General features: G+C 39.5%; 4 protein-coding genes across 4 annotated transcripts; 3 read left to right on the top strand and 1 right to left on the bottom strand.

The window, feature by feature from the left end:
- Positions 1-56,744: 56,744 nt before the first annotated feature.
- CCNJ (cyclin J) lies at positions 56,745-80,339 on the top strand. The gene is made up of 6 exons (XM_060768693.2): positions 56,745-57,001; positions 59,658-59,783; positions 73,367-73,577; positions 75,827-76,126; positions 76,223-76,382; positions 79,116-80,339. The coding sequence occupies exons 2-6, from the start codon at positions 59,715-59,717 to the stop codon at positions 79,507-79,509; spliced, it is 1,134 nt and encodes a 377-aa protein (XP_060624676.1). The 5' UTR covers positions 56,745-57,001; positions 59,658-59,714; the 3' UTR covers positions 79,510-80,339.
- A 4,416-nt stretch (positions 80,340-84,755) lies between these two features.
- On the bottom strand, positions 84,756-152,816 carry CC2D2B (coiled-coil and C2 domain containing 2B). The gene is made up of 35 exons (XM_067466260.1): positions 152,579-152,816; positions 151,620-151,678; positions 147,365-147,434; positions 146,307-146,410; positions 146,148-146,231; positions 143,434-143,526; positions 141,496-141,670; positions 139,061-139,197; positions 138,827-138,952; positions 136,597-136,806; positions 134,438-134,535; positions 130,022-130,162; positions 128,304-128,367; positions 127,840-127,961; positions 127,364-127,541; positions 125,653-125,803; positions 124,620-124,764; positions 122,822-122,960; positions 120,230-120,433; positions 118,160-118,252; positions 117,146-117,240; positions 115,668-115,838; positions 112,560-112,662; positions 110,887-110,996; positions 110,406-110,502; positions 103,508-103,606; positions 101,981-102,163; positions 101,023-101,226; positions 100,668-100,757; positions 99,914-100,027; positions 98,906-99,040; positions 95,943-96,065; positions 88,923-88,981; positions 87,010-87,187; positions 84,756-84,960 (listed from the first exon to the last, which is right to left on the bottom strand). The coding sequence occupies exons 1-35, from the start codon at positions 152,814-152,816 to the stop codon at positions 84,772-84,774; spliced, it is 4,581 nt and encodes a 1,526-aa protein (XP_067322361.1). The 3' UTR covers positions 84,756-84,771.
- On the top strand, positions 152,713-194,646 carry LOC132771080 (uncharacterized). The gene is made up of 11 exons (XM_060768695.2): positions 152,713-153,051; positions 170,676-170,751; positions 174,081-174,212; positions 177,650-177,773; positions 181,956-182,016; positions 182,107-182,153; positions 182,481-182,556; positions 183,080-183,166; positions 189,089-189,946; positions 192,884-192,979; positions 193,881-194,646. The coding sequence occupies exons 1-11, from the start codon at positions 153,023-153,025 to the stop codon at positions 194,191-194,193; spliced, it is 1,899 nt and encodes a 632-aa protein (XP_060624678.2). The 5' UTR covers positions 152,713-153,022; the 3' UTR covers positions 194,194-194,646.
- Positions 194,647-207,443: 12,797 nt separating this feature from the next.
- On the top strand, positions 207,444-279,336 carry BTAF1 (B-TFIID TATA-box binding protein associated factor 1). The gene is made up of 38 exons (XM_060768696.2): positions 207,444-207,746; positions 222,327-222,450; positions 223,285-223,399; positions 223,644-223,790; positions 225,902-226,065; positions 226,516-226,652; positions 227,981-228,092; positions 228,803-228,871; positions 230,255-230,344; positions 231,554-231,649; positions 231,746-231,922; positions 234,467-234,607; positions 234,738-234,862; positions 237,051-237,171; positions 238,787-238,891; positions 238,988-239,137; positions 242,106-242,248; positions 242,396-242,570; positions 243,161-243,364; positions 245,765-246,191; positions 248,111-248,301; positions 250,034-250,187; positions 250,281-250,390; positions 252,155-252,356; positions 255,066-255,214; positions 259,078-259,230; positions 260,570-260,691; positions 260,789-260,956; positions 261,084-261,161; positions 262,650-262,779; positions 263,199-263,340; positions 263,941-264,071; positions 265,358-265,483; positions 266,401-266,553; positions 268,964-269,175; positions 273,668-273,827; positions 276,161-276,331; positions 277,721-279,336. Exons 1-38 carry the CDS (start codon positions 207,733-207,735, stop codon positions 277,868-277,870), a joined length of 5,538 nt encoding a protein of 1,845 aa, XP_060624679.2. The 5' UTR covers positions 207,444-207,732; the 3' UTR covers positions 277,871-279,336.
- Positions 279,337-288,358: the final 9,022 nt, after the last annotated feature.

Here is a 288,358-nt window from a genome sequence, read left to right as displayed (position 1 = left end):
ACTATGGTTAAGATAATTGGCACTGTCTGTGCTCCCCGTATTTCATTTCCTTCTGACCTTGATGTTTATTCCTTCCACACCCTTCCCGCCCACAACCATCTGTGTATCCATGGATGTACATGTACCTAGAACGAACCATAACATCCCATTCACCTGATGAAGTAGGCTTCAATCCACAAAAAATATATTACATGTAAAATCAGGTAGTCTTTGGGAGGTCACAAAACTTTGTTAAATTTAGGTGCAAATAGAGAAAATGCAGCAACATCTGCATTAATATATGTGAATAAATGGTTGGGGAAGTGTACTCTAATTCTGGTATTGAAAACATGTTGCTGGGATAATGCTTAGAGATATTTCATTCTCCAATTCACTGTATACCTCCTTGAACCATAGCCTTTTACACACACACACACCCCTTATAGGCAGTCCCTAAGTTACAAACATCTGATTTACAAACAACTCATAGTTAAGAGAAGGGGTTGAAATGAGAGGAAGTAAGAGAAATCTACCCCTAGAAAGGGAAAATCGCTCCTGGAAGAGATATCATGGGGAAAAAGTGTCTCCACTGAAGCCTTATCACCAATTCTTGTTTCCACAAAAAGCTATTTTTTTCAAAATCAAATTGTCACAAGGCAGAAAGTGAAGTGAAATCTTCTGAATAGAAGCACAGACAGTTTGTAACTTGGCGACTGCCTACAGTAAACTTCTGAATTCTCCAGAAAATATATATATTGTGCCCTGCAAAATGAAAATCTGGCCAATCCCATTGAACATTAAGTTCAATAGGGCTGCCTCAAAATAGGCTTATATAGCAATGTGTATATTACCCTTGAATAAGTCCCATTGAACTCAGCTAAATTTACTTTGGGTAGACAAGAATGGGATTGCTCCCTTTAAATTCAGCACAAGATAAGAAACCAATTTTTGTGGGGTTTTTGTGAAAAAAAATCACAGTAGTGCCTATGTTTACAAATATCAATATACCTAGATTTCAGTTTAAAGTACAATCTGAAAATAGCATAGTGGGAATTATTTTCTTATTGGAAATAAGAAGAATTGCAAGCCAGCAATAGAAATTAATATAGGACATATGAAATCTTATATTCTAGGGAAGAGAAGAGATGTTTTTGCACATGAAATTGTGCCTTTACAAATTGTCTCAATGGCACCAAGATAATACTGCTAAAAGTGGTGTACATTATGCTGGAACTTACTTAAAATCTTCCACCTGTTAATGCACCAAAGCACTAAGACTAGCAAAGTAAGTGTAATTGGCAACCATCGCAAACTTAGAAATGGTGCCATTAATCTCTAGAGGAAGTTTCATTTTCCCAATGTGTACAAAGCTAGGAAAATGCAGATGGTTAGTCATTAAATGTGCTAAGACACACAAAACAACTTAAATAGACATACACTTCTATTTTTAACACATATTTATTAAAATCAGTGGAACTTTAGTTATGAATAACTTTGTCCTCTTGATTTCAATAGATCTACTTGGATCCAAGCCAATGGAACATAAGACAAACAGAACACATTAAATCAATAAAATTACATCCATATTTCAGGGTGCAAAGCCCACTTATTTCAGTTGAAAATATCTCAGTTTCGCTAGATGACAGTAAAAGAGGATATTTACTTTTTTTATTCAATTGAACAGAAATTTCTTTCCATTAGATAATCCACAAAATTGTCCTAAAATGCTTCTAATGCAATCTGCAGTGCTTCAGTGTGAGATCTTCAAAATTCATTCATGTCTAAAAGTTGCTTGATATAAGTTCTTAATTGCTAAATACTAATTTCTGATTTATTGACTATTCTAAAGCCTTTAACTCTGTGGATCAAGTTCTTGGTGGATACCAAATCACCTTGTCTGTCTCCTGAGAAATCTGTATAATGACCAAGTAGCAACAGTAAGAACTGACCATGGAACAACAAACTGGTTCAAGATTGGGAAAGGCATACAGCAAGGTTGTACACTCTCACCCAGCCTATTCAACTTGTATGCAGAACACATCATGCGATGTGCAGGGCTTGATGAATGCAAGGCTGGGGTTAAAATTGCTGGAGGAAACATTAACAACCTTAGATATGCAGATGACACCACTTTGATGCCCGAAAGCGAGGAGGAGCTGAGGAGCCTTCTAATCAAGATGAAAGAAGAAAACGCAAAAGCTGGGTTGCAGTTATTTTTTAAAAAAACAACCAAGATTCTGGCAACCGGACTGATTGATAACTGGCAAATAGAGGGAGAAAACATGGAGGCAGTGACAGACTTTGTATTTCTAGGTGCAAAGATTACTGCAGATGCAAACTGCAGCCAGGAAATCAGAAGACATTTCCTTCTTGGGAGGAGAGCAATGGCCAATCTCCATATTTAAGGCATATTTAAGGCAATGGTATTCCCTGTAGTAACCTACAGATGCGAGAGCTGGACCATAAGAAAGACTGAGCGAAGGAAGACAGATGCTTTTGAAGTGTGGTGTTGGAGGAAAGTTCTTAGAGTGCCTTGGACCGTGAGAAGAATCAACCAGTCCATACTTCAGGAAATAAAGCCCAACTGCTCATTGGCGGGAAAGATATTCGAGGCAAAGATTAAGTACTTTGGCCACATAATGAGAAGACATGAAAGCTTAGAGAAGACAATGATGCTGGGGAAAATGGAAGGAAAAAGGAAGAGGGGCCGACAAAGGGCAAGATGGATGGATGGTATTCTTGAAGTGACTGGATTGACCTTGATGGGGCTGGGGGTGGTGACGGCCGACAGGAAGCTATGGTGTGGGCTGGTCCATGAGGTCATGAAGAGTTGGAAGCGTCTGAACAAATAAACAACAAAATTTCTGCAGCTTGACGTGAATAGCAGTTTTATTTAGCAATTCTTCCTTGAAACATAAGCAATACAAAATGTATATGTTTATACCAAAAGATCCTAGATGTGGTTGTTTTAAACTAGGAGTAAGTGGAATTGACTGAGAAGTGCTACATAAGCAGAATGGCATCATCTAGTTGTACAGGATCTACTTCACTTGCTAGTTCTTTTTGCATTTCCCCCCAAATCCCTCCAACAACTTAGATGTAAATGTCGACTGAAGCTACATTCCATCCTACTGATGAAGTGGTCTGCAGCTCACAACCTCTTAAACTTCATAAAACTTTCCAGTCTTTGTTTCTGCCATGACATACCAATATATCTACCTTGGATAGCTCATGTAAAGGTCAGAAAAAAAGACCTGTATTAACTATTCACCATCCCACTGAGACCCCTTCCACATAGCTGTATAAAATCCACATTGAACTAGATTATATGGCAGTGTGAACTCAGATAACCCAGTTCAATGCAGATATTGTGGATGAACTGCCTTGATAATCAGGATTATATGGCTGTGTGGAAGTGCCTTGAGTGAAAGCCTTTCTTGGGGGAGGGGGATACTTCATTGTGCAGTACACAATTCAATGTGAAATTTGCTACCACAAGAGGCAAAGAAGGCCACTCATGTTGATAATTTCAAAGTAGACATAGACAAATTTGATGGAGATAAACCTAGGATGGTTGTGTATTACTTCCTATATCAGAAGCAATACCTCTCTATATTCTACTCACTGGAAAATGCAAGTGGTTAGTGTTACAGCCCTCATACTTTCTTTATTTATGGTGTTTCCAAATATGGTGTTTCCAAACTTATGGTGTTTCCAAATACACCTACTGAGGAATGCCAGGCTAGTTAGATTTTTATTCTAAACTCACCCAGTTCTTTATATTGTGGTCACTGGCAGATTGTAGTGTGAATGAAGGGAGCATGCCATATCCTGCCATTCCAGAATGAGATGGACCCTCCTACGTAGACCCTGCGCCACTAGTATATGTGAAACAGTCCGTTCTCCAGCATTAATTTTTACTATTTCCTTTTCTGAAATATAAGCTATCTGGCATTGCTCCCCCCTGATGTGCAACGGGAAGTTGCTGCTAACTGTGAGAGAAATAAGGTAGAACACTGTGAAAGCCATCCATTGTATGGCTATCAGCCTCCTCCCAGTAGACTTAAATCAAGGAAAAGCTTCATGAGAATCACCACTCCTCTTAATGTTCCCACAGCAACAGCAAGAGTATCCCTCTGGGCAGCTAAACCAGGAGATCCCAACTGGATGGCCCTCCATGAGGGTCTGCCTCCAGGAGCAAACCAAGAATGGACAACTTGGAAGTCCCTGAACAGGCTCAGCAGTGAAGTGGGCAGATCAAAAGACAGCCTGGCAAAATGGCACTACCTAGAAGACGACTCCACCTTGTGCGACTGTGGAGCAGAACAAACAACTCCGCATCTGTATGCTTGCCCACAATGCCCTGCCTTGTGTACAGAGGAAAAAATGTTGAAAGCTACAGACCATGTGGTCGCTGTTGCCCGTTTTTGGTCTAAGATTATTCAGCCACTTGTGCTTCCTTTATTTTATCAGCTTTATACTTGTTTATGTAATGCTTTTCACACGAAATAAATTCTGAAATACAAGGAAATGTCATTCATCTCTCAAAAGAAAGTTGAGGGGAAAAAACATAAGCCTCATCATCTTAAATAATTTAGATTAAATAAATTAAATAAGTCTTAAATTATCCTATATACACATCTATATGCCTAGAAATTTTAGTCAAAAAATCAACCCAAAAACTGGGTCAATTTATTCATTGTGCATACTGTACCTTAACTCTTATCAGTATTGTGTCACAGGAGGCAATATCTTAGTCCATTCCAGGATAACCTAAAAGGAGCGCCAACCCCTTCTACTAATGACCTCTGTGATGTGGTTTCTAGCCTTTTTGGATGGCTAGATGGGAAGTGATGATGGCAGCAACCAAGGACGGCTGGCTTCCAGAGGCTACATTGCTGCTTTCCCCTCTCCACAGAATGACTCTTGCCTTATCCATGGGTCATATCAAAATTCATAATTTTGCCCCCAAAACCTGTTCTGGGCTTATACATGAAGTCAACTTATACACATGAATATGTACAGTAATTAACTTTGTGCTTCCCTTCATGAATTCTGGAGATTGTATTTATAGCTGCCTGAAAACTCTGGTTCCCAGAAGCCTCTGAAGGCCGAGGTCATCTGGGACAAACGCACCAGCAAGACGAAAGGATATGGTTTTGTCAGCTTCAAAGATCCAATGTCTACGTCCGGGCCATGCGTATGATCAATGGGAAGTATGTTGGAAGTGTATGTGTGACTTAAATCCTTTATATATTTCTATTTGTTTATTTTATTGTTTATGATAATGTTGTAAACTGCTTTGCAGTTCATACAAATGATAAGTATTTATTACAGTTTCCGAATAGATAGAAGATCATCATAGGTTCAAACTTGTCCAGACCCACACCATTTTGAGAAGCATTCTAGGGGGTTTGTAGGCCGCAAGTATAACTTAAGACCATGGGACTCTATATGAGCATTGTCAACCACAGGTAGTAATTGGCATGCCTATTCAGAAATAAGCCCCACCAAGTTCAATACGGTAAATGTGCATAGGACTGCAACGTTCAGTGCTTTTTGGATCAGCAAAGAAAACCTCCAAGTAAATGGAACAAAACTCAAGGAAAAGGGGCTCACTTCCTATTGCCAGAACTGTGGGCACATTCTAAATATTTTTTTTACGAACCTGGAAAGGGATGGACATCACAAATTACCATCTAGTTAGATCCAAATGTTCATAGGTGAGAAATGTTAACAGAGTTTCCTCTTGGCAGACTGATTCCCAGGCCCCTTCTACCCTGCCATATAATCTAGATTATCAAAGCAGATAAACCACATTATCTGCTTTGAACTGGATTATATAAGTCTCCACTACTGTATAATCCAGTTCAAAACAGATAATCTGGATTTTATATGGCAGTGTAGAAGGGGCCCCAGTATTTTCTAACTCTGGTATTCCAAGGTGTTTGGGGCTTCAGCTTCCAAAATCCCTGATCATTGGCCAAGGCGGTTGAGGCATCTGGAAGTTGACTAAAGTTTGGAATCACTGCTTCATTTAAAATTTCATTCCAATCTATTAATTGGGGCTTACTCCAAAATCATGGCTCCCTGGTGGTGCAGTGGGTTGAACCGCTGAGCTGTTGAACTTACTGACTGAAAAGTTGGCAGGTCGAATCCAGGGAGTTGGGTGAGCTCCCACTCTTAGGCCCAGCTTCTGCTAACTTAGCAGTTCAAAAACATGCAAATGTAGGTAGATCAATAGGTATCGCTCTGGTGGGAAGGTAACGGCGCTCCATGTAGTCATGCTGGCTACATGACCTTGGCGGTGTCTACGAACAATGCCGGCTGTTCGGCTTAGAAACAGAGATGAGCACCACCCCCCGGAATCAGACACGACTAGATTTAATGTCAGGGGAAAGCTTTACCTTTACTCCAAAATCAGGTGGTAGACCTTCAATTCTATTCTATATAGCTTGTTGCACCCAAACTCGTTTATTTCTGAGCAAATCATCCGACTTTTTGAAATATAAATAATTTAAGGGTTCTTCAAAACTGGTCCAAAGAAGTGTAAGTTCTAACGATATATTCCCTTGGGACTTGCCAACTGTTTTCACCTCCTCCAATCCTTCCATTCTTTTCGGGGATAGTTCTGAGAAATGTCTTGGATATGCATTAAGGTTCTTCCAAAGGGTTTTTTTTAAAAAAACTGATGCATGACATGCTGAGGTGTTCCGATGGTTTGAAAGGAGATTGATTTCTTCTCTGATTTTTTAGCAAGCCAGTCATAGAGCTATAGTGCAAAAGGGCTTTTTCACTTATCTGAAATATCATTGTACCTCTCCAAAGAATATAAAATAATGAAAAGAAGAGAAAGGAACATGTTATTCCAATGTATTTAATATATCTGGGTATGAAAAAGAAACCATTTGAGGGATAGAACAAAATGTCGTAGATAGTGTCAAGAATTGCGAGACAGTGAGTTTGGAAAATAGAAATGTACCTGGAAAAAAATTTAAATTCTGTCCTTAAGTGGGTGTGACATAGCTGAAATACCATTGCTCACCATGCCCTCCTTCACCTGACATCCAAAAACGGGTGCTTCCCAGCACCATTTTTTGTGCAAGAATGCCTTCAATTATCACACACTGAGTGCACTGATTATATGAGTGCACTGCCATATAATCCAGTTCAAATCAGGTAAACTGGATTTTATATAGCAGTGCAGAAAAGGGACCTTAGAGAACATCATCTCTGCATACATTCTGGAACCCTAGTCTTGAGTCAAATAGGTATCATGCACAAAACTCTTTAGATTTACTTCACTGGTTTTATTTCAATTCTGTGTGTGATTGTTGTTTTTCCATAGGTTCTTTTCCCTTTACCTTTTCCCAAAAAAATAAATTCATTTTTTAAATATTTGGTCATTGAGCCATGTTATTTTAAAAGGGAATTTATTGCTCAACTTTCCCTATATTAAGAACCTTTCCTATATTAAGAGCCATAAGGTTCCAAAGCTATTGCTTGTGTCCACATCTGTTAAAGCCATTCCTTATGCTCAAAACTATTAAAGGTTTTGCATAGATTCTGTTAAATGCTGTGTTTTCTGGGTTTGGGGCAGGAAAATTGAAAACACCATTCTTTTTATTGTTTCCTAGAGCTGGGCTTAAGCGGTGGGGAGAAGCACCCTAACAACCAAGGTTTCCCAAAAAATCCCAAGAGCAATTAGAGAGAAACAAAGGTGTCAGTGGAGTTCATTTTTACTCCTTACTGTCTATCAGTAATTATTTTGTGAGGAAGTTGTTGGTTGAGTGGATTTATTAATGAACGACCCTCCTCATAAATAAGCAGAGTAACTTATCAGCGAGCAGCGTGACCCAGCACCAGTAGCCAAAGTGATGAAAAGAACAAAAACACACAGACGAATGTTATCTTTTCCATAGGAGGCTTTTCTTTGTAGTAAAATAATATGGTTGTACTATTTACAATAACAAGGTTTCCATATCACAAATAAAGTTCTTTATCCTTCCTTCTTTGCTTCCACCCTGGGCTTCTTTCTCATGCAGATAAACAGCATCACTCACACAGAGCCTCCTCTCACACCGAGGTTACACAGGAGCTTCACACTGTAGCTTTATTCACACTGGAGCTTCAGACATGATGGCCTTCAACCTGGGGCTTCCTCTCACCGAAGCTACTCACCCCAGGCCTACTCATACTGAGGCCTACTAACACTGGGGCCTACCTCACACTGAGGCCTTTCTCTCACTGAGGGCTCTCACAGACCGAGGCCTACTAGGCTACAAGCACACCTGCTTATATTGAACTGCAGCTTTTGCTGACTCGTTGCATTCATTTAACCCTTTCAGTGCTTGAATCACATTTTTGGAATTTACAATACCTAGTTAATTTTTAATATTTCTGAAAAAAGCCTTGTAAAAGGAAAGCATCAATGGGGAAAATATTTATTTATTTATTATTTATTTGGAAGATTTCTATACCGGCCTTCTCACCTCAGCCGAGGGACTCAGGTCGGTTTACAGCATATATGCAATTACAAAGTATACAAATACAACCGGGTGCAACATCATTAAGAATTAAAAACAACACAATAAAATACAATAAAAATAATTTCCCATTCCCAGATTAAGTGGTTAAAGCACTTTTGCACCCCTACGGTTGCTGATGAACAGGTGCAAAAAACAAAGATGTTTATATGTATTGTTAATTATGCTTTTATGTTTAATTGTGGTTTTAATTTTGTAATTTGTTATATAATGGCTTTGGAATGGGGCCCATTGTAAGCTGTCCTGAGTCCCCCTTCGGGGGTTGAGAAGGACGGGATAGAAATGCGAGAAATAAATAAAATAAATATATATTTAAAACTCTGGTTACAAAATTAATTGTAATGATGCCTTTTCTGCACAGTGGGTCGGATTTCAGTCTTCAGACTTTGCATGTCTTTTTTTTTTAATTTAGCAGTTTATAGATTAGGTTACTTTTAGCTCTCCATCCATAAACCCATTCAACTCAGGTTCAGAATGGCTTCTTTTCATTTCATTGTTTTTAATTAACCTTTCCCCATGTATGGTCCCTGCTAGCAAGAATCATACTTTAATTGTGCCTCCCTAACAGTAGATGCCACCCCAACAGTCCTGCTTTGACAACTCTTGAAAATGGAAGGGTTGTTGCAAGTTAGCAAAAGGGAAACGAGCTCAGCAATCACAGAAGTTGCTGTATTCTAGTGTTGCTTTCCCTTTCAGAGATATTCATTCTTTCTGTGTGTCTGTTCTCTTTTCTTTTGTCTATTTCTCTCTCATTCATACACACACTTACTCGGAAGGGGAAGAGTATCAGTGGGTAATAACACAACTTATCCCTTTCAATTTCTTTCATGTCCATGGTTATAAGGCGTTGGAAGCATATCCATTCATCATCTACTTCTTCCCTTAGTCCTAAGTGCTTTTAGCATTATTTGTTTAAAAAGCCATGCATGAAGCAGAGTTGCAGAGCTAAAGCTTGTAAAACTGGCTGCATCCAGATATTTATCCAAACCATAATTTGGAAAAAGGGAAATAAATTCTATGCCTTTGCTAGGGCTTGAAGCTAATTTGATAGAAAACCATAGTTTTATCTAACCATTATTAGTTTTGTTTGGCTGAAATGGCAGACGGTGATTTCAGCAAATCAGGAAGAAAAGGGCCATATCCTGCAATTTGGCAGAGAAAGTCCCATTTGACCTGCGTCCCTTTTTTCCCAGCTGTCTCTACCGATTTCTCTTTCTCCCTCATGTCAGAAAAAAGCATTAAGCATCCGACACGCTAAATAACTACAAGAGAACAAGGTCATTGGAGCAAGAATTGTACTTTGCAAGTCTGCTGAATTGGGTATCCCATGCAGAGGCACACCATGCAATTGTACAAATAAGATATTTATTCTGTATTTAATAAATAATAAATAAAACTTTATTTATACTCTGCCACCATCTCCCCAAGGGACTCAGAGTGGCTTACATGAGGCCAAGCCCAACAGTATTTCCAGCCGCATGAACCCTCTCTCATTTTCCCATTGGTGTAGGACTTTGAGGTCATATTCTTCATGTACATCTATTGTATGTTTCCCCCTTTCTATTTCCCACCCACCTGCCACATATGATCCATGTACAGAAAATGGCTCTCAAACCCCACCTTGGGAATTACAGATTCATTAGCTTATGAAACATACATGTAAGCATTCAAGGCATTAATTACTCAAGCAGTAATTTCTTTCTGTCTAGACCAGTTTCCAAGGCTGCATTCTGTTGCGCAGCAAGCGGATTCTAGCAACGTTCCATGCAAAAGACACACAGGAAAGAGGAAAAATAAACAGAAAAACTTTACTCTTATTAGCAGAGATGAAACATAAACTTGCAGTGTTGCATACAAAAATCAAACAGTGCAACAAACTTACATATCCGTGTAAGAAACATAGACTAAGCCATCTTCATCTTCAATCACATGAAAGAGCAAAACATAAAACTTGAGTAAATAGCTATTCCACCATAGCCTCCTTCAGAGTAGCTTCTCCAAACTGCTCCCTTTGAGCATAGAGCTCCTCAGAGTAAAAGCTGAACTGTATTCTAAAACCCATACAGTTATACCCCACCTGGTGTGGCCCAAACATGTTGGCTGATCTACATTACCAGCTGCCTATGATAATTAACATCATAAGGGGTTTTTCTTCAACACACACACACTTGGTCCTGCTATAACTTAGTGTAATGCATTTTGTTTTAAACATCTTTGTTTCTTTTCTTTAGCAAAAGCTTCTTCATAACTCACACGGTCCCTTTTTGCAATTTGCATTCACATAGTTTGCACTCAATCAACTGGGAGTGGGGGAGAGGACAGAATATTGTCCTTCCCAAGAGCCTCAGGCAAAAGTAAACAGCTACAGCTTCTCATTTATATGAGCATACGTGAAAAGATCCTCCATGCTTTGCAGAATCATCTAAATCAAAATACCAAACAGATAAAACAATGCAAATAATTCAGGCAACCCAAAATAAAAAATCAAGAAATTATTTGAACAAGATTGAAACAGTAAATAATTCAAACAAGATGAAATAGTTTTAAGAGGCTAAAATGTTTTTAAAATCTTGGGAATGCTTTAAAGTACATTGGACCACAAGGGCTTCTTGATTGACTAAAAAAAGGAATCAGTGATGGTGCCAGGTGGGCCTACAGCGGGAGGCCATCTCACATTATTTGGCACACACGAAATCTTAGTTCCCAGGAAGGTATCTATACAAGTAGGGAGGGATGCTCTTTGAAATATTTTGAACATCACATCATCAACACCTGTTATGGACAGCTTGGAAAGCAAGGATGAAGAAATGTTGGTGGAAGGCTCAGCAGTCGAGGTAGAACTCAGCAGTGCCCAACATCTCCCTCAGCCAAGGTTTGAACCAGCATCCATGGAAGGAACTACTACTTATTAGCCTGCAGAACAAGTAGAAGCAAGTTCCCCTGAGCAGGCTGAGGGCCCATCCAGACAGTACCTTTATCCCAGGAGTTTCTGCAGCAAACAGAGTGGTGGCCAGATGACATTCCCTGTAAACACAGAAGCAATTGCTACAAAAGGCAAAAAAGTGAGATTTTTAGGTGAGGGAATATTGCAGTTTAGAGCTGAATATGCTGATCTTCGCATACCTATATATCCCTGCAACCGTAAATCACGGGATTTTTTATCTGGGTTTGTTCTTGGGGGTTAGATGTTTGTTCCTGATTGGTTGGTTTCTAAAAAGAAGGTGAGTAGAAGGCAAAAACCTTGTTTGTGTGCCAGAAACATGATGAAACATGTGGAGGGCACAGTTTCTCTGGCCAGGACAAAGAACTGAACTTTTGCAGTGATTCACTGCCGTTATTCTCCGCATCTTGAGGTTTTTAAAAAACCGCCAAGGTTTTTGGCAAAAGTCCCGTGGCAGCCATCTTGGGAGCCTCTAAAAATCTCGCAACAAAGCTTCAAGTCTGGACAACAGAGACAGAAATCCCAGGACCAACAAGAGTATATGCAGAGGCGGCCCTAGGTAATTTTCAACGGTAAGCAAACAGTATTTTGGCGTGCCCCCCCCTCCCCCCAACCAATCACTGATATATGTTTTCTGTTCGTAGCGGGAGTTCTGTGTGCCATATTTGGTTCAATTCCATCATTGGTGGACTTCAGAATACTCTTTGATTGTAGGTGAACTATACATCCCAGTAACTATAACTCACATATGTCAAGGTCTATTTTCCCCCAAGAGCGCCTCAAGAGTGCCCCTGGGCAAAATTAACTATACTGCAAATGCTTACTTTGCATAATGGGTTGAGCCGCCCCTGAGTATATGTGGACTTCTTCTGAAGTCCTGGGAATTTTTACCCCTGTTTAAAACCCGTGATTTAGCGCTCTCCTGGAGGCACCTGAGGAAGACTTAACTGTTCCAGTTTTTGTGGACTTCCAAAGAGAGAGGCTCAGCTGCGTAGGCCCTTGAGATTAGCTGAGAAGAGAGCCAAGAACAGATGGCACCTGCAAATTTTGCATTTAAGGAGCTCAAGGGTAGCACCTTGTTGCTGGTTGCAACGTCAGTTCTAGAAGCTATGACCTTGGACTCTTGCTATCTCATGTTCCTGGACTCGACTTATTTTTGGATCTTGGTTTACAGATTCTTACTCAACCTTGTACTCTGGACACTTGGCTTATGGCCCTGAAACGGACATTTGGCTTCTCAATTTGTGTTATTTTGCTAATGATTGTACCCTGACTGGACTATTGGCTTGATCTTAAACTGTTGATTAATGCTCTATATTTGGGGTTGAGGCTTCTGACAACATCTTAAATTCGGACTGAACGTGGATGCAGTCACTGAAATTCCTTTAAAATCAGTCTGAGGTTTTAAAAAATGAAATAAAAGGTTAATAAATTACAAGATGCATAAAACCAACACAACAAGATATACACAGAATACATAATTCTCTAGTATCAACCAGATTAATTACAGTAGTTAACAATTTGCAAAGGGCCTGTTTTATACATTATTGTGTGAAACAGATGGGCAGTACTATCTGCTGTTATAGTTAAAATAACTGATATGTGTTGTCTGCATGGGCCCCTGGTCAGCAATGTTGCTGATACATTTTTCAGCTAGCTTTAGCTTTCAAGTCATTTTCAAGGACATCCTCACACGGAACATATGACAGTAGTCTATTCAGGAAGTTAGCAGGATGTAAACTATTGTTGACTACTTTATCCAATAATTAAAATAATGTTTTTAAAATACTTTTTTAAAATACTATCACATCTGTGGAGAAGATGTCAACTAGAATGTATTCATGGGAAACAGATGAAGATTTGAATACATACATCTCTTCTGTTAGGTAAAAAGAAACTTTTTTAGTTTACTCCATAGAGTAAAAACTATTTTCTGTATCTTTCTGAAGTCTGTTTCTGTGAAGTAGCAATTATTTTCAGAACTTAGTAATAGAAATCAAGGAAAGTTGCTTTCCAAAATTCCTACTCGAAGAGTAAGTACTGTTACCGACGTGAGTAGAATAGCACTGCTTCTATGTCAGGATAGAGACACCTTTTTGCTCTCCAGATGTTTTGGACCAGTGTTCATCACTGATGCAAGCCAAGACATCTGGGTGACCAATGAACTTCCATTCTTTTCAAAAGAGAAGATACAGGAAAAGTGAGAGGAATTTCAGTAATCAGGCAGTCCCCAAGTTATGAACAATATAGATTCTGTAGGTTTGTTCTTAAGTTGAATTTGTATGTAAGTCAGAGCACATACATTTTAAAAGGTGACTCCAGATAGATAGATAGATAGATAGATAGATAGTGTGGGAAAGAATAGGAAAATGTTGACACCACTGTGGTATTCATTTTTCTGTCTGCCTCTGTTCAGAAGATTGCGAACATTTGGCTTGTTGTGAAAACAAGGATTGGTGATAAAGCTTCTGTGGAGACTCCTTTTCACCATAACTGTGGAGCCCCTGTTAGTGCAATGGGTTAAACCCTTGTGCCGACAGGGCTGCTGATGGATAGGTCAGCGGTTCGAAACTGGGGAGAGAGGGTTGAGATCCCACTGTCAGCTCCAGCTCCCCATGTGGGGACATGAGAGAAGCCTCCCACAAGGATGGTAAAACATCAAAAAACATCCGGGTGTCTCCTGGGCAGCATCCTTGCAGATGGCCAATTCTCTCACACCAGAAGTAACTTGCAGTTTCTCAAGTTGCTCCTGACATACATACAAAAAAAAAAACCCATGATAACTCTTCCTAGGGGTAGATTTCTCTCACTCCCTGTTGTCTCACCCCTGTTCCTAACTGTGAGTCATTTGTAAGTTGGGTGTTTGTAACTCAGGAAATGCCTGTCCTGTATATGTTTCAGGATCAAGCAGCAACTCTAGCTGGAAGACATAACATTTGGCCATATGCAGCTTTGTATAACATTCAAGAAGGTTCCACAATTTATATCCAATACGGACAAATATGTATTCTTGTCACCATTCTTTCCAGTCACCATTCTTTCTTCTTGGAAGCTATAATAGTAGAACATGGATATTCTCAAATAGCAAGCATACAAGTATCAATAAGAGTAATGGTGCCAAAGTTTAAAAGATCATTTTTACTAATAGTCTATATAAATAAAAATGTAATGTTCGTTTGTGGGATTAACATAACTCAAAGACCACTGGACGAATTGACACCAAATTTGGACACAAGACACCTATCAGGTCAATGAGTGGCAATCACTCAAAAATTGATTTTGTCATTTGGGCGATGTAGTTGCTGGGATTAATAGTTCACCTATAATCAAAGAGCATTCTGAACTCCACCAATGATAGAATTGACCCAAACTTGGCACACACAGTTCTCCCATGACCAACAGAAAACACTAGAAGGGTTTGGTGGGCATTGACCTTGAGTTTTGGAGTTGTAGTTCACCTACATCCAGAGAGCGCTGTGGACTCAAACATAGAAGGATCTAGACCAAACTTGGTACAAATACTCCATATAACTAAATTTGAACACAGATGGAGTTTGGGGGAGATAGACCTTGACATTTGTGAGTTGTAGTTACTGGGATTTATAGTTCACCTACAATCAAAGTGCATTCTGAACCCCACCAACAATAGAATTGGGGCAATCTTCCCACACAGAACCCCCATGACCAATAGAAAATACTTAAGGCCATCCAGTCAAACTCCCTTCACCAGGGGAAATAGTACTTGTATTTTGCTTGTTGAGTCTGAACATTGTGTGTTGTTGTTTTTTCTCATATTATAGGGACCAAGAAACCAAAAGTAGAGTTACCCTTCCCTCATCCTAGGGAGGCAAAGGAGAGAAGAGATTATTGCTAGGCTACCGCATTCATGCTGATGAGAGAATACACTCATAGACAGTATGCATAGGTGAATTGTAACCAATCAGAAGTTGCTTGAGTGTTGTTTTTTTAATAATTGGGATATAAAGGCTTTGTTAGGTACGTAACAAGGGACGGGCAGTCTTTGTTCTTTAGCCTGAATGGTCAAGGGCTGCTCCGTCTCAATGCTTATCAGCTTGAAAATAAAAGACTTGTTGAATAACCTCATCGGATCTCGTCTCCTCCCTGCCTTCTGGGCCCCGTCGCCCTAAATTGGTCTCTAACAATATAGCACAATAAAAATTGAGAACAAAACAAAAAAGAAAACAGCCCTTGAGGTATATCAGTCTTAGACAGAATGATTGAGCTTCATGATTCTGTGAGACTTGAACCAAGAGCTCCTAAATCAATTTAACCACCACATCACATTGATCCTCTATGGCAGTGGTTCTCAACATGTGGCTTCCCAGATGTTTTGGCCTTCAACTACCAGAAATCCTAACAGCTGGTTAACGGCAACAGAGGATCAATATGATGTGGTGGTTAAGTTGATTTAGGAGCCCTAGGTTCAGTACTCTAAATATACCATGAAGTAGATAAAATGAATGCAACATTATGATCTTCATTGCTGTTGCCGGGTTGTGTGCCTTCAAGTAGTTTCTGACATATGATGACCCTCTCACACAGTTTTCAGAGGGTGTGTGTATGTGACTTGAACAAAGTCACCCAATGACCATCCATGGCTGATGGAGAACTGGATCCAGGTCTCCAGTCATAGTTTAATGTACAACCACTATACTGCACTGGATCCTTCTTTACATGCCCTCAACTGCACTTACATTCATTTATCCATCCATCCATCCCGCTCTCTATATATACATGCATTCTCCCTGCCAGATCAGAATGGTTAGAAGATATGGATAGATATGATATGTATGATGTAAGTCTATTGACAGAATGCACACACAAAGGCTTCTTTTTTCATATTAAGTCCACTTTTGCAGGTAAGACCCATATTTTAGAAGGTGAATGTTCTTATCCATGTACGTCTTCATAGGCAGGCATACCATCCTAGCTCATTTTGCTATATTTCAGGAGGGGAAATCCTAGAATCCCTTGACAAAACACTGCGGTCCCCCTGCTCTTGATTTCAAAAGAGACGGCAGGTGCCTGTCTGCTTGTTAATTGTGCCCCAAGGCTTTCAGATTTTCGGCTTAATGACAGCAGATCAGTTACTTCTATAATTTCAAAACAGGCTAAATAAAGTTATTTTCAAAGTTTTCTTCTGAAGCACATTAATCAGTCTTTGAGGATCTGGTATTTTAGATCTTTCTCCCTTGAGGCTTTTTAGGTGCTTTTCATAGATGGTTGCATATAGTCCTACTGTTTGGCACTGAACGGGGTATATATTTTTCATCAGTTTTGCTACGGTGTTTTTTAATCTAATAATTTTGCAAACAGGACTAAAGGTTGAAGTCGAGATATTTGGATTTAAAAGCAGAGGGGAGTATAGAGTTTCTGCGAACAGCCTATCACTTGCGATTCTTATTTGCAAAGATTTAAAGGCTGTGAAAATGTATTCATTTTAACTAGACACTTAAACTTAACTAGACACAGTATTCCTTTCTTCTCAGAGATGAAACAATAGTCATTAAACGGAGCCACAGGAAAAGTTATCAAACAGTGCAGACTAAAAGCATTACTACTGGAAATGTATCAGAAGGATTTATTTTTAGGCCCCATCCACACAGCTGAATGAAATTCCACATTTTCTGCTTTGAACTCAATGTGGACTGAGATAACCCAGTTCAAAGCAGATACTGTGAGATATTCTGCCTTGATATTCTGGGTTATATAGCTGTGCGGAAGGGCCCTTAGGGAGAAAAATTAGCAGATAGCCATATTATCAAAAATCTGTATTTTATAAATCAGTCACTTTCTTTTGATTGTGCACTCATGAAATTTATTGCTTTGACATTTCTCAGAAAATACTGAGAACTTCAGTATTTCTCAGTACAGTTGGCCCTCTGTATCCACAGATTCTGCATCCACCGTTTCCACCATTCACAGCTTAAATATATTTTAAAAATATGGAAAAGCAAAACTTAATTTTGCCACTTTATAAAAGACACCATTTTACTGTGCTATGTATATAACAAAACTTGAGCATGGGCAGATTTCATTATCCACAGAGTCCTGGAACTAAATCCCAGCAGATACTAAGTGTACAACTATATATACAAATACCTCATGCCCACAGAAAGATTTGTACATAGAAAATCGTGGCTATTTGTATTCCATAAAGTCCAGAGCTAGAAAACACATATTCACGGGAGGTGGAATATTCTGGGAAAATGTCATTACTACTATTTTGCCACCTTGTCAATCTGTTATGTGATTTCAGCTAAAATCGTGAGTTTGGGATCCAGAGTGCCAAGCTTCCAAAGGATCAGATAAGACACAGACGGCAAAATCAGAGGCTTTATTCTCAATGGCCAGAGAGGATGTCAGCGGACACAGGACTCCAAAGAACTGACATAGTGGAATTGCAATTGCACAGCATATTTATTGTATTTTGACAGCTATTCAATTTATTTATTTGCCATATTTATATCCCACCCATCTAAACCCCAAAGGGGACTCAAGAATACCGTTCTGGCTCCTAATTGATCTGGAAAGTGCTCGGCTAGGATCCATTCCCTGGTCAGTCTGAGGTTCTGTATGATATCATCGCTGGTTGGTCTCTGATGGGGAAATTTAATAAACTGTTATTGGATTGGATTGTCATTGGATTGGATTTGGGACCCGCCTACCTTCATGACCACATGTATGTCTCGATGGAGCCGAGTTTCATTATTCATAATTTTGGGGTCCAATGTTCAACAACAAATCTTATTTAATGTGCTCACCCAGTGTTTGCACCTCTCTTCAAGTCACAGTGTCATAAAATGCCTACTGTGTAGGTCTACATCCTGTGTAGACTTGGCAACAAATGTGGCTCTGGGCTAAACCACTTCCTATTTACTTCCTGTTAAGAAAACCACACCTCCCTAAAATGACTGGGGAAGCGGGGAAGAGGAAACATAACAAAAATGTCTCAAACATCCTTGGAGGGCATTGGGGGGGGGGGGGATTTTTTTCCACATTCTCTTTGATAGCCCAGGAGACCACAAAAACAGTTTGCAGGCTTTCCCCACTCCTCTCTAATACTGAACAAAAAGTGGCTCTTTCCAGTCACTCTGTTTTGTATCTTACCTTTCTTCTAAGATTAAGACTCAGGATGGCATAAAACCTAAAGAGACAGTCAATCAAAATGAAACCTCTATCAAAAAATAGCCATGCTAGATATCAGTCATAAATTGGGTGCACAATTAAGGACTTCGTCACATTGAGGCAGGGAAGCGTCTGGCAGAGAAGATCTCGGTCGTACTCTGTTTTGAAATGAAACGGATGTTTTCCCTACTTTCATCACACTGTTAAGTATCTCAGTTTTCTTTCTGTATTCTTTTACTGCCCCCTGGTGTCACAGCAGGTTAAACTGCTGAGTTGCTGAAAGGTTGGCAGTATGAATCCAGGGAGCCGGGTGAGCTCCTGATGTTAGGCCCAACTTCTGCCAACCTAGTAGTTCGAAAACATAAAAGTATGAGTAGATCAATAGGTACCACCTTGGTGGGAAGGTAACGCAGTCATGCTGGCCACATGACCTTGGAGGTGTCTATGGACAACGTTGGCTCTTAGAAATGGAGATGTGCTCCACCCCCAGAGTTGGACATAACTAGACTTAATGTCAAGGGGAAACCTTTACCTTTACTTTACTACCCCTCTCCCTGCTCATTGTTGGGGGGGAAACCCTCCTCTCTTTGAAATCTCTACTAACTTGAGATTCTAGGCAGATCTGAGAAGTTCTGAGCATGCTCAGTCTGTCCAAACACTACATGCTGCCTAAGGAAGGAACCTGAGAGCAATGAATGCTATCACATTACAGATCTGGCAAAACATTTGGATCATTTCAAAGAATCCACTTCCACACACCACCTCCAGAAACATTGGGAAAGAATGCTGGCCCCCATGCTTAAAATATGCAAAGAAAGCTGTCTCTTACACTTGAACCGAAACTAATGTAATGAGTACAGTGAGTTACCAGATTTAAACTGTAGGACTCAGTGGAATTTAACTAGTGTGATGAAGTGGTAGAATCAATCCTTTAAGTCTGCAATACATCCACATTTACCTGGAGGAAAGACCCACTGAACTCAACTAATATGTATGCATAGAATGGCTCTGAAAATAAGCAGCAGCTACTTACCTCTAAGGACCCTTCCACACAGCCATATCACCCAGAATATCAAGGCAGTTAATTCATAATATCTGCTTTGAACTGTGTTATCTGAGTCCACATTGCCATGTAATCCAGTTCAATGTGGATTTTATTCATCTGTGTGGAAGGGGCCTAAGACATCTGGGAACCAAGAAAAAATAATTCTTAAAATGTTCATTGGGTACCATCTGAGGTTCAGTTTAGCAAGTAAAGGTGCTGTAGATGTCAAATGATACATGAGGCAATGAATGGCTAAACAAGAAAAGTGGCTAATGGGATTCCTTCAGGGGGAAAATGATATGCACAGTATATGAATTGATATATATCTATATAAATAAAAATGTAATGTTCGTTTGTGGGATTAACATAACTCAAAAACCACTGGATGAAATGACACAAAATTTGGACACAATGCACCTATCAGGCCAACGGGTGACCATCACTCATAAAAACACTGAAAAACACAGCAGAAGGGACTTAAAAAGCCAAAAAAGCAAAAAGACGCTACAGTGCATGCGCAAAAATGACTCACACAAAAGCATACCCACACTCTCTTCCGGACTACAGCTCCCAGCAACCCCTAAACCAGGCACTTTAGGAGAGGAGGATGATCCAAATGCACTGCTTCCAAGCTGCAAGCTTTCTTCTCCTTGGATTTCTTTGAAAGCATCCCAATCCCGGCATATTTCCGATTTCCTATTCCTGGATTGCAACTCCCAGCAATCCTCCAATTAGATAGATTAGATAGAGATAGATAGGTAGGTACGTAGGTAGATTGATCAGGAGGACTGCTGGGAGTTGCACTTCGGTCGAGAAGGAAGAAAGGAGAGAAAGGGAAGGGAAAGGATTAAAGGTGGTGGGGAGGAATGGAAGAGAAAGAGAAGGAAGCAAGGAAGGAGAGAAAGAAAGAAAGAAAGAAAGAAAGAAAGAAAGAAAGAAAGAAAGAAAGAAAGAAAGAAAGAAAGAAAGGAAGGGAAGGAAGGAAGGAAAGAGGGAGGGAGGGAGGGAAGGTTGGCCACAGCAACGCCTATCAGGCCAAAGAGTGACCATCACTCATAAAAACACTGAAAAACACCACAGAAGAGACTTAAAAAGCCCAAAAAAATTACAACACATGCGCACAACCACATATATACACAAATACAGAAATACACAAACACACCTATATACACACACACAAAACATATACACAGACTGGGCCACAGCAACGTGTGGCAGGGGACAGCTAGTAGTATATAAAGGTAACACATATATGACATTTAGTCCAGTCGTGTTTGACTCTGGGGGTTGGTGCTCATCTCCATTTCTAAGCCATTGTCCGTAGACACCTCCAAGGTCATGTGGCCAGCATGACAGCATGGAGAGCCATTATATATAAGTGAAGAGACAAATGCCAATAAAACTGATGGAAATAGCAAAAAAAAAAAAACCCTAGAAAAGTTACTTGTTTGATTACAACTCCCAAAATCCACCAGGTAGCAAAGTAACTTTTCCAAGCTCTGGAAACAACCCAGTCGGCTTGCCAGACCTTTGAGATAAATCACTGTATTTGGAAATAAAGCGACAAGCGACTGCCATTTTGTAAAAAGTCTTATTGCATAAATTCCTACATAGCATTATGCTTCACAGTCTCAGAAACAGGAAACGGATTTTCCAAAAATAAATTCAATATGAGTAGAAGAGAACTAGTATTGAAAAGAGTAATGGATTCGATGCCGGAGAATTTGGACTCTAATCCCAGGAGAGCCACTTACCCCGTAACCTTGGAGAGCCCACTGACCTTGCTATTTGTTATGCGGAGAACTCGGCTAGAAAATGGATAAATCTCTGACCTCTGAGAATAGCAGAAAAATCATCTCATGAGCAAATGCTACAGTAAAGATGTGTGAATGTGCTCTATGATCTCAGGCCAATCTTCAGTCTTTAGTCATTTTTTTTCTTTAGATGAAAATATTTTGCCTAAAAGGGAGGGTGGAGAAAAAGACAACCAAACCAAACTGCAGTATTTAAAGAACATTGTAGAAGGATCAAAGGGGAGCAGATGTGTATGTTTCTTCTCTTTTGACTGTGATATCATGCTTGCATTTTTTTCCCTTTGTTTGTGTGTGTGTGTCAGGAACGACTTGAGAAACTGCAAGTCGCTTCTAGTGTGAGAGTATTGGCTGTCTGCAAGAATGTTGCCCAGAGGAAGCCCGGATGTTTTGATGTTTTTACCATCCTTGTGGGAGGTTTCTCTCATGACCCCACATGGGAAGCTGGAGCTGACAGAGGGAGCTCATCCATGCTCTCCCTGGATTCGAATCTCCAACCTGTCGGTCTTCAATCCTGCCGGCACAGGGGTTTAACCCATTGTATCACCGGATTGTAATAAATTTTGACTAAAATGCTATTTTGAAAACATTTGATGTTGTCTCCAGGTATGAAGATTCAAAATGTTATTACGTTTCACAAGAGAAGGAGACGAACCAAGTGCACAGTAACCTGGAGAATCTAGGGTGTACACAAAACACTGTCCTATGCAAACTACTCATCCCTGAATATCTCCAGGAGCTATTGCTGGAGATAAAACTGATTTTAAATGAATGTTTAATTTACTACTCACAAGTCAAGAATGTTGGAGAATGCAAGGAATCAGTGTGTGTGTGTGTGTGTGTGTGTCAACTGTAAAATATAATGCATGAAGTTGATTGGTTGGGCAATGAATGAGGTGATGGCTGAGCCTGGAACTTTTGGATGCTGTTGCATTTTTTATTCAGGCTTGAGCCATGCAGGTGCACAATCAGAAAGAGAGAAGAAGAGAGAGACAGAATGACTTACTTCTTGACTGCTGAAAAGAAGGTAGCTCATATGGACAAAGAAATACCATTTTAAATCTCTCTAAAAGGACATTTAGTGAGTTGATGCAACTGATCATATTGTAATAATAATAATAACAACAACAACAACACAACTCTGTGGCTCAGATGATTCACTGGAACTTATGTCACAAGTACCACCTGCCAGCAGTAAAGAATTGGTGGGATCATAAACCCGCAAAGGTCATGGAAAATGAACACGCAAAAATACTGTGGGACTTTCGAATCCAGACTGACAAAGTTTTGGAACACTATACACCAGACATCACGATTGTGGAAAAGAAAAAAGTCTGGATCATTGATGTCGCCATACCAGGTGACAGTCGCATTGAAGAAAAACAACAGGAAAAACTCAGCTGCTATCAAGACCTAAAAATTGAACTGCGAAGGCTCTGGCATAAACCAGTACAGGTGGGCCCAGTGGTCATTGGCACACTGGGTGCCGTGCCAAAAGATCTCAGCCGGTATTTGGAAACAATAAACATTGACAAAATCACGACCTGTCAATTGCAAAAGGCCACCTTACTTGGATCTGCGCGCATCATTCGAAAATACATCACACAGTCCTAGACGTTTGGGAAGTGTTCGACTTGTGATTTTGTGATACGAAATCCAGCATATAGATCTCGTTTGCTGTGACATACTGTGCTTTTGTGTCAGTAAAATAATAATAATAATCATCATCATCATCTTTATTTATACACCACCACCATCTCCCTGAAGGGACTTGGGGCGGCTAACATGAGGCCAAGCCCAAATCTATGTATATAATAAAAGTCAAAACTTGTATGCGGAGGACAAAAGTGTGGCGGGAGGAGTATGTGCCAGCGTTCTGATTGGCCGCCGCTGTGGTGCTATTTGCATATGGTCTCTGATTGGCCAGCTTCAAGAGGAGCCCCTGGTGGAGAAAAGAGTTCATGGCAGAAACGGGGACATGAGAAGGAAATTTGCATATGGTCTCTGATTGGCCAGCCTCAATTCCAAGATTCCGAGATGACAAAGAGAGGAAAGGAAAAAGCCAGAGGGGGCTGAGTCAGACAATTACCAATACAGACCACACTTTGCACACAGAGCCCCCATGACCCACTGGACATCCTACTGCAGTTTGGAGGAGGATGAACCATGGATGATGGGACTTGCAGTACCATCACTCACATTCTGAGACTGCTGTTAACCTCATCCAATGACTGATCAGGACCAAACTTGGCACATAGACCTCTCATGACCCACTTTACGTCCTGGTGTGGTTTGGCGGGGGATGGACCATGGATTATGGGACTTGCAGTACCTTTGCTCAATTCTTGAGACCACTGCAACCCTCATCCAAAGACCAAACTTGGCACACTGAGTCTCCATGACCCACTCTACATCCTGGTGCAGCTTGGAAGAGGATGCACCATGGACGATGGGACTTGCAGTACCTGCACTCCCTTCCTAAAACCATTATAACTGCCAACAATGATGGATCAGGACCACAATTTACACAGAGAGCCCGCATAATCCACTCTACATCCTGGTGCGGTTTGGAAGAATTTGACAATGGATGATGGGACTTGCAGTCACTTCACTCACTTCCTGAGACCACTGAGACCCTTGCCAATGACTGATCAAGACCAAACTTGGCACACAGAGTCCCCATGACCCACTCTACATCCTGGTGTACTTTCGAGGACGACAGACCATGGATGATAGGACTTTAAGTACCTCCACTCTCTTCCCAAGACTGCTGTAACCCTCATCTAATGTCCGAACAAAACCAAACTTGGCACACAGAGCCCCCATAACCCACTCTACATCCTACTGTGGTTTGGAGTAGGGCATACCATGGATGATGGGACTTGAAGTACCTCTACTCGCTTTCCGAGACTGCTGCGACCCTCAACAATGACTGAACAACACCAAACTTGGCACATAGACCTCTCATGACCCACTTTACGCCATGGTGTGGTTTGACTGTGGATCGAGCATGGATTATGGGACTTGCAGTATCTTCGCTCAATTCCTGAGACCATCCAATTTCCGGTAAGGACCAAACTTGGCACACCGGGTTTCCATGATGCACTCTACATCCTGGTGCGGTTTGGAGGATGATGCACCATGGACGATGGGACTTGCAGTTCCTTCACTCACTTAGTGAAACTACTGAGACCCTCATCCAATGACTGATGAAGACCAAACTTGGCACACAGAACCCCCATGGCCAACTCAACATTCTGGTGAGGTTTGGGGGAACACAGACTATGGATGATGGGATTTCAAGTACCTCCACTCACTTCCCAAGACTGCTGCAACCCTCATCTAATGACCAATCAAGACCAAACTTGGCACACAGAGCCCCCATGAGAGACTCTACATCCTGGTGCCGTTTGGAGGACGATGGACCACAGATGATGGGACTCACAGTACCTTCATTAACTTCCTGAGACCACTGCGAGCCATATAAATAACTGATAAACACCAACCTTGATATACAATTCATTTCTCTCATAACCCGGGCAGCGCCGGGTCCCCAAGCTAGTGATTACAATAAAGCAAAGAAAGTACATACAAAACAGTCAATAACACCAAATAAAAATGCTTAACAATAAAAAAATAATGCATAAAATAGTGGCAATAACATAATAAAAGCAAAATATACTATGCTAAAGGAATTTAAATTTCTAAATTAAGAAGAGTAAACTATTTGTTCTTTACTGTTCACCTGCGTGGCATATTTTTCTTTCTCTGGCAAGGCAGTGTGTAGGCTGATCAAATGTGAACTACATTTTAAATGTGTGTTGAGCTATTGTCAATGTTTATGCTATTTGGGTTGAGATTTATTTTAATTGCTTTGTATTGTTGTTGTTATTGCTTGTTTTGATGTATTGTGGGCTTGGCCTTATGTAAGCCGCACAGAGTCCCTTGGGGAGATGGTAGCGGGGTACAAATAAAGATTATTATTATTATTATTATTATTATTATTATTATAACAGTTTGAGGTTCAGCTGAAATGCATAAGCCTATTTGAAAGTACACAAAGTGTGTCTTGTGCACAAAATTATTAAAAGTATGTATAAAATTACTTTCAAAGTATTTATATAAGATGTGTGTGAAACATAAATAAATTTAGTTGTTTAGAATCAGATTCCATCTCTTAAGATATCTGATTATGCATGTATTTGAAAATAAAGTTATTCAAAAATCTGAATTTCAAGATATTTTTGTCCCCAAGAATTTCAGATAAGAGATACTCAACCTTGTATCTTCAAAAAGTATCTTAGAATATTCTGAGTTCCTTGCCAAATTACAAATTCAAGAATACTATAGAATAGAGCCATGGCCGTTAAAGTAGCAAAATTCTATATGATGAATGAGGATATACTCTAGGTGAAGAAAGTAAAGTTTTGCTTCATGCTACATGTTTATCAGAATAATTTGTCTCATAGAATTAAATGGGAGCTACAATTTATGAGATTAAATTACAATTGAGTTAAATTAAATTACAAATATTTAATTATTTTTAATTATTAATATTTAATACTTTAATAATTATATATTATTTAATATTTAATTGTTTTAAATTGTTTTTAAATTTTTTAATCATTATTAAATTAAATTAAATTGCAATATATGAGATTAAATTATTACAGTTTTCTGCAAAGTATATTTGGACATGTTTTGACATGAGCATCAATGGATAGGAAAGAGACACTTTCACATACCTAGGAACAAGTACTTCCCTGAACTCAGAATACTGGGAAATGATTTTATCTTTCCGGAGAATGTGCTGAAACAGCTACTTCAACGTAGCCTTCAGATAAGGACTAGACTTATCTTCGAAATGTGCATGAAAACAAAGGGAGCAAAGCTACATACTCCCACTCAGAATTATAGCAGCCCAAAGACCTGAATGTAATACTGCAGATATCACTGTTCAGTTGAGACAACGTTAGAGAAGTTCCAGCAAACTGAAGAAAAATATATCACTTTGCTTGGACTTCACAGCCTAGCTTTTCTAAAATCTCAATAGAGTTTTGTCAAGTTAGCAACTTTTTTTATATTTTTGTATATACCTGTGTATACTTGTGTGTAAATCAACTTCATGTAGAACTCAAGGGCACGCTTTGGGCCAAAATTATGGATTTTATATGACCCATGGAAAAGTCAGAGGTTTTTTTGTGGAAATGAGAAAGAGCTAGTGTAACTCTGTGAGCCAAACACCATGTAAAACTACAACTAAAACTACAGTTACACCTTCTCTCCTGCACTGTGCTAATATATATATATATATATATATATATATATATATATATATATATCTGATAATATTATAATGTAATACAATATAATAATACTAATAATAATACAATATTATAATTATATATATTTATATTACATGTAATATTACTAATAATATTACAGTATAATGGTATAGTACAATATAGTAATATATAATACTAATATTGTGCTATGGTAATAATATAATATATTGTATTTACATATTACTCGTAAGCCACTCTGAGTCCCCTATGGGGTGTGAGTCAATTATGAGTCAACATGTAGCTTGTTTGTATGGATTAAGTCAACACTTGGGTATATCCCATTGATTCAAGGGGTTTTCCTCTAGTTAAAATCATAATGTGCCACACTTTTAAATCTTCAATCCCTCCCAAATATCCTGAATGGCTTAGAAGCAAAACCAGTGTAGCATGGGGTCTCCTATACATGTTAAATCCAGAGTATTTATCCCAATGCCCTGACTTTATCATAGTCAATGGCAACATTGTCGTAAATAAATAAGTAAACTTCAACAATTTCATTGCATTGGGCCTTAACATTTAAAGTGGTATCAACTTGCATTCAAGCTGCAAGCTTTCTTCTCCTTGGATTTCTTTGAGAACATCCCCATCCCTGCATATTTTCAAATTCCTATTCCTGGACTGCAACTCCCAGCAATCATCCAGATAGATTAGATAGAGATAGATAGGTAGGTAGGTAGATAGATCAAGCAGGAGGACCGCTGGGAGTTGCAGTCCAAGAATAGGTAGAGAAGGAAGAAAGGAGAGAAAGCAAAAGGGAATGAAAAGGGGGAAAGGAAGGGAAGAGGAAGAGAAGGAAGGAAAGAAAAAAGGGAAGAAAGGAGAGAAAGAAAGAAAGAAAGAAAGAAAGGGAAGGAAGGAAGGAAGGAAGGAAGGAAGGAAGGAAGGAAGGAAGGAAGGAAGGAAGGAAGGAAGGAAGGAGGGAAAGGGAAGGAAAGAAAGAAAGAAAGAAAGAAAGAAAGAGGGAAGGGAAGGGAAGGGAAGAAAGAAAGGAGGAGAGAAAGAAAGAAAGAGGGTGGTTGGCCACAGCAATGCATGGCAGGCACAGCTAGTTTTTCTATACATTTACCACAAACTTACATTCCATGGTTCATCAACAAGCACAGATCGATGGACAACTGCTTTGAGGCTCCTTCTATACAGCTGTATAAAATCCAAATTATCTGCTTTGAACTATATTATAGGGCAGTGTAGACTCAGATAATCCAGTTCAAAGCAGATAATGTGGGTTATCTGACTTGAAGTGCAAGATACTCCACTTAGGCAGAAAAAACAAAATGCAAAGATACAGAATGGGGGACAATGCTTGGCTCGAGAGCAGTATGTGTGAAAAAGATCTTGGAGTCCTCGTGGACAAGTTAAACATGAGCCAACAGTGTGATGTGGCGGCAAAAAAAGCCAGTGGGATTTTGGCCTGCATCAATAGGAGCATAGTGTCTAGATCCAGGGAAGTAATGCTACCCCTCTATTCCGCTTTGGTTAGACCACACCTGGAATATTGTGTCCAATTCTGGGCACCACAATTCAAGAGAGATATTGACAAGTTGGAATGTGTCCAGAGGAGGGTGACTAAAATGATGAAGGGTCTGGAGAACAAGCCCTTTGAGGAGCGGCTTAAGGAACTGGGCATGTTTAGCCTGAAGAAGAGAAGGCTGAGAGGAGATATGATAGCCATGTATAAATATGTGAGAGGAAGCCACAGGGAGGAGGGAGCAAGCTTATTTTCTGCTTCCTTGGAGACTAGGACGCGGAGCAATGACTTCAAACTACAAAAGAGGAGATTCCATCTGAACATGAGTAAGAACTTGCTGACTGTGAGAGCCATTCAGCAGTGGAACTCTCTGCCCTGGAGTGTGGTGGAGGCTCCTTCTTTGGAAGCGTTTAAACAGAGGCTGGATGCCATCTGTCTGGTGTGATTTGAATGCAATATTCCTGCTTCTTGGCAGGGGGTTGGACTGGATGGTCCATGAGGTCTCTTCCAACTCTTTGATTCTATGATTCTATATTCTGGATTATGTGGCAATATAGAAGGGCCCTGATTAGCATCGTTTTAAATAAAACTATAAGCTCTGGGCATTCAGTGTAATCAAAACAAGGCATTGGTTAAGCATAGAATTTCTCTCAATTTTTAGCAGCTGCTTGGGATATTCATTCTACCTTAGTTGTGTTTGGACTTACTCATGCCCCATCTATACTGCCATATAATCCATTTGACCTGTCTATCAATAAACCGGATAGTAAGACTATAGCAAAAGTGTGTATCTTCCCTCACTTAAAGTGAGGCATTTTTGATGTTGGTGGTCCCTCTAGAGGTAGAAAAATATTCCAGCTTTTGAATGGGTTAGGCATTGCAGTTTCCCATTTCAACTGAGTGCAGAGTACAGGGTTTCTTTATAGTATGTCAGTCTGAAATAGTATTTCTTACACTAGACTATTACAAAGACAAGCCATCATCATCATCATCATCAGGCCCTTCCACACAGCCCTATATCCCAGAATATCAAGGCAAGAAATCACACAATATCTGCTTTGAACTGAGTTACCTGTATCCACAATCAAATAATGTGGGATTTTCTGCCTTGATATCCTGGGATATAGGGCTGTGTGGAAGGGCCCTGTGTTATCTGAGTCCACACTCAGATAATGTGAGATTTTCTGCGTTGATATTCTGGGATATAGAGCTGTGTGGAAGGGCCCTACATCCTCAAGGAGGACTATAAACTTGTTGAGTATGTGGCTGAGTTCCAACTGTAATATAACCCAGCCATTCAGAGTCACCCAACCCCTGCCATAAGTGGACAAGCAACTGGAAAGCACAAACATCCTCCAACAAGACCTGGCACAAAAATCCTACCGATCAAGTATATTCAATGTCCCATTAAAGTGCTAAAAACAAAACAGCTAACATCAGCTTGAGATGGTTTACTCTACAACTTATAATCCTGAGAGTTTTAGAATCTTAAAGGCTATCATATTGGAGGTTGTAAATGTAAATAAATAGAAGCTTTACCACAGTTTCTGAATCAAAATATACCCTGCAGTATAATAAAGTGTCACTCGGGCTTGTAGAACAAGTAACAGTATCTTTACTTCTGTTCAAAAGTTCAAACAGGGCAACAATATATACAGCTGTTTCCCTGAATGCACACAGAACAGAAGAAATAAACAGTCCCTTTAAATATGTCAGTCTTTGAACGGGGTTATCTGAGTCCACATTCAGATAATCTGGGATTTTTTGCCTTGATATTCTGGGATATAGGGCTGTGTGGACTGGCCCGGGGTTATATGGCCAGACTCTGATAAGAATACATTGCTTTCACTTTAACTTGTGGAACCTATTTCTGGCCATGTGTATCACATTATATCTCCCATCCATTCTCTCCTGCTTTCATAGGGCAAAGAAAATAAAAGGAATGGATTTGCTTTTAGGGCCAAATTGCCTTCATTATCATATGTGTACCACTTAATGAGGATTTAATGACTTGACATTTTTGCCCTAATTCAACTACAGCATTTCTTTAATTTATCTGAAGCCTCTTAGCCTATGCCACCTATTCTTCATGTCACTTTACCGGTGGCACAGTGGGTTAAACCCCTGTACTGGCAGGACTGAAGACCGATATTGAATCCGGGGAGAGGTGGATGAGCTCCCTCTATCAGCTCCAGCTCATCATGCAGGGACATGAGAGAAGCCTCCCACAAGGATGATAAAAACATCAAATCATCCAGGCATCCCCTGGGCAACGTCCTAGCAGACGGCCAATTCTCTCACACCAGAGGCAACTTGCAGTTTCTCAAGTCGCTCCTGACATGACAAAAATTTTTTAATTGTTTTGTACCTAAGGGCCCTTCCACACAACCTTATATCCCAGAATATCATGGCAGAAAATCCCACACTATCTGCTGAGAACTGGGTTATCTGAGCCCACACTCAGATATTGTGGGATTTTCTGCCTTGATATCCTGGGATATGGGGCTGTGTGGAAGGGCCTGCAGATTTCTGAAGAGACTGTTATTCCTCATATATAATATTCCTATCACAATGCAGATACCAGCACTGGCATTTTTCACCAGGCTATCTGGCATCTTCATCAAGCAGCAATTTATCTAGATATGAGCAAAAGGTTTACAGTGGCAGTGATTTTAATCTGTATTCTGCCCTTCATAATTAGAGATCCAGAAAGCAAATATTCTTCCCCAAATCAGTGATCTAAATTTGTACAAATAGGTATGTTTTAAACCAGTTTTTCTCAACCTGGGGGTCAGGAACCCTGGGGGAGTTCGCGAGGGGGGTGTCAGAGGTTTCGCCAAAGACCATCAGAAAACATAGTATTATCTGTTGGTCATGGTGGTTTTGTATGGGAACTTTGGGCCAGTTCTATTGTTGGTGGGGCTCTGAATGCTCTTTGAGTGTAGGTGAACTATAAATCCTAGCATCTACAACTCCCAAATATCAAGGACTATTTTTCCAAAACTCCATCTGTGTTCACATTTGGGCATATTGAGTACTTGTGCCAAGTTTGGTCCAGATCTATCATTGTTTGAGTCCACAGTGCTCTTTGGGTGTAGGTGATCTACAGCTCCAAAACTCAAGATCAAGCCCACCAAACCCAGTATTTTCTGTTGGTCATGTGCCAAGCCTGGTTCAATTCCATCATTGGTGGAGTTCAGAATGCTCTTTGATTGTAGGTGAAGTATAAATCCCACAACTACAACTCCCAAATTTCAAGGACTATTTCCCCAAAATTCCACTAGCGTTTACATTTGGGCATATTGAGTATTTGTGCCAAGTTTGGTTCAGATCTATCATTGTTTGAGTCCACAGTGCTCTCTGGATGTAGGTGAGGTACAACTCCAATACTCAAGGTCAATGCCCATCAAACCCAGTATTTTCTGTTGGTTGTGAGAGTTCTGTGTGCCAAGTCTGGTTCAATTCCATCGTTGGTGGAGTTCGGAATGCTCTTTGATTGTAGGTGAACTATAAATCCCAGCAACTACAACTTTCAAATGATAAAATCAGTCCCTCCCTCAACCCCACTGGTATTCAAATTTGGGCGTATCAGGTATTTGTGCCAAATTTAGTCCATTGAATGGAAATATATCCTGCATATTAGATATTTACATCACAATTCATAACAGTAGCAAAATTACAGTTATGGAGTAGCAACAAAAATAATTTTATGGTTGGTGGTCACAACAACATGAGGAACTGGGTGAAGAGGTTGCGGCATTGTTTTAAAGGGATGTCTGAAAGACCAAAAGTGTGGTAGACAGTTAAATATTTAACAAAAATGGATCTCACAACTGAGGGATTACAAGTTGAGCAAGTCCTTTAGCTTGAAATCTGAAATATTCCAAAATAGTCCGCATGTGTAGATGAGATTGTAACATCTTTGCTTTGTTATAGTTCAGTTGAGACAAACTTTAATCACGGAATAAATAAATACTGAATAAATAAATACTGGAATACTGTGTCCAATTTTGGGCACAACGGTTTAAAAGAGATATTGACAAACTGGAAGGTGTCCAGAGGAGGGCAACTAAAATGATCAGAGGTCTGGAGACCATCCCCTATGAGGAGCAGCTTAAAGAGCTGGCGGTGTTTGGCCTGCAGAAGAGAAGGTTGAAAAGAGCACAGTACAGCCATGTATAGATTTTTGAAAGGATGTCATAAGGAATAGGAAGTGGGCTTGTTTTCTGCTGTCCTGGAAACTAGGGACTTCATTCCACAGAACAGGTCAAGTGTTTGGGAGACTAGGTTTTCCATAAAGCTTCGTCATAACCCATTTTGAAATTAAATGGAAGATTTCCCTACCTCTATCTCACCTAATCCTGCTCTCTGCTTTCTTTAAGATTTAGCTGTTTGAGTTCATTTTACAGTCTGAAAAATTCACAACATATTATAGAGGGTTTATTCTTGCATTCTTACAGGAGGGAGGGGGGAAATGAAGCTTTAGCTCTCTTAAATCTCTCTCTGCTGTCCTTTTGATAGGCAAAAGAAGCACAGCAGGAGTTCCAGGCAAGAGTTCAAAAGGACTTTTATGGCCAACATAGGAAGAGGGAGTTGAAAAAGAGAGACACAAAGTGCAGGATTTGCAGGTTTGCTATGTCCTCTTGAATGTTTTGAATATCTTGTTTGCTATATGAAACAAATCCCCATCCTCTGGCTAGCTAGAGATATCCCACTATTCTTTGATATCCCGCCGCTGCCAGCAATTGTAGCAGATAGGGCAGGGAGCGGACCATATTTACAATCCTATCCTGTTATAGGATTACTAATGATGTTTATTTTCGCTGCCCCCAATTTAAGATTAGTTCAATAGGCTACCTCCTTATATGTGTTGTTTGTAAGTGAGGCACACGGAGTCGTTTATTTAGTACAAACAGAGAAAGATGTTTATTTAAACAAGCACAGAAGCTTAATGGTTGCTGTTTACGAGTACAATGCTTTATAGTTACAGTAGCAGTTCAAATTTTGAATTGCTGGTTTCACTTACTTACTTAGGTGATCCCTCGTTGTCAGAGTATTTTCTTCCAAGATCGGTGTACTGGCGGTGGGTCCGTAGGTGACTGTGGAGCCATTTCCTTGATCTGCATCTTCTTCTGCAGTGAGAGCATTGGTTTCCTGGTGGAAGGTGGGGCGGGTCGGTGTTGGCTTGATGTGTCTTCCTCTTGGCACGTTTCTCTCTTTCGCCCTCCATTCATGCCTCTTCAAATTCTACAGCACTGCTGGTCACAGCTGACCTCCAGCTAGAGCACTCAAGGGCCAGGGCTTCCCAGTTCTCAGTGTCTATGCCAGAGTTTTTAAGGTTGGCTTTAAGTTTATCTTTAAATCTCTTTTCCTGTCCTCCAACATTCTGTTTTCCATTCTTGAATTCGGAATACAGCAACTGCTTTGGGAGATGGTGGTCGGGCATCCGGACAACGTGGCTGGTCCAGTTGAGTTGATGGTGGAGGAGCATCGCTTCAGTGCTGATAGTCTTTGTTTCTTCCAACACACTGACATTTGTCCGCTTGTCTTCCCAAGAGATTTGCAGGATTTTCGGAGGCAGCGCTGATGGAATCGTTCCAGGAGTTGCATGTGACGTCTACAGACAGTCCATGTTTCGCAGGCATATATTAGGTTTGGGAGAACAATAGCTTTATAAACAAGGGCCTTGGTGTCCCTACGGATGACTCATACAATCCAGTTCAAAGCAGATGTGGCTTATCTGATTTAATCATCTGGATTATATGGCAGTGCAGAAGGGGCCTCTGTGGTTAAAGGCTGTATACTTCACAGAGGTCTTTTAACCAGACAGAGGTTTAACATAATTCTGCTAAGGTGCAAAGTGCACCATGAAGCTGCAGAACTAGTTTTGGGAGTCATTCAAAAGGCCCTTATTAGTCCTCTTGTTCAGATGCCTATAAGGAACATAAACATCTCCAAAACTCGCTTTAAAACAGTTCTTTCAACACATATACCCACATTGCACATCAATTTACCCCTCCAAATCTATACCACTTTGATTATAGTCTTTCATAAGCAAGACTGGTTATAAGTGCACCACTTTATTTCATCACATGTATAAGGGAAGTGCTTAGGTCAGTGGACACTGTGACAGGTGTGTTGTGTTCTTTTGTAACCACAAAATATGAGATACATTAGGCTGGGAAAGGATAAGCGATAAAGAAGGTATGTGTGAAAAAATATCTAAGTTCCAGCGAACAGGGCATCAGATCTGAGAAATAACTGGTCATCCAGTTGTAGTTGTCGTACTGCAATTCTCATTATCCCCTGTTGTTGTTTATTTGTTCAGTAGCTTCCAACTCTTCATGACCTCATGGACCTCATTATCCCTTACCTTTGGCTATTCTGGAAATGGCCAGTGGGAGTTGCAGTCATCTCAAGGACCATATATTACTAAGCTTTACAATCAATAAGTTCCACCCCCACATTAGGGGTTGAAGGTATTTGAAGATAATAATACCTGTCAAGAACATATACAGTCATCCCTACTTGTGTTGCTTCAAAAATCTATTTGAGACGACAATGAAAGAAACAGCTGTACAGGCAGTCCCCGAGTTACAAACATCTAACTTAAAAATGACTCATAGTTAAGAACAGGGGTTAGACAATAGGAACTGAGATAAATCTACCTCTTTGAAGGGAAATTCACTCCTGAAAGAGTTTTCATGGGAAAATTGGTCTCCACTGAAGCTTTTTCACCAATCCTTGTTTCCACAACAAGCAGGGGGTGTGACTTTATGCTATCCAAAGCCTTTGGATGGATGGATGGATGGGGTGGATGGGTGGATCTATCTATCTAGTGGAGGCTTGAAGAAGGTTGTTATTTCCAACAAGAACAAATCTACAGAATCTATCTTGTTCGTAACTTAGGGACTGCCTGTATTTATTATATAATCTATTTAGATATTTTTGGTCCCAGTTCAGCATTCCAGGACAGAGTTGCTTCCATGATAGTTCAATTGTGTAATTGTTAGCTGCACAGCCAACACTAAATTCCTCCCATTGAGATTCATGTTATGCAGACAAACTTCATCAAGCTCCAAAGATTACAAAAGAGCAGGAACTGCTTCCAAACAACAACATTTCCGGTTGTAACTGTCCCGAATCTTTCCTCGATTTCTTATGACTTTTAATGTGCTGGATGTGTGCCTTTAAGATATTTCTGATATATGGCAACCCTAACACAGGGTTTTCTGGGCAAGATTGGTTTAGAAGAGGTTTGCCATTTCTGTCCTCTGAGGCTGAAAGTGTGCAACTTGTCTATGATCACCCCAGTAGGTTCATGACCAAGCTCTGATCACCTGTCATAGTCCAGTGATCAAACCAAAATGCCATTGTAATTGAACCAGAAAAAGAACCCTCCCCCTTTTATTTTTCCTCTGAAAACCAACCAGGACCTGCAGCAGGGAGTTCCACACGTCCCTCCACATCCCGGTCAGCAAAGGTGGCTGTCCTCCATCCAGGCAGCCCCAGCAGCAGCCGGCAACCTCCAGGAGACCATCTGATTTATCTTCAACTCAAAATAATAAAATTAACAAACAGAGACTGAACTTTCCCTCCTCTTTTCTTTGCCTCTGTCTTTTTCCTGTCACAGAGTTCAAAACACTTCTGGGTTCTCGCCAGCTGACAAGACCCAGGAAAAGGCACAGCAGACCCCTGGCAGTGTTTGCACCTTCCTTCCTCCACCTAATAACACCTTATCAGAAGCAATCAACCCTATAAAATGGAATCCTGACCTTTCTGGGAGTCGGGCTGCATCACTTTGAACCGCAGATATGGGGGCCCATCATTCCTCCTCTATATCCGTGACTTTGGGTGCCAGCGGTCCCCCAGACTTCTCAACATCCCTCATCCATGCTATGTGCCTCTAGAAGCTCTGGTTCTCTTGGCAACCCCTTTATTGCCTTTTCTATCTTTCCTTTCACCACTACCTAGCCCATAATCCTCTATCCATCTCCAAGATCCTGGTCCCAACTGTGCTGTTTTCCCCTAGGATGAGTCTGGGGACAACAAAGTCCCTCACAGACCCCCTGATTCCCTGTGTATGTTTCCCCAAAGCCCCCAGGAGCCTCCAAGACCCCTGGGACCCCTCGTGTGCATGTCTTCCTTCCCAGGTTTTCCTTACTATTTGCTTATTTTTCTTCCCCCATGGATGATGCAAGGGAGACTGAAATCCCTCCCCACGGACGCTGATCTGTATGTCTGCCCCTAACCTGTGGGGACCAGGCCTCCAGAATTGGGTACCCCTGCAACCACAGCCTCTCATGTGTATGTGTATAATATTGTTTATGCTTTTGTATCACTTTATGAAATTATTGGAAAAAGTCACCAACTGAAGTCTTGCGATGACCTTTGCCCATATTTTCCAGTCCTGGGAAGATCTGCCAACATCTTCCCAGGCTTCATTTACAAGGTATGGAGCCCCTGGTGGCGCAGTGGGTTAAAGCACTGTGCCGGCAGGACTGAAGACCGACAGGTCGCAGATTCGAATCCGGGGAGAGGCGGATGAGCTCCCTCTATTAGCTCCAGCTCTTCATGCGGGGACATGAGAGAAGCCTCCCACAAGGATGATAAAACATCAAAAATTATCCAGGCATCCCCTGGGCAATGTCCTTGCAGACGGTCAATTCTCTCACAACAGGAGCGGTTGCTCCTGACACGGAAAAAAAATTTTTTACAAGGTTGGATTAACAAAGCTACCTTAATGGAACTCATACAGACAAGTGACCCTGGGGATAACAGATGCCGGACAGCCCACCCTTCCCCTTTGTCACTGCTTGGACAATACATGATGCTTGCCAACCCGGCATGGGGTTTCCAGTTAAGGAATACTATGCCACTGTCTTGGAAAGGCTATTTTCCCTTTGTTATTCCCAGCCATTGGACATTTATATGAACAATACTTTCTATAGGACTTGCTTGGGAGCTTGGTGTTTGGGACACTGGGCTCGATCAGAGACTATACACACAAAAGGACAATAAGAGTTTCCGCAGACCCATCAGGGTCATTGTAGCCGCATATCAGGGATATTTAATCCCATCATCAGTCATGATCTCATCCATTGTTTGGAGGCTCACCAACCCTTCTTCAGCTATTGGACAGTGGGAAATTTCCATTGGAGGCGGCCAGTGCCCTCGGATTGGCTGGGGGCGCGTCAAACATCCACCTCTCCAGGGAGCCCCCGATGACATCGCACTGGCTCAGCCAATCGCAGTGAAGCCGGGTTCAGCTGGAGGCGGCGAGAGTTTCAACCTGTAAAGTGTATAAAAGTGCATGTATTCTGTATTCTGTATCTCAGCTATCTTTTGGTAGGCTACCGCAAGCTGTTATCACTTCAGCTGATTTTAATAAACTCTTCGGTGACTTCTCTTGAACTTGGTGAGCATTTATTCGTCGGATTGGGCTTCCTTTGCTCACCAAATGCCGAATCCTCATAGTAGCTGGCTGGGTACTGTGGCCATCCTCCGCCTAACGGGCTTGGCTCCCGGTCCCAGTTTCCAGCTATCCGCGGCCCAGATCTCACTATCCACGGCTGCTTTAAATTGCTCTATTTCACCATGACAACCCTACAAAAAGTCAATGAAGAGATTGAATAGATGCAATTTGAAGGTAGCCCCGTGAGCCCTATATTTGTATGCAGACCAACCTGAATGCTTTTCATAGTACGACCAATTGAATTTATGGTATTGTCATAAGTGATGACTTCACATTCTAGAATTACTTTAATGGCTCTCATTGACTCTAACCAATAAGTATTCAAGTCACTAGGACTCAAAAGCTTTTACAAAAAAAAATTAAACTTTGCACTTGTTTAATTCCATCGCCTTAGGATTTCAATCTAGAAAACAAATACAGGAACAATTGTAGAATTGTAGTAAGCCAGTCTCAAAGGTTTTGCAGCTGCATATACATATATACTGAATGAAAAGTAATGCCTCCATCTTTGTAACTTCTCAACGGATAGCAGTACTGGTATGCAACAGGTCCTGGCTTGTTCAGTATTATTATTATTATTATTATTATTATTATTAACTTTATTTATACCCCGCTAACATCTCCCCAAGGACTCGCTGCGGCTTACAAAGGCCAAGGCCGCCAACAAAACAACAACATAACAATACAGCAATAAAACTCATAAAGCAAACAATAAACATCAAGCAAAAAAACCCACTAAAAACAATGACACCATGACGCAATTAAAACCTAAGGCCGGGCCAATGTAATGAACAAAATTTAAAAGTGCTGGACATGACAGGTGAAATGTAGAGGTTTTGGAGGTAGGTGCAATGTGCAGACAATCCTAAATCTCTAACAAAGTGCATTTGGGACATGATGCTAGGAGTTTCCTATTCTGGAAAGGCACACTGGAACAGCCAAGTCTTCAGGCTCTTCCTAAAGACTGCCAACGTTGGGCCTTGTCTAATGGCCTTGGGGAGAGAGTTCCGGAGTCGGGGGGCCACCACAGAGAAGGCCCTGTCCCTCATCCCCACCAAACGCGCTTGCGACGCAGGTGGGATCATGAGCAGGGCCTCTCCAGATGATCGAAGGGATCGTGTGGGTTCATATATGGAGATGCGGTCATGCAGGTAGGCGGGTCCCAAACCGTTTAGGGCTTTGTAGGTGAGCACCTGCACCTTGAATTGGGACCGGAAGATGAACGGCAGCCAGTGGAGCTCCTTGAACAGGAGGGTTGACCTCTCTCTGTAAGGAGCACCAGTTAACAACCTGGCCGCCGACCGTTGGACAAGTTGGAATTTCCGAGCTGTTTTCAAGGGCAGCCCCACGTAGAGCGCATTACAGTAGTCCAATCTGGAGGTGACCAAGGCATGGTCTTGACTCTCCTCTACAGTTCCATTTTGGTGGGAAGCCTTAGCATTGAACGGCTGTGTTGTTAAAGTGCAAAGTATGGAACCCTGCGCAGATTGTCGATCAATGCGACTTAAGCAACGTCCAGTCATTGAATTCTTGACAGCAGAAGGTGTCACCCCCAAAGGAGATTCATCAGAAAATGCAAGCTGTTTATGGTGATTGTGTTGATGTGGGTACTGTGCGTCATTGGGCGAGTAAGTTTAAAGATGTTGAGGTGGGAACATCTGACTTGCGTGACAAACAAAGAATTGGACATCCTGTGACAGCAGCCACCGAGTTTCACAAGCAAAAGTTTGACAGATTGATTCAGGATGATCGTCATATCACTCAGAGAGAAATTTCAAGCATAATCAGCATTTCACAAAAACGTGTGGGTCACATTATCGCTTTGCTTTGCTTTTGGAAGATCTGTGCACGATGGGTACCCAGGATGAGAGAACTGTGAGATGCTGGTTGCGGAAACAAAGTATCAACTTCTTCTGCGTCAGCTTCAGAAAACGTGTTCATCGTTGGCAGAAATGTATCCAATTGTCTGGTGATTATGTGGAAAAGTTAATAGTGGCAACTAAAGAGCACATTCTAAGGATTATTTCTTCATTTGATTTATTAAAATATTCCCATCTAAACCCAAGTAACGAAGGTGGAGCCATTACTTTTCATTCAACCCTCATACCATTCTCTCCAGAGTTTGAAAATGTGATTATTATTATTTTGGATGGCCTTCCCAGAAACTTCCAGGTAGAGCTCTGATTTTATCACCACAAGGTATATTTTTCAATAAATGAGAAAGTGTATAGTATCATTTATTTAACACCCAAATATCATCTTTAATAAAGTCTAAACTAAAATGTCAACAGCCCCAGAAGCAACAAAACAGATACCTAACTAGATATTAACCGCTGTCTTACTGCCTATGGGGCTTCTAAAAAATCTCACTGTCGACAGTTTTGATGAAAATTTCCGGATATGTTCCTCACCAGGTTTGACAAAGACTAATGTTTGTCCATTTAATTCATGTTTCCATCCTCAATCTACAAAAAGACAGCAATAGATTATTATTCGTTACACCATTTTAATGGACTGTGACCATGCAATGAATATATATACATATTTATAAGTCACATCCATATTCTATTTGTCCTCCAAAGAAGCAACTATGCTGTTTATTCCAGACATTTGCTGAATCTGTTCTGAATAAAAAGGGCAACATACAAAAAAAAAAAAAAAAAAACCAACCCTAGACAAACAAACTGAAATACAGAACACTTGTGTGCTGCTGTATTAGCATTTGCATTTAGTCACATAATCCATTCTGTTGTGAAAAAAAGACGTTTCCTTTTACAAATTCAGAATAGCACCCACAGGATTTTTTTCTTATAATTCCCTTTTTAAGATGTAAAGCTTTTTTTCCCCTTCCTTCCTTCCTTCCTTCCTTCCTTCCTTCCTTCCTTCCTTATCTAGATGCTACTTAGAAATTCCCTTTAAAATGCAACCCGAAATTCCTGGGAACCGAATTTGAAATGAAACATACAGTGTAGACTCATATAATCCAGTTCAAAGCAGATAATGTGGATTCTGTGCGTTGATAATCTGAATTATAAGGCGGTGTAGGAGGGAACTTGGTTCCAGAGATGAAACACCACTGTATCCTCATGTTTCGTGTGTTGGTCCAAATTTTTATTTTGTACTAGCCGTCCCCTGCCATGCGTTGCTGTGGCCCAGTCTGGTGATCTGGAAAATAAAGTAATGAGAAAGTGTTGGTTTGTAATATATGTAATTACTTTAAACAATATTTTTGTTGATTCTTTGTCAGTGTTGATGTGGAGATTTTCTGGTTTGCCTACTCTGGAACAATTGTCCTTCTTTAGGGGTCCCTTTCAAATCTGTGCAGGTACAACTGTACCAGGAGCTCCAATTTTGTTTGCTTTGCATTGTATGTTTGTTGCAGTCCTAAGTTTCAGGGACTCTGCAGATAGGTGGCTTCTTTTGGCTGCAATCATAGGGCAAGCCACCTGTCAATTATAGTTAGGTTCCCTGGTCCCGTCCCCTTTTTGGGTTTTTGGAGGGAATAGGAGCCTTTTTGGGTTCAGTCCACACAGAGAAGCTTTCCATGCAGGACATAATACTAAGAACTCCTGTAGAAAGCTTCGTCTTCTATGGCTTGGCCGGGGAGATACAGCCCCACAGCTTGGCCGGAAGATATACAGCCTTACAGCTCCTTCGCTGAGGGACTTCAGTCAGCCATCACTGAAACCTGAACTCCTTTTCCCCTGGAAGCCTACAAAGCTCTGCTTGGTAAGGGTCACTCACGGAAGCCAGAAGCAGTTGGTACTGGGTGCAGGGGCTCCACGCCAACAGAGGCAAGTACAGACTGCCCAGATTAGAAGTTAAGGATTTCCCTATTAGCTAAAATACAGTTTATGAAGATAGTGCCTGTTCCCTGTGGACAAGAGCCAATAGACTGTTAAGAAAAGTTTAAAGTACCTGTTTGTTTTCATCAATAAAGAGCATTGTTGAACCTTTAAGCAATCTAAAGACTCTGTTTTAAGGAAATCCAAAGGCCTTTAATCTGAGGCAGCCCCGGCGTCCCGTTGGGCACACAGAATTTATGTCCTGTCTACAGTCTTATGCACAGGTCCAGCGTGCGACAGCACAAAATCTGTGATACTATATGTGTGTGTGTGTGTGAATCATATCTATCTATCTATATCTATGGATGGATGGCTCTTTATCAGAAGGGCTTTGATTACGTTTTCTTGCCCTGGTGAAGGGAGTTGGACTGGATGGTTTTAAGTATTTTAGTTGGTCATGGGGGTCCTGTGTGGGAAGTTTGCCCGAATTCTGTTGTTCGTGGGTTTCAGAATGCTCATTGATTGTAGGTGAACTAAAAACCCCAGTAACTACAACTCCCAAATGTCAAGATCTGTTTCCCCCAAACTCCGTGTTCATATTTGGGCATTTTGAATATCAGTGCCAAGTTTGGTCCAGATCCATCATTGTTTGAGTCCACAGTGCTCTCTGGATTAGGTGAACTACAACTCCCAAATTCAAGGTCAATGCCCAGCAAACTCTTCTAGTGTTATCTGTAGGTCATGGGAGTCCTGTGTGCCACGTTTGGTTCAATTCCATCATTGGTGGAGTTCAGAATGCTTTTTGATTCTAAGTAAACTATAAATCCCAGCAACTACAACTCCCAAATGACAAAATCAATTTTTTTAGTGATGGTCACTCCTTGGGTGAGTAGGTGTCTTGTGTCCAAATTTGGTGGCAATTCGTCCAGTGGTTTTTGAGTTCTGTTAATCCCACAAATGAACATTACATTTCTATTTATATAGAAGGAACTTCCCACAGATGATATGCAAAAAGGGAAAAGCCACCTAAGAATTTTATTAACTTTTCTACCTCAAGATGAAAGGCTCTTCCAGAAAGGCCCCATATCCCAGCATCTGATCCCAGGTTTTCTGCTTTAAACTGGATTATATGCGTTCGCACTGCCAGTTAATCTGGGATAAACAGAATACCTGAGATCAGATCCTGGGATATAGGGCCTGTCTGGAAGGGCCCTATATCGGATAAACCAGTTCAAAACAGATATTGAAGATTATCTAGCTTGATATTCCAGGTTATATAGCTGTGAGGAAGAACCCTAAGAAAACTGGAGCTTTAGGGAGATGAGAAAGGACTTTTTCTCATTTGAGTTGAAGACTCCTGAATGGGCAGTTTTTCATTCCACTGCCAATCATACCAATTTGCATACCCATATATGAGGCAAAGCACTGTGTGGACAGAAAGTCTATGCATGGCAGACAATCATGAAGCATAAGTCAAATAGAATGCAATTATCATTTCCCCCATACTCTCAGTTTCCAGAAGGAAAGCGACTCTTGATCAGTTGACTGGGATGTTATCCAGGTTTTTAGGTACAGAGGAATTAAATGGAAACATTACTGACCATTCAACACATCCTGGCACAAAGAGAATCAGTTAACAGTAACAAATCCTAATAATAAAAATAGACCTTTTGGATCAATTAGTAAGTTGAAAACCGACTTACTAATGCCCTGAAAGATCTCTCCAGCTACTGCAAAGATAACCACCTGAAGCCTAACCCTGCCAAGACGCAAGTGCATGCTTTCCACCCATGTAACTGTGAAGCCGACAGGAAATTGAAAATTACTTGAGAAGGTCAAGAGCTCAAACAATGTTCCCATCCTAAATATCTCAGTATTTATTTATCGTATCAGGAGCAACCAGACATTTGTATTACATTTTTAACAAAACAAACAAACAGACAAAACACAAAGTTTGCAAGCTTGGTAGTTGATTAAATGTCCTTTGACCAGTATCTGGCCACTTGGAGTGCCTCTGGTGTTGCCGCAAGGTCGTCTTCCATTGTGCATGTAGCAGGGCTCAGGTTGCATTGCAGCAGGTGGTCAGTGGTTTGCTCTTCTCCACACTCGCATGTCGTGGATTCCACTTTGTAGCCCCATTTCTGAAGGTTGGCTCTGAATCTCGTGGTGCCAGAGCACAGTCTGTTCAGCGCCTTCCAAGTCGCCCAGTTTTCTGTGTGCCCAGGAGGGAGTCTCTCATTTGGTATCAGCCATTGATTGAGGTTCTGGGTTTGAGCCTGCCACTTTTGGACTCTCGCTTGCTGGGGTGTTCCAGCGAGTGTCTCTGTAGATCTTAGAAAAGTATTTATTGAATTAAGTCGTTGACGTGCTGGCTGATACCAAAACAAGGGATGAGCTGGAGATGTCATTGCCTTGGTCCTTTCACTATTGGCTGCTACTTCTCGGCGTATGTCAAGTGGTGCAATACCGGCTAAGCAGTGTAATTTCTCCAGTGGTGTAGGGCGCAGACACCCCGTCTTAATGCAGCATGTCTCATTAAGAGCCACATCAACTGTTTTAGTGTGGTGAGATGTGTTCCACACAGGGGCGGCTCAACCCATTACGCAAAGTAAGCATTTGCAGTACAGTTGATTTTGCCCAGGGGCGCTCTTGAGGCACTCTTGGGGGAAAATAGACCTTGACATATGCAAGTTGTAGTTACTGGGATGTATAGTTCACTTAAAATCAAAGAGCATTCTGAACTCCACCAATGATGGAATTGAACAAAATATGGCACACAGAACTCCCATGATGAACAGAAAACATATATCACTGATTGGGGGGAGGGGGCGCCAAAATACTGTTTGCTTACCATTGAAAATTACCTAGGGCCGCCTCTGGTTCCACACTGGGCATGCATACTCAGAAGCAGAGTAGCATAGCGCAAGGGCAGATGTCTTCACTGTATCTGGTTGTGATCCCCAGGTTGTGCCATTCAGCTTTCATATGATATTGTTTCTATCACCCACTTTTTGCTTGATATTCAGGCAGTGCTTCTTGTAGGTCAGAGCATGGTCCAGAGTCACTCCCAGATATTTGAGTGTGCTGCAATGCTCCAGTGGGATTCCTTCCCAGGTAATCCTCAGAGTTTGGGATGCTTGTCTGTTCTTAAGGTGAAAAAACACATATCTGTGTTTTAGATAGATTAGGGATCAGTTGGTTTTCCCTGTAATAGGCAGTAAGAGCACCTAGAGCTTTGGATAGCTTCTGTTCAACCATCTCAAAGTTCTCTACTTGAGCAGTAATGGCACGATCTTCTCAGTATCACTTTAGATTGAACACCAAAATTTAGGAAGCACTGTATGGATACCAAGCACAAAGTAGCTCAATGCAATAACATCCTGTGGAAACTTACTGACATCACATGGGATGCAAACCCAAAATTAATAAGAACATCAGCCCTAGCCTTGTCTGACTCAACTGCTGAGTATGCCTGCACTGTCTGGCACAAGTCTGCCCACACGAAGCAGGTGAACATAGCACTGAACGAAACATGCAAAATAATCACAGGATGCAACTAAACCAGAAAATCCCAACTGGATCCCTCCCCCCCACCCCCCAAATGAGGGTCTTCCTCCAAGAATGGGCAACTTGGAAGTCCCAGAACAGACTCAGAAATGGCACTACCTAAAAGAATCCGCCACTTTGTGTGACTGTGGAGCAGAACAAACAATTCCGCATCTGTATGCTTGTCCACAATGCCCTACATCATGCACAGAGGAAGATTAGTTTAAAGCTACAGACAATGCGGTCGCTGTTGCCCGTTTTTGGTCAAAAATTATTTAACCGCTTGTGTTCCCTCTATTTTTATCAGTTTTATATTTATTTATGCAATACTTTTGACATAAAAAACCTACCTGCTTACTTAACATCCAACAATTAATCCAATGCCACTTACTCTTGTTAGGACCAATCAACCATAGTATTATTTCAACTGAAACATCAGTTGAACACCATTTGAACTGCTGTAGCTCAATGCCCTGGGATCATAGAAGCTGTAGCTTTATCCCTCTTTGTCAAACAATGATGATGCCTCACCGAATGACAACTGCCAGGATTCCGCAGCATTGAGCCGTGGTTGTTAAAGTGGTGTCAAACTACATTACAGGCAGCCCCCAAGTTACGAACAATATAGGTTCTCTAGGTTTGTTCTCAAGTTGAATTTGTATCTAAGTTGGAACAGGGATATTTTAAAGTGTAACTCCATCCAAAAATATACATATATTCTAGTTTTGGATAACATCGGGAAGGATTAACACCCCTGTGGTGTTTGTTTTGCTGTCTGTGCCCCTGTTCAGAAGCTTTCACTGCACTTTCCGTCCCTGTGATCATTGGATTTTGAAGAATTTGGCTTGTTGTGGAAACAAGGATTGGTGATGAAGCTTCAGTGGAGACACCTATTCCCTATGATAACTCTTTCAGGAGTGAATTTCCCTTCCTATTGATAGATCTTTCTCACCTCCTGTTGTCTCAGCCTTGTTCTTAACTAGGAGTCATTTGTAAGTCAGATGTTTGCAACTCGGGGACTGCCTGAGATACACCAGTTCCCTTTAAAAAATCCCTAGCTTCAGCAATCTCGTATTGTGATCTCCTTTGAAATTTTCTTTTGTTTCAGTGGTTTACTAGCTTCATGCCTCAACCACATCGCAACACCTGAGAACACATCTCTCTAGATAGCCAAAAGAAGTCTCAAGTTGTCTGCCATCTTTTCCTTTTTTCCAAGTTTTCTCTAGTTTGCTTCTGAAAGCTTTTTTGGGCTACCCCACCAATATCTTGGCTATAACTTGAAAATTTACTTTGTGAAGCTGCAACTCTATGCTGTTTGTTGACTTCTGGAAGCTTTGGTGCAAAGTAGTATCTGGTTATCTGTTTACTCCATTTGCCTAATTCAGTAAGGGTGCATCTACACTGCAGAATCAATGCGGTTTGACACCACTTTAACGACAACTCCCTGGATGCCATAGCATTGAGCAGTGGCAGTTAAAGTGGTGTCAAACTGCATTGCTTCTGCCCTATGGATGCAACAATGATCTTGTAATCACTTTTCGGAGACTTCCCTGGTGAAGATCATTTGCGCTAACCTGAGACATTCTGTTCCCACAGATTTTTATATGGTCCAGATAATTATAAGATCCAGACACATAATGCTTACTCAGCCTTAAATGTGTCAACGCAGTGCAAGCAGAGTAATATAATATATGCTCAGGAAATTCTAGAAGGCATTTAGCGAGAATCATTTTGCGTTTTCTCACATCTGTCATTGCTGTCTGCGTCATTTGGCTCTATAGATTTTAGTAGTTGTTTCTCCTTCAATTACATGCTACTAAGTCGAAAGTTTGTAAACTAAGCATTGCCTGACCATACTTCACTTTCAAGTAGTCAGTTCTAAATACTACCTCTACCATGAGACATTAAACTCTTGTGCTAGCAGGACTGAAGACCGAGAGGTTCAAATCTGGGGAGAGTGTGGATGAACTCCCTCTGTCAGCTCCAGCTCCCCATGTGCAGACATGAGAGAAGACTCTCACATCAAAACTATAGGGCGTCCCATGGCAAAGTCCTTAGAGATGGCCAATTCTCTCACACCAGAAGCAACTTGCAGTTTCTCAAGTAGCTCCTGACACAAAATAAATAATAATAATAATAATAATAATAATAATAATAATAAATAAAAGAACACATTCCTTTCACAAGCAGCAAGTTTGGTTTCCTTGTTAAGCTTCTGAAAAGCTTTGCTAAAATAAATCCAGGTTTGTCACTGTCTCAAATGATCAAAGGTCTGGTGAACAAGCCCTATGAGGAGCAGCTTAAAGAGCTGGGCATGTTTAGCCTGAAGAAGAGAAGGCTGAGAGGAGACATGATAGGCATGTACAAATACGTGAGAGGAAGTCATAGGGATGAGGGAGCAAGCTTGTTTTCTGCTGCCCTGGAGACTAGGATGCAGAACAATGGCTTCAAACTACAAGAAAGGAGATTCCACCTGAACATGAGGAAGAACTTCCTGACTGTGAGAGCCGTTCAGCAGTGGAACTCTCTGCCCTGGAGTGTGGTGGAGGCTCCTTCTTTGGAGGTTTTTAAACAGAGGCTGGATGGCCATCTGTCAGGGGTGCTGACAGATGCATTTTTCCTACTTCTTGGTGGGGGTTGGACTGGATGGCCCATGAGGTCTCTTCCAATTCTATGGTTCTATGATTCAACCGCTGCTCCCTCGACCAATGATCTGCAATGCATTTCTAGCTATATTTGACCATTGCTACATATACAAGAGACTTCTCTCTCAAAGTTAATAACAGCACAGTTTTTCCCGGACTGAGAAAACTGTATCAGGGAAGGAAGAGTTAAATCCCTTCCCTAAACATCATAGTAACCAACAACATTAGTAAAATGTCAACGGAGATTTTGCTAATAGTATGATATAAAATGGTCAGAGTGGAAATTTAGAAATCTCACCTGAATATGGGCCATACAATTCCTAAAACTGTGGGACAGTCACTCACTCTGGATGCATCTACACTGTAGAATTGATACAGTTCGATATTACTTTAACTGCTATGGAATCCTGAGGTTTGTAGTTTGGTTGAGCACCAGCAATATTTGGCAGAGAAGGCTAAGGACCTTGTAAAACTACACGGCAGTTAAAATGGCGTCAAACTGCACTCATTCTACAGCGTAGATGCAACCCTATACATCCCTATAGGATTTATACTACCGTCTATTTCTGATCAGTGCACAGAATGACATCCCAAGTTTCTTAACTGCACTACAGAATATTTTTTTAATTCTGCAGACTATAGACAATAGTCCAATATGTAGCCGATAATTAATTATCATAAATTAAACATGTTTTGCACTGAGCCACAAAGCACGATGTTTATGAACTCTAGAGATTAATTATTTATGACTACAAATTAATTAGGTACTCCAGTAAAATGCAGAAGACTGTCCAGACAACCCCCATTCAGGAAGGATCACAAAAGATGTAATTGCTGCAAAGGGTTTAATTGCTTTTGGAGAATCCATTAGGTAACCTTCAATAGCTCCAAGAACGAGACCATATCCTCATAATTTCCAGCCCTGAAATACCACAAATGTTGACTTATGACAACCCAATGAATTTCATTGGGTTTTCTTAGGCAAGGAATACTTAAAGAGGTGATTTTCCCATCTCCTTCCTCTGAAATATTTCCTATTTTCAAACCTCAACTTCTCTTTACCTATAATACATGGTTTGCACATTTTTGTAACTTCTTCAAAAACAAAGTAAAACAAAATTCTCTGACAGCTAAATTCAACAGAAAGTGATACTTCCAGCATAAGCGCAAATTACTTATTATATAGATCAGGGGTCCTCAAACTATGGCCCGAGGGCCAGATACGGCCCTCCAAGGTCATTTACCTGGCCCTCACTCAGGATCAACCTAAGTCTGAAATGACTTGAAAGCACACAACAACAACAACAACAATAACAACAACAATCCTATCTCATCAACCAAAAACAGGTCTGCGCTTCCCATTGAAATACTAATAAGCTTATATTTGTTAAAATTGTTCTTCATTTTAATTATTATATTGTTTTAAAGTGTTTTTGCACTACAAATAAGATATGTGCAGTGTGCATAGGAATTCATTCATGTTTTTTTCAAATTATAATCCGGCCCTCCAACAGTTTGAGGAACTGTAACCTGGCCCTCTGTTTAAAAAGTTTGAGGACCCCTGATATAGATATTAAAGATGATGAGCTGCTCTGGAAAAAAAAAAGGTGACAACATGGTTCTAGGTGTGTGTAGGTGCTTTGAAGTAACTTGTTGATTTATGGTGATCCCATTAATTGCCAGGGCATACTCTGAAGTCATTTTTCCAATTCCATCCTCTGAAATATAGCCCACAACGCCTTGTGGTCCCCCATCCAAGTACTAACCAGAGTCGACCCTGCTTAGCTTTCAAGATGAGACAGGAACTGGTGCCAGATTACACTATGTAACACGATTTCTGTTCCTGGGTTATAAATGTCATTTCCTAATTGGTTCTATCATAAAAACATGGAAAATGTTTATTACACTCAGAGACTGGCAATCCTGATTAGGTGAACTTTAAACTAGCTTGTGTGGGGGAGAGTGACATTATCAAGATTATCAGGGCCCAGACTGAACAGACCAAAGGGTAAAGTAAGGTTTGGACAAACACGAATAGTACCAACCAGCAAGAGGATAATAACTTCAAATAAACAGCTAAGTGGAATATCCCACGGGCTTAGATGTCTTTACACTAATGCCCAGAGCATGGTAAATAAACAAGATGAGCTGGAACTCTTAGCATGACAAAACAGTTACGATGTAATAGGCATAACTGAATCCTGGTGGGACAAGTCCTATAATTGGAATGTAGCAATGGAAGGGTATAACCCAGGGGTCCACAAACTTTTAAAACTGAGGGCCAGGTCATAGTCCCTCAAACTGTTGGAGGGCCAGATTATAATTTGGGGAAAAAATGAATGAATTCCTATGCACAGTGCATGTATCTTATTTGTAGTGCAAAAAAAAACAAACACTTTAGAACAATACAATAATTAAAATTAAGAACAATTTTAGCAAATATAAACTTATTAGTATTTCATTGGGAAGTATGGGCCTGATGAGATAGGATTGTTGTTGTTGTTGTTGTTGTTGTTGTTGTTGTTGTGTGCTTTCAAGTCGTTTCAGACTTAGGTTGACCTTGAGTGAGGGCCGGGTAAATGACATTGGAGGGCCGTATTCAGCCCCCGGGCCGTAGTTTGAGGACCCCTGGTAGGTTATTTCAGAGAAATAGATCAAACAGGAGAGGGGGTGGAGTAGCATATGTCAAAACTATTTACACCTGTAAAGAGAGGCAGGACTCCAATCCTGGAAGCCAGGCTGAGAGCATCTGGATAAGTATTAAGGGAATGAGGACTGAAAAAGATGTGGCTGTGGGGGTCTACTACAAACCTCAAAACCAGATGGAAGAACTGGAGGAAGCCTTCCTTAACTGGATGACCAGAAAGAAAATATATAGTAGTAATAGGGGGATTTCAACTACTTTGATATTTGTTGGAAAACAAACTTTGCCAAGAGTACAAACTCCAGCAAATGCCTCACTTGCCTTGCACACAATTTTATTGTGCAGAGGTAGAAGCAGCAGCAACAGGTTCCGTTATTCTGAATCTGATCCTATCCAACACTGAGGATCTGGTCAATGGAGTGGAAGTGGTGAGATCCTTAGGTGGAAGTAACCATGTGCTCCCGGAGTTTGTGATACAAAGGAAGGGCGAGACTAAGAGAAGTCAAACATGCATTCTAAGGAAATACTGAGTGTGATTCCATGGACAGGAATACTGAAAGAGAAGGGAGTAAATGATAGATGGGAGTTTCCTAAAAGTGAGATACTGGAGGCACAATTGCAAACAGTGCCAGCAAGGAGAAAAAATAGAAGTGTAAAACAACCAGAATGGATGTCCAAAGAACATTTAACTGAGCTAAGATTTAAAAGAGACATGCACAAAAAGTGGAAAAGAGGGGAAATCACCAAAGAAGAATTCAAACCAATAGCCAACATATGTAGGGAAAAGGTTCGTAAGGCTAAGGCACAAAATGAGCTCAGGCTTGCCAGAAAGATTCAAAACAATAAAATGGGGATCTTTGGTTATGTCAGTAGAACAAGGAAGAAAAAGGAAATGGTAGGGCCTCTGCAAGTAGAAAGGGGTGAAATGCCAACAAGGGATAGGGAAAAGGCAGAGTTGCTCAACGCCTTCTTTGCCTCAGTCTTCAACTTGAGCAATACAGAGTGGATGAGGTAATAGGGGCAATGAAGCCCAAAATAGGCAAAGAAATCGTCCAGGAATACCTGGCTACTCTAAATGAATTCAAGTCTCCAAGGCTAGATGAACTACATCCAAGAGTATTGAGGGAGTTAGCAGAAGTAGTTTCAGAACCACTGGTAATAATCTTTGAGAATTCTTGGAGAACAGGAGAAGTCCCAGCAGACTGGAGGAGGGCAAACATTGTCCCTCTTTTCAAGAAGGGAAAAAATAGGACCGTCCAGTCAGCCTGACATCAGGAAAGATTCTGGAGCAGATAATTAAGGAGGCAGTCTGCAATCACTTAGAAAGGAAAGCTGTGATTACTGAAAGTCAGCATGGATTCCTCAAAAACAAGTCATGCCAAACTAATCTTATCTCTTTTTTGATAGAGTTACAAGCTTGGTAGATGAAGGGGATGCTGTGGATGTAGCATATATTGATTTCAGCAAGTCCCTTATGACCTTCTTGCAAGCAAACTACTCAAATATGGGCTACTGTTAGATGGATCTGTAATTGGTTAAGCAACTGAACCCAAAGGGTGCTCACCAATGGTTCCTCTTCATCCTGGAAAGTGATGAGTGGAATGCCGCAGGCTTTAGTCCTGGGCCCGGTTCTGTTCAACATCTTTATTAATGACTTAGATGAAAGGTTAGAAGGCATGATCATCAAGTTTTCAGAAGACACCAAATTAGGAAGGATAGCTAATACTCCAGAAGACAGGATCAGAATTCAAAATAACCTTAACAGACTTGAGAGCTAGGCCAAAACTAACAAAATTAATTTCAACAAGGACAAATGTAAGTTGTTCCACTTAGGTAGAAAAAAATGAAATGCAATGATATAGAATGGGTGATGCCTGGGTCAACAATAGTCCATGTGAAAAAGATCTTGGAGTCTCCGTGGACAAGTTGAACACGAGCCAACAGTTTGTTTGGCAGCAAAACAAACAGAAAAACCAAAAACACAGGAGGTTTAGCACAGCTGGTAAATCATCAGCAACTATAAGATCTATCAACCGAAAGGTTGCAAGTTCAAAGCCCTGGGTCAGCGTGAGCGGTCGACCATCAGCCCTGCTCACTGTTTACCTAAGCAGTTCGAAAACAGCTTTAGCTGTAATTAGAGAAATTAGGTACTGCTAAAGCGGGGGAGGTGTTTTACAACACCATAAAGAAAAAGAAGATCAGAAAATGCTCAAATGAGGAAGTCCTGACAGTTCTTTGTCATAGAAGATGGAGCGACAGAACCCCTGTGGACTCGAGCCCAATCGTCCATGGCATCGAAACAACACCTCCTGTGCTGTCTGTGTACTGTCTATACAAACAGTATTGAATGTTTGGCGTGTATGTGTACTTGTGATCCGCCCTGAGTCCCCTTCAGAGTGAGAAGGGCTGAATATAAATGAAGTGTTGTTGTTGTTGATTTTGGGCTATATCAAATGGAGTATAGTGTCTAGATTGAGGGAAGTCATGGTGCCTTTGTATTTTGCTTTGGTTAGACCTCATCTGGAATACTGGAATACTGTGTCCAGTTCTAGGCACACAATTCAAAAGAGATACTGACAAGCTGGAACGTGTCCAGAAGAGAGCAACGAAAATGATCAAAGGTCTGGAGACCATTAATCCCTATGAGGAACATCTAAAAGAACTGGGTATGCTTAGCCTGCAGAAGAGAAGGTTGAGAGGAGACATGATAGCCATGTGTAAATATGTGAAAGGGTGTCACAAGAAAGAGGGAGAAGGCTTGATTTCTGCTGCCATTGAAACTAGGACTCAAAGCAATAGGTTCAAATTACATGAAAGGAGATTCCACTAGAACATTAAGAAGAACTTTCTGACCGTAAGATCTGTTCAGCAGTGGAACTCAGTGCCTTGGAAGTTTTTAAACAGAGGCTGGATGGCCATCTGTCAGGGGTACTTTGTGCTTTTCCAGCATGGCAGGGGGTTGGACTAGATGGCCCATGAGGGTCTCTTCCAACTCTTATGATTTTGATTCCATGAAACTGCAAAAACTTTGTTTTTGTGGGAGATCCTGCAGCACATTTTGCTATAGTTTTTCAGTGACTATCTCAATATGTCTCAACCAATGCAACATAGTTTGTGGCAGCCACAAAAATGAAGTTTCTGGAGTAGAACAATGACTTTCAAAGTAAGGACTGCACAATTAAACAGGAAATAACATTTCCAACCCAGGAACAGATTTGTTTTTTTCAAATTTAGTTACATAGTGTAATCAGTACCTGTGGATGCAGGAGTTTAGTATATTCCTAATGGCTGTTGTCTAGTTGTTACAAACTGTTACTAATTTAAGAGTCTCCCCATATTTTTTAAAAATCCAGACTCAAGTTGCTTGCTGACTAATAATGATGATGATGATGATGATGATAATAATAATAATAATAATAATAATGTGACAAAGAACTTGTGGGATCACAAGCCTGAAAAAGTTACCAAAAATGATCACGTCAAAGTACTCTGAGACTTCCAAATCCAGGCTGACAGTTTTGGAGCACAATACTGCTGACCTCACAATCGTGGAAAAAAACAAAGTATGGATGGTTGATGTTGCAATTCCAGGTAACCGCAAAATCAATGAGAAGCAACTGGAAAAACTTACACAATACAAGGATTTAAAAATAGGACTGCAGCGACTCTGGCACAAGTCAGTCAAGGTGGTTCCAATGGTGATTGGCACATTGGGTGCAGTGCCTAAAGACCTTGGCCTGCACTAAAAAACTATCAGCACTGACAAAATTACCATCTGCCAGCTGCAAAAGGGCACCCTACTGGGATCTGCATGCATTATTCGCCAATACATCACACAGTCCTAGACACTTGGGAAGTGTCCGACGTGTGATCCAATGCAACGGCCAGCAGAGTGATCTTGTTTACTGTGTACTAATCTTGTTGTGTATCAAATATTATTATTATTATTATTATTAATAATAATAATAATAATAATAATAGCTTTATTGATATCCTGTCCCCTCTCCCCAAATGTTGAATTCTGCCAACTGAGAGAAAATGCGGGCAATGCTGCCCTAGCAAAGGAAAAACCACGCTGGCAAAGAGAAAGGGGCGGAGAAAGGGGCGGGGAGAGAGGCGGAGTCTCGTGACATCAGGGACGTGCTAGCAGAATAGCCTTCAATAGCCTGCAGCTCCGCCCCTGTCAACCACCTCCACCAAGTCTGGCCTCCTTAAAGAGAGCATTCAACACCCCACCCCCCAACTTGGTTGCTTCACTACATCGGCTATTGCTGCAAGCAGGCCCGTAGCCAGGATTTCGATTCGGGGGGGGGGGGGGCTGAGTTTGTTTCGGGTGGGCTGAGTCTGAGTGAAAGAGGGTCTACCCTAGCAAACCTTTTGTATCGTTACCCCAATACCCCCATGCATATGGGATATATTGAGTATGGTGATCAGATCATGATATGAATAAACATAACAGTTTAAATAATGCACCAGTAAGTCCTTTTCACGAACCACCATGAGAATTTCGGGGGGGCTGAAGCCCCTCAAGCCCCCCCCCCCCCCCAGCTACATGCCTGGCTGCAAGTAATGGCAGTGTGAATAAATTGTCAATATTTGCTTGAGATAGTGCTTGCAGTTCTGGAGGGACTCTTAATTATTTGCTTCTCATAGACTTAGCATGGGGATTTGGTTAACCAGTTAAAATTCATGAATAAACCAGTTTTTTAAAAAAATCTGAAACATTTCGGGGGGGGGAGGTTGAACCCCTAAAACCACCCCCTCACTACAGGCCTGGCTCCAGTCCTTCCTCGAGGGTCGCTCCCAAAAGGTGTTGTTAGGGGAGTCCTGCTCAGTTCCACGGCCATTGTACTGTGAGGTCCCACAGGGCTCAGTACTGTCCCCTATGTTATTCAACATAGAGATGAAGCCGTTGGGGGAGATCATCCGGAGTTTCGGGGTATGGTGTCACCTGTACGCAGATGATGTCCAACTCTGTCACTCCTTCCCACCTGCTACTAAGGAGGCTGTTCAAGTCCTGAACTGGTGCTTGGCCGCTGTGACGATCTGGATGAGGGCGAACAAATTGAAACTAAATCCAGACAAGACAGAGGTACTCCTGGTCAGTCATAAGGCCAAACAGGGCATAGGGTTGTGTGCTTGACGGGGTTACACTCCCCCTGAAGACGCAGGTTCGCAGCTTGGGAGTGATCCTGGAATCATCACTGAGCTTGGAACCCCAGGTCTCAGCGGTGGCCAGGGGAGCATTCGCACAGTTAAAGCTTGTGCGCCAGCTGCGTCCGTACCTTGGGAAGTCTGACTTGGTCACTTGGTGGTCCACACTCTAGTTACATCCCGTATAGACTACTGCAACGCTCTCTACGTGGGGTTGCCTATGAAGACTGCCCGGAAGCTGCAATTAGTTGAACGCTCGGCAGCCAGGTTACTAAAGGGTGGGGTACAGGGAGCATACAACTCCCTTGTGACGCCAGCTCCACTGGCTGCCAATTAGCTTCTGAGCACAATTCAAAGTGCTGGTTTTAACCTACAAAACCATATACGGTTCTGGCCCAGTTTACCTGTCCGAACGTATTCTCCCCTATGAACCATCAAGAGTGTTAAGATCATCTTAGAGAGGCCCTGCTCTTGGTCCTGCCTCCTTCGCAGGCAAGTCTGGTGGGGACGAGAGACAGGGCCTTTTCTGTGGTGGCCCCTCGGCTATGTAATTCCCTCCCAAATGAAATTAGATCTGCCCCTTCCTTCAGATTGAGTTGGACACGATTTTACCTTGGTGAACGGCTTTTATGTAATTTTATGTAATTTATATGATTTTTATATGTAATTAATAACTTAACGTTGTGTATTATGTCTAGATTTTCAGTGTTAGCATTGAATCTTTGCTGTTAGCCGATCTGAGTCCCTCAGCAGAGGTAGAGAAGATCGGGATATAAAAGTTTTAAATAAATAAATAAATAAATAATATCCTTCTCTCCAAAGAGGGAAATCCTTCCTCTGAATTACAGCCTACAGCACCTTAACAAATCCGTGGCGGTCACCCATCCAAGTTGCAACCAGGGCGGACCCTGCTTAGCTTCGAGGCTCAGGTGGGAATCCAGGGCTCGGAACACACCTAAGCCCTCCTTGCGCAAAACCTGAGCACGTGACGCTGCTCTTCCAACCCCTCCCGAAAGGAGAGAGAGAAAAAAAAGAAGCCTGAGCGGCTACGGCGCTCGGATTGGCCCAAAAACTTCCTCGGCTTTGTAAAAAAAAAAGAAAAAAGAAACGGGTGCCTCTTTCCCCTCTCTCTCTATCTCCCCCTCCCTCCTCCCTTTCCCGAACCCGTTTTGCATGCGGCGCTGGGATTGGAGGGCGTGCCCAGCTTGGAACGTCAAGGCGGGCGGCGATTGGCGGAGGCGCGGCCGCATGTCTGGGGGCTCCTGGTCTTTGTATACAAGCCCTGGCTCCGGGGAAGCGAGCGCTCCCACCATGGACGGGGAAGGCCAGGGCTAGGCCGGGATGGCAGCGGGATGCGGCCGGCACTCCTCCTCCTCCTCCGCCGAGGGGTCTTGAGCTCCGGCGCCGGGAATGGGCGCCTCGGCCCCGGCGGGGGACAGGGACTAAGAAGCGGCGCTGCGGGCTCCGGGTAAGACGCCGGGATCGCCTCCCTCCCTCTTGCCTGACTCGGCCGGGCCCTTTGTTCCTCTCGGGAGGCTCCCCACGGGCCTCGAGGAGGAGGAGGAGGAGGAAGAGGAGAGGCCGGCCGTTGCTCCTTCGGGAAAGAAGCCGGCTCCCTCCTTTTCCCCGGCCCGATCAGGGGTCTCCTGCCAAGAAGGAAGGCCCTCCCAGGTCAGCAGTCCTCCCCTTTAAGGACGCCGACCTCCCCCCTCCCCCTTTTAATTCGGCTCCTCTCCTCCTCTCTCTTCCCCCTCTTTCTCTTCTTTTTGCTTCTTCTCTCCTTTCTCCTTCCACCCTCATTTCTTCTTACTCCCCACCTCCACTTCTATCTTCTCTTTTAGTTCTTCTTCCTCTTCTCTTTTTCTACTCCTCTTCAACTCCACCTCCATTCTTCTTACTCTCCTCCTCTTTAATTTTTGTCCTCTCCTCCACTTCTTTATCGCCTCTTTTAGTCCTCCTTCCTCTTCTTCTCCACTTCCCCTTCTTCTCATATCCAACTTCCACCTACTCTTCTTCCTCTCCTTTATCTTCTTACTCTCCTCCACTCTTTTAGTTCTTTTCTCTTCTCCTTTCTTCTCTTCCCTTCTTCTCTTCTCCAACATCCCCCTCCACTTCTCCCTCTCCTCCTCCTTTTCTTTATCTCTTTTCCTATATTGTCCTCTTCCCCTTCTTTCCTCCAACTTCCACCTCCTCTTCTTACTCTCCTCCTCCACCACTCCTACTTTATCCTCTCTTTTAGTTCTTCTTCATCTCCTCCTTTCCTTTTTCTCTTCTTCCCCTTTCCTCTCTTCCCCTTCTTCTCTTCTCCAATATCCCCCTCCTCTTCTTTCTCTCCTCCTTTCTTCTTACTCTCTGGCTCTTACATTTCTTCTTTATCTTCTTACTCTCCTCCTCTTTCATTTCTTTTAGTTCCTCTCTCGTCCTCCCCTTCTTTTTCTCTTCTTTATTCTTCTCTTCCCCTTCTCTCCTCCAACTTCCACCTCCTCTTCTTCCTCTCCTTTATCTTCTTACTCTCCTTCACTTCTTATTTATCTCCTCTTTTACTTCTTCTCCTTCTCCCCTTCTTTTCTTCTCGAACATCCCCCTCCTCTTCTTCCTCTCCTTCTTCTTACTCTCCTCCTCTTTCATTTCTTTATTTCTTTTAGTTCCTCTCCTCCTCCCCTTCTCCTTTATTCTTCTCTTCCCCTTCTCTCCTCCAACTTCCACCTCTTCTTCCTCTCTTTTATCTTCTTCCTCTCCTCTACTTCTTATTTATCTCCTCTTTTAGTTCTTCTCCTTCTCCCCTTCTTTTCTTTTTCTCTTCTCCTTTTTTCTCTTCCCCTTCTTCTCTTCTCCAACATCCCCTTCTCTTCTCCCTCTCTTCCCCTTCTTTTCTTTTTCTCTTTTTCTTTATTCTCCTCTTCCCCTTCTCTCCTCCAACTTCCACCTCCTCTTCTTACTCTCCTCCTCCACCACTCCTACTTTATCCTCTCTTTTAGTTCTTCTTCCTCTCCTCCTTTTCTTTTTCTCTTCTTCCCCTTTTCTCCTCCTCCTCTTCCCATTCTTCTCTCCAACTTCTGCCTCTTCCTCTCCTCCTTTCTTCTTACTCCCCTCCACTACTTCTTTATCTCCTCTCTTAGTTCATCTCTCTCTTCTTCCTTTTCTCCTCCCCTTCATTTCTTCTCCTCTTCCTTCTCCCACTTCCCCTTCCTCCTTCTCCTCCATGGCCCCTTCTACGCTGCCATATAATCCAGATTATTACATCAGATAATCCACGTTGTCTGCTTTGAACTGGATCATGTGAGTCTACACTGCCATATAATCCAGTTTAACGCAGATAATCTGGACTTTCTGTAGAAGGGACCCACTTCTTCCTCTCCTCCTTCCTCCTCTTCTTTTTCATATTTTCCTTCTTCCTTCACAGGAAGGAATGCGGCCTGACGCCACTTGAACCACCTTGGCTCTCAATCTTATGGAGTCAAGAGAATTTGACAAGGTCTTTGGCCTTATCTGGGAAAGAGTGGTGATGCCTCACCAAACTAATTTTTGCAGTTTAATAGGCCTTTCCCATATTTTTACGATAGGCCCAATTAGGAAATGACATTTATAACCCAGGAACAAAAAGTTTGTTACTAAGGACCTTTCCCCACAGCTATATAATCCAGAATCTCAAGGCAGGAAACGCCACAATATCTGCTTTGAACTGGGTTATCTGAGTCCACACTGCCATATATCCCAGTTCAAAGCAGAAAATGTGGGATTTTATTCAGCTGTGTGGAAGGGGTTATAGAGTAGGGTGTGTGTGTGTGTGTATGTGCAGGGGATCCAACCCCAGCTGTATGACTCTCTCACTGGGGAATTGGGGAGGAAAGAAGAATTACAGCAGGCAGCAACTGGCTGCCCCACTTCCCCCTCCTCCTCTTTTTCTGAGTGGGATCAGCTGCGGCCCCAACTCCAGATCCCTCCTTTCCTCGGAGAGAGGTGGGGTCCTTAGGAAGTAGGGGGAATCAGAGAGAAAAGAGGGGGGTTGGCTTTGAGTGGAGTGCAAAGGCAGGCCTGGCATTGGAGGGTGGATGAGCGGCCTCTTCGGAGCCACTTCCACCCTTCTTCTCCTTCACTCCTTCTTTCTTTTGCTCTCTCTGCAGCCTTCAGAGTTGCCGCCCACTCTTGCTTGCCTGCCGGGCCGCCTTGCTTCGTGTCCCATGGAGCTGGAGGGGCAGTGGTGGAAAGGACAGCTGGCCGCCGACATCCACCAAGCGCTCCGCTACAAGGTAAGCTCCCTGCGCAAAGCCTGAACAAGGGCCCACCATTACCTTCCCTTCTGTCCCAGTTTTGTCCCAGATCAGAAAGTTTGTATTAATAGATCCAGGCTGCCGGACTCAAAGTTGAGTGTCACTTTGGGTGCCCTTTTCCTTTCCTCCTCCGCTTTTTCATCTGCCTTTTCTTTCTCCTTTCTCTTATTATCCTTCCTCTCCTCCTCGTCTTTTTCTTTTTCCCCCCTGTTCTTCATTTTCCCTCTCCTCCTCTTCTTCTCTTCTTCGTCTTCTTTACTTAATAATAGTAATGATAGTAATAACAAAATTTAATAATAATCTATATAAATAAAAATATAATGTTTGTTTGTGGGATTAACTGAACGCAAAAACCACTTGACGAATTGACACCAAATTTGGACACAAGATACCTAACAACCCAATGTATGTCCTTCACTCAAAAAAAAAATGATTTTGTCATTTGGGAGTTGTAGTTACTGGGCTTTATAATTCACTTACAACCAAAAAGCATTCTGAACTCCACCAACATTGGAATTGAACCAAGCAGCCAGGTTGCTAACAGGAGTGGCACTCAGGGAGCACACCACTCCTCTGCTGCGCCAGCTCCACTGGCTGCCAATCTGCTACCGGGCACAATTCAAGGTGCTGGCTTTAGCCTATAAAGCCCTAAACGGTTCTGGCCCTACTTACCTCTCCGAACGCATCTCCACCTATGAACCGACTAGGACATTAAGATCGTCTGGGGAGGCCCTGCTCTCGGTCCCGCCTGCATCGCAGGCGCGGTTGGCGGGGACGAGGGACAGGGCCTTCTCGGTGGTGGCCCCTCGGCTGTGGAATGCCCTACCTGTGGACATCAGACAGGCCCCTTCACTGCTGGCATTCCGGAGGAAGGTCAAGACTTGGCTTTACGAACAAGCATTTGGCTAAATAGTGCAATGAATACATGAAGATGGTACAACCGAAGATAGGAATTGGTATAGAATTATGATTACGGATTCTGATTTGTTTGCTGAGGCTTATGATAATGATTGTTTTTGATCTGTATATCTTGTATAATGTATTTTTAATTATCTTCTTTGATATTGTTATGATAACCTTTACTATGTAAACCACCTTGAGTCGCCATTCTGGCTGAGAAAGGCGGTATAGAAGTAAAGCAAATAAAATAAATAAATAAACTTGGCACACAGTTCTCCCGTGACCAACAGAAAATACTGGAAGGGTTTGATGGGCAGTGTCCTTTGGTTTTGGAGTTTACCTACATCCAGAGATCAGTGTGGACTCAAACAATGATGGATCTGGACCAAACTCTACACAAAGACTCAATATGCCCAAATGTGAACACTGGTGGAGTTTGGGGAAAATAGAATCTTGACATTTGGGAGTTGTAGTTGCTGGGATTTATAGTTCACCTACAACCAAAGAGCATTCTGAACCCCAGCAATGATAGAATTGGGCCAAACCTCCCACACAGAACCCCCATGTGGGCCACAGCAAAGCGTGGCAGGGGACAACTAGTAATCTATATAAATAAAAATGTAATGTTTGTTTGTTGGATTAACATAACTCAAAAACTACTGGATGAATTGTCACCAAATTTGGACACAATACACCTATCAGGTCAACAAGTGACCATCACTCATAAAAACACTGAAAAACACAGCGGAAGAAACTTAAAAAGCCAAAAAAAAATAAATAATACTTTACAAAGCATGCATAAAACCACATATATATACACACAAAACACATATACACAAACTGAGCCACAGCAACGCATGGCAGGGGACTTATTATTATTATTATTATTATTATTATTATTATAAAAATCAAACTGCAAAGGCTCTGTCATAAACCAGTAAATATCTCAGCCGGCATTTGGAAAAAGTAAACATTGACAGAACTATCTAAGGCCACCTTACTTGGATCTGTGCGCACCATTCGAAAATACATCGCACAGTCCTAGACACTTGAGAAGTGTTTGACTTGTGATTTTGTGATACGAAATACAGCATATATAGATCTCATTTGCTGTGACATACTGTGTTTTTGGGTCAGAATAATAATAATAATAATAATAATAATAATAATAATAATAATAATAATTTTTGTCATGTCAGGAGCAACTTGAGAAACTAGAAGTCGCTTCTGGTGTGAGAGAATTGGCCGTCTGCAAGGATGTTGCTTAGGATATTTTGATGTTTTACCATCCTTGTGGGAGGCTTCTCTCATGTCCCGCATGGGGAGCTGAATCTGACAGAGGGAGCTCATCTGCGCTCTCCCCAGATTCGCACCTCTGATCTGTCAGTCTTCAGTTCTGTCAGCACAAGAGTGTAACCCATTGTGCCACCAGGGGCTCCAATAATAATGATAATAGTAATAACGAAATCCAGCATATAAATCTCATTTGCTGTGGCATACTGTGTTTTTGTGTCAGTATAATATAATAATAATAATAATAACGAAATCCAGCGTATATATCTCATTTGCTGTGACATACTGTGTTTTTGTGTCATTATAATATAATATAATAGTAATAACTAAATCCAGCATATATATCTCATTTGATGTGACATACTGTTTTTTGTGTCAGTATAATAATAATAATAACAAAATCCAGCATATAGATCTCGTTTGCTATGAAATACTGTGTTTTTGTGTCAGTATCATATAATAATAATAATAATAATAATAATAATAATAATAATAATAATGAAATCCAGCATATATATCTCGTTTGCTGTGACATACTGTGTTTTTGTGTCATAATAATAATAATAATGATATCCAGCATATACATCTCATTTGCTGTGACATACTATGTTTTTGTGCCAGTAAAATAATAATAACTTTAATAATATCCCGCCACCATCCCCCCGAAGGGACTCGTTGTTGTTTACAGACAACACAAAGTGCCTAAAATCATACAAAAAAGTAAACACAATATAAAATACAATAACACATCAGTTTGCACTCAATCAATTCAGAATCTCCTCTTCATTGTATTTCCTTTTCCTCATCTTCTCCTTCTTCCTCTCCACCTTTTTCTACTTCCTCTCCTCTTCTTTCTTCTTCTCGAGGTGGGACACAGGGAGGAAGCAGCTGCCTAGACTCTTTTTTTTTTCTCTCTCCGTCTCGCCCATCTCCCACCCCACTTCGGGGACATCAAAGGATGCAGTGGCTCATACCTCTTTTGTCTCCCAAGCCTTAAAAAATTAGTTTGCACAAGGAAAGGCTTGACCTTTTGTCAGTTGCTTCCAAACTTTCAGCCTTGGAGTATTTTCAGAGGGATTTGATGGTTTATGTGTCTGTGTTCATTCTGACAACAGCCCCGACTGGTTACGTCTCTTCACTTTCTTGTGACGTTGTGTGCTTTTGTGCCATTTCTGACTTACGGTGATCCCAAGGCCCTTTCCACACAGCTGAATTAAAATCCCACATTATCCGCTTTGAACTGGAATATATGGCAGTGTGGACTCAGATAACCCAGTTCAAAACAGATACTGTGGGATTTTCTGCCTTGATATTCTGGGTTATATGGCAAGGTTTGATCAGATACGATTTGCTTTGGTCTTCTTCTGATGCTAAAAGAGTATAAAACTTGCCCATGCTCACACAGTGGGTTTCTGTAACCAAGCAGGAATTTGAACCCTGATTTCCAGAGTTCTACTCCAATGCTCGGATCATGACACTGTAGGGCCTTCCAGATAGGCGCTTTATCCCAGATTATCAGGCAGTGCAGCGGACTCATATAATCCAGTTTCAAGCAGTACACCTTGGATCAGGTCCTGGGATATAGGGCCTGTCTGGGAGGGCCCCATGCTGGCTGTTTTTTTTATATTAGTTACTAGCTGTCTCCTGCCATGCGTTGCTTTGGCCAGTCTGTGAATATGTGATTTGTGTGTCTTTATATTTGTGTATATGTGTGTTTGCATATGTATATGTGGTTTTGCACATGTGTTGTAATGGTTTTTTGTGGCCTTTTAAGTCTCTTCTGTTGTGTTTTTCAATGTTTTTCTGAGTGATGGTCACTTGTTGGCCTGATAGATGTCTTGTGTCCAAATTTGGTGTCAATTCGCCCAATGGTTTTTGAGTCATCTTAATCCCACAAGCTAACATTACATTTTTATTTATATAGATTGTTGTGTTTCTTGAGACCTGTAGCAGCCCTATTGCAGACTTTTCTTGGCAATATTTGTTCAGATGACATTGACAATTGTCTTTCTCTGAGGCTGGATCTGCACTGCTAAATAATGCAGTTTGAACTGTGTTATATAGGTCTACACTAACCATATAGTGCAGTTCAAACTGCATTATTTGGCAGTGTAGATCCAGCTTGAGAGTGTGTGGAACAATTGAGGTTAGAATTCCTAAAGATGCTACTAAAAACGGGACTTACCAAATTTAATGGGATTTTCATCTAGACTCATGACCCCATGAACTGAAAGTTTGAAACTTTAATATTTAAGTAAACTATGATAACTTGCATTGCCAGTTTCAGTGGACCTCACTGTGGGTGAAATTGGTTGCAGTCCTTTGCAGTTACCTGACAATGCACTGAACTCATTTGCACGTTTTAGTTTTTTTTCCCATGTCAGGGCGACTTGAGAAACTGCAAGTCGCTTCTGGTGTGTGAGGATGGGCCATCTGCAAGGACATTGCCCAGGGGACGCCTGGATGTTTTACCTTCCAGTGGGAGGCTTCTCTCATGTCCCTGCATGGGAAGCTGGAACTGACAGACGGGAGCTCACCCCACTCTCCCCTGATTCGAACTGCCAACCTTTTGGTCAGTAGTCCTGCTGGCACAAGAGTTGCCCACCTGGGCCTCCTATTTGCACTGTTGAATTGCCATGGCTCAATGTTATGGAGTCATGGGAGTTGTGGTTTTGCGACAGCTTTAGCCTTCTCTGCCAAAGAATACTTGGCAAGCTACAATTCCATAGCATTAACTCCTGATAGTTGAAGTGGTGTCAAACTGCATTGGCGGAACAGTGTAGATTCATTGACACTCATTGTTTACCATTGGTTTCACAAGCTTGGAAGCAAAATTGCTCCGTTCACATCATGGAAAAGGAAATTTTAATTCGACCCTTCTATTTGCGGACTCTATTATATGATTCCTGAGGATGCTCTCGACCCCCAGGAGCATCATTTGAAAGGGGTGTGAGAATCATAGAATTGGAAGAGACCTCATGGGACATCCAGTCCAACCCCCTGCCAAGAAGCAGGACAATTGCATTCAAAGCACCCCCCCCCCCCGAACAGATGACCATCCAGCCTCTGTTTAAAAGCCTCCAAAGGAGTCTCCAATACACTGTGTGGTAGAGAATTCCACTGCTGAACAGATCTCACAGTCAGGAAGTTCTTCCTAATGTTCAGGTGGAATCTCCTTTCTTGTAGTTTGAAGCCATTGTTCCATTGCATCCTAGTCTCCAGGGCAGCGGAAAACAAGTTTGTTCCCTCCTCCTTATGACTTTCTCTCATGTATTTATACATGGCTATCATGTCTTCTCTCAGCCTTCTCTTCTTCAGGCTAAACATGCCCAGCTCTTTAAGCCACTCCTCATAGGGCTTGTTCTCCAGAACCTTGATAATTTTAGTTGCCCTCCTCAGGACACATTCCAGCTTGTCAACATCTCTTTTCATTTGTGGTGCCCAGAATTGGACACAGTATTCCAGGTGTGGTCTAACCAAAGCAGACTAGAGCATGGGTAGCCCTGTATATAGAAGGTACGAGAAGGTATAGAAGGAGGTTCAGCGAGCATAATTTGTGTTCTGTTTACAAAAAGACTGACTGGCATGCCTGGGTGTGTCTCTTGCATCTCTTTTGTGGATTGGAGTCTAAATAAACATGAAGGAAGTCTGAGAAGTCTGAGTTGTGTTGTGTGTTGTCTGAGTCACGGTGTCCGCTTGACATAGCATGTAGATCTGGGAATACTTAACACTGGCATTGTTCCTTTTTTTGTGAGAGGAGTGTGAAAGAGGAGGAAGGCTGAATCAACCTTTTTGTGCTAAGTGCTTTCCCTGCAATTTCAGAAGAAAGAAAAGTTGCATGATGTTCAAGCCTCCCCAACTCCACCTGGGGTCCTTTCACACTATGCAAAAGCGATTCCCCTTTAACTGCTCTGGTTTCATCCTCTGGAATCCAGGCATTTGCAACTCTCAGCTGGAAAGCTCAACTGCTTCACTACAAATCCCGGGATTTCGCAGGAGGCAACCATGGCAATTAACATGGAAGCACAGAGCAATAGCTATGTGATGACAGGGCCCCCGATCATCTCTTTCTTTACTTGAGATAAGGGTGGCCAAATCGACCCATCCATCTTGATAACCCTGTTTCTTTGAAGAAGAGACCCAATTGCTCTCCTGTCTTCAGGAACAGCAACTTGAGTCGGTTTCGTGGGCCTCCTGTTTTGATTAATATTGTACAGTTTTTTATTTACTATTTATTTACTATATTTATATACTGCCCCTCTCAGCCCGCAGGCAACTCGGGGCGGTTAACAAAGGCAATGCCAACTACAGTATAAAACATTTTAAAACATTAGCATAAAACACAAAATCACAATAAAATCAGTTACCACATAAATCATAAGTATCTTAGTTAAAAACGTTGTCCAGTCTCATCATCCAATCGTCCCAATTTCCTATGTCAAATGCTTGCTCAAACAACCAAGTCTTAATCTTTTTCCGGAACGTTAAAAGGGAGGGGGCCAATCTAATTTCCCTAGGAAGGGCGTTTCATAACCGAGGGGCCACCACTGAGAAGGCCCTGTCTCTCGTTCCCACCAGGAAGGAGAGAAGGAAGGAGAAAGAGAGCCAGGGAAGGAAGAACGAAAGGGTGGAAGGGAAGGAGGGAGAGAGAAAGATGGAGGTAAGGAAGGGAGGTAAGGTAGAAGGAAAGAGAGAAAGAAGCGTAAGATAGGATGGTGAGAGAGAGGAGAGCATGAGAAAAGAGCCCAAGGGGTCGCACTGCAGCCCTGGGCCTGGATTTGCCCGTACCTGGTGTAAATACATATAATCCAGTTCAAAGCCGATAATGTGGAATATCTGATTTTGTAATCTGGATTCTATGGCAGTGTAGATCCAGCCTTTGACATTATTGCCTATTCTACCTACAAAGAAAGATAGGACCCAGTTCTTGTGGGTTTTTTCGGGCTATATGGCCATGTTCTAGAGGCATTTCTCCTGACGTTTCGCCTGCAAAGATAGGACCATTTTGTGGGAGGTCATTGCCAGCCGAGCAGAAAGCTCAACATGAGTATATTCAATGGCATTTCCAGCAGGTTTAAGGAGGCCAGGTCAGGAGAAATTCCTTATTTTTAAGTCTACTTAACTAAGGGTGCATCTACCCTGTAGAATTAATGCAGTTTGACTGCCATGGTTCAGTGCTATAGACTAATGTGAGTTGTAGTTTGACAAGGTATCATCATCATCATTATTACATTTATTGCAAGTCTCCCCCAAAGGGGACTTAAAACAGCATTACCCATCTCTGCCAAGAAGTGCTGCTGTCTCATCAAACTACATCTTCCGTGACTTTCCTTTTGAGTCATGACAGTTAAGAGTAGGGCCAAGCTACAATGTAGAAACCTCTTTCAGTGTCCTTGTGGAGATCAAAAGCCAGGCATACGTAAACATAATCTATATAAATAAAAACGTAATGTTCGTTTGTGGAATTAACATAACTCAAAAACCACTGGACGAATTGACACAAAATTTGGACACTATACTCGTAACAGACCAACGAGTGACCATCACTCATAACCCCACCCCAAATAGCAGAAAGTATTTAAAACCCAAAAAAAGCTAAATGATGATACAGAAAATAGGGAAGGGGAGAAAGAAAAAAGGAGGTCAAGAAAGAAGGGAAGAGAGATGGAAACAAAGAGCAAAGGAAGGAAGGAGAGAAGTAGAGAAGGAAGAAAGGAGAGAAAGAAGGAAGGAAAATAAAAGGCGGGGGAGAAAGGAAAGAGGTAGAGAAGGAAGGAAGGAGAGAAGAAAAAAGAAAAGGAAAGAGGGAGAGAAAGAGGGGGGGAAGGAAGGTTGGCCAGAGCAACGCGTAGAAGGTACATCTAGTAATACTAATAATAATAGATGCACCCTATGTAGCTGATACATAGGGTACATCTGTTTGATTTGTCTTTGTAATTACAAAGTGGACCGTTCTGCATTCAAATCAAACTTGAACCATTTGCCACTTTGGAAGCATCCTGTGTTGTCAGAGAAGCCTTTGCTTGAAAGGTTCCATCAGGGAAACTTCTAAAGACTTGCCCTGAAATCTATGGAACTGAGTAGAAGATCTGAACACAGATTCATGGGAATGGGGCTGAACTTCATTAAGAATGATAGAAATAAGATAGTAGATTGCGGTACCACAGAGAGTGTCATAAGAGTGGCTCAGTTGTGCCTGTTAAACAAACATTAAGACAGCTGACTAAATGGGTAGCTGTGAGATTTTCGGGCTGTATACAGCCTGGAAAACTCACAGCAACTCCATGATTTCAGCCATGAAAGCCTTCGACAACACAGCTGACTAAGTGCTTAAAATCCTGATCAGATAATTCTGTGTCTATTCAGGTCTCTTTTCTGAAGGCTAGCTTAGGCCACAGATTCAGAAAAATCAGTGTATAAATATTTAACTCTTGTTGTGTAGTTAACATTTGCTGCTGTAAAGAAATTCCATAAAGGAGGTCAAATTCTGCCAGTGTTTAGGGGAATAAATGGAAATGTTTGGAGGATTTCTCAACCTTCCTAGCGTTTCTCAACCTTCCTAGTGCCGCGACCCCTTAACCCAGTTTCTCATGTTGTGGTGACCCCCAACATTATTTTCATTGCTACTTTATAACTGTAATTTGGCTACTGTTATGTATTGTAATGTAAATATCCGACATGCAGAATGTATTTTCATTCACTGGACCAAATTGGGCACAAATACCCAATACATGGGGTTGGGGGGATTGATTTTGTCCCTTGACAGTTGTAGTTGTTTGGATTTATAGTTCACCTACAATCAATGAGCATTCTGTACTCTACCAACAATGGAACTGAACCAACCTTGGCACACATGACCTACAGAAAATACTGGAAGGGTTTGGTGGGTATTGAGCTTGAGTTTGGGAGTTATAGTTCACCAACCTCCAGAGAGCACTGTGGGCTCAAACACTGGTGGATCCAGACCAAATATTGGCACAAATACTCGATATGCCCAAATGTGAACAGTGGTGGAATTTGGGGAAAATAGAGCTTGACATTTGGGAGTTGTAGTTGCTGGGATTTATAGTTCACCTACAATCATAGAGCATTCTGAACCCCACCAACAAGAAAATTGGGCCAAGCTTCCCACACAGAACTTCCACAACCAACAGAAAAATACTGTGTTTTCTGATGGTCTTTGGCGACCCCTCTGACACCCCCTCGCGATCCCCCCAGGGGTCCCGACCCCCAGCTTGAGAAATGCTGACATATACTAACTTTCAGTGTTGGGGTTTTGTGTGTGTGTGTGTTCTCACAAATATGTGAAGAGTCGTACCTATTTTGGAGAGAGTTTCTGTGCTTTTTAGGGAGCCTTTAAAAGAATATGTGGTCACCAAAGACAGCTTTGCTACACAAAGGAAGGTTATACTGTATTGCCTGAATGCTTACATCTGTGCAACTCAGACATAAACCCTCCCCGAAGAATTAGGGCAACTTTACAGGAATTACTAGTTAATATACTGATTGAATTCAGTCAGCTGTGTAAATGCTTGGAACCTATGTATTACCCTTGTTGTATGTACTAGCCTCCAGTCATAGGAATGCTGTCTCAGCAGTTATTGCTGCTGCAAATGTCAGATGTTGATTAATAATGGCAAGCCTTTCTTTCCAGTTTAACTCTTTCCCAAGAGCCTTGTGCCCTTCGGCACGATGCCTCAAGCGGACAGTAAACCCCGGACTGTCCTTTTGATCTTGGGCAACTTCCTGGATCACTGACGTAATGGCACATGCTCCCAGGGTGGCCTTGTTGATTCCTAGGTCCACTAAAAAATTGTAATTTTTTAGACCATGAATTACCTGCACTGCTTGAATTCTCATTAGTCGGATACTCAGTCCAGATTTAAAGCGGAAAGCAGATACATAGGAGTATTTTCTGTGTGAAATCAATGATCTTGTGTAGTTATTGTCCAACCATTCTTGTTCAGTTGGAGTAGATCAGTGTCCTGGATTACAGAGAGAACTCTTAGTTGAACACAGTACTAATCAATATGTATTTATTTTATTTATTTACAACATTTTTGCCCCGCTCTTCTCACCCCCACCCCCCCCCGGGGGGGGTACTCATAGCAGCTTACACTGGCAACAAATTGATATAACAAATAATATCAATATAAAACAATAAATAGAACAACAGATTAAAAACAATTAAACATTATTATCGTAGTCATATAGTCATTTTCATTATTATCACAGTCATATAGTCCAGTTCGATGTCCAAAGTGCTATCATTCCTGCTAGCCAAAGGTCTGGTTCCAAAACCATGATTTCAGTTTTTTCCTAAATGAAAGGAGGGAAGAAGCTGATCTCATCTCGCTAGGGAGCGAATTCCACAGGCGGGGGGTCACTACTGAGAAGGCCCTGTCTCTCATCCCCACCACACGCGTTTGTGAAGCTGGTGGGACCGAGAGCAGGACCTCCCCGGTTGATCTTAAACTTCAAGGTGGAACGTAGAAGGAGATACGTTCGGACAAGTAAGCTGGGCTGGAGCCATATAGGGTTTTATAGGCCAAGACCACCATGTCGCTAAAATTCAGGTAGTGCTCCATGACAATGCTGGTCATAGAGAGACAGAGATATCTCAGATTGCATTTCTACTAGCTGACATAATAGAAATATTCATATTTCAGCGGCTAATTCACAATGCAAGTATTGTGGGAGATCTTCCCATTATACTATGTAACACGATTTTTGTTCCTGGGTTATAAATGTCATTTCCTCATTAGTTCTATAATAAAAACATAGAAAAAGCTGTTTTTGTGGGACATCCTGCAGCACATTTGGCTATAATTTTTCAACAAATATCTCATGAAGTCTCAACCACTTCAATATTGTTTGTGGTAGCCACGAAAACAAAGTTTCTGGAGTTTTAACAAGTACTTTCAAAGTAAGTACTGCACAATTAAACGGGAAATAACACTTTCAAATTTTGTTAAATGGTGTTATTTATGAAATCTCTCCAAACTCCTTGCCTAAAAACTGGTTAGAGGGGGAGAATTTCAATTGGGATAGCAGTATAGGGTCAAAGAGCAAAATCTCTCGTCCTCGGCACAAATCCAGTTGGCAGCAACAAGCAAAATCTTGAGAATTCTGATGAAAGTTTCAAGTATTTTGGCCCCCACGATTGGATTCCTTTGTGTTGTATAATATTTATTTATCATGTCAGAAGCAAATTGAGAATACAGTTGTAATGTATTTTTAAAACCACAAAGTTAAAAACTTGGCATTATACTAAATTTCCTTTGACCAGAAGCTGGCCACTTGAAGTGCCTCTGGTGTCGCTGTAAGAAGGTCCTCCATTGTGATTGTGGCAGGGCTCAGACTGCATTATAGTAGATGGTCTGTGGTTTGTTCTTCTCCACACTCGCATGTTGTGGACTCTACTTTGTAACCCCATTTCTTAAGGTTAATTCTGCATCTCATGATGCCAGAGCACAGTCTGTTCAGTGCCTTCCAAGTTTCCCAGTCTTCTGTGTGCCCAGGAGGACAGTTTCTCATCTAGTATTCGCCACTGATTGAGGTTCTGGGTTTTAGCTTGCCGTTTTTGGACTTTCACTTGCTGAGGTGTTCCTGTGAGTATCTGTAGATCTTAGGAAGCTCATTCTTAAGTTAAGGCACTAGCTTGCTGGCTGATATCTGAACAGAGGATGGGCTGGAGATGTCAGTGCCTTGGACCTTTCATTACAGGCTGCTACTTCCTGACGAATGTCAGGTGGTGCAATACTGGCTAAACAGTATAATTTCTCCAGCGGTGTAAGGTGTAGACATTCTGTGATAATGCGGCATGTCTCGTTCAGAGCCACGTCCACTGTTTTGCTGTGGTGAGATGTGTTCCACACTGGGCATGTGTACTCAACAGCAGAGTAGCAAAGCACAAGAGCCAATGTCTTCATTGTGTCTGGTTGTGATCCCCAGGCTGTGTCAGTCAGGTTTTGTATGATACTATTTCTAGCACCCACTTTTTGCTTGATAGTCAAGCAGGGCTTCTTGTAAGTCAGAGCACAGTCCAGGGTAACTCCCAGGGATTTTGGTGTGTTGCAATACTCCAGTGGGATTTCTTCCGAGGTAATCCTCAGAGCTTGAAATGCTTCATAGAATCAAATGCTTGTCTGTTCTTAAGATGGAAAGCACTTGTCTGCATTTTAGATGGATTAGGAATCAGCTGGTTCTCCTGTAATAGGCAGTAAGAGCACCTAGAGTTTTGGAGAGCTTCTGTTTGACCATTTCTAAGCTCCCTGCTTGAGCAGTGATGGCACGATCGTCAGCATAGATGAAACTCTCTGTCCCAACTTGCAGTATGTTGTATAATGTCATGCCTTTTTTTCATCATAAAACCTTGAAAGCTTCAGGAAATAAGCATAGTCACAAACAGTTTGTGAAGCAAAGGAGAGTTATCCCATAGTACACACTTGTTTACAGTTGAACATACTCAGTTACTCCATACTGAATTTCAAACTGGAAAAACTTGGATTTACATTTGCAGCTAAATCACCTGCTTTTGTCTTTGGAATATGAGTTCTTCCATTTAAATCTAAAGTGTGAGCTTATGTTATAGCTCTATGGGTTTTTGTTGGGTTTGGTTTCCTCCTGTTGCCACTGCATCCACTTTTGCTTCTCATTGCAGGAGATTTTTGTAGCATTTGCTTGCACTTTCTTAAAACTGTGGTAGGTTTTATTGAAGTAGTCCTCCTGTCTGAAGGACGACGTTTCTCCTCTTTTTAAAAAAGGGTTATTTTGCATACACAATAATTAACTAATGCAGTGTAAATTTAAAAGTGTTTAAAGGAAGTTGGAGAAAGAAACGTGTTGTTCTGATGTGTCTCAGAATTAAAAAGAAAACCTCTCAAACCTGGGAATGAAATGTAGCTGCTGATGCCAGGAATTGCCAGAATATAATCCAGAACAATACAAACATCTTGTCGAAGACTTTCATGGCCGGAATCACTGGGTTGTTGTAGGTTTTTTCGGGCTATATGGCCATGTTCTAGAGGCATTCTCTCCTGACGTTTCGCCTGCATCTATGGCTTAGCATCCTCAGAGGTACTACCTCTGAAGATGCTTACCATAGATGCAGGCGAAACGTCAGGAGAGAATGCCTCTAGAACATGGCCAAATAGCCCAAAAAAAACTACAACAACCCAATAATTTGGGTGGACACACACAGTAAGACATATTGCAGCCTGTTGACACATTTGCTCCTTCTGGAGAAGCCTATAATCCTAGTAGTCTTTTCCTTTTATTTAATAATAGTTAATTGTAGTTCAAGTGCCTAAACAGTGGTTGTGTCATCCTGAAAATACTTATTATTCTCTGGATTATTCTCCATTTAGGAGCTGAAGCTGCCCTCATATAAAGGCCAGTCTCCGCAATTAAATCTCCGAAGATATTTTGCAGACTTGATTGCCATTGTGAGCAACCGCTTCAGACTCTGTCCTGCTGCTCGACATCTTGCTGTTTATCTACTGGACCTCTTTATGGACCGTTATGACATCTCCATTCAACAGCTACACGTGGTTGCTCTTTCCTGCTTGCTTTTAGCGAGTAAGTATAAAGCAACAGGCTTAACAAATTGATCTTTCTCAGACTAGCAAATGAACAAGTTTGACCCTTACTCAAGTCTAGCAAGTGAGTGGCTTTGGTCTCTAAACCTCTTAAGAATCATATATCAACATCATCTTGAATTCCAGTTCTGGTACACTTGGCCAAATTCTGTTTCTCTTTATTCACATTGTTCCACAGACTAGAGTTTACAACTTTCTTGGTTAACTATTTTCAAAACCGAATTGCTACCAAACCCAACATATATTAGAATATTTCCCAATTGTCACTTTATGTTTCCTGAATGTAGTTCTGCTTGAGTTTTCCTTAATGGTATTCTCCCTTCTTTACATACACAATATCAGGATTTTTCTTTTCAAAGTTTAACCACAGGAAGCACCCAGGCTTTGAAGATGCAAGGCCATTTAATGCTAATCAAGGTGGCCAATTGTAACATTCACACTTGCCTCAAACAGACAAGAATTCTTTCTCCCACCCTGGATATTCCACAGATATATATAAAACCCCACTTGCCTAGTTTCCAACAGACCTCACAACCTCTGAGGATGTCTGCCGTAGATGTGGGTCAAGCGTCAGGAGAGAATGCTTCTGGAACATGGCCATACAGCCCATAAAACTCACAGCAACTCAGTTTTACAACTGTTGCCCATTTTTCCCATTCTCAGTTAACGCTACCCAGTTTTCCAAGCTGTTGTAATCACCAAATGCTGTAGGTTATTTGAAATTGCAAGAGAGATGCAGAAATGTGAAATAGTTTCATTCATATCCATGCGTCCCTTGCCAGAACATTCTTCACTGTGAGCAGAATGATTTCCAGTATTATTGTAGCTATTTCAATAGATTTTGGGTCAGAAGTGTTTAGCCTTTTACAACAAAAATAATGAGTCTTGTGGAACTTTAGAGAGCAACAAATCTTATCTGAGATGAACTTAGCTGCATCTGATGATATTGGGTAGAGTCAATGAAAGCTTATGACAAATAAAACTTATTAGTCTTTAAAGGGCTGCAATTTTTTTTTGTTCTTGATTGAACTTGAAAATTTGAAGATACAAATAGATTATTTCCAAGTTATGCAGCCAAATGACAAATACAATATTCTGATTAAGCCTTTAAAAATACACACATATACACTCACTCCCAAACCCTGAACTAAAATTTTGCTTTTTTTAAAAAAAAGTTATCTCCAATATATATCTGGAGATATATGTTGGATTCTCTATCCACTGAAAATCAGGATGTCACTAGCAGAAAATACACCTGGTTGTGCTTACCATCGAAAATATATTGGAATTTTTTCCCCAGGACATGGTTACAACTAATTTATTCATTTATTATTATTTCACATATTTGTATCCCGCCCTTCTCACTCTAAAAGGGGACTCAGGGCAGCCTTACAGCAGGCAGCGATTTGATGCCAATACATATAAATATAAAAATAAACAAATACAATTAAAACCATACAATTAAACATTAATTATTAAAACATCAGTTAAAATCACAAAATCCAGATCCATAGTCCAAGGCCTGTCCAGTTGTCAATTCCATTAGTCCGTTATCCTTATTGCACTATTTATTGGTTGAATGCTTGGTCCCACAGCCACATTTCCTCAAAGACAGAAGGGAGGGAGCTGACCTGATTTCTTTGAGGAGGGAGTTCCATAGCCGAGAGGCCATCACTGAGAAGGCCCTGTCTCTCATCCCCATCAATCACGTTTGCAGTGGTGGTGAGATCAAGAGTAGGGCCTCCCCATATAATCTTAACTTCTGAGGTGGATTATAGAGGGGGATACGTTCGGACGTTCAGACAGGTAAGCAGGGCCAGAATTGTTTAGGGATTTATAGGCTAAAGCCAGCACTTTGAATTGTACTCAGTAACAGACTGGCAACCAGTGGAGCTGGCATAACAGGGTTTTGTGCTCCCCGTACACTGCTTCAGTGAGCAGTCTAGCTGCCGCCCATTGGACCATTTGAAGTTTCCGAACAATCTTCAAAGGCAGCCCCATGTAGAGCGCGTTGCAGTAGTCTATTTGGGATGTAACCAGAGCATGGTCAAATCTGACTTCCCAAGGTACAGGCACAATTGGCACACATGTTTTAATCTTATAGCAACTGTTTTTAATAATGCATCTTCTCATTTGGCGATATGATGCTTCAGATGTGGAAACATACATAATCTGTTTGATCAAATAGTTAACCGTGTAACGGTTTTTCACTTTCTCATTTCTCTCAAGGTAAATTTGAAGAAAAGGAAGACAGTGTGCCTAAACTTGAACAGTTAAACAACCTGGGTTGTATGACCAACATGAACCTGGTCCTAACTAAACAGAACTTGCTGCACATGGAGCTGCTCTTACTGGAAACCTTTCAGTGGAACCTCTGCCTCCCAACAGCAGCTCACTTCATTGACTATTATCTCTCTATTGCTGTCCATGAATCGGATCTCCATGATGGATGGCCAATGGTTTGCTTGGAAAAGACAAAGCTGTATATGGCAAAATATGCGGACTACTTTTTGGAGGTATCCCTGCAAGGTACGCATGGCTTTGTTCTAAAGACACCCCCCAGTTCCTTAGTTCTACAGCTAATACTGTGTTTGACTTAACTGTGATCCTCCAATGTCTCTCCAGATCATGCATTTTTAAATTATGCCCCTTCGCTAGTGGCTGCTGCATGTGTGGCTTCGTCAAGGATTATCTTGCGTCTTTCTCCAACATGGCCGGCGCGACTCCATCGTCTCACTGCATATTCCTGGGACTTCTTGGTGCCATGCATTGAACGGCTATTGGTGTAAGTGTTTACAGTGGTGTCTCACTTTGGTAGCCTGGTACGCTTAAACTACCGCGGCATCTCAACACATGCACACGACCATGCGTTTTTCATAGCTTTCCCATTCTGCAGAAGTGGTTATTTATTTATATTCCTCTTTTCACCTAAAATGGGAAAACAAGGCAGTGTTCTAGCCGTTCTCCAGGGGTTGAGAACGGCGGGGTAAAAATGTTGTAAATAAATAAAATAAATAAATTCTAATATACACCAGTATTCTACATCAGCTACTTAGTTACACGTGCATATCTAAGTAATATCACCTGGTCCAACTCATCAAGCCCACCATAATAGCCAGCAGTCACATTGACCAATGGAGGTCTCATCCACTGCCAATTGGGGCACAAGGAAGACAGCACTTCCAGTCCCCTCCTACCAGTGAATGAGGTTTCAACAATCAGAAGCAGGACCACTGCCATAAGCCCTCATCAGAGCTTTGCTCACTAATAGGAAACACCCCCAATGGCGCAGTAGATTAAACCGCTGAGCTGCTGAACTTGCTGACCAAAAGGTTGGTGGTTCAGATCCAGGGAATGGGGTAAGCTCCTGCTATTAGCCCCAGTTTCTGCCAACCTGGCAGTTAGAAAACATTCAAATGTGAGTAGATTGAATAGGTACTGCCCTGGCAGGAAAGTGATAGCACTCCATGCAGTCATGCCAGCCACATGACTTTGGAGGCGTCTTTGGACAACGCCAGCTCTTCGGCTTAGAAATGGAGATGAACACCACCTCTCAGAGTTGGACATGACCAGACTTAATGTCAAGGGAAACCTTTACCTTTACTAATAGGAGGAGCTGGAAACATCCTCCTCCTTGTGTCTCAACTGGCAGCTGAGCAGACCATTTTTCAACCTATGCTGCTGATGGCTGTTGTGGTGGATTGGGGAAACATTTGGGATCATGGCAATAGTAATAGAATCGGAGACTACAAGGGCCATCCGGTCCAATGTATTCTGACATGCAGAAAAATACAATTGAAGCACCCCTAACCCATGCCATCTTGCCTCTGCTTAAAAAACCTCAAGTGAAAGAAACTAACCCACTCTGAGACAGCATATTCCACTGCCAAACAGCTCTTACCACCATAATAATAATAATAATAATAATAATAATAATAATAATAATAGTCGTTATAGTCTTTAAATAGTCTTTATTTAAAGTCTATAATCATCATCATCTTTATAGTCTTTAAATAGTATTTATTTAAAGCCAACAAACAACAATAATAATAGTCTTTATTTAAAGTACTCTGGCACAAGCCAGTAAAGGTGGTCCCAGTGGTGATTGGCACACTGAGTGCAGTGCCTAAAGACCTTGGCCTGCACTTAAACACAATCGGCGCTGACAAAATTACCATCTGCCAGCTGCAGAAGCCCACTTTACTGCGATCTGCATGCATTATTCGCTGATACATCACACAGTCCTTGACGCTTGGGAAGTGTCCGACTTGTGATCCAATTCAAAAGCCAGCAGAGTGTCTGCTGTTCTCATCTTGTGTTTCAAATAATAATAATAGTCTTTATTTAAAGTCTTCCTAACTTTCAGGTGGAATCTTTTTTCCTGCAGTTTGAATACATTGCTCCATGTTCTAGCCTCCAGAGCAGCAGAAAACAAGCTTGCTCCTTCCTGAGTGTGACATGTTTTCAAATATTTAAACATGTGCCATAGTCATCACATTCTTGACTGCTGAACACTTACGAATCCATAATTTTGGGTTACAAATCTTCAACTGCAATACAGAATGTCAGTCATGGTTTTATTGTTATACTATGTTGGAATTGCTGCATGCTAAAAACAGATGTGCAGTAGGTGGGACTCCATTTATTGTTGTATTGGCCAACAAAGAACCACCAGAGAAAGTACTGGTCTCCATCAAGGACACATTGAAATGTTTTGTATATGCATATGGCAGTGGTTCTCAACCTTCCTAATGCCGTGACCCCTTAATACAGTTCCTTATGTTGTGGTGACCCCCAACCATAACATTATTTTCTTTGCTACTTCACAACTGTAATGTTGCTGCTGTTATGAATCCTCTTGTAAATAAATATCCGATATGCGGGATGCATTTTCATTCATTTGGAACAAATACTCGATACACTCAAAATTTGAATACTGGTGGGGTTGAGAGGAGGATTGATTTTGTCATTTGGGAGTTGTATTTTCTGGGATTTATAGTTCACCTACAATATCAAAGGGCATTCTGAACTCCACCAAGGATGGAATTCAACCAAACTTGGGACACAGAGCTCCCATGACAAACAGAAAATACTAGAAAAGTTTGGTGGGCATTGACCTTGTGTTTCAGAGTTGTAGTTCACCTACATCCAGAGAGCACAGATGCATCTGGACCAAATTTGGCACGAATACTCAACATGCCCAAATGTGGACACTGGTGGGGTTTTGATAGACCTTGACATTTCGGAGTTGTAGTTGCTGGGATTTATAGTTCACCTGTAATCAAAGAGCATTCTGAACTCCACCAATGACAGAATTGGGCCAAACTTCTCACATGGAACCCCCATGGCCATCAGAAAATACTGTGTTTTCTAATTGTCTTTGGCGACCCCTCTGACACCCCCTCGTGACCCCCCCCAGGGGTCCCGACCCTCAGGTTGAGAAACACTGGCATATGGGATTGGTGGGTTGTGAATTGTAGCCATAAAATAAAATAAAAGTTTTAATTTTGTATTCTAGTGCCCATGATAACGATGTGAAAGAAGCCAACAAGCAAAAAGGACATACTTCGCAAGCTGCCCAGCCCAGTTTATTTCAAACGGCGGCTCAACCTCCTCAGCAGCATATACACCACTATATTCAAGCACATCAGACCCCTTTGCAGTATTCTCAAACAGCAACGCAACAGAACTGTCAACCAATTGTGTCAGCTGGTCCCACACCATCTTACCCACTGCATGCTTGTCCAGCTAGTTTACAAGGTGGTATCCAAGCTCGAGGCCACGTGCAGACTGCTACCGGGATGTCCCTAGCTGTACCAATAGAAGTGAAGCCATGTTTAACTGTTTCATACAACCGAAGCTACCAGATTGCCGGACGTTATCCTTGTATTACTCCATGCTTTGAGAGGTGATAACTACACCGGGACCCTATATGCTATCAGTATCAACTAACATGGAGGGCTGTACTCATTGCTCATCTGAATAGAAATGGAAATGGGTGGAATCCATTTCCCTTCCTCAAAAATTGCTCAGGTGCAGAATTTACAGATATGAGAACATATCTTCCGAAAGAGTGTTAAAAGTCTCAGAATATTGGGGGAAAATATTTCAGACTCACAGAAGCTGGGTATACTCTACTACAAACTTTCGTTCTGACTGCACTGAATTCACATTTGTCTTCCCATAAAGAGTGACCACTATTGCACACCTCTGCACAGTATTGACTTAAGATTAAAATCCATGAAGTGCCATCATTTTTCTGAAGATGGGGAAGCCAAGTGGGAGAGAAGTGAGAATCTCTTCACTTAATCAATGGCTGTTTCCCATCCATACCTGTGGATGAGGTTTTGCGTTATAATGCGTTAACATTTATATATGTCTTCTATTTCAAAAGGAAAACTTGTGTCTTCATTGAGATCATTTAGAGGTAAATTGTCATACTAACTCAGGGAATAATCAAACTACTGTAATACTGGTCTGTATTGTGGAAGTCGTGATCTGGAGTTCTCTTGCTTGTGTTAATTGCAGTTGTCAATGCCAAAGGGAATTCAGATACTCATCCAGGCTATTCCCTTCACTCAGAAATGTGCTTTCTAATGAGTGGGGGAGTAGGGTGCTATCTTTAAACAAAGCCAATGCTGTACCATAGCTTATGGGGAATACCTTCTGTGGTTTCCCCGAATTTATGCAACCAACTACTTGTATCCAAAAAGTTCTGTATTGTTGTTTTGGTTTTTTTTTTCATTGCATGAATTCCCAGTGTTTGCACTGGGGAAGCACAACTCAAGTGCTTACAAGATATACACGTCTTGTACTCAATGGCTATAGAAGGAACAAGAAGTGGAAATTCGTACCTCCAGCAAAGAGCTATGTTTTCTGTCTCTACTATGACATTAATAGTGATTCTGATAATTTTATGGCTTGAATCTGACAGTCACACTAAGTGTGCTACTTGCGTAACTATCAGAAGTGAGAGAGCTTAATCAGAAGAATTATTTTAAATGGGGGGAGGAACTCAATGCTAGAGAATGTTTCATATGGAAAGGTCCTCTAGGTCACAAAATTAAAAAATTACGTTGCCTACCCAAGGTAGATATGAAAAGGAAGCTATGGCCATTGGAAGTATAGGGTAGCACTTGCAACCTTTGGTCTGGGAATATCTTGGGCATGGAAAATATTGAGCATGGGGGCAGAATATTGGGGTGGCGAACATGAATATGGAAGTTAATACAACTCACTTTTCCTAGGGAAGAAGAAACTATCCTAAATGTATTGTCGAAGGCTTTCATGGCCAGAATCACTGAGTTGTCGTGGGTTTTTCGGGCTGTATGGCCATGTTCTAGAAGCATTCTCTCCTGATGTATTGTCGAAGGCTTTCATGGCTGGAATCACTGGGTTGTCGTGGGTTTTTTCAGGCTATAGGGCCATGTTCTAGAGGCATTTCTCCTGACGTTTCGCCTGCATCTATGGCAAGCATCCTCAGGCACCCTACCTCTGAGGATGCTTGCCATAGATGCAGGCGAAACATCAGGAGAAATGCCTCTAGAACATGGCCCTATAGCCTGAAAAAAAACCCCACAAGAACCTATTCTCTCCTGATGTTTCACCTGCATCTGTGGCAAGCATCCTCAGGGATTGTGAGGTTCACAACCTCTGAGAATGCTTGCCACAGATGCAGGAAAAACATCAGGAAAGAATGCTTCTAGAACATGGCTACACGGCCCAAAAAACCTACAACAACCCTGTTCTAAAACACTTGACATTTTGAGAAATATGACATTACCAAATGCCATTTTTTTAAAGCGCTAAACAGGTTGCAAGAAAATATTCTTTAATTTAGAGGAGAAGCAATCCTCTGTCGTGGTAATTATTTTGTACCATAATATATTTTTGGAGGCATCTCTCACAAAAAAGAGTGAATTTCTGAAAGAGGGATGGAAAGCATTCATACAGCATCTTTTATACGCTAGGGAATTTCTTGCTCCTTCTTTCCTATCCCCATTTTAGTGTTAGCTTTGTTCTCTTTGTCTTTCTTCCTCCAGAAGGGAAACATAGTTAAGAGTGGGAAGGTCTTGTTCTATGGTGTACATTTCCGATGGCTTCATTTTTAAATGAGGATGAAGGATACAGAATGCATCTGGAAGAGAAAGATACACATGTCCGTTTTGCAATCCTATATGAAAAACTCAATTGTTTGACTACCTCAATAATACTTTGAATGTACAGTCTTGTGGTGATCCGTGACTTGAAATACCAGCAAGGTGCATTGGTTTCATTTTCATCCTCCATGTGCAAGACAGCAAAGTAGACTTACTAATAAATCAAAGAAAACTATCTTGTAGGCCTTTACATGCAAAACCATTAGCTAATTAACACTGGAATTATGGGGAGGGAGGGGTAATTTTTCTAGTTAACACCGTAAAGCCTACATAGGGAATCTTGTTTGTATTTAAGTCATTAGACTTACTTGTTTTTTTGTTTTTTTTAAGGATCCACTACATGCTATTGGGTTTGTGGCTTTCTTCGATTTTTAAAATTTATTTATTATTTAGCCTTTTGTGTTTGATATTCTAGCATTATATTGACAATAGAATATGCACTGTGAACAATTTCCAGGTTTTTTTTTCTCCAATGGTTTTGGTCATTCTCCACTGAATCAACACACTACATGACATTCCTGCTGCAGGGATTAAAATGCGTGTGTCGTGGTCATGAGAGAGAAATATCCACAACAAAGCAATCTGCACGAGTGCCATGCACTCTTTTTTAAAAATAAAACTAGTTTTGAGTAATCAGTCTCTGTGTTTGAATATGTAAAGCGAGACTCACAACCTGAGCATGCACCCCAGCACGCACTTAAAGTCTGATTTAGAAAACTAGTAACAACCAAAAAGGAGACAGGAAGTGTGAAGCAGGAAACAGTATTTTAAAAGAAACTGACAGTAAATGTGCTTACATTTTGTGAGATACCTTCTTTTGGAAAAGGGGGAAGGCAGGGTGGGATTTTTTGTGTACAAATTTGAGCACAACTTAATATTGAATCTAAACTGGAATACTGTTGAAATACTGAACACTCTTGGTCTTAAGAAAGTAATAGTTATAAGTAACTTTCTTCAGGAGAGCATGCTTCTGGAACATGGCCATACAGCCTGGAAAACTCATAGCAACCCAACTTTCTTCCTCTTTTTGAGCAAAGTTCATAATAATACACATAGAGAATTCTAAGTATAAATGGTTGGAAAAACTCTAAGAATGATGTATTTCTCTGGTTAGTTCATACATTAGACATCATACTATCTTAGGCTGCATCTATATTGTAGAATTAAATTGGTTTGACACCACTTTAAGTGTCATAGCTCTGGAATAACAGGAGTTGTAGTTTTACAAGGTCAAGACTTCTCTGGCAAAGAGTGCTGGTGCCTCCCCAAACTACAACTCCCATGATGCATCCATAACATACTTAGATTTGGATAGCACAGATAATGGACAAAAAAGGAATACTACTGGATGAGATCTGACTCATTTTTTTGAGTTAGATATCCTCTATATTATATGGAAATTCAAAAGGTGTGCTCATATACTTTGAATTATTTGTTTAATAACTGGCATGCGTAACACTGTAGATCAGTGGTTCCCAACCTTTTTTTGAATAGGGACATTGGTACTAAAGGATTGGTACTAAGAGGATTACGAATCTGTTTTTGGCCAACTTTAGATTCAATTTGGTTATTTGGGGTTCTGATTCAGAGTCCCCGTCCCCCCCCCCCCGGGATTGAGAAGGGCGGGGTATAAATGTTGTAAATAAATAATAAAATTGCATTGGATAGATCACATCAGCTCTCGTTTCTGATGCAGAGCATAAGCTACCCAGTAGTCACCATCTGCTTGCCTACAGAAAACCATATTTAACAAGCCTCAGGACTATGAGGGTTTCGTGAGAGTAGTCACTCTCATTGCAATGGTGTAGTAGCAGTGAGGCCACAGATGATATTTTATTTCTTGCCGACCATATATTCTAGTGGACCACAGGTTGGGAACCACTGTTGTAGATTAAGGAACACATAAATACCTTCTTTATCCATAGAACTAAAATATATTAATAAACTTTGATATTTTAATACTGGCATCAATTTTGGAGTGTGGCCATATTAACCCTCAGCAGTGGTATTGCTTGGTAATATCTGGATGATCACTTACTCTTTTGAAGAAGAAATGCCTATACAGTCTCCTAAAAAAGATTGTCAGAACGTGCAAAATTGTTTGAAAAGTTAACAAAACTACCCACTGGACACCTCCAGATTGAGTGTGTGGGGGCCTCTTGTTGCCATTTTGGAGTGAAACAAACTAGCCCAGTGAAATCTGAGTTTAAAAGAGCATGAGAATCCTATAACTATCGCATGTACACCCTATGGCATTCCACTCCCCTATTCAAAATGGTCATAAGGACACTTAGGAGCCATGGTGGTGCTATGTGTTAAACCCTTTTGCTGGCTGAATAGACCTGAAAGTTGGAATCCGCAAGATGGGGTGAGCTCCCGTCTGTCAGCCCCAGCTTCCCAAGCGGATACATGAAAGAAGCCTCCCACAGGATGGTAATATATCCGGGTGTCCCCTGGGCAACATGTCTGCAGACAGCCAATTCTCACACACCAGAAACAACTTGCAGTTATCTCTGACATGATAAATAATAATAATAATAATAAGGACTGTGTTTCCAATTAATAATTGCTTGACATGCTTGAACCCACACATAACAGAGAAACAAACCAATATAGTATACCAAAGTTTGATTATGACTTTTTGACTAAAACATAGTTGAGATGAAACAGTAATTTGAGTCTGGGCACAATGAGCGGCTTACTGTTGTGACGTGCACACAAGTGTAACTTTTGCATGCAAATCTGTAATTACACTATTAATACTTTAATACTGTTTATTTTTATAGGAACAAAATAAAACATACTTATTTATAATAGCCTTTTAATTCACAAATAAGCAAGGTTTCTGCAGCCAATATATCAAGAGTGGGTAAAAAGCAACAGCTGTTTAAAGACAATATGAATCTGAAGATATAACTTTAACACTGTCCTTTTTTGTGATATAAGAGTAAAAATTCACCATGAGAAAACATTTATCAGATGCACAAAATTCCTGGTTCCTGAACGGATCTGATATTACTGATGACGAATCAAAGATACCAAATAGATCCAGACAGACAGCATGTTATTTGGGTAAGGATGGATATACACAGCAAGAGCAAATTCTGTGTTGGGAACCTCCGAAGAATGAATTCCTGTCTGATAAACAGCCTCCGTTATTGACTGAACATCGAGATACAGCATCTGAATAGGAAATCCTGTAACCTACAAAAATAGAATTCTAAATCAGCTTTTAAAAAAAAATGTAAAAACCCAACGCATCACTTTTTCTTATGTTGCTTCTATAAAAGAAAAACAACAATTTAAACAAATCAAGAAAATAATTTATAATTTGCAGAAAATTTATCTAAAGGAAAATTAACTAAAAACATGATCAATTGACACTTTTTCCTGCAGTAACCCACTCAGAATTAACAATTCTTTTTCAAATTGTTAGTCCAAATACACTATGTAACAAAATTTGAAAAATGCTCTGTTCCTGTTTTGAAAGTGTTATTTCCTGATTAATTGTGCAGTACTTACTTTGAAAATAGTTGTTATACTCCAGAAACTTCGTTTTTCTGGTTGCTATTTTCAATCTTTCAATGTGCCATTTTTAACCTTTCATGTGGCATTTTAACCTTATGTGTAGACCACAAAACAATGTTTTTGCAGTTTAATAAACTTTCCCCATGTTTTTTTTATGATAGAACCAATTAGGAAATGACATTTATAAAACAGGATCAAAAATTATGTTACATAGTGTTATATAACATTTTCCCCACTATTTTTTTCTGTCCCCTATTGCAACAACCATTAGGAATATACCAAACACGTGTGTCCACAGGTACTAATTATCAGTGTTCTATTTCTTTCTTTCTTTCTTTTTTAGAAAAATCAACTTTATTTTTGTCCCCAGGACTCTGAAGATAAGTGCCATGTGAGGTGACTGCAGATGCCAATATTTTTCACCATGTCATTGGTTTTAATTTATGACCTCTTATGGGGAAATTAAGATGGAAGCAGCTGCCTCACACAACACTCCTTCGAACATATTGTGTATCTATCTATCTACAGTGAAACCTACTGCTGCAGATATACCTTCCAACATTTCACAGATGAAAACGAGGATGTATGGTCAGGCAACATCAGAGTGTGTTCATGTTAGGACAGTGTTTCTCAACCTTCCTAATGCCGCGACCCCTTCATCCAGTTCCTCATGTTGTGGTGATCCCCAAACATAAAAAAAAAAGTGTTGCTACTTCACAACTGTAATTTTGCTACTGTTATTAATCGTAATGTAAATATCTGAAATGCAGGATGTATTTTCATTCACTGGACCAAATTTGACACAAATAACCAATATGCCCAAATTGGAATACTGGTGGGGTTGAGTGGGGATTGATTTTATCATTTGGAAGTTGTAGTTGTTGAGATTTATAATTCACCTACAATCAAAGAGCCTCTAAACTCACCAACAATGGAATTGAACCAAATTTAGCACCGAGAACTCCCATGACCAACAGAAATTACTGGAAGGGTTTGTTGGGCATTGACCTTGAGTTTTGAGTTGTAGTTCACCTACATCCAGAAAGTACTGTGGACTCACACAATGATGGGCCTGGACCAAACTTGGCGGATATCCTCAATATGCCCAAATGTGAACACAGAAAATAGACCTTGACATTTGGGAGTTGTAGTTACTGCAATTTATAGTTCACCTACAATCAAAGAGCATTCTGAACCTCACCAACAACAGAATTGGGGCAAACTTCCTACACAGAACCCCATGATCAACAGAAAATACTGTGTTTTCTTATGGTCTTTGGTGACCCCTCTGACACCCCCTCACGACCCCCCCAGGGTTCCCAACCCCCAGGTTGAGAAAAATACTATGTTAGGAGATGCTATGGCAGCCGCTTATACAGAACTCTGCATTTGTTGGGGAGTGGCAGCAATAATATAAAAGATGAGGTGACAGCCCAAAAAGGCTGATGTAGTCTTGACCATCTGCACATGGCCTCTGGATTGAGCGCGTATGCAGATTTAGACCAGAATAACCTGACTGATGTAAAAGCAGACTCATAGTGGTAGTTTCAGTGCACTTCCTATTTCTGTAAGGCATTCTTGTAGACTAATTGTGGCATTAGTCCCACTTTCATGTGAGCACAGAAGGTGTGCTATATAATTTTAGTGGCTGGCTCATGGAATTCCCTTTAGGTGTGTCCAGAAGAACTAGGGTAGTTCAATAATACAGTAAGCACAGACACTAACCCAATAGTGCTCATGAAAAGTCTCCAAATAATTCTCTTCTTTTTCCTTAGCTGCATGTCCATTTCTAAATTCTAGCTTTGGAAGAAGCTGTCGTAGGACATTAGTACATTGTCGATGCCACCGAGTTGGATGCTGGGATCGCCATTCCATTATTTTATTCTTTAAAGTCTTTTCAATCCTTTTATGGAAGAAAAGATTTAGAAATGTTTAAAAATATTGTACTGGGTTTTAAAAAATCAGTTTAATGATGAAACCACTACATTGTTGTGGAATAACAGAATATTCGCAAATCCAACAATCCAATTATGTATGGACCCAGTGAAAAGAAGATCGCACTGACAGACTACAAACAGAGGCATAACACCATTGCTCAGATGATTAATTGGAACTTGTGCCACAAATACCACCTGCCTGCAACAAATAACTGGTGGGATCACAAGCCAGAAAAAGTTTCAGAGAATGAACACATCAAGCTACTCTGGGATTTCCGAATTCAGACAGACAAGAGTTTTGGAGCACAATACTCCTGACCTCACGATCGTGTTAAAAAACAAAGTATGGATTTTCGATGTTGCAAGCCCATGTGACAGCAGGATTGCAGAGAAACAACTGGAAAAGCTGACACAATACGAGGTTTTAAAGATCAAACTGCAAAGACTCTGGCACAAGCTAGTCAAGGTGGTTCCAGTGGTGATTGGCACACTAGGTGCAGTGCCTAAAGACCTTGGCCTGCATTTAAACACAATCGGTGCTGATAAGATTACCATCTGCCAGTTGCAGGCCACCTTACTGGGATGTGTATGCATTATTTGCCGATATATCACACAGTCCTGGATACTTGGGAAGTGTCCAACGTGTGATCCAATACAACAGCCAGCAGAGTATGTGCTGTGGACTCATCTTGTTGTGATAATAATAATAATAATAATAATAATAATAATAATAATAATAATAATAATAATACATTTAAAGGCAAGACCACCATGTTCTGGAAGAATGAACCTGCCCCATTTTAGGTTATGCTTGTGTCAGAGACAACAGGAACATCATTTCAGAAGTGCTCCAGGATTCTCACTAGTGGATCTCTCAAAATATTCTTGTTCCACAAAGAAGAATGGCAAGCTGACTGTAGAAAGGCTAAAGGGGGGTGTTATCAAAACTAGAGGGCTCTCCTAAATTAACTTACCTGCTGGGGGAAAGGCAGCATATAAATTACATACATACATAACTGTTACCTGTGGAAACGCACAGAGGTCTGCACATCTCCTTCCATTCCAGAAAAAAAATATATACAGAAAATCAACAATAAAACTGTTGCCTTATCTGATGCCCCAAAAGGAAACTCCAAGTTTCCATTTTGAGCCAGAACGGCAGGAGAGCAGGCAGGAGAGGAACATAACTCAAGTACTGCATGAATCAAAGAGCCAAATGACTATACAGTCAGTTAAGAGTATCATCTCAAGGATCCACTTTTCAAAGTAAGTGTTGATTATCATTGGTTCTGAAAGATCTGATGAAAACAATCAACCAGGTACAATGAAAAAGTGATGTAGATTATTTCTTTATTTATTTGCTTCATTTATACCCCGCCTTTCTCACCCCCAGTTGGGGTTACTCAACTCCAGCAAAATTCAATGCAGCTTAAACATTGTTTTAAAATGTATCCCATAAACTTAAAGCAGTTAAAACAGTTACCAAATAAAATACATAGAATAAAAACCGGTTAAAACATGTAAAGAGCATATAAAGATAAATAACAGTGACAACTGGGAATGTAGTAGTGAATGCAACCTACTTTCCCAACAAATATTAAGTTATAATATTAAATATGTTTCTTGCTCAGAGTGATTAAAACCGTTTTGGTCTTGAACTTCTAATTCCTAAGATTCTCAATACCTGATTATGATAATTACCTGTTCTGTAGTTCTTCTATCAAACTTTCATCAGTTGGGATATAATGCATTTTCTCTGGCTGAAATAAAGGAATTGTAACACGGAGATGCATTTTAGATAGGACCTTGATGCATAATTGAAATGTACTACACTTTTCAATAAAAAATCAGATTGTTACTGATAAAATTCAGTTTTTCATTAAGACAAGTGTGAAATGAGATTCCATAAGATATTGTTGATGAACAATGAGAGCGTTGTGCAGAAAAGTGCTGAAACTGACAGAGGTATTAATACTGTGTGAGTGGAAATTTCTTCCACTAACTGGGACTCTCTTATCTGTTTTACTAATAAGAAAAAGTGTTACATTGTCCCGTGATCCCAGGAAGATACATGTTCCTTTCCTTATGAACTAAAAAAAAACATATAGATTCTGAATTTACACGCACTCAATCCTCCCCTCCCATTTTTGGGTTTAATTTTTTGCAGACGGATTATTTGTCACCTTCACCGGAAGCCAACCACAGAGTTGTGCTGGAGGTCCTCCAGAACAATTCTCCTCCTGCCAGGTAACAGAGTTGCCCTGGAGGATTAAAGATTCCTAGAAAGTGTTCTCTCATGTTTTAAAAAAGTGTTTTTTTTTTATTCATAGTTTTTCAATCTTAATAGTAGGCTTGCTTGATCCAAAACAGCAGGACCTTTTGCAATCTCTACCATTGGGGGCATGGCCTTCAAGAATGGCTGTGTTTAGCCACGCCCACCTCATCCCTCTTTGCATCGCCACTCACCAGGGAAGGGAAACCGCGAGATTTTAAAACTGTTTGTTTAGGCTTTACCAAAGTTGCTTAATGGTTCTGAAAATCAAAATAACCGTGGGAGAAATCGGAACATTACAGAATAATTCCGAACAATGGGTAAGTGGTTCAAATTCAGATTTGCCACTCCCTGCAAATTCGGTCGGTTTTTCTGACTTTAAGGTTTTTCCGAACCGAACCTAAACAAGCCTATTTAATATGGGTCATGAATCCCTAACCCCTCAAAGATGGAGGATGTACTGTAGACATACACTGATTCTTGGCTGCCATTCCCAAAGTTAATTTTGCAACAAGGAACAGAACTCCCACAGTCCAAAATTTCAGTATTTAGTGGTCTCTACTAAAATGTATTTCCCCATGAATATGAATTTTGCCTGAAAAGTGGTGAAGATTACTTCCTTGGTTGCCAGTGTTAAACGTTGGCAATCACAGGCAATTTTAATCAATCCCTCTATCATGGTAATTAATATTATGAGAATCCAGCTATATCATATAGGTGGAAATACCATAGCCATGTTGGGATACCCCCCTCGATGGACTGTCACCTTGTCGTGGTGAGGGGGCTTGCGTGTTCCGATGAACCTGTAGGCACAACAACTGGAGTCGTGCACTCCCAGGAGTGGCTGCGGGGGAGGTCCCAGACCAAGCACAGTCCGAAGACCCAAAGACCTCAACGGCGGAGCAGGCGGAGGATAACATGGCACATGTTACAACGGCTGCGAAGGCGGAAGAAGGCTGCAACAGACTGAGAAGCCACGGTCATTGTGTTAAACTACATCACCAGTGGAACCTCACTCTGTGAAGTCTGTGTGTTGATCAGTTGTGCACTGACCTCCACACATTAAAAAAATCCACGCACAGGCGTCTTCCACAGAAAATAAAAACCAACCAACCAAAGTCCCATGGCGATCAGCGAGTGGCGACGGGGGCAGGACTGTGAAATCTGGAAGCCCCTAGTCACAGACTGGCACATGGGCGGTGGGTACGGACTCAGTCGTTCTACCTCAAGGTCCGAGGCAGTTGAGTAGTTCGGCAGCTGTATCCACGACTGAGCAGCCCTATTGAGGACCCACTCTGCTCACCCCACATGGGGAGGGGGCTAGAAAAGGTGCCCCAAACATAGTCTGCCTCACTCATCCCTGACTGGACTGCCGCGTCCAGTGGGGTCACCACCCTGCGGCCAAAAAAGAAAAATGAACTTCGGTACGTGGAACGTACGGACTCTGATGGACAACAGTGGCAGTGAACGCCCCGAACGCAGAACTGCCATCATCGCAAGGGAGCTGGGACGCTTCAACATCGACATAGCAGCCCTTCAGGAGACCCGGAGAGCAGGAGAGGGACAGCTGAAAGAAGAAAAAGGAGGCTACACCTTCTTCTGGAAGGGACTGCCCAAAGAAGACCAAAGAATGCACGGAGTTGGCTTCGCTATAAGAAATGATCTGATGAAACATCTGTCCGAAGCACCCACTGGTATCAACGAACGTCTCTCCACCCTCCGAGTTGATCTTGCCAAAAACCAACGGGCAACCATCATAAGTGCCTATGCACCAACACTAGACGCTGATGAAGACATCAAGGAGAAATTCTACTGTCAGCTGGACACCGTCCTATCGGGGATACCTAAGGAGGACAAAATCATTCTCCTGGGGGACTTCAATGCAAGAGTCGGGCGAGACTTCGACCTGTGGCCAGGCACCATAGGAAAAGACGGGGTTGGAAACAGCAACTCAAATGGCATCCTGCTTCTCACCAAATGTGCGGAGCACAACCTTGTCATCACCAATACGCTCTTCCGCCAGAAAAACAAGTTCAAGACATCATGGAAGCACCCCCGGTCAAAGCATTGGCACCTCTTAGACTATGTAATCACACGCGCCAGAGACCGCCGTGACGTGCTCCTCACAAGAGCCATGATAGGTGCTGACGACTGCTGGACTGACCACAGGCTAATTCGATCCTCGATGGCTATCAAGATCGCCCCCAAGCGCAGACTCCAAGGAAGGAAGACAAGGCGCAAAATGAACACCCAAGCCCTTCAGGAGCCCTCCAGACGAGCCCATCTCCAAACAGCACTCAAGGACCATCTACCCACAGAACACCCCGAAAATGTTGAGGAACATTGGAACAAACTGAAGACCTCCATCATCCAAGCCTGCGAAGAAACTATTGGATACCAAGCCAAGAAACATCAAGACTGGTTTGATGAAAATGACATCGAGATCCAACAGCTAATTGACAAGAAAAGGAAAGCCTTCCAAGCATGGCAGAGAGACATCAACTGTGCTGCTAAGAAAAAGATCTATGCTAGTGCAAAAGCTGAGGTCCAAAGAAGGACAAGAGAACTCAAGAACATCTGGTGGACAAAGAAGGCCGAAGAAATCCAACACCTGGCAGATACCCATAATGCTCAGGGATTCTTCAAAGCCACAAAGGTCATCTATGGACCAAGAAACCATGGCATACAGCCTCTACGCTCATCAGATGGAACCAAACTCCTGAAGGACCAAAACTCAATTGCACTACGTTGGAAAGAACACTACCAAAGCCTCCTGAACCGCAGCTCCAATGTGGCCGACGAGGTCCTCTCACAAATCCCACAACAACAAACCAGGGATGAGCTTGCAGCACTGCCTAGTTTGGAAGAAGTCAGCAATGCCATCAGCCAACAGAAGAATAACAAAGCCAGTGGACCAGATGGGATCCCTGCTGAAATCTTTAAAGAGGGAGGACCTGAGCTAACACACCAACTCCACCAGCTCATAGAAAAAGTGTGGGTGACCGAGAAAATCCCAGCAGATTTCAAGGACGCCACCATCATCACCCTCTTCAAAAAAGGGGAAAGAACAGACTGCGGAAACTATCGAGGTATCTCCCTTCTAACCTCCGCTGGGAAAATCCTCGCAAGAATCCTTGCAAACCGCCTTCTGCCCCTCTCAGAAGACACCCTCCCAGAATCCCAGAACGGCTTCCGCCCCTCCAGAGGAACCGTGGACATGATCTTCACTGCACGACAACTCCAAGAAAAATGCAGGGAACAAAACCAACCCCTGTACATGGCATTCATCGACCTTGCAAAGGCATTTGACACAGTGAATCGCAGCGCTCTCTGGACCATCCTCCACAAAATCGGGTGCCCTAACAAATTTGTGAACATCCTGCGGCTCCTCCATGATGACATGATGGCAACAGTTTTGGACAGCAGTGGCTCCCAAAGTGACCCATTTAAGGTGGAATCCGGTGTCAAACAGGGATGTGTTATCGCCCCAACTCTATTCTCCATCTTCATCGCTATGATACTTCACCTTGTTGATGGGAAGCTTCCCACCGGAGTGGAAATAATCTATCGGACAGATGGCAAGCTATTCAACCTCAGCAGACTGAAAGCCAAAACCAAGGTTACAACAACATCTGTTATAGAACTCCAGTATGCTGATGACAATGTCGTCTGTGCGCATTCAGAAGAAGACCTACAAGCCACTCTAAACACCTTCGCAGAAGCATACGAGAAGCTCGGCCTGTCACTGAACATTGAGAAAACCAAGGTGCTGTTCCAGCAGTCGCCAGCCAATCCCTCTCCAATGCCAGTAATACAGCTTAATGGTGTCACATTAGAAAATGTGGACCATTTCCGCTACCTTGGCAGCCACCTCTCCACCAAAGTCAACATCGACGCCGAAATACAACACCGCCTGAGCTCTGCAAGTGCAGCATTTTCCAGAATGAAGCAAAGAGTGTTTGAGGACCGGGACATCCGTAGGGAGACCAAGGTGCTTGTCTATAAAGCCATTGTCCTCCCAACCCTGCTATATGCCTGTGAGACGTGGACAGTCTACAGACGTCATATGCAACTCCTGGAACGATTCCATCAGCGCTGCCTCCGGAAAATCCTGCAAATCTCCTGGGAAGACAAGCGGACAAACGTCAGTGTGCTGGAAGAAGCAAGGACCACCAGCATTGAAGCGATGGTCCTCCAACATCAACTCCGCTGGGCCGGCCACGTTGTCCGGATGCCTGACCACCGTCTCCCAAAGCAGTTGCTCTACTCCGAACTTAAGAACGGAAAACGGAACGTTGGTGGACAGGAAAAGAGATTTAAAGATGGGCTGAAAGCCAACCTTAAAAACTCTGGCATAGACACCGAGAACTGGGAAGCCCTGGCCCTTGAGCGCTCCAGCTGGAGGACAGCTGTGACCAGCAGTGCGGCAGAATTCGAGGAAGCACGAGTGGAGGGTGAAAGAGAGAAACGTGCCAGGAGGAAGGCGCGTCAAGCCAACCCCGACCGGGAACGCCTTCCACCTGGAAACCAATGCCCTCACTGCGGAAGAAGATGCAGAGCAAGAATAGGGCTCCACAGCCACCTACGGACCCACAAGGAAATCCATAATGGAAGACCATCTTACTCGTCCAACGAGGGATCGCCTAAGTAAGTAAGTTGGGATACATTGGAAAGACACCCCATTTTACTTCCTCCTACACAGAAAGACTATGGATATATAAAATTTTAGATTTCTAAAAATGTACTATCCTTCCAAAGTTGACACTGATAAGAGTCAATTACCACTTCACCACACGTAGGTTGGGAAGCGTCCTAGCACGTTACAACGGAGCCCACTGGATGTCATCCCACAACATAAGGCAACGTCCGGTGGAACTCCATCGAGGAAGTTTCCCTGAAAACATGGGAGTCTTCCTGTGTTCTCATAAGGAAGAATGGGGGGAAGCTGGGTGGTGATGCTTCCCTCCATGAGATAAGGTAAGAGGCACAATGGGTGATGCGGGACATGGTGCAATGGTTTCCCCCTGTTGCCCACTGGATTCACCACATTGTATGGCAAATCCCCCCACTACCACCTGGCTTTGGACCTCAGCAGCCAATTAGATTAACATTTAGTGATTTAATCTATTGGTTGTATGGGGGTTGGCCAGAGTGAAGACTGGATTTTCACTCCGGTCGAATTTGGGAAGAAGGGTTATAAAAGTTGCCTTCCAAGCTTTGACAAGTGGGTTGATGCCGATATCCACGACCTATATGCTTTGGGCTTATTGTCAGCTGTAGCCAATACAAATGTGGACTTTATTGTTACTATTATTCATCAGTGTGCATTTTTCCAGACAGAATGAATGATCTCACCCTATGCATGCAATACAACCAATTTTACAGTATTCAAATAAGACAATGGAATTTTACAAAACTCCTCACCAGTTTTTTTTATTTATTTAAACATTTCTATACTGATCCTTCATGTGCAAAAATAAACATTATTCATATGAAATCGTTTAAATGCAATATTGGGCAGTTACTAAATTAGTAATCACATTACGTCCCAACTGAAGCTTTCAGATACTTTTCAAAGCCCATTGCAGTAAAGTAAAGCAGATGGAATTAGGGCATGGCTCACTTTGCAAGATCAATCTTTGCTAGGAATGAATGTAGCTGGCAAAACATCATAAGCTGGAGAAGACATATTTGGCCAGGCTGCCATCCTATAATTAACAGAGCTGCCAAAGACAGTCACGTCCCAAAATTATGGCTCCGTGTTTTCATGGAGAACTGTACTTCTATTGATGAACTCATGCAGCATCAGAACATCAGCTCTTTTTAATATATTATCAGGAGTTTGGGGTTTACAAAATCACTTTATCCCACTAAATAAACTTTTCCAACTGAGCATATTATTCACTCAATGTGGGGAGGGGGGACCCTATTTAGTTACTTAAATATAAGCCTGCTCTTATCTTCAACAAGGGTGATATTAAGTGTTTTGATATTTTTCCCATTTTGGCTTATCTCACCCTTCCTGCTATTATTTCTTCCAACTATATTTTTTCCTAGAAAGTATAAGAAAGTTTAGCTCCCCCTGGTGGCATAGTGCGTTATACTGCTGAGTTGCTGAACTTGCTGACCGAAAGATTGGTGGTTCAAATCCAGGGAGTGGGGTAAGCTCCTGCTGTTAGCCCTAGCTTCTGCCAACCTAACAGCTCGAAAATATGCAAATGTGAGTAGATCAATAGGTACTGCTTCTGCAGTCATGCTGGCCACATGACCTTGGAGGTGTCCAAGGACAATGCCAGCTCTTCAGCTTAGAAATGGAAATGACATCACTCCCCACAGTCTGACACGATTAGACTTAATGTCAAGGAAAACCCTTACCTTTACATTTATAAGCACGTTTCCAATTCCACACACACATATTTGAACATAGGAACACATTCTGAAATATTTACCTGTACAGTCTGTGTTTTTAAATCCTGAGGAATAACTGGAAGCATTTGCTTCCAGAAGCATTCCTTTGAAATGTCAAAACTGACGCACATGGGTGAACTGTTTTGCTGCATGTTGAACCAGACCTATATGAGTACAAAGCATAAAATCAATCTGAAAAGGTAACTTTACAATAAAACTATTAAGGCAGTTTCCTAACATTGTGAAAAAATGAGGACAAAAACCTAATGAGAGAAATCATTTACAATTTCTCTCAAAACAGAAAGGAAATGGCAAAATGATATTAGGTACTTGCTGTGATTATTCTTTCTTGGTTGATAGGGGCAGGAATCCCCACAATGTGGGCTCTATCAAACCTCGAGCCATAATAATAATAATAATAATAATAATAATAATAATAATAATAATAATAATAATCTTTATTTATACCCCGCCTCCATCTCCCTGGAGGGGACTCAGGTTGGCTAACATGAGGCCAAGCCCGAAAATTAAATACAAAGCAACAAAAAAAAAAAAGAAAAGAAAAAATTACATCACCATAAAATACATAAAGTAACAGAATAAAATAAGCAATGCAAAATAATGTAGTGAAAAATAGAACACAATGGGCGGGCCAAATGCACAAGATAAATGATAAAACCCTGGATGAGATAGGAGTGGAAAAGTATATTTGTGAGGGAGGAGCTCAAAGGGACAAACAGTGAGGATAATACATAAAATGTGTTGTTGTTGTTGTTGTTGTTGTTGTTGTTATATACCCATCAACACCAAGAACAGTGCAAGACTGTCACATAGTGCCAAACTAATTGACTAGTTAGGCATTTCTGCTTCTCTTAGCACTTCTCACCAAAGCCAAGTAGGAAAAAAGAAGAACAAACAAGCAATGGATCCATACTGTAAATTACTGCAGTTTAGTTGAGGGTAGCACAACCCAGAATTAGACTTCATAGTCAGTACTCAATTGGTTAGTGAGAGGAGGAATACACACAAAGTGCAATATAATCCATAACTCTTGAAAACAAAAGCCACTTTGCAAGTAATTCCTGAAACATGATTTGAATTAATCCATTTTGTAGTGTCTAATAAAAATAATACAATATTCTAGATTGAATAGACCTATAAATCTCAAGAAGTGGCTCAGAAAGCCCAACAGTTGCATGTGCCAAGGGTCTGGAGGAATGAGACATGAAGTGAAGTGGTCGTAGAACTTTAACAAGTTTGCAAGCCATAAAATTCTTCAAAATACCTAGTATCTAGGGAGGATCTGGAGACCCAAGCTCTAAAAATACTGAATATTGAGTCAGTTTGCTTAAACAATTTAGTTCTAGCAATATAAACTGTTACTGCACATTTTATACTCAGGTTATTCCCAAAGGCATTCTGGTACCAAAAAAATGACTCTAGGGGTAAAAAAGGAAAGTTTAAGCTCTTAGAAGACATGAAAGTAAGACAGAATCTGAGGATATAATGGACAGATTCAGGCACAAGGCAACTTTGGCCTCATCCATACTACCATGTAATGCAATTTTAAACTGCATTATATGGTCAGTGTGTTGTTGTTCATACGCTCAGTCATTTCCGACTCTTTGTGACCTCATGGACCAGCCCACATCAGAGCTCCCTGTCGGTCGTCACCACCCGCAGCTCCTTCAAGGTCAATCCAGTCACTTCAAGGATCCCATCCAGCCATCTTGGCCCCTCTTCCCTTTTCCTTCTATTTTCCCCAGCATAATTGTCTTCTCCAAGCTTTCCTTTCTTCTCATGATGTGGCCGAAGTACTTCATCTTTGCCTCATTCATATAATGAATTCATATAGTACAGTTCAACTACATTGAACTACATTATATGAGTCTACCCTAACCATATAAAATTATATCAGTTCTACAGTGTGGAAGATGCCATCTAGAACAGGAGGCATGGTGGTGCAATGGGTTAACCAGTAGTTCTCAACCTGTGGGTCCCCAGGTGTTTTGGCCTACAACTCCCAGAAATCCCAGCCAGTTTACCAACTGTTAGGATTTCTGGGAGTTGAAGGCCAAAACATCTGGGGACCCACAGGTTGAGAACCACTTGGTTAAACCCTTGTGCTGGCTGAACTGCTGATCTGAAGGTTGGCAGTTAAAATCCATGAGATGGAATGAGCTCCCATCTGTCAGCGCCAGCTTCCCATGCAGTGATATGAGAGAAGCCTCCCAAAGGATAGTAATATATCCGAGGGTCCCCTGGGCAAAGTCTCTGAAGACAGCCAATTCTCTCACACCCGAAGCAACTTGCAGTTTTTCAAGCCATATCTGAAGATGATTCACCTATAACTAGGGATCCCCATTGAAGCTGATATCATACAAAAATAGTGAAACATATCTGGATGTTAAATGAGTTATGTTAGAGATCTATCTTTTAATTGAAGGAAAGTGATGACTCAATGACATCTAAGATCTAAAAAGAAACTGAAGCACGTTGATGTGGACAGCAGATTAAGAAGAAGTTGGAATTTCAGGTAGGCTGTACTATCTCCTTAAGGAGTATATTCACTTTCCTTAAACTGTGTTTGTGTAAAAACAATTTTTTTCTGTGCTGGGAGCGACTTGAGAAAATGCAAGTCACTTCTGGTATGAGAGAATTGTCCGTCTGAAAGGACGTTGACCAGGGAACGCCTAGATGTTTTACCATCCTGTGGGAGGATTCTCTCATGTCCCTGCATGGGATGCTGGAGCAGATAGATGGGACATAATCCCGCTCCCCTGATTCAAACCACTGACCTTTTGGCCAGCAGTCCTGCTGGCACAAGGGTTTAACCTATGTAAATATTAAAAATATACCAGAAATTTTCAGTGTTGACAGATTAAAAAAACAAACAAAAAACCCCTAGTAGCATCAGCCATAGGACTATTCACTATTTGGGGAACTAAGGAACATGTAAACAATATGCTCAGTCTTCTCAATCTATTTTATCATAAATGCTTACATTTTCCTGATTGATCAAGCAGTCAACACTCTGTAATGGACAAAATGCATCAAATTGCTTGTAGCACTGGCCACTGAGAGGATTCCAGAGGAAAAATTCTCCATTTTCGTGTGATGCTACATATGCTACCTTCCCCTGTATTAGCAAGAGTAAAACCCGTCATTTCCTGTTCTTTTCCAAAGAAAGGGATAAATAATTTATTCTTTATACTTCTTGAGTGTTTAGTTAATCAAATTAATATAACTTTTTAAAAAATAAATAAATAAATCATTTGGCATACCTTTCTTTCTCACACACTTCATTCACACAGGGCAGCCTTAAAAAGGCAACAATTTAATCCCATATATTAATACATCGGTAAATTAACAAAAATGTTAAAATCAAACCCACTAAAAACATAGCATTAACACATCAATTAAAATCACATGATCCAAACTGTATTCCAAGGAACAATATATTTTATTTTTCCATGTGAATGTGCATTTATACAAATAATGTATAAATGCACATTCACATGGAACAATAAAAAGAGAAAGGTCAACTTTAAAATGGTAGAAGCACAAAGCTGTGGCAAGGAAGCACAGAGCACAAAGTGAAGAGGCAGAGGCATCATTTTCTTCATACAGCATTTATTCCAGCCTCCCTCCCTCTCGTGCTCTCTCTTCCCCTCTCTCTTCATGAAGCCAAACATATCAGTTATAAAAACTACATAAAATCAACTAACCCAAAGCTCCTCAAAGCAGAAAAGAGCAAAGCAGACAGCAGCCTCACAAAGTGGATAAGAGTATGAGGCACAGAGGCTGCTTCCTTGAACTGTTGCTCTAATGTTCCCTTTGGCACTAACTCTTAACTCAAACACTGGTTGTATGTCAAAGCTAAACCTGGGCTGAGTGACTGCTCTTAATTCAAAACACTCTTAAGTTGGGTGCTCTTAAGTCGAGGTACCACTGTATTTTGTTTTTGTGCAGAATTATACAAAGAAGGATGCAAATATTTCGCTAGACTTACTTCTAGCACAGATGCCCCTAAAAGCAGCCAGGCTTTTTTTCCAATATACAGAAAGTAGTTACACAGAAGTACTGCATGCTCTTCTTTATTACAAATCCCCCATTTGATGCAGTGCTGTAAGAAAGGCAAGAGTACATAATTTCAAAAGCAGATGATGTTTTTTTGTCATCCCATATAAGAGTGCTACAAAGATATTACCATGAAAAAAAACTCTGAGGTTGAAAGACTCTGTGTTCTATCTTATAGTAATAAAATACTAATTTCAAATGCAAGAGTAAAAAAAGCTCCCACATTAAAGAAATACATTATTTCTTTTTTGATATAATGAAAAATATATTTTATTTGGTATTATATATCAAACATTGCTCTGGTGAATACTGAACCATCATTAATGACAGCTTATTTTAAACTGCTTTGGAGAATGTCTGCCTGTATCCTTGGATGCTTAGATATTCATCATGTTGTCCATCAGTCTCTACTGCCTTTGGAGCTTCTTCAACATTGACATACAATCCAGATTATCAAAGCAGATAATCCACATTATCTGCTTTGAACTGGATTGTATGAGTCTATACTGCCATACAATCCAGCTCAAAACAGATAATCTGGATTTTATATGGCAGTGTCAAAGGAGCCTGGGAAAGACTGATCGGGTACTCTTTAAAACAAGTATTTTTATACGGTTTACATATGTAAGTTCTGTAAACATTATTTTAAAAACAACAACAAAAGAATGGCAAAACTTGAAAAACACCTCTGATGTCATCCATATATCCACATCACCATTTTCATCTACAGTATCTGACATGCAGGGAATTAAAGACACAAATCGTGATACAAGGTCCTGCAAAATAAACAGGAACAAGTCAGTCCTGGGAATGTATATTAGGAAATTCCAATAGAATGAGTACAATTGAAGTTATTAAAAACATGAAACAAAAAAAAATCCCTGAAGTTCATCACACACACATACACACACATTTAGCCAGAAAGCAATTTCTTTAACTGGCGCTGTAGAAGACACAACAGAGAAATTATTCAAAGTAAATCAAAGAAAATCTTAACCCAGTTTGGATATTCTTATTCCAAGACAAACATTCCATACTTACAGAAATTGAGTTGGGATCATCGGGATACATATCAAGTAATACTTGTGGTGGATTGAGAGGTGTAATATACTTGGTTACTAAAACATTTCTTCCTTGATTGTCAAAAACAGAAGTTATTATTCTTCTCTTTGGAAACATCATTTTACACGCTTGCTTAAAAATGTATGCTCTTTGCAATAGTGTTTCATCTTCATGATTTAGAATCTAAAACATATGTAGAAATGAGGTGAGATTTTAGGATTTTAAGTGATCTCTTCATACAAATATAGATGAAGATATCCATTTAGAAATATATTGTTTATGTATTTCCATCTACGAACGCACACGATCTCTTCGATCTTCCAGAGAGGCTCTTCTCTCACTCTCACCCGCATTGCAAGTGCGACTTGTGGGGACAGAGAGAGGGCCTTCTCTGTGGTGGCCTCCCAGCTCTGGAACTCACTCCCCAGAGATATTAGGTAAGCCCCCACGCTGGCAATCTTCAGGAGGAATCTGAAAACCTGGTTATTCCAATGTACCTTCAGTGATTGAATGTAAGATACTCCATGACCAAACTTTGAACTAAATGACCCCAGAAGCACTTTATTTTATGGTTCGTGCAATTAAATCCTTTCTCATCCCCAGATCCTCCGCCCTGATAATTTACATTGTCCTATCTCCCAGTGTTTTAATATTTTATCTTTGAATTTGGCCCTGCCCAGTGAAATCTTTTGTGTTTTAATATTTGTTTTTATATTGTTGTGTCTCTTATTATATTGGTTTTGCATTTTATGCATTTTATTTTCTGGTTTTGTTATGCTTTTGTGTTATATTGTGTGTACTGTATTGATGGGCACAGCCTCATGTAAGCTGCACCAAGTCCCCCTGGGGGAGATGAAGTGGGGTATAAATAAAGTATTATTATTATTATTATTATTATTATTATTATTATTTAAATTAGGAATACATGTGCACCAACCTTATCTGGCTGTAAGTTATTTTCAGCAGAAGATAACTGAGGTTCAATAGTGGCAAAGATAGTTAAAAAGGTGTATTCTTTCAAGTTCTGTCCATAGCATTCTTCTTTAGGAGGTACATATGTCTTACTCCAAGTATATCCAAGCAGAACTGGTGGTGTGCTTACTTGAAATGTACCACATATCTGTGAACACATTATCAACATAATCATTTATTTATTTATGTATTATTTATTTATATACCGCTTTTCTCAGCCCTCAGGCGACTCAAAGCGGTGAACAACATCTATACAAAACATCACGAGACAAGTATAGGGCAATTAAAAACAATTGTAACATAAATAATTAAACAGTATAACAATAATTAGTGCCGCAACAGTATTCATTTCAAGGAAGGCAAGCCATAGGGCTGGAAAATTGAAGAGATAACAGCATTACAGTCTAGTTATTTTAAAATCAATATATTATTTGGGATTATCTAAAGTGACAAAGGGCAGAGATCAATGAAGGAGTTTTCCTGTCAGAAAGGCAGAATCCAGAACAACTAAAAGGGGCCAATTCCCAGCAAAATGTCCTCAGAAGCACTTTAACTACTCGTTGGGTTGCTCTCCCTTTATTTCTTTTGAAACCCTCCTACCAGATACATCCTACCTCTGTTCATGCCCAGCGTTTATTTTTTAAATTTTAAACTATTACATTTGGCACGGCCATAGGTTTTTAAATCCTTGTGTGTTATTGTTTATATGTGATTTATACTAATTGTGTTGTTTTATTTGCTTACTGCCTTTTGTTTTATTGATGTGTTGTCGGGCTTGGCCTCAGGTAAGCCGCTCCGAGTCCCCTCGGAAAGATGGTAGCGGGGTATAAAGTATTATTATTATTATTATTATTATTAATTTCCCTCTCTGTTGCAAGCTGGTGTGCAGCCCCCAAAACATCTCTGTAAAGCAGGAAAATTAGGGTCCCATCTAGATTGCCATATAATGCAGCTTGAAACTGTATTATATGGTCAGTGTCGACTTATATATTGTCATTTATCTGCACTGAACTGCATTACATGAGTCTACACTGACTATATAAGAGCCGCCGCAAACTACAGGAAAGCGGGAGCGAGCTTGCGCTCGCTCCGAAGCCCCGCCTTTTTTTCCCTGAGGCTGCTCTCTCTCTTGCTAGCGTGCCTGTTTTCCCTTGCTAGGCCAGCGATGTGAGTGTACTCTCGCTGTTGAATTCTGTCAACAGCGAGAGTACACTCGTATCACTGGCCTAGCAAGGGAAAACAGGCACACTAGCAAGAGAGAGAGCAGCCTCGGGGGGGGGGGGGAGGCGGGGCTTCGGAGCGAGCGCAAGCTCGCTCCCGCTTTCCTGTAGTTTGCGGCGGTTCTAATGTAGTTTCAAGCTGCACTATATGGCAGTGTAGATGGGACCCAGGTTTTCAATAGCTGAAGAGGCTACAGAAGAACAGCAGTTCCAGAAATTCTGCCAGAGAGCCTTTGGATTTAGTTCCAACCCCTTAAATGTATGTTTGTTACCTTTGATTGTTCCAGGAGAGCAGAAAAAGGAAATGTAACTGATCCAAGCCAATTCTTCCTTACATAGGAATGACTACTGCAGCTTTTCGGGCAGACATCCTAAGGAAACAAAACTTGGGCTGATTGTTGGTATTTTAGATGTAAAGATCTATACACATACATACATATTTTACATATCAATGGCTTCACAATGAGTCAAATCAAATAATGTGGACTTTTTTCACTTGCTGTCATAACAGATCAGACAGGGCAGATTTAAGGTATTCATCAGACACATTGTATTTTTCCTGAAAATTCACAAGCATACATAATATAGATATATGCATAAAAACTATGTTTCTAGATATGCATTTTTCCACTGATATTCACATTTAAAAAGCAGTAATTTTAATAGTGTAAATTAAGACACTGTTCAAAAAGAACTGAAAATTCAGAGAAGAAACAAAATTTATTTCTTTATTTGTTTGCTTGTTTGTTTTGAACATTTATTTCCCGTCCTATCTCGACCTCCGCAGAGGGATTCAGGGCGGCTAACAACAAAAGAATAAATATACATCTTAGATAATAACAGTATAAAACATTATAAAACATCATAAAAACAGAAGAACATTAGAATAATATTTATCAGCTGGGAAAATTCCAAGTAATTTAGCACAGACTGCCATTTTATAACAGATGCCTTCTTATGGTCTTATCTAAAGGAGTTTAACATAAAGTATGTTGAATTACAGTATTCAGTGCACAAAATAATACTACAGTAGACTCTCAGTTAACTGTCATCCATGGGATTGGTAGATAAATGTCATTTATGGTTGCTTGAGACTTACTATTAAAAACAGGCCAAGTAATAAAAAGGTAAAGAAAAAGGTTTCCCCCTTGATATTAAGTCTACTTGAGCCAGACTCTGGGAGGTGGTGCTCATCTCCATTTATAAGCCGAAGAGCTGGCATTGTTCATACACACCTCCAAGGTCATGTGGCCGGCATGACTGCATGGAGTGCCGTTACCTTCCCGTTGGAGCGGTACCTATTGATCTACTAACATTTGCATGTTTTTAAACTGCTAGATTGGCAGAAGCTAGGGCTAACAAGGGGAGCTCATCCCACTCCCAGATTTGAACCACCGGCCTTTTGGTCAGCAAGTTCAGCAGCTCAGCGGTTTAACCTACTGTGCCACTGGGGACTCCCAATACTATACCATATCATAAACTCTGTACTGACTTAATATTAATATTGAATTACAATAATTAAAATCAAATTAAGACAAAGACAGACAAACATACCTTAATAAACACACTTTTACTACATTATGCATGTATTTTCATTTTTAGTTAAGGTAGCATTTCTTCAATTTTTTTGCTGGTTGCTTGAGTTCCAGTTAACCGAGAGTCTACATATCTTCTTTCCTTGAAATTAATGCAATGAAACTTTGGAATTGACATTGCAACAGTGAACCTCAGACATGCACCTGCCATTGTTTGTTCAGGAATTGAAACAAAATGCTTGTGTGGCTTCTTCTACCTAGCACCACTCTCACCATTTCTGATCACTTGTACATTTAAAAGCAAATAAAATAGCAGATCTGATCAAAAGTGAGACTCAGCTATTAAAACAAGATATCCTGACCAGTGCTAAAGAAATGAAATCAGAATTAGATATGGAACGAAAAAGTTCAGATAAAAAATTCCAGGCAATACAAGAAACCTTGAAAACAATACATGGAGAAATACAAACGAATAAAGCAGAAATTGAAAAAAACAAACAGGAACAACTTGTACTTAAACGGCAAACACAACAAAATGAAAATAGACTTTCAGATATGGAAAGAAAGTTTGTTTATATGCAAGACAATCAAAGAAGGAATAATGCAATAATTAAAAATTATCCAGAAGGGAACAAAAAAGAAGACCTGAAAGCTGAAATCCTGAAGTGGCTGCAAAAGATTACGCCGGTATTGAACTGGTCAGAATTGGATATAGAGAGAGCTCATCGCCTCCCGGCTGGAAGAAATAAAATAACACCCAGAAATATAATAATTCGATTCCACAATTTTGCAAAGAAGGAAGACCTGATGAAAATACTTAAGAAGAATCCTGATTACCTAAAGATGGGTGATTCAAAATTGGAGATATTTAACGACTACTGCCCAGAAACCAAGAATTGGAGATACTCAATGAAACCTATCACGATTCAGTTAATGAAAGCTGGAATTTTGTATACCTGGGGATACCCTATCTTTCTTAAGTTCCAATGGAAAGGCAAGAGATACAGAATAGATTCACTGGAACAAGGTTATCAATTACTGGAGGAGCTTGGAATAGTAAGAAGACAAGAAAGAGACCGGAAGGAGGAGGAGGAAAAGGATCCGGATGGAGGAGAAATGGAGGAATTAATTGGTGCCGTTGGAGGAATCGAGATGTAAGAAGAAATTAAACACTGCAACAACGCTTTTTTTATTTTTTATCTAAAATGAGCACTCGGGGGGAGGGAGACTCTGGGCCACAGGATGACTTCACCCCCCCCCCTCCCCAATTGGGAAGGCCGGGGGCCATGATTGGGACGAGAAGTCCCGAAGATTGGAAGGGGAGGAAGGGGGGAAAGAGGGAAGCGGGGGGATTGGGGGGGAGGGGGAAATGGGGACTAAGGGTAGGGGAGGGAAAGGGTCAAGGGTTCACGTTGTTTCAAGCCACAAAAAAGCTTTTAAAGGGAAAGGGAAATGATGTCCCATAAATTAAGAATTTCAACGCTGAACACGAGGGGACTGGGGACGGTAATTAAGAGAAGGCGGATTGAATCTCTACTGAAGAAGGACGCGGCGGACGCCATCTTCCTACAGGAAACACATCAAAATAAACGGGGCTCGAGTGAGCTAAAGTCGAGCTGGATAAGGAACTATGAAACATCTTTTGGGTCATCAAAGTCAAGAGGAGTAGCAATAATAATAGCAAAGAAATGCAATTTTGTCATAAACAAGGTATTGAAAGATGAAGAGGGAAGATATATAATAATATATGGGGAAATAGGGGAGGAAAAATATGTATTAGTAAATGTATACGCACCAAATGTGAAACAGCAAGAATTTTATGAAAAAGTGTTAGAGCAAATAGAGAATTATCATCAACAAAATGTAATATTTGGAGGAGATTGTAATTGCTGTATGGACTTGAAGAAGGATAAAACTACGATAGCATCAAAAGCTAGAAATATTGAAACAACGGATTTAAGCAGAGTAATGAATAAATGGCAATTAAAGGATGTGTGGAGATTGGTAAAAGGGAATGAAAGTAGATATACATATTATTCATCGGTACACAAGGTGTATACAAGAATTGATTATATTTTTGTCTCCAAAAACATGACAAGTAAAGTGCTAAATGCTGATATAGGTATGATTAAGATTTCGGATCACGCTTTGGTTTCAATTGAGATTGCGTTGAAATGTGATTATGATAAAATGAAAAGGTGGAGGTTAAACACAAGAATACTAAATCATAAAGAGATAGTAGATAAAGTGCAAGCAGAATGGCAAGAAATATGGGGCTTCAACGAAAAGGGGGTGACAAAAGGAGTCCTATGGGATACTATGAAAGCAGTGACCAGAGGGTTATGTATAAAAGAGACAATTAACTTAAAAAGAAGGCAAGAAGAAAGGAAAAGGAATCTAGAAAGAGAAATAGAAGAGATTGAAAAAGCATATGTAATAAAGAGAGATATACGAATTTATGCTAGGTTAAGAGCAAAAAAAGAGGAATTGGATAAAATGGAAATAGACGAAGTACAAGAAAATTTAATTTATTTAAGGAGGGAATATTTTGAGTTTAGTGATAGGAATTCAAAGATCCTAGCCAAATCAACACAGAAAAAGAAAATGGAAGGAATGATAAACACGATAAAAGATAAAACAGGTAAATTATGTAGAGCTATGAAAGAAAAATTGAAAGTATTTGAGGAATTTTATAAAAATCTATATCAAACTAAAGCATGTCCCATAGAGGCAATCAGGAAATACGTGGAAGAAAATTGGGAGAGTAAGCTGGAGGAGAAAGATAAAGAGCTATTGGACCAACCTATTAAGAAAAAAGAAATAGAGGAAGTCATTAATAAATTAAAAGTAGGGAAAGCCCCAGGCCTGGATGGTCTAGGGACAGAATATTATAAAAGCTTTAGAGAAGTTTTAACCCCAAAATTATTGGAATTGTATAATGGAATAATGAAGGGAGATAAAATACCCGATTCATGGAGGAGATCATTAATAATATTAATACCCAAACCTGACAAAGACTTAACAGACCCAGGGTCATACAGGCCCATATCATTAATAAACCAGGATGCAAAGATATTGTCCGCGATATTAGCTAACAGAATGAATAAATGTATGTATAAGTACATAAAAGAAGATCAGTGTGGGTTTATAAAAGGAAGACAAATGTCAAATTTGATAGGGAGAGCACTAAATAAAATTCATTGGGTTAAAGAGGGGAAGGGAAAAGCAGGGATACTATCATTAGACATTTTTAAAGCGTTCGATTGTGTGGAATGGGAGACACTAGGGGAAATAGTGAATAAATTTGGAATGGGAAATAAAATAAAAGGAGTACTAAAACAATTTTATTCAAAGAATTCAGCAGTGATAACTATAAATGATGGAGTGACAAACGAAATAAAAGTGACTAGAGGAACTAGACAAGGGTGCCCTTTGTCCCCGATATTATTTGCTATGGTGATAGAACTTTTTGCTAATAATATAAGGAACGATAAAAATTTAGAAGGATTAGGAAAAAAGGAGAAACAGAAGGTGAGCTTATTCGCTGATGATACATTGTTATTTATAGAAAATATAGCGGAGAAAATAGATAGAATAAAAGGACATTTGGAGATATTTGGGAAAGCAACGGGATTACAAGTTAATTGGAATAAGTCAGAAATGATGCTACTCAATTATACAAGAGAAGAAGAAAAAAAATTTATAGAGCAGAGAAAAATGGGAATAAGAATTAAGAATAAATTAAAATACTTGGGAGTAATAATAACTAAGGATTTAAAAGAGATAGAGGAAGTAAATGTAGTAACTTTAAGAAAAGAAGTTCAGAAAAAGTTAATAGAGTACGAAGGTATACATTTATCCTGGTTTGGAAGAATAGCATTAGTAAAAATGAAAATACTTCCAAAGATAAATTTTATATTTAGAATGTTACCACTTCAAATTACAGAAGAAGAGCTAATTAGATGGCAACAAATGATTAATAAGTATTGCAATGGAAGTAAAAGAAATAGGCTAAATAAACAGTTATGGTATAGATCGCAAAAGGAGGGTGGACTAGCACTACCTAATATAAAAAAATATTATGAAGCAAGTAGATTAAATTTGGTTATAGAAGGAATGGTTAAAAAAGAGGGAATAGATTGGCTTAGTAATGAATCAGGAAAAGTGGAAGATGAAACTTGGAATATATTTTTTAAACAACTTACTAGAAAAGAACTGAGGGAAATTAGAAACCCAATGCTGAGCAACATACTGAAAGTATGGAATAAATACAAGGGGAGGTTAATAAAGGAAGGATCAATTATAACCCCAATAGTGATGGAAAAGAAATTCCCAAAAAATTTAAAAAAAGCAATGGATAAAAAGGTAAGGGAAATAAATTTAGATAGAATAGGGGATTGGATGAAGGCGGAAATGAAGAGGGAGAGGATGTTGGAAGAGTTTAAAGAAATAAAATTATCATGGTTTCATTGTATACAACTAGAACAATGGTTAATAAACTGGAAAAAAAATAATAGAAACGGAAACCAACTCAATCAATTTGAACAAATAATACAGAAGGGAAGGGCAGTAGAAGAGCACGAAAACTTGAGAGGTATAATGAGCAAAATCTATAAGATACTAATTGAAATGAAGGATGGGAAAACGAAAAAGAGTACCCTTAAGGAGATTTGGGAAGAGGATCTAGGGATAAAAATAAGTGAAATAGAGTGGCAACAGGTATGGGGACAAAGACATTTAAAAAACCTATCGATACGTGTTAAAGAAAATTATTACAAGTTAATATGGAAGTGGTACTTAACACCGGTAAGAATAGCATATATGAATAAAAACAATTCAACAAATTGTTGGAGAGGATGTAAAGAACCAGGAACATATATACATATGTGGTGGCAATGTAAATATGTAAATAATTTTTGGGAGAAAGTATTTAGAGAAATAGAAAGCATAATGAATATGAAAATAGACAAAAGTCCTAGTATAGCCTTATTATCATTATATACCAATAAGCAACTGAAAAAGGAGGATAAAGAAGCGATAACAAACTTACTAACTATAGCAAGACTGCTCATAGCAAGGAATTGGAAAAAAGAAATGAATATACGAATAGAGGAGTGGTACAAGGAAGCATGGAAAATGGCATTAAATGATAAACTGACATGTATATTAAAGGTTAAAAAAGGTATATGGAAACAAAGTGATTTTGATGCTATATGGGGTAAATTTGTGGTAAATGGATTAAAAAATAAGGAAGGAAAATTACCGTCACAAGAAGAAATGAAATTTTGGACAGATGAAATGTAAAAAATGTGGCTTGAGACGGGTGGAGGGGAGCACAGAGGTGAAAAAAGGGGAAAAAAAGAGAAAAGGGGAGGAAATGTCAAAGCAAAACAACAAAACAACATGTTAAAGAGGTTGATGTATAAAAATAATAAAGAAAAAAAATAAAAATAAAAGCAAAGCCTTTAAAAAGTAAACATTCATAAGATCATAGAACTGTAGAGTTGCAAAGGATCTCAGCAATCATTCAATCCATACAGGAAATTCACAGTTAAATAATTCCTGACAAATCCATGATGGTCTGTTGAATAATTCACATGATTACATTTCTTCCCAATGCATAATAGAAATTTACCTCATGCTTTTCAATTACAAATTCATCAAAAATGTTAATATTTATGTTGTCTTTTATTTTAGATAGCCCTGAGAAAGTATAGTCATGTCCTGGTGACCTGAAACAAAGAAATAAATATTATAATTCACATAACAAAAATGCCACCTTCTTTTGTAAAAATAATGAATTGATAATCAGACCACAAAGGCGATGAAGTTACTTAATTGTGCTAATAGTCAAAAAGCATTGTACACCTGAAATCCGTTCCCATCCCACTTACCTAAAGGAAACTGTTTCCACTTGGGCAGCAGGATCCATTCTTATAACCACAGCAAAGGATAAGGAATGCTACCTGTAAACTTTTGCTACCTGGATTCAATCCTGGTAGCAAAAACCCATTGTTACAAATGGAACAGAAGCAAATTGTTTCAAATGCCCCAGGAAACAGAGCAGATTGAGTGTGGCTGTAGGAAATGTGAATTACAAGATACAGGTGACTTACGTAAAATCAACTTGAAGTTCTTCGTTCCAACATGGATGTGAGCCATCAGCAGTACTTGTCTGATACACTGTGTTTTGGAAAGTTACTTCTACAAAAGGGTGGACAGAAATCTAAAACCAAGCAAATGCTGTCTATAATTAATTACAATTGTGTTTTCAAACTTATCATTAACTTTATTTAGAACTGGTCTCAAGGATACTCACAAAAGTTAAAACACATTACAGATAAAAAGCCTATATCATAAAAGTTAGGATTCTCTCATATCAGTTTCTCAAGTCACTCCTGATATGAAAAAAAAAATGATATTAAGGCTTAATACCTTATTTTTTAATGCTTAATATAAAACATAACAGCAGCAAAAGTCAGAAAGTGTGCATATAACCTAAATCATAGTTTGCACATATTACAGTGCCTTGCATCTTCTGGGCTATAGGGATTTTTCAACAAAATAATTTAAGGTAATTTTACATACCGAACAAAATAAACTTTGCCATGCTGTTGGGTGAGGGCGCATGTTTTAATGTTATCAAAAAATAATGGAAAACTATAAACAAGAGAAATAGTAAAAGAAAAAAAGTTTGACAGCCCTGATGTAATGATGTGTCATAATCAGTTTTTTTAAAAAAAAAATCCAGAAACCACTATTGTATAAATATGACATCCTCAAAATTCTTTATCAGGCTATGGGAAAGACATAGAAACAAAAAATAGACCAGATACTGTAGTCAAAATATCTGCAGTTAGTCTCAAAGTGGAGCTCACATCTGATTTTATTTCTTAAGTCTGTCAGAGGAACTGTCAAATCCTAAACAACAAAGCTAATCAAACTGTTTCCCAACAGACATGGCTTCTCTTGTAAACATCAAAATCCACCAACTAAGTAGCACTGAAATACCCAAGAAGCTGTTGAAAGAATATGGCTAATGATAAAATGTGACTTGTTTAATCAAAGTAAACTTTTAGCTAGTAGATGATGTCTTGTATATGGATGAATGAATAGGTTAGGTAAAGGTTTTCCCCTGACATTAAGTCCAGTCATGTCTGACTCTGGGGGTTGGTGCTCATCTCCAATCTAAGCCAAAGAGCCGGCGTTGTCTGTAGACACTTCCAAGGTCATGTGGCTGGCGTGACTGCATGGAGCACTGTTACATTCCCGCAGGAGCTGTACCTATTGATCTACTCACATTTGCATGTTTTCGAACTGATAGGTTGGCAGAAGCTGGAGCTAACAGCGGGAGCTCACATAGTTCCCCAGATTTGAACCTGCAACCTTTTGGTCACCAAGTTCAGCAGCTCAGTGGTTTAACCCACTGTGCCACTGGGGGCTCCAAATGAATGAAGTGTGTGTGTGTGTGTGTGTCAGTAGCGACTTGAGAAACTGCAAGTCATTTCTGGTGTGAGAGAATTGGCCTTCTGGAAAGATGTTGCCCAGGACATTTTACCATCTTGTGGGAGGCTTCTCTCTTGTCCCCGCATAAGAAGCTGGAGCTGACAGTCGGGAGCTCACCCCGCTCCCCAGTCAGCAGTCCTGCTGGCACAAGGGTTTAACCCATTGCACCACCGGGGATCCTATATGAATATATTATTGCATTGCTCAGTTCATTAAATTCATGCCTATACAGGAAAGAGGCATGATTGAATTCTTTTTAAAAAACCAATTATTATATAATTACCTCACTGGGAAGATCGGGTGTATAGGCTGAGTTTCCTGAGAAAATATGTCTGCCACGGGACATACGATTCAATAAGTAAGATGAAGAATGAGCGACTGCCCCCCTTGAAATATTGAATAAAAATGATATGCATATTTTAGCTAATTTCTCTAATGAAAATACTTACATTTTGGTCTATTTATGTTCGTAAAGACATAAATGCAACAACAAGGCAGCAGAAACATCAGTTGAGGTTTAGGAGTGAAGAGTCACAGAAAATTGAGCTAGGGTTTTTGATGTGGCAGTTTATGAATCAAAAAGAGAAACAAAAAAGTCTAAATACAGTATAGTCTCATTTATCCAACATAAATGGGCCAGCAGAACATTGGATAAGCGAAAATGTTGGATAATAAGGAGGGATTAAGGAAAAGCATATTAAACATCAAATTACGTTATGTTTACCTTATGATTTTACAAATTAAGAACCAAAACGTCATGTTTTACAACAAATCAACATAAAAATAGTAACACTATGTAGTAATTACTGTATTTATGGATTTAGCACCAAAATAGACGAGTTCTTTCTTTTTCTCACCCTGGACTGCGTTAGACAACACTGAACGTTGGAGAAGTGAAGGTTGGATATGTGAGACTCTACTGTATAGAAATAGCCTTCTTTTCATTGTACTACTACTTAAATAAAACCCGGAAACTTGATAATTTGTTTTGTTTTGTTTTGTTTAGAGACCCCTTATGAATTGAGATGCGATACTGTAAGTTGCTAATCTTACATAAATAACCTGCTACTGACTTTTCTATATCAAATAAACAGCACACATACATATTTTTTACTCTGGGCAAGAGGAGGCAGGCTTTTACCCAATTCCCAGCTACAGAGACTATTTCTGTAATATATTATCCAACGATGGTTGAAAAAAGTGTCCCAATTTCCCCAAAATTTCAGTAGTGATATTTCAGAACATATTGTTCCATGTAGTGAAATCATTTACAAAGAGTACATTCCAGAGCCTGTAGTTTCCTTCTTTAGTCATAACAAGCCCCAAATTGCAATTCACTGACTAATGCTGTGTCAGAGATCCTCAGAGATCCTCAGAACCTTTCAATTGTTGTCTGTGCTGTTAATTATTCATGACTCATGGAGCGGGGTGGCAGACAGAAAGTTAGCACTTGTTTTACCTACACAATATGATGGAGGGTTAGATCTCCACCTTGTGACTGAAACTAGGATCCCAAACCTCCTAAAGCAGGAGTCCTCAAACTTTTTAAACAGAAGGCCAAGTCACAGTCCCTTAAACTGTTGGAGGGCCGGATTACAATTTGAAGAAAAAAAAAAAAGAATTCCAATGCACACTGCACATATCTTATTTGTAGTGCAAACAACACTTAAAACAAAACAATAATTAAAATGAAGAACAGTTTTAACAATTATAAACTTATTAGTATTTCAGTGGGAAATGTGGGCCTGCTTTTGGCTGATGAGATTAGATTGTTGTTGTTGTTGTTGTTGTTGTTGTTGTGTGCTTTCAAGTCATTTCAAACTTAGGTTGACCCTGAGCGAGGACCGGGTAAATGACCTTGGAGGGCCGTATCCGGCCCCCGGGCCTTAATTTGAGGACCCCTGTCCTAAAGCATTGCAGAACCTTTCAATTGTTGTCTGTGCTGTTAATAATAACAGTACAACACAGCAATACAATACCCCAGCTGCATAAGGAGAGGTTGATAGCTAACATCAAAACCAAGGTAAAGGGGAAGAGTTTGGAGTTATCCCAAAGAACTGACAAAGGAACAGCAGATTTAAGGCAAACTCAGAGTCCATTCTGTTACTCCTTATGTTACATGATGTGGAGAACAACATACGGTAGTTATCACTTGTTGGTGTGCTTAAAGACAGAGACATGGTGCAAATCAGGAAATGCAGAATTCCATCAAAAGCCAACCTTCAACTCCAGAGAATCTCAGAGAAGGCTAGATTTCAGAAGCTAACAACAATTCAAGAAAAGAGAGACAAAAATCTGGCTTTAGATATGGAGTCTTGTTTATCCCAAGGGCTCAAACACTTGGAAGTGATGTTGTTACCAGGGGCCACACCAGCATATTGAAAAGGGATGGTAACAAGGAGCACAGAATAGGATGATCAGAAATGACAGCATGCCTTTGGTCTCACATATATGTAGTAGTACTTGAACTGTGTAGGATATCTTTATAACTGAGTTTTCTGCTTATTATATCAATAAAGTTTTTTTAAAATCCAGATCTGGAATCCCATGTCTTTTTTCTCAGTGTGGGAGCAATGAGTTAATAGTTTTTTTGTACCTCAATGCTTGGGCGAAATTATGAATAATATATTAGTTCAGAGAGATTTTTAGCAAAAGGATGTCGTTCTCTTCAAGCCAGTCTGACTGTAGCAGTTTACATAGTTTGTAATTCTTTTCTGTACAATGACTGTTGTTAAATATTACTTAGATTTAGATCTGAAAAGAAACTCTGTATGCAACCTACACTGTACCATTTAAACCAAATTATTTACATAATAAGTTTGAAAGAATGCTCACATTCATAAGGGCACATTGGTTTCTCTTTGTTTCAGAATACACTAAACTTTGGACTTTGTGGAAGAATTAGATTAAATTTGGAGACTGTTATGGTAAACATACATACTTTCATAAGATTCCTCTACATGTCTATACATTAAAATAGTTTTTCAAAGCAATTCATCTTCAGACAAAAATAGAACAAAGCACTAACAATGTGTTGACAATTAAAGCCTAAAGTAAAGCATGCACTGTGCTTAAAATGTATACCTTATATTTCTATTAATGCTTCACATTATTATTGTTAAAAAAAGCCTTCTAGTTTGTTTCATTGTGTCTTTCATTTCTTTCAATTACCTTCAATAGCTGGAAATATTTACCCAAATGTTTGTAGTACTTAATTCTTACATTATGTTTCTTCATTAAAGAAGCAAAGCCACATTTTAAACTAAAAATCATATAATGAAAGACACAAAGAATAAAGCTTTGAATTATCTTCATATTTTCCTGAATGTTGCAGATACCATATGGGAGATTGCAAATAATCGCTACATTCATAGTTGCATTCTATACCTACTTAGTTTCCAACACCTTTCTTTCAGGAATATTATATGCTCTCAATATTCTTATGAGAAGTTTAACATCTCCATCAGAGACAGCCTGCGCTGGGATCTTGCGTCTCTCTTTCCTTTGTGGCTTCAAATGCCTTCTGCGTTCTCCTAACTTGAAAATTGCATCACTCAATTGGCTAGAAAGGAAATATAGAAGTAATTTATATGCCAACATGAGAAAACTGTAAATTCAATTATGTATTTTTATTTACTGTGGCATTTTTTAGAGTTAGGAAACCATACTTTTGAGTAAACATCCTTTCTGTTGCACCCCAGCTAGAGTTCGCCATGTGCTTAGCACCAACCAGGAATCCAAAAGCAGTACTAAAATAGTTTATTGGAGATAATACATATAAAAAGGGGAAAATCACAAAAAGGAATAAGAAAGGCAAAATCCAACAGGTAATCAGAAAAGGTAGTCAATATGTAAAAAACCAACCAAGCTGGTGAGGAGTAAAACACTTCAAAGGCAATAATCCAAATAATCCAAATGGTACAACAAGAATAATAACATGAACATAATAAAGGAAACACGAATCAAAACATGAACATGAATCCAGAAAAACCATGGCTATAAGAACTTCTTAAAACATGAATCAAAACTCCCAAGAACTTGATGGAAAGTGGACCAGAAATCCTTACTATAAAACAGTGTTGCCTGATCTGAAATCTCAATGAGACGTTCTCTAATTCAAGGGCTACAAAACATGAAGGCATTTCTTTGATCTTGAGGTTCTGGCTTGTGAAACTTTCTCTGCGCTTTTTTCTCACTGATTCTTTTGGATTTCCTGCGCCTGATGTTTTTCTCCCTCAGATCTAGCCTGATATCTCTTGTCTAACCAAGCTGTTCCCTCAGATGAGCTATCTTGGTCTGCCAAGTCTTTATCAGGGGTTGCCAAGCTCCTTGTGGGTGAAAGGTCCTCCCCTTGTCTGCTGGACTCCAAAACAGTTTCACTTTCAAACTTCATCTCACAGATGTTTCACAAGCCAGAACCTCAAGGTCAAAGAAATGCCTTCATGTTTTGCATCTCTTGAATTAGAGAGTGTCTCATTGAGATTTCAGATCAAGCAAGACCGTTTAATAGTAAGGATATCAAGTACACTTTCCTGTTCAAGTTCTTATCCGCCCTGAGTCCCTTTGGGGAGATAGAACGGAATATAATACAGTATATTATTATTATTATTATTATTATTATTATTATTATTATTATTATTATTGCTCTGAAATCCCCTCATTTCCCTCATCGAAAGAACCACCCACCACTCTCCCAGGCTTTGAAACCCCATCTTCATCTGTCTGAACCACAACACTTTCCTGGCTTTCTACCTTCTGGCATCTTATAATAAAAAAATTATCTGTTAAATTTGATATTGCCAACTATTACAAATCTTTTGTTTCCTCATCTCAACCCAACACACAGAATTCCAATTTCTAAATATGTACCTCATAGATATAATTTCTTCATAATCATTCACAATATCTGATAAATTATATTTGTGCTGAATGGTCACAATTTGTTTTCTAACTTGCTTTCTCATCTGTAAAAAAAATGCACAGCAATTAATAAATGTGATTAAATGCTAAATTGCCATGTGTTTGGCTACAGAAACAAACATGTTTTGTGTCACTTCTTCCCTGAAAACAACCATACAACCAGCATTTTCTAGCCAAGTCATTGCTGGAACCAATAGCCTACACTGCCAAAAAAGATTAGATTTATGAGAAATATGACAGATTGTACAATGTGCACTAGGACACTCTCTTCCCAATCTGGTAACACATTTTTTTCAAAATACAAGATGTGGTAGTTCTTTGATTTTGAAATAATTTAAAGTAAAGTGCTAGATTAAAAAATATATACCTGAAAGATTTAGGCAGCTGTGTCTAGATTGCAAACTGTAATCTTAAACCGCTCATACATAACCTGAATATTGGGATTAAAACAGGCAAGTGATGTGTCCTCTGATATGTCCATTTGTCTCTAAGCAGTTCCAGATGAAACTTTAATAGTGGTGTCCTGACCAATTCAAAGAATTTTACAAAAGCTTCACACAACTGTTTTTATCACTCATAAGCCTCTTTTCTTTTCTCGTCAGTATTTCTCTCATTTTTCTAACTGGGAAAAATCTGTTAAGGACATTTCAAAGAAGGCACAGTGCTTTCTAACTCCTAGCGGAAGGAGCTGTCTGTCTGAAAATATGCTTTATACACACAGTTCTGTGCTACATTAATTATGTTGTATTTTTAGATTAGGAAACCAAAGACAGCTGTTGTTGGTGTAGCAATGACATATGAGACAAGCATACAACAGGGACAGCGCACCACATGAGGCTCAGTGGGGAACAACACTCCTTGAGCTTCGTCCAAACTGAAATAATAAATAGATTTATTTCCAGCACAGCAGGTAGTTTTGCAGCCCATTCATTTGTAATACTACATTTATGTAAAGTAGCATACCATCCTAATGAAGTTGACAGAGCTATTCCTTTGTGCAGAAATAGGATCCACATCTGTCATTGGCATGTCCTTTTCAAATTGGCTTCCATATTGCTAAAATAAGAAATAGGGACATGTGTCAGCAACATTTCCTTTCTTTATTTGTGTCCATATCCCTAGAATAACAATTGAAGTATTTCAATAAATTAAATGTGAATCTTTACTTAACTGTTTAGCCAGACAGAAAGACAACATCCAAGTTACTAAATGTTACACTAACTTTCTGGTCCCCCCCCCCCCCCCCCGAGATAGAAATATGGGAAGGTGACAAAATTCTGTAGATCCTAAAACTGAAATCTCCTATGTTAATGAGATACAAACCTTACTTGATCAAGAACAAGAGAATAGTGTTTTTTTCTGTCATTGCCCATACTATTTGGGTTGCAAGTTGGTGATGAAATAATGTGAAGCCAGAATCAGGCATGTAGCTGGGGGGAGGGGGGTGTTGAGGGGCTTCGCCCCCCCCCCCCTCCGAAATTCTCATGGTGGTTCGCAAAAAGGCCTTACTGGTGCATTATTTAAACTGTTATGTTTATTCATATCATGATCTGATCACCATACTCAATATATCCCATATGCATGGGGATATTGTGGTAATAATACAAAAGGTTTGCTAGGGTAGACCCTCTTTCACTCAGACTCAGCCCCCCCCCCGAAACAAACTCAGCCCCTCCCAAATCGAAATCCTGGCTATAGGCCTGGCCAGAATGGATGCTGCTAGAACAAAAAGAAATGAATCCATTCCTTTTCTCCCTCTCCCCTCAGTTGTCTGGTGGGGAAAGGACAAATAAATTCCAGTGGGTTGAACTGATGACCTGAAGAAGACTTCTGAAATTTGCCTGGTTGCCAAACCCTAATCTAGAAAGTCTAGCTTTCAGAGCAAAAGTAAGGAGTCCCCGGTGGCGCAGTGAGTTAAACCCCTGTGCCGGCAGGACTGAAGACCGACAGGTCGCAGGTTCGAATCCTGGGAGAGCACGGATGAACTCCCTCTATCAGCTCCAGCTCCCCATGCAAGGATGGTAAAACATCAAAACATCCGGGTGTCCCCTGGGCAACGTCCTTGCAGACGGCCAATTCTCTCACACCAGAAGCAACTTGCAGTTTCTCAAGTCGCTCCTGACACGACAAAAAAAGAGCAAAAGTAGGTGGGCAAAACAAAAGAAACACTGAATTGCAGTCCCAGTAAGACCTAATGGAATTAAGATATCCTCCGTTGTGTTTTTTAATGCTTTTAATATACTTTGGATCTATTTTTTAAAAGGAGGATAGTGTTTATGTGTTAGCTTTTGTTGACAGGGACAGGGGGAAGTTATGGAAAAGTAATATAATGGGATATTATTTGGGATATTATGATATATTATTTGAGAATACAGAAATGCTGGCCCACTCTAACAACGACCATGTCAGACTAGACAGAGAAGTCACTGAAATCCACAAGCATGTGGACAATTTCAACAGAAAGGAGGAAACCATGAAAATGAACAAAATCTGGCTACCAGTATTAAAAATCTCCAAAATCAGGACAGTAAATAAAGAACAACACTCAGAAAATAGGGGAGACAGACAAGAAACAATCAAGGCCACCTCCCAACCAATTAACACCTCCCAACAAAGGATTCCCCCAGGAAGGAAGCAGCCAAGCTTTATAGCTGCAAGGCTATTCAGTGCTAATCAAGATGGCAACATTCACACTTGCCTCAAACAGGCAAGAGTTCTTTCTCCCACCCTGGACATTCCACAGATATATAAACCTCACTTGCCTAGTTTCCAACATACCACACCACCTCTGAGGATGCCTGCCATAGATGTGGGCGAAACATCAGGAGAGAATGCCTCTGGAATACGACCAAACAGCCCAAAAAACTCACAGCAACCTATTATCGGATTATTTCTATGTTTGATTCCTTTTTTAAGTTTTAGTATCTGTGCTTTTATTTTATTTTAATTTCAATGTATAAAAGCAGAATGATGGCAAATGTAAAGGCATTCAAGTACTATGTAAAACAAAGGTTGGCTGTTAAATTGAAATACCTGGAAGATTGTATCTGATATCTCTCTGTCATAGAGAGGAATTTGCTGAAAACGGTAGAAGTCTAACTGTCCTAAGCTTCTCAGCTGCAACAGCTGAAAACGTTTACAATTTTCAATGTCTTCTGCAGTGACAAAGTTAAATTCTTCCTGCAGCTGTTCAAGACGAAAGTATTTGGAATTACTTTGTTCCCGGGATTTTGCATACTGTTAGAGAATGAAAAATATAAATTAGAACATTTAGCTGATTAACTACAGCAAATAAATGTTGTTGTGCTTTTAAACCCTACAGTTTTATTAATCTGAGTGCTGTTTCCAATGTTATATCTATCTACTTGCCTGTTAAAGATTAGAAAGCGTATTTTTTTATTATTTATTTATGTATTACCCACCTTTCCTGACAGCTTGAGGCGGGGAACAACAAAGTCAAAACATATGAACATAAAATACGTACAAGATAATACACAGGTAAAACACACACAATTATTAAATAAATAAATAAAACATACACAAAACACTTGGTACAAATGTAACATATAGCAGCACAGGAGCCCCCGGTGGTGCAGTGGGTTAAAGCGCTGAGCTGCTGAACTTGCTGACTGAAAGGACACCGGTTTGAATTTGAGGAGCGGTGTGAGCTCCCACTGTTCCAACTTCTGCCAATCTAGCAGTTTGGAAACATGCAAATGTGAGTAGATCAATAGGTACCACTCCAGCGGGAAGGTAACGTCACGCCATGCAGTCTAACCCTAACCCTCACCCTAAGATTATGATGTGACAAAGATGTGTGCCTTCAGTTATTTTGCACTCAGTTTTGTACTAGTGTCCTGTGAATAAAAATATAATGAACTTCTTAGATTAGGCAAATAAAAATCCCATCTCATATACATTACCACTGGTATATATCATATTTCACCAAATTGAAGATGCCATCTAAGTCTTGTGAGATGATGAAGGAGTGTTAAGAAGCCCAGAACTCATCTTGGTGTGGGCTAGCAGAGCCATTTGGGACTGAAGCCCACCTCCTCCAAGATGAACTGAACCACCTAAACTGGGCTTTACAGTCCAATGGATATTCCACCTCAGACATTAGAAGAGCTGCAAGATCGAGAACAAGCCAGAGAGTAAAGACAAAGATCCCCTCAGAGGAAAAGTGTTCTTGCTATACATCAAGGGAACCACTGACCACATAGGGAAGCTGATGAGGAAACACAACATACAAACTATCTACAGACCCACCAAAAAAATCCAACAAATGCTATGTTCAGCAAAAGACAAAAGGGATCCTCTCACTTCTGCAGGAGTCTACCGTATACCAGCTGTGGACAAGTCTACATAGGGACCACCAAACGCAGCATTGCTCAAACACGAATCAAGGAACATGAAAGGCACTGCAGACTACTTCAACCAGAGAAGTCAGCCATAGCAGAGCACCTGATGAACCAGCCTGGACACAGCATATTATTTGAGAACACAGAAATGCTGGACCACACCAACAACCACCATGTCAGACTACACAGAGAAGCCATTGAAATCCATAAGCATGTGGACAATTTCAACAGAAAGGAGGAAACCATGAAAATGAACAAAATTTGGCTACCAGTAGTAAAAAAAAACTCTAAAATTACAACAGCAAAACAACAGAGAGGAAACAACCAGGGACATCTAATCACCTCTCAACAAAATATTGCCTCAGGCACTAACATGCCACACCAAACAACTGCTAGGCCATCAAATGCTAATCAAGGTAGTCAGTTGAAACATTCACACCTAGCTCCAACAGACAAGAGTTCTTTGTCCCACCCTGGTCATTCCAGAGATATATAAACCCATTTTCCTAGTTCCAACAGACCTCACTACCTCTGAGGATGCTTGCCATAGATGCAGGCGAAATGTCAGGAGAAAATGCCTCTAGACCATGGCCATATAGCCCGAAAAAACCTACAACAATCCAGTGATTCCGGCCATGAAAGCCTTCGACAATACATAGAACTTTGAGATTCTGTAAAACTATCATAGCTACGAATAGCTGTTTTTCATCTACATCTACCCTCTATGAAAAGATAAGTTTCTTCTAAAGACTTCTAAGCGCGTGAATGTCTGCTGCCATATACTTCAATGAACTTCATAAATTAATCACACATTGTATACATTTTTTTCATCAATCTTTAACCTACTATCAGCTAATTTCTTTGGAAAGCCTCCATTTCTTATATTATGACAGAAGAAAAAGGTTTGTCTTCCTACTTGTTTGAGTCACTTGAGTCATTTTTGCCAAATATAAATATTATTACTCAATCCAGCCAACTTACTGAAGAAATCAAAGGTAGACTAATTGAGACAAAAGGTAAAGGAAAAATCAGGAAAAGGTCAGAAATAGGCAGTATCATAAACAATTAAGATGCGAGGAGGCTCTCTAATCAACATGCTCTAGTCAAGACATTTTTGGTCAGTATGTTATGGCCTTGGGATTAGGGTCATGGCCCGGCTTCTTATTCAGATTTAAATCTAACCCTTAACATCAACATGTATCTCCTTAATTTCTGTTACAATTTCCCCCTAAATAACTGTTATATATTAAAATGTTTTCATTACCGTGATTAATTCAAACAAATCTGTGTAATTAGGGTCATTTGGATCAATATTGGCCGCTTTTGCCCACTCAATACATTTCTGTATATCAGAATGCCACCAAGTTTCATTTCCTCTGCCAGACCTGACATTACTTGACACGCTGAAGAACAAAAAAAAAGTATTACAGTTGGTTTTAAGGTGTATTGATACCACCTTTATCCCTTTGTACTTTTCATTTTAACTATGAGCTGCGTTAAAAGCCTTTATCGAAATACTCCAAGTTTCTTCTATTCCCCTTTCCCTTGGATTTTTTTCTCCTCCCAGGGCTTCTGCAACATTTCAGAAATGTATTTTCACCCATTTCTACCAAGCCTTCTTTATTATTATTCAGAAGTAAAAGATAAAGTACTACATTATTTTGGCAACAATGCACTTATTAAACATTAAAATCATTTTTTAAAAGTTCAAACATTCTTTTCCTAGCTTGATCTCTATTGAATCTGTGTCATGACAACAAAAGTTTACTGGTGGCAGTCATTTTAGCTAATTCTAGAACACTACAAATGAATAGCCAAGTAGAAACATTTCATTTTGGGGAAAAAATCGGTTAAGAAAAATGGGGAGTGGGAATGAAAAACCTTGGCTAATGAAAGCTTCCCTTTGGGATCAAGAAAATGTCACGAGCATCTCTAAAATAAAAATGTTTCATACACAAAGTTGAAAATACAGTAGAACATTTCAAAGCTAGTTCAGAGATAGAAGATATTATGAATATAAAAAGAGAAAGAAGTTCTATTAGTGCCTTGTTATCATTATATAATAACAAACAGTTGAATAAAGAAGAAAAAGACTCAATATCTAATGTACTAACAGTAGCAGGGCTGCTTATAGCAAGGAATTGGAAAAGGGAAATAAATATACAAATTGAAGAGTGGTACTATGGAAATTGGCAATAAATGATAAGTTGACATGTAAGTTAAAGGTCAAAAAAGAAATATGGGTGGAAGGCATTTGGATGACGTCTGGAGAAAATTTATTGAAAGAGGTTTTTAAAAGAAGGATGGAAAGTTGCCTGCACTAAAAGAAATGAAGTTTTGGACAGAGAATATATAAAGAAGTGGCTCAGGGAGGAGGAGAGAATGGTGGTGAATGACAGAAAGATATATATATATATAAGAGTAAAATTTACAGTTGATATAAAGAGATTTACAAAGCGCTTTGTATATTACATGTCTGCTGTATTATAAATGTATTGAATTTTAAAAAAATAAAATAAAAAAGAAACCAGTTCAGGCATCCAAATAAAAAGGGCACACAAAGTTACCAAGGGAATGAGAATGAGAACACAGCATTTCCAACATCTCCACATCCTGATTTCGGGGAACAATGCCCTCACCTCTCTGATATATCCTTACATACTAAGCTTGGCTAGAAAAGACTGGTTTAAGAAGCAGGGAGTACACAGCTAAAATGTAGCCTCAGCTTTGTTCCCACCTACTCCACAAAAAATAGAGTTGTTGGCAGCTTGCTCATTAAAAAAAAAAGCAAAGTTTATCTCTAGCACTAACTAGAACACACAAACCTTTCTGAGGCAAAGAACGTAAGAGTTTCTGACAGAAAATCTATTACAGACTCATTTAAGGAGGATTCTGAATGTTGGTCATGACATTATGACATTACACAGGAATTTGGGAGACTAAATAATAAATAAAAATGCTAATATTTTCAAAATCAAATTTAACATTGTATTCAACAAACTATTAATGTTGTATACCAGATAGACATATAGGATTGACACATAATGTATAAATTTTACTACCTAGGAGACCCAACAGATGCAGGTTGAAAGGTGGGTGCTAAAGGAACTCCTTTGTCATCAACAGTCCAAAACAAGGAATACATTACTTTTCCTGATGTGAGAATACATAGTTCTTCAGTTTCATTTTCAAGAAGAAAGGATACATCTGTAACATAAACATAATAGAAATAACCTTTTAAATCATAATACGATATGGTAAATAAATTTTAAAATGGTGTTTTGCTTGTTCATTAGTGGAACATTTTTCCACAATGGTTCTAAGAGGTACTGACACCACTTTCTCCCTTTGTACTTTCTAAATTCACACAGACAGAAAGAAACCAATACTAAAAGTAATCAACACTACAGGAACATTCTCAAATATCCCTGCTTCAGTCTGCCTGAACAATGGGTCACAGTTTGTTACCCCCAAGAAAGTTGACAAGGGTCTGCAAATCCGATGGAGATGCCATTCCAGTTGGCACCCCCAATCCAGTGGCAAGGTAGAGAAGATGAACCAGACCCTGAAGTGCCAGATTGTTAAGATCTGCCAGCAGGCTTACCTCAAGTGACCTGATGCCCTTCCATTGGCCATCACTTGGATTGGAGCAATACCAAAGAGGAGGGCCAGGGGGTTGCAAGTTAACCTTTTTAAATTTGTTTATGGTAGACCTTTTCCTTCCTCTCCAATGCCTCTGAAGATCAAATACCTACATGAGTTATTTGATCCCAATGGTCTTGGGAAAGGAGACAATGGTCAGGATCCCTTTAGCTATTTCCCAAGTCAGATAACTATCAGAGTTTGTGTGTGTGTTGATAGATGTTGCTCTTGAAATGAGCTCAGAATGTTTGTCCATTTAACTTGAAGCTGAAAGTCTGCTGTTCTAAGTATTTGACAAACCTGCAGTCAAGTGGTATTTATATTTTAAACTTTGTCAATCCAATTTCCAGTGTTCATCAGCTTCTATAGTGGTTTGTAACATATTTCCTTAAATGATCTATACAACAGCAATTACAATTTTCTCTATTTAGTTAAAATTCATGATTAACTTACTGCTTCCCACTGCCCCATCCAAAGGGTAAACTTGCTGATCGCAGCTAAATTCTACCTCATCCAAAATATCCTTGCTTTTTAATATAAAGGCACTGGGAACAGCCAAGTATACTCTGGCCAACAAAGATGGTTTTTTACTTGATTTAAATATCTAAAACATAAAAATGCACTGCTTTAAAAATTAGGTCAAGCTCTGCCAAAGTAAGAAGCTTCAAAGTACTTCCCTAAAGTATGAAAAGAATTTGTAAAGAAACTACAGTACTTTATTACATACAAAAAAACCCTATTGAAGTTAATATTTTTAAAATGTACTTATTTTGTTGGGACGAGAAAAGTCACAGCTTTATTGGATACAGATACAGAAGCTTGGCCCTATAGCCCACGTCTCAGTTCAGACATATGGTGACCTGCCTGCTGGTCACTTTGAATCAATTCACCCAGTCCAGATCCAACCTGGCTAGGCTTGGAATGACATACCACTTTTGAAGAAGCCACTGTATAATTCCTCTGTCACTTGAGAGAGAGGCAAAGCCATTTGTCCCCAAGTTGGTTGTGACCTTAGTAGTCTATATCCCAAAGTCATTTATGGGGACTCCAACACTGGATATAATGAGTACACTGGCACAATCTTTTCCCATCAATTGGCTATGATGGTGTAAAAGTTTCCTCTTCATTGTCTGATATTCTATTCAATCTAGTATGTTGCCACCATCTGTGAGGTACTAGGCTATGCTGCCACCAATTAATAAGGGTTTTCCTATTTAATTTATTAATGGATCCCCTCCTATTTAATTTATTAATGGATCGCCCTATTTTCAAATAGATTAACCTCAACCACTCTGTAGTATTTCTTTTGGTGTGTAGCGAGTCCAGGGAGCGGGGAGGGAAGGGAAGGAAAGCACATGTTTTCCATGACTGCTGGAATACACAGGCATGGAAAGGTGCATATTTTCCAGGAAGAATTGGGTTTAAAGGGCACCTTTTAAACATGTGTTTTCCAGCCCTTAACCCAGTTCCTCAGATTCCTCCCGCACCTTGGCTAAACATTGTTTATACGCCCCCCTTTTCACCCAGCGACTTCTGCATTTTATGTGCTATGTAGAAAGGCCCTCAGCTAACTTCTAAGCCCATTTTCCAAGAAATTAGGCTCTGCCTGGTTGCTTGGACGTACAAATCTTTCTCAAAGCCCACGAAATCATGTGGGCTTCTAGAAAGGATGGAGGGAAGGAGTTTGTTGATGCCACTCAGCCTCCTCATGAAATCCACAAACTGGTGTTCCTGATGATTCAGAGAATGCTCTTCTGGAAATCAGTATTTAGTAATACAGCACAAAACTGCATGAAAGGGGCTACTAATCTACCTGTAGAAATATCTTCATAACATTTATGTATTCCAGAATCAGTGTAGACACAGTATGGTATCATGGTATTATATTCCCAAAATAAAAAAAAATTACTTATTTGTAAATGCTTGTACAAACAAGCAAGATTTCTGTGTATGCTTAGGACAAATATGCATGACATAAAAATGTGCATTACCCTTTTATATATTAAGGGTTACATACAATACTTCTGGCCCACATATTGCCTTCAAAGTATACAAACTATCATAAGTTAAAAGTGGTTCATAAAAATTACAAACAATATTAATACATATTTTTCTAAAGATATGAAGTTTAAATTCAAATATAATATTATTGAAATAACATTACCTCTAAACAAAGAGATTCAGGCCAGTTTAATACTTGAATTCTAAACCTTTGTTGAAATATTACTTTAAAATCCTGGCACAGAGGAGTTTCTGGAGTAGAAGAAACCAATTTATTATTGTAATATACTTTAATAAAGTATTTCTCCAGCTTGATTTTATCTCTTCTCTTTTGTTCATCTCTAGGAATACAGACAAAATAGATCAAAGGAAATATTTCATTAGCTTTAAGTATGGAACCATATATTAAACCTGAAATAACTGGTGCAGAAAAATGAGGCATGTTTACACATTGAACAGTAAAAATGTACTGCATTAAATATTTCTGATACATTCCATGGTCAATCAACAAACAAAACTATGTAACTTAGTAAGTATGTTGAAAACTACATATCCTTCTCACTATATACAATGTTTTATATTGGGAAATACAATATAAAAGCAGGTGTTTTGCAAAGCTGACAACACCCTGAAACTCACTTGGGACACATGTTTGTTGCTGTTATCTCTGTCACAAATGAGAGGTGTGGCATGAAAAGAGATTCATTCTGATCTCCAAAATCTGTTGCAGTTTGAAGTACATGAGGTGACTCCAAGTAACCCTAGAAATCAAAACTTTTACTGCATCCAAGATTATTTCAAACAAATAACAATGTCTAAAATTGTATTTATTTCTCTTTTTATTAATTTATAATAGCATGTAATATCAGACATTTTAGAGATAATACCAAAGAGACAAGATTTAGATCATCTATATTTCTTTAATAAATCAACCAGACACTAATATCCATAAAGAAAAATGATAAAGGTACTTGTCTAATGTGTTTTACTGCAGCACAAGTATTTATTATTTTAAAACTCTTACAGTCTGAAAGCTTTTTTTTCTTTCAGATTCTGAAACTTTGCTTGGTAATCAGTGTCAATTTCTTCTAATGTTTCCTTACCACTTTTTCATCATCTTCAGATATTCTAGCTTCAGAGTCATCCAGTTCAGAGCTATTTGCCAGCCTTGTTGGAAGGAAAAAGGAAGCAATGAAACCTCTACAGATATCTACAGGTGCTTCCACACAGGGCTTAAACACACTTCAGAGAAAGGATAAGAAACCCGCTCTGAAGGGGGTTTAAGTCCCCACACCTTTCCCAAAAAGCAAAGCTTTCCCACGTAGGTATCCCTATTCCAGCCCGGTAACTACTTGGTCACATTTTGCATCCCCACCATCAGCAATCAGATGCATCACCTCCTTCCCCATCCCATTGGGGGAAGTGTTGTCGCCCAACTTCCCCCACTCTTTCCCCATTCAATTGAATGACAACACGGGAAGCCTCCCATGTTCTCAAGGCTCTATCATAGGATGCTGAAACTTTGTTTGGATCAATAGCTGTGTGTCGTCTAATAGAATCTAACAGGCTCCATCCAGGAATTGCGCTTGAAGTGTCCTAGGATAGGTAAGAAAGCCCGTGTGATGAAGTCCTAAAATTGATAGGACTTCATCACAACAGCAAGGAGTGAAGAGACAGTCTTTGAGCTTTCTTGAGGTTCTGGGAATCTCCCCAGATCTCAACCCCCAAGGAACACAAAGGAAGGCCCAGGGTGACAGACAAAGGAAGGGCACATGGAATTTTTCCAGACCTTGATCCTGCCTGTAGCAGAGACCTACCAGAATGTTAAAATGAAATTTCAATCCTCTTAGAGGACTGGGAAGCATCTGGCAAAAAAATTATAGAATAGCTGACTGTTGGATAAACTTTGAAGTCTCTTCCAACTTTATGATTCTAGATCTGAAGGAAACAAATAAGAGAGGCCCCTGAGAAAAACCACTGGCAGAGGCAAGTCAGCCTTAAAGCCAAACTAGGGAATTGGCAGATAGGCGGAGTGCGGAAGAAAAAAATTAAGTGTACTACTTTAAGCATCTGGAAACTTTAGGTGAAACTCTCAGATCCTATAAAGGTTTATGACGGCTGTAATTTTGGGAAGAGGACTTGGTAATATAAATAATAATAATAATAATAATAATAATAATAATACTTTATTTGTACCCTGCTACGATCTCCCCAAGGGACTCGGTGCGGCTTACATGAGGCCGAGCCCACAATACAACAACAAAAACAATAGCAATAGTAATACAAACAATAAATAAACTCATAAACAAAAAAACAGCAATGAACATTAACAATAACACAGCAACGTTTAAAAACCTATGGCAGGGCCAATGTACTAATTAAAAATCTAAAAATAATGCTGGGCGTGACCAGGTGCCATATAAACATATAAACAGGATAGAAATGGAGTATGAAAACATTTCTTTGTAGCACCCCAGTCTGAATATATTTACCTCTAGAACCAGAAGCTGCGAAGGTTAATTTATCAACTGTGTGGCAAGAATCACTGGGGATAAATAGTGTGACTTCACTTATGATGAAAGTGTTAGTTTTTGGTTAAAGAGTAGAAAGAGAAGGCATGGGACTGGGATCCTTGTCCTATAGGGTCCTGTACTTCATGTCACTGTCAATGTAATTTCTAGTATATTTTCAATTCATTTTTAGAATTTATATAGCACATTTTCTTTTTATATGTGTGTATATAATGTATGCCACTGAATAACTGTTTCAATATAAAACAAAAAGGAAATTACCAAGCATTATGAATGTTTTATGCACCTACCTTTGAAACTGCAGTTTTACTGTACTACTGACAAATCCTTGTCGGATACGCACAGATTTTATCTGTTTCCATATCTTCAACATGCTTTGTATTAAAGAACTATCTCTTTGGCGTTCTTTATCATATAATCTTTTAGTGTGTCTTTTAAAAGTGCAAAATAGCAAAGATAATAAAATACGTCAAGAAAAGAATGTGATATGACAAGTTATACCATTGTGAGCTATGTCTTCTGAGTTTTCCATGGAGGCTTTTAAAATTTATAATATACATGGGATTTTACAAAGTATTTTCAAATAAAAACAATTAATGAATTCCCACTCAGTCATGGACACCATGGATGACCTTGGGCAAATTACACTCAGGATTTGTCTACACTGCCAAAATAATCCAGCTGGCAATCAGATTAATCAGCAGCAGAGTTGCAACGAATATACTCTGTTAGGGCCATATCTACCTGTAAAATACCATACTGACATGATATTGCTGTCCACACCCCAAATTTGAATCAGTATTGTTTTAATTTGTCCTTCTCCTCCCAAGCAATTTGCCCGTTGCTGCCTTTCCAGCGAAATATTTTCCCAGCAGAGCTCCATTGGGCAAGTTGTTTGCTTGGACATCAGAGGCAAAGGTGAGGAAGCAGACCAATTAAACCTATATAATAACTGGGCACCTCATTCTGAGAAAACAACTTATCCAGTGGCACTCTGGTAGGAAGTTGTCTGAGTGGGAATGCAGTAGTCATAGTAACAGATCCAAGCCGAAAAGGCAGACTCAATCCGAAAAGAAGAGTGAGGAACCTCTCTTGACACCCCACTGCCATTTCCCAGCATAAAATAAGAGAGACGGGGAAGGCCATAAATCAGTTTCGAGAAAATGATTTTCCATTGCCTCTTTCTTCCCCAACCATTCATCACTCCACAGCACCAGAGAAAGAGAGGCAGGGGGAGAGAGGAAGAAAAGCAGACAATGGCAAATCACTTTGGATGTTTCTGCTTCTCCTTTGTAACTGTTAACACTTTTGACTGAAGGATAAGGCAGTGGAGTGTTGAAAGCTTGCATTATTTGTTTTGTGCATTTTTGGTTAGCCCAAAGATAGTATCACTGTTTTGTGGATTTTGGATGTTGCATTAACCAATCTATTTCACTTTGGAAACTAAGCCAATTTGTGGAGTGGGAGCAAAAAATTATGATAATGCCAGGAGCTCACAGGAAATAATACAGTAGAATCTCGCTTATCCAACACTAGCCGTCCCCTGCCACGCATTGCTGTGGCCCACATGGGGGTTCTTTGTGGGAGGTTTGGCCCAATTCTATCATTGGTGGGGCTCAGAATGCTCTGTGATTGCAGGTGAACTATAAATCCCAGCAACTACAACTCCCAAATGTCAAGATTCTATTTTCCCCAAACTCCACCAGTGTTCACATTTCGGCATATTGAGTATTCATGTAAAGTTTAGTCCAGATCCATCATTGTTTGAGTCCACAGTGATCTCTGGATGTAGGTGAACTACCAAAACCAAAGGACACTGCCCACCAAACCCTTCCAGTATTTTTTGTTGGTCATGGGAAAACTGTATGCCAAGTTTGGTTCAATTCCATCATTGGTTGGGTTCAGAATGCTCTTTGATTGTAGGTGAACTATAAATATTTATTTATTTATTTATGCACTTGTATACCGCTAATATCTCAGCCTAAGTCGGCGACTCATTGCGGTTTACAACACTTAAAAAACAATATACAATTTAAAAGCATAAAAACATGGAACACATATACACTACAAGTTATTGGGCCACCAATAACAATCCCAAGCATCTCGTAACTGAAATCGCAATCCAAAATTCATCGTCCATGAGTACCAATCCTTAGTCATCAAATTCGTCGCAACGGATTAACCGAATGCTTGTTTAAACATCCATGTCTTCAGTCTTTTCTGAAACACCATCAGCGAAGGGGCTGATCGTACCTCTATGGGGAGGGTGTTCCAAAGCCGAGGGGCCACCACAGAAAAGGCCCTGTCTCTCGTTCCCACCAGCCGCACTTGTGACGTCGGCGGGATAGAGAGCAGGGACTCCCCAGAAGATCTTAGGGTCCTGGTGGGCTGATAGGCTGAGATACGTTCGGATAGGTAAGTTGGGCCAGAACCGTTTAGGGCTTTAAAGGCCAACGCCAGCACTTTGAATTGAGCCCGGTAGCAGATCAGCAGCCAATGGAGCTGGTATAGCAAGGGAGTTGTATGCTCTCTGCGCTCCGCTCCTGTTAGTATCATGGCTGCCGCTCGTTGGACTAATTGGAGCTTCCGGGCTGTCTTCAAAGGCAACCCCACGTAGAGAGCGTTGCAGTAGTCAAGACGGGATGTAACCAGAGCGTGGACTACCGTGGCCAAGTCAGACTTCCCAAGGTACGGTCGCAGTTGGCGCACGAGTTTTAACTATGCAAATGCTCCCCTGGTCACCGCCGAAACCTGGGGTTCCAGGCTCAGCGACGAGTCCAGGATCACACCCAAACTGCGAACCTGCGTCTTCAGGGGGAGTGCGACCCCGTCTAACACAGGCTGTAACCCTATACCCTGTTCGGCCTTGCGACTGACCAGGAGTGCCTCTGTCTTGTCTGGATTCAATTTCAATTTGTTCGCCCCCATCCAGACCGTTACAGCGGCCAAGCACCGGTTCAGGACCTCAACAGCCTCCTTAGTAGCAGGTGGAAAGGAGTGACAGAGTTGGACATCATCTGCGTACAGATGACATCGCACTCCGAAACTCCGGATGATCTCGCCCAGCGGCTTCATGTAGATGTTAAACAACATGGGAGACAGTATTGAACCCTGAGGAACCCCACAAGACAAAGGTTGTGGGGTTGAACAGGAGTCACCCAGTAACACCTTCTGAGACCGACCCTCGAGGAATGAGCGGAGCCACTGCAGAATGGTACCTCCAAGACCCATCCCCGCGAGGCGTCCCAGAAGGATACCGTGGTCGACGGTATCGAAGGCCGCTGAGAGGTCGAGTAGCACCAACAGGGACACACTCCCCCTGTCGAGCTCCCGACGCAGATCATCCACTAAGGCGACCAAAGCTGTCTCGGTACCATGCCCCGGTCTAAAGCCAGACTGTGCCGGATCCAGATAATCCGTGTCTACCAAGAATGCCTGGAGTTGTGAGGCCACCACACGTTCCATGACTTTGCCCAAAAAGGGGAGATTGGAGACAGGCCGATAGTTGACGAATTGAGTGGGGTCCAGTGATGGTTTCTTCAACAGCGGTTTTATCACAGCTTGCTTTAAGCTGGCTGGAATTTTGCCCTCCCGGAGGGAGGCATTAACCACCACCTTCACCCACTCGGCCAATCCCCCTCTGGCCTCCTTCAGAAGCCAGGATGGGCAGGGGTCTAGGATGCATGTGGTAGCTCTCATTCCTCCAAGCACCTTGTCCACATCCTCGGATTGAACCAATTGAAATGAATCCATCAAAACCGGACAAGCAGATGCTCGTGTTACATCCTCAGATACTGCCGTTAATATGGTATCCAGTCCAGAGCGGATCAAGGCGACTTTGTCTGTGAAGAACCGAGCAAAGGCTTCACAGCGAGCTGCCGAGTCATCAGGGCACCCATCCTGAATGGCGGGTTTTAATAGGCCTCTGACGACTCGGAACAATTCCCAGCAACTACAACTCCCAAATGACAAAATCAATTTTTTTGAGTGAAGGACATACATTGGGTTGTTAGGTGTCTTGTGTCCAAATTTGGTGTCAATTCGTCTAGAGGTTTTTGAGTTCTGTTAATCCCACAAACGAACATTACATTTTTATTTATATAGATAAATGGGCTGGAAGAACATTGGATAAGCGAAATTTTTGAATAATAGGGAAGGATTAAGGAAAAGCCTATTAAACATCAAATTACATTATGATTTTACAAATTAAGCACAGAAACATCATGTTTTATAACAAATCGACAGAAAATACAGTTCAATACATGGTAACGTTATGTAGTAATTACTTTATTTACAAATTTAGCACCAAAACATTGCAATGTATTGAAACAGCTGTGGATCCAGGCAGGAGGCAGACAGCGTTGGATAATACAGAATGTTGGATGAGCAAAAGTTAGATAAACGAGACTCTGCTGTACTTCAAGGTGAAGAGAACAACATATGGTTTTTCAAAACAAAATAGGAAAATACAGGAACAAACCTAGGAAATTCCAGAGACTATTTTTGTCCATCTGGAGGTGACTTGGTTGAACACACTATGATATAGTGTGAGCATGCCATGACAGCTCAGCCCTATCATTTTGCAAAATGCGCAAGCTGATGCAGGGGAATATTAATCTTGAAATGAATATAAGTCTAACCCAAACAAGCAAACCCAAAACAAAACATCTATATCAGATATCCATTTCACTTCACTAAACAAGTACCTTATTTGTGATCTGAAATCCTTTAATGTGTTTGTACTCAGCTGGTTTATTTTTAAATTACTTTCCTTCAGCTTTGTGGCACTTGTTAATGCTTTGAGCTGGAATATAAATAATGTATTTAAACTGCATTAAGCTTTCATTAGCAAATTTAATAACTTTAAAGGGTATTTTGATAATTTAAAGTTAATAAATAATACAATTAAAACAGAATTCATATAAAAACACGAAGTACAGATTACATGCAAAATTCATTATTTTCTATATTAATCTAGTACAGGCAGTCACCAAGTTACAAACATTGAATTTACAAACAATTTCTAATTCAGAACAGGGGTAAGACAACAGGGAGTGAAATCTACCCCTCAGAAGGGAAATTCACTCCTGAAAGAGCTATCATGAGGAAGCTATATTGTCAATCATTGTTTCCACAACAAGCCAAATTTTCAAAATGCAATTGTCACGGGGACAGAAAATGAGGTGAAATCTTCTGAACTGGGACACAGACAATAAAACGAACACCACAGGTGTGTTAAGCCATCCCTATGCTATCCACAGCTTATATATATGTGTATATGCATATATTTGGCTGGAGTTACACTTTAAAAATGCACCTCTTCCAACTTACATACAAATTCAACTTAAGAAAAAACCTACAGAACCTTTTCATAACTTGGGGACTGCCTGTACTCATATTTAGTGAAGCGATTTTTTTATATATATAGTCGACCCTCTGTATCAATAACAGAAAAAAGAATGGGCATTTGTGTATATATTTTAACCCATAAGTTCTTAGCAAAGTGGTCTGGAGATAATATTTTACTATTCTGATAATAAAAGGTATTTTGAGCTATTTCGATAAGAAATATCATCATTGCCAGCTGAATTGTTTAAAAATCCTTGAAAACTATGCACATTTAATATGCCCTAGGGAAACTATTGCATTCATCATTTTCCATTTTGCCTTCAACCTCCAAGTGAACAACAGAAAAAGGAAGAAATGTTGGGGCGCCTAAATGGTGAACATATGACAATTGATGACATAACCCCGGCGAACACACATTTTGATGCCTCAAATGTTAGACCTATTTCTAGGTATAGCTGACCTGCTAATTCCAAAAATAGTACCAGTTTTCCCTATGAGCTCTAGATTTTGAGATATAGAACATATGGCATATACTAACATTAATCTGCTCGCCCATAGAAAATAATAATAACTATATCTAAGAAACTAGCTCTGATGCGGTCTATGCAAAGCAATTTTCTAAATCACTGCCTCAAATAACCCCAGAAACAGGCCTAAAAGCCAAGACACCGATTTTTTTTAAGTTTGGGCTGTAACGGTTGAGCAGCATGGTCACATTTTACATCAAATGATGGAAACAACACATTCTATGAATACCAAATGTAATGTAGAAAAGATTCAGTTCAAAGTTGACTCAGCAAAACACATAGGGCAAACTGCTGAGGAATTTCATCTCGGTAAGAATACAGTTTGGGTCATTTGGAATATAACACCTTCTCAGAATAAACAAGGTGTGCTCAGATTTATAGCATCTGTATAGTATCCACCTAAGAAAACATTACGAAATTTATGAGGTCACTGTAAATTGACAGGCAGCTTGAAATTACGCACAAACGTACATAATCTGCTGGAGGAAACACCAGTTCTTTGTTGAGAAAGAATGTAATGTTTCAGAAGATGCTATAACATCTTTTGAGATTATTAAACAACAGTTGGGTCAAGCCTATTTCAGTACAATTGTGCTATAAACTCAGTTGTTAAGGAGAGCCCAGAAACTGTGACAAAGCAAGACTGTCAGCTTCAAATACGTAGCTGCAGATTGCCATCATATTTGTCAGAAGCTTTCACAACTGCAAAGTCTTTCTTGCCTGTAAAGGCTTACTTACGTTGTCAAAAAAAAGGCATTAAAACAGTTATTGCTGTATCTGAAACACAGAGTATATATTCTCCCAACATCATGAGCCTCATCAGAGCATTCAGAAAACTAAAGCTAGGGCAAGAAGGTTAATGCAGCAGCCTAGTATATCAGGATACATCCAGACAATTATTGGAAACTCTCCTGTTTGTCTCCTTTTGTTTCAAGCAATCAAAATCTTTCAGCTGTGTAACTAGAACTTAACAAAAAACATTTCCTTACCTTTTCAGACAGCAAGTGAGTAACATTTTGCTGGCGTCTTTTTTGAAAGCACTCGTAAATATTAAGCAGTTTAGACGCTAACACTTGTTCACAATTGAAGAGAGAATGGTGATTGAAAACAATGCTGGAAATGTTAAGATCTAGTTGGTAAATCTTGCTTTCTTCTCCTGTCATAGTTATAATACGCTTTTCTAGTTCAGGACGCATTGCCTGCATTTAAAAGAAAACCAACAAATGTTCCTTTAAAATAAATATTTTTTTCAAAATCGTGAACTGATGTATTTTTAGAGCTCAATGTGGTTTGAGTTAGAACATGCTATTCTACGTGGATCTACTTTTATCATCTTTGACAGTAATGAAACAAATTAGTCACAAACTCTGTTTTAAACTGCGTCAGAATTTCTGCTAAATCTGACTAGACCCCTTGCTGTTTTATTCCTTGTTACACGTGATCATTTCTTCCTTTAACTCCTTTCATGACTATTTCCTGATGAATTATTATCTGACTCATCGGATGTTTTCAACAACAGAAAACAACTTACATCTTTGCTTTTCCATTAGGAAATCACTTTCTCCTTCGGTCAGCTATCTATGCTTTATCTTTTCTGTCTTTTACCTCAATGATTTTGTTTACTTTCAGTATTATAAGACCAAATAGTTTATTCTTTTATGCATATTAGCTGTGTATAATTCATTGTTGGTTTTATTAAATTATCTTATATGAAATCCACTGAATGGATTTTCTGCTTTTAATGTTACAAATCTCTGGTCTTAATGCTTTTTCTTAAAAAAAAATTGTTTGTAATGTTTTAAAGCTTTACATTCCTGGTCTGTGACTGTAATACGTAATAAAATTCATTCATATTTGAAACACATGAAAGGTTTATTGGTTCCAATTATTTTGCAACAGGAGCCCCCGGTGGCACAATGAGTTAAACCCTTGTGCCACCAGGACTGTTAACCGAAAGGTCAGCAGTTTGAATCCATGGAGCGGGGTGAGCTCCCATCTGTCAGCTCCAGCTTCTCATGTGGGGCATGAGAGAAGCCTCCCACAGGATGGTAAAATATCTGGGTGATCCCTGGGCAACATCCTTGCAGACTGCCAATTCTCTCACACCAGAAGTGACTTGCAGTTTCTCAAGTCGCTCCTGACATGAAACAAAAATCTTTTGCAGATGGTTACTATGGCTGGATATACACTGCCATATAATTCAGTTTCAGAATGCAGGTTAACTGCATTGAACTGGATTACATGGCAGTATAGACTCTTATAACCCAATTCAGTGTAGCAGATATCAGTGTTGAAGATGATCGAGACATATTAGGAGGAACTTCTAAATCATGAAATATATACATTCATAGATATTCTATATTGACTATATGGCAAAAAACAACAAATTTCTCCTCATGGTGCCTTTTGATTAGACCAATCAAAAGGTACAAAATACATAACACTACTTTTCAAAGCTCCCTGTCATCTTCGTCAAGCTAAGATCCCAAAAAACTGTACAAAAAGAAGAAAAATGGCAGTATTCGAGCAATGGTGTGTTTGAGTGCTAATAATAATAATAATAATAATAATAATAATAATAATTTATTTATACCACACCTCCGTCTCCCCCAAGGGGACTCGGCCACACCCATCAATACAGTAAAACACAATATAAACACAAAAACACAACAAAAATCAGAAAATAAAGTACATAAAATGCAAAACCAGTATAAGTAAACGACACAGCAGCATAAAATCAAACATTAAACCACAAATAATCACACTTCGCTTTAAGCTGGTTTTAGCAATAATGTTTTGGTCTCCATTAGCAGTTACAAAGTAACTTTATTGAAATACAGAGTATCTCTATCCTAAAATTTTGCCTTTCAATAACAGAGATCCAAAAGATAACTGATTGGGGGTCTCAAAAGGTTCTGAGGGTCATGTGACTGTGCAGTAAGGGATAACTCCCATTGGTGCTTGAAAAAAAGATAATATATAAAGATGGCGATAATAAATAACTAAATTTTGACAGCTGCTACTGTATCCTGTCCGAAAATATTCATGGTGTTTGATTCCATTACATTTCTTCACAGTCTAATTTCTAAGACAATACATATTATACAGAATACATTAAAATACATCAGCTGAAAATAACCAAATAATATGAACTACTACTGAAATGTATCCAGTTCCTTTATGGTACAACTAAAGATCAACAAGAAGAAACAAACAAACCTTTTTATATGTTGTCCTTAACTGTATATCAGCCTCAACAGGGAAAGAAACTCTGCAGTGATGAGCTTGTTTCACAGGTGAAGGTAATGATATTATCTCTCCACTTTCTTCAAACCAGTTTGTCCCCTTAACAAAGATGATTCAGATGCATTAACAATACACCCAAGAGCTGATAATTACCTTTTAATCATATTGTTCAGAAATTTGTAAACATAAGCAAAACTATAGATATACCCCTTCTTGCTGAAGAAGACGGTTTTCCATTTTGTAATATGTACTCCTAGGAATGTAAGGTTTTCTTGGAATGTAAAATCCTTCATCTTCTAAAATCCGTGGCAACATATTATTTAGTAATTTAGAGCTGTGTATAACTGAGATCATTGGTATGATTTTAGCATTACATTCACACACAGAGTGGGAGAGAGAAAGAGAAAGATATCATAAATCCTTCCTTATGCATTCTCCCTTCTTTTATCCCACAAACATTGATATCTGACCTAGGAAACAACCAATAAGAGACCAGCCTAAATATAAGATTTTTTTAATTAAAGAGTAAAGAACATTTCATAGTTATGAACTGGAGGAGTATTCAGCATTTCTGATTTGAGAAGCTCACTTAAAAATATTTTATATGGGTACGGTATACTGTTATTAAAGTCCACTTGTTTTGAGTGGCTATAAGTGAAGACTTGTGATTGATACCAATTAACGGAAATATTCAGTCAATTAACATCAATATTGTATTGCAATATTGTATTGCAAATCCTCCAAGTCTGTTACATTCATCCCAAATAGAATCAACTTTCAATTGAGTGGGGTTCCCCCCCCCCTAATTTTTGCTCTTTTATTTAATTCTCCCACCAGTGCTCCAGAACAATTCATACCAATATTGAATTTCAATGAAGTTTCAAACCTCTGTAAACTTTTCTGAAAGTACTAATTTTAATTAAACTTTGAGAATGGTTGGCAAACCAGAGAGGTCCCAGGAAACAGCAGGAGGATCAGTGTTGTTTCCATCACAGAACCATAGAATCAGAGAGTTGGAAGAAACCTTGTGGGCCATCCAGTCCAACCCCCTGCCAAGAAGCAAGAAAATCCATTCAAAGCATCCCTGACAGATGGCCATGCAACCTCTGCTTGAAAGCCTCCAAAGAAGGAGCATCCACCAAACTCTGGGGCAGAGATTTCCACTGCTGAACAGTTCTCACAGTTCTCCCTAATGTTAAGATGGAATCTCCTTTCCTGTAGTTTGAAGCCATTGTTCCATGTCCTAGTTTCCAGGGCAGCAGAAAACAAGCTTGCTCCCTCCTTCAATGATTTTCCCTCACATATTTATACATGGCCATCATGGCTCCTCTCAGCCTTCTCTTATTCAGGCTAAACATGCCCAGCTCTTTAAGTCATTCATCATAGGGCTTGTTCTCCAGACCCTTGTTCATTTTAGCTGCCCTCCTCTGAACACATTCTAGCTTGTCAACATCTCCCTTCAATTGCAATGCCCAGAATTGGACACAGCATTCCAGGTATGGTTTAACCAAGGCAGAATAGAGGGTAGCATGACTTCCCTGAATCTAGACACTAGACTCCTATTTATGCAGGCCAAAATCCCACTGGCTTTTTTTGCCACCACATCACATTGTTGGCTCATGTTGGCTCACTTGTTGTCCATGAGGACTCTTTTTCACACGTACTGCTCTTGAGCCACGTGTCCCCCATTCTGTATCTTTGCATTTCATTTTTTCTGCCTAAGTGGAGTATCTTGCATTTGTCCCCATTGAACTTCATTTTGTTAGTTTTTGGCCCATCTCTCTAATCCAGTGGTTCTCAACCTGTGAGCCCCCAGATGTTTTGGCCTTCAACTCCCAGAAATCCTAACAACTGATAAACTGGCTGGGATTTCTGGGAGTTGTAGGCCAAAACACCTGGGGACCCATAGGTTGAGAACCACTGCAATCTGTCAAGGTTATTTTGAATTCTGCTCCCGTCTTCTAGGGTATTAGCTATCCCTCCCAATTTGGTGTCATCTGCAAACTTGATGAACATGCCTTCCAACCCTTCATCTAAGTCATTAATAAAGACGTTGAAAAGAACTGTGCCCAGGATGGAACCCTGCTGCACCCACTCGTAACTTCTTTCCAGAATGAAGAGGAAGCATTGGTGAGCACCCTTTGGGTTCGTTCGCTTTACCAATTATAGATCCAGCTAACCGTAGTTTTGCCTAGCTTCTTGAAAGGATGCATCTACGTGTGGGAGTTTTACAAGGTATTTAGCCTTCTCTGCCAAAGAGTACTAATGCCTCACCAAACGACACATTTCAGGATTCCATAGCATTCATCCGTGACAGTTTAAGTAGAGTCGATTGCATTAATTATACAATGCAGATGCACCCAAAAAGCGTGGGAAGAGGATCTGAGCTAGTCAGTTTGACATCAAGATTAGAAAAAGATATAGAAGAGATAATCAAACAGTAATTCTATAACCATTTGGGAAAAAAATATGTGATTGCCAAACTCCAGCACAACTTTATCAAAAACATGTTATGCTAGATACTTTTTTATACTTTAAAACTTATCATTAAAAACCTTGGAAGATCAGGGGACTACTCTATAAATATCCATTTCAACATTTGTAAAAGGAAGGACATTGTCATATTTTGGAATCTAAAGTACCTGGGAAAGCGCTTGGAATGAAAAGATAATCACATTGTTCTTCCTTCCAATCACTGTGTTCATACTCAGCAGCCTTTACTTCAAGTAGTTCTGGCAGTATTTCTCTGACATGGCGAAGTAGTGGGGTTTGCTCATTTAGGTCACAGGCATGTTGAAAACTGTCATTTATTGAGTTCTATTGTGTATTCACCATGAACAAAATCAGTGTGAAATACTGAATTTAGAGAAAAGTGGACAGTTAACTTTAAAATGGATAAAAATATTAGATAAAAATATTAAAATGAATACACATTATTTTCAGATGAAATAAGCTATGGTTTTTATACAGTAACCCTAAAGTGAAAACATTATATTATTAAACCCCCTTCTACACTGCCCTATATACCAGAATCTTATCCCAGATTATATACTTATTCCAGATTATACGGCAGTGGAAACACATATAATCCTGTTCAAATCATACAATCTGGGATCAAATCCTGGGATATAGCGCCTAAGGTCCCTTCCACATTGCCCTTATATCCTAGGATCTGATCCCAGATTATCTACTTATCCCATATTATCTGGCAGTGGAGACATATAAAATCCAGTTTAAAGCAGATATGGGTTCAGATCCTGGAGTATAGGGCAGTTTAGAAGGGGACTAAGAGATGACAAAATGCCTTTTAGATAGATCATGCATTGTTAAACAGGAATGCATTGGCTATAACCCTATTGTGTAAAACTGGTGGAAAATACAGTTCTAATGGGCATGTGGTCAGACACCTGCTGAATGATAAAGTGGGTGGTGATGTGTAACTTAAAGGACATGCTAAAGAAGCTGAGTCATGACCATGTGACAGTCATGACAAGGGTTGCATCATTCACTTTTGTCCCTGGGTGATGACGAGCAAGCAATGGGTATACAAGAGGGCAGAAGTGTGTGTTCTCTCTCTTGCCATGATTCTCTAAGAGCCGTCGCAAACTAGGTTCCTGCGGGAGAAAACCTTGCTAGCACGTCCCTGACGTCATGAGCCTGCGCCTCTCTCCCCGCCCCTTTCTCCGCCCCTTTCTCTTTGCCAGCATGGTTTTTCCTTTGCTAGGGCAGCATTGCCCACATTTTCTCTCAGTTGAATTCTGCCAACTGAGAGAAAATGCGGGCAATGCTGCCCTAGCAAAGGAAAAACCACGCTGGCAAAGAGAAAGGGGCGGAGAAAGGGGCGGGGCAAGAGGCGGGGTCTCGTGACGTCAGGGACATGCTAGCAAGGTTTTCTCCCGCAGGAACAGAGTTTGCGACGGGCCTTACTTCTTGCCGTACATCTGTTGCTGATACTACGTTGTGAGTATATCTCTGTTTATGCCATTGACTAATGGCATATATTTATACATAAAACAACATGTCAAGATGAAAAGCCTCCTGTGAGTTTGGATGAAAACTGAATCAGAGTGTTTTCGCTACTCTCCGACTTCCAACTAGAAATAAATGGTTGATGAATATTTGCCTTATTATTTTATTTTTTCTGGTACTACTTGGAATATCTTTCAGCCATACTGCAAAACTGAGAAACTATTATAATCATTTTCATTTTAAAAATTCAACAACATTATTGGCTGGCATCCTGTTCACTTTTTTATGGCTTTAAGACTGACTTCTACATTTTGTAATTCACATGTATAGTCTTTGCATCATAATGTAGGAAACAAGAGTGGAACAAGGTAATTTGAAAGCTTAAGATGTAAGCAACAAGGAAAAAAATAAAGATACGTCACTGGTTAGAACCTATATTCTGGGTTACTGTATATAGATCAGCTTGAAAATATACTTAATAATTCTTCTTTTACAAATGAAAAAAGACAAAAGAACAGGGCTTTCAAATATGGGTGAATTCTTTAGTGGGATGTGATCTGATCAATTTAATGTAACAGGAATAAAAACCATGCAAACCGAAGAAAGAATACCTGGTCAACATTTTGATCAACTTCTTTCAGCTTTGTGTGGTTTTCAAAAGTTGATGTAAAAAATGCCAAGGCTTCATCTAATGGAACTTCCTTCTAAGATAGACAAAACAGCTGAGCAACTTGAAAACTGCTAACCATTCAATTTTCTTATTTCCCAAAGTTAATTTCCTTAATAAGAACTAATATCTATTTGCTACAGTATCACCATCTTGGTACTAAGCCTTTCATTAAGCTTTAACTACTTCCCAATAAATCAACCACTTAATGGCAAGTCAACACAAATAAAAATGCCAATGGTTCAATGGATCTGCAAGAAGTTTCAAAATTATGAATACAATTTCAAAGCAGTAGGTATTTTATGACAGCAACATATTACTATTATTCAAAAAGTTACAGGCAGTTTAATGAGTTACCAAGTTTTACCAACCATATTCAGCCAGAAAGAAAACTAAAAAATGACCCCACAAATGGAGAACATATCATTAGGTGACCCTTATGTTGCAGGGTCACCAATTTACAAATGACTGAATTTGTGCCTGGGAGAGGCATTTAGCAGTAATCATTTGAAACTCTATGTACCACCCTTTCAAGTGGTAAGAGTTTCATTGATGGGTAGTTTGTGATTGCAGAGATATAGAGATTTCAAATTGGCTACATCTTTTTGAAACACTCTGTATTTTGTTATTGATGTTATACCTTGACTTATGCAACCCTATGAATATGGGACCCCCACCAACCCTTCTCAAGATTTCTAAATTCAGGGAGGTGGTTTCCTTTACTGAGTAAATCCACCTCTAGGACATTCTTCCTCTATTCCAGTGGTTCTCAACCTGGGGTCCCCAGATGTTTTTGGCCTACAACTCCCAGAAACCCCAGCCAGTTTACCAACTGTTAGGATTTCTGGGAGTTGAAGGCAAAAAACATCTGGGGACCCCAGGTTGAGTACAATTGCTCTATTCCATTTGCCTTCCATTTTGCCAAGTGTTATTTCCTTTTTCAATTAATCACATTGTCTAATAACATGTCCAAAGTATGACAGCCTCAATTTAGACATTTTGGCTTCTAGTAAGAGTTCAAGCCTGATTTACTCTAAGATCTGTTCATTTTCGCAGTCTATGGTATCTGAAGATATCCTCTAGCACCACATTCAAATCCTGTTGATTCTTTTACTGTAAGCTTTCTTAACTATTCAGTATTCACAACCATATCTAGAAATAGGAAATATTGTGGCATTCATAATTCTGACTTTGGTTCATGTTGCATTCCCTGACAGCTTTTGCTACACCTCACTACACCATGCAACCCTGTTTTCTTAAAACACTGATTGAAAATGTCTCTGACTCACACATACCAACTACAGCTATGTTAAGGCATTCTATTTCTTCTTTTATGGGTTATAGTTTTCTTGATTCATGCTTCTCACATGCCATGTTCCTAACACATAAATTGTGCAGCACTGTAATTTTCCTTCAACTCTGAACATGCCACGTTTTTTTTTAGTTTGAGTCCCGCTACATCATCAAATTCAACACTACTCATAGCTGTCCTCCATTCTTTTCCAGTAGCTCAATGAGTAGCTGCTTCTGATCTGGGAGCCTCATTTTCCAGAACTATCTATTGTTTCATTTTGGATTGCTTTATCATAGGGTTTTCAAGGCAAAATGCATTCAGGACTGATTTACCACTAGCATCTTCTGGACAGTGCTGTTGCACACATATACATGCCACTACTGCGCAATAGGGATACCCTACCAGCACCAGTACTATATCAGTTTAGCCTCTTACTTCAATGGAGCATGCAATCCAACCATCACAGAAAAGTACTGCCACATCTTCTCTCACAATCTTTCATAAAGTTTACACAATTCTAGCTATTCCTCCTTACCTTCTCATCCAAAACTGTTTGCTATTCTGTTCAAACATCTTCATTGCTACAACCTTTTTCTCGCAAGCTTTACCTTGTTGTATGTTAGCTCAAACAATGTCCAAAGATGTTATAATATTATCTAGCCATTATGTTTTAGTTTTCACATGTATGTACGGCATTGAATTTTGCCATTATTATGTTGGAAACTGCTTTGAGTAATGGCCGGAATCACTGGGTTGTTGTAGTTTTTTTCGGGCTATGTGGCCATGATCTAGAGGCATTCTCTCCTGACGTTTCACCTGCATCTGTGGCAAGCATCCTCAGAGGTAGTGTGGCCATGTTCTAGAAGCATTCTCTCCTGACGTTTCGCCTGCATCTATGGCAAGCTTCCTCAGAGGTAGTGAGGTCACTACCTCACTACCTCTGAGGATGCTTGCCATAGATGCAGGCGAAACGTCAGGAGAGAATGCTTCTAGAACATGGCCACACTACCTCTGAGGATGCTTGCCATAGATGCAGGTGAAATGTCAGGAGAGAATGCCTCTAGATCATGGCCACATAGCCCAAAAAAAACTACAACAACCCAAATAAATAAATGCTACACTTCTCTTAAAATTGCCATCACTATTTGCACTCAACACAAACTCCTTATTTTCGTTCTTACTATGATATATTAGTAATCCTTTAAGCATAAGAAACATTAAGTTTGCGCGCGCTCTCTCTCTCTCTATATATATATATGAGACATAGGTAAAGTCTTAAATGAAGGACATGTGAAGACGCATAATTGGAATTCAGACACTTTTAGTTTATCATTTCTGACAGTATATTATGAAAGTTTTATTACCCCAAGACTCAAAACGTCAAAGTTGTTTGGGTTTCCTTCAGTAGGTGCATCCTGGTTATCAGGGAAAAAATCTTCTTCTTTGGCCTAAAATAAAAGGATATCTCAGTGTACTTTTTTAATATTGAAGAAAAAGAATAAACAAGAACACAGAATACTCACAAGATTCCCATATCTGGAACTTGACTTATTCTTTCGGAGAGAATCCAAAAAGTGTAGAGAAGAAGACAAACCTTTTAAATTGGTTGAACCATCCCCCTTGAATAAAAACACAAATACATGTTATTGTAGGCTTCATTTGAATGCCAAACACAAGTTCAATTGAAGTTACTCATTACCTTGACAGTTTTCAGTTTCCCTCTTACTCTGTCGCGCAGTGCTTCAGTCAGTCTAACCTGTTGTTCTACATCAGTAACAACTATATTAAAAAAGATTTTAAAGACGTGTTTTATAATAGATATTGCAAAGAAACATCAAGAAACATTTCATAGAATCATAGAATCAAAGAGTTGGAAGAGACCTCAAGGGCCATCCAGTCCAACCCCCTGCCCAAAGCAGGAAAATTGCATTCAAAGCACCCCCAACAGATAGCCATCCAGCCTCTGTTTAAAAGCTTCCAAAGGAGGATCCTCCACTACACTCGTGGCAGAAAGTTCCACTGCTGAACAGCTCTCACATTTAGGAAGTTCTTCCTAATATTCAGGTGGAATCTCCTTTCTTGTAGTTTGAAGCCATTGTCCTGCGTCCTAGTCTCCAGGGCAGCAGAAAACAAGCCTGCTCCCTCCTCCCTATTACTTCCCCTCACATATTTATACATGGCTATCATGTCTCCTCTTTTCTGCAGTCTCACGTGGAACCTAATGAAGTCTGGAAACATGGCAAGAATCATATTTGAAAATGGTTATCAAAGTTTATTAAGTATTAACTTGAGTCCTAGAAGTATACAAAAATTATAAATGATGTTCAACAATGGAGCATAAAACACATAATTTCAAATTGCATTTTTAAATAATAGCTTACAATTTCCATACATAATACTACAAAACACATTTAAATATTCACAATTTGTGTTATATGCGACAACTATCCACAGAGAATAAAATAGTTAATAAACGTATATATAGTGTTGGCCTTTACATTAGAGTCCAATTTAAGCCACGTTTGTTAAAAAAAATCCTTTAAAAATCAACGTAGTAATGAAAAAAATAACATTTAATTACCTTCCTCCGGATCTTCCTCAGCGGCTCCTTTTGAACTAATGCTATCAACATACGCATTGTCTTCAGTTTGCTACATTAAACAAGAGGAAAGTTGCAAGTAAGTTTTTACCTTATTTATATCCCATCTTTTTCCTGGGATGGAAGAATTTTCTACACTATCAGGTTTAAAAATATATCCCAGGATCTGATCCTAGATTATCTGCTTCGAACTGGATTATATGTGGCCCCTTCTACACTGCCATATAACCCAGATTATCAAATCAGATAATCCACATTATCTGCTTTGAACTGGATTATATGAGTCTACACTGCCATATAATCTAGTTCAATGTATATAATCTGGATTTTATATGGCAATGTAGAAGGGGCCTAAGGGAGGGAGCAGGTTAAAACAACCTATTTCCTCTTGGGTTTCAGTCCCCACCCCAACGCAAACCTCAGGCTTTTCTGGGAGAGGTGGCTAGATGACAAAGGAGCCTGCAAGCAGTGCAGACCCCCGTACAGGACTCCTAACATGAGAAAATGATGTCATGAGGTGGGGGGATGCCTCCCCCCCATCTCCTGATGCACCATTTTCTTGGTCAGAAGTCTTGTACAGAAGGGACTGCGTTGCTCTCAGGCCCCACCATCAAGTTTGGAGGCGGGGATGTTGGGGAGGTGCCATCCTGCTCCTCTGGGCTTTGGGGAACCCAGAAATGGAATGGCAGTGAGGACTAATGTCCCCGGAGTGCGGAAGCAGTCCCAGGAGTCAGTCCACATAGGGCCCTCACCTCTAAAGACCTGGACCTTAGCTTAAGGTCCAGATCTTTAGAGGTGATTAATTAATGCAGAGTAAACTGGGAAAACCCAGTTTAGTCTGCATTAATTCACTTTTTCTGAGACATCATTTGGATGCCTCAGGTAAAAGAGCGAGGCAGGCCCCTCATTTTGGACCTGTCTGGAAGGATCCTGGGGCCCCTCCCACACATCTGAATAAAATCCCACGTTATCTGCTTTGAACTGGGATATATGGCAGTGTGGATTCAGATATTCCAGTTCAAAGCAGTTATTGTGGGATTTTCTGCCTTGACATTCTGGGTTATATGGCTGTGTGGAAGGGCCCTGAGTCTCCACTGCCTTGTAATCTGGAATAAGCAGATAATCTGGGATCAGATCCTGGGATATAGGGCAGTGTAGAAGGGCAGCACTCCAAAAAGGCAGCAGTTTCAATAGTAAACGGCATGATAAACTCTGAGGCAAACTCAAAGAACATACCTTCTTTCTAGCACTTTCCTTCTGTAAAAAATCCATTTTCCTCACAATTCTTTCTGGATTTTTTTCTTTCTGGATAAGCCAGAAGAAAATATTTTAAATCATCATCTAGATGGTACACTTCATAAAAGAAATTAAACAAAGGAAATTGCATACTTTTTAAGAATGAGATTGTAACCGTTTTACAATATTGCGTTCACTAGCCAAACATTTCAACACAATGATACACTGTCTTCTTAACTTTTAAATAGATCATCAGAGTTCCCTTTACATATGAATAATGACTATGTTGCTATGTTACTTTTAAACAGAATGCAGTATCACACACAAGAGACACCTGCTTGCCTTCATTTGCTAAACAATTCTTCCCAAAAACTGTATAACTGTGTTGATAAATCCACAATGTTAAAAAAAAATGATAGTGGTTTACAAACTGATCTTACATCAGGAATTAAGCCCTAGCAGCTGGAAAAGGTTGGAAGAAAAGTCAAATAGAAATAACAGATGAACAACAGATGCTGGCTTTATAGCATGGATATTTGTTTATACGAAAAACATGTTACATTTCTGTTTTTAAAATATCTATGTAAAATTTCAGGAATTCTGACAAGGGTAGGGAACAAACTCAAAACTTCAGCAATTATCCAAATAATTGTCATAAAACAAGCTGCTTCTGATATATATATATATATATAATATTATATGACAAAAGATTTAGAGAAATAAAAAGCCAACATATCCACAGAAATTCCTGTTAACGGTTGTCTTATCTGGAAAACATTTCTTTGGTAAACAAAGGCCTAATGGTACAATAACTGTATAATCTATTCTATATTAACAAGGCTGTTTACTGCATTTGAAATTTTGAACACTGAATTTGAAAATGTAAATGTTTAATAATATTTTCCAGTTCTTGCCTTATTTTTTCTCTCCATGGAAGTCTCCGTTTTTGTTGTTATAATGCATTCCCCAATTTAATAATTGGGAGCTATCATGGAAGCTGTAAAAATACAAAATATCCAAATGGAGTATGATTCACAGAAACATATACTCTGTATTCATATCATTTCAGTTTGTCATTCATTAGAAACCAGACTAGATGTATTATATAAAGATCAGTTCAAAATGTCTCCACAATGTACTTTTCACACATTAATCGGTATCACAGGTCGCCATTTTTTTCTAGATAGTACAGGAAGGTTTTGTGCCAGTGTTGTTCACCTGTTAAATGTAATGTATGCTGGTGTAAAATATTTTATACAGTTCAAAATAATACAAAATAACAGTGTGCCCGACACACTACAGCCAGCCATCCATATCCACAGATTCTGCATCCAGATTCAATCATCCATGGCTTGAAAATACACCCCCTCCCCAAAAAATCCAAAACGCAAGTCTTGATTTCAACATTTTATATAAGGAACACCATTTTATTATGCTATTTTATATAATGGGACTTGAGCATCCACTAATTTTTGGTGCCCATGAATAGTCCTGGAACTCCAGTGGATACCAAGGGCCCATTGTACATTATAACAGATTTGCAAACTTGGAACATCGCAACTAAAGCAAAGAAACTAGCCAACTATATATGTCAGCACCTAGAATGGATTGGTGTCAAGGACTGAAGAAACCAGAAACAAAGTAGATGTCATCAGTCATTTGTATATTACATGGCTATTGACCTACATTCACTAATAACATGGCAAAAAGTAGGCCTTTTCAAGTAATTTGACAGTCTAAGTAAATATGTGTGGGTGTGTATACAGTAAACATTAGTCTTCAATATAGAGAACTACAAGTTGAATATTCCTTACTCAAAATGCTTGCAGCTAGAGATGTTTTAGATTTCAATTTTTATTTATTTATTAATTTTATTTATACCCTGCTAGAAGGATACTAGAGACAAAGTTGAAGTACTTTGGCCACATCATGAGGAGACAGGAAAGCCTGGAGAAGACAATTATGCTGGGGAAAGTAGAAGGTAAAAGGAAGAGGGGCCGACCAAGGGCAAGATGGATGGATGGCATCCTTGAAGTGACTGGACTGACCTTGAAGGAGCTGGGGGTGGTGACGGCCGACAGGGAGCTCTGGCATGGGCTGGTCCATGAGGTCACGAAGAGTCGGAAACGACTGAACGAATGAACAACAACAACAACCATCTTCCCAAGGGACTCAGTGTGGCTTACATGAGGCCAAGCCCAAACACAACAATACAAGCAATAAAACAACAATACAAGCAATTAAAAACATAGACAATAAAATAAACAACACTATCAAAAAGCAACACATAATTAAAAACAGAGGGGAGGCCAAATGTAAAGTTAAAATTGGAGATATGCTGGGACATGAACGGAAGATGATACTGGTGTTTATGGAAGGGCATACGAGCAGACTTAAAAAATGTAAAGTGCTTTGGAGGACAAAATGCTATGGGAACATTATTCCGGGAAGGCACACTGGAACAGCCACGTCTTCAAGTTCCTCCTGAAGACTGCCAAGGTTGGAGCCTGTCTGATGTCTTTAGGGAGTGAATTCCAAAGTTGAGGGGCCACCACCGAAAAGGCCCTCTCTCTCGTCCCCACCAATTGCGCCTGCGATACTGGTGGGATCGAGAACAGGGCCTCGCCGGATGATCGAAGAGATCGTATGGGTTTGTATACAGAGACGCGGTCACACAGGTAGGCAGGTCCCAAACCGTTCAGGGCTTTGTAGGTAAGAACTTGCACCTTGAATTGGATCTGGTAGATGAAAGGCAGCCAGTAGAGCTCCTTAAACAGGAGGGATGACCTCTCTCTGTAAGGAGCTCCAGTTAACAACCTGGCTGCCACTCGTTGGATCATCTGAAATTTCCGGGCCGTTTTCAAGGGCAGCCCCACGTAAAGTGCATTGCAGTAATCCAGTCTAGAGGTGACTAAGGCATGGACCACCTTGGCCAGATCCACCATTTTTCTCTTTTGGGGTGGGGTATATGGGATGGCATCCTTGAAGTAACTGGACTGACCTTGAAGGAGCTGGGGGTGGTGACGGCCATGGGTGGTGGGAGCTCTGGCGTGGGCTGGTCTATGAGGTCACGAAGAGTCGGAGACAACTGAACGAATGAACAACAACATATGTGAGAAATACCTGTATTTGAATACTGATACATAATGAAATATTTTGGAGATGAAACCCAGTATAAACATGAGATTCATGCCTTGACTTAAGAGTTTACTTCAGTCTGTGACTTGACTCCTAACTCGAGGCGCTCTTATCTCAAAGCAATTTTCCACTGGCATGCTATTCATCTGTTCCAACCCCCACCCCCATTTTTGTTGCGTGTGAATGCAGTTTTTGTGTTGCACTCACACAAAAACTGTGTGAATGCACATTCAAATGGAACAATTAAAAAAGAAAGATCAACTTTAAAATGGTAGAAGCACAAAGTTGTGGCAAGGAAGACAAGGCACAAAATGAAGCAGCAGAAGCAGCATTTCCTTCATACTGTCATCATTCCACCTCCCTCCCTCTCTTGCTCTCTCTCTCTCTCTCTCTCTTCATAAAGCCAAAATACCAGAAATAAAAACTACAGAAAATCAACTAAACCAAAGTTACTCAAAGTGGACAAGAGCAAAGCAGACATCTGTGTGGAAAGGGCCCTGGAGCCCTTCCAGGCTGACCCTATATCCCAGGACTAATCACAGGTGTTCTGCTTTGAACTGGATTATATGAATCTTTACTGCCAGATAATCTGGGATAAAGACAACCTGGGATTGGATCCTTGGTTAGAAACCTGTTTGGAAGGACCCTGAGACCGCACTGCCATATAACTCAGTTCAAGGCAGTTAATGTGGCCTTGTGGAAAGGGCCTTAGTTTGGCCAACCTGTGTAATACCTTCCTGTACTCTCTATTAATAGTCCAAAGCGGTCTACAGCAGCAATTGCCCTCAAGGCTTGTGGACTACATTTCCCAGAATTCTATACCGTTGGCTACACCATCAGGGGCATCTGGGAATTGAAGTCCTAGGCGGAACCACTTCATTCCTGTCAGTATTGGAGGGACGCCTCCCAACTCTCGCGAGAGGAGAGGCATTGACAAAGCCGCCAATGTAAGTCTCGCGATGCGACGTTCAGTCACGGTTGGAGGCGGAAGGGGAAGGAGGACGGGGCTGTTTGGGAAGCAGAAGGCCGCCGGTGGAAGAAAAGGCCCTTTGAGGGACATGACAGCATCTCTAGAAAGAAATAAGGAGTTAAGAGTGACCGAGCTGCGTTTGGGTGCCTCAGTGGAGTCTTCTCCCCTTCGCCTCTCTACTACAGAAGGGATAAGCGTGGAGAGGGCCCAGTTCTCCCCTCACCCTTAGGCCCCGAAAGCCTGGCCTGACTGGAACAGACTGATTTGTTTCCTTCGCTACTAATTGGCGCCTCAGCATGGTCAAGAAGAACACAATCCCCGACGGGTAAGTATCCCCACCAATGCGTTCGTGGGGGAGAGAGGCAAAAGGGAGGGGGCGCGCACAGCCCCACCTGCTGCCTTCTTCATGTCAACATACAGTCATGAAAGGTGAGTATTGGCCAACGAACTACAAGTAGAAGACGCCTCTCGCCACCCCCCAGGTGAGTATTGAGCCCCACACTGTTTATCAGTGCGCCTTCGTCAGACACTTCTTCCTTTTCGGCCCCCATCTACACTGACCATTTGATGCAGTTCGGAGCTTGTTTCAAGTAGATAAACAACATCCATTTATTTATTTCGTATCAAAAGCATTGCATAAATTAGTATAAAACTGATAAAAATAGAAGGTGTGTAGGCGGCTAAATATCTTTTGACCAAAACACGGCATTGTCTGTAGCCTCCAACAATTCCTCCTATGTACATGAGGCAGGGCACAACGGACAAGCATACAGATGCAGAGTTGTCTGTTCTGCTCCACAGTCACACAAAGTATGGGATTCTTTTAGGTAGTGCCATTTTGCCAGGTTGTCTTTTGATCTGCCCACTCTGCTTCTGAGGCTATTCAGGGACTTCCAGGTTGCCCATTCTTGGTTTCCCCTGACCCTCGTGGGGGGCTATCCAGTTGCGATTTCCTGATTTAGCTGCCCAGAGAGATACTCTTGCTGTAGCTGGAGGGACGCCAAGAGGAGTGTTAGTTCTCATAAATTGATTTGAGTCTGCTGGGAGGAGGCTGGTAGCCATGTAGTGTATGGTTTTCACAGTGTTCAACCTTATTTCTCTCACATTTAGCAGCAACTTCCCGTCGCACATGGGGGAGGGGGCAATGCTAGCTAGCTAACAGGTGTAGGTTTAAGACATCCTGTGATTATTCTGCATGTTTCATTCAATGCTATGTTCACCTGCCTTGCATGGGCAGACCTATGCCAAACAGGACAGGCATCCTCTGCAGTTGAGTAAGACAAGGACAGGGCTGATAATCTTATTAATTTTGGGCCTGCACCCCATGTGCTGCCTGTACGTTTTCGCAGGATGTTATTGCGTGCAGCTATAAAAACAACATCCATAAAAGCATGGGAAAAGGAAGCCCTTCAGGCACATTAGGGCTCTTTGGTCTGTCCTCAAACTGGTTCCAGGATTTCCTATCTGCACTTTCTTCCATACTGGTTTGAATCTGACTATTTATTTATATCCGGCATTTCTCTATCATTGGAGATTCAAAGCAGCTAACAACAAGTATAAAACATAGAGGCACATTAGGCCAAAAAGTAAATGATCTGGGGGCCGTTCCACACCACAGTATAACCCAGAATATCAAGGCAGATAATCTCACAATAACTTCTTCGAACTAGGTTATCTGAGGGCCATTCCCCACAGTCATATAACCCAGTATATAAAAGCAGAAAATCCCACAATATCTGCTTTGAACTATTAAACATATTGTATAGTATTATGTGCTATATGTATAAGATGTTCATGAAACATAAAAACATTTTGTGTTTAGACGGGTATCATGTCCAAAATATCTCGTAAAGTGTAATAAATACTGTTATTTCAAAATTCCAAACACCAGCAGTCCTAAACATTCTGGATAAGGGGTACTCAAATTGTACTTCTAAACAATGGTATTTCTAAAGGGTTATGTTATATAGTTCCAATAAATAATTTGTTATGACTCAAACACGCTTCAGTTTGATATTTTTCAGTTCTCTCCTATTTCCATTCGTCACACAAATTCTTATAACCTTCTGTTAAATTGCCAACATAATCTGTGTGTCAAGTTTTGTTTACCTGATTTTAATTATTAATATAAAAGTTCAGAAACCTTAGAAAAGATTTGATACGTGAACTTAGATTCTAAATTAATGGACATTCGTCTGATGTTAAGAATGTCAGCTGATAAGAAATTAATCAATTCAATTACCTCTTGATCAGCACATGGAAATGTGACTTTCTGGGCATTTTGAACCGTGGTTTACACATTTCATTCTTATTGGCCATGTTTATCTGGGGCTTTTCAAAACTGACATTGTAAATATCTAGAAGATAAAATGATCTGTACTACGTAGCCATATAAATCCTAACTTTATAGACCAATCGTCATGTTGTCTTCAGTGTACAGCAGATCACTATGTAACATGATTTTTGTTCCTGGGCTATAAATGTCATTTCCTAATTGGCTCCATCACTAAACATTGAAAAAAAAGTATTAAACTGAAAAAACTTTGTTTTTGTGGGACATCTTGCAGCACATTTTGCTATGGTGTTTCAATGAATATCTCACAGAATTTCAACCGATTCAACATAGTTTACAGCAGCCACAAAAACAGATTTTTTTGGGAGTATAACAATTCAAAGTAAGTACCGCACAATTAAACAGGAAATAACACTTTCAAACCAGGGACAGAATTTTTTTCAGTTTTCGTTATATAGTGAAATACTTGACCTGTTCCATCTCAGAAGCATGGCAACAGTATTTTATTCCCATCAGGATTGGCAGGTATTATGTATTGTGCTAAATTTCTCAGTAAATTGGAGATTCCAATAATTTGCTAAAACCTCTTAAGTTGTATGGTGTGGAAAAACTTGTAAATCGATGTCCCAAACCATTGCTGTATATTAATTTCACTTGTGATTTGGCAGTAGAATATGCTGCTCCAGAGCACGGTAGAGTCTCTTCTGGAGATTTTTTTTTAACAAAGGCTGCATGGCCATTTGTTGGGAGTGCTTTGATTGGGTGTTCCTAAATGGCAGGGAGTTGGATTTAGGCATATAGTGGAACCTAAGAAACAATATATTAACACCCATTTCAGTTTAATTAATGGAGTATATATTTACACAAGAAGCAATACTACTACTAAGAGCTTTAGATAATTTTGGAGTTGTATCTAATCAGAATAGTAACAGGCAATTTTTATTAACTTTCGAAGATTGTGAAACAGTCTTTTGTTAAAAGGAAATGTTATGAGAGAGCTATAACTTCTGAGCATGTCCTTGAATGTCTCTTATTCCATAGACTAAAGGATGTGAAAGATAGATAAACAATTCAGTACTACTCATGCTTATTTTTTATCTAATGCAGGACAGATTCAGCATCACTGAACTGGAATTTCAAAATCTGAAATACTCCAAAACCGTCCACATGGGTGGTTGAGATACTTTTGCTTTCTTGTGCACATAAACTGTTTAATTTGCTATCAATCTGTATCATCTCTTAAACTTTTAGTTGGTTTGTGTTATTACAGTTAACAGAATTGTTACTTGCTCTGTTTTTTCTGATTATAGCAGAGTGTATCTTTAGTTAACTTGTGCAGCCATTCTTCTGACATGAGTGCTCTTGGTCATCGTGCCACTTGGCCAGCTGTTTTGTCTTATAGAATATCTCCTTGATCCTCCTGCATTTGAGGAAAACGTAGTTTTCCTTATGCTGTTGGGGGAGGGAGTGCCCTTTGAGGGTATCCTAAAATATTTTTGAACTTATGTAAACTTTGGACTTCCTATTAAAATGTTGATACTTTATCCTTTCCACCCAGTGACTGATTTGGAGTCTTATTCATTTGACAGCTTAAGATAATTTCCTATTGTTCTATATGTGAAATAGGAAAACTCAATTTGTATGTGAGTTTGTCTGTATTTCCTTTCCCTACTTTTCATTTTGTTCATTAGATCACAAGTCATTAGTTCATTAGATCACAAGCCATAGCTTGAGTACATTGAAAGAAAAATAGGTTAGTATATTTGCATAATATATAAATGCAGATTGTTTCTTTTTATACAACAGAAAGCTCAACATAAAACGCAAAATAATTTCATTTGAAACACCTCAACAATTCATGTAATTTAATGGATCTTAACTCGTGTTAGTTAAAAATGTCAAACCAGAACTTAAGACTGTGACTTCAAATTATTTTGCTAACTGCATCAGTGTGATATTTAAAACTATGTCAGTTCATTCAATACAGTCTACCTCTAAAAGCTGCTGCATCATGGAAATGAGCGATTAAAAAAAAGTTTTGAAAGAAAGAAGCAATGCAAGAAGCATCTAACCCATAGTTTGGATCAGTTTAACATAATAGTTTTTTTATTTATTACTACGATAGCTCTGGCTCCAATTCCTGCTTTGAAATAGGATAATTGTACAAAAAGAGTTTAGAAGAATGGAAGATTCTCCTGAAGATAGAGAGATTTGCAGCTTGAAGAAAAACTTTTTAAAAAAGGACATACTAGTCATTTGATTCGGTTCTGTAAGAGTAAAAGTATTATCTTCATTGGATAACCTTTTCCCATATATAAAATAGAATCCTAGGGTTGGAAGACAAACACGGGCCATTCAGGAAACACAATGAAAGCACTCCCAACAGATTGCCTCAGTTTAAAAATTTGCAGAGACCATCAAATATTTGAATGATACAACAGTGTTGTGTGAAAGAAGATATTCCCAACTTACTTTGCTACTACTGCCTTTAAAGGATCACATACTCAACTCTGTACGAGCACATTTTCTCTAAATTTTGAAATAAAATGAAAGTCTTTGAATTTACCTTAGTAAAGCGCCGAACTTGCTTTGTATATTTTGGAGAAGTTGATTCAATAAAAGTTACCAACTGTACTTCTGTGTCTCTTCATTTCACTTATCACTTATTTGAAGTCTTTCTTTTATTTAGTCCATGTGATAGTAGAAATATTAATTTTACTTGGGAGGGACAATACTAAGGCAATTAAAACTTTGCGTGTTGGTTTTTTCTTGCATTCATTATATTTCTAGGAATACAAATAACAGCATTACAAGTTTTATTCCAGATGTTCATCCATCTAATGTTACCAGTATGCTTTTTCAACATATTTCTGTTTTGGATTAGCATGCTTTCAACAGCCAAGAAAGATCTCAACAAGCATTCTGTCCAACAGAAATGTGGCACAATTATGTAGGCCAGGCATTCAGTAGAAGAGATAGTTCATGAATAAATCTGAGTACAGAGGAAAAAGTATATTGTGGACAAATACTTCTTGTTAAAGAACTTGAAAATGTGTTCTTAACTGGGCTTTAGATAACATCTTAGACAGTAGCTTATCTCAGTTTACCTAGCAAAGCCAATAGTAAGGAATTGTGATAGTTGTAGTTGAAAACATGGAGAGGTATACATGTTTCCCATCCATCCTTGGAAGTAAATGTTGTTAATAGAGTAGCAGCATGGCAATAATTGTACATGTGTATATTTTTGTCACTAAATTTGTCTAATATATGCTATTGTTTAGAGTCTGTTAACTACTGAGAAATCATGGCATTGTGTCGTGTGCGCAAAAATGATTTGAGCATGGTAGGTTTTGTGCTTATGTTCCTAGTCATTCCCTGCATTTTTCCCCTCAGAAATGATAAACACTATTTTCATATAGTTTATTCTAAAATATATCTCCATTGCACAGATAAATGCGCAGAATTGAATTCTTGGCCAGTCTATGATTAAAATATGACAAATATTTGTCATATAACATACCTGATGCAGTTCTGTTATCAGAAGAGTTACAGGCAATCTTAATTGTTTGTACTTATGAGTAGGCTGCAAGGGCCCCAGAATAGCACATGATTCATTCGCTGCTCTGAGTATTATAGAACATAAGAACCTCACAAGCAGAAAGATGGTGTACGAGAATTATAGAGGTCAGTTATCTTTTTCTCTTAACATTCATACATTCTGAGTGCATATACCCCTTATGAGGCTTGCTAACAGAAAAATACCCTGCTGATACATACTATCACAGACCAGGGTAGGTATTCTGTTAGTGCCATTTCTCATAATTTTTCCCTCTTATTGAAAAGTTAGTTGATATTTTAGCATCATTCGAGAAATCAGGATGTATGAAACTTCTCAGACAGCATAAACAGCCTGAAAGGGAACTCTTGTTTTTTATGTAGACTGGAACATCAGTGATGGAAAGATAAAATTCCAAATAGAAGCATACTTTGAATCCTCTACCCAGTCTGATGTTTAGTTGTCTTTCAACCATATTTTCCTGTTATATACCATTGGGCATTCCTGTCAAATGACAAATAAAAGTTAAATCAGTGCTAATGAATCCTGTGTGTTTAGTTTTATTATCTGTTTTCAGCGTAGGAGGAAACAACTTGTTTCAGTTTCCATCACTAAACAGTTGGGTTATTGAAATGCATTGTTCAGAAGTCCAATCAAAGTGAAACAGATGTAATTCCCATCCATGTCTTTTAGATCACTGGTTTCCAACCAGTGCTTCTCGGAGCCCTAAGGCAGTGGTTCTCAACCTGTGGGTCCCCAGGTGTTTTAGCCTACAACTCTCAGAAATCCCAGCCAGTTTAACTGCTGTTAGGATTTCTGGGAGTTGAAGGCCAAAACATCTGGGGATCCACAGGTTGAGAACTACAGCCCAAAAGGCGATCCACATGCACTTCCCATAGGCTTTATGGCCACTCTAGGGGGAAAAAATAATAAATTGAAATTAAAAATAAGTAACAAAAAATAGAATCAAAATAAGAAAACTAGAAATTACATTCTGAACTACAGGGTGAAGCAGCATAACTTCCTTTTTTCAAAACTTAATAAAACCCATTGTATGAATCAGATTTTTTTTATAATGTAGGCGTATACCTAAAGTTTTGTTTTACGTAGTTTTGAAGATCAAATTAGGTAAGTGACGTGCCCCATTCTCCATACACCAAGTAAACCGATTTCTGGCATTTGTCATTACTCTTACTAGCATATCAGGCGTTATGTTGGCAATTTCTTCCTGGATGTTGGTCTTCAAATCTTGTAGGGTCCTTCACATAAACACGGGATTTCAAAAAACCCCATAGAAAAAAATCACAAGGGGCCAAATCTGGAGAGCAGGCCGGCCACTCCAGATCCCCCCTAATTGAGATGAGGTGCTCTGGGAAGTGTTCCCTCAAAACAGCCATCAATGTTCTTGAAGTGTGTGCAGTTGCACCATCTTGTTGGAACCAAATGTCCCCTAAGTCCAACCCATCTAGCTGTGGGGAAAAAAATTCCTGTAACATGTTTATATACTGGTTCGAATTCACTGTTACTGCGACTTCATTTTTCTCAAAGAACCAGGGACCAATAATTCCAGCTGAGGAAATTGCACATCACACTGTGATTTTAGGTGAATACAAAGGCCTTTGATGCAATTATCGAGGATTGTTGTCAGCCCTGTAGCGCATGTTTTGTTTGTTGACGGATCCACACAAATGAAAAAACAATAGCGTCCTCAGGAACGACTTCAAGAAGAACCTCACATGCGTTCCTCCGAGAATTGAAGTCACGGTCAGAAAGTTCCTGCACAATTGCCATCTTGTAAGGATGGAAATGAAGATCATGAAGAATTCTCCTCACAGAACGATCGGAAAGTCCAAGGGCAGATGCATTTTTGCGTGCAGAACGCCATGGTGATTGCAACATTGAAGCTCTCACTGCCTCAGTGTTCTCAGGTGATCTAATGGGCGGAGGGACTCCAGTTCTTCGTCTTGTCGCACTTACAGTTTGTCTGAATGTAGTGACCCACGTCACAATTGATTTCCAGTCCGGGACGGGCCAATGGAGCTAAATTAAAGCAATTCTGAAATACGCGCTGGGTTGCGATCACAGAACATCCTCTCGGAAAGTAGGCCTCAACGGCAAAAGCACACTCCTCAATGTTCCAACACATGGTGATGACTGAACTGTGCCAGGACAAAACTTTATACTCCCGCCTCTCAAACGAGACTACTCCGCTACATCTTCAACCGACTGAATGGCGCGCATTTTTAAAAAGGAAGTTATGCTGCCACAACCTGTAAAATTTTCCGATGTAAATTTTGCACCTTCTCTAGCAGAGGACATTTGGTTGTTCTACTGCCACTAGCTACAAAACTGTTGCAGTGCGAGACAGACAGACAGCAAAGCTGAGCAGAGCGTCAGCCTGTCACATGCATAGAAATTGATTCTAAAAAGGGCTTCATGAGTCAAAAGAGTTGGGAACCACTGTTTTTTACTGGGGGACTAGCAGTCCTTCCACTTGTCAGCTAATCTAGATTCTGTCTGGTGTCACCTCCTGTAACCTTCCTACCATCTGAATACTCAAATTGTGATAGTAATTAAACCACATAGAGTTACTATTGACATTCCACAAACATTCTTATATATTGTAATTTCAAATAATGATACCAATAATGTTTGGTATTATTTTAGGCTATTCAATATATATGTAAGAATATATAAAATGTATACACACATACATAGAAACAGTACATACATGCACACACATAGATTCATTCCAATTGAGAAGAAAGGCATGTTAATGTCTGGGTATTCAACCTTATTGTTTCACATTGTATTGCATATTGCATATTTAGTACATTACATTAGAACCATCATAACCATTTGGTTAACCCAATGCAACGAATGGTAACTGACTAAAGGACTGGCAACATGGATGACGAACTGGATCACGTTTTTAGTTAAGAGTCGAACTGGATTGGTATTGATGTATGAATTGTGTTTTTATGTTTTTTATGTTTTTTATGCTTTTAACTGTATACTGTTGATTGTTATATTATGTTGTAAACCGCGTTGAGTCGCCGGCTAGGCTGAGAAACGGCGGTATATAAATATAGCAAATAAATAAATAATAAATAAATAAATAATAAATAATGTTACTTTTTCATCAGAACATTTCATATAAATTTTTTACAGGCTTCATAATAATATAAGAACACAATCCTTCTAAACTAAATAGAACTTTGTAGTTCTCATGTTCTCCATAGTTTCATATAGTGTCTGCTACGGCATGTTGTTCATTCGTTCAGCCGTCTCCGACTCTTCGTGACCTCATGGAGCAGCCCACGCCAGAGCTCCCTGTCGGCCATCACCACCCCCAGCTCCTTCAAGGTCAGTCCAGTCACTTCAAGGATGCCATCCATCCATCTTGCCCTTGGTCGGCCCCTCTTCCTTTTACCTTCCACTTTCCCCAGCATGATTGTCTTCTCTAGGCTTTGCTGTCTCCTGTCTGCTATGGCATAGAGATATTTAATAAAGGCTTCCACATGTATTGTATTATCTCGTGTCATATCCATAACCACTTTAAAATTGCAACTAAGCCAATTATCCATTCAAGTATATACTTCGATCTGTACTATGACTAGGCATTCAAGAATGTATCTCCTTCCGTATTATTAGCATCTTAGCAGCCCCCCCCCCCCCCCGTTATATAAACAGTTGTCATTCATTTCAAGCATATTGGGCCATATATTTCTATCCAGTGTCAGTATAAGCATGTTTGGATAGCATTTCCAGGCAGTTATTAGTCCATAATTTCATCAGGAACTGTGCTGTTTATCAACAGCCCTCTGTGAAGTGGAGACATGCCAAGTGACAGTCTTGATTTTTATGCTCTTGATTTTTTATTCCCGCATACCCATTTAGCCTGCTAGCTGTCCAAATCAAAATAGCATCTTTACATCTCAAGTACATTAGAAATACCTTTATCCAATGTTTCATGTTGCACTTAGAAGTCTTTTACTGCCTTGTCTATTGTACTAACAGGGTTCATTCCCAAGCATCTTCTAGTCTTATCTTTATTTACATTTCACTGAATATCTGGCATTTTCCAGCAACAGAACCTAGTTTCTTAATAACTATGAATGATACAAACACAACATCTCACGGATTTAATTGCTCATGTTAATCCTGATGCTCTATATATCATAATCCTGAAGATTATGCTAGCATATATACCCAGCTTTGCCTGGGTGTTGGAGGGGCCATTGCACCCCTACTTTCATCCATTTTCCCCCTTCCCTCATACCTTTTCCCTTTCTCTTCCCTCTTCCTTCTCCGTTCCCTTTCTTTCCTTTTCCCCTTCCCCTCTTTTCCCTTATCCAGTTTTTAGAGGGACTACTTCACAATGTCTCCATGGCAGTACAGCTCTCTTTGTGGCTCTTTTAACCCTTCCCCTCATACACAGGTCACCTTTCTTTCCCAGTGACATATAGAGGACCACTTCACCTAGCAACAGCCAATCCAGTGACATCACAGAGGGCCACAACACCTAGCAGCAACCTTTGTGGGATAGACAGACAGATATACTTTGATCTTGATAGATAGATGTTCAGGACACAACGTTATCACTAAATAATCTGACCAGTAACAAGAAACTTTATACCCAAAACAAAAGATTACAAGATAGTTGACTATAATGTGGTAATTCAAACCTGCATAAATGCTTTTCCCTCCTGGATCTAAGTCAAAAGTATCCTAAGAGCTTAGGATTGTGTTACTTAAAGGACCCCCTCTTTCCACATGTAGCTAGCTACCTGAACATGACCATATATCCTTACTTTTTCATGATCAGGTGAATGCAACAAAAGCATACACCCTTGTTGCAAGAAAAGTCCTAGCTGTTTTGCTACTGACAATTTTAATTTCCTTGTGCCTCCATGACCATCACTTTGGATCAGTGCTATGGGACTCAGAAGTCCTGTAGAGAAATTGAAAAATTGGGTGCTAGCTATAGCCACTCAGATTGCAGCACTGGGCAAAGTAATGCTGAGAGGACCACTTAATAAGGATGATAAGTTGCTGACAGCTTTGAATTCAAGCTGTCAGTAGTTATGTAACAAAGCTGATTACTAATGCTGTTCCTGCTTGAGAAGACCACTGGCTCTTCTCTGCTGGAACTCCTTTTGAAAGCTGCCTTCAAAAAGATTCATCTTCCTGCCTTGTGGGCTTTTAAAATTTGTTGTGTGCCTTCAAGACATTTTTAATTAAAGTGACCCTAAGGCAGAAATTCCCAAACATATTTAGCCTACTGCCCCCTTTTAAAAAAAATAGTCACCCCCCTGGAAATCTACCATCTTTAAGTGAACAAACGGGTTCAGTGATAAATTTGTTTTGTGCATCTATATTTCTACCTACATCCTATAACATGGTAAAAAAGATGTTTCAAATAAGACACTTGGAAGATTGAAATTACAAAATTATTTATTAAAATCAACCATAGTAACCTTTTCAATTGCACACAGAAAATTAAGATAGTAACATTTTCAGTTGCACCCAAAAATTAAGATAATAAAGAATAATGTTAAAATTTTAAAAATTACAAATAACATTAAAAAGAATTCTAAATAAAAATGACGAACCTTGTGTGCGACTATCAATTTATAAATGTTGAGTTTTATTTTGTCAGCAGCATTAATTATTTTTAAATACTTATTGTACTTCCACCAATGCTAACTGTTTGTCACACAAATCAGAAACAATCAAAATTAGTTTTTATACATGTCATTTATAGTATAATGTAAACAAGGTATCTCTCACACACATATTACTGCCAATGCATCCTGGATTTTCTGAGAATGCATGACACGTTTGCCTGCCAACCCTTGCCTGTTAAGATCCGTTGGCAGACTTGACAACTGATTAGTTATCATTTGCATTTTGTGTGTTCATTTGGAAAATAGAGTACACATATTTACTCGAGTTTAATGCGCCAATGAATCTAATGCATAACTCAGCTTTCAAAACCCTGAAACCAAAAAAAAAACGTATTTGCTAGCAAATGTAATGCGCAGCAGCAAAAAGTGCACTCTCTGTAATTTGGCCAAAAAAATGTGTGCATTACAGTGGTTGCATGCTTATAATTCCTTCTTTAAAAACAAAAGTATTAGAACACCAAAGCTTTCAGCAATGGAAAGGAAAACCTTGGGGTGTATCTATGCTGTACAATGAATGCACTTTAACTGCCCTGCCTCAATGCCATTGGGTCATGGGGGCTGTAGTGTGGGATCATGGGGGCTGCCAAAGAATGCTGATGTTTCACCAAAGTACAAAGCCCAGCATTTCATAGCATTAAGTCATCACAATTAATTTGGAGATTACATCTCTCCAATAGCTTAGGTTCTCCTGAAGTACAATCATATAATAGAGTTGGTAGAGACCACATGGACCATCTAGTCCAACCTCCTGCCGCACAGGATAAGCACAAAGTATCCCTGACACATGCCCATCCAGCCTCTGTTTTAAAAGCTTCCAAGTAATGAGCTTCCAGCATGCTCTGAGAATGAAGGGTCCACTGCTGAACCCCCCTTACAGTCAGGAAATTCTTCCTAAAGTTTAGATGGAATCTCCTTTTCTGTAATTTGAATCCATTGCTCTGAGTCCTAGTTTCCAGGGCAGCTGAAAACAAGCCTGCTCCCTTATCTTTATGGTATCCTTTCACGTATTACACATGGTTATCATATCTCCTCTGAACCTTCTCAGCTGCAGGCTAAACCTGCCCAGTTCTTTAAGACAATCATCGTAGGGCATGGTCTCCAGACCTTTGATCATTTTAGTTGCCCTCCTCTGGACACCGTCCAGCTTGTCAATATCTCATTTGAATGGTGGTGCCCAGAATTGGACACAGTATTCCAGGTGAGGTCTAGCCAAAGCAGAATAGTCACTAGTCACTTCTTTCCAGGATGAAGTGGAACCATTGGTGAACACCCTTTGGGTTCAGTTGCTCAACTAATTACAGATCCACCTAATAGTAGCATTGCCATGGCCACATTTGATTAATTTGCTTGCAAGAAGGTCATGGGAGGCCTTACTGAATTCAAGTTATGCTGCATCCACAGTATTCCCTGCATCTACCAAGCTTGTGACTCAAATTGAAAAAAGTGATTATTTATTTATTTACAGTATTTGTATACTGCTTTTCTCACCCCGAAGGGGACTCAAAGCGGTTTCCACATAGGTAATGGCAAAATTCAATGCCAGCACAAACAATTACAATTATACAATTACAGTTAGACATAAATCAAATTAAAATACATCCATAAACAGTAAAACAATCATTAAAACAGTCTCATTAAACAGTAAAACAGATAAGATTAGTCTGACATGACATGTTTTTGAAGAATCCTTGTTGACTTTTATTAATCACAGCATTCCTTTCTAAGTGATTGCAGATTGCTTCCTTAAGGATCTGCTCCAGAATCTTTCCTGGTATTGATGTCAGGCTGACTGGACAGTAATTGTTTGGGTCATCTTTTTTCCTCTTTTTGAAGTTAGGAACAAAATTTGCCCTCTTCCAGTCTGCTGAGACTTCTCCTGTTCTCCAAGAATTCTCAAAGATTATTGCCAGTGGTTCTGAAATGAGTTCTGTTAGTACCGTCAATACTCTTGGATGTTGTTAATCTGGCCCTGGAGACTTGAATTCATTCATTCATTTATTTATTTAAAAGTTTTCTATACCGATCTTCTCATCTCCAGGAAGGACTCAGATCCGGTTCACAACATGTGATCATATACAAATACAAACCACACAATGCATTATCATTACATGTTAAAAACATATTACAATACAACATCGTCATCATTTAGAATAGCCAGGTATTCCTGGACTGCTTCTTTACCTATTTTGGGTTCCATTTCCCCTGTTACCTCTTCCACTTCATACTGGTCAGGTTGAACACCAATCTCCTTTTGGGAGAAGACTGAGGCAAAGAAGGTGTTGAACAGCTCTGCCTTTTCTCTATCTCCTTAACATTTCATCACCTTCTCCATAATGCATTGAAGCAATGTTAAGATATCTTTATTAAGGATAAATCAAATTATAAAATGGCGAGTTACCTTCTAAATTTCACGGAATGTATACAGTTAGTTGTTCTCTGTAGGAATTGCCAGATCTTCCACCATGACGCTTTGATCAACCTCTGCAGAAGTTGACTATAGAGTTACACGGAAGGACCTAGTGATACTAGAGAGAATATTTTAATCAAATCCATGAATAGACAAATCTTCAAAAATCAAATCCACTAATGTGGAGGGTTGAGTGTATTGTTTTTGTTTACAATGTCCCGCACATCAACCATATTATCAAGGTTTGCAATAAAGTAACTACTAAATGAGAAAGTACTAAAAAGATCAATTTAATAACCTGTATCACACGATAATAAGCAGAATATATGAAATAAGCCTTGGAATCTCAAAATTGACTTAACATTGGAAAGATATAAAGAATTAGTTCCAGGTAGACCTCCTAGGAGAAAGAGTTCCCAGGAAGTTATTTTTCACAGTAACCATCTGCTCTGTGTCCTAATGTGGGAGAACTAGCAAAACGACCTTTACTTGATCTTAGAGCAGTGCTTTTCAAACATTTCATGCTGGTAACACACTTTTTAGACATGCATTATTTTGTGACACAGTAATTCAGTTTCACTAGTAAGCCGGAGGTTAAACTAGCCCCTTATAAGAGATACAGACAAATATGATATATTGTAATAACAAAATGTATAGGGACACAAGTAATGTTATAAAAATCTTCCATTTATAGTGTTAAAATATATTACTTGTAAGATAATAGCATATATTTCCAAGATTTTTTGTCATTTCTTATTACGTTTGCGTGACATACCTACACACTAACATGATGAGACACACAATTTGGAGAATTCTCTCTTAAAGATAACTTATTAAATCTTGATATGAGAAACAGGATAATGGGAAAGTGTGTGGGAAAATCTCAGTTGGTTCTGTTGTAGAACAGGCTACAAACCTGAAGTATATTAATATTCATATAATAGAGTTTTCAGGACAATTATTTGTACACCAATTACATTAGTTCATGGCCAATGAAAACAACTTCAGCTTTCACCAAAGTGTTCTTGAACTTTTTACTTATTGTGTCAGGAGCAAACCAAAACAGTTGTATTGCATTAAAAACAGACAAACAAACAAACAAAACACAAAATTTGCAGTCTTGGTATTCTATTAAATGTCCTTTGACCAGTAGCTGGCCACTTGGAGTGCCTCTGGTGTTGCTGCAAGGAGGTCCTCCATTGTGCATATGACAGGGCTCAGGTGGCATTGCAGTAGGTGGTCTGCGGTTTGCTTTTCTCCACACTCGCATGTCATGGATTCATATTTGTAGCCCCATTTCTTAAGGTTGGCTCTACATCTCGTGGTGCCAGAGCGCAGCCTGTTCAGCACCTTCCAAGTCACTGAACAGTTTTCTGTGTGCCCAGGAGGGATTCTCCCATTTAGTATCAGCCATTGATTGAGGTTCTGGGTTTGAGTTTGCCACTTTTGGACTCTCGCTTGCTGAGGTGTTCCAGCGAGTGTCTCTGTAGTTCTTAGAAAACTATTTCTTGATTTAAGTCGTTGACGTGTTGGCTGATACCCAAACGGGATGGCCGGAGACAGGCCCGTAGCCAAGATTTCGTTTCGGGGGGGGGGGGGTGTGATTTTTTTTCAGGGGGGGTTTTGGGGGGGGGGGCTGAGTCTGAGTGAAAGAGGGTCTAGCGTAGCAAACCTTTTGTATCATTACCCCAATACCCCCATGCATATGGGATATATTGAGTATGGTGATCAGATCATGATATGAATAAACATAACAGTTTAAATAATGCACCAGTAAGGCCTTTTCGCCAACCACCATGAGAATTTCGGGGGGGGGGCTGAAGCCCCTCAAGCCCCCCCCCCCCCCCCCCGGCTACATGCCTGGCCGAAGATGTCACTGCCTTGGTCCTTTCACTATTGGTTGCTACTTCCCAGCGGATGTCAGGTGGTGCAATACCGGCTAAACAGTGTAATTTCTCTAGTGGTGTAGGGTGCAGACACCCCGTGATAATGCGGCATGTCTCATTAAGAGCCACATCCATGGTTTTAACATGGCGAGATGTGTTCCACACTGGGCATGCATACTCAGCAGCAGAGTAGCATAGCGCAAGGGCAGATGTCTTCACTGTATCTGGTTGTGATCCCCAGCTCTTGAACTAAGAAGTATTGTATACTTTCCATGTAAAGATTTTAAGGGTTTTTGAATGTTTTACCCTATTTGAAAAACTATTTTCCTGTTCTGAAAATTCTTCAACACATTCTCTAGGAATTTAGAATGCAACAAAAGACAACATTACGTTTCTTTGAAATATGGAACATGTTCTGGAGGATAAATAATGCATTACCTTAGTTTAGAATTTTATTTGTAAAAACTTGCATATTTAGAAGTGGTTAGTAACATAGCTATAAATGCTTTAATAAAATATATAAAGATATGCAGATGACACCACTCTGATGGCCGAAAGCGAGGAGGAGCTGAGGAGCCTTCTAATCAAGGTGAAAGAAGAAAGTGCAAAAGCCGGGTTGCAGCTAAACATAAAAAAAACCAAGATTATGGCAACAAGAATGATTGACAACTGGGAAATAGAGGGAGAAAATGTGGAGGCCGTTACAGACTTTGTATTTCTAGGTGCAAAGATTACTGCAGATGCAGACTGTGGCCAGGAAATCAGAAGACGCTTACTTCTTGGGAGAAGAGCAATGTCCAGTCTCGATAAAATAGTAAAGGGTAGAGACATCAGACTGGCAACAAAGATCCGCCTAGTCAAAGCCATGGTATTCCCTGTAGTAACCTACGGATGTGAGAGCTGGACCTTAGGGAAGGCTGAGCGTAGGAAGATCGATGCTTTTGAGCTGTGGTGCTGGAGGAAAGTTCTGAGAGTGCCTTGGACTGCAAGAAGATCCAACCAGTCCATCCTCCAGGAAATAAAGCCTGACTGCTCACTGGAGGGAAGGATACTAGAGACAAAGTTGAAGTACTTTGGCCACATCATGAGGAGACAGCAAAGCCTAGAGAAGACAATTATGCTGGGGAAAGTAGAAGGTAAAAGGAAGAGAGGCCGACCAAGGGCAAGATGGATGGATAGCATCCTTGAAGTGACTGGACTGACCTTGAAGGAGCTGGGGATGGTGACGGCTGACAGGGAGCTCTGGCGTGGGATGGTCCATGAGGTCACGAAGAGTCAGAGACAACTGAATGAATGAACAACAACATAAAGAATATATACAAGGCCCTTTTCAATTCCTTGTTTTTGTTTTGTTTTGTTTTACACAGGATTCAAAAGAATCTTGTTCATGAAATCAAGTCTGGACAAATTATACCTTCCATAACTAATGTCCGATTATGTTTTATTAGCAATTGTGTTATGCTTATATTTTGTTCCATTGTAGCCTTCCATAGATCAATGCTTTGAAACATTCATTTCCCAAATAACTGTATGTATAGTATGTATAGTAGTCAGCTTGGTTCTACAGACTAAATGCATTTTTGGGTGTCCTCGTTTTCTGAATCTACTGAATGTTTGAAAATACTGATGCACCACATTTATTTGATATTTTATTAGAATTGGTCCAATTGTAAAGAAAACTTACACTTAAAGTCTTGCAGTCTGAGGCAGTGGGAGATCATTGACATGTGTATCGTCTGCTGTATTGGAAACAACTTATTCAAAAGGGCTGGCATATTTGCCTTCTCAGATCCAGTAAGATTGGACTGAGAATTGCACCTGCAATGCTAGGCTGATGGTGAAATCATCAATTTTGGCAGTACCAAAACAGGGTGGGAATGAAAATAGTAAACAATGTCAGGACAATGACAACAACATCCCGATGATCTAAATCTACAGTAGTCCAAAACAGCAGTTTATCATATATACATATCTCTGGATCAGGGCTAGGATGTTTACCATAAAACACTTAAGTGCAATATTATTACATCATACTTATACATAACATACTTATACATATATTATCCTAATATGTGTATAATTGAAATTAAAATATATTTTGTTTGTTTTTTTACCAGATGGCGGAATGTACAATCAGTTGGACAACCTATACCAGGAACTCGATTCATTGCTTTCAAAGTACCTTTGAAAGGGGTATGTAAAGAAGATGCCCAGAAGTCACAGACATTTTATTTTAGCATGTAGCTCTTTCTCTTTTTTCTCTTTTCTCTTTCTCTTTTTTCTTTCTTTCTTCTTTTCCTCTACTATTCTCTCGTCTTCTCTCTTTTCTCTCCTTTTGTTAGTATAAGGCTTTTTGTGGTTTTTTTGTTTCTTTTTTCTTCTTTTAATTTTATATAATATGCAAAAACTTTAATAAAGACTATTTTTAAAAAAGAAAAAAGAAGAGGGTATGTATTAAATGCTATTTCTACAAATGTGTATTCATCATAGCTCATCAAAATATGTTTAGATATATTTTATACAATCAATATTTATTCTTCTATTCTAACACAGGTCTTTTTACAGAAAAAAGAAGGAGCAATATTTCATCTTCCACAATCCATAAGGCTGCCATCACTGAAGGGCAGTCCTATGAATAAGGTGGCCAGAGTCCCATAGGCTTGCTTTGGTACAATAATTAGGGGTTGTTCTTTTTTTTTTTTTTTCAACTTTACACAAGAATGTATTTACCATAGTACTTCCTTATGCAGGTCTCCTGATCAAAATATCAGTGATTGTCTTTGGCATGTGTTAGGTAACACCCTCCACTTTTGACTGCTTTCTTCTTATCTCACTGTCCCAGGATCTACGTTTTCCATAATTACGCTGGTGGAACTTTATGCTGAATAATGCATAATGTTGATCAGCATGTTCTTCCACAGTGAGGACATCAATTTCAAGATGGAAGGCAGTCCTGGTCAGGGTTGGTTTGATGCACCTTCCTCTTGACGTGTTTCTCTCTTTTGCCCTCCATTAGTGCCTCTTTAAATTCCACAGCACTGTTGGTAGCAGCTGACCTTCAGTTAGAGCTGTATCCATGACTGAGCAGCCCCTTTTAGGATCCACTCTGTTCACCCCACATGGGGAGGGCGCTAGAAAAGGTGCCCTAAACATAGTCTGCCTCTCTTATCCCTGACTGGACTTCCGCATCCAGAGTGGTCACCATCTTGTGGCCAAAAAAGAAAAATGAACTTTGGAACATGGAATGTACAGACATTGTTGGACAGCCAACACCCTGAATGCTGGACTGCTATTATTGCAAGGGAGCCGAGGCACTTTAACATCAACATGGCAGCAGTTCAGGAGACCTGGAGAGCAGGAGAGGGACAGCTGAAGGAAGAAAATGGAGGCTACACCTTCCTCTGGAAGGGACTGTCTGAAAAAGAACAAAGAATACACAGAGTTGGTTTTGCTATCAGAAATGACCTGATGAAACACCCATTGGCGTTAACGAATGACCCTCCGAATTAACCTTGCCAAAACCCAGAAGGCAACCATCGTAAGTGCCTATGCACCAATACTAGATACTGATGAATATATCAAGGAAAAATGTTACTGTCATCTGGACACCATCCTATCAGAGATACCTAAGGAGAACAAAATTACCCCCCTGGGGGATTTTAACACAGAAGTCTGACAAGACTTCAACCCGTGGCAGGGGACCACTGGAAAATATAGGGTTGGAAACAGCAACCGGAATGGCATCCTGCTTCTTACTAAATGTGCAGAACACAACCTTGTCATCACAAACACATTCTTTCACCAGAAGAATAAGCTTACAACATCATGGAAGCACCCCCAGTCAAAGCATTGGCACCTCGTAGACTATGTAATTATACGTGCTATGATGTGCTGCTCACGAGAGCCATGACCGATGCTGATGACAGTTGAACAGACCACAGGTTAATCCGATCTACAATGGTCACCCCCAAATGCAGGCTCCAAGGAAGAAAGATAAGGTGAAAAATGAACACCCAAGCCCTTCCAGGCCCCTCCAAGTAAGCCCTTCGCCAAACAACACTCAAAGATCATCTACCCATAGAACACCCTGAAAATATTGAGAAACACTGGAACAAACTGAAGACGTCCATCATCACAGCCTATGAAGAAACCATTGGATATCAAACTAAGCAGCATCATGACTGGTTTGATGAAATAACGAAGAGATCCAACAGTTAATTGATAAGAAAAGGAAAGCCTTTCAAACATGGCAGAGAGGCACCAACGGTGTTGTGATGAAAAAGATTTATGCTAATGCAAAAGTTGTGGTCCAAAGAATGACCAGAGAACTCAATAACATCTGGTGGACCAAAAAGATTCAATAAATCCAATGCCTTGCTGATGTCCATGATGGTACTACAGGTTGAGCATCCTTTATCCCAAATTCCAGAAACTAAAAGGCTCCAAAATCCAGAATTATCTGCACAGGTGGCTGAGATAGTTACACCTCTGTTTTCTGATAGAGCAGTGTCTAAAAACTTCTGTTTTATGGACAAAATTATTACAAATATTGTGTGTAAAACCAGCTTCAGGCTCTTGTATGAAAATAAATTAATACATTAATTTGATGGCTTAGACATGGGTTCCATCTCATTATATTTATGCAAATATTCCAAAATAAAACATTTCTGGTCCCAAACATTTCAGAGAAAGGATACTCAACCAACATTTCCCAAGAAAATGCAAAGAAGTACAGTCAGCTCTCCACATTTGGAAGACTTTTGGGCTCAGCCTCTTCCCAACAACAAACCATGAATAATATACAGTAGGAGCGAGCACCCCCAGTTTGTGGCAAGGAGGATGATTGGAAGTCTAGCTGCTGAACTTAGAACCAGTTGCCTGGGGCTGTCTACACATTTACTCAGCAGCCCTGTCTGGTGACAGGGATGAGTCACTATCCCCAAGACCTCTTCGTCTGGAGGATAAGGATGTCTGAGAACATTCCAACACAGCCCTGTCTTCAGGAGATGAGCCATGAGGGGTCAAGGACACCCCCCCCCCCATTGTTGGACAACCTGAGAGCATTTCCAAGGCAACCCTGCCGTCAGTACATGAGTGGTCACCTACCTGACATTGCCACCTCCCAAGAATGGGGAAACTCAACTTCGTTTTTGTGGCTGCCGCAAACAGTATTGAATTGGTTGAGACTCTTTGCAATATTCATTGAAAAACTATAACAAAATGTGTTTCAGAATGTGCCACAATTTTTTTTTGCGATTTAATAAACTTTTCCCATGTTTTATAATAGAACCAATTAGAAAATGACATTTATAACCCAGGAACAAAAATCATGTTGTATAGTATCGGAGAACAAAGAAACAAAAAGTGGAAGGGGGCATGGCAGGTGATATATGTATTACTACCTGTACCTCCTACTTACAAACTTCCTGCTGATCTTGAATGTTTCTTTTATTTCCCAAGCCTCATATGATAAAGCGAATTATTTCATTTGCAATAAACAGTCTCTTTTTTCTCTGTTCCAGGCAATCAACCAAAGGTTGATCCCAGTTCAAAGGTTTACACCAAAAGATCTGATTGCTGCAGTGAAAGCCCTTAATGTGGAACTTGGCTTAATTATTGATTTAACATATACCAGAAGATACTATGAAGTTAAGGTAGTAATAAATTGATATTTTAAAGGAGAATCAAACATTTGCCCTGTGTTTTTAAAATCAAATTTGAAAACTGATGAAAACACCATGATTTATTTCATGTTTAGCTGTTCCACAAGCTGTTCTTTCATAAGGCTAGGGTTATTTTATTTATAGTGCCATTAATTTGCATTATACTTTACACAACACAACAAAACAGATCCTGCTCCCAAGTATCTTAAAATTTAATATCTGGCATAGATTAAATTGGAAAACTAAGGAAAGAAAGTGAGAAAAAGCTAAAAAGTATTAAAAGGTCCTATGTTTATACCAAATGCAAATATTTAGGCTTAGTAACATTATTTATTTATTTATTTATTTAAAGCATTTATATCCCACCCGTCTCACCCCGAAGGGCGGAACACAACATATAACGGCAAACATTCAATGCTGGAACATAAATAGACTATAAACATACATAACATTAAATTCATTTATCTCCGCATTAAAATTCACTGTTTAAAACCGTCGAAACCATTTAAAACATGTAAACTAGCGTTGGAAATTTTCCAGAAATGTTGCAATTAATGGGAAAAACAAACCCACCTCCATTTTTAAAAAGGAAGGTTTGAGAAAAGTTGAAATATATACAATATTTATTTTCTTAGCTATGTAATAGGAGAGAATGCTTTTGGAACATGGCCATACAGCCCGGAAAACGCACAGCAACCCAGTAATATCACATTTGCCATATCAACAGTATAAAATGCACCAATTACCACTTAGAATATAAAACTGTACTATTTATCATATTTTATGGTATGCACAGTGTAATAATGTGCATGTTTTTCAAAAATAAGATTCACTCTTTAGTGACGTTACTACCAAGTGGATTTGCATAGGATTGCAGCCTCAAAATAATAAGCAATTTGGCCTAAATCTTGCATCTAGAATCAGAGCTGGAAAAGATCACAAGGTCATCTAGTACAAACCCATGTTCAGGAATACACAATCAAAGCACTCCTAGTAGAAGGCCATACCATCTCTGACTAGGATCTCTTTTCCTATAGTTTGAATCCATGACATCCTTTCAAATATTGGCTGTTATGCCTCCCTTCAACCTCCAGACTAAACATACCTGGCTCCCTAAGCTGTTCCTAATGGGGCATAGTTTCCAGACTTTTGTGGTGCCCAAAATGGTATTCCAGGTGAGGTCTCACCAAAGCAGAATAGAGTGGTACTACTACTTTCTTTCCTCAATCTAAAAGGCATATATACTGTAGAATTAATGTGGCTTGATACCATTTTAATTGCTCAGTGCTATGGAACCACAGGAACCAATGTCTTTAGCCTTCTCTGTCAAAGAATAGTGGTGCCTCACCAAACCACAAACTATGATCCTATAGCATTAAAAAGTATTTAAAAAGTATTAAAAGGTCCTGTGTTCATACCAAATGCAATGCCATGGCAGTGAGCATGTTGTCAAACTGTGGGTACACCCTTATACACTGTAGTCCTGTTGACAGATCCTACAATTACATTGGCTTTTTGTGCAGTCGTATGACATTGGTGACACATGTTCAGCTTCTGATCCACCCAGATTTCTAGATCCCTTACACATGCACTGAATGGACTTCCATATAATCAAAGCAAGGCAACTGTTGTAGATAGTGAAACAATACTTCTGTATGTATAGCACCATCCTTGTGCTCACACTAAAAATACACTACCACTAGTGCAAATGAACTTTTAATGGTGCAGTCACTTACATAACTCTCTTTAATTCATGTCTTGTCTATTCTTTTATAGGTCTTTGTTTCAATTGTTCTAATCCACCTAGTTTTTGGGAGAAATCTATAAAAATAAAATTTGATGTTCAATTGTGGGATTAACATAACTCAAAAACCACTAGGTGAATTTGAACACAAGACACTTATCAGGCCAATGAGTGACCATCACTCATAAAAACACTGAAAAAGATAGCGGAAGAGACTTTAAAAGCCAAAAAATAAAAAATACATTGCAGTGTATGCACAAACACACATATATACAAATATACGCATATATACACACACAAAACACATATACACAGATTGGGCCACAGCAATACGTGGCAAGGGATGGCTAGTCAGGATATAAATAGAGGTAGAGGCAGAATAGTAGTATAGTAGTAGTATCACTTCCAGTGGTATCAGCCATCCAGTTTGATACTGGGACTGTACTATTCATTGACTTTCATTAACTTAAGGGGAACCACTTAAACATGATAAGCATCAGTGTATTGTCAAAAGCTTTCATGGTTGGAATCACTGGCTTGTTGTAGGTTTTTCGGGTTGTATGGCCAAGTTCTAGAAGTGTTCTCTCCTGACGTTTCGCCTGCAACTATGGCAGGCATTCTCAGAGGTTGTGAGGTCTGTTGGAAGCTAGGAAAACTGGGTTTATATATCTGTGGAAAGTCCATGGTGGGAGAAAGAATTCTTGTCTGTTGGAGTTAGGTGTGAATGTTTCAATTGGCCACCTTGATTAGTATTTGATGACCTGACAGTTTTATTATGAGCATCCTTTCAAATTTTTTGCCATAGTTACGCCTGCATGAAATAACTATCAGTACTTTGATTCTTAAAAAGTTTTTCAAAAAGAATTACTCAAAAGGCACCAAATCCAACATGATATTGGAAGCTAGTAAGTGTCAGTCTTGGTTAACACTTGGATGGAGACTGCCAACGAATACCAGGTGCTGTAGGCTTTATTTCATAGGAAGGAATGGCAAAACTACCTCGGAGTATTCTTTGCCAAAGAAAGCTCTAGGGGTCACCATATGTTGACAGCTGATTTGAAGGCAGGTACATATATATGTGTAGTGTTCAGTGTGGAAAGAGACACTGATTCCATTCTCAGCTGATATTGGCATAAGCGTGTGTCATGATGATGCTATGACACAGCCACCTTTAGAATCATAGAATCATAAGTTGGAAAAGACCTCATGGGCCATCTAGTCCAACCCCCTGCCAAGAAGCAGGAAAATCGCATTCAAAGCATCCCCATCTGGCCTCTGCTTAAAAGCCTCCACCACACTCCGGGTCAGAGAGTTCCACTGCTGAATGGCTCTCACAGTCAGGAAGTTCTTCCTAATGTTCAGATGGAATCTCCTTTCATGTAGTTTGAATGGGATATTTAAGTATTTAGCATTCTCCTATAAATACAATTTATGTTATTTTCGTTGCAAAATAAGTAAAAATGCAATGCAAGGAAGCAGACTCAAATTTGGATGATGTTGCCACGTTTGTGTTGGTTTCTGAATCTAGGGCCAAAACTATAAAAATCTGGGTTTATATAGGTGCTTTTGCCAGAATTGTTGCATAATACAATGATGTTGCTCTTGCTTGCAAAAAAAAAGTTATTCTGTTATCCCAATAAATATACAACAGTGTTGCAATTTTGTTCACTTTTTTCATTGATAGGATATGCCCAAAAGTTTGGAGTATAAGAAGCTTTTTACAGTTGGACTTGAAGTACCAGATGATGCCACTATTCTACAATTCAAAAAATGGGTCAGAAAATTCCTATGGGAAAATGCAGAAAACGGTAATTAACACATATTTAATGTTGTGCAGAGTGAACAGAAGAACCATAACTGGGATAGAACTAGGGGAATTAATATTTATTTACCACATTTATGTACCGCCTTGCTCAGCCCAGAGGCAACTCAGGGCAGTGAATTGTTTATCATTCCCAGATTAATGTTTTGTGCCAACCAAAGAAGGCATTGTGGGTCATGGGCTATTTACCCTTGTCCTGTCCAGCAGCCTTTTTTTGCTCCAGATAAGAAGCCCAAACCTAGCTATTCTCAGGAACCGGAAGAGGCCTTGGGGTCAGCAGATCTAAGACTAATCTGTTCAATCCTTGGAATATTGTTTTGGGTCCTACCTCTTGTGGAAGATCTGAACTCACAGAGCATTCCATAAATTTACTTGAGTGCACTGGGGTGAATATATCTTATACATCACTGGAACCCAGTACTCACAGTAAGATTTTAAATATGGTGTTCATATTAGGCTTTGATGTGTTATTTATTTACAATATATGATATAAGGATTGTAGCTAGTATTTTCGGTTCTCAAAAATACCAAGGTTCGTAATCAGGAATCTTTCAAAAACTGTGTCTCCCAATTGCAGTTTTGTGTGTGTGTGTGTGTGTAATGTTCGTTTGTGGGATTAACGTAACTCAAAAACCACCGGACGAATTGACACAAAATTTGGACACTACACCCCTAACAGACTAACGAGTGACCATCACACATAAACCCCTCCCAAAAAAGTGGAATGATGATACAGCGCATACGCTAAAAGGGCAGCTCCCAGCATCCCCTAGCTCCAAATGCACTGCTTCCAAGCTGCAAGCTTGCTTCTCCTTGGATTTCTTTGAGAGCATCCCAATCTGTACATATTTCTTATTTCCTATTCCTGGACTGCAACTCCCAGCAATCCTCCAGATAGATAAGATCTATAGATTACATAGATAGTAGGTAGATAGATTAATCAGGATGATTGCTGGGAGTTACACCCAAGAATAGGTAGAGAAGGAAGAAAGGAGAGAAAGCAAAAGGGTGGGGAAGGAAGGAAATAATAATGACAATGATAACAACAACAACAACAACAATAATAACAACAACAACTTTATTTTATACCCCGCCTCCATCTCTCCTAAGGGACTCAGGGCAGCTTACAAAGGGACAAGCCCAGGGAAAATAAAGTTAAAAACATAACACAATAAGATAGCATCAAAACCAAATAAAAACATATCACAATCAAACATAACATCATAAAACAGTACCATACAGAACGATAAAAGTGCTGAGTTCAGAGGGCCCTGGGTTTGTGCAAATTCCTAGATAGAGCTAAGGGAAAGTGCAAAATTCAGAAGGCAGGGCTGGGAGGATAATGTTCATGGGCATTAAAATGTCAGGATTTTAGAGCGGAGGGGAAAGAGGTAGAGAAGGAAGGAAGGAAGGAAGGAAGGAAGGAAGGAAGAAGAAAGAAGAGAAAGGGGGAGGGAAGGTTGGCCACAGCAACACATCGTAAGTACAGCTAGTTTATACTGTATATAAATTTTGAAATGTTTCATTTCGAGTTAAATAATGGGAATATTGTATGAGGACTGAAATAGGATTTGCTTTTTAGAATAAGACATCCAACTGTACCTGTGCAAATGTCTTTTTTTGTCTATAAAGAGATTTCCTGAATTGTGGTTAACTGAAATGGATCTAAAATCAATCAATAGAATGGGTTTTGGGTTTTTTTGATAGGAGGTATCCCATGCCATTTGGTAAACCACTTTTCAAAGTTATGTCAATAGACCATACCAGACCAAACAGAATTATAAATATATGTATTTATCTTCCCTGGTTTTTCTTGTTTAAATAGCAAGGAAGTAGAGCACGGGAGGGGTGAGGATATTTCTCTCTTAGCCTGTTAAATGAAGATCTCCCTTCTTCCACCTCCAAAGTTTTTATTTCTCTAACCAGAACTTGCTTCCTCTGGTGCTTCCATTAATGCTAATGGTGACTTTCCTCCTAAGGAGGACAGTAGTTCAGAGTTCACAGTTTTAAATGGAATGTGACTTGAGCAAAAGAGAAATTTCCCTTCCCACATACCCTGGTTCCAAGTCTGTAAGGGGTGAGGTGTCTCACACAGCTGCTGTTTGAATAAGAAAGCAAACATGCATTTTGAAGACATGCCTACATGCATATAGTGTATCTATTGTATGTATTGTAACATGGCTGAAGTTTCTTAAGTTAATAGTCTGGCTGCTGATCTTTGAACCAGATGAAACTTCCGAGCGCTCTTTAAAGGCAGCCCCTTGTAGAGCACATTGCAGTTGTCCAATTGGGATGTAACTACGTTTCTCAAGTCACTCCTGACACGGAAAAAAACCCATGGTTGAGATTCTAATCTTGTTTTTTCTGACAATGGGGGAGGATGCTGTTCAAGAAATGCAAATGCAAAGCTACGAGGATGAGTCAAAAATTATTTTCAGCACTTTGATTATATTCAAACTTCTGTCGGTCACACTGTCTTATCATCACTTTCCATACGAGGTCACTGCCTCCCCAGTCACAGCTGTGCAGTTTTGAAAGTGTTATGTCGGTTTATTTGAAAGAAAAAATGGCCGCCTCCCTTGTGATTTGCACAAAAGAAGAACAGCATACAATGAAAAAGATTCAATCAACAGTGGTCATTACAGTGAGATACTTGCTGAATTGCCGAAGCCTAACATTCAGATAAAACATCGAGGACTGCTATCCAAGAGTGCTGTATGACAATACATGCCCGCACATTGCAAGCCATATTGTTGACATCTTCAGAAACTTCATGCTATAGCCAGCTCTGATAGTGAGAGCGAGAAGGAGGAGCTGTTGGAAGGGCCAGCCTTAGAGTTGGGAGTCCAGCAGTGCCCAGCAGCTTCATCAGCCAAGCTTGGAAAAAGAGCCTTTGGAGGAAGCTACCACTTCTTAGCCAGCAGAGCAAGAACATGCAAATGTATCTGGGCAGGCAGAAAAAGAATTAAGTGTTCAGGCTCTTTTAGACTTGTGAAGGGAAAAAGCTTGGGTTCGCAGATCCACCCAATTAGCTGCAAAATGAGCGATCAGTACTAGGCAGTACCTGAGAACTTAGCATAAAAGGTTCTCAGGAGTTTCATCGGGCAGCAATGTCGATGCCTGGAAATGTGGCCTTGAACTGTTGATGGTCCTAGAATTCATGAACTCTTGGAATTTGGATTTTGGATTGACCTTGGACTTGTTATCTGTGGGAATCAACTTTTGGATCTCTGAACGAACTGTCAGCTTATCTTGTGTTATTCTCTTCAATTTTGTGTCTCTTTGGCTGGATTCTTTGGTTTGAACTTGGACTGTTTGCTGTTTTGACTAGCTTCCTGGCTTCACGACACTTCATTTTGAAGCATACTCCCTATAGTCTTGATCTTGCCCCATTGGACTATCACCTGTTTCGACCCCTGAAATAAGCTCTACAGGGACCTTGCCTGATGAAGAGGTGGTACATTTGTGGTTCGCAGCTCAGCCTAAATTTTTAAAATAAGGGAATACAAAAACTGTTGCATTGAAAAGCAGGAAGATGATGTCAAAATTGATGCATTTGTCTTTCCTGAAAGTTGATTAAAATAAATTATACAGCCAGAGTGCGGATAATTTTTGACTCACCCACGTATTTCTTTGTTTCTTTGCATCACACCCTTTATGTTGAAAGAATTCCCATTCAAACAGTGCATTCACATTGTTCTCCAAATCCAAAGATGTCATACCACTTGCAAACACACCTGGATCAGCTGGAAGGAAAGCCGGACATCCGGTTGGACCTGCAAAACTATGGCCTCAGTCCAACTAAGATGTCCTCTCTGCTGTCAATTGTTAACAGCACAGTCAACAGTTAAGAGGAGAAGCATATTCAAGACTAAGCCCGGGCAGCTTTCTATCTATCCCCTCACCGAACAGATGGCAGATCCTGTTATCTTTAGCAGTGCCTTTTCACATCATTGTGGGGGCTTTGCAAGTGCAACCAGGGCCATACAGCCTGCTCCTGAATTCACAGTTCTCTCAAAGGGAACAACATGTTCAGAGTCAATGTTTCAGAGATATGTAATTGTACTAATTCTTACACAACAATATTTTTTAAAAGCTCTTCTTTTTATAATGTGCCATCAGTATGTTTGTAGTCATGTTATTTTTTTCCCTTTTGCTTTTTAAACAGAAAAACTCATTGGAGTACACTGTACTAATGGAATTAATAGGACAGGTTACCTTATATGTAGGCAAGTATCACAGCAAAAGTGAAATAATTATTTATGCTACAGTAGTATGTTCTGATTTAGTGACCAACGTGTGTCTGCACATTCCTTTAGATACCTAATTGATGTTGAAGGCTGGGTCCCAGAAACAGCAATTCAAGGTATTTGTATTCCTCTTGAGCAGAATCTAAGCTCCAGTATATACTACATAGCTCCTACCATGGCTGTGAGAATATTAAAAACTATAACTTTTACTTTTAAAAAATTAAAAACTATGTCAGATTTTTTTAAAAATGCTTTTACTTTGTAAAAATAAATTATTTTCCTGTTTTAATATTACTTTATTTACTTTTGATTTTAAATATCCTTGAGCACTATTTTTGTCAGAAATGCTAGATATAAATGTATTAAAATAATCAAAGGAAGAAATTCTTCATTTTTTCACAAAGCCACCTTCCATACTTATAACATTCTCATTATCTATTTAGCTTTTGGAGAGGCTCGTGGCCACCATATGGATGGTAAAATATATCTTGCAGACCTCAGAACTCAGCCAATGAGAAGGTAAGTCAAGATCTATGTATGCTCATTGTTAAATGCATTCCAGTACAGGTTTTATACCCAGAGTGAGGAAACTTTGGCCCTCCAGATGTTTTAGACTTTAACTTCCAGAGACCCAGCAGTTTGCCAATGGTAAAATATTGTAGTCCAAAATGTCTGAAGAGTCAAAGATTCTCCAGTCCTCTTCAGTCTTTCTTTCACAATTAGCATGTGACAGGTATATCAAATAATGCAGTCTTTGCTTTGCTTGAATTTGGAAAGCACACCAAGCATATTTTCTCATAAACTGATATGTAATTGACAAGCTTTAATAGAGATGATTATTGTGTCTTAGCGTGTTGATTGAGCACTGTTGTTCTGGAAGTGTTTTGACACACATTCATATATAAAGTCTGACATTAGCCCATAAATACAGATGGGAACCTTTTTGTTTCTTTATTGGAATTAGACCAATCATATTAATGTGTCTTTTTACTAATAGCTACTTTAGCAAATGGCATTATGTCGTTTCTCTGAATTTTTTCAGCAATCTGGGAATGAACGTGTGGGATGCTGATGAAGATATAGTGCCACCACCAAATGATATGGATGGTCATATTGAAGAATATCCTAGGTACCTTTCAGAAATTTACTTGCACTAAACTGAAAATAGTAAGAGGAAAAATATGTATTAAAATAATAATTGTTGTTGTTATTATTTATTTATTTATTAAGTAAAGGTAAAGGTTTCTCCTGACATTAAGTCTAGTTGTGTCCGACTCTGGAGGATGGTGCTCATCTCCATTTCTAAGCCGAAGAGCTAGCTTAGTTGTCCGTAGGCACCTCCAAGGTCATGTGGCCATCATGACTGCACAGAGTGCCATTACCTTCCTGCAAAAGTGGTACCTATTGATCTACTTACACTTGAATGTTTTTGAACTGCTAGGTTGACAGAAGCTGGGCCTAACAGTGGAAGCTCACCCTGCACCCTGGATTCAAACTGCCAGCCTTTCGGTCAGCAAGTTCAGCAGCTCAGCTGTTTAACCCACAGTGCTACCAGAGTTTATTATTAATAACTTTATTTACACCTCACTTTTCTCTCCGTGGGGACTCACTGTGGCTAACAATCCACACTAGACAAGTTTAAAAAGTGCAATACAAAAGTTAAAAAAAACAAATAGTAACAGTGTGTTAAAAACAGAATTAGAATACAATGAATACACAAAAATGGCTTTTAAAATTCAATCCCCTCCCCAACCTCCCCAAAGCCTGCCCTTTCTCCTTCCCCAAATGCCTGTTGACAGAAGGTCTTGATCTGCTTGCAGAAGGCTTTCTATAGTTATAAAACTCTTTCCAGCGACTGCTTTTAAGGCATAACTTAATCAGAATTGTGTTCAGATCCGAGAGTAAAGAGCACTAATAGAACTGCTTCTGTCATCTGAATTAGGATGGGATGACTTCTTCCAGCCATTGCAGCTCCCATTAAACACCCAATGCAGCCCGAAACAAACTGTGGTAAGGTGGAGGTTTTAGGTTAGCACCAGTACTGCAGAATGGGAAGGAAAGGTTGACTGGATTTATGCAGGAATAGAAACCATACAGCACTCCAGATATTTCTGAGCTCTGGTTTTCCTGCAGTCTGAGTCAGCATTGCCAGTGTTGAAGAATGCTTGGAATCTCAGTCAATTAGATTTCCTGCCTTGGTTTTATGTCTTTGCAATAAAATCCTAGAAGTACATATTATTTCCACCCAAGAGCTTATAAAATTGTTTTTAAAAAGGCATTACCATTCCCGTTCTACCCAATTAGTTACCATTATAGTTATTTTATTAGAAAATTTCCTATGATTCAGCTGTACACTTGAATGAACCTACTCCTCCACCATTTACTGGGATCACTCCCCCAACAGTAAAAGTTATTGTAAGAAGATAAATGTTATTCTTTGTTAAATTGCCATCATAATTTAATGGATCAATACTTTTACTACCATGGAATTGAATAAATTATAGATAACTACAGACTCCCAAGATTGGGCAGTCCCCAGGTTATGAACAAGATACGTTCTGTAGATTTGTTCTGAAGCTGAATTTGTATGTAAGTTGAAACGTTCCCCACCACCACCACCACCACCACCTGATATAGAAGCTTAAGGATGCAATGCCAAAAAAACACCCTTTGGTGTGGGTAAGAGAGCTTCAAGGTCTCTGATTCTGAATAAGGAAGGAGAGAGGAGGGGATGAAGTCCACAGAATGGCAGCAGCCAGCTGGGATACACACATGCACACACAGTAGTTCAAGTGTAATGCAATCACTTTTGAAAATATCAATAAATTTGATCCCATCTGCTTTTTAAACACCTGCACAGAAGAGACATATTCAGTATCTTTCAGCAAAGATATGGCAAAGAGATGACCCTTTGCCATCCCCTTTGATCTCAATGAGGGTCGTCCTAGTCTTATTATTTTATTTCTTTATTTACTGCATTTGAATACTGCCTTTCTCAGCCAGAGGCAACTCAAGGCGGTTCACAGTCAGCAGTGATTAGATGCCGTAACAAATATCAAAATACAGTTAAAACAGTTATAAAAACAAATCGACATTTAAAATGTAATATAAAAAGCAAATACATCTGTAAAAACAAGATGTAAAAACAAAAACGGCGTCTCCTTACTAAAATCATTGTCCAGTTGCATCGTCAGTCATTTCATATATTCATTTACGTCTAGATATGCTCCAGTAGCAAAAGCTTGCTTGAAAAGCCAGGTCTTAACCATTTTACAGAATGTTAGAAGGGAGGGAATTGATCTTACATCCCTGGGAAGGGCGTTCCATAGCCAAGGGGCCACCACTGAGAAGGCCCTGTTTCTCATCCCCACCAAACACATCTGCGAGGAAGGCGGGATCGAGAGCAGGACCTCCCCAAACAATCTTAAAGTCCTAGATGGTTCATAAGGAGAGATACCTTCAGATAGGTAAGCTGGACTGGAACCGTTTCTTTCTTCAACCAACGATATATCAGTTGCTTATGCAGAATAGAGTTTGCAAATGGCCATTTTTTCACTCACTAATATCCATGCTGCTTTAACTTTTTGCTTAGGCAGGCCTGCTAGTTTCTAGCAATCATCAGAGGTTTTCCTCACTATGTAACACAGGTTTGGTCCTGGGTTATAAATGTCATTTCATAATCTGTTTTATCATAAAAACATGGAAAAAGTTTATTAAACTGCAAAAATGTTGCTTTGGCAGGATATCCTGTAGCACATTTTGCTATAGTTTTTCAATGAATATATCAGGTTCTCAACCAATTCAACATGGTTTGTGGCAGCCACAAAAACAAAGTTTCTGGAGTACAGTGTTCTCTCGCTACTTCGCTGTTTGCTTTTAGCGGACTCGCTGTTTTGTGGGGTTTTGAAAATATGAATAAAAATATTAAATATTTGCATCCAGTGGAGGCCAGGGAGGCCAGGGACCCCAGAACTGCAGCGGCCTGAGGCATGGTGGGGAAGGCCTGCCTCCCTGGCCTCCACAGACCCCGGAAGTGTGGCAGCCTTAAGTGCGGCGGGGAAAGCCTGCCTCCCTGGCCTACTGCTGCCTGGATGGCTCCGGAGGCTCTTCGGAGGCCAGGGAGGCAGGCAGGCACCCTTGGGATGTACCGGGAGGGTGGGCAAGGAAGTGCGAGTAAGACTCCGGTCTGAGTCCCTCTGCAGAGGTAGAGAAGATCAGGATATAAAAGTTTTAAATAAATAAATAATGGAATAAAATTATATATTATTTATACATTATATTTTATATATTTATACATTATTTATACATTATATATTTTATATATATAATGTATAAATATTAAAATTAATATGGCATCCCTACTTCGTGGCTTTTCACTTATTTTGGGTGGTCCTGGAATGGATCCTCCGTGATAAGTGAAGGAACACTATATAACATCTACTTTCAAAGTAGGTACCACACAATTAAATAGAAAATAACACTTTCAAACTAGGAACATTTTTTTTCAATTTTTTTTACATAGTGTTATGAAAGGGCAAGGAAGCATGGAACATTTCTGAATATGTAGTATAATTATCCTTGTCTACCAAGTTACTCTCTTTCCATCTCCACAGAGGAAAGTTCCAGACAACAGTAAAGTCTGCTTCGACCATGGTTTAAAAAACCTGGGTCGGAGTGGACTGTAGTCCACACACTGCCAAAGATGCCCAAGCTGTCTGCGGGCATCGTCTACATGTTCTCCTGATACCTACTGGGAGAACAGGGAGACAGCCCCCCCCCCTTCCCCCCAAAGCCCATCTTATAAATAAAAGAACTTGCCCAGCCTCCATTAATGTGCTGGAGCTCTCCTGGTGAGTAAGAATGATGTGCCAAGAGAAGCAGGGGCAGGAGCGATATTCCTTCCCCCACTTTCTCCCGGCCCATCATTCCTACGTGCCAGGAGAGCTCTTGCACCACGCTAATAAAGTCTGAGTAAGTTATTTTATTTTTAAAAATGGTTTGGGGGAGGGGGGTTAGAGACCTCTTGCATTTCCCAGGTCTGATTCAGCCCGGAAAATGCTAGACAGCTGTGCGACGGCCCCTTCAGAAGTCCCAAGACTTCTGATTGGCCAGTCCAGACAGCGGCCATGGTGGGTTGGCCCTGCATCTTCCAAGAAGGCGCAGAAGAAATCCTCTAACAAATTAATTCGCTATTAAGCAGGGTTTTCCTGCTTTGTGGCAAATGAATTCGTTGTTCTGTGGGATATCATTTGGATGCCCTACTTTAAAATGCAGGAGCTCTCACTTTTACAGGGCTGTCTGGATGCACCCAGAGTCATTCTGTGAAGGCAGCAAGTGCTTCAGCTGAGACTCTCATTCAGTATTTATAAGGAAGTGATCTCTATTTTCCAGTTTTGACCAACATTACAGACTGGATGCAAGGGCAAAAACCAATCTACTTTTTGGAGAGGTGGCTCTTTCCTTTGTTCTGGTTCAACATAGACCCCTCTCCAGTTAATTATTTTAGTCATCTACCCTATTCTGTGACTCAGAGATCATGAAGAAACAGAACAGATGGGTTACAAGTAACTGTAGCTCTTTGAATAGTAATCTGTGAATTCAACACATCTTCCTCCCTTGCTTTGCATTTCCATCCTGGTGTTTTGTGGCAGATTCAGAACTGGAGGAGAATGCTGAGATGCACTACCATATACATAGTGGATTATGGATAGCCCTTCTTAAAGCCACTCGGTTCTGGAATAATCTGGTCTAAAGTTCCAGCTCTAAATAAGTCAAGAGCTAGTTGTGTGGCCTAAGAAGAATACTGTTATAGGCAAGTTACCTCTGAGCTCTGTTCTATCCCAGGATTACTTCAGAATTTCATTAGTATGGGTTTGTTCTACTGTAAATGATGAGATTATGTTCACTAAGGAGAGTTTAGTTTCAAAGATATTGTTGCACTCCAGGACAGGAAAAGCCCTTTGACTTTATACACCACACCGTTGGATGGAAAACAATCCTTTTATTGAAGATAATTCAAAAGCAATAAAATAAAAAAGCAGTTTAAAGAAATAGGTAAATCCAATTAGGTAGGAAGATAAGCAGGAGCAAAGTAGTTCAGGGTAAAAGTCCAGCAAAGTCCATAAAAACAAAGTCAAAACTTATTTATTGGTTTATTTATTTATTATTTAGTACATTTCTATACCGCCCCCTCAGCCTTCCGGCGACTCGAGGCGGTTTACAAAGCAAGAGTTCAGTGCCACCAAGGACACAATTACAATATACAATATAAAAACATCAGTAACTATAAAATCAAATATTATAATAAAACATACTTCCCAAATAAAATGCAAGAAATCAGGAAACATGAATCCAAGGCATGAATATAAAAGCATAGAATCCAAGAATCAAAACCATGAAACAAAGGCACTTAAAACATGAATTTTCCAAGCAAAACTTCTATGAAACAAGGATGAGATCTTGACTTGATTCAAAACAATGCTTCATCTGACTACATATCCTATACTTGGGACTTTTATCTCCTCATTAGCTATGTCTCTAGCATTCAGAAATTGGTTTCACTTTAGCTAAGAATTTCTTATCTTTTGCTCTCGAAGCCTGGCAGAACGCCAAAGCCACTGTTCGGCTCTCCTGTTCTGATTGATCTCCTCCTGTCTATCTATTTGCTCATTAATTTCTGCAGCTGGGCCAGGTGCCGAGCTGTTTTCATGTTCCTTTTCATGGGAACTCTCTGGTAACAATTCAGAAAGCACACCATCATCCCCACACCCCTCAGGGACATTCTCATGGGAAACTACACTTTGAACAGGGATCTCCTGGTCATTCTCTGCAGCAATATCACTGACCTCATTTTGAAACTCACCTTGCAACTCATTGACATCACTTCCCACATCCAAAGCACCCTGATTCTGAAACACAATCACAGGCTGAGCTCCAAAAGATATGTATATAATTGTCACTTTTGCTTCTTATGTTTTATTTTAGTCTCCTAACTTTGACACTAATTTTTCTTGAAATAAAAAAAAACATTTTTTTTTCATTTTTCTAATAGACCTGCAAAGAGATCAAGAGTTTACGATGATGGCCACAGTGACTTACCAGAACAGATACGATTGAGGGAATTTGATTTTATTAATAAAGGGCCCGGACAAAGGCGAAAGCCATACTATGATCAACAGTTTCAAGATGACCCAGAGCCTCAAGTAGAAATGAGACAAAGACGTTTTGTAGACCACCAATTTTATGATGATTACCAAGAGGAAATGCAAAGGAATGATTCAGACTTTGGCACTAGGGGATCAGGGCAGAGGCTCAGACCTTGCCGTGACCCTCACCTTTGCGATGACTTTCCAGTAAGTGCTCCACCAGAAGATATTAATATGGGCCGTGGAGAGAGACAAAGACATTGTTCTGAGAACCCTCCTTCCAGTGATACACTCATGGATTCACAGTACAATAGGGGCCATGGACAAAGACCAAGACCATTGTATGACACCCAGTCTAATGATGAATATCAGTCACATAAGCAGTTTAAAAATCCAGCATTCCTCAACAACAGACCTGACCATGACCAAAGAATGAGACCATATCATGACTGTTTCCCTCACGAAGATATACAAACGCCAATGGGAGACTTTGAGTTTGTAAGAAGGGGCCGTAGACAACAAATAATACCGATCCTTGATTACCAGCATTGCAGTGAATTACAAAGAGAGTTGCTAGCAGAAGATTTTGATGACAGAAATTCCGGATCAAGATGCAGACCTTTTCACAACTCCCAGGCTTGTGATGACTACAATGAACAAGTGCAATTTAATGATTCTGTAGACAGGGAGACTGAACAAAGGAGGAGGCCTTTTGGTGGTCATTCGCCTCATAATAACATGCCATATGAAAGATATCCAGAAAGGTGAGAAGAATGATCATATTATCTCAGACTTATCATGGTCAATCACCTGTCTTTGACAATGGTTTTTATTATTTATTTATTTACGACATTTATATGCTGCTCTTCTCACCCAGAAGGGGACTTAGACTGGCTTACAAGATATACACACACACACACACACACACACACACACACAACATATTATGTTATTAGCAAAGTACAATATTAGTATTAAATATTACTATATTGTACGATACCATTATTGTTAGAATCACAGACACCTTAAAGGGCCAGACTCAAAAGTGACTTCAATCAGGGGATCCAACTGAGTCGTGGGGGGATCTAAGTCTTGACAATTATATTGTAATATTATTAGTAATGAAACTAATTAAATAATTAAACAAGATAACTAAATAATAACATTATTTTTTTTTGTCGTGTCAGGGCAACCAGTCAATTGTATAACAGTTCTAACAGAACAAAACAAACAAAAAGACAAAATACAAAATTTGCAAGCTTGGCAGTTGATTAAATGTCCTTTGACCAGTAACTGGCCACTTGGAGTGCCTCTGGTGTTGCTGCAAGGAGGTCCTCCATTGTGCATGTGGCAGGGCTCAGGGTGCATTGCAGCAGGTGGTCTGTAGTTTGCTCTTCTCCAAATCGCATGACGTGGATTCCACTTTGTAGCCCCATTTCTGAAGGTTGGCTCTGCATTTCGTGGTGCCAGAGCACAGTCTGTTCAGCGCCTTCCAAATTGCCCAGTCTTCTGTGTGCCCAGGGGGGAGTCTCTCATTTGGTATCTGCAATTGGTTGAGGTTCTGGGTTTGAGCCTGCCACTTTTGGACTCTCGCTTGCTGAGGTGTTCCAGCGAGTGACTCTGTAGATCTTAGAAAACTATTTCTAGATTTAAGTCGTTGACGTGCTGGCTGAAACATAAACAGGGGATGATAACATGATGTAATTAGAAATATTTAATTCGCTTTGATTTTCTGATGGATTTTTGTTGTCTGATATACAGAAACTTCCTGATATAGTGGGTACAACTTTTTTGATAGTCCTGTCTGCCGTGATATTTTGGTAATATTAGATATCAGATATTTATGGATGTAAAACAGTAAGATTATGAATCACTGAATCATGGTGATGATAAACAAATTAGTAACATAATTGTTGTTAACTATCAATGATGCTGGAATGTCAAACTTGAAACTTCATCATCTTGGCACTAAATATGTTAAAAAATACCATATTTACTTGAGTCTAATGCGCTATTCAGTCTAATGCGCACCTCAGTTTTCAAAAACCCTGAAACAAAAACAAAAAAAGGATTTGCTGCTGAATGTAATACGCAGCAGCAAAAAGTGGACTCTTTGTAATCCAGAACACCAAAGCTTCCAGCAATGGAAAAGAAAACTTTGAAATGCATCTATGCTGTAAAAAGAATCCACTTTAATTGCCTTAGTTCAATGCTATGGGATCATGGAGGGTATTTCTTGAATTGCTACATGTATGTACACATGCATCCAGACAGAATCTCAATAATCCTACAAATGAAGTTGCACAGGGAAAGTATTTTTCACTGTTTTTTCCTGTCCGTTGCAACTCTGCAAATTGTCCCAGAAAACCTCCAGAATGTGCTGTTGAAGGTTGTCATGGCCGGAATCACTGGGTTGCTGTGAGTTTTCCAAGATGTATGGCTATGTTCCAAAAGCATTCTCTCCTGACGTTTCGCCCCCATGGCAGGCATCCTCAGAGGTTGTGAGGTCATGACATGAAACAATCAGGGACAATCAGCTAACACTTTCCAACAGAAGATTCCCCCAGGCAGGAAGCAGCCAGTCTTGGAAGCTGCAAGGCCATTCAGTGCTAATCAAGGTAGCCAATTCAACATGAAAAACTTCAAAGACTGGTTGCTGACTACCTGTTAGAGGAGACAAAGCAGGAGAAGAAGACACAGACAAACAACAAATAGAAATTTAAGCCAATGGGATGAAGAAGCAACAAATTCAACAGACTTAGAAGAGGATGCAGAGAAGAATATTGGGAAGCCAAAATTCCCCCCACCCCTTTATCCCCAATACCCCCTCCCAATAGAGGCCCCTTTGCCCCGTCTTCCCTCTGCCCCAACCCAATGCTTCTCCTACTACTTCCGTTTCCAAATAGATCCCTCCCCCATTTTTTACCCTTCCCCTCTCCCTATCTCATTTTATGTATATTTACCTTAAAAAACTCTCAATAATATTTTTTAAAAGGTGGCCAATTGCAACATTCACACTTGCCTCAAACAGACAAGAGTTCATTATCCCACCCTATACATTCCACAGATATATAAACCTCACTTGCCTAGTTTCCAACAGACCTCACAACCTCTGAGGATGCTTGCCATAGATGTGGGTGAAACATCAGGAGAATGCTTCTGGAACATGGCCAGACAGCCTGGAAAACTCACAGCAACCCAACCTCCAGAATAGTGTAGAAGTTGACACTTAAGGCTGCAAGGGAAAGCAAGAATGAGTTTTAAAAAATTCGAATTGTCTTTCAGGGGTGAGCCTCCACTGGATCCTAGCTCCCTCCTTTGACAGTAGGAGCTCTTCCATGTTTTCATTCTATATTTTACACATTACATTAAGTATATCCCTCATGGCCTTCCGTAGGGGCCTGAAAACCTGGCTCTTCGAAAAGGCCTTCAATTAAGTGCTATGTTTTGGAATGACCACCGGAATGGACTATGACGACGAGACTGATTATGACCCAAACAAGACGAAGCGGATTTTTAGTCTAATTAGCTGTGTGTCAGTAAGATGTGTGTTATGATCCTGATTTACTGTAACTGTTGTCTTTATGTTCTATGTTCTGTACACCGCCACGAGTCGCCTTCGGGCTGAGAGTGGCGGTTAACAAGTGCAAATAATAAATAAATAAATAAATAATAATATCTGTATTGGTTTTTTCCCACAGAGGTCGTTCTTATCGTTCTCAGGAGGATTTCCAAGAAAAACCCTTATTTCACAGTGATTGTGGCTCTGATAAGGAAGACTACCACAGAAATTGCAGGTAAAGTTGCTATTGTCATAGTATCCCTCCAAAAGAGGCATTCCCTTAAAAATAGAAATCGTTGGACAATTTATAATAATATACACAGTATGGTATATATTATTACCAACAAGCTGTGCATATTTTGTCTTTCACAATATGATAATATGGTTCCTTCTTTTAAAGAATTGAGCCTTAAAAGTAAAGGTGACTGGAAAAACATACCACTTGGTTCTTTCTTAGGGCCCTTCCACACAGCCCTATATCCCAGAATATCAAGGCAAAAAATCCCACAATATCTGCTTTGAATTGGGTTACCGGAGTCCACATTGCCATATATCCCAGTTCAAAGCAGAAAAAGGGGGATTTTCTGCCTTGATATTTTGGGATATAGGGGTGTGTGAAAGGGCCCTTAATCTCAATTAAGGCATTGATATTGTTGAGAGTAAACCACCCGTCGTTCCCAGAAAAAACAGTTCAAAACTTTTCAAAACTTCAGAGACTTCCAAATCCTTCCTTAATGGTTTGAAAGTGTTATTTCCAATTTCACTGGGTGGTCTTTACTTTTAAAGTAGTTGTTTTACTCCAGAAAGTGGGGAGAGCAAAGGGAGGAAATCCATCCAGTCTGGTTTAAAATGCTTCCCAAGCTTGAGACCAGAAGCAGGGAAAAGCTGAATAATTTCCCACTCAATTACTGCTTCGTAACAGAAATGGTGGAAAGAGCTTCAGAAGAGCAAAGAGACTTCCGGTTTTCTTAAAAACTTCAAAATCGCTTCAAAATGCAAATCTTTCCAAATTTATTCCGAATTATGATGATTCTGACCTAACTTAACCATGCCTAGTGCTTGTCTATCTCACTGTCATGAATGACTCCTTCATCAGTGTAAGACATTTTCAATTAATCATAATTTTCATATTATAGGCCTGACTGCTCAGAGGATTACAGAAGAATCGCCTCTTCAGATGAAGTTATAAGAGGAGGAGAAACAAGATTTGCGTCGTATTCCTCGCACCCAGCGCATGTCATGTCATCTTCCCACCAGGAAGTTACTTCATCTTTGGTGGACTGTGAAAGGGGATCTGAATGCAATGTCACAAGGGAGATGGGTCAAAGGAAAAGGGTACCTGTGCTAACAATTGATTACAATTATGGGTTGCCTTTTAACTATAAGGCTGAAGAGGAAGATAGAGCACATCGTGATTCACATCCAAGGAAGCGCTATATTTGGAAATGAACCACATACACGTATGCATGCGTTTTTCACCTATTTTCTTTTTGTGTGTGGACCAAACTTCTCTCAAAATGGGATTTTTTTAAAAATGGTACTGCCATCTGTGCACTAGTGGCTTATTGTCTGAAGAGGAATGCCTTGTCTCGACCATAGCAGGATGGCCTCCATCCATACAATTTGGATCACAAGCCATCAAAGTATGTCTTATAAGACTAGTTTCCGCCACTGTTTGTTTGTTTACATTTAGGTAGTCATTATATTTCTTACATGGAGACATATGTCCAACATAAATGAATTAGCAGTAATATTTAAATTAGTTAATTGGAAGGATAGCATAAGGCACAGCTGAGTTTGGCCCTTCTACACCACCATAATCAGATAATCCACATTATCTGCTTTGAACTGGATTATATGAGTCTACACTGCCATATAATCCAGTTCAAAGCAGATAATTTGACTGTTTAGAAGAGTCTGTGTTTTCCTTCATCTTCTCATTTTGAAATATGCTTAGTAATATCAGCTTATAAAACCTGTAACAAAAGAATATAAAGACTATTCTCCATAAAGTTTCACTATGCATTGGATTATGATTTGAAAGGAAAGAAAACAAATTACTGTAAATATTGAAAGCGTTATGATAACATTGTTAATTAATTTGGTGGTAAGAATTTGGGTTTCCTAAAGCATTTCCTGTTTAAAAAATAGAGGCAAGGATTGTTATAGAATAAAGCCTATCACACTAGAAAAAAATTAAGCTGATCTCTTCTTTTCTATTGGTATCCTAGCCATATACAAGGGTTGAATGAAAAGTAATGCCTCCACCTTCGTTATTTGGGTTTGGATGGAAATACTTTAATAAATCAAATGCAGAAATAATCCTTAGAATGTTCTCTTTAACTACCAACATTTACTTTTCCACATAATCACCAGACAATTGGATACATTTCTGCCAACAATGAACAAGTTTTCTGAAGCAGTCACGGAAGAAGTCGACACTCTGTTTCTGCAATCAGTTCTCTCAATGTACCCATTGTGCACAGATCTTCCGATAGCCAAGCAAAGCAATAATGTGACCCGCATATTCTTGTGAAATGCCAATTATGCTTGAAATTTCTTTCTGAGTAATACGACGATCGTCCTGAATCAATCTGTCAACCTTTTGCTTGTGAAAGTCTGTGGTTACTGTCAAAGGATGTTCAGCTCTTTGTTTATCATGCAAGTCAGATGTTCCCACCTCAACATCTTTAAACTTACTCGCCCAACAAGGCACAGTACTCACATCAACACAATTACCATAAACAGCTTGTATTCTCTGATGACTCTCCTTTGGGGTAACACCTTCTGCAGTTAAGAATTCAATGACTGCACATTGCTTAAGTTGCATTGATCGACCATCTGCGCAGAGTTCCATACTTTGCACTTTAACAACACAACCATTCAATGCTAAGGCTTCCCACCAAAATAGAACTGTAGAGGAGAGTCTACTGAACAAGCCAGTATCTGCCGCATACTAGTACTGCCATCTGTTGAGGAGTTACGAATTTAGATACCTTGCTCCATATAAAGTTATGGTTCATTCATATATAATCGATGAGCCATAACTTCTCAAAGCCTTGGAGGCATTGTAGAGCAATTATTGCTCCCATTATACCATATTTATTTGAGCCTAACGCTCACCTTTTTTTGGCCAAATTCTGTCTTCAAAATCAAGGTGCACATTACATCCAGTGGTGCATTAGACTCAAGTAAATATAGATATATTTAACTAGACCATTCTTTGAGTGTGTGTGTTAATTTTTTTATTGTATACAAGTGACCAGCGTAAGTACAAATTGCATTAACTAGCCAAACTGGTACATTGCAATAATTTAACAAATATTTTCCCACACAGCCATATAACCCAGAATATCAAGGCAGACAATCCCACAATATCTGCTTTGAACTGGATCATCTGAGTCCACACTGCCATATATTCCAAGTCAAAACAGAAATGGTGGGTTCTATTCAGCTGTTTGGAAGGGGCCTCAGTGAGCACTGGGAATAAAACTGCAATATTCTCCTGCTAAAACTCACTAGGACTCTGATTAAAGTTTGAATAAGTAATTTGTATAATGTAAATTATGCAAATGCATCTATTTTGAGTTAGTGTGCTTCAATTTATTTTCATGTTATACTAGGGACTTTATCCTATCAGCCTGTTGTCTCACTGCAATCAGACTTTTTAAGTAAACAAAAACATACTAATATTAGAGAATGATAAGTTTTACAACTCAGCACAATTGTGCAATCCTCATATTTTATTGATGCTAATTCCCACAATTAGTTTTCATTTTCTACCTGATCTTTGTGGGGTTTTTTTCTTCTATTCTCTCCACCATTTTTGTCACACTATGCAATTGCAGGGTTTTGGCATTCTCATGAGATCTTCCTCCACTGCACAATATTAGGACAGCAGTGGAAGAAAAAAAGATGAAAAAATAGCAATATTGGACTTAGTGGTAGGTTTTTCCTATCAATGAAAAGAGATGATCCAATCGTATTTCAAGGGCAGTGCGACTACAGGACAGTCATAGTGAGGAGTGATTTCAGCTATTCACTAAGGTTGGGGTTTGGAGCACAGCATACTATGCTGTTCCAAAGACCAGATCAAGACATAAACCAGGTTTGAAGGCAACAAGAACAGATGTGTATTCTTTCCATACAGAAAGGATGTAAGAAAAAAAGTGCACTCTCAACAATCTGGAAGTACAGAACATATTTATACACTTTTGATACACCGACGCCAGCCTCTGATTGGCTGAAAATTGGTACAGCTAGGATCCGGGCTTCCATTGTCTTGGGACCTCTTCTGATGTCATTGGTGGTTGGTGTTCCTCCGTGGCAGGAAAAATAAACAGCTGTCATCTGTTGAAGTTTTGAGACCATTAAAGGTCTGCCCCAGAGGGAGGTGGGGACCTCCGGAATGTGGTGTGGCAATATGGAAAACAGTTCATGATGGGATTGATCGCTTTTATAAAAAGAAAATAGTCTTGTGAACGGAATTGGCAATTATGTTGATATAACAGTTCAATGGAAGGTATACACTGGTAATTCACATGCTCATCCCAGGAGCCCGTGCCTCCGGATCTTATCAATAAGTCATAAAAAACTTTACATTATGATATTAGGTTCACAATGGATGGGAAGCCAGAAGTGCCTCACGTACACAAGCAGGCATGCTCAATGATTTTAACTAGTTTTCCGGGACTTACACGCTGAACCGTATAAGCGCACATCTTCATATATAGCATCAGCGCACACAGCTATACTTTATCAAAGAACCACATATAGGTTATGAATGACCATGCAATAATGATGAATTAAGTTGTATAGGTTTTATGAGTAAATCTCAAGAAAGTAAACATCCAGATTCAGGAGGGGAGAAAAGCTCCTTTAAATTGTAGACAATGTAGAAATTCATATTCAGGAATTATAATAAAGTATCTAAGGCTAACGTACAAAGATAAATCAGATGGCAATTAGTTGGGAACTATAATAAGAGTAATTACTAAAATCTAAAACAACCTGAAAGTTATACGTAACTTTTTCTTTCTTTTTTCTTTTTTTCCTCTCTCTCCCCCCCCCCCCCCCCACTCCCTTGGTTCTTGTCTCCTTTATTTAACCTCCCATTCCCCAACTCCCGTTTCCTTCCTTTCCTACTTTTCTTTCTCATTTTGTTCCCACACTTTCGATGTATAACTTAAGATTTTATAAGTTCTTCTCACACTCCAATCCTTTGGAGTCAATCTTCTCTCAATAAAATTATGTAGGAAAAAAGTAGGAAAAATTATGTAGGAAAAAAGTATATTACTATATTGTACTATACCATTATATTTTAATATTATTAGTAATATCATATATTAGTATATTAATAATATTATATGCAATATAAATATATAATTATAATATATTATTAGTATAATATTGCATTACATTATAATATTATAAATATTATATGTATATACAATATATTACATTACATTGCATTGCATTGCATTGCATTATTAGAATAGCACAGGAGACAAGGTGGAACTGTCTTTTGCCCCCCTCTCTTCACTCAATGCAGATATTATGGATTATCTGCTTTGATAATCTGGGTTGTATATGGTTGTGTGGCTAAGAGCCCTAGTCCAAATTTCCACTTGGCCATAGAAACTCACTGTGTAGCATTAGGTAAGTCACCCTCTCCTGCTCTTAGAAGAAGGCAATGGTAACCCCCTCCCTCTGAAAAAACATTTAAAAAAACCCGCATCCACATCCATGATAGCTTAACATTAAGTTCACCATGAACTAAAAGTGATTTGAAGGCACATAACAATATCTGGGGACATTGTAGAGCTTGATAAGATATACAGAGGAATTATGCCTACGTGTCATGTTCAAATCTTCATGACCAAGAATTATAGCAGTTATTCAGTTTATAGGAAAGAGTTGCCTAATTTAACCTAATACACACAGCTATAGAGACATTGGGCCCTTCCATACAGCCCTACATCCCAGAATGTCAAAGCAGAAAATCCCACATTATCTGATTTGAACTGGGTTATCTGAGTCCACACTCAGATAATGTGGGATTTCCTGCCTTGATATTCTGGGATATAGGGTGTGTGGAAGGGCTCATGATCTGTCTCTAGAACAGGGGTCCTCAAATTAAGGCCCGAGGGCCAGATGCGGCCCTCCAAGGTCATTTACCCGGCCCTCGCTCAGGGTCAACCTAAATCTGAAATGACTTGAAAGCACATAACAACAACAACAATCCTATCCCATCAGCCAAAAGTAGGCCTGTACCTCCCATTGAAATACTAATAAGTTTATATTTGTTAAAATTGTTCTTCATTTTAATTATTGTATTGTTTTAAGTGTTATTTGCACTACAAATAAGATACGTATGTGCATAGGAATTCATTCATTTTTTTTTCATTTTTTGTTTTTTTCAAATTATAATCCGGCCCTCCAACAGTTTGAGGGACTGTGACCTGGCCCTCTGTTTAAAAGGTTTGAGGACCCCTGCTCTAGAAGATCAGGGTTCAAATCGCAGCTCAGCCATGGAAACCTGCTGGGCGACAATGGGCAAATCACATCCTCCCAGGCTCAGAGAAAGGCAAACGCAAACCCTCTCTGAGTAAATCTTGTCAAGAAATAATTATGATAGGTTTTCCGTTTGGTTGCCATAAGTCAGAAACAACTCGAAGACATGCAGCAGCAATAACAAACAAACAAACAAACAAACAAACAGCAACAATAGCAACAACACATCTATCAAGCTCTCTGTCTTTGGCCTTTTCCTTTTATTCCTGAATTAGGAATACACACACAGTAATATACACACTGAAAAGATAGAGCCACACATGGTAAATTACACATAGCAAATATACACACATAGTTCTGCATTGACTTTGGGATATATCCTATAGAAAAGAATTGTTGGTGTATGAAAAGAATGGGCAGCTTTTCGATGCGGCCCTGGAACAGCCCTGAATGTACAAAGGATAAAACAGAAAAGCACTTTTGTGGTTAGGGGAGATAAGAAATAATCTGCATTGCTGAATAGACAGCACCAGAGGTTTCACATCTAATTCAGCTCTTTCCAAAAAGCTGTTGTATCTGAAACCCAGGAATAACACTATGTTAACTGATGTGGAGACTTGCCAAATGTTTATGGAGCCCTAGGAACAGTGTCAGAAAACACATTCACCTGCAAAATTATTAATGTAAACATTAGTTGTAAAGTCGTGGGTTGTTGTAGGTTTTTTTGGGCTATATGGCTATGTTCTAGAGGCATTCTCTCCTGACGTTTTGCCTGCATCTATGGAAAGCATCCTCAGAGGTAGTGAGGTCTGTTGGAACTAGGAAAAAGGGTTTATATATCTGTGGAATGACCAAGGTGGGACAAAGGACTCTTGTCTGCTGGATCTAGGTGTGAATGTTTCAGCTGACCACCTTGATTAGCATTTGATGGTCTGGCAGTGCTTGGGGCAATTTTGAGGATGCTTGCTATAGATGTAGGCGAAACGTCATGAGAGAATGGCCATAGAGCCCGAAAAAAATCTATAACAACCCAGTGATTCCGGCCATGAAAGCCTTCAACAATACAGTTGTAAATTCGTTCAATAACACTATGTAACAATATTTTTTAAAAAATCTGTTCCTGGTTTAAAAGTGTTATTTCCTATTTAATTGTGCAGTACTTACTTTGAAAGTAGTTGTTATACTCCAGAAACTTTGAGTTAGTGTTTGAGCATTGGTTGAATCCCTGCTCAGGCATGGAAACATATTGGGTGACCTTGGGGAAGTCATACTCTCTCATCATCAGAGGATGACAATGGGAAAAAAAAACCTCTCTTAACAAATCTTGTCAAGAAAACTCCATGACAGCGTCATTTTAGGTTCACCATAAATTAGAAATGCAAACAACGTACACACAACAGCAACAGCTTGAATACAAATTGCAAGATTACAGTTGGAAGATAATATTCCAAGATAGTTTAATCAAGCTGCTTTTCAGATCAAGCAGGTTCCAAAGGCAAATCCTACACCTTTGTGCTGGGAATGTCACTTTAGAAGCAAACAAAAGCTCTTGCTTCTTTGTAGTATTCTGAAAGAGCCAGCTAATCTAATTATTTTTACAAGTTACACATCTGAGACCTTACTAAGGAAGGTTTACACATTTTGCTAGATTTAACTCTCACATCTGAACATAATTTGAATTATTATATCATACCTGTCATTAGAATAAAACATTTTGAAATGTACGTGTTCCTTGCCTATGACCTGTAACTGTTGGCAGCTGTGATAAAAGACGGATTATTTACAAATGCAGCAAACAATAGTAGAGCCCCCAAAATAAATGCAATGAGTAGTGAAATGTATAGCTGAGCAGAGTTAATGTTAGGCTATGAAATATTTCTTACATCTATCTATCTATATATAAATGCTCTGTGCATAATGAGTACCTTAAAAACAAAAGAACCAATGAACAAAATCACACCAAATTTGGCTCACAACACAAGGAGTGACCATCACTCAAAAAATTATGATTTTGCTATTTGGGAGTTGTAGTTGCTGGGATTTATAGTTCACCTACAATCAAAGAGCATTCTGAACTCCATCAATGATGGAATTGAACCAAACTTGGCACACAGAACTCCCATGACCAACAGAAAATATTGGAAGGGTTTGTTGGGCATTGACCTTGAATTTGGGAGTTGTAGTTCACCTAGATCCAGAGAGCACTGTGGACTCAAACAATGATGGATCTAAACCAAACTTGGCACAAGCACTTAATACGCCCAAATATGAACACAGATGGAGTTTGGGGGAAATAGACCTTGACATTTGGGAGTTGTAGTCACTGGGATTCACAGTTCACCTACAATCAAAGAGCATTCTGAACCCCACCAACGACAGAATCAGGGCAAACTTCCCACACAGAACCCCCATGACCAAAAGAAAATACTTAAGGCCATCCAATCCAACTCCCTTTATCAGGGCAAGAAACGTTATCAAAGTCCTCCTGATAAAGAGCCATCCAGCCATAGAGATAGATAGATAGATAGATAGATATGATTCACACACAGAGAGATATAGTATCATAGATTTGAAAGGGACCTTTAAAGAAGGACAATGATATGTTGCATATTCCAGAGTAGGCAAACCAGACACTCTCCACATCAACACTGACAAAAAAACAGCAAGAAATACTGTTTACCTACAAGCATAAAGAAATTACATATATTAGAAACCAACACTTTCTCACTACTTTATTTTCCAGATCAACAGACTGGGCCACAGCAACACGTGGCAGGGGACAGCTAGTGTTTATATTGAGAGAACTGTGTTCTACATGAAGTAGAGGTGGTTACCTAAATCACACTATGCAACAAAATTTGGGGGGGGGGGGATCTGTTCCTGGTTTGAAAGTATTATTTCCTGTTTAACTATGCAGTATTCACTTTGAAAGTAGTTGTTATACTCCAGAAACTTTGTTTTTATGGTTGTCATAAACTCTGTTGAATTGATCGAGACTCTACAATATATTCATTGAAAAACTATAGCAAAATGTGTAGCAGGATGTCCCTCAAAAACAATGTTTCTGTAGTTTAATAAACCTTTTCTGTGTTTTTATGATAGAAACAATTAGGAAGAGGTATTTATAATCCAAGAAAGCGCAAAAGCCGGGTTGCAGCTAAACGTCAAAAAAACCAAGATTATGGCAACAAGAATGATTGACAACTGGGAAATAGAGGGAGAAAACGTGGAGGCCGTGACAGACTTTGTATTTCTAGGCGCGAAGATTACTGCAGATGCAGACTGTGGCCAGGAAATCAGAAGACGCTTACTTCTTGGGAGGAGAGCAATGTCCAGTCTCGATAAAATAGTAAATAGTAGAGACATCAGACTGACAACAAAGATCCGCCTAGTCAAAGCCATGGTATTCCCTGTAGTAACCTACAGATGTGAGAGCTGGACCTTAGGGAAGGCTGAGCGAAGGAAGATAGATGCTTTTGAACTGTGGTGCTGGAGGAAAGTTCTGAGAGTGCCTTGGACTGCGAGAAGATCCAACCAGTCCATTCTCCAGGAAATAAAGCCCGACTGCTCATTGGAGGGAAGGATACTAGAGACAAAGTTGAAGTACTTTGGCCACTTCATGAGGAGACAGGAAAGGCTAGAAAAGACAATTATGCTGGGGAAAGTGGAAGGCAAAAGGAAGAGGGGCCGACCAAGGGCAAGATGGATGGATGGCATCCTTGAAGTGACTGGACTGACCTTGAAGGAGCTGGGGGTGGTGACGACCGACAGGGAGCTCTGGCGTGGGCTGGTCCATGAGGTCACGAAGAGTCGGAGACGACTGAACGAATGAACAACAACAAATTTATAATCCAGGAACAAAAACTGTGTTACATAGTCTTATTAGTTTTCACTTATGTGTATGTGTCATTAGAGCAGTAGAGAGTCTCATGCCTCAAGCATATTAGAGCACTGTAACAGCTGTTTTGATTATGGTAATGTACTATGCGTCTAATTATTAGTGGCAATGTTTACTAAAGCAAGGGCTGGAATCATGCAACCCTCCAGATCTTGTTGGACTGCAAACCTGAGCAAGCCTACCCCACAAAGTAAATAATAAGAAATATTTGGATGGCAATCCAGCATCTGGAAGGTTGAATAATTCCTACTCCTGCTTTGAAGGAATGGGAATCATGTGTAGTTTGATCCTAATTATTATGTTTCAAATGTGTTTAGACCATTTTGAATAAGTGTCATTTTTAAAAACAATTATTGAATGTAAGCTTTGTTTTATTTTAATCTGGATTTGAGCCACACTAGATTTCATATCGTGAGAAAGGTATATGCTTGTTGTGAACATTTACATGCATTAACCAGTAAGAGAACTGATTAATCAGCAAGATGACTCAATAGACAGATGTCATTTCCCCTTGTGAAGAGTATAGGATACAATATTTCACAATGATGAGGCTTTTAGACAGTGAATGTGCAGTTGTTTTTTACTAGTTACTCATCACTGAGGAATCATCTCATGACCACATCTTATGTTTCCTAAATAATGGTTAACCACACTTTCATGATGCACACAAGTCTGGCTTAATCTGATAAGACTTATTTTTGAAACTATCATCTTATTAACACTACATTCTAAGACCAGGGACAGATCAAAGTCCTTTGGTACAAATAGGGGATGAATCCAATAGTTTATCTATTGAAGAAATAATAATAATAATAATAATAATAATAATAATAATAATAATAATAATAAGTAGTAGTAGTAGTATTAGTAGTAGTTATATCCTGCTTCTTCTTTCCCAAAGGAGACTCAGGGTCCATCCTAACAGGCCCAAAAACCAAGACCTGTTTCAGTTTTATCGGAGGCATCCAAACAATGCTGATGAAACTGAATTAATTAAACACCTTACCATGTGTGGGTCCTGTGTGGACTGGGCTTGGGGGAATGTGTGATGCTCCAGGAGCCTGAAAAACCAAGAGGGCACTCATCCCCTTTCCCCAAACCCCAAAATAACTGCTAAAAAGTAAAAAAAAAAAAAATCACCCGGCTGCCATTATGTTCCTCAATTATGGGGGCTTCAGGGTGGCTGCATGCCATCACAATTGTTATTAGGATAGCATTTTATAGAGGGGATTTTTTCATTATTGTTAACATAAGTAGAGTAATACGAATCTCAATAATGAAATTCCACTTACATTTTCACTTGAGATAATGTATCTTATTTACTTAACCTTACAATCCCAATTCCACGTGGCAGAGTAGAAGGGGGTTGGCCATATATTAATCCACATTATTTGCTTTAAATTGGATTATACGAGTCTATACTGCCTTTCCGGAATAGGATAATCTCCAGCACTACGTCCCAGAAGCACTTTATTAGAGTTTAAGACTCTCTGCACATTGCACTTGCCCGGAAATCCAAATACCACCTGTCACACCCAGCACTTTTTAACTTGTACCCATCACTGGCCTGGCCCTGGTTTTTTTACTGCGTAATTGATGTATTGTTTTTTATTGCTTATGTTTTTAATTTGCTTTAAATTGTACTGTTATTGTTTTGCTGTTGTTGTGTTGAGGCCTTGGCCTTTGTAAGCCGCATTGAGTCCTGCGGGAGATGCTAGTGGGGTACAAATAAAGTTTAATAATAAATAATAATAATATACTGCCATATAATCCAGCTCAAAGCAGATAATCTCAATTTTATATGGCAGTGTAGAAGGGACCAGTGTAGCAGCTTTACCATTTCGTGATTTTAACACTTTGGGTCTAGGCTACTTAACTAATCTCACCTCTGAATATAAGCCCACATGAACACTGTGGTAATTGGAGGGGGCCCTACTCTCGGTCCCACTTTGTCAATTTTGCTCTCAATTTTCCCAGAAACTGTCCATAGAGAGCCTTCTTTCACCGGTTTTCTCTTCTGCTCTGCATTGTGTTTTTACGGTATTCACTCTTTGTCTTTTGCACTTGAAGCAGTTTACTACTACTGACTTCCCTCAATGTTGGTTCTTGACTGCCTTTCACATAATCTGCCAGCGCATGTTTCTCTTCTTCCGTTTGTTTCACTTGCAGAAGCCCTCTGCCTCCTGATTTTCTGGGCAAGTAAAGTCTGTCTACGTCACTACATGGGGTATTATTATTATTTCCACTGTGTATATGTACCAACTGCACCCGTACCTTGGGAAGTCTGACTTGGCCACGGTAGTCCACGCTCTGGTTACATCCCGTTTAGATTACTGCAACACTCTCTACGTGGGGTTGCCTTTGAAGACGGCTCGGAAGCTTCAACTAGTCCAACGCTCGGCAGCCATGATACTAACAGGAGCGGAGCGCAGGGAGCATACCACTCCTCTGCTGCACCAGCTCCACTGGCTGCCGATTTGCTACCGGGCTCAATTCAAAGTGCTGGCGTTGGCCTTTAAAGCCCTAAACGGTTCTGGCCCAAGCTACCTATCCGAACGTATCTCTGCCTATCAGCCCGCCAGGACCCTAAGATCTTCTGGGGAGGCCCTGCTCTCTATCCCGCCTGCTTCACAGGTGCGGCTGGCGGGGATGAGAGACAGGGCCTTTTCTGTGGTGGCCCCTCGGCTGTGGAACGCCCTTCCTATGGAGGTAAGATCAGCCTCCTCGCTAATGGTGTTCCGAAGGACATTAAAAACTTGGATGTTTGAACAGGCATTTGGTTGATCAGTGCAATGAATGTGACGATTACAGGAATGGAAATATGGACAACGAATTTGGATCACGACTCTAGTTATGAGATGCATTGTGTTGTTATTGTTGTGTCAATATTGTATATTGTGCTCTAATGGTTTTAAATTGTATATCGTTGATTGATCTTATCCTTGTTGTAAACCGCGTTGAGTCGCCTGTTAGGCTGAGAAACTGTGGTATACAAGTAAATAAATAAATAAATAAATAATATTTAGCTGCTTGACTTTCCTGTTTTTACTTTTCTGGAATCTGAAAGTTAATACTTTTCTGGAATCCAAAATACTCTCAAAATCTGAAATTGCCTACATGAGTGGCTGAAGACTTTTCCACACTGCCATATAATCCAGTTCAATGTGGATTTTATACAGCTGTGTGGAAGGGGCCTATAACAGTGACACCTTTGCTTTCTGTTCAATGTACACAAAACCTGTTTCACACACAATTTGATTACAAATATTGTGTATAAAACCGCCCTCGGCTATGTATATAAAGTGTATATCAAGCATAAACTAATTTTGTGTTTAGACTTGGGCCCAGTCGCCAAAATTTCCCATTACATACACAGGGCCCTTCTACACTGCCATATAAAATCCAGATTATCTGCTTTGAACTGGATTATACCGCAGTATAGACTTAGGTTCCTTCTACACTGCCATAAAATCAAAGCAGATAATCCACATTCTCTCATTTGAACTGGATTATATGAGTCTACACTGCCATATAATCCAGTTCAAATCAAATAATCTGGATTGTATATGGCAGGGTGGATGGGCCATATAATCAAGTTAAGCAGATAATGGGGATTATTATTATTATCCACAATATCTGCTTTGAACCGGATTATCTGAGTCCACACTGCCATATAATCCAATTCAACGTGGATTTTATACAGCTGTGTGTCAGAAGACATAGTCAAGCCTTTAAAACGAATGGAATCATCAACAAACAATTCGGGATTGAGAATCGCTTCATACCCATATATAGCTGTTTACGTCACTGTGAACTTGGCCTCAAAGAACCCAGATTAGGTTTAATTGTTTCCATAAGGCGAAAATAGAAGAGGAAGCGGGCCACGCAAGGGACGCCGGGACTTGTAGTCAAAGCGCTTGTAGACTTGGAGGCACCGCGTGTCGCCTCAAGGGCCGTTCCATTGTGTGCGTATTATTTATCCTTTGGATCAATGCAGCCGGGGGATTATTTTAGATTAAACGTGCTCGGAGAATTTCAAGGAACGAATACCGGCCAGTTTCTTTATATCTATTTGCTACTAAAGTCCAATACAGGAATCAGTATGTTTAAATCCCCCCCGCCTCGGTGTGCAAATGGTACAGCCCTGCCCTGCTCAGGCGAAGGAGGGAGGAGGCGGCGGCCGCCATCATCTCCTCCTCAGCGGGGTCTCGCGGAGGCTTGTCCCCGCCCCCGCGCTCTTCTTCAAAGGCGGGACGCGATTGGCTGCGGCTTGGCGTCCGTGCCAATCAGGAAGCGGCTTCCATGGAGGAAGGGAATAAATACAAGATGGCTGCTCATATAAAACCAGGCGTCGGGCTTCTCCCTGGTGATGGAGGAATAGAGGCTTTTCCCCGCGCGGGTCGTGTTTCGGGGTTTTGTCGCTGGGACAGGCGCAAGGAGGGTGGAGGGGGGCTCGGGCCGCCGCCTCTGGGGACCGCCCCGTTTCGTTGTGGACCCCTCAGGCCCAGGCCAGGCCTTGGCCCCACTCTTTCCTGTCAGAGCTGCTCGGCTAGGCCCGGCCCCGTCCCTCTGCTGCCATGGCCGTCTCCAGGTTGGTGTGTGCTTGTGTGGAGGGCTTGTGAGGGAATGTGGGCCTATACCCTTAATCGTTGTGCCTGGTTTCCCCTCAGCCGGGCAGGCCTCGTGGGGTCGCAGTGAAAAACTAGGCCTCTGTGCATCCTTCCATAGCTAGGCCTTTTTCTCCGTCCCCTTATCCCAAATGGAGGGCTCTGTGGCCTACAAACTGTCGCATTCCCCCTTCAGACTCATTTCGAAAGGCTTCTGATCTGAGGGTCCTTCCACACAGAATATCCGGTCAGATAATCCACAGTATCTGCTTTGAACTGGGTTATCTGAGCCCCCTTCCACATCTGAATAACCCCCAACTCCTACTTTGAACTGGAATATATGGCAGTGTGGACTCAGGGCCTTTCCACACAGCCATATAACGTAGAATATCCAGGCAGATAATCCAGAATATTTGCTTTGAACTGAGTTATCTGAGCCCCCTTCCACATCTGAATAACATCCTACATTTTCCTGCTTTGAACTGGAATATATGGCAATGTGGACTCAGGGCCTTTCCACACAGCCATATAACGTAGAATATCCAGGCAGATAATCCACAATATTTGCTTTGAACTGGGTTATCTGAGCCCCCTTCCACATCTGAATAACACCCTACATTTTCCTGCTTTGAACTGGAATATATGGCAGTGTGGACTCAGGGCCTTTCCACACAGTCATATAACGTAGAATATCCAGGCAGATAATTCACAATATCTGCTTTGAACTGGAAAATGGAAAGAAGGAGGGGAGTGCCAATTGAAAGAGTGGTATAGGGAGATCTGGGACATTGCAATAAATGATAAAGTGACAGGAAACATTAAGGTTAAAAGAGGATTATAAAAAAAAGATGATTTTGGGAAGATTTGGGGGAAATTGATAGAATATGTATATATGGAAGGTAAGGGGACCAAACCTGTAATAGAAACAACTGATTTTTGGAAATAAGCATTGTAATTGGCTGGTCTGGGGTGAAGGGTCAGCACTGGGTGATTGGACAATATGTAATGAAGCAGGAATATGAAATATTATAGGTATCAAGACACACATGTTCTGTACAATTTGTTAATGGGAAGTATTAAGATAAGAATGTTTAAACACTGAATATGTTAAAGCTACAATAAATAAAAAGTTGAAAAAAAGGAACTGGATTATTGGAGTCTACACCTGCATAGTGGTTTAAGGATTCTTAACACACACACACACACATTCATTTTTAAAATATTATTTATTATTTAGTTAGGTATGTTTGTAACTTTTTACATTTCAAAATATGAGTGAAGATGTGCCATGCATAATAATCCAGTTCATTGTGGATATTATACAGCTGTGTGGAAAGGGCCTGACCCTCAAAAAGCAAGGCACTTTTTAGTAATTATAGGAGTCCGGTCTTGAAATGAATGGGGAGTCAGGGCTTCCTTGTTTTGTATGCGTGCTCTTTCTTTGCCCACGCCTGGAGCATTCATTCCAGTGCCAGAGTGCTGCCTCACTCTGCTTCTTGCTTGTTTGCTTCTTTGTTTATCTTCTTGCATTCAAATCAAGTTGGAAGAGACCCCTGCAAGGCCATCCAGATCAACCTCATTCTGCCATGCAGGAACACACACTCAAAGCACCCTAGACATATGGCCATCTGATCTATGCTTGAAAATCTCCAGAGAAGGAGACCTCATAACAGTCCCAGACAGTGTATTCCACTGCTGAACAGCTCTTCCTGTCAAAAAGTTTTTCCTGATGTTTGCATTCCCTGTTTCTCCGGAAACGAATGGGACTCCCACAGCTGAATAAGATCCTACGGTATCTGATTTGAACTGGAATATACAGCAGTGTGTGCTCAGGCCTTTTCCAGACAGGCCCTATATCCCAAGATCCGATCCCCAGTTTTCTGTTTATCCCAGATTATCTGACAGTGCAGAGTCACATAATCCAGTTTAAAGCAGAAAACCTGGGATCAGATCCTACAATATAGGGCCTGTCTGGAAGGGCCTGCAGATAACCAAGTTCAAAGCAGATAAGTGGGATTTTCTGCAGTTTTAGAGGGCATACTTCTCAAGTTTGCAAGATGACACCAAATTAGGAGGGGTAGCTAATACTTTGGAGGACAGGATCAGAAATCATAATGACTTTAACCAATTAGAGAGCTGTCCCAAAACTAACAAAATGAATTTCAACAAGGACAAATGTAAGATACTACACTTAAGCAGAAAAAGTGAAATGCAAAGATACAGGCTGGGAGGTGCCTGGCTTGACAGCAGTCCATGTGAGAAAGCTCTTGAAGTTATCCTGGATAACAAGTTGAACATGAGCCAGTAGTGTGATGCAGAAGCTTAAAAAACCAATGGGATTATAAAAGTCCATATCTTTTGACCAATTCTGAGGCATTCTTTTGTGGGACTCTTGCAAATTTTATCCTTGAGATTTGTAACTTTAAAGTATGTTTTCTTTTTATCTGTGGTTTTCTCTTGTATATACCTGTGTTGTATGCCAACAACAATGTACTGTGTGTTTGTGTGTGCATAGAATCTTTTTCCTGCAGCTTGGAATTTTGCTTCCTGCAGTTTATTTTATTTTACAACTTGTGCAGCATTTGATTCAGATTTCTCTTTAAACATATCTGCCATTTTCAAAAGCTTACCTAAACATCTGTGTCAACATCCTGGTATATTATTTTACTTGTTAAATTTAGCTGTTTTGTAGTTTGCCATGCTGCCCTAAATGTATTTAGAATATGACACCTTTCTCAATTGCTGCTTTTAATGTCCATCATTAATGCTCTTTATGCTTCATTGCAATTACTTGCAACTATTAATAACCTATTGGCATACTTTCAGAGTGATTCTTCTCATAATGTGTAACAGTGTATTGTGTGACCCTCCAGATGTTGCTGGTCTGCAAGTGAAAAGGCTTCTATATCCAGCTGTGCAGGCTATGGCTTTTTGGAGTTGCAGCATAACAAGTTCTGGAGGCTGTTCAATTTCCCCCTTTTCAAAGAGTTTATAATATTTTGAAAACTAGTGGTCAGTAACTGTAAAACTATTAACTTGCATTGAAAATCACAGAAAGTGTAAGTAATACTCAGTAATCAGTTTATCACTTAAAACTTTGTGGTTCTGTATGTATGTTTCACATTAAGGCAATGCAATTGTAAAATGACAGGTGACGTACCGATGTTAGCACAGTGTTAAAACCAATTCTATTGTGGTATGCTGCATCTTAAAACAGCTAGCCATATTGATGGATTAAGTCTCTTTTACCATGGTCTGCATGTTGAAGAGATCTCCAGTAACCATAAACAACACTTCTATTACTAAATCTGGTTCTGTTGAACTTGTATTTGTTTCCTTGTGTTTAGGAAGGAACGTGTTAACTTCTTGTGCCCATTGTTCTTGGATTTTTTGTTTGATTTTTACATGTTACTTAGGAGCATTCTTCTGGTAGTCTGCTGTTAAGTGGGCCTGATTTGTTGTTGCTATTCATAGAAGAGGTGATTCAAAATCTTGTTATTGAACATGTAAACTAAAACCTAGTCCCTTCGTGCTGTATTACCTTGCAATAGCTTTTGAGTTTCTGTCAGGGTTCTTCTCTTTCTTACTTCCCAAAAGGCTGTTTCCCTTTTGTATAACTGTTATGCCAAAGTCTTCTAAAGTATTACAATGTAGCAGATTTAGGAAGTCCATTATTTCATGGTTGGAGCACTTGCTTCCTATACAGAAAGTTTGGGCTTCAGTCTTCAGTATTTTTAGTTCAGGGAGCGCTAAAGAAGCTTTAAGAAAGGAGCCCATTAAAGACTTTAGGGATCCAGTGGTAATTGAAGTTAACAAGATTTTTTATGGAATGGTTATGTCTAAATACTCAAAGGGCTCCAAATCATGCTTGATCTTGGAAGCTAAACCATAGTTAGGCCTTGTTTAGGAGACCACCAATGAATAACAGGTGCTGTAGGCAATCTTTCAGAAGGAGGAACCGGGAAAAACACCTCTGAGTATTTCTTGCTTAATAAAACTCTTTGATATTTGTGGGGCTGCCTCAAGATGACTAGTGATTTTATGGCACATATGTCCAACATATCTGCATGACATCACATTTAGAAAGATGAAAAACAGTATTAGAATATCCAAATGGTCCAACCTCCTTGAGGCAGTTTTACCTTTAAAATTCATTCAAAGTCAAAATACGCTCCATCAACATAGGCTGAGCCATTAGGGAGAGCTGTCACAATGAAAAGATGGGTTTGAGGGGAGATTTTAGTTGCTGGCTACAGCGAAAAAGAGGGCTACAATAGCATCAGTAAGACTTTAGCCATAATAACCCATGAATAGGAAGCCTTCCCACCAGAGCGGTACCTATTGATCTACTCACATGTGCATGTTTTCAAACTGCTAGGTTGGCAGAAGCTTGGGCTAACAACGGGAGCATACCCCTCTCCCCAGATTTGAACCACCGACCTTTCAGTTAGCAAGTTCAGCAGCTCAACGCGTTAGCCTGTTGTGCCACCGGGGGCTCCAAGTAAATTAGGTCAATGCATTTATTATTACTATTATTATTATTATTAACTTTATTTGTACCCCGCTAGCATCTCCCGAAGGACTCGATGCGGCTCACATAGGCCGAAGCCTCAAAACACAATACAACACATCATAACACAACAATAAAACAGGAGCAAATCAAAATAATTAAGCAATAGCAACAACAGTAACAATACGTCGGACACTTTAAAACTGGGTTGGCCAGAGCAATGGGTACAAGGTTAAAAGTGCTGAGATGGCAGGAGGAGCGTAGGATTAAATAAGTAGGATTATCAAGGAAAAGCCTAACACTTGTCTTGTAGAATTTCCATTTTTCTTTAGTTAGTACTAGCTGTACTCAGCCACGTGTTTCTGTGGCCTAGTCTGGTTAAATAGAAAAGAAAGAAAAGAGGTTTCTAATTTTAGGAGATTTAAGGTTTTGAGCAAACAAACATTTACAGTTTTATTTATCTTGCTAATAGTCTATATAATAATAATCCTGGTTTATATAATAATAAAAATATAATAATGTGTAAATAATAGTAATAGTTGACTATATAATAATATAATAATTATATAATACTAGTACTGGTCTATATAGTAATGATAATAATGATACTGGTCTATATAATAATAATAGTAATAATCAATGTGTTTTGGGGAAACCCTTTCCTTTCCTTCCCATTTATCTCTCCCTTCCATTCAATCCTTCCTTCCTCCTGAGCCTCCAGGCTTCCTGGAGGCATGGGCATGAGGCGGTGCCGGGCAAGGCCAGACAAGGCGTGAGGCTACGGGAGCCCGGGCTTGGGCTGGGCCTTCCTCCTTCCCTCCCTCCCCCACCCCCCGGCCATGCCCCATCCCGCCCTTCTCCTTGGCCTGGGTGGAAGGAAATGGAGGGAAGGAGGGAGGAAGGAAAAAGAAGGAAGGAAGGAGAAAGAAGGAGAGAGGGAAAGAAGGAAGGAAGGATGAAAGGGTGGAGGAAAGGAGAAAGATGGAGGTGAGGGAGGGAAGGAGGGAGGGAAGAGAAGGAAAGATAGGATGGTGAGAGAGAGGAGGGCCTGAAGAGTCCAAAGGGCTGCATCTGGGCCTGGGTTTACCAATACGTGCATTAAGAGTATCCACCAGCTGTAGCTGAATATTTATGCCACATATCTGCAAGTTTTGGACTAAGACACAGCAGTCCTGTTATTACTATGGAATATTTAAATGGGTCTGAAGGGAGACTGCAGCATCTGTACGATAAGTTCATGGGTGTCAAATTCAAATACATAGCAGTGTTAGTTTGGAGTATCAGTATGCAAGTATGCAAAGGGATCTTGTAGCACCTTAGAGACTGGGTGAAAGAAGTTGTAAACATAAGCTTTCTTGGATGAAGTCAACTTCTTCAGATGTACACATACATGGGATTGTGAGTAGCTAACTGGAAAATAACTTCAAATCCTGAACCACACAGGATTTGATCAACAGACAGTAGAGAGCTCCACGATTTGAGGAGATGCTTGTAAAGAAAATGATAGACATGCAGTGGATGGTCCTCCTGCTACTTCCAGAACCATGGAAGAAATTAACACCATGGAAAAGATTTCAAAAGACTGAGAGAATGGAATATGGAAGAAAAATAATTGATCCGAAAAGTTCATTGTAAGACAGAAAGAGAGCTGGAGTACAGACATGTATTTTTCAAAGATTCTTGTACTCTAAATTTTCAACTTGATTCTTTATTGAAATTATAAGAGTCAGTTTCATAATGTAGCTTTCGTTAATCCATTTGGCAGGAGTATTGAACAAAATTTGATATGTGAAATCAAGTGATTTTTTTTGTTTTAAGTTTTAATGTTCTAAGGCAAGAATGTGATTTTTCACAATGTAGATATTGAATACACTGAAGTTTTTATATTGGTTATAAATTTAATGCAGTTTCAAAAAATACGTGAACATCTTGTCTACCTTTACAGTTTTATTTAATTATGCTATATGAAGCAGATAGGTAATCCTTCTCAGTGATCATGTCAGTAGGCATTAATAGGTGCCCCCACTGACAACAGTAACATTGTTCTTATTGCATATTAAAATATTTCTGGTTTTATTTCTTTGAATATAAAACTTTTTGACTGTAAACCTCTATCTGTAATCTTAAGAAAATGTCTATATGTGACACTTTAATGTTTGAAGAAACTCACAAAAGCTCCTTATGTGATCAAATACTTTCCTATATTTGTGTAATTTCAAACTATTTACATCTTTTATGTAATAAAACTTTAAACTTTTTAAAGGATGTCAGGTAAAGTTTGATCAGGGAAGTGCTAGGGAAGTAGAAAATACAGTTGTAATTATAACCTTGTGGATTCTTCTGGGAAACACTCTTGTTTAAACCTGGAAATCTCTTGGCAACTAGTGTCCAGAGAACTGCCTGACAATAAAAGCCAGGTTGCTATATTTGTTTAATTTATTTTTACTCGACTCCTTTGCCTAAAAAGGCACCCTGAGTATCTTGGAATAAGCAAGAACAAGAGAGTTCCTTTCTTTAGGCCCTCAGTGCACAAAGCAAAGAGTTTGGAAATAGGCAAAAAGTAAATTTATCTACACTGTCACATAGCTTTCACAACAAGGAGAAATACACTAAATTATAAAAAGCAACTGTTTGAACTAAATCTGTGATCACAGATCATTGTGGGTGACCATAGAGGAAACAAACAATTGCAAAAATCATCCTTGATACAGCATGAGACTTTTTTTTTTTGTCGTGTCAGGAGTGACTCCTGGTGTGAGAGAATTGGCCGTCTGCAAGGATGTTGCCCAGGGGACGCCTGGATGATTTGATGTTTTTATCATCCTTGTGGGAGGCTTCTCTCATGTCCCCGCATGAGGAGCTGGAGCTGATAGAGGGAGCTCATCCGCCTGTCCCCGGATTTGAACCTGCGACCTGCCGGCACAGGGGTTTAACCCACAGCGCCACCGGGGGCTCCAGCATGAGACTGAATAATTCTTAATACTTCATTCTTAAATATTCTTAAATGTCTTATTTATCTGATTGTTGCAACATTTCTTGGTAAAATATAAAGTAAGTAGTCCTGAATAATACATTTTGTTACCAGCCTCTCCTAACAGCTCAAAGAGGAGTTCATAAAGTGAAAATACATAAACATGATATACATACAATACAATAGATAAAAACACACCAATCTAAAAAAAAAAAACTTACACCAAACACAGGATTATAAATCCACGACTAGACATTATCTGGATAGGCCTGTCAGAAGAAATGGGTCTTCAATTAAATTCTGACAGCCAGTTTAGCTGTTCTTCTGGCAGGTTATTCCATAGTCTTGGGATGGCCGGTAAAAAGGTTCTCTGGGTGATGGTTGCCAGTCAGATTCTGGCAAGCTGGAGTAGCTGCTCCCACAGGACCTCAGTGTCCTAAGGGGCGGATTGTGTGGGAGAAGACGATCCTGTAGGTAACCTTGACCTAAACCTAAACCATGTAGGGCTTTCAATTGTAGGACAGGAAAAATCCATATCACATGTAGAAGTGTTTTTTTTTTTTGTTACTGCCTAACATTTAATGTGTGTTATGCTAATAGGGCTTGACAATGAATGATTTTCAACAGATATTTAAAAATCCACCTAAACATTAAGAAGAACTTCCTGATGGTAAGAGCTGTTCAGCAATGGAAGATACTGCCTTGGGGAGTCTCCGGCTTTGATTGTGTGTCCTATATGGCGGGGGGTTGGACTGGATGGCCCTTCGAATCTTTTCCAACTCTATGCTTCTGTGATTTTAATTGTCCCTCTTTAGAGGACAAAATAAAGGCATTCTGGTATGTGGTAGGAAATCCACATGGTGTCTTCTGTGTGTGCTGTGTCAGATCTTCCTTAAAAGTGTTGATATAAAATCGTTCCACTTTATTGTATGCACTTTATATAGAATTGTATGCATTCCTTCTCTGCTTATGCATCAACCAGTTTTACAACTCAATTGCATATATGGCTGAACAAGAATACCTCACATAAAGGCTCACTTGAAAAACTTGAATCTTTTTCAACTAGTTGCTATGCTTTAATGGCGCCCAAAATCTGATATGATTAATTTGTTTTTCTTTGTGATGGGATCAGATCTATAAACAATATATTATAGAATATAGGTCTTGGCCCTAAATAAAGTATGCACACTGACTGTACTGAATGGTAGGGGACAGATGCAAAAAGAATTAATATGTATAAAAACACATTTTGGAGCCTTTCCCCAACTGGTGCTTCTATATCTTTTGACACATCATCCATAACCATTTGTCAAGTTGACTGGACAGATGGTTGTGTTAATTCAAAGCATCTTGGGAGCACTATGGTAGAGAAGTATGACATGTAGTTTTAGGTCCCCAAACTAAAAATTATGCTGTGTTGACTTCCAATTAACAGAATGTTTATTATTCATTGATCACTATTTTTGGAGACCAGCTTTAAACCTTCAAACGATGCATATGTAAGCAACTTACTTTATAAAGCATCCTTAGCCATCATAGTGTGAATGACAGCTTCAGAAGCATATTTCTTTAAATTACATATCTTCTGTGTTATTTCATTTCCAGAATAAAGAACTTTATGTGACCTTATGAGGTGAAGTTTTGGTGCCTAGTGAAATTATAGAAAAGCACTGAGTTTGGTGTTGTTGATCTTTATCAAGAACAAAACTAAAAACTATAGTGGAATTGTACAAGAATAGGCTTAAATCTCAGGAAGAAAATTTGCCTCCTTTGCTCAAACCGTTGTCACCATAGTTAGGAAGCAGTTAATCTGAACCATAGTACAGTATCTGAACTTTTAATTTCTTTCATCTAAATAAGTAACTATCATTAATTCCCATATCAAAAAGTGAAATTTAGTTTTCCAACTTTGTTTTACGTCAGAGGTTGGCCATATTTAGTGTTTTTCCACTTAAAAACCCCCACAAATCCCCTTTAGTTTACAAAGCAAGAATTCTTATTATCTTTATCAGTTAACATATAGCCATTGTGCATCAAGTGATTGTAAGAATGCACTTTTGCTGGAAAAAAAACCCCATGCTGATTAAACACTGGCCTTCTATGTCCACCATTCTGTACAAAAATCCTAGCAACCAGCAGGTGCTAAGCAGAATGAATAAAAGTCCCTTGTTGATACTCTGTTTTTTAAAAAAAGAACCTTAATTTTTAAGTATACATAGCATATTTATTTCTAATCATTAGTGAATAGTTATATTCTGAAGGGAATGAATGTCTGTAACCATTACACCAAGTTATAGAAGACTGCTCTGTGTAAACAGAAAGCCCATGTGATCATTTTTCAAACATGAATATTTACACTCTTTCCTACTGAAGGTAAACATTTGATTTTCACTTCATGAAAGCAAAGTGTTCTGGTCTGCTCAATATAATTACCAAAGTTATCAAGGTATTCCCTCTTTAACAGAAGTAATGTCTTTTATATAGTAGGAAAACATGGTGACATGATATAGCATGACACTGTAAGCCTTTTTACCTAGCCCTGTAACATCCTTATTAAACAAAAGCAAACTTTAAAGAATCCCAAGGCATATGAATTAGAACGATTGTAAGATGTGAAGTGCAAACATTCAAGGATGTTGTGGAAAGAGGGAAGGAAACTGAAAGCAGAACAAAAGCACAGGGGCTAAAATAGAATAATGAACTAAAAGAAATATGTTTATCCCAAAGCCAAGATTCTTTGTAAGGGTGTCATAAGCCATTTAGACGAGAACAAAAGGTCTTTAAATGTTTCTGAAAGAGACAGAATTCTGATTTTCTCATAAGTTTGTTAGTCAATTTCCAATGATATTACAAAATTGAAATGTTGTAATGAAATTATATTAAAATTGTATGCAGAAATTATAGAAATCTGTGATTAAAGAAGACTGATTCATTATGTTAAGCAAAAGTACTAGATTGAGTACTATATGTGCTAGATCTGACGATCCTCATTTGTACACATACACCCCTGAAACAGATGCACAGACAGTCAGTGTATTTTCCTTAAATGGTGTACTCTCATTGTGACTATCTGCCACATTTATGAAGGACACAATCAAGTTAACAAAGCTATATTTGCAAGTAGCAAGTCTTGTCGATTTCATACATAGTTTGCCATCCATATTCAAGGGTTTTACTTTCACTGGTTTGATTATTCATGATTTTGTATGTGCTGCTTAACTAGATCAACCTTCCCTATGTCTTCTATCCTGCCAACAGCACGAGCTCACCACTCCTTTTCCCACTCTGGCAATGTGACATCTCAACCAAATTTTCAAAGCCCTTCCACCTCCCTAGGACACTGAAGCCAGTTTTAGCAGCTGATCCACCTCCTCAACCCACTCCTCTGCCTCCTTTCCTTCTGTCCTACCAACACCACCAACTTGTCCCTCCCTTTCTTTCCTTGGCATTACAATCCCTCAGAAGAATTTACAAAACCCCATCCACTTCCCTAGGATATTGAAGCAGATTTTAGCAGATGGCAGCTGATCGACTATCTCATCCTACAAAACTACATATTGCCCCTCTCAACAGCATGAACCCATCTCTGTAATAGCTTTGAAAATATGGCTGAAGATTCAACACTTGGGGATCCAGGTTTGATCACAAGTGCCAGTAAAACATTTCTAAGGGACTGTGATGCCATGGGTCTGTTTATAAAAATGTTACTTGATTTACTTTGTGAATATGAGGTATGTTGGGAGGGGAGTTGGATGGACCATTGAAATGGAGGATGATTGATGGAATGTTTGAGAATATTTGCATAAAACAATTTGTGAATGACAGTTGGAAGTTTAGTTTGAATGAGAATCTGAATGGAATCACTTGATGATTCTCAAGGGACACTTAATAACTTACCTTTCTCCCAGTGCAGGACTCAAAGAAAATCTTCACACTGAGTGTTTCGGTGAGCTACCTTGAAGGTTTTACATTGGGGGCTTAAGAGTAAACCCCTCCCAAATCCCTAATTTGGTAGTCCAAGAAGTGGGATGGAAAGCTGAGACACCCACAGAGACCTATTCAGGGACAGGCAGGAATGCAACATAAAACATCACACCTTCAGACAAAGAAGCAGACGATAATCCACACAGATTATATCTGCCACGTTTATGATGTAAAGTTCTTTAGAAGGACACATCTGCTGAAGGAACAGCTATGTTAGGCTGCTACAAAAAAGAATTTACATTTTTTTTAAATACGAAAATTATAGCCGTGAATTTGATTGATAATAACCAAATGGTCAGTTTAACCCAACTTCTATGCAGATTGAACAACCTGTGCATAGCCAACTCTCATGCTGGCCTCAGAGTACAAAGAAATAAGTATTTATAACTAAAAGCCACATGTGAACAGTGTTTTGAACTAGGCTGTTTTTTGGTTGTTTTTGTTGTTGGCACAAGGGTCTGAGCTATATGGCTTCTTAATAAATTCTTTGAATGGTGGAAAATCATAAACCAAAACTAAATGAACGAGCTAGTTATGACAATTGTAAGCCATTGAGTTACTGCTTCAAGAAAGAATTGTTATTAGGATTGCTTTGATTCTCATTCCTTTTCTCGAAGAAACACAACCTTGCCTCAGTTCTCACTTCTCATTCTGTGCCTTGCCCTTTTTATCTTCATGAGAACAGTCAAAGCTGAAATGTTGAAAGTGCCTTTTGAGGGAAGTGATAACTAAATCTTGATACCATTGAGCACGTGGGATTGTGGGAAGAAGTAGATAATGAAATAAATCAAGGACAGAAGCCATGTGGACCTCCAGATGTTGTTGGATTGCAGTTCTCAATTCCTTGCCATTCGGTATGCTTGTTGGGGCTTCTGGGACTTTCATTCCAATAACAGCTGTGAGGCCCCAGCATTGCCAGTCATTATCTAGGCAGGTAGTAAAATCCCTTTGGAATCGGTGACACTTGGTTCTTAAGATTGTACTGCTCATTTTAAAATTAGGTGCTTCTACAATACAAATCAAATAGCAACCCAGCCATAAAACAAGTTTAAAAGACTACATTAAAAGACAGAGTAAAAACTTCTTATTTATCCAGTTAGCTGATATGCTAATTTTTCTTGTGGTGATGGCTTGCCCGCATTTTGCCTTTTGCATCAGCCTGGGGCAAAGGATTTTACCTCCCTGGGCCTCCTGCCACCTGAGGGGCTAGATCGATGCTATCCCTTAGCTGGGCAGTGTGCAAAGACTGTGTATGGGCGCAGATTGAGAGCGATGGTGCAGAGCGACCTCAAAGCCCTTCCTCCATTGGCGCTATCTTGGACAACTTGTTGTGTCTTTAAAAGTGTTCTTGGCTAGATTTATTTTCCTGTAAATAACAAATGTGAGATACAGAACTTGGAACTTCCATATCGGACTATCGGAGAGTGTGTTGGGTCATGTGTGGCTGGTTATGCAGGCAGACCTGGGGCGAGCCTGCAGCTGAGCACCTCTTACACTACAGTAAGAGGCGTGCGGCTGCAAGCACTGACAGGTGCGCGCTTTCCGGGCCTACCTGCATGCCCTGCCACACACACGCTTTCTTTCCAAGGAGAGAGTGGTGTGGTGTGCATGCAGACCTGGAAAGTGCGCACACCTGCCAGTGCTTACAGCTGAGCACCTCTTACTCTAGAGTAGAAACCGGGTAGTAGATGCCAGGTAAGAAGGACACACGCCAGGAAGGGGAGCCAGTGGGTGGGAAACTCCCCCCCCCCCCCGGCATGTGATTTTCAGGGCCTCGAACCAAAAGAACCAAAAACAACCCTCCCGATTTCAGAAGGCTCACAAAAAATTGATCGGGGGCCTCAACAAAAGCTGGGAAACGAAATGGGGCAAAGTTACCCCAAAAACACAGCCCTGCTAGATAATGTGCATTTATGTTGCTTAACACTATAAGGTTGTAATTGAATTTGGGCCATTTTCCAATTCTGCCCTCCCCCCTTTGCCAGGTCATACTGAGTACTGAACTACAAAATATTATTTAAATGTATCAAATAAAATGTTTCCTTGGATGTCTTCTTTCTATTCTGCTAGTTTTATCTGAGCATTAAAATAAGTCCCTTATGAAGTCTGTGAATTTGCTGCTGGCTTAAGATTGGTTTATATTTTTACTACATAGTCATAAAGTATATTTTAATCTGAAAGTAGCTTTGCAGTGCTTGTACTGTGTGGTTTTAAGAAAGCATAGAAATATCCCATAATTGGAAGAAGTAGACTCCTTTGTTCTTCAAACTATGCTGGCTTACTTGCTTTGAGCAGATACTGAGTATTTGAGTAGTTCTTTTCTTACTGTCAAGGATAAAAGTAGCATAGTTGTTCTGTCTTTTAAAACTGCATAGAAATACCTAACCTTTCCATGTTGTAAATCACCTAGATTATATCTCAATTCGTTAGTTAAATATCACACATTTCATTATTGGAGGCAGACAGATACAGAAAAAGAACTTATTGAACCAAGTTGTTACTCTATTCCAGCAATGGGAAGCCTGTCAATTTGACTGGTAACTTCTCCATATCTGGGCAGTGTGTGTGTGTGTGTGTGTGTGTGCGCGCGCGTGTGCGTGCGCGCAAGTAAGTTATCCTTTTTTAAATTGCCACATTGGTCAAAGGGCTACATGGCAGTTCATTTAATAATCCCCCTTTTGCCATTCCAAAATTTTTCCCCTTCTTCTAAAAACTGACTTAAAAATTGCATTTATGTAAAAGCTAAATTTTGGCATGGGTGAAACCCTGTGGCATTCAGAGTCTATTCTCTTATCTACTATGAACTTCCAAAAATTGGGTGATAATTAGGATAGGATAGAAAGGGAAAATAAAGACTATTACTTTAGTCATGTTTATCATTTCCATTTAACTCCTGGAAAGGTATGTGTGAATGAATTGTTCTGGAATAAAAATTCTCTGGTCCAATCTGACATATCGTAATAATCCAATCAGAAGTTGTAAATAATATAGGTGTACTAGTTATGTGCTTTGTAAAAAGGAGTGTTGTACAAGTGGTATCAAATAAGGTCAGTGGTGGGGGAAATATTTATGTAGTGTCCTTTTTGTCATCCATATTAGGCTTGATCGTCTCTTTATTTTACTGGATACTGGGACAACACCAGTAACGAGGAAAGCAGCTGCACAGCAACTTGGGGAAGTTGTAAAGCTTCATCCACATGAGCTAAATAATCTGTTGGCTAAAGTAAGTATTTTCTTGGGTGTTTTGATAAGGAAAGCAATGGGATTTTTCCTGTACATCTAAATAAGACTAAAGGAGATAAACATTTAGTTTATAATGGTTGTAGTGATTGTTCTAAATTACAGTATTCCATCTGCAGACTATCCAAATACATTTAATAGGGTACTTTCATTAATTTGTATGATAGATCATGCTTAGCATATCAGTCTGTCTGGCTACTTTTTATTTAATGAGTTGATTTTCTGTATTGAAACTATTTACTAAAATTACAAGTTCTAAAATATGTCGTTGTTATTAGACATTTAAGGAAATGTCTTTAGGTTGTTTTTAGAATATTACTAATGATTTCTCACTTTTTAAAATCACATAAGCAACTGACAAAGGTGAGCTATGCATACTTGTGCTTGCCATGCCACTGTCATTTCTATCCTCTCAGACACATTAATGTTTTGGGAAAATGTAGTGTTGGCAAGGGATGAAAGGTTGAGTTTCAGAAGCCTTATGCTGATATTTTATGTAAGAACAGGTATACCTTTAATGCCATCTAGGATATTCTCTATGCAACAAATCACAACATTCTGATAGAAAACAAAATCTAGGTTTCAAAGTCTATATTTTTGAAAAGAGGGAGAGAAAATGTATCTAATTTTGGCAGGTTATGAGGACCTTTGAAATTTATAAATGCAAATGGTTCTTTCACTGACCTCATATATTCCTGCCTCATTTTTAATCCAGTCCTCTTTATAAGACATTTAATGTTGTCCAGAATGGCTACTGAATGAGTGACGTATCCTTTAAAATATGTAATAACCAGTCTAATTTTTGAACATTTTACAGGTATTGATACACCTAAGAAGTACAAATTGGGATACCCGAATTGCGGCTGGACAAGCTGTCGAAGCAATAGTGAAAAATGTACCAGAATGGAACCCAACTCCACGCCCTAAACAAGGTGCTGTGTACAGAAATTGTTGTGAATTAATTAAAAAACATTCATCAAATTGTTTTTCTAAAACTGCTCTGCATTGAATAAATTGTTAAAAGAAAAAAAAGTAATACATTAAATCTAGTTCTTTAAATATTTTGTTAGCATCTACTTTTTCACCAAAACATTGCTAAAACAGGATTTAAATGCATTTTTGATCATTCTTCAGTTTGTATTGAACTCATTTTAAGTGTTTGCTGTCTTTATCTAGAACGTGGCTGTGAAAGTCCAATGGAAGAGTCAGCTACCTTTGATCGATTGCGATTTGATCGATTTGATATCTGTCGACTTTTAAAACATGGTGCTTCTCTTCTTGGATCTGCTGGTGCAGAATTTGAAATTCAAGATGACACATCTGGTATTTGTCCATTTAATACTTTACACTATGCATTTAAATAATATTTACCATGCATTATTGTATCCAGAACCAGCCAAAACATTTTATTGCTTTACACAAGGATTATATGGTGCCAATTCCCAATTCCATAGACTCGTGTAGCTTATTAGGGGATATAATCTTCCATTGTATCTGATACTGTGGTTATATTGGAATACTTCTGGGAAAAGGGAACGATTGCGAAGATAATACTATTGTCCCCTGCTATTTGCTGCTGAAAGAATGGAACTGTTTGTTTTAACTCAGTTCAATAGCTTTTATAGTACTTCCATTTATTGGAGATTTGAATTTTTGTCAGATTCTATAATTAGATTTCTAGTTGAGTTTGTACAACTCTGATATCAATTTAAGAATATTTTCCACATTCCTCCTGCTTTAAGATGGTAAACAAATGAAGAGACTGATAGCACACCCATGAATTACATTCTTATACACACTTAGAAAAACAAAATAATTTTTAGCAGTTCTATTACTCTTCCGTTACATTTTAAAACTACTTCACCCAGTACTTACATGGTTTGTAAGTCATGTCTCGTCACAGCCAAAAAAATGTACAGTGTATATTTCTAATGGATATCAAAGCTGCTATAAATAATCTTAACTTGTTATGTACTGAATTTGTTGTTTAAATAGTGAGTTACTGTGCTTTATGATTCAACTTCTAGATTATTATATTACTTATATTGTGGTTTCCGGCTACCATTGAAAGTTTTCCTAGGCAAAGTTCTGCTTTGGCCAGTGAAGAGAAGACACTCTTCACTGATTTACCCCTTCTATTTACAGCTACAGCTCTGGATGGGCATTATAATGCACTGGGTGGGCATTATAGAATGGGAAAAGTGAAATTGGTGAAGATCAGCTCTGTCTTTTTTGCATTAGCGCAGTGTTCCCACCCTTTGATCCTTCAGTTTTTTTGGCCTTCAATTCCCCGAAATCCCAGCTGTTTTACCAGCTGTTATGAATTGTATGAGATGAAGTTCAAAACATCTTGAAAACCAAAGGTTGGGAACCACTGCTGGATCTGGAGTTTCATGGACAGAATGAGCCCTTCCCAGTGAATATATACTCTGAATTTAAAACAGCAATAAAAACCGGTCTCTTCTGGCAGTCTTGTTCAGATTATTTTTAAATTATGAAATTTAAATTACTGATGGTTTATAATATGCATTAGTCTTATATGTTCTTTTAATTTAATGTTTTAGCTCGTGTATGTGTTAAGTGTTTTAACTGATGGTTCATGATGTGTTTTAATATGTTCTTCCCCACCTCGATGCATGAATATTAGGAAGAATTTCCTAACTGTGAGAGCTATTCAGCAGTGGAACTTTTCTGTTCCTGAGTGTGGTAGAGGCTCCTTCTTTTTAGGCTTTTAAACAGAGGCTGGATGGCCATCTGTCAGGGGTGCTTTGAATGCGATTTTCCTGCTTCTTTGCAGGGGGTTGGACTGGATGGCCCACAAGGTCTCTTTCAACACTGTGATTCTATGTAGATTAGAAGTTCTTGTTATTATTTGTGAGTGGTAGATTTTGAATCAAAACCACTGTGTGGCTGCAGTTTAGCATTGAGTTATTCAGTCCTGAAGCTACTTCAGCTACCTTGTCAGTACTGGTTTACTGCATACACTTAATAATCTGGAATAGTGAGGTAGCTTTTTCAAAATATTGGGCTTTCAATATATTTGACCTAATTGGTTTTGACAAAAAGTGTGCCTTGAAAACATTTGTGATGGAAATATGAATTTTAACAAAATTGAAGCATACTATTTAAAAGTCTGTTAATATCTATTAAATCTTCCAAAGAAACAGACATGTATCTCTTTAAATACTAAGGTAGTGCCAAAACTGAATATAATGCAGGTTGTGTTTTTAAAATTGGAGCATTATTTTATTTTCAATTCAAGTTTTCTACATCCATCAAAAGGCAGCCACTGAAGGTAAAAAGCACAAATAATCTTGATGATGTGTTTTGGGAGAAGTTTGTTACTTTTTTCAGTTTACTTCTAGAAATTGATATACATTCAGTGGTTTATTTTAGCAATTGATAGATATGGTGTTGTACTTTTCACTCTTAAGGGGACGTTGATCCAAAAGAAAGGATTGCAAGACAAAGGAAACTGCTTCAAAAGAAGCTCGGTCTTGATATGGGAGCTGCAATTGGAATGAATACAGAAGACCTCTTCAATGATGAGGATTTGGACTACATTCCTGCATCATCATTTCTTGTACACAAACAACCGGTAGGTAAAACTTTAGGCTGCTTGACTATAGAGACCTTTGTAAAGTGCTGCTGCTGTAATGAAGCACTGTGGTTTAAATATTATACTTATAATCATTTCAGTTTTTATGGAGATAACACATATCAAAATGTAAACATTTGTTGTATATTGTAAAAAAATAGTTTATATTATAAGCACTGAGCAATTTCTTACTGTTTTTAAGCTGCAGTTGGATAGGGTCGCTTGGATAATTGTGACTGGATAAGCTATTTCTGCTCTCACAGAGGTAGTTCCTGATTTTCAGTGATTGCCCCTTCCAACTACAGCCATATATGCTGTATTTTACAATCTTCCAGAAAGTTTTTTGACCCTTGCGAAGCTATTGAAAGGAAATAGGAGATGCTGTTTTACACAAGCATTGCTTATTATGATTTAAGACAGACTAGCCACTAAATCTTTGCATCTTTTCAGACTCTCCAGGCTGCTGAGTTGATTGATTCAGAGTTTCGAACTGGTATGAGTAGCAGACAAAAGAATAAGGCTAAAAGAATGGCCAAGTTGTTTGCAAAGCAGAGATCAAGAGATGCAGTAGAAACAAATGACAAGAGGTACTGTCACAGTTGAAAATTATTTGATTCATTGATTGAATACATGCTGATAAGTTACAAGAATAACAAATGGCATAAAATACAAATGGCACATTTCCATCTCTTTCCAAAACGCTGGGGTGAGTTTTTTCCAGTTATCTAAGGAAAATGTCACCATACAAGCCCTTGGGCTGAGAGTGGCGGTTAACAAGTGCAAATAATAAATAAATAATAAATAAAGCTTGATAAAACTTCAAAGTACACAGAAGTGCAAAAAAACGGGGACAAAAAGTAATCCTGCAATCTCACTCTTATTCTACCCCTTTGAGTAGACATTGAAGAATGACAGATGGTGAGGAAAGGTTCCTGGCTGAAAATACTTTACATTTTGTTGTAGGCACCATCTGAGTCTGAAAAGCAATCTCATTCATCAGTTCTTTTTCAGTACTCCAGAAATATATATATTGCACATTATGTTTTGTGCTTTCAAGTCATTTCTGACTTATAGCTACTGCAGCATGAATGTATTACAGGAGTTTCTGAGCAGAATGTTTTCCTCTGAGGCTGAGAGAGTGTGACTTGCCGAAAGACACCCAGTGCATTTTCATGGCTGAGCAGGGATTCAAACTCTAATCTCCCAGAGTCCTAATTAAACCACATTCTCTCTTTTCATTGTATAATAGCCGTCCCCTGCCACACGTTGCTGTGGCTGTCTGTGTATATGTGTTTTGTATGTGTATATATGTGGTTTTGCGCTTGCATTGTAATGTATTTTTATTTTTTGTCTTTTTAAGTCTCTTTTGTTGTGTTTTCCAGTGTTTTTTATGAGTGATGGTCACTCGTTGGCCTGATCAGTATCTTGTGTCCAAATTTGTCGATTCACCAGTGGTTTTGAGTTACGTTAATACCACAAATGAATATTACATTTTTATTTATATATTATTCAATTATATTTCATAATTGGAAAACAATTCTTAAGAAAGTGTTCAATCTACAAATAATAATTGTCTTTCACTAGAACTTGAGCTTTTTTGCAACATATAATGCCAGATTATTACCTGTTTTCTTTCTCTATATTTTCAAAACGTTCTGATTGATATTAGTAAATATGATAATTTCCCCCATGTATTCAAAGCAAGTACCGCATAGTTAAACAGGAAATAACACTTTCAAACCAGGAACACAAAATTTTGTTACACTGTGTCACAGATTTACATTTTGTCTCAGATGTTACTCTGGTGTCAATTGAGATGGTTTTGAGATATTTCTGTATGCCTACAATGTATTATTAATGTTTTGTTAAGTGGTGTTACACAACATCTCACAAATACTTAAATCTTTTTTTGAAGCAATGATAGCACTGATGGAGAACCAGAAGAAAAGAGGAGAAAAATTGGAAATGTTATCCTCAGTCAACCAGCATCTGACACCAAACTCTTGGTAGAGAATATTCCAGAAGAGGTACAGAATACATTCATAACAAATTCAAGTTATATCAAAAACTCACTGCAGTGATTAACTGAGGTCTAAATCATATTATTAGTTCCAACTAGAGTAGATCACTGAATTAGTGAAATTTGTCTTAAGTGTGGACCTAGATAACCCGGTTCAAAGCAGATATTGTGGGATTTTTCTGCCTTGATATTCTGGGTTGTATGGCTATGTGGAAGGACCCTTAGTGGTTCAACTGTAGTTAGGACTAGCACTTGATTGTAAGACATTAATAGCTTGGACTTACAGTAACTAAACTCTATAATCAGTTATACACCTGAGCTTTCCCCCATTGAAGGTAATAGGACTTGAGTAATGTGATTGCAGCATTCTAGATGCTTGCAACATGGAAACTGGTTAAGGCATCAGGATGATGTGGAAGTTATATTTTCCTGTCCTTCTGGGTTTGTTCTGTGTAAAAGGATGGAAAGGTGACTAGGAGTGAAGAAAGGGATTTTTAAAAATGCGCTCATCATGATATTTTTTAGCAACCATTTAAAGAGACTCAACTTTCTTTCAAATGTTCACAACGAAAAGTTAGTTTCTACTGCATCTCTTGATCTCTTTGTTCAAAGTGTAGGCTAAGGTTTAATGTAGTAAAATGTAATCAAGATAGTTTATCTTTTAAGAAATAATTTGGAAGCTAAGTCTTCTTAGGGTGTTTTTTTTCTCTCTTTTAGACGAATGAATGGCCTCTCGAAAGTTTTTGTGAAGAAGTGTGCAATGATCTCTTTAATCCATCGTGGGAGGTAAACGTTTCTCTTAACTGTCTTCAGTCATATAGGATTGAAAGGAAAAATTATTTTATCAAAATGCTTGTGGTGCATTTCTGATTTAGTAAGGACACCAGTTTTATTTGCTCAAATAAAAGAGTAGTACAATTGTATTGATTTTTTTGCACAAAGATTTAATGATTTATCAGTAAATAGACACGCAAGACCAATAATACGTGATTCAAACATTGCATATACATGCAGTGGTTGCACAGGCATCAGTACTGTGAGTGCCAAATCTTTCTTCAGATACCATAACCAAACTATAGTTTGGTCATTAGAAAATTGCTTTACTTTTGAACTTTTCTCACTGCAGATTACCTCATCAAGCTTTTGGTTTGCTGCAGTATCTATAAAATATGTATGTGTTTTGGAAAGCCTTTCCATTGTTGCATAGCACTTTAGTTCATGATTTAAGAAGCCCAATGACCTACAGGCTTTACTGTATTTTAGAAATTTTAAACTCTTAATTTTATTAATTGGTGTTGTCCATTGTTTGTATTCATTTAATTTATGTATTGTCCTGGTGCTGTGTAATTTTATTCTTCTTTGTGGTACCTTGAGTGCTTTTGTGAGCTGCCCTGAGTCCCTTTTGGGAGATGGGGCAATGTATAAATAAATTATTATTATTATTATTATTATTATTATTATTATTATGTGGACTTTTAGCTACAGTCTCCCTTCACATTTGCATTTTTGACTTTTACAAATTGGATTAGTCAAGGATTTGATTTAAGGTGTTGTTTTTTTTTCTGGTGATCAAGTTTCTGTTGTCAGCTTCCTCCTCAGCTTCCTCCACTCATGCTGGAGGATCTAGAGATTTTTAGAGATAACATCTCTAGAAATCTCTAGATCCTCCAGTGCAATTCTATAACCAGCTTCCGGTGGGAGTTGACCAAAAAATTCTAGAAAACCTATAAATTACTAGAAAGATGTTGTATCAGGTTAAAAAAATAGCAATTTCTTTATTTGTAGGTTTTCACCTTCATGGAGGTTCTGTGCCCCTAATAAATAATATAATAATAAAACTTTATTTATACCCCGGCACCATCTCCTCAAGGGGACTCGGAGCAGCTTACATAAGGCCAAGCCCGACAACACATCAATAAAACAAAACACTATAAGCAAAAACAATACAATTAATATAACTCACATATAAACAGTAGCACACAAGGATTTAAAAACCCTAACCCTAGCAAATGCGGAGGGTCTGACTGAACCCTTTTTATTTTGGGTGATTTGGTGTTTAAATATTTGCTTGTGTATTCCTGCATGTCAGGGCTAGGACTGGATGCCCCTTGTGATTTCTTCCAACTTTATGATTCTATGTATCTGAACTGCATTTTAATGGCTTTTCAGATTCGGCACGGTGCAGGTATTGGACTGAGAGAAGTACTTAAAGCACATGGAAAAAGTGGAGGTAAAATAGGAGACAGTACTTTAGAAGAGGTAAGAATAGTATGCAATCCTAGATAAAGTCTAGTCCGCACTGACACAGTTGCAGTGCTAATTGTTCAGCTCCTCTGTGTCTATGCTTGTATGGTTAAAATGTGGAGACAGATTGCTAAGGGAAGTAGAATACTAGGGAATTCCATCATATGTTAAAATGAGCATTTTTTTGCAATCTTGTAATTACTTGTTCACACCTCCTACCAACCTGTTATCAAACTTAGAATCAAGGACTGTATTTTTAGCAGTAAAACATTGCTTTTTCTTTTTTTAAAATGCTGTCATTTGTTGTTTATTCTTGGGGGCTTATAACAAGATAGTGGTAGTCACATAAAAAACTTGACATTGGTCTCACCATGTAATCCAGGGGTCCACAAACTAAGGCCTGAGGTCTGGATAGAGCCCTTCAAGGTCATTTACCCGGCCCTCGCTCAGGGTCAACCTAAGTCTGAAACAACTTGAAAGCACACAACAACAACAATCCTATCTCATCAACTAAAAGCAGACTCGCACTTCTTATTGAAATACCAATAAGTGTATATTTGATAAAATTGTTCTTCATATTAATTATTGCATTGTTTTAAAGTGGGTTTTTTTGCACTCCAAATAAGATATGTGCAGTGTGCATAGGAATTCACTCATGTTTTTTCAAATTATAATCAGGCTCTCCAACAGTTTGAGGGAGTGTGACCTGGCCTTCTGTTTAAAAAGTTTGAGAACCTCTGATGTAATCAAATTGACTGGTAGAAAAAATTGTGCTGCTTGCTATTTTTATTTCTGGAATGTGTATTACCTTTTAATGTTCTTCATGAATGTGAATTTAAATAAACAGCTCTGATGGAAAAGAGCAAAGAAATGCCTGACTTAATCCTCAGGTTTTTTCATTGGCTGCTTTTTACATGCTAGAAGACTAAAAAATAATGCCAGTCACTTGCAGCCTAAAATGATACTTTATAAACTTTGAATTCTAAATGTTTGTTCTCTTGCTGGTATAAGACAGTCCCAAGTCTGTGGTTGCTCTTCATTAGTATTCTTTTAGTGTCTAGGTCATAGAATGGGCGTGTCTTTATCTTGGTTTTATTAATTTAATAACATTTGTTAAAATATTCATTTAGTTCCATCAGTAAGATGAGGTAACACTTATTTTTATGTCTTGCAAAATATGTAAACATTTCAGCTAATTAAAATTTTTATTGTTTTATCAAACAGATGTTTCAACAGCACCAGGACTGGCTGGAAGACTTGGCTATCAGACTTCTTTGTGTATTTGCACTAGACAGATTTGGTGATTTTGTTTCAGATGAAGTAAGTATCAATATTGAAAGTCTGCTGTGTGTACAGGGGTTTACTTTTGGCTTGTCTTTCTACTATTCTGTTTATTGCTGTTGTTTTTGATTTTAGGTTGTGGCACCAGTGCGAGAGACATGTGCACAGACTTTGGGAGTGGTACTCAAATACATGAATGAAAGTGGAGTTCATAAAACTGTGGCTATCTTGCTGAAGTTACTTGCACAAGAGCAGTGGGAAGTGAGGCATGGTGGTCTGCTGGGGATAAAGTATGCGTTGGCAATTCGTCAGGTATGGTTTTAAGTTTCATCAGGATGTCGTAGTTCGATCCATTATTCCAATTAGATGTGGAACTATCCCATTGTGCCGAAGCATATGTATGAATGTTTTAGCCAAGTAAAGTCAGTAGGAAGTCTTGTATGCTTAATCACAACATTTGGGTTGCATGAGGTTCTGCATTCATAGATTTTTCCACCAAACTGTTTTGTAAATATATTTTTAATCCCATATCCATACTGTAATTGTACAGTAAGTGACACCATTTTTACTCACCATTGTATGGAATGGGACTTGAGCATCCACAGATTTTGGTATTCACAAGTGGAGAAGGGTCCTAAAACAAGCCCTAGTGGATAGCAAGGGCTGACTATAGTTATTTTAGCAATTTATTAAACATCTATAAATGGACCCCCCCCCCCCCAATGTTCTGTAAATTCTGGAACTGCATGTTTTTTTAAGATTCTAAATATGCCTTCCACTAAAGTAATTTTTCAGTCTCTGGCCCATTATGAATTTTGGTGTGTTCTTAAGCCATTTCCTCTCATCACTCACTGGATCAGTTGGGCTTCTCCCAGCCTCTCATGGTCCCACATTCTCCTGTTGCAAAGCAATGACAAAGGGATAGTAATCTCAGTGGAGATTGCATGGTGGAATATATATTAAAAACTAACACCTCTGTGATAGAGTTGGCCCGAATCACCATTAACAACAAGATTCATAGTTTTCATGTAATTTCCGAAGACAGAAAGGGAAAGAGAGAGACAAAAAAACCCCCAGTGAAATGAATTCAGAGAGACGATATTTTCGGAAAGAGTTAAGTCCACAAAATACCTGAGGCAGGAGGATCTGTGACTTCTCTTTCTCTCCTTAGCAGAATAAGCCTCCTCCATTTTTTCTTGGAAAGTTACCTCCTCTTCCAGAGAGGGCCCTTAGAACTCACTTTCCCAGTGGTACTAGCATAGGGTGGCCATTGCAAGTTCGTCTTGGAGCATGATGCGAGTTGAAGTTGCTCTCTGTCTCCCCCTCTCCCCCCCCCCCCCAGCTCTCAACCAATAAAAAGCCCGGTCATGTCCGTGTTCTGATTGGCTGAGAATGGACACAACCGGCGACTACAATTCCCAGAACCCTCTCTTGCAGTTTGTCTTATTTTTTAAAAATGTTAAATTTAAAACTTAAAATAATTCTAAAACATCTTGGCAGGTCTGCAGTTATAAAAAGGATCTACAACTGAGGTAGACAGATAGGCCTTAAAATGGCTTGAGGATTGAGCCTTAAAGTTTCCCATTTCAGCCAATGGGCCAAATCTTTGCCAGATGAAATGGAAAACACCCCTCCCCTTTCGGGTAACTTGCTGGTAAACGAAAAGAGGGGTCAAACGAAAATGGACCAGAAAACGATATGCCTTTTGGCCCGAATGCACATGACTACTCTGTGATCCTGAGAGCCCACTTCCATATTGTTGCTTATTCCTGGTAGTATCTATGAAGAAACAATAATTCAGTGTATTGTCGAACAATATTTCCATTCAGGATTGCTGGAATGCGGATGGAAACGTTTCCTACCTCTTCCAAGTAATCCCAAAATTTCAGTATACAGTAATGGGGAAAGTAAATTTCCACATCTTATGTCAGAAGATACACATATGGAAAATGTATGCTCAATAACGTGATAGGGAGTAAAAGTACATATATGTTGAGATGCCAGGCATGTATGAGCACACTCCAGTGTGTGCTCTCTAATTTCCTAGTACATGCCAGATGTGACCCTTAGGGTTGTGAAGAGATTGTGTATCCTTGGCTGAAGCAGTCTCTTGTTTTTTAAAAACCTTATTTGTGATTTGCCCATTTTACTTAGCTAAAGAAGACATTTCCATCTTGTCTTTTCTAATAATAAAATAAAATATATTGTATATACATATATTTATGATATTATAATGTAATACAATATAATACTAGTAATAATAAAATATTATAATTATAATTATATATTTACATTACATGTAATATTATTAATAATATTACAATATAATGGTATAGTGCAATGTAGCAATATATAATGCTGATATTGTACTATGCTAATAATATAATATATTGTATGAAAATAGATATTATAAGCCGCTCTGAGTCCCCTTCGGGGTGAGAAGGGTGGCATATAAATGCCGTAAATACATAAATAAATAAGTAAATGACACAGCATGCCCTTGTTCCTTAGCTACAATTTGCAATATCCCTTTTCCAGTGTCTTGTTTACAGTCTGGCCCTGTCTTACGATAGTTGTCACCATAGGTTTCGAGTATTGTTCTGAGTTTTAAATTGTTGTTTTATATGCTATATGTTCTACTATTTTGCATTGTACTATGTGTTTATTTTATGCTCTGTTTTAGACACTTTGTGCCATATGTAATCGGGTCCGAGTCCCTTCAGGGAGATGGAGGCGGGGTACAAGAATAAAGTTATTATTATGGTAAATTGTATTTAAAAAGTCATAGGGTCTACTACACACTTAAAAGTGGACTTTATCTTTTGATTTTAAGCCTCCCACTTCTTACTTTTGCAGGACTTAATTGATACTTTATTGCCAAAAGTCTTGCCTGCAATAACAGAAGGTCTACAAGATCTAGATGATGACGTTCGAGCTGTTGCTGCAGCATCTTTAGTACCAGTGGTGGAAAGCCTTGTCCACCTTCAGCCAGAAAAAGTGAGTCAAAGTACATTGACACTAATGATATAGATATAGGTACACATATGTATATATTCATTGTTTGTGTTCTAAACAAGATTACAAGGACTGAAAGTTACTTTGTCTTGTGTCTGTATTTAAATTTTAGGTTCCCTTTATTCTTAATATTTTATGGGATGCACTCTTAGATCTTGATGACCTCACAGCTTCCACAAACAGCATCATGACCCTTCTGTCATCCCTCTTGACTTACTCTCAGGTCCAAAAATGCAGGTAATCTAGATAGAAGCGTTCTTACCCTTTTCTTTCATAGCAGCTCAAATGTGATTTTTGCTTGATAGGAAAGCATTCATAGTAGATTTGCATGTTTTAGCCTTCATATAATACATTTTATGCTAAATTTCAGGCATGTATGATCTGGAAATGTAGGAGGATTTAAAAGAAAGGATTAAAAATGCTGCAAAAGGAGCAAGATTTGATGAGGGAAAGATTTCTCAGTTTTTATGCATATATTTTAGTGCCTTCTCAGGAAACTTAGCCTGAAATGTTGACGTTAATGACAAAATATAAGATGGGATGCAATAAACAGGAGAAAAGGAAAAAAGTAGATAGTAAGATGGCTTTTGCTCCTTATGTCTGGCCTTAGTCTTGTAGTTTCTACTAAACAATAAATATATGGTAAAGTGCTGCTACATAATAATTATTATTTTAGTTTTTATCCACCTCTTCTTGAGGCAGGTTACAACATAGTTAAAACACATAATCTTTGTAAACATTCTATAACATTCACATATTAAAATATTTCTATAAAATTCATGTTAAAATACATAGAATAAAACACAAGACGCGAGTTTAAAATTCATGATTAAAACTGACTGGATAGGTCTGCTGGAAGAGAGAGGTCTTCAATTGTGTGTTAAATTTCTGACACCTGATTTAACTATTTGAGCTCTTCTGGCAGAGCGTTCCATAGCCTTGAGGCAACAGATAAAAAGATCCTCAGAGTGATTTACATAAGGGATGCTTCTACATGCATGAAGGATTTGGCACCTAGCAAATAGCAACCTACCCCCACTTTATGAAATTATTTTTTAAAAGGAAGGTCTGACTCAGTAAGTAAGAGTAATACCCTTAAGATGGCTGCCAAGCTAATCAAAGGAAAGGGAAAAATAAAACACCTGAGATGCCCATTAGAGCTCTGAAATGGAAAAGAATGGCCCAGATGACTGCTGCACTGAGGCCGACGAAAGGGAAGAATTGAAAATGATTTAAATTACTTTCAGTGATAGTGAGACAAAAGATATTCAGTCAGAAACAGCAAATAGACCGTCCAAAAAATTGCAGCATGGTAGATTGAGGAATATATTTTCCTTGTGTGCCTAAACAATAAAATGTTGAGTTGCTGTGAGTTTTCCGGGGTGAATGGCCACGTTTCAGAAGCATTCTGTCCTGACGTTTCATCCACATCTATGATAGGTATCCTCACAGGTTGTGAGGTCTGTTGGAAACTGGGCAAGTGAGGTTTATATATCTGTGGAATGTCCAGGGTGGGAGAAGGAACTCTTGTCTGTTTGAGGCAAGTATGAATGTTGCAATTGGATACCTTGATTAGCATTGAATGGCCTTGCAGCTTCAAAGCCTGGGGGAATCCTTTGTTGGGAGGCGTTAGCTGGCTCTGATGGTTTCATGTCATGCATTCCTCGTTTTGTTAAGTGTTCCTCTTTATTTACTGTCCATATTTTAGAGTTTTTTTAAATACTGGTAGCCAGATTTTATTCATTTTCATGGTTTCAAGCATACTCTGCCAAGTTAGCAGCCATGTCAACAACCTTCTCAACTAACACCTCTTTGCAGAGCTGTTACTTGGGGCACTCTTTCTTCTTTTACAAAACAAAAATAGACTCAACATATACTTTTTCAGCGCATCTGTTGGCTCTCTGCTCATCCAGAGAAACCCTGGGCCTCCCTAAACTACAAACCCCAGAATTCTGCAAGAGGCAGTCACAGTATTTAAAGTGGATTAAAATGGATAAATACTTAAATGTTATGAGGCCCAAATTAGAGAGCGGTTTATATAACTACAATATGTTCTTGTCTCGACATGCTTCAGTTTCTGTATCCCCAATCAATCACAAAATTTCTTATTTTGTGTATTTCAATGTAATGAATTTTTCCCCTTTCTCAGTATCAGATTAGTAAAAAACTTTTTCTAATGTGGGAAAGTGAAAAGATCAATAGTATGAGTAAGGTGAGAGAGACCTCGCTTGAAATCTTGGGAACACCGTTGGACTGTCTTTTTACCTTGTGTGCTATAATTTCTTAATATCAAAAGTTTATGATATATAGAATGTATTTTTCTTGTTAATAAAACATTAAAACATTTTTATTTAAAACATTAATATTAATTGAAAAACATTTTAACTTTTTCTTCATCATTTATTTTCTTTCCATTGCACCCCAGTATTCAGCAGTCCCTTACAGTTCTAGTACCCCGTGTATGGCCATTCCTACATCATACAATATCTTCTGTTCGAAAAGCAGCATTAGAAACTCTGTTTACCCTCTTGTCTACTCAAGATCAGGTAAGAGTGATGTTACAGTGAACTTGAAAAGAAAATAAGTTTGCATGTACTTAATTCCGGTTATGCTTAAATCTTATGGGATATACTATATATCCTATATTTAATTACTGTATTCTTTCCTTTGAAAGGGGTAAAGCATTTTACTATAGTATTAAAATTTCACAATCCAGAAACATTTCAAAACACAATTAAAGCAGTATGCAAATACAATCTTTTAAAAAAGCGAATGAATAGGGATGGGGAAGAGCGAAGAAAATGAATGAATGCATGCATTCAAACACACCAGGGGGCAAAGGAGGAGAAAAAGAGAAATTGTGGTTAGCGGATCCCTCGTTCTCAGAGTATGATGGCTTTCCAAGTGTAGTGTCTTGGTAGTGGGTCCTTAGGTGACAGTAGAGCGCTATTCTTGATCCGCCTATTCTTCCACGGTGAGGGCATTGGTTTCCAGATGGAAGACGGTTCCGGTCTGGGTTGGCTTGACATGCCTTCCTCTTGGCACATTTCTCCCTTTCGCCCTTCATTCGTTCCTCTTTGAATTCCGCAGCACTGCTGGTCACAGCTGATCTCCAGTTAGAACACTCAAGGGCCAGGGCTTTCCAGTTATCTCTTTAGTGTCTTTGCCACAGTTTTTAAGATTATCTTTAAGCCTATCTTTAAATCTCTTTTCCTGGCCACCAAAATTCCGTTTTCCATTCTTGAGTTGGGAGTATAGTAACTGCTTCGGGAGATGGTGATCAGACAACGTGGCCAGTCCAGCGGAGTTGATGGTGTAGGAGCATCCCTTCAGTGCTGGTGGTCTTGACTACTTCCAACACACTGACATTTGTCCGCCTGTCTTCCCAAGAGATTTGCAGGATTTTTTTGGAGGCAACACTGATGGAAACATTCCAGGAGTTGAGTGTGACGTCTGTAGACAATCCATGTTTCACATGTAACAGGGTTGGAAGGACAGTGGCTTTATAAACAAGCACCTTGATATCCCTATGGATGTCCCGATCCTTAAACACTTTCTGCTTCATTCGGAAAATGCTGCACTCGCAGAGCTCAGGCAATGTTGTATTTCAGTGTCAGTGTTCACTTTTGTGGAGAGGTGGCTGCCGGGGTAGCGGAAATGGTCAGTATTTCCAAACGTTACACAATTAAGCTGTATTTGTAGCATTACAGAGGGATTGGTTGGTGCTTGCTGGAAGGACACTTTGGTTTTCTCAATGTTCAATCAGAGGCCGAGCTTCCTGTATGCTTCTGCAAAAGTATTTAGAGTGGCTTGTAGGTCTTCTTCTGAAGGCTTACAGACTGTGTTATCATATTGGAGTTCTATAACAGATGTTTTGACCTTCGTTTTGGCTTTCAATTTGCTTAGGTTAAATAGCTTGCTATCTGTATATATGTATGTGTGTGAGAGAGAGAACAAGAAGGAGAAAACAAGGAAGTAGGAGCTAACAGAAGAAAGCAGAGGTTAAAAAAGGAGACAGGACAGAAATGCCAAGTATCTTTATCTCCCCCCTCCCCCAAATAAAAACCCTTGTCAGCACTATAGGCTGAAGAAATTCATGTTAGGTTCCAACTTACTTTGTTAAAAATAATGAACTTTGATGCTCTCTTTTTCTTTTGTTAGGATTCTGCAACTTGGCTTACACCCATTTTGCAAGACATGTTAAGACATATCTTTCAGTTCTGTATTTTAGAAAGTAATCAAGAAATTCTGGAACTAATACATAAGGTATGTATCATTGTAGAACTTAAATTCACTCTGCCTGTAAATACATGTGAATGTTTGTCCCTGTGTATGATTGTCTTTTTTTCCTTCTTTTTGTAGGTGTGGCTTGAACTGTTAAGCAAGGCTACTGTACAATACGTAGTAGCAGCTGCGTGTCCATGGATGGGAGCTTGGCTCTGCTTAATGATGCAGCCTTCTCATTTGCCTATTGATTTGAATATGTTGCTAGAAGTGAAAACTAAACTGAAGGTCAGAAAAGAAATTGTAATAGACAATATCATTACAACAATATTGTTTTTAATACCATATCAGCTGGAATTGAATACTTGTAACACCACAACAGGCTTTTCTCTTAATTTAATAAATTCAGGATCACAGTTGTTACTATATTGATTTAGATTTCCCTTCCCCCCAAGATTTTGACTAAAGGAGCCATAACTTCTGTCAGTCATTATACATTGGCACTTTACTTAACCTTGGCCTAAGCATGCAAATCCAGTACTTAAAAATAATAGCATGGGCAATTATATAACATTGTCATCTTTAGTCTTAAAAACGTCTGAATTACTATTAAATGGCCAAATCATCTTTTAAAATTACTGATTACGTAGTCTATATCATAGTGTTTATGTTTATTGTTAATTCTGTAATGTCTTTGTAGGGTATACATAGCTGTACGTGTATTACGTATGTAAAGTATAACGTATTTTTACACCTTATATCCAATATGCTTTCCTTCTATTCTTTCATTCCCTCTGATAGCAGTCTTGAGATAAAAAAGATTGAACACAAATATTTAATAAATTCATGTCAAAAGCATTACATAAATAAATAAGTTCAAAACTGGTAAAATAGAGGGATCACAAGCGGCTAAATAGTTTTAGACAAAAAACAGGCAACAGCAACTGCATTGTCTGTAGCTTTAAACAGTTCTTCCTCTGAGTCTGGGGCGCAATGCCAGCTAGGTGTAGGTTTAAGACATCTGGGGTTAGTAGCCAGAAATCATTTCTGCCAGCAAGCAAGTCTATAGATGTACTTGGGAGCAGAGTTGCTCCCTTGCCACACTTTACACAGAATTAAAGATAAAGGCTTGTGATGCAGAATTAAAGATAAAAGTTTGTTCTCCATAAGCCTGAACCTCATACATATCTGTCTTCTGAGGCCACTGACCCTTCTCCCCTAATATGGCCCAGCATAACTGTGTAAAAAAACCTGTTTTCAGTGATACGGTTAAAAAGTTTAAAAAGAGATGGCTGCTAGATTTTCTCCAGATCCTTTACAATTGTTTTTAGTGTGGGTTTTATTGTAGTAGAAAAGCCAGGCCTCCACATTCATTGGGTTTAAGGACACTGTGAAAGTGAGAAACGTGATGGTATATCTCTGTAAAAATTTCTAGGTGCTCCAGGACAACTCTGTGGTCAACTTCTGATGGAAGCTGACCATACAATTGCACTAAGGGGCCTAGACAAGACATTTCTGTGATGAACATTTTAATCATATCCACAAATGTGGAGGACCGACTATATTTGCAGCATTTATGTGCCACCCTTCTCATTCCGAACAGGACTCAGAGCAGCTTGCAAGATACATATATATACACACACATACATACATATAATACATTATACCATTAGCACAGTACAATATCAGCACTATACATTACTATATTGTACTATATAATTATATTGTAATATTATTAGTAATATCAAATGTAATATAAAATATATAATTATAATACATTATTAGTATTATACTGTATTACATTTTAATATTATAAATATTATATTATATACAATATATTATATTATATTACATTATATATTAGCATAGCACAGGAGACAAGGTGGAACTGTCCCCTGGCCTCCCCTGTCTTTACTCTGGCTCAGAGCGGCAGTTGGTGCTGAGGAGAGGGGTCTCCCCCCAACTACTACTAGTAGTAGTACTCATAACAGGAGCTTTTCAGGCCTCCCTGGGAAGGGAGTTCCTGAACTCAGAGGCATCCACCAAGAAGGCCCTTTTTGGTTTTCCCACCAACTATGTTTACAATCATCTCGCATTTGGTCAGTCTGTTTCATATGTTCATTAACTAGAGGACAGGACAAAGAAATGTAGTCTTTTTCTGGTAAGTGTGAGTGAGAGAATCTAGTTGCAAACAGCATTGTAACATGCATCTCCTCTTACATGCGTAGTAGAACCTTGCTATCTGTCCTACCATCTTCAAAAGCACAATTGGTGGAGACGAGAGGCCAGGCCTTCTCAGTGGTGGCTCCTTGGCTGTGGAATTCCCTCCTCAGCAACACCATGCAGGCCCCATGTCTTCTAGTTTGTAGAAAAACACTGAAGACCTGGCTTTGCACACAAGCATTCGAAGAATAATTTACTATGGGTTTTGATATGGTCTGAATAAAGATTATGTACAAAGAATTTGGATGAATTGAACTACGTATTTTATATGTTAATTTGTATACTGTTTTTATGTGTTTCATATTGACTGTTGATTGGTTTTGACTGAGGAGATGTTTTTGTAGTTTATTGTTAATTTTACCGGCATTGAATTTTTGTTGGAGTTGGTGTAAGCCATCTTGAGTCCCTTATGGGTGAGAAAGGTGAAGTAGAAATGAAATAAAATGAAATAAATAAAGGGGAGAGTGAGTAAATTCTGCCCTTCAATCAATGTGCAAGGCTTCCTTGTTCTTAAAAACAATCATGCAATTGACAATTGTTTAGAAGACAAGTATTTTCAAGCAGTTGGAGGAAAGCTTGAGGATAGCTGCTCAGTCCCAGAAAAAGCGATCATGCAATTAGAAGGCAGAATAAGTTGTAGGATCTTGCTATCTTTAAAGGTCATTGAGAATGGTTTGAATACTTTTCATTGGCTTTTATTATTCTTTCTCATTTCAACAGTTTGACACACAAATCTATACTCTGCCACCAGTACTTGCAAATATCCAAGCAAGTAGTTAGTCTTGGCTGTTGATGTCAAGATCGTTCGAGTATTGATTATTAGTGGTATGAGTTTCCTCGTTGTGTGAGAAGAGTTTGGAACGAAAGACTAATGGTGTGGGTTCTAGAGTGGTCTCCAAAGGTTCAAGTAGAATAATGTGATAAAAATAATATGCCCTGCCAATGTTTGTAGCTGAGCTTTAATGCCAACAAATATTATATGTGGAATTAAAGGGGACACTCACCTTAAAAACACCTTGTATCTTTTTTACAGGAAAAGATCGGTGGCAAAGTGCGGCAAGGGCAAACCCAGACTAAAGAAGTGATACAAGAATACATTGCTGGTGCAGAAAGCATTGCTGAAGATCCAGCAACCAGAGATTATGTTGTCATGAGAGCCAGGATGATGGCAGCAAAGTTAGTTTATTATTGAAATTCTTAAACAAAATGTTTAAAAGTTTATAGACAAGATAAAATGCTCAAGTATAATAGCTCAAGTTAAAATGGTTCAGAACACTGTGTTACTTGAAATGTAACTAATATAAAATTGATTGTTGTTTTCAGATTGCTTGGAGCACTCTGCTGTTGTATTTGTGATCAGAGTGTGAATGCCATCTCCCAAGAAATAAAGCCAGCTGAATCACTAGCTCAGCTATTGCTTTTCCACTTGAATTCCAAGTCAGCTTTGCAGAGGTTTAGTGTCGCATTAGTAATCTGTGAGTGGGCTGCCTTGCAGAAGGTAGGACACTTGCTGCTGTGAAAACGACATTGTTTTAAAATGTAAATCTTTTTGCCATGGTTCAGCATGCTTAAGTTATAATTTTGCAACAGATTACATTTCTAATGTTGATAGGTGAAATGCAAAATTACTCATTTTCAGGTTGAAAATGTGTAATTTCCAGAACTTGAAGCACAGCAAGCAGGGACCAAAAATATTTTCATACATGCAGAGAGTGAGGCTGTTTTTTTAAAAATAAATAAATATGGGAATATTAATTTCTATGTAGTATAAAACTGTGTTTTCAAAAATAATTCAGAATTCACGAGAGGGTGATAATACAAACATTTGCAATCTTTTTTGGGAACTCAGTTTTTTTTGTATGGTGTACTTATTAGCAAGCCCTGTGGATTACTGTGTTTTTTAAAAATCATTGCGGTTACACATTGGTTTTTGCATTATTATTGCTAAACATCGGTTTTCCCGTTTTGAATTACAACACCGTACTTTAATTGTCGTTCTTAAAGAAACCTGGTGATCACTTAGACACAATATGTAAAAATAGCCCACTTGGTGGCAATATTATGATTGAAATCTTTTTTCATTTCTAGGAAAATAAAGTCGTGGCTCTTGCTGTCCAATCACGCTTGCTTAGTGTCCTCTCAGAGCATCTTTATTATGATGAAATTGCTGTCCCCTTCACCCGAATGCAAAATGAATGTAAACAACTCATCTCCTCATTTACTGATGCAAATATTGATGTTGCCAGCAGGGTAAACTGCAGTGTATTTACAATAGATCAAGCTAATGAACTGGTGAGTGAATCGGTGAAAAAGCTAGCCTCTCATGTTTAAGTGAGCAGTGTAAAAAGTAACCTGCAGCAGCAAATGGATAAAAAGCAATCTGTCGTATCACTGAAGGTGGTTCTAAAAATAATCTTGTTCATCTATACATATAGATATGTACCTAATTTATGTCACAAATCAGAATGATAGAAAGCAGTGGTTCCTAGAGGGACCTTTGTCAGGAGATCCCTTTCCATTTTGGAGGAGTGTCTAAGTGCTGTGGCCTTGATTCTTTGATGTATGTTGGACTGCAACTTCCATCATCCCATGCTAGTGGTCATGGATGATATTAGTTGTAATCTAAAGCATCTCAAAGCCCAAAATTGATGTCTTGAGTTAACCCTTTTAAGAGTGGGAAGACATCCCTTCTTCACTCCATCAGTGGCAGTTTCAAACAGGTTTTTATTTTGCACACAAGGTTGTGCTAATGTTCCACTTTGACAGCTAAGATTTTTATGCATCTCAGATTCTCCAGGTTTAGCAGTTACACTTTAAATGTAAGTGTGTTAATTCTTCAAGAGGGAAGTTTGTAACGCAAGGAAAACAGAAACATGCTAGACCTTTAAAAGAGTGACACAATATGAAAGAATACAATACTGTTTTTTTTTTTAAAAAAAACTTATAGCCACTTTCCAATATAAAATAAGCTCAGTTGTAAATGAGCTCATTGTAAAAATGGTGAAACCCCTATTGTAAATAAGCACGTTGATTTCGGATCTTTAGCTAGATATACTGGTGGGTAATACAGTAGCAGTTTTGTCTTCATTTAATCATAAAAATAGAAAAGTCAGCAAGTTTTTATTGTCTTTTATAAGGTTAAGCATTACTGCTGCTGAAGAAAAAAAAAATAGGTATTGCAGCTGTTGTTCCCCTCTTTTTTATGTTGGGGTATGCTACTCCTTCCTATATCCCATTTTGTGTTGTAGCTGATGATGAAAGTAGTCTAGTCCCTCCATTTATCCTATTAAAAGGGAAACATGTAGAATAATCAGTCCATTGCTTTCAATTTCAATGCTGTAAAGAAACAAAACAGTCTTTCCTAGGGTGGTCATGAGCATGGTCACATTTGAGTGTAACAGCAGCCAGGATCCAGTAATGTATTTTTACTGGATTATGTTGCTTCTGCTGATGACATTGGGTGGGAGTGATCTTCCCTCCTATTGCTGTTGCACACCATAAAACAGTGGTTCTCAACCTGTTGGTCCCCAGAAATTTTGGCCTTCAACTCCCAGAAATCCTGACACTGGTAAACTGGCTGGAATTTCTGGAAGTTGTAGATCAAAACACCTCGGGACCCACAGGTTGAAAACCTCTTCCCTAAAACATGCTACAGAAGGCTAGGAAATCCTGTGGAACAGGTTCTTAGTGCTACAAAGGGTTACAATGGGAAGAAAATCCCAATTATTCTGGCGGAAGAGCATACACATCCTGCAGAAGTACTTGGTTGGCTCCTAGCCACTGTGTTCCTCTTGGTGACAGACATATTTGCAGATGGAGATTTTAAAAAATACCACCCCTGTTTTTTATTGTGGGTGCTGCTGTTGCAAAGATAACATCCTGCATGAGTAGGGTGTCCTCTATCGAACTACAGTGTGTTTGGATCATAGCATGACTTTACTAAATACGCATTTTAAAATCGTAATATATTATCCTTTATTAAACAGGTAACTACGTTAACCTGTTTATACTAACTGGTCTATTAAGATTGCTCTAGATCAGTGTTTCTCCTCCAGATTTTTTGGACTTCAGTTCCCTGAAATCCCAGCCAGCTTACCAACTGTTAGGAATTGTGGGAACTGAAGTCCAAAGCATCTCGAGGACACAGCTTGAGAAACTCTGCCCTAGACACTTGCCTTCCCTTGAATTTTGGTATTAAGAGGAGCCCACTCCAGGTTTATCTTCATAAATATTTATTTTTAAAATTCTGTTTAGTAAAGTTTAATTTGTCAAAAATTTATGCAAAGAACATGGGGTGAGGAATGTCTCTGACTATTGCTACTTCTAGAGATGGGAGCCAACAGGTGTTGAGTGGTTTGAGTGATGGACTATGACTCTGGAGCCCAGAGCTTAAATCCCTGCTCAGCCATGGAAATCTCTTTGTGACATTGGACAACTCACACTCTCTCAGCCTCAGATGATCTCAAAAGTAAGCCCCCTCTGAACAAATTCTGCCCTAAGTCAAAAACAACGTAAAGGGCATGTAACAGAAATAACAAATGTCTAGAAATACAACAAGACTTTACCTGTGTCAGAACATTATGGAAGGGTATCAATTTATATAGCAATATGTTTCATTGTTTTTAAATACTTTAGTGTCCTTTTTCACATGGAGTAATTGGGATGTTTTTGTTTTTGACTACTTTTTCTTAGGTCAGCACTATCTTCAGTGAAGTCACATCCCCTCTTAATCTGAATCCTCCAATTTTACAGCAGCTTGAAAGCAAACGACAGCAAATCCAAATGACTGTTACTGAAACAAACCAGGAATGGCAAACGTTACACTTGAGAGTACATACTTTTACTGCTTGTGCCGTTGTCAATCTGGAACAGCTTCCAGATAAATTAAATCCAGTCATAAAACCACTGATGGAGGCAGTGAAGAAAGAAGAAAACATATTGGTTCAAAATTATGCTGCTTTGTGCATAGCAAAGCTACTTCAGCAGTGCACAACACGGTCTCCATGTCCTAACTCTAAGATCATAAAAAATCTTTGTAATTCACTCTGTGTGGATCCTCATCTTACCCCTTTAGCATCATGCCCTGCACAACCCTTGAGTAGCCATGAAAATTCAAAAGGTGAGTCAACAATAAGTAATTAAAATGGCAGGGAATGCCAGCCAACTGTACCTTAAACAGGATTAGATGGTGTACCTAATTCTCAGAGACCACTGCACTAATAGAACCAAGAGTGAATCAACTAGCTCCCAAAAGTGGAATTTGTATGATCAACACTTGACAAACTGTCCCATTTTTTGTAGTTAACTATGAAGTTGGTATTGTTCCTTAATGATCCTTTATGAGTTTTTGTTTGGGAATCTGAAGAATCTCTAGATTCATAGAATAAAATTATATTGCAGGAGGTCCTAAAATGTTTTAAATCCGAGTGCTATCTATTGATTACAAAATACACTTGTATTTGTAGTATTTTCAAAGGGTGATTTTTAATGAGAAACATTTTAAATGAGTAATGGTTTCATTGCTACACTTTCTGTGTTTTGAGTTTCCAAAGGGAGTAGGATACATTTGGATATCAGCTTTCTTGTGCACAAATGCTTATTTGGGTGTTGACTTTTTCTAGGACAGTGGTTCTCAACCTGTGGGTCCCCAGATGTTTTGTCCTTCAACTCCCAGAAATCCTAACAGCTGTTAAATTGGCTGGTATTTCTGGGAGTTGTAGGCCAAAACACCTGGGGACCCACAGGTTGAGAACCACAGCTCTAGGAACTCACTCATAAGAGTAGTTTGGGGGCTTTAAGGTATCTTCCTCGACTCTTACAGGTGTGGGGAGGGAGAGAAAAAATTAGCTTAGATACAGTACTTAAAGATGAATGTGTCTATGAAATACCAGGATGGATCTTCGATCATCTGGAGAGGCCCTGCTCTCGCTCTCGCTCCCACTTCCTTCACAGGCACGATTGGTGGGGACAAGGAAGAGGGCCTTCTCTATGGTGGCCCCCCAACTCTGGAACTCACTCCCCAAGGATATCAGACAAACCCCCACATTGGCAGTCTTTAGGAGGAGCCTGAAAACGTGGCTGTTCCAGTGTGCCTTCCCTGAATAAAGGAAACAATCCCCTGCAAAATATCCTGAGAAGCACTTTAATTACCTGTTGGGTTGCTCTCCTTACATTTCATTTAGAACCCTCCTACTAGATACATCTTACCTCTGTTCATGCCCAGCATTTATTTTTAAAATTTTAACTATTACATCTGGCCCGGCCATAGGTTTTTAAATCTTTATGTGTTATTGTCTATATATGAGTTATATTAATTGTATTGTTTATTGCTTGTTGTTTTTACTGATGTGTTGTTGGGCTTGGCCTCATGTAAGCCATTCTGAGTCCCTTGGGGAGATGGTGGTGGGGTTTAAAAAAAGTTATTATTATTATTATTATTATTATTATTATTATCCTATATCTAATGACCATGCTTTATTAATTCACTGTCCCCCATGCTTATAGTAATAATGGAGGGCTTGTGTGAAACAGATATCACTTCCAAGGCTGATTCCAGGAAAGAGTGTGGAAATGACCTCCAAAATTTATCCTTACTAATATAATTTTTACCAAATAATAATTGATACCTGTTTTTTATTGTCCTCACTAGTATGCCACTTTGTTTAGTGGCTTCAGTTAAATCCACTTGATAGTTCTTATTACAATAGATTCCCAAATTAGTTTTGGAATGCTTGGTGGATACTTACATAAATACTATTGATCCACTATTTCTTATAGGAAGCAGCAGCTGGATTGAGGCCTTTGCATTTTGTAGTGATTGTTCTAGCAACCATGCTTCTTTTTAGATTTGATCTTCTAGGTTTATTTGTGAATTGATATATCAGACTCGGCATTTTCTTTCCGTTTCTCATTCCAAATTCTTATAGGAAAACCTCTGTTAATAGGTTACCATGTTGATTCTATCAGTGCAGTGGTCTCGTAATTTTTTATTCAACTATTATATATGAAAATGTTTCCAATTATCATTATTCTTTTTAGGATCAAATTCTGAAAGAGATGGCATGCACCATACAGTCACCAAGCATAAGGGTATAATCACACTGTACAGGCATCAGAAAGCTGCATTTGCCATCACAAGCCGACGAGGTCCGACGCCAAAGGCCGCAAAAGCTCAAATAGGAGATCTTCCTACAAGTAGTAGTGGAAACATAACTACAGAGCTTGATGAAGTGAGTACATATCTTAATTTGCAATTCTGCTAATACTGTTATGTGGTGTCCTGCACATAATCTAAAGCAGTGTTTCTCAACCTTCCTATTCCTGCGGCTCCTTAATACAGTTCCTCATCTTGTGGTGTCCCTCAATCATAAAGTTGTTTTCGTTGCTACTTCATAACTGTAATTTAGCTACTTTATGAATTGTAATGATATGCGGATGTATTTTCATTCACTGGACCAAATTTGGCACAAATACCCAATATACCCAAATTTGAATACTGATGGGGTTGGGGGGGATTGATTTTGTCATTTGGGACTTGTAGTTGCAGGGATTTATAGTTAACCTACAATTAAGGAGCATTCTGAACTCTAATAACTATGGAATTGAATCAAACTTGGCACACAGAACTCCCATGACCACCCAAAAATACTGGAAGGGTTTGGTGGGCATTGACCATGAGTTTTGGAGTTGTAGTTCACCTACATCCAGAGAGCACTGTGGACTGAAACAATGATGGATCTGGACCGAACTTAGCACAAATCCTCAATATGCCCAAGTGTGAACCCTGGTGGAATTTGAGGAAAATAGACCTTGACATTTGAAAGTTGTAGTTGCTGGAATTTATAGTTCACTTACAGTCAGAGCATTCTGAACCACACCAACAATATAATTGGGATAAACTTCCCACACAGAACACCCATGCCTTGAAGGGACTTGCACACTCTCCCTCGCCCATACATGTGCACCATGCTACCATGCGCAAAGCATGCCTGTTCCCCCCCCCCCCCAAACTTAGAGTCTCAGAAACAGCTCTCCCCTTGGCTGAGAGGCTGGCCAATCACAGCGGAGGAGGGCTTTTGGTGGATGGATTCGCCATCTGTTTCCAAAAAGGAAGAGAATGACAGGCAGAGAGATCTTCAGCCTTTGCTGCCAAAGGGGTTCCTAAGACCATCAGAAATACAATTTTTTTCCTATGGCCTTTGGTGACCCTTATAAAAACCCCTCAACACCCCCCCCCCCCGAGGTCCTGACCCTCAGGTTGAGAAGCACTGGAGGATTTTTATGTTGTGTTTTTATGGCTGGGAGCATAGTTCTTTTCCCTTACACATAACTTCATAACCTCTTTTTTCCCCTCTCTCTTTCAAAGGAGAGGTTTGTATGCAGGCTTAGCCTAGCTTTCATTCTCTTGGTTAATTTTATTTTAGTATCTTAGTGTTGAAATGAAAAAAAATGTTATACAAAAATATATATGTTTCTGTGGATAACTTCTGCTTGAAAGATCTTATTTTAAGATAGGATTTGAGAAATGGGTGAAGAGTATGTAGAGAGAATAATAATGTTGACAACAGATAAGGCACTGCTAATATAATAAATGTGATGTAGTGGTTTGAGCACCAGGGTTCAAATCCCTACTCAGCCATGAAACCCACTGGATGACCCTGGGCAAGTCACACTCTTGCTTTTATTCTGTGGCAGAAGCAAAACAAAAAAAGGTTTTACAGACATCCCTCAACTTTTGAGCAGGTTACGGTGCAGCTTTGGAAAATTCTAGAGCTGAATTTTGATACTACCAGGCCTTCATGCATTTTCACCAAAACCCAGTTCCTTTTAGTCTACCAACATGGCAGATTAATTAGGAAATCTGAGTTTGGTTCTTTAGCTACCTATAAATTATGTGGGTTGTAATAGGCCGAGAACTAAACACATAATAAATTAAACCAAACTTTCTCATTCAATTTTCAGGCTCAGAAAACCTATGTAGTACAGAGGAGAGGTGCAGAATTTGCTTTATCCACTATTGCTAAACATTTTGGTGCTGAAATGGCAGTGGGTTTGCCACATCTCTGGGATGCTATGGTTGGTTCCTTAAGGAACAATATTGACATCAACAACTTCGGTATGTATACATGCTATGTGTTGTAAGGATGTGTGAGTATAATAAAGGTTTGATTTTAACATTTTCCTGATAATGGGATATTTCTTTTAATAGATCGAAAGGCTCTGTTGGAAAAAGGAGATGGTCCAGCCCAGGAGTTAGTGAATTCTCTACAGGTTTTTGAAACAACTGCAGCATCTATGGATGTTCAGCTTCACCCTTTGGTAAATAAATTAATTGCATATAATTTTCAAAATAAGTTTTTATTACGGACATGGATGTTTGAAATGCATAGCATTGGTGTTGATGTCATAAAAACACATTTACTTTCTCCATGATTCCTAGAATATAAGAAATGTTTAGAATAGCAGTTACAAAAGTATTGTCGAAGGCTTTGATGGCTGGAATCACTGGGTTGTAGTTTTTTTGGGCTATATGGCCATGTTCTAGGAGCATTTTCTCCTGAAGTTTCACTAGCATCTATGGCAGGCATCCTCAGAGGTTGTGATAGGATGCTTGCCATAGATGCAGGTGAAACGTCAGGAGAGAATGCTTCTAGAACATGGCCATATAGTCCAAAAAATCTCCAACAACCCAGTTACAAAAGTGTTTGTTAGCTTGTGTTTAGTTGACAATATTATCATTTTTAAGCTGCCATGAGTCCTAGTTCTGGGGAAAGGGCAAAAAGTAAACAAATAGTATAGTAATACTATTAGTGTAGTGTTAGTTACAATTACTGAAAGGGTTGTCGAAGGCTTACATGGCCGGAACTAGGCAAGTGAGGTTTATATATCTGTGGTTGTGGGGAAAAACACAACCTACAAACTATCTGCAGACCCACTAAGAAAATCCAACAAATACTACATTCAGCAAAGGGCAAGAGGGAACCTCTCACCTCTGCAGGAGTCTACCATATATCATGCAGCTGTGGACAAGTCTGCATAGGGACCACCAAACACAGTATTGCCGAAACACGAATCAAGAACCATGAAAGGCACTGCAGACTAACTCAACCAGAGAAATGAGCCATAGCAGAGCACCTGATGAACCAACCTGGACACAGCATATTATTTGAGAACACAGAAATGCTGGAGCACTCTTAACAACTACCATGTCAGACTACACAGAGAAACCATTGAAATCCACAAGCATGTTGACAATTTCAACAGAAAGGAAGAAACCATGAAAATAAACAAAATCTGGCTACCAGTATTTAAAAAACCTTCAAAATCAGGACAATAAATAAAGATCAACACTAAAAAAAAAACAGGAGAATTCCAGACAAGAATCAATCAGGGCCAGCTAACACCTCCCAACAAGATTCTCCCAGGTAGCAACCAGACAGGTTTTGAAGCTGCAAGGCCATTAAATGCTAACCAAGGTGGTCAGTTGCAACATTCACACTTGCCTCCAGCAGACAAGAGTTGTTTCTTCCCACCCTGGACATTCCACAGATATGTAAACCTCACTTGCCTAGTTTCCAACAAACCTCACAACCTCTGATGATGCCTGCCATAGTTGTGGGCGAAATGTCAGGAGAGAATCTCTGGAACATGGCCATACAGCTTGGAAAACTCACAGCAACCCAATTATTGAAAGGGCGGAGGTTCTTAGCAAACGTTCCCAGCTGTTTTCTGAAGCTGTTGTTAGTCTTATTTTGATTAGACAAGAACTGAAAGTTCATTTGAATGAACCTCTTAAATTATTACCATACATTATCATACATTTAAAAATAAGAGCCAAAACCCCCAAGGTGCTGTAACATGTAATATATTCCTCTTTTCATCTGTATTGCAATATGCATACTTGCTTTACAAATACATCTCTTGTATTTCTTCAATCTGTATTTAGATTGGAGGCTTGATATCTCGTGTGTTTAAAACTATTGCTTGAAATATTGCAGATTGCTTTGTTTTACTGAAATAGAATAAACTCTTAAATAGCATTGAGTATGTTAACAATTACTGGTATTTTTCCCCTTTTTGCAGTTGATACAGCATTTGCCTTATCTTTCTATGTGCCTTCAACATCCTAATACAGCAGTGAGACACATGGCTGCTCGCTGCGTAGGTGTAATGAGCAAAATAGCTACCATAGAAACCATTCACATTTTCCTGGAAAAGGTTCTTCCTTGGCTGGGAGCGATAGATGACAGTACCAAGCAAGAGGGTGCAATCGAAGCTCTTGCCTGTATCCTTTAATGATTCTAATTCCTTGTGTGTTTGAAATATTTTCCAAATGTATGATTTTGTGGGGTTATTTCTTACACTTTATTCATACTAATGATTTGTGCTTCTCAAACAATGCATTGGGTATTCTTTGCTTCTGAATAGCAGAGTATATGTGATCATTTGCTATGTAGGCTCTTAGCAGAAAGGTCACTTTGTAGGAAATATATATGAATTGTTTGAGTCACAGTCTGCTGATCCTCACCCAGTTCAGAATTCCATCTGTTGATATTGGACAATGTTTTCCTGTAACATTTTTATAAAGCCTATAATTTGACTGTATCCAGTACATTTGATACTGGACATGAAAAGCTTTTTCCTACCCTGATGAAAACTGGGAACATTTGTTCTTTAATTTCCTGTTTAACCATGTGTGAAGATTTCTATTACAAAATGATTGAAATACCTTTTATAACTGGTTGGGAAGAAAACATTTATCCTTACGTGGTTTGTGTGAAAGGATTTTCTACTTTCTTCTGAAAATTTACTGATAGCCATAGTAAATCCATTTGGCCAAACTTGTAATATGGATATCCATTGATCCTTATGAGCCCCAACCCTTTGTATTGTCGAAGCCTTTTATGGCTGGAACTACTGGGTTGCTGTAAGTTTTTCAGGCTGTATAGCCATGTTCTAGAAGCATTATCTTCTGACGTTTCACCTGCATTAGTGGCAGGCATCCTCAGAGATTGTGAGGTCTCACAACCTCTGAAGATGCCTGCCATAGGTGCAGGCAAAACATCAAGAGAGAATGCTTCTGGAACATGACCATACAGCCCGAAAAACCTACAGCAACCCCAATCCTTTGTTCTGGCAAGAAGCTGAACATAAGAGCAATAAACATAGAGTTGTACCATAGTTTTCTCTTAGGAATTGAAATAGGTTTATTAGACTGAAATGTGACAATATGCCAAGGGCTAAAAGGAAATTTAAAGGTAAAAGAGCGAGTCCTGTTGGTATCACATAGCAAAACCTAACAAATTAACTTCCTTGATGTTACCTACACCCATCTATACACTGTATTTATTCTATAGAACAATTTTTCTGAGCTTAAAAAACAAAACAAAAACAGAGCTGTATTGTCCTGTTGCAATTGGCCACCTTGATTAGCATTTAATGGCCTTGCAGCCTCAAAGCTTGGCTGGTTGCTGGCTAGGGAATCCTTTGTTGGGAGGTGTTAGTTGGCCCTGGTTGATTCTTGCCTGGAATTGCCCTGTTTTTTTTAGTGTTTTTACCCTACATCAAGGATACCACTGACCGCATAGGGAAGCTAATGAAGAAACACAACCTACAAAACCTCTTCAGACCCACTAAAAAAAATAGCGAATGCTACATTCAGCAAAGGACAAGAGGGATCCTATCACCTCTGCAGGAGTCTACCATATACCATGCAGCTGTGGACAAGTCTACATAGGGACTACCAAACGCAGCACCCAAACCCAAATCAAGGAACATGAAAGGCACTGCAGACCCATTCAGTCTGAGAAGTCAGTCATAGCAGAGCACCTGATGAACCAATCTGGACACAGCATATTATTTGAGAACACAGAAATGCTGCATTACTCTTCACAAGTACCATGTCAGACTACACAGAGAAGCCATTGAAATCCACAAGCATGTGAACAGTTTCAACAGAAAGGAGTAAAGCATGGAAATGAACCATATCTGGCTCCCAGTATTTAAAATAACTCTAAAATCAGAACAGTAAATAAATAGCAATACTAAAAAAATCAGGAGAATTCCAGACGAGAATAAATCAGGGCCAGTTAACACCTCCCAACAAAGGACTCCCCCAGGCAGTAATCTGTCAGGCTTTGAAGCTGTAAGGCCATTAAATGCTAATCAAGGTAGCCAATTGCAACATTCACACTTGCCTCAAAACAGACAAGAGTTCTTTCTCCCACCCTGAACATTATTCACCAAATATATAAACCTCACTTGCCTAGTTTCCAACAGACCTCACAACCTCTGAGGATGTGGGCGAAACGTCAGGAGAGGCTGCTTCTGGAACATTGCCATACAGACCGGAAAACTCACAGCAGCCCATGGTTTATATCCAAAGATGCCACTGTACACACAGAATTTATGTACACAAACGGTGAGGGGGTAGCTCTTACTTTTCTTCAAATTATCTCAGATTGTACTCTTCCTAGATGCATTCAGGTCCTCAGGTTCCATTTTTCATAAGATGCTGCTGCAAAGTGAAGGCAGGAAGGCCATGTTTTATAATGTGGCTTCTGTTCACAGAAATTAAGAATACAAGCCTATATATATAGTGTGAACCCTGTATCCATAGGATATGTGTTTCTGAACTTACTGTGGAAACAAAATCACAGATAGCAAACCCTAATAAAAGGAACAGTTTCTTCCAGAAGTTAACATAGTCAAATTTATATAAAAGATACCTCTCTAGAAATTTCCAAGGTCCTCCAGGCAGCTCTGTGTTAAGTTCCAATAGATTCATGCCACAGAATGACCTGGTTAACCTAGAAAATTCCTAGATAGAATATAGTTTGTTTTAGTTGGTAAGGTGAAATCAGGGGTTCCGGTACCACTGATATGGGGCTTGTACTCTAACCCCTCTTTAGAGGCTACAAACAAAAGCAAGCTTGAATTCTTGCTGATGTAGAAATGGCCCTGAAACTGCTAAGTTCCTTAATTCCGAATTCAGGTGTAATGGAGCAACTAGATGTTGGAATTATTCCATATATAGTTCTTCTTGTAGTCCCAGTTCTGGGCAGAATGAGTGATCAGACAGATAGTGTACGTTTCATGGCCACTCAGTGTTTTGCAACGTTGATTAGACTAATGCCTCTTGAGGTAAGTAAAAATCTTACTTTTTCTATTTGTTTTATGCTTGCTTATTTATTTTGTGTCAAAAGCATTGCATAAATAGATAAGTCTAAAACTGATAAAACGAAGAATCACAAGCTGCTAGATAGTTTTAGACCAAAAACGGGCAACAGCAATTGCATTGTGTGTTTGCTTATACATACATTGCCCACACCGTATTCTCTAAATTCTAGGTGCACTCGAACCGTGAAGATTGTGATTACATGGACTGGGAAATCTACTGTGTTTGATAGTCAAGCAGCACCTTTCTTGTCATTTTCTCTAAGAATTACATTTCCTCAGGGCTTGCCCCAGAGAAAATTCCCAAAAGAACTAGGCAAAGGATATGCTCAATTCTTGGTGCAGTACCTCCTGTGCAACTCACCTTCCTCCTATCTGCACAGAGCAGATGTCAATTCCCGGATTCCTAGTACCAGAGTAAAATTTGGTCTAGTCAAGAGAGTGAAGATGAAGGGAAGGGATGAGCACTTTTTAGGATAATCCTTTGTGTACCTTTAAGAATTCATAATCGGAGCCACAGAGAACTGTGAAATGTATATAGTTGTGTACAAGGATCGTTGTGTGAACAATTCATACCTCAAATGGATAAAGTATTATGGGATAGAGTGGATTCTGAGTCAGGCACTTTTTGCAGGCAGTATCTTTCATTGAGTATTCACTGAGTAAGTTTAATACTATAATAGTCTTTGAGAGTAGGTTGTCTATGAACCACATGCTACCCTTAGGGGCCACATGTGAGACAATGAATAATATGTAGCTGGATACATTTTATTGAACAGGAAAATAAAATGTGTGGCAGGAAATAGTATTTTGTGCACTTTGCAGTATGGGCTTTAAATAGGACCAAAGTTATTTCTTAGACAAGAAAAAGATAGAAATCTAAAAATATTTTATAATCTCCTATTAATGGTATTTTATTGGAATCAACCCCCTGATTGGTCCATTTCCAATCAAGAAGATACATGAACAAAGTTCTAACTGGGTCAAACAGTTCCTACAGATATTGTCATCACCTTGCAGCAGTCTTTTTACACCACAACTACAGCATTCATTGATACCTGGAAAGTGTAATGTGGAAACAAGAGATGGTGCTGGGTAGATCAGGGAAAAGTACTTCCTTGGTACCAGTGCCTGTTGTCACCTTATGTAAGTGAGAGCCTATAGTAAGACTTCAGGTAAGGCTACCACACATGTGTCCTCAGACCACCCAGCCAACATCACATGTTACTTTTCAGGACATAATGGTTGCTCATAAATTTAAATACAGCCAACCCTGCATATTTATGGATTCAACCAGCCACTATTTGAAAATATTCCCACCAATATCCATAGAGAGTTCTGGAACCAGTCACTAGCATATACCAAGCGTCCATTATATTATATCTTTTTATCAATGGTAACAAATAGTAAAAGCAGGGACTCAGGTTAGATGGGAGCATCAGTGTCATTTCATCCATTAGGTTTTCACTGTGAAGCTTGTAAGCAAGGTTTATCATCAATAAATGATTGCTCTTAATGATTAACGAGAAACTCTACCTGAGACCTTCTTTGGGGAGATGCAATTATTGACATTTTTTTTTAGTTGAAGTTCTTAAATTACACAGAATGCTTTGTGTAAATTGCTTATTGTGTTCACAAAAGCTTAGTAGGACAAACTTGTGATTGCAGACTTAACCTGACCTTGGGGCAGATTGCAGCAATCTGCTTTTGGACAGAAACAAGACTTCTTTTGCTGAGCCTATATTTACCTTTTAATTTCCCATCATGATTTAATTTTTATTGTGAACTACCTAAACTCTTTGAGTATAGGGTGAGGTAGAAATATTTTATTTAAATAAACTTCTGATGATCACTTGTAAAATCTAAACAGCCTAGGACCTAAATATTTATTTCTTGGAGAGTCTTCCTTTTCACAAAGATTTGCCAATTAGCTCCAGAAGTCCTTTAGAGATAAGACATTTTTCACCAGTTTAGTGATATTTTTCTCAAAATTAAGCTCATAACAACTGGAAAACCAAGTACAGATTTTAGAATGTGACTAAACTTATTGTGATGTAATAATAGCAAATGGCAGTAATTATTAAAATTTATTTTGCTTCTAGTGAACATTTTCCCCAGTATACTTTTTTTCCTCTGAAAGATTTAAGATTCTCCCAGTAGTACCAATTTGTGTTAGAAGTCAGCATGATACATTTTATCAGCTGCTAAAATTGAGCTTTTTATAGCCTTCACAGATTAGATTTCAGTTTTATCTGAACTGACCACTCATAAATATATTCTATTATACAGTGTCAGCTTTATTTGTGGCCATGCTCTTATTTCTCTTTTGCTCATTTGCTAATATTCAAATGATTGCCAAGACTAACATGAAATTTGACACTGAGTGATCAGGAAACCATCACTGGATAGCAGGAAAGATAATAATATACAAAGAAGCTAGTGTTGTAAAGAAGATTAACAAGTCATTTTTATTTTAATACTAGCTTGGGGACTCAGCGGTGCCCGGGTTACTTGAGAAGGCATTGTTTGTTTTGTGAAGTTTGGTAATATCAGTTTGGTAATGTGTAATGCCATTTATTTTTTTAAAAAAACAGTCTTTCTTTTTGTTTTTTAATTAATGTTCCCATTAGAAAATGCATAAGGATGTGGGTGAACTACAATTTCCAGAATCGCGGGTCAGTCATTTCCAAACCCTGCCATTACTTAAAGTTGGCCATGTTGGATCTGTGTGCCAAGTTTGGTCTAGATCCGACAGCAGCTGGGTTCAGTGATATCTAGGTAACTGTGAACTACAACTTCCAGATTCCCAGGGCAATCACCCCCAAGCTCAGCCAGTATGCACAATTGGCCATGTTGGTTCTGTGTGCCAAGTTTGGTCCAGATCCATCGTTGGCTGAGTTCACTGTTCTCTGGATAAGGATGAACTACAACTCTCAGGGTAATCACACCTAAACTCTGCAGGTATGGACAATTGCCCATGGTGGGTCTGTGTGCCAAGTGAGTTCCAGGTCCTTCATTGGTGCAGTTCAGAGTGCTCTTAGATTGCAGATGAACTATGTATCCCAGTCCCTACAACTCCTATAAATCATTGTGAATTCTCTCCCAACCTCTCCAGTATGTTCAGTTGCTGATCAATTCCTCTGCTGTGTGCCATAGGAAAGGGTTGAAATGGGATAAGAGAGAAGCAGTGGGTGGGGTCATGCAAATTAAGAGAGAAAGGAACACTGGGATGTGCTTGCTATAACCTGCAATGTCCTTCGAGAGAGTGACTTGCTGTCTTCTCAGCACTGGAAACAATAGCCTATTTGTGGAGGCTGGAGGCTGTTTGTGCAGACACCTGTGCCACATACAGATTTTCACTTTTATTATGTGTATAGATATCCCCACTGTTGAAAACTACTCTGCCTTAAAATAACATAGGCTTGAAACTGATAGTATGAATGTGTGTAACACAAAGCTTTGTTAGTTGTTGCAGTTTTACTTTAACATAAAATTTACATGGTAAAGAAATGGGAGAACATTAGTAGTAGTACGGCTGAGAAAATAGTCCTTGAAAAACACTTTTCTACGTACAGTGGATTCTTCCATTTGGTGGCAAGTTATTTTTTGCTCCAGAGGAACAATTACTTGCATATATATAACAAGGCTCTGCTTTATATATTGTAAAAACTTAGCTGACCTAATAAAGTTAATAGCTTTTTCCAGCTATGTGATTTCAGTATATTTTTATTGTAAGGTTTATGTTGTTGGGTTTGATATCAAACCTAATATATAGGAATTTTACAAACTTTCAGGAAATCCTGAACTTATTTTTGATTTATTTTTTTTAGGCTGGTATTCCAGACCCACCTGAAATGTCTGAAGATTTAGTCAAAATTAAAGCCAAGGAGCGCCATTTTCTGGAACAATTATTAGATGGGAAAAAACTAGAAAACTACAAAATTCCAGTACCAATTAAAGCAGAACTCAGAAAATATCAGCAGGTATGTTCTTACAGGAAGTTATTGATTCTTCATCATGGTCTCTGTGTATTTACAAATGTGGTGCACATTTATGCAGGTTGATTTTCAGATTATCTAGATTTTGTCCAGAGCCCTACTCCTCCCTTTTAAAAGTACATCAAAAACAGTTCCTTTTTGTAACTCAGGAATGAGAGCGATGCAGACCTCCAGATGTTGTTAAATAGAACTGCCAATGTTCCTTACAATCTTGGCAACAGCTGCTAGGAACGATATTCAACAACACCTGGAAGAATGCCCAACCCTGCTGTAACTGATGCTCTTCAAATAGCCATCTGTACACACAACTCACCTGTCTTCCACTTAGTGGCATATTAATATTTACTATCTTTTTCCTCAGTGTCAACTGATGTCCATATTTGGAGAAGGGACAGGTACAGCTAGAATCTCAGCTCTCTTGCTAGTTCCAAAGATAGACACAAGTTCTGGAGAAGTTTTAGATGTTCTAAGGATAGAGTCTGGACAGGGAGAGATGTTTATGTGTAAAAGCGCCAACATTCACTCAAAGAACATTAGATATAAGTGAGAAGCTTGCTTCTTGCTAGACTAATATGATATTCTTGGCAAATTTGGAACCCTGTTTTTGTTACGATACAGTGTTAACATTGTCTCTTTCAAGCAGAAGGATAATTGAGTTTAGGTCCAGTGTGATTTCTCCCTCCTAGGAGGGAGAGAGGTGTTGGGGCCAAGACATATTGGGAATCAGTATGTGATATGAGTTATTTTTGAGGTATTACTCCATTTGTGTATCTTAGTCCCAAGGGAAGTAGGCTTGATCCCTTTTGTTTGCTTTTAGATTATTATTTATTTCATATTCCTGGAGCCCCCAGTGACACAGTGGGCTAAACCCTTATGCTGGCAGGATTGCTGACCAAAAGGTTGGCAGCTCGAATCCGGAGAGTGGGGTGAGCTTCTGTCTGTCAGCTCCAGCTTCTCACGTGGGGACATGAGAGAAGCCTCTCACAGGATGGTAAAACATCCGTGCATCCCCTGGGCAGCGGCCTTGCAGATGGCCAGTTCTCTCACACCAGAAGCAATTTGCAGTTTCTCAAGTTGCTCCTGACATAAAAAAGCCACTGGCCTTTATTATACATTTTAGTTTTGCTTGTTGTTGGAATTTCTTTGCTCCATCTGGACAGTGATTGCAATTGTAACATATTTTAATACTGTAATCTGTTTTGAACTTCCTTAAAGATTAAAAGAAGTACATGAGGTAATGAATAAATACCGTAAATAAGAAAAAATTAAAAGTACATGCCTTGTCCCCTACTCTTAGGATTTCTTTTTCATTTCCCCTTTATAGGAAGGTGTGAATTGGTTGGCTTTTCTTAACAAATACAAGCTTCATGGCATCCTCTGTGATGACATGGGGTTAGGAAAAACCCTGCAATCCATCTGTATTCTTGCTGGAGATCATTGTCACAGGTAGCCATAACAATTACACCAAATGAGCTGTCTTTATCATATTGTAATAGTATCCTGTAATATTGTGGTGTGACACTTCTTATAATGTTCCTCAAAGGGCCCAAGAATATGCAAGAACTAAGATTGCTGATAGTGTTCCTCTCCCGTCCTTGGTGGTGTGTCCTCCTACACTCACAGGTCACTGGGTGGATGAAGTGGGGAAATTTTGTTCCAAAGAGTATTTGAACCCATTGCACTACACTGGTCCTCCCACAGAAAGGGCAAGGTAAGCCCATAATGTAGGACTCTGTTCTTATAGTTTTGTGCACATTTTAATTTCTTTCTTTGTGGATTATTTAGAAAGCATTGGAATCATTCATAAACTTAATTTATCTATACTTTGTCCTCTAAAGGCTGCAGCACCATGTGAAAAGGCACAATTTAATTGTCGCTTCCTATGATGTTGTGAGAAATGACATTGATTTCTTCAGGTATGAACTGTTATTCAGATCATTCTTATTTTTTCTTTGTCTTTGATAATACATTATTTATTATGCACTAAAAAAGAATATCTAGGTTACAACCAAACACTGACTGAACAAGATAGCTATGTTTCTAGTGACCTTTTGCAAGTTAATAAATAAATGTTTTGCACCATGTAGTTTGGTATAAAATTATTCAACATGTGCAAAACATAACTTCAGTCCTTTTCAGCTATATATCAATACCATCTCACAAAGCCCAGGTTTATTTATTTTGTGTCAAAAGCATTTATAAATATACAAGTATAAAACTGATAAAACTGAGCATAAGAAGCTAAATAATTTTAGACCAAAAACATACAACACAACCTCATTGTCTGTAGCTTTAAATAGTTCTTCCTCTGTGCATGAGGCAGGACATTGTGGGCGGCATACAGATGCAGAGTTGTTTATTCTGCTCCACAGTCGCACAAGATGGAGGATTCTTCTAGGTAGTGCCATTTTGCCAGGTTGTCTTTTGATCTGCCCACTCCACTGCTGAGTTTGTTCACGGACTTCCAAGTTGCCCCTGGAGAAAGACCTTCATGGGGGCCATCCATTTGGGATCTCCTGGTTTAGCTGCCCAGATGGATCCTCTTGCTGTTGCTGGGGGGTAACATTAAGAGGAGTGGTGGTTCTCAGTAAGCTTTTCCTTGATTTGAGTCTACTAGGAGGAGGCTGATAGCCATGCAGTGGATGGCTTTCACAGTGTTCAACGTTATTTCTAATATAATAATAACAACAACTTTATGCTTATATCCTGCCTCCATATCCCTAAAGGGACTCGGGGTGGCTTACATGGGGCCAAGCCCAACAATACAGTTAAAACATATTAAAATGCATAACAAAAAAATAATAACAAAAAACAAGATAAAACGAGATAAAAACAACAAAATAAAGCAATATATAAAACGGACATCAGAGCCAGCAACTCTCACAGATAGCAGCAATTTTCCATCGCACATCTGGGGTGTGGGGTGGGGGGCAGTGCCAGCTAGCTTATAGAGTATCAACAGTTATAGGTTTGAGACATTTTGTGATGATTCTACTTGTTTTGTTCAGTCCTATATTTCCCTTCTTCACATGGGCAGACTTGTGCCAAAAAGATGAAAACAAAGCCAAGATGACAACAGTGGGATTGTTTTACCATAATGCTCACATGGGGAATTATTTTGGTTTTTTAAAAATAATATTTTAATTGACCATTTCCATATTTTTTCACACAAGAAGGAAAAAGGGAATAGTCAGGTAAAAAAGGAAAAAGAGGAGGATGGGGTAATGGAGTTGTTATTAGGAGGTTAACTCTTTACAAATATCTAGTATGTCACTGGTGAAGAGGGAGGGGTTGAGGGGATGGAGGGAATGACATTGTACAAAATTATAGATCTTACTTTCTGTCCTTAATATTTTATATACTGAAGAATGATCAGTGTTGATAACTTGTATTTTCTTTCCTAGAAATATTAAGTTTAACTATTGTATTCTTGATGAAGGCCACGTTATCAAAAATGGAAAAACAAAACTGTCCAAAGCAATAAAGCAGTTAACTGCCAATTACAGGATAATACTCTCTGGGACACCAATTCAGGTATTCTGCGTCTTCCTTCTTTTTCAGGGATTAGAGAAAGTAATAGAATGTTTCTTAGACTATTGTGAAAGTAACTGACCAGATGCATTGGTGGAAGAACGAGACCATAGATCCTTATCACAAGCATTTGTTCTTCCATGCCTACTACGTAGCCATATACATGCACATCTGATTTGAAAAATCCCATATGTAACTTAATTGCACAGTTTTAATTGAGGTGCATTAGAATTTTCACAAGTAAGACTGAACAGCATAAAAGGCCCATGCCTTTTATGCCGTTCATCTAGTGAATCTTGAGATGGGAGGGGGAGGTCATGATGAGATGGACCCGTGATGTTGTCATCTTTGTTAAGTACTAGCTATTGTAATTCTCTGATTTTACCATTTTTTTCTCCAACAAATGTTTCTCCTCTATTCAGAACAACGTTTTAGAATTGTGGTCGCTGTTTGACTTCCTTATGCCGGGATTTTTGGGTACAGAGCGCCAGTTTGCAGCTCGCTATGGCAAGCCTATATTAGCTAGCAGAGACGCTCGGAGCTCCAGTCGAGAACAAGAGGCAGGTGAGAAGGAAGCTCCTATTTCAGTTTGAAGTGCTGTTGCAGCTGGAGGAAATGAATGCTTCCTGTAGTTCAAGTGTGGTACTAGAAGAAACGCTGTCCATTTAAGGCAGTGGTTTCCAACCATGGACCACCAATGGTCTGCAAGAATGAAAATACGGTCCAGAGCCTCACCATTAGTACACCATTGCTTCGAAACCACGCAGCAATGACAATGACTGGTCTTGTGAAACCCTCTTATAGTGCCAAGGCAACGGGGATGTTGGGAAGGGAAAGGCTGACTACCTACAAAAGATTACTACTACCACATCAGCTCTAGATTATTAAATATGGTTTTCCGTGGGTGAGCAGATAGCAACTAATGAATGGCTTATGTTCTGTATCGGAAACTAGAGCTGATGTGGTCTATCCAATGCAATTTTCTGAATCAGCACCCCAAATAACCAAACCGAATCTAAAGATGACCAAAAACTGATTCGTAACCCTTTTGGTACTAATGTTGGAGAGTGATCCCTGGTCAAGTGGTCCCTAGTCAAAAAAAGTTAGGAACCTCTGATTTAAGGTCTTTACAAATACATAAGATTTTCTTCTGCACATTTGTAGGTGTTCTTGCAATGGAAGCTCTGCATAGACAAGTCTTACCATTCTTGTTGAGGAGAATGAAAGAAGATGTGCTGCAGGATCTTCCACCAAAAATTATTCAAGACTACTATTGCACCCTCAGTCTTCTGCAGGCAGGTTCCATGCTTTGTGTTATATTGGCATGAGTAAGGAACAAAGACACCAGTGGTGGCTCTTCTCAGCTCTTAGATGTGTTTCGGATGGAAATTCTATGTACTTTTGCATGGTTGTCTTTTTGTTAAAAGCCTAGCATATGTAAATTGCATCCTCTGTTGATCTCTGGAATTGAAAGTAGCATCTGTCTCCAAGTATAGGCAGTGCTCAGGTTATGAGCAAGATAGATTCTGTAGGTTTTGTCTTAAGTCAGATTTCAATGTAAGTTGGAATAGAAACAATGTTTGAGTGTAACTCCAGCCAGAAACATTTTTTAAAGTTTGAATGGCATAGGGAAGGGTTGACATCTCTTTTTGTTTGTTTGTTTTGCTGTCTGTGCCTGTCACTTCCCACTCTGTCCTTGTGACAATTGGATATTGAAAATTTTAAGTTGTTGTGGAAACAAGAATTGATTATAAATTTCAGTGGAGACACCTTTTCTCCATGATAACTTTTCCAGAATTAAATTTCCCTTCCTAGGGGTAAATTTCACCTCACTTCCTGTTGTCTCACCCCCATTTGTAACTAGGAGTTGGGTGTTTGTAACTTGGGGGCTGGCAGTAATGACAGGGCTTCTTCAGTCCCCAAATGGTTTTGATTCAACAAAGCAAGTCCCTCTGGGTTAGAATGCAGTTTATCACAACTTCTGGAACATCTAAGGCAGTGGTTCTCAACCTGTGGGTCCCCAGGTGTTTTGGCCTGCAACTCCCAGAAATCCCAGGCAGTTTACCAGCTGTTAGGATTTCTGGGAGTATGTTTTCCCTGATGTGGAGCAATTATTCCATTGGTCATACTAGCTGGAGGTTGAAATTTTTGTCTAAGTAGCATTATACTTTCCTTTATGTCCTGAGAAATATGTAAAAGTCATATATTTGGTGGGGTATTGTGTGGTTTCTGAGCTGTATGGTCATGTTCTAGCATGTCTTACCAACATTGTTAGATCCTCTGAAGAGGCAGCCACAGATGCAGGCAAAACGTCAAGAGACAATGCTGCTAGAACACAACCATACAGCCTGGAAACCACACAACACCCCTGTGATTCTGGCCATGAAAGCCTTTGACAAGCCATATATTTCTTTTAAAGGAGAAAAGTGTTGGCTTTGTCCTGGAATGGCAATGCTTGGAGAATCCAAAAATAGTCATTGACTTCTTAACTTAAAGTGAAAATAGATTCCTGTTTTGAAAAGATAGATATTGAACACCTCCCTAATTATTTGTTTATATGTTCCATCTTTTTAAAATATAGGTTCAACTTTATGAAGATTTTGCCAAATCGCGTGCCAAATGTGATGTTGAAGAAACCGTTTCAGCAGTTTCACTGACAGAAGAGACTGAAAAAACAAAACTTAAAGCCACAGGACATGTGTTCCAGGTTGGAATTTATTTTGTTGCACCTTGTTAATAAGCATTCAGTAGGTTCTTGCTTTAGCTGTAGTTACCAGCAGAATTTCCAAGAATGGCTTTCCTTTAGGTGAATTGATTTTAATTATATATACTTGAGTATAAGCTGAGTTTTTCACCTCTTTTTTTAGTCTGAAAAGCCCCCCTCAGCTTATACTTGAGTCAGTTATTTATTATTTTAATCTGTTATTATTATTATTTTATTACATTTATTATTTTACTCTATTATTATTATTATTACATAATTTTTCTCTATTATTGTTTTATTACATTTATTATTTTACTCTATTGTTATTATTCCATTTACATTATTTTACTCCATTTATTATTATTATATTTATTATTTCACTCTATTATTATTGTTGTTATTACATTGTTATTTTACTCTATTATTACTGTTATTACATTTCCATTATTTTACTCTATTATTATAATTTTATTACATTTATTATTTTACTCTTACTATTGGAAGGATACGTAAGCACATTTACACTGGAGAAGGTTGGATAATGTTTTAATCAGAGTTGGGCAGTCTTAAATTACAGTTTTGTGTAAATATTCAAAAACATTTAACCTACTGATGCCTTATTTAATGTAATTTTATTGGTATCTATTTTTATTTTGAAATTTACCAGTAGCTGCTGCATTTCCCACCTTCGGCTTATACTCGAGTCAATACGTTTTCCCAGTTTTTTTGTGGTAAAATTAAGTGCCTCGGCTTGTATTTAGATCAGCTTATACTCGAGTATATATGGTACAAACTTTACAATAGTTATACCATGAGAATGTTATATCTCATAAAGATGAAATAAATCTGAAAGCAAAAATCACCAAATAAATAACACTGAAGTTGTTACGTATATTTTCTTCTCTGCTTGCTTTTTTAAGGCGCTGCAGTATTTGAGGAAACTGTGCAACCATCCAGCATTAGTTTTAACGGCTAGTCATCCAGAATACAAGAGAATCACGGAGAAGCTTGCAGCTGAGAACTCTTCCCTTCGAGACATCCAGCATGCCCCTAAACTCTCTGCTTTGAAACAGGTGAGCAAGCCTAGTCGTATATGCCTTGATATTAAAAGGATGTTTTTTAAAACTTTGAAAATATGTTCCTGCCAGTTTCTGTTATCTTCACTGCAAGGCAGACTGAAAGAGATATCAACCATGTATGGGTTTGTCCCCTCATGCCAACAAGATTAAAGAAAGGGGATGAGAAAATGATGTTAAGAAAGGAGCTGCTTTGGGTCTCTTTTAAGGCAGAAAAAGGAGGTATAAATAAATATAATCATAATCATAATAGGGCTGCTATGAGTTTTCCATGTTCCAGAAGCATTCTCTCCTGACATTTCACCCACATCTATGGCAAGTATTCTCAGAGGTTATGAGTTCTGTTGGAAACTAGGCAAGTGAGGTTTATATATCTGTGGAATGTCCAGGGTGGGAGAAAAAAACTGTTGTTTGTTTGAGGCCAGTATGAATGTTGCAGTTGACCACCTTGATTAGCATTGAATGGCCTTGCAGCTTCAAAGCCTGGTTGCTTCCTGCCTGGGGGGATCCTTTGTTGGAAAGTGTTAACTGGCCCTGATAGTTTCCTGTCTGGAATTCCCTTGGGTTTTTTTTTTAGTGTTGCTCTTTATTGGCTGTCCTTATTTTAGAGTTTTTAAATACTGGTAGCCAGATTTTGTTCATTTTCATGTTTTCCTCCATTCGTTTGCAATTGGCCACATGCTTGTGGATTTCAGCGGCTTTTTTGTGTAGTCTGATGTGGTGGTTTTAGAGTGGTCCAGCATTTCTTTGTTCTCAAATAATATTCTGTGTCCAAGTTAATTCATTAGGTGCTCTGCTGTGGCTGACTTCTCAGGATGAATAATAATAATTCCTTCTGCAGTAAGGGCCTATTGCATAAAGTTGTCTTTAGAGAGACTGCAGTGGCTGTTTTTAATAGGGACTTAATGTAAACCCTATTTAATGTAAATCCTATTTAAAATAGCCACCTCTGTAGCGAACCTTATGAGGCAAGCCTTTAGTAAAAATGTTAATTTTCCTTGCTTTTCTCCTCCCCCTTTTCACCTCCAAACTACATTTTCATTCTTTTTCTTCATTTATATTCCTTTTCCTATCTGTATCTGTATCCATGTAAATATTTACCCCCTACCCCTTGCAACCCCTCAAATAAACCGATCGTCTTTTTTAGCTCGTCTTAAGTATGTTCCCTCTATGCATTTTTAAAAGGAGAGGAAAAGATTTCATTCACACTGCTAAATTTGCCTTCAGTTCATCCATGGATTAATGCAAAATCCACAATTTTGGCCCCAAAACTTGCCCTCAGCTTCTGTATGAATGTATGCAGTACTACATGAATGTGAAATAGATGTCATTCCCAGAAAAAGAAATGAACGGTGACAAACCACATTTGGTGTTACCAGTTCATAGTTTTTGTTGTATACATATTAGACATGTGCATTCAGGCCAAATGGCATGCCATTTTCATCTAACCCCACATTTCGTTTACCAGAAAGTTATCCGAAAGGGGAGAGGTCTTTTCTGTTTTCATTCGGCAGAGATTTGGCCCATTGTCTACAATGGGAAACTTTAAAGCATCAATCCTCAGCCATTTTAAGTCCTGTCTGCATGAAACCTACCCCAGTTGTAGACCCCACGGACAACTGCAGGCCTGCCAAGTTTCAAAACAATTCACCCACCTACTGATTTTTTAAAGAATTATTTTAAGTTTTAACCATAACATTTGAGAATTGTAGTATCTGGTTGTGTCCATTCTCAGTCAGTCAGCGCGTGGACACCACCAGGAGTTTTATTAGCTGAGAGACACACAGAGAGAAAAACTTGAACTCACATCATGCTCCAAGAGGAAATTTCAATGGTCATCCTATGCTAGTGCCGCTGGGAAAGCGAGTTCCCAGGGCCCTCTCTGGAGGCGGAGGTAATTTTCCAAGAAAAAATGGAGGAGGCTTCTTCTGCTGGGGAGAGAAAAAGGTGCCACAGATTGGTGGACTTAACTCTAAAAATATAATCCATTTTGCTGCTCTTTTCGTGTCTCTGTTCCCCTTTCTGTTTTCAGAAATAAAACAAAAACAGTTCTCCAAAAACTACAATTTTTTGTTAACAGTGATTTGGGCCCAAATCTAGTATATATATGAACCTTGAGGAATCTAAGACTGAATCTGCACTGCCCTATATCCCAGGATATAATCCCAGATTATCTGTTTATCCCAGATTATCTGGCAGTGTAGACTCATATAGTCCAGTTCAAAGCAGGTAAACTGGGATCAGATTCGGAGATATAGGGCAGTGTGAAAGGAGTTGTCTAGTTCATGTTTTGTCATTAAACTAGTAGCTTTCCTTAGATTTAAGCCTTATTGAGTCGTATAAGTTGGGGGATGTTTTTCTGCTGCGTTCAGCAGTTGAGGGAATATTTCTGTTTGTTCCTTTTAAGCTGCTGCTAGATTGTGGTTTGGGAAATGGCGGCTCTTCAGAAAACGGCACAGAAACCGTAGTTGCCCAGCACAGGATCCTTATCTTCTGCCAGCTCAAGAGCATGCTAGATATAGTAGAACATGACCTTCTGAAACCTCACTTGCCCTCCATTACCTATCTGCGATTGGATGGCAGCATACCTGCAGGTCAGAGGCATTCCATCGTTTCACGGTAAGGCTGTTGTCAAATGTTTTTGAACTGAGGATTTTTAGACATCCTGTTGTTTCTGAAATGCATGATATTTTACCACATTTGGTGTGCAAATAAACTTGTGGCTTAGTTGAGTAGATTCAAAAGGCTATAAAGGTCACTTTTTATGGTTAGCATCGAAAAAGGAATGCTGACTATAAATAAAACTGCCATGAAGCTTCATATCTATGCTGGGGCCGTGTTAGGCCTTTTCTCCTTGAGACTTAGCATCGGGGGGCCCAATTCAATGCACAGCATAAGTTAGGAGTATTCTAGCAAGGAAGAAGAAGCACTATAATCATTTCTTGGATGGTGCAGAGAAGAACAATGCTCAAGCTTTTCAATTATCATATATACTCGAATATAAGCTGAATTTTTCAGCCCTCTCGGCTTATACTTGAGTCAAAGCTATTTATTATTTTAAGTTATTATTATTATTATTATTATTATTACATTTATATTGATTTCTCTATTATTTTTATTATATGTATTATTTTACACTATTATTACTGTTATTACATTTCCATTATTTTACTACTATTATTATTATTACATTTATTATTTTACGCTATTATTAATGGAAAGCTACGTAAGCACATTTACATTGAAGAAGATTAGAAGAATAATTTAATCAAAGTTGGACAGTCTTAAATTACAACTTTATGTAAACACTAGCCCTCCCCTACCACACGTTGTTGTGGCCCAGTCTGTGTATATGTCTTTTGTGTGTGTATATATGTGTATATATTTGTGTGTATGTGTATATATGTGTGTATGTGAATGCTTTGTAATGTATTTTTTGTTTTTTGGCTGTTTAAGTCTCTTCTGCTGTGTTTTTCAGTGTTTTTATAGGTGATGGTCACTTGTTGGCCTGATAGATGTCTTGTGTCCAAATTTGGTGCCAATTCGTCCAGTCATTTTTGAGTTATGTTAATCCCACAAAGGAACATTACATTTTTATTTATATAGATTCAAAAACATTTAACCTACTGATGCCGCAATTAATGTAATTTTATTGATATCTATTTTTATTTTGAAATGTCCCATTAACTGCTGCATTTCCCACTCTTGGCTTATAACCCAAATCAATACGTTTTCTCAGTTTTTATGGTAAAATTAGGTGCCTCGGCTTATATTCAGGTCAGCTTATACTCAAGTATATATGGTATATCACCTTGTTCCAGAAGCAGGTTCCTCAGTTCCAGAAACAGGAGCCAAGAAGTCTTTTTCCTTCTGTTGAATTTTTCAGCTTTCTCTGTTCTTTACAGTCCATTTTCAATCCTGCCTTGCATCAGTGACAAAGCTCCTTTAATTTACTATTGATTTTTAGGACTAGGGTAAAGTTTTATGGCTGACTGCTATGTAGTTTGGTATATGGCTTAGACATATCGAGTCCCTGGCTGTGGTTGGTTGGTTCTCTGTTGACATGCTTGGATGTCTCATAATAATAATAATAATAATAACAACAACAACAACAACAACAACGATGGGGACTCGGGGTGGCTTACATGAGGCCATGCCCATCAATACAATAAACACAACATAACACAAAAACACAACATACACATCTCTCTCCTCTTGGCTCAGAAACCAAGAAAACCATGAACAGCATCTTGTACTGTGCTCTTTCTGGGAAGTTCTTCTGCCATTTTTTTCTTTTGCTCAACAACAAATGCAACATTCCCATTGCCATATAGGCTCATTGTAGAGGCCTGTTGTCCTGACCTAAATCTTCCATGCAGCGATGATCCTTGAGACGTTTTAGTACCTCCAGCAGGAACAGACGTGGTCAGGCTATGGGAAGTAGCCCTGCTGTTCTCACTTTTCCCTACAAAGATTACTTCAGTTTGAACTCTTGTGCTTAATTTAAAATGAAACCACCTCTTCAGGATGCTGCCAGATGGTGGTACAGACCACTGGATACAGTAACTTCAAAATGATTGGAGGAGTCACAGGTCATTGCAGCATCACTGCAATGGATTTTCAAGTGTTTTTCACTAATGCGTCTCTCAGCACCTCTCAAAAAACATAAGAGGCCTTGAATTTTCTTGCCTGTCCCTTTCAAATTCAGTTTATACAATAGCAAAGAAGAGAAGACAGCCATTTTTGTGGAAGGAACATCTGATTCTTACCATAGGAATTCCTCATTCCATACAGCAGAAGTAAGGTTAGGAGCAAGCATTTTGATACTTCAGCTTGTTTCCTCTAAACCAGTGGTTCTCGACCTGTGTGTCCCCAAGTATTTTGACCTACAACTCCCAGAAATCCTAGCCAGTTTACCAACTGTTAGGACTTCTGAGAGTTGAAGGCCAAAACATCTGGGCACCCACAAGTTGAGAAACACTGCTCTAAACCCTAAGGCTTCAACTTTTGACTCTTAGCTCCTAAAGGACGATTACAACACAGTTTTCCAGAAACCAGACTTACCCATGTCCAACTTCCAGGGAAATAACACAAACAAGATATTATAGAATTCTTAATCACTCATTTGTTGGAAGCTGTAACAATAGTGTCCTTGCAAACTGACAATCATATGTCCATTTGGTTTTGTTTTGACAGTGGAGAAGCTTGATGTACAACCTGTGCTTCAGTCTTCTCCACATCTATATTTGTTCCTAACTCGGGAACGAATGCAGATGATCACCACAGGCACCAGCTTGCCTTTATTCTGCAAAATGACTGACATGAAAGGCCACATCCTATGAATCATAGCCTCATGTACAAATCCGTCCTCAGGCCTGCCTCTTTCTAAGCACAAGTTCCTATGCCCTTTGGGAGTCAACTTTGTCAAGAGGTCTCCCACCATGCTCCCTTTGCTCGTTGGAATTGGTCACTTGCTCAAATGGCGCAACATTTAGACGAGGGACTTTACAGATATCAGTCCTAGAGATTGTGAAACCAAGTTCAGAGGGCCAGGTCATCCAAGGAAATTGCCCAAATCAGAAAGACAGACACAGAATGAACTTTGGAATGCTTTCAAACCCGTTCTCTTGTACTTTTTGCACATAAGCTAGATTTCTGCATTCCTATAAGAACAGATATCTGTCTGAAACAGATTCTTTTTTTCCCACTTAAGCAGATAGAACATTGTGTGTCATCTGAGACATTTTCAGTGTCATAACAAATTGACTAAGTTACCAGGTTCACAATCTGTTGAAATGCAGTTTCACCCAATTTATGTTCGCTGCCATTCAGGAAGCATTGATTTATCTATTGTATAGACAACCTCATATACATTCTTCTCCCATTTCCTGCCAGAAAGCTGAATTAACATTAACTAGGTCCAAGAATTGTATGCTTTTGATCCAAGTACACTGCCATGAAACCCTGTCTGAACCAAGTGTTGATTAATATAGTCTCATGTACACATCTTCCTGTTCTAAATTCAGTTCTATAAATTGCATCTTGTTTCCTGTAGATCCAAGAACTTTTTTGTCGGTTGGCTTGAGTAAATATTAGTTCTACCCGTAGCTGGATCAGGCATTTCTTCAAAATGGTTTGTTTGAAACATATTCTTATGGCAGGTTACTTTGTCACCAGTTGCTTCTGGTACTTGAGTGGGTGCCTTCTTCATAGCAGGCAGAAATTGGCTTTTCCTATAATTCCTTGGAAGAGCTCCCTTAAAGGGCCTTTCTAGTAAGAGAGATCACAGGGCAAACCATCTGAGAGATTTTTCTCATCTTCTCTTATGCCCCTGCCTCTCCAAGCAGGCTGGATAGGGTTTCTGTGACTGACAAATGAACTGTATTTAAATGAAATATTATACCTGTCCATGCAGCACCAAATTATATGGACATCTTATCTCAACCTTACTTCTCACTTCCTTGGCCTGTGTCACTTGCCATAATGGAAATACAGTGGAATTTTGATTTAAGAGCATCCCAACTTAAGAGCGTTTTAAGTTTCACTTTGACATAAGAGCAGCATTTTGAGTTAAGAGCTATTGCAAAAAGGAGCACAAGACTACAGGCTTTAGGGAGTACCTTCCATGCCTCGTACTCTTGTTCACTTTGGGAGATTGCTATCTGCTTAGTTTGTCCGCTTTGAGGAACTTTGGGTTAGTTGATTTTGTGTCATTTTTATTCCTGGTGTGTTTGGCTTCATGAAGAGAGGGAGGGAGGGGCGCTGAAATGAGGACAGTATGGAAAAAAATGATGGTTCTGCCCTTTCACTTTTTGATTTGTGCTTTCTTGCCACAACTTTGTGCTTCTTTTGTTTTAAAGTTGACCTTTCCTTTTTATTGTGCATTTATACATTATTTGTTATTATAAAGTACTTTTTCTTGTTTAAAAACATATAAAAAATGGAGGGTCCCTTCCCCCGAAATGAATTAATAGCAATGCATTTTAATGGGAAAATTCAGTTTCAGATAAGAGTGATTTGAGTTAAGATTTGAGTTAACTCAAATAATCACTTGAAGTTTTCTTCTTGTCCGCATGTAATCAAGCAAATGTAAACTCTTTTCCACACTCAGGTTTAACAATGACCCATCCATAGATGTACTCTTACTGACTACTCATGTGGGTGGACTGGGTCTAAACCTAACGGGAGCAGACACAGTAGTGTTTGTTGAACATGACTGGAATCCCATGAAAGATCTCCAAGCAATGGACCGAGCGCATCGTATTGGGCAGGTGAGACATTTACAACTGTTGAGTCAGGGATAGTTTAAACCATTAGAATGAGTCAAAAACTGGTTAGAACTTTCAAATCTAGTGCCATACGAGCCATCATCCCACATTTGTTTTCTAAATTAACAATAGGAGATCAATTATATTTTTAACATCTTCAAGTTCCTAGAATGCTGCTTTACACACACACACTCAGAAATATAGTTATAGTAGTAGTTGTAATGGATATCTGTTTATAACGTGTATAGGGTATATGTTGTAGAGAGAGATGTGTGTGTTGTAGGTTTGTTTTATATAGAAGGAAAATTATTTTGGTTTATGTTTTTTTATGGTGGTGGGTTTTTTTTGTTATTTTTGTTATCTTTAATTCAATTTTTTTCTTGTTTTGTAAGTCTGTACATTTTCCTTTTTTCTATATGTTTGAATAAAAATTACACTATGTAACATAATTTTTGTTACTCGGTTATAGATGTCATTTCCTAATTGGTTCTATCATAAAAACATGGAAAAGGTTTATTAAACTGCAAAAACTTTGTTTTTGTGGGACCAGTCGGCCATGTTTGAATGTGTCTACCTAAGGGTGAGTGGCCGGGACAGAATAGGAATTTTGTTGGTGTATCATCCACCCCGCTGCTCAACAGTCTCCCTGCCTGAGCTACCCAGTGGTAGCTCTGGCCTAGTGTTGGAGTCCCAATGACTAATTTTACATCATTGCTGAGACCACCCTATCAGGAATGGCTCAGGAATTCATGGCCACCATGACAACCATGATTCTGTCCCAAATGGTTACTGGCACTACCCATAGTGCAGGACACACACTCGATCTGGTCTTCTCTTCAGGATGAGATGAGAGTGACAATATTGTGGAGAGACCATCTATAGTTCCTTTGTCATGGACCGATCACTACCTGGTCAGATTTAGACTTACTGGAGCTCAAACCTCTGCAGAGGTGGCGGACTGTTTAGGATGGTCTGCCCCTGGAGATGTATGGATCCGGGCGGATTCCTAACGGCTATTGGGGATTATCCTGCTACCTTGGTAGGTGATTCTATCAAAGATCTAGACAGAATCACCTCTGGTTGCTAGGGCAGTTGACACGATTACTCCTGAATGTCTCCTTTCATAGAGCAGAGCTAAATCAGCTACCTGGTACTCCAGGGAGATGGTGGCAATGAAGTCAGTGAAACAGAGACTAGAGCAGCATTGGTGGAGAACTCGCAGCAAATCTCATCGAACATGGAATATGCAAAAATAATATTTAATATGCAGTAGAGTCTCGCTTATCCAACCTTCGCTCATCCAATGTTCTGTATTATCCAACGCAGTCTGCCTCCTGCCTGGATCTGTAGTTGTTTCAATTCATTGTGATATTTTTGTGCTAAATTTGTAAATACAGTAATTACTACATAACATTACCATGTATTGAACTGCTTTTTCTGTCGATTTGTTATAAAACATGATGTTTTGGTGCTTAATTTGTAAAATCATAATGTAATTTGATGTTTAATAGGTCTTTCCTTAATCCCTCCTTATTATCCAACATTTTTGCTTATCTGCTGGCCCATTTATGTTGGATAAGTGAGACTCTACTGTACTAATGTGCCTAATGACCTATCTTGGAGACGTGATCCAAATCTACACACAAAATTGATTTTTGTTTCAAATCCACCTTTAAGTATAGCCTGAAGGCAATGTTATATGCAGTGTTTTTAAAATAATTTTGTGCATGGAACAAAGTTTATGTACACTGAACCATTAGAAAGCAAAAGGTGTCACTATCTCATCCACACATGTTGTTTATTCGTTCAGTCGTTTCCGACTCTTTGTGACCTCATAGACCAGCACATGCCAGAGCTCCCTGTCGGCCGTTACCACCCCCAGCTCCTTCAAGGTCAATCCAGTCACTTCAAGGATCCCATCCATCCACCTTGCCCTTGGTCGGCCCCTCTTCCTTTTTCCTTCCATTTTCCCCAGCATCATTGTCTTCTCTAAGCTTTCCTTTCTTCTCATGATGTGGCCAAAGTACTTCATCTTGGCCTCTACTATCCTTCCCTCCAATGAACAGTCGGCCTTTATTTCCTGAAGCATGGACTGGTTGGATCTTCTCGCTGTCCAAGGCACTCTCAGAACTTTCCTCCAACACCACAGTTCAAAAGCATCTATCTTCCTTCAAAATGTTCAATTTTGGATTTCCAGCTAAGGAATACTCAACCTGTATTCATTTCTTCATTGCTTTATTTGATGTGACTGAATGTTGTATTTGCATTGTGTTTTCTTTTAGCTGGTATCTTTAGATAATTGCATAAATGCTCATTGTTGTTAACTTGTCCCACAGAAACGGGTTGTTAATGTTTATCGCTTGATCACAAGGGGAACCTTGGAAGAAAAAATAATGGGTCTGCAGAAGTTCAAAATGAATATTGCAAACACAGTTATTAGCCAAGAGAATACCAGTCTGCAAAGCATGGGGACTGATCAGCTTCTTGACCTCTTCACTCTTGATAAGGTAAATAACAGTTCATAACGTATCCAAAAGCAAACTACAAATGCTTCAGAAGGCATTTTAGCTGTAGATTGGTTATATTTGGGAAAGATAAAGAGAGGTAAATAATAATAATAGTAATAATATTTCTGGGTTGCTGTGAATTTTCTGGGCTGTATGGCCATGTTCCAGAAGCATTCTCTCCTTACGTTTCGCCCACATCTATGGCAGACATCCTCAAAAGTTGTGAGGTCTGTTGCAAACTAGGCAAGTTGGGTTTATATATCAGTGGAATGTCCAGGGTGGGAGAAAGAACTCTTGTCTGCCTGAGACAAGCACGAATGTTGTAATTGGCCACCTTGATTAGCACTGAATAGACTTGCCGTTTCAAAGCCCATCTGCTTCCTGCCTGGGGAAATCCTTTATTGGGAGGTGTCAACTGGCCCTGATTGTTTCTTGTCTGGAATTCCTGTCTTCTTAGTGTTGTTCTTTATTTACTGTCCTGACTTTAGAGGTTTTTTTTAATGCTGGTGGGCAGATTTTGTCCATTTTCATGGTTTTTCCCTTTCTGTTGAAATTGTCCACATGCTTGTGGGTTCTTACCTACCTCTCCTCATAGCTTGAGGAGGGTCACAGGTAGTAATTCTTCCTTAAGGATGAGCATCCCTGTTAATAATAATAATAATTATTATTTATTTATTTATTTATACCCCACCACCATCTTCCCAGGAGCCCCCAGTGGCGCAGTGGGTTAAACCCCTGTGCCGGCAGGACTGAAGACCGACAGGTCGCAGGTTCGAATCTGGGGAGAGGCAGATGAGCTATCAGCTCCAGCTCCTCATGCGGGGACATGAGAGAAGCCTCCCACAAGGATGATAAAACATCAAATAATCCAGGCGCCCCTGGGTAACGTCCTTGCAGACAGCCAATTCTCTCACACCAGATGTGATTTGCAGTTTCTCAGGTCGCTCCTGACATGACAAAAAAAAACAAAACATCTCCCCGATGGGGATTCGGGGCGGCTTACATGAGGCCAAGCCCAAACAACAAATTACAGCAAAATAAAAACGAAAACAATAAACAACATCACAATTACATAAAACATATGAATGCATAACAATATAAAATTACAGTAAACACAATCACAGTGATAATGGGCAGGTTACATGTAATGATTAAAAGAAAAACTAATTAAACACTGATTAAAAACTAAAGGGGAAGCAGGTTAGATCATCATTTTAATTCTTAACAGTCCTCATACTTAAGAGTATTATCTTGCAATATACAAACTTGTCTTGCTTGAGATTTTGTTTTGTTATTTCCAGAATTATTTACCAAAATGTAGATCTTAAAATACATGTACTTCTATTCATTTTTCCTTCATCTTGTTTCTCTAACCCAATCCCTTTCAAGGATGGAAAAGCTGAAAAAACGGACGGTGCCACTTCTGCTTCCGGTAAAACCAGCATGAAGTCAGTTCTTGAAAACCTTGGAGACCTTTGGGATCAAGAGCAGTATGACTCTGAATACAGCCTGGAAAAGTTCATGCACTCTCTCAAATGACCGCTCCTGATGGTATTTTTCAGCTGATATTCAGCAAGTTTCAAAGCATAGAGCCGGACTTCTAACGTAACGTGTAAATATCCCTGTGGAAGAAATGTGAGGAAGGGCTGGCCTTTTGAAGAGAGCCGCCGCCTTCGCTTTGGAATCATTTAAGTCTTAAATACGGATGTCGTAAAGTAATTTTGGATTTCCAAAATAGATACGAACTCTTATTTGATTAAAAAAAGGAATAAGGAGAGGAGAAAGAGTTCTTAACAGGTTTTGCACATGTTGATAAGTGTTACTGCTCTTTGAGCTAAGTCTGTCGCTTCCCTTTTTGATCCTGAATCCGCAGGAAATTTGTACAGGTTGGTTGGACTCCTTTCGTCTTGCTTTAATGGTACACTTAAAAAAGCGCTCAGTTTAACAAGTTAGAATGATGTTTGGTTCACTTTGGGATGTGATATTGGCGCGATAATGGCAGAGCTTATCATCCTGGAACAATATTGGGGAATTAAAATGAGACTCTCAAGTATTAAAGTTCCCATTTTTATAGACATATTATATATTTAAGCACGTGGTGCTCTTCAAGTCTTCTCACGTTTGAGAGCAGTTGACTTTTTAATAGGAATTGCTGATAATAATGGCTTACTTCAAGCCATATCCTCATCCTGTTTAGAGGGTGCCATTTTTAAACCTGTGTGTGTGTGGTGCGTGTGTGTGTGGATGGCTAAGTTGTTTCCCCAGTTCAGAGAACTAAAATATGCAGTAGGTTTCAATCCTATATTTTTTTGTAATTGAAAGAGGAGATATATAGACAAGAGCTTTTCCGGGAGCAGATCTTACAAAATGGAGACTCCGTGCTGGAAAGACTCCCTAACGTGTTAGTGCATGAACCTCTTTAATGGGAGAGAAGAGATGCTCTCTTTAGGGATCCAGACCATGAACGGTCTTAGAAATGCCTACACTGCATCAGAAGGAATTGAGTATTTGAGCTGAAGCCATGTCATAGACATTTTAAGTGGCTAAGGAAAAGGACAGTAAGAATAATAATAGTTGTACATTTTTAAAAGGGGTATCTTCTTCTAAAAGGGAGTCTTTAGTGACATATGTCTGCATAGACGTGCATGTCTGTACCAAATGTGTACACAAGTTTTCTACATATATTAAAATCAACACAAGCTGTCTCAAACGCATTCACGAAATATATGAATAGATGTCATGTCTACAGTTTGGAGCTTGCACTTCAACCTCAGAGCTTTGAATAGCCATGAGACCTCAAACAATGTAAAGTAATTGCTTTGATTTTTTTTTAAAAAAAAGAGAAAAAAACACGTTGGCTTACGGAGCACGGTCGTTTTGCAGCACTTGGATATGAATGAACATGTGTCATATTTCAATGGATCTCTGAACTGCTATACTGTACCATTAAATTAGCATTCCATGGGAAAAGAAAATAAAAAAGGCCAAACTGGCATTAATCAGCAGCCTTTATACTTCTTGTCATTCTTTCTGCACATTTAGTCATGAAGATTATGGTGAACGGAACTAAAATAAAATGGCATTTATGCATTGTTTATTTGACTTGGAGGGAAATGGTTGGTTTCCTTGTCATGGCATACATCTATTTATTTGTTTGTTTGCGAAATTTATATCCCACCTTTCTCTGAGTACAGGCCCAAGGTGGTTACAACAGAATAAAAACATACAATTCAAAGTTAAAACAACCCATTAACCATAAATATTTGAAACAGCAAATATAATTAAAACAGTGTGAAGATGAAAACCAAGATAAAAACCCACCGCTTCCACTACCACTTATTTGGCTTAATTAAATGCTTACTCGAAAAAGAATGTCTTCACACCCTACCAATTGTATGATCTGGCTTTTGTATTGCACGTTGAGGAGAAAACACAGGATGGCACAAAAGTATCCTGATTCATGATGTTGCATTCTAGCGTGGATTCACCTTTGTATCACACAAGACTCCAGTATTGCTAACTAAACAGTTTATTGAAGAAAAGTCAATATAAAAAAGCAAAAAGCAATAGGAAAAAGGCAATAATCCATATATCAGAGTTCCGTTTCAAAAAAGACAAGGTACATGGAAAAATAGAAGTCGAAACATAAGCATAAATCCATAACTAGAAACACAGGAACTTTTTCCAAAACATGAATCCATGAACATGATCACAAAAGTTTCCCAAATAACTTAGCATAAGCTTGGACATGAAACAAGACCAAGGTGTACATGGTAACACAGTGTTGCCTGCTCTGACCCTTAAATAAACAATCCTTTAATTTAAGGACCATAAAAGCATGAAATCTTACCTTTGACATCTGCTCTGTTGCTTCAAGCATTTTTCATTCTGTTGTTCTGATTTCTCTCTCTGTTGTTTCTCTATGACCTCCATATTTTGGCTCCCTCCTCCTTGAGATTGAGCCTCGAACTCCTAAGTTCAGGTGTGTTCCCAGGGGAAAGACCTCTCCCAGCTCCTTACCTTCTGTTGCCAAGGAACGACTCGGGGAAAGGTTCTCCCTACCTTCTGAGGCCACAGCATCCCCCCCAGTCTCTCTGCTCTGCTCTGAAGCTGTTTCTCTCTCACCAGACACAGATCCATTCTCCCAGGCAGAATCGGGATCTAAAATCCCCTCATTTCCACACTGGAAAGCCTATCAGTTCTCACAACATCTCATAGGATAATCCCCTCATCTTCAGCCTCTGGCTGTACTACAACACTTGAATCCTTCCTGTCCAAGCAGATAGTTTGAATGTTTAATCATCATATAAGCCCAGCATTTTTAAAAAGGCATTCTTGGGACATTTTTGCTCATTGCACTGTTAAAACTGTCAATGTTGATATGTGATCTCTGTCAAAATATGCCTTAAAACAGCATTGAAATTTGACCTATCTATCTATCTATCTATCTATCTATCTATCTATCTATGTCAAAATATGTATGTATGCTTGTTCCACAAAGGCTCCTACATGGTTTTGATGGATCAGGACCAAACTTGTACACAAACCCTTTGTTATCCATCCTAAAATACTGGTGAGGTTTCAACTAAAAAAAAAAATCCCTTTCGGGATTTTGGGTCAGGGCTCCAAAAACTGAAAACCATGTAGGTGGTGCTCAGCTGCAACCACAAGAGGGCAGTATATAGATAAAAAAGCTGGCTCAGATGGAGAGATGAGAAATGAAATAGGGCCACTGGCATTTCCAGATGTTTGAACAGAAGCTAACTGAGGAAAGGAGAAAGGTGTCCTTAAGATGACAAAACTTGGGTAATAACTGAGTTCATGACATAATCCTATATCCCACTGGTTCCCAGCCTGTGGTCTGTGGACCACCAGTGGTCCACAAGAACTAAAATATGGTCCATGGCCTCACTGTTACATTTGGAGCATTTGTATCTTGTCCTTCTCAATCCCCGAAGGGGGACTCAGGGCGGCTTGCAATTGGCAGTCATTAGATGCCAACAAAGAAACAGAGCACAACAATTAACATGAACAAATCGACAAATTCATTAAAAAGGCAATAAAATACATTTAAAATATTGGCCCTTAAAATATTAACACAACCAAGTCTGAGTCCGCAAATCTAAATCATAGTCCAAGTTCCAGTCCAAGGTCTCTTAATAACAATTCTCACGAGTCATTACAGCCAGCTGCCGGAATGCTTGGTCCCAAGGCCAAGACTTGAGCTTCTTCCTGAAGGAGAGGAGAGAAGAAGTCACTCTGATTTCACAGGGAAATGCATTCCACAGATGGGGGGCCACCACTGAGAAGGTCCTGTCTCTTGTCCCCACCAATCGCGCTTGCGAAGGTGGTGGGATCAAGAGCAGGGCCTCCTCCAATTATCGTAAACTCTGAGGTGGGTCATAGAGGGAAATATGTTCGGATAAGTAAACTGGGCCGGAACCGTATAGGGCTTTATAGGTCAAGGCCAGCACTACTACACCGTTGCAATGAGTGACTGGTCTTGCAAAACCCCTTTACAGTGCTGAGGCAAACGGGATGGCAGGAGGGAAGAGGCTGACTACCCACAAAAGATGAGACAACAAGCCTCCTGATTGCTGCTTCTATTCCTCCTCCCTCCCGCTGAGTGAAGCCATTCTGTGCATCACCAGAAGTGGGGGTGCCTTGGTGTCTTTGTTTTAAGGCCTCTTCCTTGAGTTTTTCGGGGTGCTGATTCAGAAAATTGCATTGGATAGACCACATCAGCTCTTAAATATGGTTTTCTATGGGCAAGCAGCTGTTGACTACTGGATGTCATATGTTCTGTATCAGAAACTAGAGCTGATGTAGTCTATCCAATGCAATTTTCTGAATCAGCACCCAAATATCCAAACCAAATCTAAAGTTGACCAAGCACTGATTTGTAACCTGTTTGGTACTAATGTTGGAGAGTGGTCCCTGGTCAAAGTGTTCCCTAGAATCATAGAATCAAAGAGTTGGAAGAGACCTCATGGGCCATCCAGTCCAACCCCCTGCCAAGAAGCAGGAATATTGCATTCAAATCACCCCTGAGAGATGGCCATCCAGCCCCTGTTTAAAAGCTTCCAAAGAAGGTGCCTCCACCACACTCCGTGGGCAGAGAGTTCCACTGCTGAACGGCTCTCACAGTCAGGAAGTTCTTCCTCATGTTCAGATGGAATCTCCTCTCTTGTAGTTTGAAGCCATTGTTCCGCGTCCTAGTCCCCAAGGAAGCAGAAAACAAGCTTGCTCCCTCCTCCCTGTGGCTTCCTCTCACATATTTATACATGGCTATCATATCTCCTCTCAACCTTCTCTTCTTCAGGCTAAACATGCCCAGCTCCCCAAGCCGCTCCTCATAGGGCTTGTTCTCCAGACCCTTGATCATTTTAGTCGCCCTCCTCTGGACACATTCCAGCTTGTCAATATCTCTCTTGAATTGTGGTGCCCAGAATTGGACACAATATTCCAGGTGTGGTCTAACCAGAGCAGAATAGAGGGGTAGCATTACTTCCCTAGATCTAGACACTATGCTCCTATTAATGATCCTATTAATGATCAAAAACAGGTTGAGGACCACTGCTATATCTAGAGCAGTGACTTTTGCATGCATGTAGAAAAGGAGTAACATGAGTAAATCTAGTCTGAGAAGCTGGGTACTGAAACTTTTATTTAAAAAGAAGCTTGTACACTTAACTTTTCCCGGGTATGCATTTTCGGTGGCGCAGCTGGCTGGGAGTCAGCTGCATTAAGATTACTACTGACCGAAAGGTCATGAGTTTGAAGCCAGCCCGGGTTGGAGTTAGCTTCCAACCAGTTTGTGTAGCTTGCAGCCAGAAAGATAGTTGCATTTGTCAAGTTGGAAATTTAGCTACCTCGTATGTGGGGAGGTTAATTTAACTAATTTACGAGGCCATAAAAAACTCCAGCAAGCATGCAAAGAATGAGGAAGTACTCAGTTCTTGTGGTTTTTTTCGGGCTATATGGCCATGTTCTAGAGGCATTTCTCCTGACGTTTCGCCTGCATCTATGGCAGGCATCCTCAGAGGTGAGGTCTGCTGGAGCTGGGAAAAAAGGGGTTTATATATCTGTGGAATGACCAGGGTGAGACAAAGGGCTTTTGTAAGTTGGGCTAGGTGTGGATCTTTCAACTGCCCACCTTGATTAGCATACAATGGGCTGACTGTGCCTGGGGCAAACTCTTCTTGAAGGGTGATTAGATGTCCCTGCCTGTTTTTCTCTCTGCTGTTTTTGCTGTTGCAATTTTAGAGTTTTTTAATATTGGTAGCCAGATTTTGTTCATTTTCATGGTTTCTTCCTTTCTGTTGAAACTGAGTACTTTATCAGTGTCACAAATGGATGGTGAAGTGACAGCTCCCCTGGTGGCCAGAATACCCTCATCAAAAGCTGGAATGTTAAATAGCCTCTGTGTGTCTGTCTATATATGTTGTGTGTTTATGGCATTTAATGTTTGCCCTGTATATGTACATTGTAATCCGCCCTGTGTCCCCTGCGGAGTGAGTAGGGCGGAATATAAATACTGTAAATAATTAATAAAAAATAAATCATAATTCTGATGGAAATATTCATAAAATTGTAAAGCTAACAAATGAGTACTTGCAATAAGGAGCATTAGAAAATGCATCGCTAGTAACAAATGTGTATGATCTTCTCGCTTATTCCCAAATAACTTCTCCTTACGCTGCAAAAAAGAGGAAAGAATTTTAAGTGTAAGTAGTTACGATCCCATTGTCATCAGCGCTATTCTTTATCACCACGGCAATTCAGTTACAAGCCGAGCCTTGACACTGTGTTTGGAAATCGTGGGCATTATTTCATTTTGCTCTGCGATGCCATACAGTACAGCTGCAGGCAGTCACAAAAGAAAGCGCCGGCTATTTATAGCGTCTGTAAATACAGCCCACACTGTCTGGCGTTATCTGACTTGCTCTTCGTACCCTTCTAGTCCTTATCCCTGATGGCAAAGCAATGCTGTTTTCTGGTCATGACTCACCAGAAAGTCATGCTAATTATATTTTCTGCACATCATTGATGATTTAGATGGAAAATCACTCCTGTTCTGCAAAGAGATAGGTGACTTTTGTAGTACAGCTTTGCAAGAAGGTCATTAGAGATGTGAGCAGCGCATGCTGGCTTAGGTGAGCTTTGGGGGCATGTGAGAACAGAGATTTAGCAATTTTGCCTTTATAAACTAGCTTGGGGACCCAGCGCTGCCCAGGTTAGCTTCCGACCAATTTGTGTAGCTTGCTGTCGACCTTTGCAGCCCGAAAGACAGTCGCATCTGTCAAGTTGGGAATTTAGGGGAGGGTAATTTACGACGCCATAAATATCTCCAGCAAGCATGGAAAGAATGAGGAAGTACTTCATCAGTGTCACAAATTGATGGTGAAGAGACAGCTCCCCTGGTGGCCAGAATACCCTCATGAAAAAAACTGTTTCACCCAAATCTATGGCAGGTATCCTCAGAGTTTGTGAAGTCTTATACACAACTACTCAAAAAGATCTGTTTTTTTTTTTTTACACTTGCTTTGTAGACATACACCTCCATGTCAATACTGATCGGAGTTGGGGTTTGTATTAAGATGTTCTGTAAAACTACAAATAGTTGGATCTGTTTCTCTTAATTTCATTTATTTAACTCAGTAATTCCCAACCTGTGGGCCGTGGCCCAGTGGTGGGCTGCAAAATTTAAAATAGGATCCACGGCTCTATATTATTAAATATAGTTTTCTGTGGATGAGGAGATGGCAGCTACTGGATGGCATATGTTCTGTATCAGAAACTAGAGCTGAAGTGGACTATCCAATGCGGTTTTCTGAATCAGCACCCAAATAACCAAACTGAATTAAAGTTGACCAAAAATGGAATGAAGAAGGAAATGATTATGGAAGAATTTAGAGAAATAAAATTGTCATGGTTCCATTGTATACAATTATTATTATTATTATTATTATTATTAACTTTATTTGTACCCCGCTAGCATCTCCCGGAGGACTCGATGCGGCTTACACAGGCCGAAGCCACAAAACACAATACCATAGAGAACGTAACATCACAATGACAAAGCAAATCAAACAATGAGCAAAATAACATAACTCCACAATAACTAAGCAAATCAAACAATAAGCAAAATAATGACAATGGCAGTACATCAAGACATTATTAAAAACTGGTTCGGCCGGCGCACTGGGGTACAAGGGTTAAAAGTGCTGAAATGGCAGGAGGCACGTAAGGTTAAAAGTGCGGTGTGCAGCGACAATTGGTTATGCTAAGGTGCTACTAGGACTTGGGGTGGGGATTCCTAGTCTGGGAAGGCACAACGGAACAGCCAAGTTTTTAAATTCCTTCTGAAAACGGCTAGAGTGGGGGCCTGTCTGAGATCTTTTGGGAGGGCATTCCAAAGTCGGGGGGCCGCCACAGAAAAGGCCCTGTCCCGTGTCCCTACCAAGCGCGCTTGCGACGTGGGTGGGATCACGAGCAGGGCCTCTCCAGATGACCGTAACGAGCGTGTGGGTTCGTAGATGGTGATGCGGTCACGCAGGTAGGGTGGTCCCAAACCGTTTAGGGCTTTGTAGGTAAGCACCTGCACCTTGAATTGGGCTCGGAAAATAAATGGCAGCCAGTGGAGCTCCTTAAACAGAGGGGTAGACCTCTCTTGATAATGAGCCCCGGTTAGCATCCTGGCTGCTGCCCGCTGGACCAATTGAAGTTTCCGAGCCGTCTTCAAGGGCAGCCCCACGTAGAGCGCATTGCAGTAATCCATTCTAGAGGTGACCAAGGCATGGACCACCCCAGCCAGATCAGCCTTCACGAGGTATGGTCGCAGTTGGTGCACAAGTCTCAGTTGCGCAAAGGCCCTCCCGGATACCGCCGACACCTGAGCCTCAAGTGTAAGCGAAGAATCCAAGAGGACGCCCAAACTGCGGACCTGTGGCTTCAGGGGGAGTGTAACCCCGTCCAACACAGGTAGCCACCCTATACCCCGATCCGGTTTACGATCGACCAGGAGGACCTCTGTCTTATCGGGATTGATCTTCAGCTTGTTCTTCCTCATCCAGATCGACACAGCGGCCAGGCACTCACCTAGCACCTGAGAAGCCTCCTTGGAATTAGGTGGAAAAGAGTAGTAGAGTTGTGTGTCAATTAGAACAATGGTTTAAAATCTGGGTTAAAATAATAAAAATGGAAGTAAGCTGAACCAATTTGAACAAATAATACAAAATGGAAGGGTTGTAGAGGAGCATGAAAATTTGAAAGGAATAACTAGTAAAGTATATAAGATAATAATTGAAATAAAGAAAGGAAAAACAAAAAATAACACTGTCAAGGAGGTCTGAGAAGAAGATTTAGGGATAAAAAGAAATGAAACAGAGTGGCAACAACTATGGAGACAAAGACATCTAAAACATTTATCAATACATGTTAAAGAAAATTACTATAAGTTAATATGGAAATAGGAGCCCCCGGTGGCGCAGTGGGTTAAAGCACTGAGCTGCTGAGCTTGTTGATCGAAAGGTCACAGGTTCGATTCTGGGGAGCGGCGTGAGCTTCCGCTGTCAGCCCTAGCTTCTGCCAACCTAGCAGTTCGAAAAAAAGCAAATGTGAGTAGATCAATAGGTACCGTTCCAGCGGGAAGGTAACGGCACTCCATGCAGTCATGCCGGCCACATGACCTTGGAGGTGTCTACGGACAACGCTGGCTCTTCGGCTTAGAAATGGAGATGAGCACCACACCCCAGAGTCAGACATGACTGGACTTAATGTCAGGGGACTACCTTTATCTTTTAAAATATGGAAATGGTACTTAACACCAGTAAGAATAGCAAAATATGAATAAAAACTACTCAAAAAATTGCTGGAGAGGATACCAAGAATCAGGAACATATATACATATGTGGTGGCAATGAAAATATGTAAATAATTTTGGGGGGAAAGTATTTAGAGAAATAGAGGATATAATGAACATTAAAATAGAAGTCCTGGTATAGCTTTATTATCATTATATAATAATAAACAATTGAAAAAAGAGGATAAAGGTGCAATAACAAACTTTTTAACAATAGCAAGACTGCTTATAGCAAGGTATTGGAAAAGAGAAATAAATATACAAATAGAGGAGTGGTACAAGGAAGTATGGAAATTGGCTGACATGCGTATTAAAAGTTAAAAGAGTTATATGGAAACAAAGTTATTTTGATGATGTACGGAGAAAATTTATTGAAAAAGGATTAAAAAAGAAAGAAGGAAAGTTACCCCCACAAGAAGAACTGAAATTTTGGACAGATGATATGTAGAAGCTGTGGCTTGGGATGGGGGGGGGGGGGGGGGAGGGGAGCACAGCGGTGAGGGATAGATAATATGTATAAGCAGAAAAATAACAGTAGATGCCAAAAGTCAAAGTATGGTAGGTTGTATTGAGTAATATGTATTTGCTGTAAAATAAAAAAATGTATAACAAATGTATTGAACTATGATAAAATTATATATATATATATATATATACACACACACACACAACAATCCAGGGAGCGGGGTGAGCTCCCACTGTTAGCTCCAGCTTCTGCCAACCTAGTAGCTTGGAAACATGTAAATGTGAGTAGATTAATAGGTACCGCTCCGATAGGAAGATAACGGCACTCCATGCAGTCATGCCAATAGCCACATGACCTTGGAGGTGTCTACGTCCAAGGTAGACAGCTTTGACGTAGATACCAAGGTCGGCTCTTCGGCTTAGAAATGGAGATGAGTACCAACCCCCAGAGTCGGACACGACTGGACTTAATGTCAGGGGAAAACTTTTCCCTTTACCTATAAGACCATCAAGAGCTGTTCCCAGGCAAGGAAAAAGTCTATGACTTTCCTCCACTTGGTTTTCCCAAGGTCTAGGATGGCCCTATGAAACACTGGACTTAGTAAATAATTGTCTGTATAAGGCTTCTACCAACCTAGCAGTTTGAAAACATGCAAATGTGAGGTGATGAATAGGTACTGCTCCAGCAGGAAGGTAAC

The sequence above is a fragment of the Anolis sagrei genome, chromosome 3 (genome assembly GCF_037176765.1).
Source record: "Anolis sagrei isolate rAnoSag1 chromosome 3, rAnoSag1.mat, whole genome shotgun sequence".
Classification (NCBI taxonomy): Eukaryota; Metazoa; Chordata; class Lepidosauria; order Squamata; family Dactyloidae; genus Anolis; species Anolis sagrei.
The sequence above is the reverse complement of the archived record's forward strand: the minus strand, read 5'-3'. Positions and strand labels throughout refer to the sequence as shown.

Excerpts from the sequence above, each read along its gene's own strand:
- CCNJ (XM_060768693.2), top strand. The coding sequence starts at position 59,715 with ATGGAGCTGGAGGGGCAGTGGTGGAAAGGACAGCTGGCCGCCGACATC. Across the intron at positions 76,127-76,222 it reads TTTGGAGGTATCCCTGCAAG|ATCATGCATTTTTAAATTAT; the intron begins GTACGCATGGCT and ends ATGTCTCTCCAG. Across the intron at positions 76,383-79,115 it reads TGCATTGAACGGCTATTGGT|TGCCCATGATAACGATGTGA; the intron begins GTAAGTGTTTAC and ends TTTGTATTCTAG.
- CC2D2B (XM_067466260.1), bottom strand. The coding sequence starts at position 152,816 with ATGTCCCTCAAAGGGCCTTTTCTTCCACCGGCGGCCTTCTGCTTCCCA. Across the intron at positions 146,232-146,306 it reads GTTCCAGATATGGGAATCTT|GCCAAAGAAGAAGATTTTTT; the intron begins GTGAGTATTCTG and ends CTTTTATTTTAG. Across the intron at positions 112,663-115,667 it reads AGAAAGGTGTTGGAAACTAA|GGGGGCAGTCGCTCATTCTT; the intron begins GTAGGTATAGAA and ends CAATATTTCAAG.
- LOC132771080 (XM_060768695.2), top strand. The coding sequence starts at position 153,023 with ATGGTCAAGAAGAACACAATCCCCGACGG. Across the intron at positions 170,752-174,080 it reads TCAAAGTACCTTTGAAAGGG|GCAATCAACCAAAGGTTGAT; the intron begins GTATGTAAAGAA and ends TCTCTGTTCCAG. Across the intron at positions 174,213-177,649 it reads GAAGATACTATGAAGTTAAG|GATATGCCCAAAAGTTTGGA; the intron begins GTAGTAATAAAT and ends TTTCATTGATAG.
- BTAF1 (XM_060768696.2), top strand. Across the intron at positions 239,138-242,105 it reads AAGTGAAAACTAAACTGAAG|GAAAAGATCGGTGGCAAAGT; the intron begins GTCAGAAAAGAA and ends TCTTTTTTACAG. Across the intron at positions 265,484-266,400 it reads CCACAGGACATGTGTTCCAG|GCGCTGCAGTATTTGAGGAA; the intron begins GTTGGAATTTAT and ends TGCTTTTTTAAG.